General features: G+C 52.8%; 26 protein-coding genes and 4 long non-coding RNA genes across 63 annotated transcripts in view; 15 read left to right on the top strand and 15 right to left on the bottom strand.

Moving 5' to 3' along the window:
* strbp (spermatid perinuclear RNA binding protein) overlaps positions 1–11787 on the top strand; it is a 19411-nt gene extending 7624 nt beyond the window's left edge. The window contains exons 5-17 of one of the 4 annotated variants that reach the window (XM_029837795.1): positions 1855–1985; positions 2509–2604; positions 2693–2804; positions 3281–3378; positions 3733–3838; positions 4041–4124; positions 4320–4528; positions 4776–4928; positions 5041–5190; positions 5364–5504; positions 5747–5870; positions 5960–6013; positions 8430–11787. In XM_029837795.1, coding sequence (XP_029693655.1) covers positions 1855–1985; positions 2509–2604; positions 2693–2804; positions 3281–3378; positions 3733–3838; positions 4041–4124; positions 4320–4528; positions 4776–4928; positions 5041–5190; positions 5364–5504; positions 5747–5870; positions 5960–6013; positions 8430–8524 — 1553 coding nt within the window. In that variant the 3' untranslated portion in view covers positions 8525–11787. Of the gene's footprint in view, positions 1–1854; positions 1986–2508; positions 2605–2692; positions 2805–3280; positions 3379–3732; positions 3839–4040; positions 4125–4319; positions 4529–4775; positions 4929–5040; positions 5191–5363; positions 5505–5746; positions 5871–5959; positions 6014–7431; positions 7874–8429 lie in introns of those variants that run through there. The other 3 variants (XM_029837796.1, XM_029837798.1, XM_029837797.1) reach the window with 3 other exon arrangements.
* Positions 11788–12326: 539 nt separating this feature from the next.
* Positions 12327–13348, top strand: LOC105416580 (uncharacterized). The gene is made up of 3 exons (XR_964621.2): positions 12327–12522; positions 13131–13190; positions 13279–13348. It is a non-coding gene; the product is annotated as an uncharacterized lncRNA (long non-coding RNA).
* Positions 13349–14201: 853 nt separating this feature from the next.
* rabgap1 (RAB GTPase activating protein 1) lies at positions 14202–35378 on the bottom strand. Of its 2 annotated transcripts, XM_029837790.1 has the most exons (27): positions 35242–35378; positions 33660–33860; positions 32320–32349; positions 31612–31858; positions 31330–31543; positions 31072–31246; positions 29624–29784; positions 28987–29091; positions 28652–28718; positions 28468–28570; positions 28198–28367; positions 27953–28118; positions 27777–27870; positions 27495–27645; positions 21048–21161; positions 19870–19944; positions 18949–19074; positions 18718–18861; positions 18605–18646; positions 18411–18539; positions 18062–18154; positions 17767–17877; positions 17270–17374; positions 16780–16863; positions 16116–16187; positions 15490–15690; positions 14202–15394 (listed from the first exon to the last, which is right to left on the bottom strand). In XM_029837790.1, the coding sequence occupies exons 2-27, from the start codon at positions 33810–33812 to the stop codon at positions 15272–15274; spliced, it is 3255 nt and encodes a 1084-aa protein (XP_029693650.1). In that variant the 5' UTR covers positions 33813–33860; positions 35242–35378; the 3' UTR covers positions 14202–15271. The 2 variants fall into 2 exon arrangements, with proteins under 2 accessions (XP_029693650.1, XP_029693651.1); XM_029837791.1 differs by lacking the exon at positions 32320–32349.
* LOC105416581 (uncharacterized) lies at positions 15604–17921 on the top strand. 2 transcript variants are annotated; one of them, XR_003888787.1, is made up of 4 exons: positions 15604–15742; positions 16864–17161; positions 17243–17388; positions 17788–17921. It is a non-coding gene; the product is annotated as an uncharacterized lncRNA (long non-coding RNA). The 2 variants fall into 2 exon arrangements; XR_964622.2 differs by having other exon boundaries at positions 17760–17900.
* Positions 22918–25367, bottom strand: LOC115250198 (probable G-protein coupled receptor 21). The gene has a single exon (XM_029837799.1). It carries the CDS (start codon positions 25350–25352, stop codon positions 24216–24218), a length of 1137 nt encoding a protein of 378 aa, XP_029693659.1. The 5' UTR covers positions 25353–25367; the 3' UTR covers positions 22918–24215.
* A 2998-nt stretch (positions 35379–38376) lies between the features above and the next one.
* rc3h2 (ring finger and CCCH-type domains 2) lies at positions 38377–48341 on the bottom strand. Of its 6 annotated transcripts, none has more exons than XM_029837751.1 (19): positions 48003–48341; positions 44508–44827; positions 44300–44417; positions 43987–44220; positions 43449–43624; positions 42769–42969; positions 42564–42696; positions 42358–42476; positions 42013–42125; positions 41382–41681; positions 41118–41314; positions 40756–41048; positions 40543–40683; positions 39878–40024; positions 39281–39433; positions 38989–39208; positions 38845–38921; positions 38590–38770; positions 38377–38517 (listed from the first exon to the last, which is right to left on the bottom strand). In XM_029837751.1, the coding sequence occupies exons 2-18, from the start codon at positions 44748–44750 to the stop codon at positions 38768–38770; spliced, it is 2868 nt and encodes a 955-aa protein (XP_029693611.1). In that variant the 5' UTR covers positions 44751–44827; positions 48003–48341; the 3' UTR covers positions 38377–38517; positions 38590–38767. The 6 variants fall into 6 exon arrangements, with proteins under 6 accessions (XP_029693611.1, XP_029693613.1, XP_029693614.1 ...); XM_029837753.1 differs by having other exon boundaries at positions 40756–41051; positions 41124–41314; XM_029837754.1 differs by having other exon boundaries at positions 41124–41314.
* Positions 48342–52031: 3690 nt separating this feature from the next.
* On the top strand, positions 52032–62390 carry jak2a (Janus kinase 2a). Of its 4 annotated transcripts, none has more exons than XM_029837220.1 (24): positions 52033–52303; positions 54757–55024; positions 56310–56433; positions 56521–56641; positions 56724–56869; positions 57095–57383; positions 57465–57575; positions 57655–57812; positions 57895–58006; positions 58077–58263; positions 58508–58629; positions 58810–58944; positions 59035–59122; positions 59209–59336; positions 59419–59557; positions 59627–59778; positions 60130–60280; positions 60336–60469; positions 60567–60756; positions 60945–61069; positions 61271–61443; positions 61539–61656; positions 61731–61844; positions 61915–62057. In XM_029837220.1, the coding sequence occupies exons 2-24, from the start codon at positions 54763–54765 to the stop codon at positions 62020–62022; spliced, it is 3387 nt and encodes a 1128-aa protein (XP_029693080.1). In that variant the 5' UTR covers positions 52033–52303; positions 54757–54762; the 3' UTR covers positions 62023–62057. The 4 variants fall into 4 exon arrangements, with proteins under 4 accessions (XP_029693077.1, XP_029693078.1, XP_029693080.1 ...); XM_003965564.3 differs by having other exon boundaries at positions 57456–57575; XM_029837217.1 differs by having other exon boundaries at positions 52032–52303; positions 57095–57575; positions 61915–62390.
* A 215-nt stretch (positions 62391–62605) lies between these two features.
* Positions 62606–63059, bottom strand: rln1 (relaxin 1). The gene is given in 2 exon segments (NM_001098643.1): positions 62606–62782; positions 62866–63059. Coding segments are annotated over 2 exon segments (363 nt in total). The 5' UTR covers positions 63056–63059; the 3' UTR covers positions 62606–62609.
* A 680-nt stretch (positions 63060–63739) lies between these two features.
* plgrkt (plasminogen receptor, C-terminal lysine transmembrane protein) lies at positions 63740–70496 on the bottom strand. Of its 3 annotated transcripts, none has more exons than XM_003965565.3 (5): positions 70240–70496; positions 67718–67808; positions 64248–64378; positions 64041–64150; positions 63740–63972 (listed from the first exon to the last, which is right to left on the bottom strand). In XM_003965565.3, exons 2-5 carry the CDS (start codon positions 67796–67798, stop codon positions 63845–63847), a joined length of 450 nt encoding a protein of 149 aa, XP_003965614.1. In that variant the 5' UTR covers positions 67799–67808; positions 70240–70496; the 3' UTR covers positions 63740–63844. The 3 variants fall into 3 exon arrangements, with proteins under 3 accessions (XP_003965614.1, XP_011603251.1, XP_029693081.1); XM_011604949.2 differs by lacking the exon at positions 70240–70496 and adding an exon at positions 68072–68227; XM_029837221.1 differs by lacking the exon at positions 70240–70496 and having other exon boundaries at positions 64248–64440.
* An 802-nt stretch (positions 70497–71298) lies between these two features.
* Positions 71299–74244, top strand: si:ch211-241b2.5 (B7-H1/DC protein). The gene is given in 10 exon segments (NM_001190364.1): positions 71299–71366; positions 71445–71498; positions 71500–71720; positions 71815–71911; positions 72082–72345; positions 72523–72633; positions 73108–73158; positions 73228–73348; positions 73505–73588; positions 73590–74244. Coding segments are annotated over 10 exon segments (1458 nt in total). The 5' UTR covers positions 71299–71308; the 3' UTR covers positions 73987–74244.
* Positions 74245–79250: 5006 nt separating this feature from the next.
* mrrf (mitochondrial ribosome recycling factor) lies at positions 79251–87761 on the bottom strand. 3 transcript variants are annotated; one of them, XM_029837355.1, is made up of 8 exons: positions 87634–87685; positions 86368–86517; positions 86058–86206; positions 85825–85977; positions 83526–83644; positions 81035–81126; positions 79911–80070; positions 79251–79729 (listed from the first exon to the last, which is right to left on the bottom strand). In XM_029837355.1, the coding sequence occupies exons 2-8, from the start codon at positions 86400–86402 to the stop codon at positions 79652–79654; spliced, it is 786 nt and encodes a 261-aa protein (XP_029693215.1). In that variant the 5' UTR covers positions 86403–86517; positions 87634–87685; the 3' UTR covers positions 79251–79651. The 3 variants fall into 3 exon arrangements, with proteins under 3 accessions (XP_029693215.1, XP_029693216.1, XP_029693217.1); XM_029837356.1 differs by lacking the exon at positions 86368–86517 and having other exon boundaries at positions 87634–87761; XM_029837357.1 differs by lacking the exon at positions 87634–87685 and having other exon boundaries at positions 86058–86201; positions 86368–86462.
* A 111-nt stretch (positions 87762–87872) lies between these two features.
* rbm18 (RNA binding motif protein 18) lies at positions 87873–95102 on the top strand. Its single transcript, XM_003965580.3, has 6 exons — positions 87873–88074; positions 88704–88818; positions 91063–91189; positions 91601–91681; positions 93325–93425; positions 94397–95102. The coding sequence occupies exons 2-6, from the start codon at positions 88712–88714 to the stop codon at positions 94575–94577; spliced, it is 597 nt and encodes a 198-aa protein (XP_003965629.1). The 5' UTR covers positions 87873–88074; positions 88704–88711; the 3' UTR covers positions 94578–95102.
* Positions 95103–96150: 1048 nt separating this feature from the next.
* lhx6a (LIM homeobox 6a) lies at positions 96151–106981 on the top strand. 6 transcript variants are annotated; one of them, XR_003888703.1, is made up of 10 exons: positions 96156–97017; positions 97803–97874; positions 97959–98135; positions 99391–99512; positions 102906–103126; positions 103197–103297; positions 103372–103467; positions 103649–103823; positions 103904–104788; positions 106946–106981. XR_003888703.1 is itself a non-coding variant. In XM_029837352.1 (9 exons), the coding sequence occupies exons 1-9, from the start codon at positions 96940–96942 to the stop codon at positions 103981–103983; spliced, it is 1119 nt and encodes a 372-aa protein (XP_029693212.1). In that variant the 5' UTR covers positions 96155–96939; the 3' UTR covers positions 103984–105058. The 6 variants fall into 6 exon arrangements, 4 of the variants coding, with proteins under 4 accessions (XP_029693214.1, XP_029693212.1, XP_003965630.1 ...); XR_964625.2 differs by lacking the exon at positions 106946–106981 and having other exon boundaries at positions 103904–104297; positions 104462–105058; XM_029837352.1 differs by lacking the exon at positions 106946–106981 and having other exon boundaries at positions 96155–97017; positions 102909–103126; positions 103904–105058.
* morn5 (MORN repeat containing 5) lies at positions 105572–110843 on the bottom strand. 2 transcript variants are annotated; one of them, XM_003977275.3, is made up of 5 exons: positions 110764–110843; positions 110527–110674; positions 109884–109995; positions 109675–109806; positions 105572–105668 (listed from the first exon to the last, which is right to left on the bottom strand). In XM_003977275.3, exons 1-5 carry the CDS (start codon positions 110808–110810, stop codon positions 105622–105624), a joined length of 486 nt encoding a protein of 161 aa, XP_003977324.2. In that variant the 5' UTR covers positions 110811–110843; the 3' UTR covers positions 105572–105621. The 2 variants fall into 2 exon arrangements, with proteins under 2 accessions (XP_003977324.2, XP_029693219.1); XM_029837359.1 differs by lacking the exon at positions 105572–105668 and adding an exon at positions 109239–109488 and having other exon boundaries at positions 109567–109806.
* Positions 110844–111429: 586 nt separating this feature from the next.
* On the top strand, positions 111430–114570 carry ndufa8 (NADH:ubiquinone oxidoreductase subunit A8). The gene is made up of 4 exons (XM_003977274.3): positions 111430–111623; positions 112480–112643; positions 113756–113921; positions 114233–114570. The coding sequence occupies exons 1-4, from the start codon at positions 111573–111575 to the stop codon at positions 114368–114370; spliced, it is 519 nt and encodes a 172-aa protein (XP_003977323.1). The 5' UTR covers positions 111430–111572; the 3' UTR covers positions 114371–114570.
* A 7100-nt stretch (positions 114571–121670) lies between these two features.
* LOC105418600 (uncharacterized) lies at positions 121671–124322 on the bottom strand. 2 transcript variants are annotated; one of them, XR_003888819.1, is made up of 3 exons: positions 123751–124322; positions 122681–122893; positions 121671–122519 (listed from the first exon to the last, which is right to left on the bottom strand). It is a non-coding gene; the product is annotated as an uncharacterized lncRNA (long non-coding RNA). The 2 variants fall into 2 exon arrangements; XR_003888820.1 differs by having other exon boundaries at positions 122681–122850.
* A 3551-nt stretch (positions 124323–127873) lies between these two features.
* On the top strand, positions 127874–131824 carry LOC101065652 (keratin, type I cytoskeletal 18). Of its 2 annotated transcripts, XM_003965566.3 has the most exons (10): positions 127874–128026; positions 128877–129170; positions 129250–129375; positions 129520–129602; positions 129987–130143; positions 130458–130625; positions 130691–130816; positions 131080–131297; positions 131444–131472; positions 131574–131689. In XM_003965566.3, exons 2-10 carry the CDS (start codon positions 128886–128888, stop codon positions 131687–131689), a joined length of 1308 nt encoding a protein of 435 aa, XP_003965615.2. In that variant the 5' UTR covers positions 127874–128026; positions 128877–128885. The 2 variants fall into 2 exon arrangements, with proteins under 2 accessions (XP_003965615.2, XP_029693825.1); XM_029837965.1 differs by lacking the exon at positions 127874–128026 and having other exon boundaries at positions 128886–129170; positions 131574–131824.
* Positions 131825–132559: 735 nt separating this feature from the next.
* On the bottom strand, positions 132560–133837 carry rbp4l (retinol binding protein 4, like). The gene is made up of 5 exons (XM_029837957.1): positions 133568–133837; positions 133335–133467; positions 133116–133252; positions 132875–132987; positions 132560–132805 (listed from the first exon to the last, which is right to left on the bottom strand). The coding sequence occupies exons 2-5, from the start codon at positions 133449–133451 to the stop codon at positions 132582–132584; spliced, it is 591 nt and encodes a 196-aa protein (XP_029693817.1). The 5' UTR covers positions 133452–133467; positions 133568–133837; the 3' UTR covers positions 132560–132581.
* A 3100-nt stretch (positions 133838–136937) lies between these two features.
* Positions 136938–144437, top strand: pde6b (phosphodiesterase 6B, cGMP-specific, rod, beta). Its single transcript, XM_029837651.1, has 23 exons — positions 136938–137104; positions 137400–137711; positions 138257–138409; positions 138491–138580; positions 138709–138849; positions 140349–140423; positions 140508–140572; positions 140650–140716; positions 140789–140836; positions 140918–141067; positions 141213–141356; positions 141439–141504; positions 141568–141717; positions 141822–141929; positions 141998–142107; positions 142277–142364; positions 142436–142536; positions 142607–142714; positions 142788–142851; positions 142964–143038; positions 143340–143423; positions 143524–143677; positions 143750–144437. The coding sequence occupies exons 1-23, from the start codon at positions 136952–136954 to the stop codon at positions 143797–143799; spliced, it is 2556 nt and encodes an 851-aa protein (XP_029693511.1). The 5' UTR covers positions 136938–136951; the 3' UTR covers positions 143800–144437.
* Positions 144438–144835: 398 nt separating this feature from the next.
* On the bottom strand, positions 144836–145824 carry LOC105416584 (uncharacterized). The gene is made up of 4 exons (XR_964626.2): positions 145735–145824; positions 145277–145331; positions 145047–145145; positions 144836–144927 (listed from the first exon to the last, which is right to left on the bottom strand). It is a non-coding gene; the product is annotated as an uncharacterized lncRNA (long non-coding RNA).
* Positions 145825–146328: 504 nt separating this feature from the next.
* Positions 146329–152920, bottom strand: fyb1b (FYN binding protein 1 b). 3 transcript variants are annotated; one of them, XM_029837824.1, is made up of 20 exons: positions 152592–152920; positions 150429–151347; positions 149798–149927; positions 149652–149728; positions 149483–149505; positions 149336–149382; positions 148896–148980; positions 148649–148808; positions 148465–148576; positions 148361–148380; positions 148203–148275; positions 148030–148116; positions 147738–147778; positions 147497–147575; positions 147315–147414; positions 147010–147172; positions 146894–146927; positions 146783–146814; positions 146664–146708; positions 146329–146569 (listed from the first exon to the last, which is right to left on the bottom strand). In XM_029837824.1, the coding sequence occupies exons 1-19, from the start codon at positions 152592–152594 to the stop codon at positions 146686–146688; spliced, it is 2208 nt and encodes a 735-aa protein (XP_029693684.1). In that variant the 5' UTR covers positions 152595–152920; the 3' UTR covers positions 146329–146569; positions 146664–146685. The 3 variants fall into 3 exon arrangements, with proteins under 3 accessions (XP_029693684.1, XP_029693683.1, XP_029693686.1); XM_029837823.1 differs by having other exon boundaries at positions 146329–146708; positions 152592–152916; XM_029837826.1 differs by lacking the exon at positions 148030–148116 and having other exon boundaries at positions 146329–146708; positions 152592–152911.
* A 289-nt stretch (positions 152921–153209) lies between these two features.
* ccdc80l2 (coiled-coil domain containing 80 like 2) lies at positions 153210–156591 on the bottom strand. Of its 2 annotated transcripts, XM_011604954.2 has the most exons (12): positions 155919–156591; positions 155771–155859; positions 155520–155693; positions 155289–155440; positions 154918–155214; positions 154642–154849; positions 154426–154573; positions 154218–154354; positions 153986–154143; positions 153817–153920; positions 153656–153736; positions 153210–153586 (listed from the first exon to the last, which is right to left on the bottom strand). In XM_011604954.2, the coding sequence occupies exons 2-12, from the start codon at positions 155801–155803 to the stop codon at positions 153312–153314; spliced, it is 1767 nt and encodes a 588-aa protein (XP_011603256.2). In that variant the 5' UTR covers positions 155804–155859; positions 155919–156591; the 3' UTR covers positions 153210–153311. The 2 variants fall into 2 exon arrangements, with proteins under 2 accessions (XP_011603256.2, XP_029693314.1); XM_029837454.1 differs by having other exon boundaries at positions 155771–156591.
* A 935-nt stretch (positions 156592–157526) lies between these two features.
* On the top strand, positions 157527–172717 carry nnt (nicotinamide nucleotide transhydrogenase). The gene is made up of 21 exons (XM_003965584.3): positions 157527–157625; positions 158709–158910; positions 159753–160200; positions 160272–160359; positions 160439–160527; positions 160968–161155; positions 161227–161360; positions 161436–161627; positions 162398–162551; positions 163200–163361; positions 164404–164514; positions 165922–166067; positions 166282–166477; positions 166729–166962; positions 167040–167200; positions 167974–168153; positions 168353–168512; positions 169799–169880; positions 170330–170448; positions 170853–170968; positions 171044–172717. The coding sequence occupies exons 2-21, from the start codon at positions 158757–158759 to the stop codon at positions 171194–171196; spliced, it is 3267 nt and encodes a 1088-aa protein (XP_003965633.1). The 5' UTR covers positions 157527–157625; positions 158709–158756; the 3' UTR covers positions 171197–172717.
* A 15584-nt stretch (positions 172718–188301) lies between these two features.
* On the bottom strand, positions 188302–197409 carry fgf10a (fibroblast growth factor 10a; the record flags this gene model as incomplete). The annotated part of the gene is made up of 3 exons (XM_011604978.2): positions 188302–189031; positions 189684–189787; positions 196746–197409. Coding segments are annotated over 3 exons (969 nt in total), but the record flags the coding sequence as incomplete, so codon positions are not given.
* An 11662-nt stretch (positions 197410–209071) lies between these two features.
* Positions 209072–226673, bottom strand: rai14 (retinoic acid induced 14). Of its 3 annotated transcripts, XM_029837503.1 has the most exons (22): positions 226398–226673; positions 225256–225330; positions 217518–217648; positions 216340–216428; positions 216194–216258; positions 215937–215994; positions 215767–215837; positions 213833–213939; positions 213594–213763; positions 213334–213359; positions 213008–213094; positions 212629–212712; positions 212376–212486; positions 211944–212045; positions 211743–211861; positions 211214–211712; positions 210692–211152; positions 210456–210624; positions 210211–210378; positions 209981–210139; positions 209846–209911; positions 209072–209751 (listed from the first exon to the last, which is right to left on the bottom strand). In XM_029837503.1, the coding sequence occupies exons 2-22, from the start codon at positions 225289–225291 to the stop codon at positions 209665–209667; spliced, it is 2865 nt and encodes a 954-aa protein (XP_029693363.1). In that variant the 5' UTR covers positions 225292–225330; positions 226398–226673; the 3' UTR covers positions 209072–209664. The 3 variants fall into 3 exon arrangements, with proteins under 3 accessions (XP_029693363.1, XP_011603259.2, XP_029693364.1); XM_011604957.2 differs by having other exon boundaries at positions 211214–211861; positions 226398–226672; XM_029837504.1 differs by lacking the exon at positions 213008–213094 and having other exon boundaries at positions 211214–211861.
* A 1856-nt stretch (positions 226674–228529) lies between these two features.
* Positions 228530–233400, top strand: scarb2c (scavenger receptor class B, member 2c). Its single transcript, XM_011604958.2, has 12 exons — positions 228530–228731; positions 229073–229230; positions 229879–230023; positions 230104–230292; positions 230383–230474; positions 230571–230690; positions 230878–231047; positions 231145–231263; positions 231976–232049; positions 232321–232372; positions 232483–232635; positions 232712–233400. The coding sequence occupies exons 1-12, from the start codon at positions 228615–228617 to the stop codon at positions 232748–232750; spliced, it is 1428 nt and encodes a 475-aa protein (XP_011603260.2). The 5' UTR covers positions 228530–228614; the 3' UTR covers positions 232751–233400.
* A 548-nt stretch (positions 233401–233948) lies between these two features.
* Positions 233949–234856, top strand: LOC105416587 (liver-expressed antimicrobial peptide 2). The gene is made up of 3 exons (XM_011604959.2): positions 233949–234220; positions 234298–234437; positions 234550–234856. Exons 1-3 carry the CDS (start codon positions 234155–234157, stop codon positions 234572–234574), a joined length of 231 nt encoding a protein of 76 aa, XP_011603261.1. The 5' UTR covers positions 233949–234154; the 3' UTR covers positions 234575–234856.
* Positions 234857–235564: 708 nt separating this feature from the next.
* LOC105416590 (iporin) lies at positions 235565–244523 on the top strand. Of its 2 annotated transcripts, XR_003888719.1 has the most exons (11): positions 235565–235771; positions 237135–238403; positions 238489–238729; positions 238812–239720; positions 240344–240420; positions 240513–240687; positions 240756–240861; positions 240941–240987; positions 241282–241900; positions 241971–242901; positions 244397–244523. XR_003888719.1 is itself a non-coding variant. In XM_029837456.1 (10 exons), exons 1-10 carry the CDS (start codon positions 235580–235582, stop codon positions 242119–242121), a joined length of 3786 nt encoding a protein of 1261 aa, XP_029693316.1. In that variant the 5' UTR covers positions 235565–235579; the 3' UTR covers positions 242122–243341. The 2 variants fall into 2 exon arrangements, 1 of the variants encoding a protein (XP_029693316.1); XM_029837456.1 differs by lacking the exon at positions 244397–244523 and having other exon boundaries at positions 241971–243341.
* On the top strand, positions 243765–247704 carry LOC105416588 (uncharacterized). Of its 3 annotated transcripts, none has more exons than XM_011604963.2 (6): positions 243765–244755; positions 245751–245957; positions 246055–246223; positions 246488–246570; positions 246673–246770; positions 247054–247704. In XM_011604963.2, the coding sequence occupies exons 1-6, from the start codon at positions 244180–244182 to the stop codon at positions 247130–247132; spliced, it is 1212 nt and encodes a 403-aa protein (XP_011603265.2). In that variant the 5' UTR covers positions 243765–244179; the 3' UTR covers positions 247133–247704. The 3 variants fall into 3 exon arrangements, with proteins under 3 accessions (XP_011603265.2, XP_011603267.2, XP_011603268.2); XM_011604965.2 differs by having other exon boundaries at positions 243769–244755; positions 245751–245918; XM_011604966.2 differs by having other exon boundaries at positions 243771–244755; positions 245751–245903.
* Positions 247705–247917: 213 nt separating this feature from the next.
* Positions 247918–253797, bottom strand: rnf208 (ring finger protein 208). Its single transcript, XM_011604960.2, has 2 exons — positions 253218–253797; positions 247918–249810 (listed from the first exon to the last, which is right to left on the bottom strand). The coding sequence occupies exon 2, from the start codon at positions 249078–249080 to the stop codon at positions 248292–248294; it is 789 nt and encodes a 262-aa protein (XP_011603262.2). The 5' UTR covers positions 249081–249810; positions 253218–253797; the 3' UTR covers positions 247918–248291.
* Positions 253798–255656: the final 1859 nt, after the last annotated feature.

Genomic DNA, 255656 nt, shown 5'->3' with positions numbered 1-255656 from the left:
CAAAACCAAAACCTGTGAGCGGCACAGAAACACGAGTGTTTCCAGCCCCGTCCCTCCGTCCTCGCCGCCCTCGTGGCGATCAGACACAGGTGCCCTTTGGCCCTGTGAGGTGGGTAACAGCAGGAGCTGGGGCAGGTGGAGATCGATCGTGAGCCCCCCCCCCCAGCCAGGCGCTGCCCCAGCGGAGCCAGATGGAAGCTAGCGCCAAGGTTAGCCGTACATCACTCCTCGCGTCACGGCGGGATGGAGAGGAGCGCTCGTGCTTCTCATCGGAGATGTTGCATCCGACACACACACACACACACACACACACACACACACACACACACACACACACACACACACACACACACACACACACAATCAACCGCTGATGGATAAAGATAACAGTCGCACTCTGACGGAGCGAGTGATTTAATCAGCCGCCCGCCGGACGGTTCAGGGATTCGCCACAGTCTTTCAAATAGGGTCACCAATTACAAGTCAAGGTCTGCTACTGTAACCAATTAACCAGCACGCGCACGCACACACACACACACACACACACACACACACACACACACACACACACACACAGGGATGCACAGCAGCACACACAGTTGTGGGGAGAACATACGCGACTTTTTAATTCAGATTCCACATTAGTCTGTTCGTTCAGGAGCAGATGAGGGGGCGGGTGGGTAACATTATTCACCCATGAAGCAGTAGTTGCACCCCTGCTGCAGGCGTACTGGTCCAAACTGGTCCAAACTGGTCAAAACTATGCTGCTCTGGAGGGCTGACACCTTCTCAGATCTAACGCCACTGCGGGACTCTTCAGGGAACTATTTGGTTTCTATTCACGGGAGACTGATGAGGAAAATATTTACCTACTTCCTGTTGTCATAGAGACCCCAAAGGACTCTTTGGTGTGTTGTTTGCCACTTCCAGTACACAATCTGTCATGTAACCACGCTCATTCATACACAGCTGCGTTTGATTCACTTCGCTCCGTCATCCCCGACTTCCTGCTGGCTCCTCAGCAGCAGGAAGCTGCCTGGCTGGCGCAATGAATCAAACGCTCACGTATTTGGGGAAAAAAGCCTGAGAATGCTTTTATTTACCAAGCGCACGCTCCGACTAAGCCCCGCCTCCTGTGTTGTGTTTGTCTGATCGGGTTAAACTATCGCACACTTCATTTCCTCCCTTTTACTCCCGCTTTGGGAGCGCTTGATTCCGTGTTCTTGCGCAGACGGCAGGGTTGTTGTCCAATCATTCCTCCACGAGTCAGCGAATCAAGTGCACCTCAAGTCACGCAGAAGAAAATAAAACGGCTATTTTGACTCCTGCCTGCTGCAGACTGGATCAAAATAATAAAAAGTCCCCTTCAAATACGTGAAGGAGAGTTTGGTTTAGGTTGCTGGGCGCGGCCCCCCCCCGTCCCAACGACACACGCGGTAAATCAAACTCTGCTCGGGTATTTGTCTGGTGTATGTATGTCTGTGAGGCCTCCACATCCCACAACGTTGTGTCTTCCTGCTCCTTCTCTGATGGAAAGGATCAAATCACCCTTCGGAATTGTCCTTTTTTGGGCATTTCCTGCAGAAATGAGCGGAATTCTAATTGGACCGTGGAGCCGGGGATGCGTGACGGCGTTTGTGAAGGATGGAAACGGCGTTGTGGCATGAAAAGAGGCTGATATGTATCAAAATATCCAAGCATGCGTGTGTGTACGTGTGCATCCACACATTCCTCCCCTCAGGTGTGTGTGCATACATACACACACGCAGTGGAAAACTGAAACACACACACCGGGACAGTGACGTGTGTGTGTTTTTACCTTCTCTGTGTTGGGTTGTTGTTGTTTTGTGGCAGTGTTGGGTGCTGCTGCTGCGCACAGAGTGGAGGCTGAGGAGGAGGAGGAGGAGGAGGAGGAAGGGGAGGTGCTGGATAGACACACATGTCTGTTGGCCCTGGCAGCGCTGCGACACGCCAAGTGGTTCCAGGTCGGCACCCACTCACTTCCTGTCTTCCTGCCCGATGCTTGCTGTAGCCTGACGAGCGGCTCAGGGGGGGCCGCCGCCGCCGCCGGCCGGTGGCACCCGCTGAGTTTGTATTTTCACTGCCGTCGTTTTACATTCAGCCAAATTGTGTAGTTGAGTATCGTGAGGCTACAAAAGCACTGAATGATACTTGTTTTTTCTTTTTGGCTTCCATGTGAACCTGCCTGCTCTTGACATTATATCACTGCCCTCCCTTTTGGACCCCCCCCCCCCCCCCCCCCACACACACACACACACACAGACACACACACACACACCCCTCCCCATCTATCTCCCAACTCACTGAGTCCAGGATACAGATGAAGAAACATTTGCTGTAATGAAACGTCTCTTTTCCTGTCGGGACGTCAGTGTTTGTCGTCGTCTCTACGTGTTCCTCCTGCACTCAACTTCTTCCTCCTCCTCCTCCTCCTCCTCCTCCTCCTCCTCCTCCTCCTTCTCCCCCCCCCCCCCCAAACAATCTCAGGCTCGGGTGAATGGGCTCAAGTCCTGCGTTATCGTCCTCAGGATACTTAGAGACATGTGCAATAGACACACCGCCTGGGAGCCCCTCCAGGGATGGGTGAGTCCGACGCTGGGAACGTCTTCATATCCCCCCCCCCCCCCCCCCCCCCGTTTTTCCGCTGTAACGGAGAAACGTGTGTTTTCAGCCTTTAGAGCTCGTCTGCGAGAAGGCCATCGCCACCTGCAACAGGCCTCTGGGGGCGGGAGAAGCCCTGCGGCGAGTCATGGAGTGTCTGGCCTCGGGCATTCTGCTGCCAGGTACGAAGCCACACGCGGGGGGGAAGCTGGGGGGGGGGGGGGGGGTGTTAGGATTGCTGGCATTGTTGGCAGAGAACACGTCAGACGAGAAGACACGGCGAGGTCAAGATCTTATCAGAGCGCAGCTGTCAGGAGCAGAGCTGCTTAATGAGCAGGAGCTGCAGAATGATTCATGCAGCTGTAGAAGCGAAGGCAGGTGACGGACCGACAGCTGATTGTGGGGGGGGGGACTCCTCCGTGCGCACGTTTGATCCAAAGGGGACGATAAAAACGCTGCAGCGTGAGACGGGCACCACTGTCAGACCAGCTCCTTAATTGACTGGTTTGAACGTCGGCTCGGCTCATTTCACCAGTCAAGATTTCAGGTGACGCAGTGGCGCCGACGGAGCCTAATGAGACCCGGGGCAGCGTCAGCGGCACGTGCACGTGCACGTGCACACTGACAGCTGGTGTGTGTGTGCGTTGTGTTGCTGCAGGGGGTCCAGGCTTACACGATCCTTGTGAGAAAGAGCTGACCAACACGCTAGCTGAGATGACCGACCAGCAGGCTGAGGCCATCACTTACAGCGCACAGGTATGCCTTCACACACACGCACACACACCTGCACACACACCATGTGTGGCCACACACGCTCCTCCAGTCACCGTGCCGCCCGCCTCAGTGAGCCCCTGTTTCCTTTGAAGGCAGCGGGAACGCTGCTGGAATGTGGATGTGGATAATGGTGTGGGAGCTGATAGGAGAGAAGGAGCTCCTCATGAATATCCCACTCTCCGCTTCATATTAGAGCCCAGCGGCCAGGAAATGTGGGAAAAGAGGAGCAGTTTTAAACTCCAGTGCTGCACAATTAAAAAAACCAAAGCAAACTACTGTGATTAATCCAGTCCAGTGTCAGAATGACCTGTAATCTTTTGTAATCTGGGTCGCCAGCACGCTCTCAGGCTGATGGCGTTCGGGCAGATCTACAAGGTGCTGGAGATGGAGCCCCTCCCCTCCCACAAACAGCCGCAGAAGTACCCCTGGTGTGATAAAGAAGGTGGGCCTACCTGTCTGTCCCGTCTCGGGTGCTTTAAACACCGTCACGTGTCTGTCGTTTCCGCGGAGGAGAGTTGTCATTTGGGATTAAGGTCGTTGTTTACTTCAAATGTCGGCGTGTTTCCTCTCCGCCGGCCGTGCGTCGTCGTGCTTGTCCAGGTCTCCCGCCGACACTGATTGATTAGCGGCTTGTTTCTCGGCAGGTCTCGGGCTGAAGAGGCCGTACGAGGATGGAGCCATGGATGACAAGGACCTCATCAAGAAGATGAAGAGGAACCTGAGGAAAGGTACACAGAAAGACCCCTTGCTTTAATTAAGTCACTGGATTAAAAAAGTGCGCAGCTTTCTGCCCGCTGGAGGGCTCGCTACTGCCCCCTGGGGGCTTTTCCCCATCAGATCAACCAGTACCAGAGGGAGCAGAGGTGCCCTCGTTCAGCTCCGAAGAACCTTTACTATCATTGGGTTTTGTCTCTTCCCTCCAGTCCTCGACAGTAAAGCCATAGACTCTAACCAGCCAATGAACGCCCTGATGCGGCTGAACCAGATCCGACCAGGGCTGCAGTATCGCCTGCTTTCCCAGTCCGGTCCGGTTCACGCTCCGGTCTTCACCATGTCCGTGGATCTGGACGGAACCGTGTACGAAGCGTCCGGGTCGTCCAAGAAGACGGCCAAGCTCCACGTGGCCGTCAAGGTAAAAGTGGAATGTGAGGAAGAAAGAAAACCCCGAGGATCAAACCTGTGTGTGTGTGTGTGTGTGTGTGTGTGATTATTTATTGGCGAGTGTGTGTCTGTGTGTAGTGATGGAGGTGGGCAAATCCGTGTAATCCCAAAGTGGATGTGAACAAAGAGGCTCTCCGGAAGGCAAAGCTGCTATAATCCTCCTGAGAAGGTTGAATCCTTCCCTCTGTCACATCTGCCCATCTGCCCCCCCCCCCCAGGTCCTCCAGGCCATGGGCTACCCCACAGGGTTCGACTCCGACCTGGACCCCATGAGCTCAGATGAGAAATCAGACGGCGAGGGGAAGAGCGAGACGTCATCGCACACGAGCAATAACCCAACACACTCGTCGGACAGTTCCAACACGCTGGAGGTGTGTGTGTGTGTGTGTGTGTGTGTGTGTGTGTGTGTGTGTGTGTGTGTGTGTGTGTGTGTGTGTGTGTACTCGTGTTTAGCTTCAGACCAGATTTTAACTGAATCGTTAGCGTATGTTTTGCCAGGTACGAACTCAGGGTCCCATACTGACGGCGAGCGGGAAGAACCCCGTCATGGAGCTCAACGAGAAGAGGCGGGGCCTCAAGTACGACCTCATCTCCGAGAGCGGAGGAAGCCACGACAAGCGCTTCGTTATGGAGGTGAGAGAAGGCTTAATTAAAGCTCCAGTCAGAGCCGGGCTCTCCTCCGTGGGCGTGTTTGCTCTCGTCACGCCTCGTCACGCCGTCCCGTTCATCCAGAACTGCTGGCTGAGTTACTCATAACTGATTACTGAGCGTGTGTGTGTGTGTGTGTGTGTGTGTGTTGTCGTCAGGTGGAGGTCGATGGGCAGAAATTTCGCGGGGCGGGCCCCAATAAAAAGGTAGCAAAGGCGAGCGCCGCTCTGGCAGCTCTGGAAAAACTCTTCTCTGGACCCAACGCAGCGGCCAACAAGAAGAAGAAGATCCTGCCTCAGGTAGGGGGGGGGATGGGGGGGGCGGAGTCACCTGTGTGGACCTGTCGTTAGTCTGTGTTCAGCCACAGCTAATCGATACAGCCTCATTTAACCAGTCTGATCAGATCAATACGACCAGTATCAGACGGCCGCTCTTCGACCGGCCGGACGCTAACACCTTTGAGCGGCGTGCGTCCAGCTGTGTCGCTCCTCTTCCCGTCGATACGGAGCGCCGAGCGTCTGAACGCTCTGTCTCTCTGCAGACTAAAGGAGCCCTGGCCGCCGCCGCCGCCGCCTCCGCAGTAGCAGCTCAGGTCGCCAGAGGACGAGGACGAGCGGCGCTCGCACGAGGAGCCTTCGTCAGCGCACCGGGATACGTCACGCCAGGTAGGGTCCGACAGCAGAACCGGCGGGCTGAGCTTCGGTCCTGGGATTAAACGCGTGTAACCCCTCCCCCGCTGCCGTGTCCCCCACAGGCTTCGGGACGCCATACGGCTACAGTCCGGCGGCTGCGGCTGCTCCTGCGTACGGTACGTGCTCCTCTCTCCTCCCCACTCTGTTTCTACTTCCTGTTCAGCCCCTGGCTTCCTGTCTAACCCAACGTAACAACAGCACTAACCTCCTGCTGCGGCGCCGCTTCTCCACTTCCTGCTTCTGTTGATCCTGTTTTAACAGAAGCGACGCACGTTTTCAAACACACTCGCTAACGTTAGCCTAGCCTGGATCAGCGCCGGCTGCCTCCTCTCCCACTGTCGGACGCTCGTCTTTTCTTTTGTGTTTGACCCGTTTCCTGACCTGAAGTCAGCGGTTCCTGGTGCGTCCGAGCGCCCGAGGGCGTGCGCACGTCGCACGGCGGTGATTATCCAAACAGACTGGACCTTGTGTTCAGGTGCTGGTCTGGGGGCCTCGATGTTCCTGCTGCAGCGTGGAGCTTGAATGGGTCTAGTGTCCTCTCCTCTGAACCTCCTGGTCCTGTTGGAGCTGCAACACTGGGTGAAGGAGACTGGAATCCTGCTCGGAACGTTCTAATTCCGGGTGATTTATAATGAATGAAGTGACAGAATGATCAGGAGGAGCATTTAAAGTTCTGCTGCAGATGTTCCAGGCTGCAGGAACCTCTTGGGTGGAGATTTGACATCTTTCTGGACATTTTGAGCAGTTTAATATTGTCATTAAACAACAATTAAGCTGCCAGGATCAGCGTGTGATCTTTGAGTGGATCGTCTTTGGAACCAGGCCCGTGGAAAAGGAGCACGGATGGATGCGAAGCTTTAGTTGGTGTCCAACCTGGCTGGGTTTTCTCCCTGGACCCATTAACTGGTGTTCACAAAGAGAGGAACCGGAGCCCGTCTGGACATCAGAGGTTCTATAAAACAAAGCCCGTTTAGTTCCGGTGCAGTTTCTCACTGCAGAAAAGCCCAGAAGCTGCTGACTGGAGCAACCGTGGTCCAGATGATCTACGTTGCCCACAGAACTTGACAGGTTCTGCCCGTAACAACCTAGAAGAAAGTTCTTGTTCTGTTCTGGCACATGTAGACCTCCTGGTGTTGGCTGGTTTGGGTGGAACAGCAGCAGCTACAACGGAGCACATTTGGATTCAAGCACGTTCAGCATTTATACTTCTGACCTGTTGGGGGCAGCATGGCGCCTAGAGGAACATCCTCGGTGGCAGCTAGCTAAACTTTCCTCGGTTCTCTACTAACGGCTTCTACTGTTCTAACTTCTTACTGGATGGCTCCTGCTTATTATCACTTGGGTCTTTTATTGGGTTTCTTGTCTAAAACAGGTGATAATAATCCCAAACTAATCCCTAACGTTAGCTCCTTTCCCCTCTGTGACTCCGGCTGTAGGCCTAGCCTAGCCTAGCCTAGCCTAGCGTGTGTTGCGTGCTGATGCTATTGGTCAGGACTCACACAGAGCTCTGCTCTTCTCGTGTCTCCCCTTCCAGGTTTGGCCAAGAGAATGGTTCTGTTGCCCGTCATGAAAGTGCCCACCTACCCCGTCCCCCACTACTTCTTTTAGCGCAGGAGACACGTGCACCAAACTCTCTTCCAAACGTACCAAAATCCATTTACTTTGCCTGGTTTCATTGTTGTTTTAAGGATATTGGTGACGGGAAAGAGGATCCATGGACTTTGTAAACCTTTTTTTTTTTTTTTGTGTTATCGCTCGGAAAATTTACGTGGAAAACTTGAAGATTTTTGTCATTTTTTTACTGTGAACTTTGACCTCATTCTGAGTCCAAATCAGTCTTTTTTATGGTGTCGATCAACTGTAGGAACAAGTACACGACACACGCTGTAAAAACAGAGGAAATAGTAATAATGTGAGCTGTGTGAAGGATGTATAGGAGTTAAATATGTTGGAGAAATAAAGTTTATCTGGTAAAAGCTGTTTCCGTCGGAGTTTGACTTGCAGATTAGTGTGAATATGAAGTTTTCATGATCCATTTTCTGCCTTTGTAGCGTTTCTGTTTGTTCATCCGCGTAAATCAACGTTCACGCGCCCAAAATGCGCCCCCTGCTGGTCAACCCTGATCTGAGAAAATGCAGAAAGTTTGTTGTAATAACACGCGAAAAAAACGGTTAGATCCCAGTGATTCTGTTAACATGCAAAACAGGAGCAACAAGGAAGGTTGGAAAAGGGGGGAAAAGAATTCTGATCCACACAAGACGATCCCCTTTTTTTTTACCTCAGGAGTATCATTAACGTAAACGTTGACTGGAGGAAGACCCTAACTTTACGAACAGCTTAACAATGCCGAGTTTTCCGAGCTCCATTGGTCTTTCTTTAGCCTTATTGGTGTCTGAAACCTTTATGTTGCACATTTATAAGGTGAGTTTTGACGCGTTTAACGTTCCCAACGTTAGCTCCTAGCTCACGCTCATTAAACGTCTCCCACCCCTGAAGTTCTGCTGGTAAGGCCTCTCTGTCCTCTCTCCGCAGGGGGTCTCTTCATCGACAATCCCTTCTACCAGCCGCGGACCATCGCTCCCTTCATCATCCATCTGGGTCCCCAGGACCTCTTCTCTGACTTCTAGGTTTTCGCGCGTTATTCGGACGGACGGACGGACGCGCTCGGATTTCCGTCTCCGTCCTCCGGGGGCTCCTTTTCACACTCTCCCCACCCGGATTCTTTTTCAGAGGGGAGCAACTTTACAAGCAATACTGGGATCCAGAAGCTCCGGGCTGCGTGAGGCTGGTTTTTCTTAAAGCAATACACCCGAACTCTGGTGGCGCTAACTTACTTGAGAAGATGTGAATGTCTGGTGGCGTTCCGGCCGACGCGGCGTTGCAACAGCTCCTTTTGATTGTATATTTACTGTATGTGTGTGTACATGTGGCTATTAATGACTATATACACATATATGTAAGGTGTATGTTTCTATTACAGCATTGTTAACAGTAATATTACGATACAATGTATTTATGTAAATACTCTATAAGATATAACTATTGTTGGTATAAATTATTTTAGAATTCTAAAGTGAAATGTAACTGTAATATCACTCTATAGCTTTCTTCCAATTTTCTATACACTGAGCAACTGAGGCTAGTTCTAGAAGATGCAATATTCTCTTTTGTGCTGTTAGGATACTAATGCTTCCTTTTCCTACCCCTGTCCTCCATCTCTGAGCCTTTTCTGAGCAGGCAGAGGTGCTGCCTACCGAAGCTAAGCTAATCGCACCCGTGCACACACACTTTTCCTGTCAGAAAGCACATTTTCTATAGTCTCACTGCTGGCAGGGAACACTGTTGTCAAGGTTACAGTACTGTATGTGTATAGTATGTTTAAGACTCCTCACAACAACCTTTCGCTCCGTCCTTATGGACAGAAAGCACATCTTTGTTTCCTTTACACACAGAAAACTCTTCATTTTGCGCACACACACACCTTCACACACTCTCAGCTGTTTGGACGTGATCACGCCGGTGACGGCAACGACTCCGGGAGCCCGGCAAAAACTTCAAGGATTTACATTTGCGATTGGGAAATTCGTCTTTAGCATTTGGTGATTCAACAGAGGAAATATTAGCGGGGCTAAGAGGATTGGGAAACTTCCCGGGCTTAACGCTGAGTTCTGTCCACAAAGTTGTCGAGTGGCTGTTTGACTTGTTGCCTCGTGACTCTTGGAGTTGACTTTTGCTACTTTGTTTCTTTTCTGTTGTTCCTGAACTCCACCATCTTAGAATGTGCTCTGTAGCCCAGCTGTAGAGGAACCGAGCTGATATCAGACCCTGACGAAGGGGGTAAAGGTCCAGATGCTAGCAGGGGACAGGGAGAGACTGGCGCGTGCATTAAGGAAGGAAAGATGTAGATCAGAGGACTGGTCTTCGGCCTCCTGACTCCCATCCGTGACCTTTCATGTTTGTTCTGGATCTGCTGGAACCAAAGATGCCACTGACGAATGGATGATCCAGTTTGATCCCTCCTGACTCGAATGAGTCGGATCAGTGTCGGCTTTGGTGACGTGAAGCTCGGAGTTCTTTCCAGGGAGCCGAATGAGGTCAAAAACTAGCTCATTTCCCTCTGAGCCCTTCGTCTGGGTCCAGATGGTCGATGTTCGTGTCGTACCTCACTGGGATACCATCTGGAGGTAACTGGAGTCCAGAGGGCAAAGTTTACCTCCCAGATTGGCTGGTTTTCCCTTCATCCTCCCCTTGTTTTTCCACAAAGTCCAGGAAAGATTTTGTCAGGTGTGACCATTGTCCTGGTGGTCTTTGGGTTCGGTTTTGGTTCCATGATCTCAGTCCTTCTGCACCTGATGGAGGTGGATCTTTGTTCCAGACCCCAGGCAGTGTTGAAGAACCTCTTCTGTTGTTTGGCTACAAACATCTTGGAGAAGTCAGATTCCAGGTCCTTCATGACCAGCATAGCGGCGCCCTGAAGGCTCCTCCGGGTCTCGGTGCGAACCCAAAGAGAACAGGTGTCCCCGCCCCCATTTGGCCTGTGGTTCAACACCTGGTGAAACCTTTTTACCGTCGCCTCAACCTTTTTAACCATGTGTTCCCCTTAGGTAGAATGAATCAAAGCGCACACTCACACACACTCTCAGGGCCACCTGACACACGTATGCAGGACAAACACACGGAAACACACGATCCTCGATGTAAATACTCCACTGACGACCACACGGCCTAGCACGTGCTTTGTATGTCACAAGTGCACAGTTGGGAAAGGTCGTTGCTCAAGAATCTGAACCATTTATAGTTGCTAAAACACCCCCCCCACCCCAACTACCCAAGTCGTTACCTTGGTGCTTTATGAGCCGCGTGTAGCATCGTACGTCACGGAGGCCTGCTTTAACGTTCCCCCCACGACGAGCTGCCGACAGGACAACTGCAGGGCGGATTTATCCGGACCCCAAAGAAAAGTCTACGCAGACGATGGTCTGATATTCGATATCCAAGTCAGTGAAGGAAACCTGGGAAGAAAGAATGTTGTGGCAACTTTGATCAGGTGACAGTTGTTGGCGGTTTGCATGTCAAAGTGTCCTTCTGACGCTCGCGCGAATGTGGACTCTTAGCGACCACGAGCTTGAGAATAAAGGCAGTTTTACCGCTTTAGCGCAGGGATTTGGGAAGCTCGCTAAATCTGTCGGAGGAAGAGGAGAGGTGCAGAAAGAACCGGGAAGTCCGTGCGAGAATCAATCTGAACCCTGCGGAGCGGCAGGATTAGATCCAGGATCACGTTTCCATGGTCACGGCTAAGCGGGCTAACTGGAGAAGGGATTGTTTTCTCCTGCATGCCTGCCGAGCTCCTGAACCGGACGAAACCATGAACTTATCTGACACACGCACACACACTCACATTTAGCGTGTCCAATAACCTGATAAATATCGGAAGCGTCGCGGTCGGAATGTTCACTGTTGTCATAGTGATTGTAGAGTAGAATGTATTTACTCACAGGAAGGTGAAGCATATATACAGAATATATAGTACATACATAAATATATATATCTTTTCAGATGTTTGTGTGTGAGAATTGTTTTGGGTACGATTTTTTTTAATGACATTTCGACTCATGAGTGCCGAATATTTACTTTTGTTTGTTTCTGTATGTATATAATTTTTAGGTTAATTTTCGACAAAAAGCGTCGGTTAAGTAAAACTCACGTGACAACAGGGAGCTGCGCCCACGTGAGAGGTCGGCGATGTTGTGTGGGGGCGGGGCGTGCGCGTGGTAGATCCCGCTGTATTGATTGCTTTGTTCAGTAGCAACTTTGATGATTGGAGGTTGTCATTGACTTAATCTATGCTTGACCAACTGAACAATAAATCAGGAAAAATGTTCAATCTCCACACGTGGCCATCTTTATTTGACGAGTGGCGCGAGAGAATCGCGTCGAACGCCGCCTGGCTCGGAGTCACGTGGTTCCAGCGCAGAGGACTTCCGATACCCGCCGACGATCCGGAAACACGTGCGCACAAACACACAGCAAACAGGCGAATATTTGTGTATTTTGGGGTTTTTTTATTTTTATTTTTTAAAATTTGACACACTTGAACTCAGGAAAATGTCTGAGAGGATGAAGATTCGACTCTCGGCGCGGATGAAGATGATGATGATGATGACGGCCGTCCTGCCAAATTAAGCCCCGGATCGGCGTCGGAATTGCGTGACAGCTGAGTTTCGATGCCCTCCAACGTTCTTTCCTCGCTCGCTCGCCTGATTTAACGATCGATAATTATAGAGATAAACACTTTAATTAAGTGAGACCCACCCACAATTTGAAGCGACACAGTTGCACCTGTCGGTGCAACTTTTTTGAGTTGCCCCGCTGACGTCACGCCGCCGGCAGCTAAACGCTGAGTCAGCGCAGCTAAGATGGTAACTTCTGTCGGCAATTTATGCATCTATATCATATTGTGTGCAGTATTTCTGTGTGGTTGTGGCATTCTTGCGTATTTAGATCGCTAACGGAAAAGTTTTTAATCCCGTTGTGCCGAATTTGAAGATTATTTTGGATTTTTTTTAGAGTGAACCGTCGATATCGCTAGTTAGCACCGATGCTCGCATAGAAACGCCAACAAAAGGTACGTTTTTGGGTTTGTGTTATATATGTTTGTCATTTCTTTCTCGAGACGAAAAAACCCAACATTAAGCTCGCATTTTGTTCAGAAAGTTCAAAATATAGTTTTATTGAGACGAAACGAAAGTTCCGGTTAGCTAAATAGCTAGCGTAAATCCTCGTTTCAAAACTCTAAATATGAACTCAAATAGTTCTAATATTTATTAGAATATATAAAATATATTTGTGCATATTCAAATAATATTTCTGAGATCAATCAAATCCATTTTCGAGTACAACTTTAGATTTTAATGTAACTTCCCTATTCTCTCATCTTGGCTTTATTGGTTAATGACGCACTTTATAATCTTAAAGAATTTTTTGGAAATTTACGCAAACATCATAAAGCTGTTTCTGCTGCTTCTGTTAAACATCAGCAGTAAAATTGATTCAGATGATACAACAAAAAATACCAACTTATAAAGGGAATCTGAATTAGCATGTGGAACCCTGAGGGACGCCAGAGCAGCACAAATTTTAATGTTTTATTTTGTTAAATACACAGTTGTGACAAATAGTGAAAGTCTTATTGTGTTATTTGTTCTCACTGCTAAAAGTTTTAAATTAAATCAGGTTTTATGAGCTTCGCTGGCGCCGCCGACATGCAGCAGCTGCTCCTTGAATCTCTTCAGAGTGAGTTATTTTGTTTTTATTCATCTTTTTGTGAGTTGTAATAACGTGTCAGGGGTTCAGAAAGTGATTCCAATTTTTTTACGAACAGATGGAGGCTCTTTTCTCCTTCCTGAGGGGACGAGAGCTGCGGCGAGACTCCGTCCAGAACTGAGAAGGTGAGCACGTTTTCTGCGTCCCTGCGTCATGAAAAACGGGTTCCAAAGCTCAGGGGGGGGGACGGAAATGTTTAAGCTGCTAAATGTCCCTGTTGGGATTCCAGCCGAGTCGTTGACAGTTGCAGTGTGGGTATAAATGCAGCTAATCTAGCGGCTTTAGCGGTTTTCTCTGCGTGGAGCTCAGGTGTCGAGGCGTCGGCGTGGTGGCGATTCTTTGAACCCCGGCGGCGTCTTTGTTCTCTTCCCGCCTCCTCGAAACTGTTGCCTGCGCTGGTTTCGCCGTTGCTGAAGGTAAAGTTGGAGTTTTTGGGACAAGCCACCTGCAGGTGCTCAGCAGATCAGGTGACAGAGTTTAGGAGGTTGTTGGGGGGGCTCAGGGACCCGAATAGCTCTCTCACACACACACACACACACACACACACACAGTTTCATCCCTGTATCACAAATCACAGATGGAAGCCAAGCAGCAACCGAAGACGCTCGTCCCGCCAACATTCCACCTACTCTGTTGCTGCTGCGCCGCTAATATTTATAGCTCCGCCAGGCGGAGGGGGAGGGGCCTGTGGGCCCGTTGCGTAATTCTGAGCCTACGTCGCCTCCAGGTGCTGCAGGTACGACGCTCTCTCCTTAGGTGCCACGATGGCCGACACCGCGTGGTCGTTTTTGTGCGCCGTCCCATCAGAACGCGGTGAGACGTGGCTCGACCAGCCAGATGTGAGGTGTTGGGCCAGATGTGAGGCTTTGGCTCAACGGTAGCTCGCTGGCGTGAAGGAAACAGGAATTCCCTCCGTTTCCTGGTCTTTGCTGACTGAGTCGTGTGTGTGCTTGTGGCAGGAAATGACACGTCACACATGTGTTCTTGTTGAAACCTTTATATTGAAACCGATGAGGGTCACATGATGTTTCCTAGGTTATTACAGTCTCCACACGGCGCTAATGTTCTGAGGATGAGGAAGCTACATTTTTGGCCTTTAACGACCCAAACAGCTGTCCGACCGAGCAGCTCGGAGCGAGAACTTAAAACGTGTCCGTGGACTAAATGTAGCACGTTAGCATTTAGGTGGGTTCGGGGGGGGGGGGGCAACATTAGTTACAGAGTAGAAAAGAAGATTTACTGTTTATTTACATCCCAGTGCCTTGAGAGAAACCTCTGAGCAACAGCAGCAACTGTTGTGCAGCATGAAGACGACAGACGAGCACTTTTTAAAAACCCTTCATCTCCTCTGGACCCATTTAAGCCCCGGCCGTCTGACCTCCACCTCGGCTGAAACCCATCCAGACTTTACATTCCTGCCGGCTGACAAATGTCTTCATGTGTGCGGACCCCCCCCCCCTCCTTTCCCCCCCAAGGAGAGTTTCTAAAAGGTGCGTTCGGGTGTGGTGGGAACTTTGTGTTTTGTCCCCATTAGTAACGTTTCTGTTAAATTAGAGTCCAGATCCAGATCGGATTCTTTTCCTGCGTCAGACGAGAACATTGGAACAATATAAGGACAACTGGACTTCCATGCACACACAACCATAGTGCTTTCTTTGTTCACACACACACACACGCGCACGCTCGTGCATACAATAAAAAAGCTTTGTTCAACGTAAATAGGAAGGCGCGTCTCTCAGCTCTCGTACCTAAGCCAGACATTAGACAGGGCCGACGGTGTGGAATGGGGGGGTGGTCCTCCGTCCTGTCAGGACAGCGACTGTCTGTGTGTCCGTCCTTCCTTCTGCAGGTCTTTGACTTCAGCAGGACAGACAGATAAATGAAGCGTTGGTCAGTTCTGGGACCAGTGGAAGCTCGGTGGTTCTCTGGCACCGTTGCCACCAGTTCAGGACAGTTATCGGTGGGGGGGAGCGGGTCGGGGGGTGTCCAGAGGCTCCGTCGGTCGCTCTGAGCTCCACACTGGTCGGACTGGAACGGACCGAGGTCTCAGGTTAGGTGGTCTCTTTGCCCTGGGTCCCAGTGACGGTCTTGATGGAGCTCAAGGTTCTGTTGAACCAGGTCTTCTTGGCGGCTTGAACCTCATTGAGGGCCAGACCCAGATGGTGCTCCAGGTCCTGCAGGGAGAGGAAGAATCGTCACATGGGCTTGAACACTACCGAAGGTTGCTGCAGGGGCTTGTGGGTAATTGTGCGCACGGGTCCAAACTTACCTGAATTTTACACTCTGCTTCCACCAGCTGCAGTTTGGTCTGGGCCAGCTCCAGCTCCATCTCCCTCAGCTGGTTCTTCAAACCCTCCTTCTCTTCGTCTGGCTCCTCCCCCCCGTCGGCCGGCGCCGTGGTCACCGGGGCCCGCACGCGACCTTCTTTGTTGAAGAGACTCCTGCATTTCTCGCAGCCTTCCACTTTAGCCTGGATAAGGAGGACAGAGACTGAACCAGGACCAGAATCGGGATGTTCTGCAGTAAGTGAAGCGGGCCAATTGTAACTCCAGACCCGGTCCTCCGGGGCCACAGCCGGGATTTCTGTCCTACCAGGGTTTCACCTGATTTTCCGGGTGAAAGCATTTTCTGCCCGGTAGGACAGAAATCCTGGGCGGACTCCGACCCTTCTGGACCGGGTCAGGACACCAAAGGCTTTAGAGAACTAAAGCTTAGTCAGGATTTCTCTGGAAACGTTCCATGTCGACGCCTGAGCTGGAACCAAGTCAGGAACTGTCGGTGTTGGTGAGGACGGCTTCCTGACTGACAGATTAGGCTCGTCGCCATGGCGACCTCTGGAGCCGCTTCAGCTCAGGCGCCGCGGGGACTCGACATGATGGGGTGAGTGTGGTTTACCCGGATCTTCTCCAGCTCCCCTCTGTTGGCTGCCTGTTGCTTCTCCAGGCGTTCGCTCAGCTGGGAGCAGATCTGGAAGAAACGGCTCACGGGTCAGACAACAGCTCCTCTGGTGGCCGTCTGCAGTAGTGACGGCCCCTGTTGCTGCCCCGAGCGAATCGGGCAGAATTATTCCAGCTATGTGGGTCAGAACACAACGCCGGCTATTTGAGGGCGTTCCAGGACCTGTCAATCCCACGTCTCCCAAACATTTCACACGGTCCTCGGCGAGCGTCCATCATGGCGTTGCCTTTGTTCTACCACGCCTCGGCGGCGGCTCTCTTCTGCTGTCGGTTCCCGTCACGTATTTTTAGACCGGGTGAAGTTCAGGTCTGTTGCTAAATATATCGTCTTTCTAATTCCGTCTGTTCTGCCGCTCGCCGAGCAACGCGAGCCAGATTGTTGCGTAATGTCGCCGCTCTGATGAAGACACTACCTGATCTGAGCAGGTTTATATTTAAGTGACGGGACGAGAAAATGAGTAAAATTTAGAGCCGCCGAGCAGAACCAACGTGACAAAAACAGAAATGACGATTTCAGTCCGTTTATCAGCGTAACTGAAGCGGGACACAAAGCTGGTGCTGCCACCTAGTGGCCACGGGAGGGATCGCTCGCTCCACCTCACCTGTTTGTACTCTCCAATGATGGAGCCGTTCTTCTTGATCTCCGATTCAGACTTGTCCAGCTCTCTTCTGCACATCTCCTTCAGCTGCAGGGACACATGGACACGCGCGTCAAGTTGTGCATCTCCAGGACGAGACAAGGACGCGAGCACAGCCGGGGCCCCCAGAGAGCAGCGCCAACGTCCTCACGCGGACAGAAGACGGACTAATGTCGGCTGAGCTGAGCTGGGGGGCAGAGCGGCGCCACACACACACACATACATCACTGACACACACACACACACACGTCTGAAGGACACGGGAGCAGATGGTGGCAGGTCGCTGCAGCGTCCCTCAAAGACTTCAGAGAGAATTGAGATCAAAGGACGACCCGACGCCCTTCGGGTGAGACGTTGGGCCGAGGGGGAGGGGCTTCAGCGTCTCCAGAACTGATTGATGGTTCAACGGCAGCGTCTCCCCACCCAGGTTGCTTCAAGCCTCCGGGGGTCTCACCTGAGCCGACTCCTCCTCCAGACGTCTCTTCTCGTCCTCAGAGTCCACCAGCTTCTGCTTGGTCAGCAGCAGCTCTTTATTCAGGGCGTCGGCCTTCTCCTCCGCCTGGAGACACACAGGTCAGTTCTAGACCTCCCTCTCTCCTCTCCCTGTCCTCCCTCCCTCCCTTCTCTCCCCTCACCTCCTCTCGCTCCCTCTCCACTCACTCCCCCATCGCTCCCTCTCCTCGCTCGCTCTCCTCTTGCTCCCTCCCCTCCCCTCTTGCTCCCTCTTCTCGCTCCCTCTCATCTCTTTCACTCCCCTCCTCTTGCTCCCTCTCCACTCACTCCCTCTTCCCTCGCTCCCTCTCCCCTCTCGCTCCGTCTCCGCTCCCCTATTGTTCCCTCTCCTCTCGCTCCCTCTCCCCTCGCTCCCTCTCATCTCTCCCCTCGCTCCCTCTCCGCTCTCCTTTCGCTCCCTCTCCTCTCCTACTCCCTCGCCCCCCCCCCAGTTCTTACGTTGTCCAGGTCCTTGCGCAGGGCGATCTTGCTGCTGACCAGCTCGTGCGCCAGGTCGTCGTTCTCCTGCTCCAGACGCATGTTGGCCTCCTGCAGACGCCGGTTCTCCCGCTGGACGGAGGAGAAGAAAGACGAACAACCAAAGACCAGAAGAGGGAGTGGGGGGAGGAAAAGAGGAAGGAAGAATGAGTGATCCGTAAAACCCCCAGTGAATGTTTAAAGTTCCCCAATAATGTGGTTAACTTCCTGTAAACATGAACAGCAGTGAGGAGTCAGACGTGTCACGTTGAGCTACCTCGTATCTCTCGATGGGGGCCTCCTGCTGCTCCTGCTGCTCCCTCAGGGTGTGATACTCCTTCTCAAACTTCTTCAGCTTCTTCTGGCTGATCTGTTGGGACACACGATTCACAAGGGTCAAAGGCCATCTTAAACTGCCCAGGACGGGTGGAAACAGGTGTGCAAGTGCGTGCACGTGTGTTTTCCCACATTTATTTGACAGATATAAACCTGATTGATGTCTAAATAAAAGTTTTCCTAAAAGGCCTCAACAATAGCCTGCCTCCATTTATTTAAGGTGTTTGTCGCCCTCTAGCGGTGGTTCGGGGCACCAGCTGAGGTCAAGGGTCACCAGCCTCCCAGCTCACCTTCATGCTGCAGGCCAGCTCCATCAGCTTCTTGGCGTTCTCCTCTGAGCGGTACCTCTTCGGAACTGGGACGCGGAAGAACTTGAGGGCGCCTTCAAAGTCGCTCTGGATCAGATCGTCCTTTGATGTCTGAGGGACGGAGAAGGAAGCGTCAGAGAGACGAAGCACGGGAGCGCGCACGTGCGTTTCTGTACCTTCAGAAGGGCCAGGGCGACATTGAAGATCACACTGATGCCCTGGAAATGAAAACACAGGTCACCTCCTGTCCATGTGTGTGTGCGTGTGTGTGCGCGTGCACGTGACCGACCTCACACAGCAGCAGGTCGATGATATGGAAGACCATGTAAAGAGGGAACTTGGCTGTGAAGAGGGTGAGGAACCACTGGGAGGCGTACATGTGGGCCTCCAGACCCACGTTCACAAAGTGGTTGTACAGGTCGGGGAGGTATTCCTGTTTAGGGAGACGAGGGTGAAGCGGGAACGCCGAGGGAACGCCGAGGACACGCGCGCACGTCCGTACGTGTACACACACACACACCTGCATGAGTTTCTCCAGCTGGAAGAACTTGCAGTGCAGATCTTCAAAGTTCTGTTTGAAAAGGTCCCTGAGCCCGTAATCAAACATGATCTTGACCAGCACGCTGAACGCTTGTTCCTCCGGCATCTGAGGGAGAGGAAGGCCGAGATTCCAAAGAGAATTCCAGATTATTACTGGTCACCAAGCAGATTAGAAATCACAGATTAACGAGGCTCCTCACTGATAAACGCGGCGCTGACAGAGTCTGACCACTAGATGGCGACAGTGCAGTAGTAGAAATACACCAGGAGTGCAGTAGTAGTACTGCACCAGAGCAGGAAATACACCAGGAGTGCAGTAGTAGTACTGCACCAGAGAAGGAAATACACCAGGAGTGCAGTAGTAGTACTGCACCAGAGCAGGAAATACACCAGGAGTGCAGTAGTAGTACTGCACCAGAGCAGGAAATACACCAGGAGTGCAGTAGTAGTACTGCACCAGAGAAGGAAATACACCAGGAGTGCAGTAGTAGTACTGCACCAGAGCAGGAAATACACCAGGAGTGCAGTAGTAGTACTGCACCAGAGCAGGAAATACACCAGGAGTGCAGTAGTAGTACTGCACCAGAGAAGGAAATACACCAGGAGTGCAGTAGTAGTACTGCACCAGAGCAGGAAATACACCAGGAGTGCAGTAGTAGTACTGCACCAGAGCAGGAAATACACCAGGAGTGCAGTAGTAGTACTGCACCAGAGCAGGAAATACACCAGGAGTGCAGTAGTAGTACTGCACCAGAGCAGGACATACACCAGGAGTGCAGTAGTAGTACTGGTAAATGATTCTGTCAGACCAAAGTCAAATATTTGTCCTCCCTCTTGAGGATGTTTGACAGGCTGAAGGATTCTTTCTTTCTTTCTTTCTTTGCAGCTGATATGAACTCACGTGCAGCAGCAGCACGGCGGCCAGGAAGGACTGTCCCTGGCAGTAGCCGATCTCCTCATCATACACAGAGTAGGCCTGAAGGAGGACACGAGACACGAGACACAGGAGAGACAGGAGAGACACATTAGAGACACATTAGAGACACAATAATCAACCTCAGATTCATCTGGCGCCCCCTAGTGGCGAGTGTACAGATGGCAAAGGTGAGATTGCGTTTTAATGAAGCCCAGAGCTGGAGGTTCTGATCCATCTCAGGGGTCAGACCTTCCCTCTGCCAGGATCCAGCTCCGGGATCCTCCGACCGTCCTCTCACAGACAGATGAGTGTAAATATTTAACTTTTGTCCTCGTGACAGAGTCGTTTTGGCTCGGCGGCGCTTGAACTGAGCCAGCCAGCGTGACGGGGTCATTTTTCTGCCTTATTTAGGAGCGTTTCCACCGTCAGCTGCACGTCAGACGCTGGACGCTGGAGTGGCGAGCGAGCGGCGAGACGGGAGCGGCGAGACGGGAGCGGCGAGACGGGAGCGGCGAGACGGGAGCGGAGGGAAAGAGGGCTGAGCGGCAGGAACGAGGGCGAGCGAGTGAGCGAGCGGTGATGTAAACGTGGCCTACTGAGCTACAAACACAAATAACGAGTCGGTCAAACACAAGTGCGGATCAATCCATGCGCAGAGGCGGGGGGGGGTGGCGCCTGAATAATTCAGACACACCCGAGGAGGTGCCTGTCAGGGAGGAGATGGATGTCCTCACCTGAGTGATCCATCATGGATGGAACGGGATAAATAAAGGGCCCAGCAGCAGCAGGGCGGCCGTTAATGTGCCGTCACGGAGGTTAAAGTGCCCCCCCAGTTCCTGCCCCCCCCCCCCAGTTCCTGGCCGCCCCCCCTCCTGTGGGGGGGGTTCAGGTGTTCCGTCAGGAGCTGACCGGCTGTTCCCGACAGGCGGTGAACCTGCTGAACCACCCAGGAACAGTCGACAGCTCCTTTAATTAACGGTCGTTCCCGCCGCCGGCTCTCGCTCGCCCACCCGCTCGCCCGCTCGCTCTCTCTCTCTCTCTCCGTGGCGGTCAGAGCCGCGGTGAAAACGGTCGTTCACGCCGTAATCGCCCTGCGGAACTCCCAGGAAAACGTGACTCCGACACACTGAGCTGGGAACGCTCGGGATCTTTGCTTTTCCCACCTTGCAGATCTTGTAGAGGGAATCCTGCCCGTCTCCTCCCGTGTCCTTAAAGTAGTCGTGAGCCGGGAACGTCCTGTTGATGTCCCGCGTGATGGCGCTGTCCTGCGGAGACTCCTGGACACACACACAACATTCATGTGACAGGAAGTGAGGACGGAACCAGGTGACTCTGGTCTGAGCCGAACCAGGACAGTCGGACGAGTTCACAGACCAACAACTGCTGGGATGGACTGGGAGGACTGGGAGGACAGGGAGGACGGAGAGGACTGGGAAGACCGGGAGGACAGAGAGGACCGGGAGGAGTGGGAGGACTGGTGCAGCCTCAAACCCTCTTCAGAGAGAAATCAACACTTTGTTCCTTCAGGAACAAAAATAGTTCAAGTGAAGAAACACAGGAAGAAGCAAAGAGGCTAATGGAGACCAGAGTGTGTGTGAGGGTGTGTGTGTGTGTGAGGGTGTGTGTGTGTGAGGGTGTGTGTGTGTGTGTGTGCATGTGTGTGTATGTGAGGGTGTGTGTGCATGTGTGTGTGAGGGTGTGTATGTGTGAGGGTGTGTATGTGTGAGGGTGTGTGTGCATGTGTGTGTGAGGGTGTGTGTGCATGTGTGTGTGAGGGTGTGTGTGCATGTGTGTGTGAGGGTGTGTGTGTGTGAGGGTGTGTGTGTGTGTGAGGGTGTGTGTGTGTGCATGACTCCGTTTTCTTGCAGCATTTTTACTCCTGAACCTTCAAAACCAACTTTTGTTGATTATTTTGTTAATGATTATTGTTAAGCCCCACCCCCTCTCTGTCGTTACCTTGACGACGAGCCGCCCTCCCTCCCTCCCTCCCTCCACTAGTTTTAATGTGTGACCGGCCGAGATGGTTGATTCCCAGTCAAGGCTGCTGGTTTGGACGTGGCGGCGCTCCGTGTCCATTACTGGGACCGTGTCCGTGTCCATTACTGGGCCCGTGTCCGTGTCCATTACTGGGACCGTGTCCGTGTCCATTACTGGGCCCGTGTCCGTGTCCATTACTGGGACCGTGTCCGTGTCCATTACTGGGACCGTGTCCGTGTCCATTACTGGGTCCAGTCTCTCAGTGAGCGATAAGGATCCGTGTTTGCACAAGCACCACTCAGCCGGACTCTGGAGTGTTGAGAGCGAATACAAAGGAGCTCTGACATAACGGCCAATTAGCTCCAGCCGCTCTAACCCCCGGCTAGCATGAGAGGACGAGGGGGGAGGACGAGGGGGGAGGAGAGGACGAGGGGAGGGGAGAGGAGAGGGGAGAGGGGGAGGGGAGAGGAGAGGGGAGGGGACGAACCATTAAAATAGCAGGAAATACAGATGAAGCTCCTCTAAAGGGTCGGGAGTCCAAACACACCAGTTCTGGGTGGTTCTGGATGAGTCTATGGTGGTTCTATGATGTTCTGGGGGGATCTGCATGGTTCTGTGGTGGTTCTGGCCCACCGGTGGTTCCCCAAGAGGGCCGATGTCCCAGATTTTCTCTCATCCCGGCCGAGCTGCCAGGAGAGCAGGCGGCGCTGATCATCAATAAAATATTCCCCTCACAGACGCCGCCCTGGACCCAACAGGAAGCTGCAGGGCGGCACGTTCCCTCCCAGAGTGGCGTTCCCTCCCAAAGTGGCGTTCCCACCCAGAGTGGCGTTCCCTCCCAAAGTGGCGTTCCCTCCCAGGGTGGCGTTCCCTCCCAAAGTGGCGTTCCCACCCAGAGTGGCGTTCCCTCCGAAAGTGGCGTTCCCTCCCAGGGTGGCGTTCCCTCCCAGAGTGGCGTTCCCTCCCAGGGTGGCGTTCCCTCCCAGGGTGGCGTTCCCTCCCAGGGTGGCGTTCCCTCCCAGAGTGGCGTTCCCTCCCAGGGTGGCGTTCCCACCCAGAGTGGCGTTCCCTCCCAGGGTGGCGTTCCCTCCCAAAGTGGCGTTCCCACCCAGAGTGGCGTTCCCTCTCAGAGTGGCGTTCCCTCCCAAAGTGGCGTTCCCACCCAGAGTGGCGTTCCCTCTCAGAGTGGCGTTCCCTCCCAAAGTGGCGTTCCCTCCCAAAGTGGCGTTCCCTCCCAGAGTGGCGTTCCCCGCCGCTGCGTCACCACCCATTAAATCTTAATCGTCCGTCTCGTGCCCTAGTTTTGGTGCCATTAGTGCACTTCACCCAGTGTAGAGAAAATAGAGGTACACACACACGCACACACACACACACACACACACTCACACGTATAAAAGTTTTATTTCTCTTTTTTTGTGACCCAGCAGACCAAACACTGCTGTGAACATTTGGAGCACGTTGGCATGGCAACGCTCTGTTATCTGCAGCGATCTCGACTGAAGCATTTGGCAAATAATCGGGCTAAATGCGCCCGTGCTTCCCTCACGGCGTGCGCGGCGTGCTAGCATGCTAGCGCGGTAACAAGGCGGTCACGCCGAGACGCTTCCACATTTATTTGAAACACAACAGAAACACAACGTGCACATCACACGGCCGCCACCGTCGGACGGTTAACCAACATCCCATAATAGCCACGCTGCACCCACGCAGGGAGCGTTTGTCCACACACGGTCGTCCTTCCCGCTGTGGCTGAACCAGATCAGGAAGTTCCCCCGAACGCCAGCCGTCCCTTCATCACGCCGCCTCCGACAGACGTCCGTTAGCGCCGCGGCTACGCTAGTCTCTGGCGTTTCCTTGACAACCGGCGGCGGCGCCGCTGAGGCCGGCGTGCGCTGGCGGCGCCACGCCGCTCGGATCTTTGGCTGCTGAAGACATTTAAAGCTGGTGTCCGAATGAGGAACGCAGATGTGCACGTGGACGTGCACGTGGGCGCGCACGCCCAGGGTCAGTCCACCGTCACGCTGCCTGCAGCTGCTCTGAATGGCTGATCTGTCCGTCTGTTCACGCGCGAACTGGCGCCACTTCCTGGCGGCAGGAAGCGGCGTGCACGTGTGCGGCGTCCCACCGGAGGGCGCCGCTGTCCCGACGTTCCCGGTGACACTTCTGTTGTCGCGAGTGGGAACCAACAGTCGTGCACCCCAACGGTCCGGACGCAGGACGGCCCCCCTGGGAGCTCGCCCTCGCCGGCCAGGCGTGGCGTGGCGAGCGGCGAGGACGCCGGCGCGACCTGGAAATGATTCCCTCTACGGCAGATTGTAGCTCCAAACAACTCGAGGATCTCCTCCGTGGGCGACCTACACGTGACACGTGGCGCCGTGTGCGGCGTCCCCGTGGTCGTACCCGTAACCGGGCCCCAGGCAGCCTCTGTCCACGGAGCCCACGAAGGCCTTCCTGGCGTTCCCGACGGCGAAGCCGCCGCCGCCGCCGTGGCGGCGCAGGCAGAAGGAGCAGAGGCGTTTGAGGCCCTTCCTGAAGGCGGAGTTAGAGAGGCTGTAGATGAGGCAGTTCCAGAAGCTGTTGCTGATGGCGAGCCACGTGGTCAGGAAGGAGACGGCGGGGTGCTGGTACAGCCCGCCGCTCTCCAACAGGAAGTACAGGATGTAGGGCAACCACAGGATGTAGAAGACGCTGGTGATGCGGAACAGCACCGTGGCGTACCGCTTGTCCGGGTAGGTGTGTTGGTGGTAGTGAAGGCGGGGCTCCGCGGCGCCGCCCGGCGGCCGGGGGCGGTACCGCGCCTGGCGCTCGCTGATCTCCCGCGTGTGCTGCCGGCAGATCTTGAAGATGTTGGCGTAGGTGAAGCAGACGGCGAAGGACGCCGGCGCGTAGAGCAGCGCCACGATGAAGGCGGTGAACGCCGGGCGCGTCCTCCACTCCACCGCGCACCACTCCACCACGTCGCCGTGGTAACCGGGCTTCCCCCACCCGAGGAAGGACGGGAGGAAGACCAGGGCCGAGTACAGCCAGGTCAGGAGGACGCAGCAGCGCACCCGGCACGGCGTCACCAGGGAGGCGTAGGTCAGGGGCCGCGTGATGGCGATGTAGCGGTCCACGCTCACGCACGCCAGCGACACCATCGACACCGACTTCAGGACCGACACCACGTACCCGAACAGCTGGCAGGTGAGTCCCGGGTCCAGGCCCTGGAGGCGGTGCAGCAGGGACAGGGAGGGGAAGAGGCAGCTGGCCCCCACCAGCAGGTCGGCGTACGCCATGGTCCGGATGAAGGCGCTGCTGCTGTGCTGGCCCAGCAGCGGCGTGCAGTGGAGCACCAGGATCACCAGCAGGTTCCCGGAGACGATGAGGACCGTCAGCAGCAGGATGACGGTCACCTCCAGCAGGCAGGTGGGGACGATCTGGGAATAACCCACCTGCAGCAGGCAGAAGGGGGCGGGGAGGGGCGGGGTCACGGCCTCCAGGGAGGAATTCATCCTGTCCCAGGGGGACCGGCAGCCGGTTCTGGAATGGGGGGGGGTTTAGTTCAGCCACAGAGGTCCATGCTGTGGTTCTGGAATGGGGGGGGGGGTTCAGTTCAGCCACAGAGGTCCATGCTGTGGTTCTGGGGGGGGAAGGGGGGGCGTCCTCAGTCTGGTTTAAAACAACAACGTCCAACCACAAACAGACGTTTGCTGTTTATTAAAGAGAGGAGGAGGAGGGAATTCAGACGTTGTTCCGAGGAATTCCGGCAGGATCCAGACGCCTCTGCTGCTGTTCGGAGATGTCTTCAACATCTGCCGGCTCGGTCCAAACGGGCCTCAAAGTCCCACGATCCTCGGAAAAACAGCCTTGACGGCATTGGTCCCATCCCGCCGCTCCTGCTCCTCCTGTCGGTGTCAGATTCCTGGTCAGTTTCCACGCTGGGAAATGAAACGCACCGCGGGCCGGATGATCCGGAGCGCCGTCCTGGGGGGGGGGGGGCAGGTGAGGTGGGCAGGCGTAGCGGCGATGGAAAACGTCCCCCGTCCTCCTGTGCCGTGTCTCCGTCTCATCCCAGCTCCCTCTGCCTCTCGCTCCGCTCTGGACTGAAACAGCCCCCCGACGCCCCTCCCCTTCACTCCGGCTCCAGCCAATCATCAACCGGAGGGGCACAAAGCCCCCCCCCCCCCCCCCCCCCATCTCGCCCACCCCCTTTCCCCTGGTTGTGTGTTTTCACAGTATTATCCTGAGACCAAACTATCCACAAGAGCAGGATTCAGGGGCAACTGGGATGAAACAGCCCGAGCCTCCGGGGGGGGGGGGGGGCATTGTGGTGCAACAATGGGGGCAGGAAACATTCCTTTAATGAATCAGGCCGCGCAGGATGAACGCTCCAATCTCCTGATAACAAGCGGCACCATTTAATGGGAGCGAGCAGCAGCTTCAGGAGACCTGCTAACGTTTAGCTTAGCTTTAGCACGAGGCCGGCGTCTCGTCTCGTCTCGTTGCGTAACGCCTCCGCTGGACGTACGTGCACAGAGCCAAACACAAACACTCACACGTGCACCTTTTCTCCCGAGCCCCACGAGGGGACGGAGGGATGCGGACGTAGACAAACCCGAGCAAGTCACCTGTGTCGCACGCTAACGGGGACGAGGGGCGCGCCCCCGCGCACGCTCGCGTCCAATCACACGCCCCGCCCATGGGCCGCCGCTCCACTGGCGCCATTTTGAAAAGGATCATTAGCACAAAGATGTAACGGTGGAAACAAGGTCCAGCATGACCCAGCAGAAACACAGACTCAACCATGACTCGGCAGAAACACAGACCCAACCATGACCCAGCAAAAACACAGAATCAATCATGACCCAGCAGAAACACAGAATCAATCATGACCCAGCAGAAACACAGACTCAACCATGACTCGGCAGAAACACAGACTCAACCATGATTCGGCAGAAACACAGAATCAACCATGACCCAGCAGAAACACAGACTCAACCATGACTCAGCAGAAACACCGACCCAATCGTGACTCAAACGGGTCGTTTGTGCTCGCCGCGGGGGGTCGGAGCAGCTCTGACTGTCAGCTGGTAAAACAGGAAGTGACACAACGGCGGCATCTGGTCGCCACGGCACAGGCTAACGCTCCTGCTGCTCGGGCAGCGGCGCCGCCGCCTGATAACGGGTTTACTGGTGTGGTGGGAGTGATTATTAGTTAGAACGCTGCTCCCAGTTCTTGGCAGCCGGGAGCTTCCACTCATGGGGAAGAATTGCTCCGACATCTCGGATCTATAGCCCGGCTTCCTGCGCTGCCTCTGCATTATGTGGATGCACGCAAAGGTTGCCGGGGTGAGGGCGCGACGTGGGCGCCGCCTGGGACGCCATGTGCAGCAAACCGCAGCAAAGCATGAAGGGATAATTGCAAAGACAAACAGAGACAAACGAGCCCGCGCACGGGAGGCGGAGCCTTAATTAGTCTGATCGGCGGTGATTATGGCGCTTACGTAACGAGCGGACATCAGCAGGACCGAAGCTACCATGAAAGTTAGCAAAGGTTGACGGGAGGGAATAAGAGATGGTCGTCTGTCCCGGGGGTGGGGGGCCGCCGGGTCGACCCAGAACCAACGCGGGGACGGCGGAACACAAGAGCTCACCTTGGTGATCAGGGTCCGGTACTCCTCCACCTGGTGGTCGTTGTTGTGGCAACCGGCGAGGAGCTGCCACACCTCCCCCCGGAGCGCCTCGGGAATGCCGCTGCGCACCAGCGCCGGCAGCTGCCTGGGACGCACCGACAGGTTCATGTGCCTGCGAGGAACCAGAGGAACCCGGTTACTGGAGACCAGGAGCGGATTTGCCTCCACGTTCCCGGCTCCCGGTCCGCCCCCCCTTCCCCGGAATGGTTCTGATGAGGTTCTGATGAGGAAGGAGCGCCTCACCACTTGGACAGCAGGTCTCCCCACGTCTCCAGGATCTTCTCGGCGCACTCTTTGGAGACGTCTCCCGACCCGCTGAGCAGCGGCTCGTCGTTGTCTGGACACAAACATCGGCGTCATTGTTGCGTGGACACGGAGCGCCGGAGTCGGGGAAAAAAGGGGGAAAAGCGGCGCGTCACCTTCCTCCTCGTCATCCTCCGGGGGCGACGGGACGGCGGCGCCCGGCCCGGTCAGGACCCCCGGGCTGGCCGTGGTCTTCCTCCTCTCCCTCTCGGACTCGCTCTCCAGGCTCACCACCTCGTAGAGGGTGTCCGAGGCCGGACTCTTGCGTTCTTTACGCTCCATCTGAGCGGCAGGAAAAAAGGAGCGTCTGAAAACAGCCGGGAAAAGGCGGGAAAAGGAGCGTCGGGGGGGGCGCGGCTACCTGCCGCAGCTTCAGGTAGAAGGTCTCGGTGTAGCTGCGCCTGCTGAAGGGCCAGAAGAGCCGGTCGTTGGGGGAGCAGACCCGGACCCGGGTCTCCAGCAGGAAGCGGACCGGCTCCTCCACCTCCGTGATCACCAGATCCACGGCCGTCGTCATGTACATGAACTTATCTGTAGGGAAGCGGAACGTTAGTCCCACTTTAACGAGCAGAGGAAGCGGCGAAGATAATTAGCGCCGCCGCGGCTCCTGCTAATCACTCTGCTCCGCTACCTTTGGGCGTCTCCTCGTTCACAGCCTGGAACTGAGGCGTGTTGGGGTTCCAGCTTCCTGTGATGATGTAAGACTTCCCGTCGGAGCTCTTTCCCATGGACTCCTGAAGGGGCGGGAGTCAGGAAGAGGTTGGCAAAGCAGCTCAGCACAGAAGGACAAAGACAAACAAGAGGGGGGGGCCCACCAGGTCCAGCAGGTGCATGTCGCTGTTCTTCACGTTCTTCCCCGGGCTGAGCAGCAGGCCGAAGCACCTGAGAGGAGACGCGGTCAGACGGGCGGCGGCGGCGGGCGGATCGACCCGGATCAAACACGGAGAACCGGGAGGACTCGGATCAGCTAGCATCAAGCGCTAACAGAGCGGAGCAGCTTCACGCTCATATCTAAAAACTGGTGGCTGCTCCGTCGTGGAGGGAAGCTGAGAACATGTGTGAGCAGCAGGAGCATGGAGGAGTGTGTGTGTGTGTGTGTGTGTGTGTGTGTGCGTGTGCGTGTGCGTGTGTGTGTGCGTGTGTGTGTTACCGCTCGATGGCCAGCTCCTTGTTGGAGGTCTGCTGGATGTAGATGACGATCTTCTTGTCCATTCCTGCCCGCAGCTTGAAGCTCTGCTTGTCCTTGGCCACGGCGCTGCACACAGAGGGACAACGGTGGGACACGGTCCAGAGGGAACGCTCGGGTCTTTGGACGGGTCAAACCCGTGTCGGGACCCCCGTGGGGAGCCACAAGGCCGCTTCAGGGTCTCTCAGAACCTTCTGACTGGGTAACGAGACCACCGGAACATTTTAGATGCTCGGAAAAGCTCGTTAGTCACAATAAAAGTGGATCTGGAGTAAACACAGACGCCGGGGTAACGGGGTCTGCTGCGCGTGTGTGTGTGCGTGTGCATGAGTGTGTGTGTGTGTGTGTGCGTGTGCGTGTGTGTTTGTGTGTGTGTTTGGGCTCCCAAAACTCAACAACGCTAACGAGACGGAAGCGTCGTTTCCTCCACGGTGCAAAACTCTGATGTCTAATTTTGCCCGTCGGTGTTTGGAAAGAAGAATCTGCGACCTCGTGCACTCTCACGTGCACGGTTTGAGTCTATGGAACGTTTACGCGGGATGGAAACCCTCCCAATCCAGTCTCCCGGAGACCCGATGAGCGGGGCGCCGCCCCCTCCCACCTGAAGGTGCCCTTGCCGTCGTCCTCCCTGATCTCCAGGCTGACGTTGAAGGCGAAGAGGTCGCTGTCGGGGGTCAGCGGGGGGGCCTGCTGCGCCGACAGCAGCGCCTTCTTGGCCGAGCGCCGGAAGGCCGTGGCGAAGCTGTAGAGGATCCTGCTCACCTGCGGGAGAGAGGCCGGGAACGCCGGCATTGATTAAAACGCCCCTTGAGCCTGTACAGCCATTCCGGGCCATTAAAAACATGCTAACGCTCCATTGCGGCGCTCCGAAACCCGGAAACAGCCAGATCCAATCAGCTCTGACTGGAGCCGTTGTTGTACACGCGCAGCCCCCCCAGCAGGCTACACCCCCCCCCCCCCCCCAGCAGGCTACACCCCCCCCCCCCCCCCCCACTCATATGCTCACTTCCTGTGAACATCTCTCCCGTTTGTTCCCGGCCGGGATCGTCTTTATGCTAATAGCGTTTAGCATCGGTGGCTTTAATGGAGGACGGGGCCTCCCTGAACAAAGCCTCCACTGTTGCTGCTGGAGCAGATGTTGCAGGAGGCTCGTGCACGGAGCAACGGGGGGGGGGGCTGGAAGGAAGACAAGGGTAGAGTTGGGGGGGGTCGCCCCCTGTACTGATGGACACAATAGCAGCATTCTGTAGCCACCAGAACCACCTCCTGCTGGCGTGTCAACGGCGTTCCCAGCCTGTTCTGCTCCACGTCCGCCCAGCTAAGCAGAAGCTAAGCTAACTCATGCTAATGCTAATGGAGAGCGTTCACGTGCGCCAAGGGAAGATCACGTTACGGCATCACCGCTGGAGAGGGTTAGAAACCAGCCTGGGGGGGCTGACCAGGAGGTCTGGCACCAAAATCAGGCGCGGGAGGTTATTTATGGGATGTTGGACCCACCGGTACCAAGCTGAGCTCCATCACCCTCTGATTAAAGACACGCAGTAAATGCTTTAAATTCTAATTTAAATACCTGAATCACCTGCTGGAAGCTAAAGCTAATGCTAACCACAAGGCCACGAGGTCTTGAGTTGTTTGCTAACGTGAAACAGACGCTAACTGGAACCATCAAACATGACGGTGCTGTAAACTGGCCTGTTGCTATGGAGCCTGGCAGGAAAGGGGGGGGGGGGACAAGAGCACGAGGAGGCCTGAACCCAGATTCACCAGGTTCCTTTAAAGGTTCCTGTTGAACCTCCTGTCACAGCTCCCAAGCTGCCCTCGTGCTCACGAGCAGAGAAGTTCGCGAGGGAGCGCCCGAGGGTGGGAAGAGGAGCTTTGGCTCCCCCTTCTGGCCACTCTGTGAATGGCAGCGGCTTCATATTTACACACGTGACCACCATCCTGGTATTTAACGGGACACGAGGACGCCTGGAGGACCCTTAATGTGTCTCTAGAACCAGCAGAACCAGCAGAACCAGCAGAACCAGACAGGAAACAGGGAATCCTCACCGCTTCCCGGATTTGGCAGCGGAACACGTGGATCCGGAAGATCTCGGTGTTGTAGTGGCTCTCGGTGAAGGCGAAGCAGTCGCTCTCCGGCGTGCCGTCGTGGCCTCGCACGCAGAACAGGATCTTGTAAATGGGGTAGTTGGCGATCTCGGCGCTGGAGTTGGGCTCCAGCAACCTGGGGGGGGGGGGGGGACAGGAAGAGGCCCGGTTGGAGCTGCTGCTGGTCAGGAAGAACGCTGGGGGCGGGGCCTCCCTCACCTGACGGTGCCCTCGGACACGCCCGGCACGGACAGGGTGACGTCCAGCGGGACCTGGCACTGCCCCCGCAGGATGCTCATCATGCGCAGCGCCTCCACCTCGCTGCGGGGGGCGTTGACGGAGGCGCAGCCCAGGTAGGTCAGCTGGCTGAACACCACGCTGTCCTCGTCCGGGACGGGGGACCCGGGGCTGCCGTCCGAGGACGACTCGTCTCCTGCGGGCAGACAGCAGTGTCACGCACAAGCTCCGCCCCCCTCCGGGACGACCGCGGCGCCGGCTCACCTCGGTAGGACCGTTCGTTGAGCTCGCTCTCCTGGGCCGTCTGGACGGGAATGACCATCTCCAGCTGGGACGGAGGCGGGGTCGGGGGGTCGCGGGTCGGGGGGTCGGAGCCCGGCGGCGCGGGCGAGGCCGCGGCTGGAGGCGGGCCGGGATGGTCCGGTCCCGGCTCAGCGTCCGCCACCGACGGGTCCATGAGGACGTCCTCCAACTCCCTCTGCAGCTGCTGCTCGCTCCCGTTCCCGACGATCTGGTTCACACACACGGACACGATATCACAGCGGTCAACACACACACACACACACACGCGCGCACACACACACACACGCGCACACACACACACACGGCGTGTTCAGGACGCCTCATCTCATCACGCCGCGCACGTCCACGGCAGGATTAGAGATTAGTGGAGCCGTTAGAGCACAAATACGCGGAGGCCCAACCATCAGTCCCCTCTCTGCCCTGCAGGGGGCGCCGTGATGGCGTTACACCGACTTTAGAACTGAAAGAGGTGCGGCTAGCTTCGGCGCTAGCTTCGGCAGCTAGCTTCGGCGGCTAGCTTCAGCGGCTAGCTTCGGCGGCTAGCTTCAGCTACGGTCCTACAGGCGCTAACAACTAGCATGGTCAGCTCAACGGCCTGGAGACACAGACACACGACAGCACAGACAGAATCACATGACAGGAGAGAGAGTCTGGTAGAGAGACACTGACCTTAAAGCTGACCCCTTCCTCTGAAATCACCTGCATAACAGACAACAGGTTTAGACACCGGCCCTGACTGGGGGGGTGGGGGGGTGACGGGGGGGGGGGCTGGAGGTGCTGGTGGATGGAGTGATTTCATGTGACGGAGGTGAAGAAGATGCTCAGCCTGAACTTCCTGTTACCAACAGTCATGAGCCGCCCTGCTGGCGCCACCTACAGGCGCAGCACCGACCCGGCTCAGAACAACCACAGACAGAGGAAAATGTCACTGACAGGATGGACACCCCCCCCCCCCCCTTCCCGATGGACGAACATGTCAGGCCCCGCCCATATCCTCACGTCCCCTTCAACAGGAAGTGAGACCACGCCACCGGTTCAAGCGGTATCAGCGCGACTGTGGCGGTACGACTGCGCGTTAACCTACAGAACCTACAGACCCTACAGAACCTACAGACCCTACAGAACCTACAGAAGCTACAGAACCTACAGAACCTACAGAAGCTACAGAACCTACAGACGCTACAGAAGCTACAGACCCTACAGAAGCTACAGAACCTACAGAACCTACAGAAGCTACAGAAGCTACAGAACCTACAGAAGCTACAGAACCTACAGAACCTACAGAAGCTACAGAAGCTACAGACCCTACAGAAGCTACAGAACCTACAGAACCTACAGAACCTACAGACGCTACAGAAGCTACAGACCCTACAGAAGCTACAGAACCTACAGAAGCTACAGAAGCTACAGAACCTACAGAACCTACAGAACCGGACCGTTTCTACTGAAGGCTTCACCTCACAATAAAGACACGGAACAAAGTTTATTCTGAGAAGTCAGAAGAAAACAATGAGAAATGGTTAGCCTGTGTTAGCTTGTTTTAGCCTGTGTTAGCTTGTGTTAGCCTGTGTTAGCTTGTTTTAGCCTGTGTTAGCCTTGTGTTAGCTTGTTTTAGGCTGTGTTAGCCTTGTGTTAGCTTGTTTTAGCCTGTGTTAGCCTTGTGTTAGCTTGTTTTAGCCTTGTGTTAGCCTGCATTAGCCTTGTTTTAGCCTGTTTTAGCCTTGTGTTAGCCTGCATTAGCCTTGTTTTAGCCTGCGTTAGCCTTGTGTTAGCCTTGTGTTAGCGCAGGAGTGCATGAATCCTCTACGATGACGTATGATTGACACTGATGTTTTAAGATAACGATGGAGAAACATGCAACGATTATGTAGCAGGAACGTTGATCATCGATCATCTTTCCTGAACACTCATGGAGGAATTTGGGAATCATTGATCTGAAGACATTAAAACAAACATTTTCTCAGAAATCTTCCCTCTCTGCGTCCCTCCGTCCCTCCCTCCGTCCTCACCTTCAGTCCCGTCTTCTCGTCATCGCTACCGTTGTTGGTGGACGAGGGCGTGTCGTCGCCCAGCCGGGACACCAGGACAAAGTCCTCGCTGTTGAGAGTGGACACGGAGTCCGAGGACACGCTGATCTTCCCCACCGAGCCTTTATCGTCCATGGCTGCTCATGAAGGGGGGGGGGGCGGGAGGAGGAGGGGCCGGATCACCTGGGAGGAGCGGGAAACAGGGATCAAGAGACCGACGAGCATCTTTATCATCGCCACGGCAACGGAAACCAGGATCGTGAAATCTCAATGTTTCTTCTTCTCGGCCCCCATCTTCACCCGATTAAGGTGAGCGCAGGTCAACCTGCAGAGGATTGTGGGTAAGGGAGGTGACGCGGCGTGATTAGAGGACGAGAGTCGACCGTTTTATCGGGAATTATCGGGAATAATCAGGAATAATCGGGAATTATCGTTCTCTCCCTGCAAACTTCAGCATCAGGACGCAAACGCGGATGTTTCCCGCTGGATCTGCTGGCGGGCTGGGTGTGTGTGTGTGTGTGTGTGTGTGTTATTCTCAGCTGAACGGGCTGTTCTGGCCTGCCAGCTGGGCCCTGCGTGCACGCTCACACGTGGGGGGGGGGGCAGAAAAGTATTCAGGCCCCTTCCAGTCGCCCCACGGCACCGACTTCAAACACGGACGGGAAAAGGAGAAACAATAGCTGAAGAGGAAGCGCTCACGCTCACACACACACACACACACACACACACACACACACACACACACACACACGGTCTCCTCTAACGTGCGTGAGGCGCGTGCGTGACCTCTGGTGCCCCCCCCAGACCCACAAAGCTCCTCTGTGTCGGCGACACAACAGAACTCTGCCTGAGGCAGGAAATGCGACACCTGCGTCGCTGGTGACGTGACAGGTGCATCGGGGGGGGGGGGGGACTGGGATTCCAGAGCACCGAGGGACGAGTCCAGACAGGTGGGGTCCGGAACAGGGACGCCAGGGTGGGAGGGGTCCGAAGGAGGAACCAGGAAAGACACCTGAACTGGACTCACTCCTCACCCACAGAGGGGCTCAACACAAACAGGCTGTTAGTGGGGTTTAAAACGCCCTTAGATCCGGAACCTGCTGCGCCCCAGCGGGGGATCTGGACCCGTAGCGGCCTCTCCGTGTGTCTAACACAAGCGATGATTTAACAAGAACCCGAAAGTTCCACATTTCTGCTCAATGGCGTTGGGCGAGTCTCGATGCTAGCAGCTCTGGAGCACCGCGGCTAGCTCAGCCTGCCTTCCGTTAGCTCCACAGCTTCTCGGCCGTCTGTTTCACTACAGCCCGCACAGATGTCACCCCGCACATTCGGGCACTGGTAAAGCGCTTCCGACGACGGGGCAGTTGGCGTGAACAGCCCCGTCAAGGTCGGTTAATTTCGTGCACAAACCTGCAAGCAGGCCGCCGCAGAATGGAACAGCTAGCAAGCTAACAAGTTAGCCGCGCTACCCCAAGCTGCGAGCAATCACTAATAAAAGGGTTATTCTCCCTCAATGGGGGGAGTGGGTGTTGGCGAGAGGGGCAAGAGGGGCTAAATGTCTTACCTTTAATCCCACTGCAACGTTTACTCCAAAGGCAGCTGGCACAACATTGCTAATAACATCAGCAGCGGAGCCTCCAGCCGAGCTGTAAACACAATCAACCTGCTGACCTGACTGCGCATGCGCCTGTCACTGCCCCCTCTGCCTGCTGCCTGTCTGTCTGTCTGTCTGTCTGTCTATATCTATCTATCTATCTATCTATCTATCTATCTATCTATCTATCTATCTATCTATCTATCTATCTATCTATCTATCTTGTATTTCACTTTATTTAACTTAATAAAGGCATCTGTGATGAGCTCAGCTGTTGTTTTTAGGTGTTTGGCGACCTCTAGTGGCCGCAGAGGTGAACAGCATAAATGAGGTGTTTGGCGACCTCTAGTGGTCGCAGAGGTGAACAGCATAAATGAGACGCGTTCGAATGATGCCAGAGATGCCAGGGGGACGTCATTTGTCGTCTGTTTATTGGAACATGCAATTCCATGCGCTGAAATCTGCCTTTTAGTAACAGAAGCTTGAACGGCCAAACTGTGAAACAGAGGATTTGTGGGGAAATTCCGCGGGACAGACGGTCAGATGTTTCCATGGACGGCAGCTCGACCCCTGTCCCAGCTGATCCCGGGGAGGGAAAAAGGGAACCCTTTCACAGATGTGGTATTTCCAAGGAAATAAATAACCGGCGTTCGTCATCGTGGTGCGTTTGACTGCGTCGGCGATTTAAACCTTTTACTAAATCATCGCAGGTCGTACAAACGAGCATCTACGCCATAAATCCACCTCACGATGGCCCCAGACGTAACGACAGATGTGTACCATCTCTTAATAGTTCATTTACATTTCAATCGAACAATAGATTCACAAATAAAATGTCTAATACAGACATGAATAGTCAGAAAACATCAGTTTATCAAATGCTTCACGAGCAACAACCAGGCTTCCAATAATATAGAATAATAATGTTCCGTTAAAAAAGACATTACGTTTCAAATAAATGGACCATTGTGGGTTTAAAAAGCATCTTTCAGGCAGATTTGGCCCCTAAAAGGAAGCAACCAGGTGAGTTGTGACCAGAAACGTGCCGGATAAAATAAACCCCTCAAAAAAGTGACTGAAAATGCAGAAATTCAGGCTGTTACTTTGATCTTCAAAGCTCAGCTTGACGGACATCAAAGACTTTTTTCCCTGACGAAAGTCACTGATTTGGGAATATCGTCTCATCCTCGACGCTGCGAACACGATGTCTAAACTCAACCCAGAAGTTCCAGGAAGGAGAACGCCGACGCAGCAGCAACAACAACAACAACAACAACAACAACAACAACAACAACGTTGCTTTTTTCCTATCAAACCGTTGGGTTTTTTTTAGTTTTCGTGAGCAGACACTAAAATGCTGGACGTGGCCACACAGTGGGCGTGTGCAGAACACCGGCCGTTGTATCACAACTACAGAAACACTCCACCGCTGCGCACGAGGGGAGGCAGCGCATGCACGAGGCTGGGGGGGCGGAGTCAGGGCGCACTTCAAAGTAAAGCAGGGACCGATCGCTTTGATGGCAGGCTTTGATCTCCCTTTATGGTGGCTGGGCTGTAGCTAACGGAGGTTAGCTTAGCAACGAAAGTTTTCCCTGAGCAATTCCTGAACGAGACAGACGGATTTCACGCTGCCGGAACGTTTATCCGTCGCGTTTCTCCTCCGTTATTAGAGGAGGCAACAAGGTTCCGTTTCTGGGTTTTACGTCTTCAGGGTCCGGACACAGAGGGCGACCGGCGTAACACTAACGTTAATAACACTGGAAAACTGGAAAACTTACAGCTAATTTCCACAGAAAATTATGCTTTTCAATGAATTTCACCATTTAATTGTTGAAGGAAGTGCTTCAAACCTGGACCAGGAGGCTAACTGGCTAACTGGCTAACTTCACTACACTGATCAAAAGAAACACACATTCCCAAACATTCTATTGATTTCTCAATATTTCTCATTTATCATCGTTAAATCATAAATTAGCTGTATCCTGAAGAGCTGTTCGACACCCCGGGGTGACGCGGGTGACCTCCGGATGGTAAACAGGTTCATCGGGTGGTATTATGGGCTGCACCATTAGCAAACTGTCACCTTCACAATGAGAACTATTAAAAACACGTTTGTCGCTAAAGAGCTGGAAAATTCCAAAACTGCTCTCCCATTTAAACTCCAGAGCTTCCAAGACTTTGAAATCCTGCTGATCTAAAACCTGGAAAACGGGAATTGCGCTAGGTCAAGGCCAGCGGGACCGGGCCGAGCCGGCGAGCAAAACGAGAGCCACAACGATCCTGATGAAAAAGACACCCGACAAACAACTTCACAGAAGTTAGCAACACGAAAAAACCAAAACGGGAATTAACGTTAAAAGAAAAGGGGGAGTGGCCCATCGCAACATGGCGCTCTACGGAAACACGGACAGGAGACGTGGCGGCGTTGTCGTCATGGTCCCACCTGATCAGTGGTGACCGACCACTTCCTGGCTATAAACCAGCTAACTATGCTAGCCACCGTAGCTACGGCAGCTAATGACGGAGTGAGAGGAGGGTCAAAGGTCAAAACTAACCTGGAAGTTTGTTCCACGATTTAACAACGGAAAATACAATTTAGCCTCAGGCGGCATTCAGACGCGCGGCCTTTGAAGAGCCGACATCTTGCTTTGATCTTTTCCAGACATTTAAACCGTTAACGTCGTTCCTCTTTTACAGGAAGCTCTCGCGCCGTCTCTGTGTTGCCGTGGCAACGTGCTCCTGCATAAAGACGTGGAAAAGTTTCAACAACAGGTTTTTTTTTTTTTCTCCCAGGACGGTTGAACCTCATCTGCATCCGGAATGAGGCGGCGTTCCATAAATCCGGCTCTGCTTGTGGGATTCCGCCTGTCCGTAATTTTAGCTGACATCCAGCAGCATCTCGGTCACGGGCGTCTCCGGACAGGCGAGGGTGGACGCGCCCTCCAGCCGAGCAGATCCGCTCTGCAGCACCAACTTCCCGACTCCCAGACCTCCGGACGCCAATCGCCCAGGGGACAGAGACTTCCTGGAGAAACCAGGAAGGAAGGCGTGAGCGGAGGAGAGCCAAGGGCGGCTCCGGGTCACGGTTCCTCACCTGAAGGCCATCTTCTTCAGGTGGGCGTTCATCTTGTCCACAGCAGCACCGTCTGAGTGGGGGCGCTCCTCCATGGGAGAAGAGAGGAGGGGGGAGGAGCGGGATGCTGGGAGGAGGTGGGAATCCTCCGGAGGCTCCAGGATGGTCACATCCTGGGGACAGAAAACCCAATTTCCATAAACCAGTGAGCCCCTTTATCAACAAGGACTCCCCCCCTCCACAACCTGAGCTCCCGTCTCGGCGTCCTCCAGGTCCAGAGCGCAGAGTTCCAGCTCGATGTCTCCGCCCGGGTCCGATTCCCCGTCGGCCCGGCCTCCGTCCCGGCTGTAGGACATCTGGGCCGCCGCGATCTTCTCGCCGCTGCTCAGGGACGTCCGGCGCCGCTCTGACGCGCACAGATGCTCACTGAGGACAGAACGACAGGGAGCCTCAGGGGCGTGTCCTAAAGACGCCGTTGTCACGGCTACGGCTGCACGCACCTCTCCAGGAAACTGGAGTGGCTGGAAGGAGTCGGAGCCTCTGGAGCTCCACCTGTGGTCCAGGTGAGGGCTGGAATCTAAAAATAGAACACAGAGGTTCAGCCGACTTTGCCCGTTTGGCTGTATCAAACGTGCCGGATGCACCTTTAAGGTTGATGGCGGCGGCGGTGGCGGCGGCGCCCTGGCAGATGGGGTCCGCGGTGTGGTACCCGGCCCGGGCCGCCCTGGAGATGGCGCCCCACTTGGAGATGATGGGCGCCTCGCTGAAGGGAATGATGGGGTCCTCGTCCTTCAGGCGTCGGTAGTGATCCATCGAGTGCAGCCATCGCTTCTCGCCGCCGCCCGCGGTGCTACCGTCCAGCTCCTGAGAGAGGAAACACGGGCGGTGAGAGAGCGCCAGACCTCCACGGGCGCCGCTCACCCGCCGGGGCCTCACCGGGTGCTCGGCGCAGGAGGGGGCCGGCTTGTGGGGGTCGAACGGGCTGAGGCAGGGCCCGATGGCGCCGCAGGACCACGGAGAGTAGCGCGCTAGGTTCTCCTCGCCCCGGAACCGGCACGCTGCGCACTGGCCGCCGCCGCTCTCCGCGTGCTGGGGGACGAACAGGAGCGTTGGTACGTTTTAGATTCTGATATCTGCCTTCGGCTGCCGTCCCCATGGCAACCGTGTGGCCACGCTTGTTGTGCGGACACGTTAAAAACAATCATCTCGATTAGCTTCAAGATTCAAAAACACAGCTGTTAAAGAATTTAGTCATCTGAGATCCTGAGTCACACACACACACACACACACACACACACACACACACGCTTGTGCTGCGTGCCACAGCAACACATTGCTATGGTGTCTTCGTCCACAGTTGCTAGGCAACAATCCCCCACATACAGTAAAAAGCTCCGAGAACGAGCGTTTGGGACCGTTAAATCCTCCATATTTGTTTCCATTATTACAGTAACATGATAAAAACTAAAGCGGCTCCCAACAAACGGGTCAGAACCCCCGGACCAGGCCGAACCTTCCGGGTTCGCTTCCCACCTCGGGTCCAAAATCGATGGTGAAGATGGGGGAGGACGGCGAGGGCCTGCTGGCGTTGTGGTGGTGGTGGTGGTGGTGATGATGAGCCCACTGCTCCTGCTTCCTCCTGAACAGATCGTCGTATCCCAGCCGGACGTGGCCGCAGTCCTGGGGGGGGGGGGGTGACAGGAGGGTCATGTGACAGGAGGGTCATGTGACAGGAGGGTCATGTGACAGGAGGGTCATGCGATGATATCATAGGAACCTGCACATGCTAATTACACAAAAATCCCTGTTTGGTCACATTTGTGCGGCCGATAATGAACATTTCAAAGGGGAGTGAGTGATCATAATGACCAAGAGAGGCGACATCAAAGGGCCGCTGGTATAAAAGACTCCGATATTACTGTAGTACTGCGAGTGTGTGTGTGTGGGGGGGGGGGGGGCAGGGACGGATTTGGGTGAGGAGTGGGAGGACGGGAGGAGGACTGTGGTTGGCAGAGAAGGTGGAGAAGATCTGTGGGTGTTCGGAACAAACTGAGGAAAACGCCGCTCGAGAAGCAGCCGTGGATCGAATCACATGTCGGGGGGGGGGGGGTTGCAGCCGGGGGTGTGAACCAGCTGTCAGAACATTAGAAGCCTTCCCTGCCCATCAGAACCCGGATGAACGGGACGTTTGGACCCACCCTGTGCAGGCGGCGTTCCGCTCCAGCGCAGAAGTTGCTGTCCAGGGAGTTGAAGCGCTCCCTGAGGGGGGGCTGGTAGACGGAGGAGTGCAGCACCTCCAGCGGCAGCGAGTTGCTCCTGGCGTCCTCTCTGTGGTACAGCTGCGGAGACGAGCGCCACCGTCAGCCGTGGCGGGCGGGTCGACACCTGTGATAATCGGGGCGGGGGCTCACCTGAGGGCGCCACACTCTCCTGCTGTCGTAGAGGGGGGCGTAAACGCCGTGGGCCGCCACCACAGGGCCGTACTGAGGCTGCCCCGGGTGGGCGTGGAAGCTGGGGGGGCCCATCCGGTCTCTGGGCGGGTAGCCCGAGGAGGAGGACGCGTGCGGGTGCGGCGGGTGGGGGTCGAAAGGGGATGGCGGGCCGGCGGAGGGCGGCAGAGAGGATTCCGGGACGTTGGAGGAGCGGAGGAACTGAGCCATGCAGGTTTTGTGAGGGGGGTGAAGAGCCGACGCGTAGTAGGAACCTGCTGGAGAAGGAGGCGTCAACCCGCTGGGAGAGAGTCACATGACCAGTCACATGACCAGTCACGCACACTCACAGCTGCTCTGGAAATGGGCCGGCTCCGGCACCGGGTGGGGCTCCTGGTAGTACGCGTCCGCTGCCTGGGACAGATGCGGCGTTCGCAGCAGGAACGCGCCGGGGGCGCCGCTGTCGCCCCAACCGGCTGTTGCCGCGGGCGACATGGAGGAGGAGTGGCTGACAGGGATCCTGGGAGGGGAGGCGCACTTCCTGTTGAACACAGAGGGAACTGATTACGACACGAACGCACCCTTTAAACCCGGGGGAATGATCTCACTGCTCGGTCGAGGCGCTGCCCGTCAGCCCGTTGGACCCGTTGGCTCCGCTGGATCCATTCGGCGCCGCCCTCTTCAGGTCTTCCATCGCGTCGGCGCCTCTGGAGATCAGCTTGTGGTGCGTCCCGCCCGCCACACCCTCCACCAGAACCGTCGTGGTGTCGCCTTTGAGTCCCTGTGCCACACCTGCGGGAGCATCTGTGTGCAGCCCCGCCTCCAGAGCGAAGGTTTTACCCATAATCCCCGGCGCCAGAGGAAACACACGGCCTGCGGCGCTGCTCTTCTTGTTCCTCAGCCGGAATCTGACCGGGAAGAGGAAAGAGGGAGTAAATCTAACATCCCAAAGGTTTCATCCACACATCAAATAATCAAAAATCCGTGGAAGTTTGCAGTCCAGGAATGTCATTAATGTGAGATTGGAATGATGGTGCGGGATCGAGGGTGACGGCTCTTGACCTGGGGGGGCCCAAACGTGAGGAGCTGTCAATGGTGAGGGAGAAACTGGCACCAATGAGGAGGGTGGGCCAGCCATAGAAGGGCCCTGGGACAGAGCCCAGGGGCCCCCCTGGGAAAACCTGAAAGACTTGAGTGAGGGACAGGAGAGGAGGCAGTGGGGGGGGGGGGGGCGCTCACTTCTCCAGCTCGTCCTGCGTGTGTGCAAACGTACAGTTGCTCCCCCGAGGACAGCCCCCCTGCTGACGGAGGTCCCGACACATGCTGGTCTTGTACTTGCTGTTGGGCTGAGGCTGAAACGGCAGAGACAGGATCCCTCGTTAGGATCGTTTAGCTCCTTTAGCTCGTTTAGCTCGTTTAGATCGTTTAGCTCCTTTAGCTCGTTTAGCTCCTTTAGCTCGTTTAGCTCATTTCACGCTTCTGCCTTGAACAACGACCAGGAATAAACGAGGCCTGGAAGGACCGATGGCGGCCGCTTCCACTCATGTTTGACCTCGTTTGTTGAAGGTCGTTGGTATTCTCTACCTGTGGAGTGTCGTGGCTCTTTTTGCTGAAGTTCTGGATGAATTCTACCAGACCGTGGACCACCAGCTTCACAGCGAGCATCACTCTTTCCAGCTCGTCCCAGGGGGGAGTGGGAGCATCTGCACACCGATCAAGAACACGGCACAATCAGGAAGGAGGGACTTGGCTCTCCTGCACCGCGGCTACGCTAACCCAAACTGCGGCACCTGGGTTGTGGTCTATGTTGGCCAGGAGCTCCAGGTGGGGTCTGAGGTTGGTGAGGTTGGCGGGGTCACCGGTCCTCTGCAGAACGATGGTCAGCTCCTGGACACTTTTGGCGAAGGACTCTGGGGACTGCAGCTGCGGCCAGAGACACGGTCGGTCAAGACAAACGCGGGTGGAAGAGGCTCAGCTTCTGGATAGTGCTGACACCTTGTCAATGATAGACTGCATATGGGACTTGTGGACCAGGTCTCCATACAGCAGAGACGACCACTGCTCAGGCGAGATTCGCAGGCCGGCCTCCATGGCGATGTGGACGATCTGGGCGTCGTGTTCCCTCCTGAGGGCCTCGTACGTCCGAAACTCTTCTTTCAGCTGCATCAGGGACGAGTCCTCGTCGCGCTTTGTCACCTGATGGAAAAGAAAGAGAATCCGGGCTCTTAATCGAAGACAAAGGTTAGTTCGGCGCCCCAACAGCGCCCCGAGTGGTCAGTTACCACAACTGCACTTTGATCACTACTTGATCTGATGTTTTCAGGCAAAAATACAATATTTCAAATTATTTTAGAGTAAAAAGAGTCATGCTTGTGCTGTCAGAGGTGCCTTCAGACAAATTAACTCAGACTGAGATCAAACGGGGGGAATTCTCCCCCCTCAGAATCTGCCCTATGAGCAATCATCACCAGACATCAACACAGACAGCAGCGACTCTCCCCCCGTCCTGTATGGAGGGGCAACAAGGGCAAAAATAGCAGCGATAGCGACTGGGGAAATCAGTAACCGAGGGATTATTGGCAGCACTCCGGTGGAAGGAGACACGGAAAATTAGGATCTGTCGTCTCAGCAGGTCATTCGTGGCGCTCTCGGGTACAGATGTGCTTGTCTTATACCTTGAAGCAGGAGGCCCTGTAGAGAAGCTGCACCACGTGTCCTATGCTGGTTTTGGAGGCTTGCGGGAAGCGGGCCTCGAGCTTCTGGACTACGAACAACACCAGCACCTTCCTGGATAAAGCGGAGCCGTCTTCCAGAGCCAGCAGAACCAGCTTCAGCGCGTCCTCCTGCATAGCTGATGGCGGCGTGGAGAAGCACAGAGACGCAGCTGAGAATTCAAACGCGACCGGCGGGCGGCCGCGAGACGCCCGGAGGTCCGTGAGGAGCGTCCTCAGATTCAGAAGAACTCACTTCTTTGATCACCGTGAGAAACAGTTTCCCAGTCAGAATCTGCCCTACGAGTAATCATCACAGGACACCCAGACACGGACCTTCGGACATCTCCGGAGTCCGGTTAACTCCCGTTTCTGTTAAACTCCCCGTTACCAGACAAAACTCCTCAATTCAAACAATTCAGTGTCAGATATTAGACGCCTGCCCTCTGATTATCCGGTAGAATGGCTTATTTGGGGATCGGGGGTCTCTCGTGACACCTACCGGGCCCCAGGAACTGGCACCCGCGGGCCCTCACGGCGGCCCACAGGTTGGCAGAGAGCTGCTGGGAGTTCTGGTGCTGCAGGATGAGCTCGGTGACGGTGCGCTCCCCCAGCGAGCGTCCCGCCCGCACCGCCCGCACGCGGCCCTCCTCCTCCACCAGCTGGCAGTTCACCAGCGTCACCAGCTTCCTCTGCATGGGCCGACTGAGCACGCTGGGGCACACGCTCGCCACACCTGCGCTCACATTTCCCAGAAAGCTGCAGATTTGCACTTTAGGACACACCAGCTTTAACGTGCACGTTGACACACGAACCTTTGGCGGCGCTCAGAGGTCTCAGGTAGAGAGCCAGCTCCTCCACACACACCCTGCACACCTCGTAGCTCTTGACCTCCGCGGCACCGTTCAGGCTCACCAGCCGCACCTCCGGGATCTGCAGGTGTTCAAAGAAGGTAAGGTTCTACGTCATGTTTTCATACCAGACCTGAGCCTGGTCAGGGGTCACAGGGGTCACTGGGGTCACCTCCAGACTCGCCTGAGCTCCAACCAGCTGCAGCAGGGCGCAGTTGACGGGCAGCAGGTCGATGTCGGTGCTGATGGGCGTCTGGTCGAAGGGGCAGGCCTTGCGGTGCAGCTTGTGGAGGCAGGTCTTGCACACCGTGTGGGAGCAGCCCAGGCTGATGGGCTGGTGCTCGCTGCTGTCAAACTCATTGTAGCAGATGGGGCAGGACAGGAACTCCGTCCACTGAGCCGCCTGCACCGGCATCCCGCCGCCACACCACGGAGAGAGGCGCCGCCGAGCTCAGCGCATGACAGGGAGGAGCGCACCAGTGTCGGCGACGGCTGGGGGGGGGGGCAGAACATCCAGTTATTACTCAGTAAGAAACGTCTACAGGCGCAGGGAGAAGCTGCAGAAAGGCGCCGAGGTGGAATCGAATCCAGAACCTTCTGGTTATGAGGCAACGCCGCACCACTAACATTCACTAGAAACGCGGTCGGGAGCCCAAATGAACCTGGAAATGAGGAGAAGAGGCTGTTGGTGCTTGAACAGCGTTGATTGTGTGTCAAACGCCAACTGCCAAGACGTTTGGTGCAGCTCAGTCAGGAGGGCCGACGCTTACGACCCTGCCGGCCTCGGGTTTCCTTCAGAGACGTTAACGGACGCAGCACCTGTCGCTTCGCTCTCACGCCTGTTCAAATCACTCAAGAGAGCCACAACTGGGTTCTGACGGACGACAAGAGCAGCACGGCCAATAAACGGACAAAACTTCACCAGAAAACAGCAACAGCCGTGCTCACTCATAACGAGCCTCAACCGGTTTGGGAGGAAAAATGCTGCTCTGCATTCTCAGAGCTTTGCACGCGCGTAAAACAGGCAATAGACGACACAAAAAGAGGATAAATACACCTCAGACGGTTAGAAATCCAGTGTCACCCACCTCGCAGGCCGACCGCAGCGTCCCCCCGTCTTCGCACTTCATGTTTTTTTCCAACTTGGAGCCCAAATTGAACAAATAAGCTACAGGAGCGATGGGAGCGTTACGCTGGCGAGGGGACAGCACGTTCCTAAAACTCACGCAGCAACTGTGCTTCTGCACCTGTCAGTCCCCACAACAACTGATATCTCAGGTTTCTACACACCCCACGTCTCCTCCGGGCTGTCAGTCTGGGGGGGATGGGGCTTTCAAGGGCCTGCAGGAACTCCTTCTGGCTTTTCTTCTTTCCCTCTGACATTCTCATATCATCTTTTTTCATTCTCTCTCTCTCTCTCTCTCACACACACACACACACACACACACAAAAGCCCCCACAGTCTTGTCTTGTGACAGGGAGGCTGTGTTGCATCATTACAGGAGATCTTCCTCCTCAGATTGTTACAAAAAGTGGAAACCAGCCTTTTGTTCCCCCTTTTCGTTGCCGTGCAGGAAATGTTCCAGGACGTGCAGCTCTCCACATCCAGCACGCTCACAGATGACAGAATTACGCGTTCTTGGGATGCTTCTACGATGCTTCTACAGCGTAGTGAGTTTTAACAGAGCAAATCAGCAAAGGTGATGCCGCACTTCCTGTATTCCACGCCAAAGAACTAAAGCAGAGAAGAAGAAACGGCCACGGGAGCAGCGATTTGCCCCGGCGGCCGAGGAGCCGCCCACTCTGCCGAGGATGAGCCAGAGAATCAAAGCCAGAAGGAGCCAGATTGTCTTCAGGACACTCAGAGAAGCGCCGTTGCTTCTGAAGCAGAACCATCGACCAATATATCTCTCTGTAATGCCACTTTCCTCCTCTAGGGGTACAAAATGTCACTGTGACACAGGGTAAAAGGAAGAGCTGCTCTGGGGGCTCTTGAGGCAGGATGGAGTCCCAGAACCTGCTGGTTCAGATGTGGAATGTAGCAGAGTTGCTGGTCTCCCTGGGCAATATTGTGCTGCGCTGGTGGAAGCTGGATGCTAAAACCTAATCTGAACTATTAAAAGCACGTTGGTTGCCATGTTAGCATGTAGCTTGTTTTCAGTACATATAAGAAGTGGATCGTTGTGAGGTCCTCCCAACTGTCCGGGGACACAGTTTCAGATCCAGAGCAGCGTTCCGGCGGTTTCCTCCATCGTATCCTGGAATCTCTGGAGTGGCATGAGGGAAAAACTGCATTCATGTGAGCAGGAGATGAAGAGGTGACTAACGGCTCAGCAGAATGGTGAGATATGCAGCCAAGTTTGAGCAAAACAGGCCTCAATTAAAGGAGCGGCTCACAAAAACTGAAAATTTGCCCCGTTTTGTAACCTCACTGCTGCTGCTCCCCACCAAAGACGCTACTGATGAAGGTACAGTTGATTTATGTTGCTATCATAAAAATACGTAACGTAGAGTTCTCCTTAACCACGATGTTGCTTTGCCTCCTTTCTTAGTGCAGGCGTCTGAACACTGTTGACTCCAAATAAAGAACTTTTCAGACAAAAATTGGATCTCTCTCTCACACACACACACACACACCTGCAGCAGAGCCACCAGGAGTAATTCAAGATCTCCTGTTCCTGCAGAGCGTCCCCAAAACTCCAAAATTAGAATGTAGCTGCATTTAGCATGTTGTGAGCTTATAAATGTGCGTCTGTAACCTTCCAGGACACCAGAAGGCTCCACCGGTGACCCACCAAAACAGCGTCACCTCTGCTCACGTGTGGTTTTTAACTTTTTATAACTCCTCTCTGGTTCTGTGGGAATCTATTAATGACTTTAATTTAATTATAGCATCAATTTAGGCTTCTGGAAAGAGTAGAACTGAGGCAGCGTGGAGTCAGATTCAAGCCAAGAAGGAGCAACTGAGACATCTTCCAGTCAGTGAAAGCAAGCTGCAAAGGGAAACGAGGCGTTTACCGACAAACAGGCCAGCAGAGGCCGAAGTTAAGGTTTAAAGATGACATCCGGGCAGGCTGGCTAACCTTTGAAGCACTTTGTAAAAGAAACAAAGTCCATCCGGCTATGAAAACAGCATCATCTGCAAGAGAGCATTGTTTCTTCTGGATGTGCGACACCACGTGAGGGGCTGTCAAAGATTAAGATATTTAACTGGGACTCAGTTACTTATCACTTGTGTGGCGCATGCATGTGTTTGTGGGCTCCGGGTGGGAGGCGGGGCTGTTGTACCCCATATACTGTACAGAGCTGAGGCGTTTCTGGGGGGGGCAGGGGCAGAGGGGACCAGGGGCTATTCGATATCAGCCAGGCATCAGGTGGCAGCAGACCCTAAAACAACGTCAGAATATCAGGTTGCTGTTGGTTGCTGCAGCTCTGCGCGGTTAAACTTCTGCAGCAGCTCCGCACGTTGCTGCTCGGACTCTGTTGCAACTCTTTCTGGAAAACGCTGCTTTGCAGAAGAGGGGCCCCGTTAAAACGGGTCTTTTCGCTCCGGCAGCACCAGTTGCGGGACTGGAGATGAGCCAGAACAGTTTCTGGAGCTCAACAAACTCAGGCGAGGTCAGAATAAGTGCAACGTCAAAAGTAACGCGAGCTTCCTCAGACTTACCTCACGCAGCAGAGCAGCGCAGCGGAAAAACCTCTTACATCCTCACAAGTGCGTCCGGACGCGGCTGCAAAACACCTGCGACAGGAGCGGCGCGTCCCGCATCTCAGAGCATCAGCACCGCGACTCCGGCGTCGTGTCCGACCCTCTGCCCGCCTCTGCCGCTCCTCATAACGGGCGCGCAGGCACGCCGAGCCGCGCTCCGTCGGTCTGGCGAGCGGAGGCTGAGAGGAGATGGTGGAATCGCTCCGCCGGTGATGGTGCCTCGACTGCGCGTCAGACTCACGGCCGCGCTGCGCGGAGGCGGCCGCCGCCAAACAGCTGCGCATCACGCATACTCCAGCAGAGAGGCGGGCCGGCTGCACGCTCCAGCAAAAGCCGAGACCGGCGTGCGTGTATCTATCGGCTGAGAGGGGCACTATTTTGATTGTTGCGGGCAGGGATAAAAGAGATGTGAAGGGGCAAGCCGGAACAAGCCGCTTTTTGAGGCGTGGGCTGCTTCTGTTGCGCGTTTTTAAAGGAACAGCGCGGAGAGCGCAGCGCTGAGGACGCGCCTCAGCAAGCGCGTCTGTGAAGAGGAAGTTCTGTCTCGCACACGCACACGGTTCCCGCACGTTGGGCGTTTGGAGAAGTGTTTTATCTTCCCCATTTTGATCATCTTGAAATCTCCGTGAACTAGCTTTTGTTTTCATTTCAGCTCTCATCGCGAGGTTTCTGGGAAAGAACAAAGACTCTTGGGGGAGTTTGAGCTTCGCTTCTTTCATGTCTGTGAGCGGAGACCTGGATTTTAGCCTGACCCCAGATCGCCCTGAGGCGGGAGTGTGCCTGCTGATGGACCTGACCTGTTTAGGTGAACATGCTGCTGGATCCAACACTCGAGACAATAAGAAGCTCAAGAGATGAGCAAGAGAGCTTTTGCGGGCTTGTTTTTTTTTTTTTAAAATCTCAATCAAAGTATATTAAAGCTTTTGGTGTTGTGAATGTTTGCTGAACCCAGCAGCACGGTTAGCTTAGCTTAGGCTAATGATGACGGGGCCGCCATCTTGTGGCAGCTGCATCATTTGCAGCCGGATGAAAGATCTCACTTTTAAATGTTTTCTTTTACGTTTTGAAACTAAACAAACTCGGGTTAATGTCTCTTTATCCCAGTTAACATCGTGAAATAGCTGAAATATGTCAGTGAAACGCCAACCGGCTTCAGCATAAATATGGACTGAACTTGATCCTTTTGTGGGTGTAAACAGCACTAATGCATCAGATGCTGGAACCCACTCGCCCGGAACATTCGACACCCCGCGAGATTTTGACCAAAACTGAAGAAGAGTCTCCCAACAGGTTTCTGAAGAGGAGAGAAGGCGGAGGGCCGAACACATAAACACAAGGTCATGGGTGCACAAACCTTCCCTGACTGGCTCACTTATGCTGAATTAGGGTTTTCTCTGAATCAGGTCTCTACTGCATCTCCTCCATCTTTGTCACCACTTTCCTCCTCGTATTTTACCTCTTAGGCTGTCATTTATAATGCAAGTGCCCTCACACACACACACACACACACACTACTGTCTGTACTGAACACACACTCAGGCTCTCCTCTGACACACAACCTCATAAATTGGCGATGAATGGCGCCTCAGACGCGCCCGGAGGAGGCCGACAGACATCACAGTTATGGAGCAAAGAGCAGAAAGAGGGAGAAGTGGAGCAATGTGAAGTGAAAGAGCGGAGCGAGGGAGCATGGAAACCCTCTCCGACGGGCAAGAGAACCCACTCACTTATGAAGTAATGCTCAGTGAGCTGCGGGTAATTTCTGTCGGGTCAAAAGGAGAACCAAGGCTTGTCTGTGAACCACAGACTCAGTTCAGCCAAGATGGAGCAACCATTTTATTTCAAATATTACATCAACCCGGGTGACTTGATGGCAACATTAAAACTTCTGAGACCACAGCAGATGCTTTTAACAATTCTGGGGGGGGCAGCAGACTCTGGGGAGGACCATGAACGACCTTCACAGCTTCCTTCACCCGTGAGTGATCCTTGCACTTACACTTTATCATGTGTGAAATAATGTCACATTGAATGAAAACATGTTTGGAAGATGGAAGATGTTGACATTTAAGTTGCAGTCTGCAAGCTGCTGTTACCACGAGCCGCCTGTAGGTGGCGCAGAAGCCCTTTTCTTCCTGATGTCTCAAGATTTTGTACTTTATTCATCCCCGTGGGGAAATTGAATTATAGTAGCAGCCTAAACTGGAATAATATAACTGTAGTGTAGGTTTTGTATTTACAAAGTATAGAAATAGAATAAATAAAATACAAATAAGATTAGAACGTTATAAGCCTTATAAGCTTATACCGTATACATCATATATTATAAGCATATATAATATATATATATTATATATATATATATATATATATATATATATATATATATATATATATATATATATATATATATATATCCTGCTGCAGACACTGAAGGACCGGAGTCTCCTGAGGAAGTAGAGTCTGCTCATGGCCTTCTTGTAGACAGCATCGGTGTTTGTGGACCACTCCAGTTTACTGTCCAGCTGGACACCCAGGAACCTGTAAGATGAGACTATTTCCACATCTTTCCCACTAATGCAGACTGGGGAGGGAGGGGACTTGCTTTTACTGAGATCCACCACCATCTGCTTGGTCTTGGACACACTGAGCTGCAGGTGGTGCTGGAGTTTCTTCCCAGTTCTGCACCTGCAGGAGCTGAGGGACCAGGAGATGCTCCGGACCGAAGGCCAAATCCTCGACTCTCTGAAACTCCCTGGAATGGGAGGGGGGATCCCAATGTGAGTATTATTGGCTCTTTTTGTAAACAATGATGCAGAATTATCCAAAGTTTTACCAAATATCCCTCCAATAATGATGAACTTTTATCATCTTCCACTGGATGCGAGCTTGTATTGCCAAAAGTATTTGGCCACCTGCATTGACTCACAAATTAACTTAGCTTCAACTCTTCTGGGAAGGCTGTCAGCAAGGTTGCTGAGTGTGTTTATAGGAATTTTCGACCATTCTTCCAAAAGCGCATTGTGAGGTCACACACTGATGTTGTTGGAGAAGGCCTGGCTCCCAGTCTCCGCTCTAATTCATCCCAAATGGGTTCTATTGGGTTCAGGTCAGGACTCATCCCTGTCTTTATGGACCTTGCTTTGTGCACTGGTGCACAGTCATGTTGGAAGAGGAAGGGGCCCGCTCCAAACTGTTCCCACAAGGTTGGGAGCATCCTGGAGCATTCCAAGTTCCTTTCACTGGAACTAAGGGGCCAAGCCCAACTCCTGCAGAACAACCCCACACCATAATTCCTCCTCCACCAAATTTCACACTCGGCACAATGCAGTCCGGAATGGACCGTTCTCCTGGCAACCTCCAAACCCAGACTCGTCCATCAGATCGCCAGATGGAAACGCGTGATTGGAAACGTCTCCACTGCTCTAGAGTCCAGTGGCGACGTCCTTTACACCACTGCATCCCACGCTTTACATTGGTGATGCATGGCTGAGATGCAGCTGCTCGCCCATGTAACCCATTCCATGAAGCTCTCTGCGTACTGCACGTGCACGTCGGCATGACCCCCCTGACCCCTCTGTCAGTTTACGCGACCCACCGCGTCGTGGCTGAGTTGCTGTTGTTCCCAAACTCTTCCATTTTCTATCATAAAACCGACAGTCGACTTTGGAATAAACTTTACAGCTGGATTTGTTGCACAGGTGGCATCCTATGAGAGTTCCACGCTGGAAATCACTGAGCTCCTGAGAGCGGCCCGTTCTTTCCCAAATGTTTGTAGAAACAGTCTCCAGGGCCTAAGTGCTTGGTTTTATACACCTGTGGCCGGGCCACGTGATTAGGACATCTGATTCGGATCATTTGGATGGGTGGCCAAATACTTTTGGCAATATACTGTGGTAGTGTATTTCCGCCTCGGGCCAGGCGTCAGGCCCCGCCCCCTCCTCCGACGGGCGGCGCGTGCGGATGGATGAGTCAGCCGAGGGGAGGCGGAGATTTCCGAATCCTCCCGAGCGTCGCGACGGCCAGACGCCGCGGAGCTGCCACACAAATGGCGGAAACCTTGTCAAAAATTTCGGGATGAGAGATGAGAACAAGACGGAATGACGAAAAGGACTCCTGTCGCGTCGCTGCCTTTCGAGTTCCGGAGTTAGTCGCGGGCCGCCAGAGAGGACTCGGTGCCGGACCCCAAAAGAAGGAAAGCGAAGAACCGTGAGGCGAACCGGGCGGCCCGGGTCGGAGAGCACGCCGGACACAGTGAGGTTTGTTCGGCGTGTGTGCGGATGATGTGTGCGGTCCATCCGCTGTGACAGTTAGATCAGGAGATAACGGTAAACTGGCCCAAAGTTGGCAGCAGCAGGAAGTCAGAAAACACCTCGAATGGTCGTTGAGGCGAATTCTGACTCAAAGTTCGAAACTCGCTGACTTCAGCTCAAAACATCATTAAGAAAGTTGCCTTAGAAACCTCCCGCATATTTACCTTCTTTATCAGCATGTTGATGCCCCCAAATACCGAAAAAGTAGCCGAATAGTGTCAAAATACATTTTAAAAGTTTCTCATTGTGTTATAAAATCCCTAGTAAGGCTTAATTACATTGACAGGTTATTCTTGATCAGTTTATTCCACATGGTAATACCTAAAGCATGTTAAACACATACAAAAGTCAGGATTTCTTTGTTTTAGCACTCATTTGTAATTAACCGTGTTGATTTATTAGGCTGCTTTTGCACCGTTTTGTCTTCCAGATTTAAGCCTCTGGTAACAAACTGTGACATTTACGGGGGAAGTACATTATTTTGGCATTTATGGGTCACCTGCAGCGGTTTTTAGGCCTCACGCACAGATCAAAGCATTATTTGCTCATTTGTCTCACACCCCCCCCCCGCCCCATCTAATTTCCCCGTGAATGAGCCTGAACTGGGTGAACTGGGACGCGGCCCAGTGCTCGGCCCCCTTTTCTTGTTTTGGGTGAAAAGGTGAAGAGGCTGCGCATCTGCGGTCGTCCTCTCGACCGTCGCCCCATTTGATGCAAACGAGAGCAAATCCCGGGGCAACGAGGCCCAGCTGGAAGCGTCGTCCGTTAGTTCGGTTGGATCCTTCGGCCCTGCTGCCGCTCCAGCTGCCTTGCTCAAGGGTGTTGTGTGGGTTTGCTGGTTTGCCACGTTGACGCTGTGACGATGACCCGGGTGTTCTGGGAAGTGCTGAAATGTTGGTTTGTCATGAAACCCTGCGGTGGTGTGAACTTCAACGTTCATTGGAACGCCGCTGCAACAGGCCCGGCTTCCTCGGAAAGGTGGGACCAAGGAGTGAGAGGAAGCCGATGGGGAAATAGTTTCTACTCATGAATTTAGCTGGAAAAGCTGCTCATCACCCGGATCTTTGCCTCTAAACCCGACGGGTTTTTGTGCATCGCCGCGTGGACGTGAGCACGCCGCCCTGCCAGTGTGACCTTTAGACCCCGGCCTCCCGTCGGCCTGTTTGCTCACTTGAGTCAGCAGGTCCGGCCGACCTTCCTGCCCTCCGATCGAGCCTTCCGGCACAAAGGAAGCCTTTTCCAGAGAGTCGAACCCTGTAGGAGACCTTCGCCACGCCCCCGCTGCAGAAGGGGGTGGGAGCTTGTCCCGATGGCGTCTGCACATCTGCACATCGGCGCCGGAGCGGGATAACGAGGACCCGTCTCCGGACCGCCCCTGGTGGTCCGCAGGTGCTGCTGAGCAGCTCCGACGGATGGAGACAAACCCGTGGGCGCTTGGAGCTGGTGCTAACAAGCTGAGAAGAAGCCGGTCAGACAAGGAAAAGGGATGTTTGTGACACGAAGGCGTCAAAGCCTTTGACTGGGCTCGTCTGTTCAGGGATGGATTTGTTTTCTTTGGCTGATATTTAGTGGTTCGGCGTCTTAAAAACACTGAATGGGTTTTATCTGCACGAATCTGTGCTGCAGCCTCATGATCAGGCCGAGGAGACAGGCGGCGTGCAGACCACCCTGTCACCTGACTGTGTGTGTGTGTGTGTGTGTGTGTGTGTGTGTGTGTGTGTGTGTGGGGCATGCACACAGTGGAGATTGTTACTGCCTGTATATTCACGCTGAACTTTTGAACCGACGGCCATTTAAAAGGCTTCAGGTTGGTTTTCAAATTGATCCCAATCAAAAGGAGCGAAGGTCGGCTCGGCGAAGTGTCCACGCGGGACATCCGCGTCTGAAGCGGAGCGACTGGCGGCGCTGATAGGCCCGACCGCCACCAGCAGCGGCGCCCAGATAAGAGCCGTGACGGCGCTGGTCCCAGCGTGTGCCTGTCTGCTGCCCGATAAACGTTTAGGGTGTGTGAAAACACACTCCTGCTGTGCTCCCGAGCATGCGCCGACGTGTCAGTAGGACGGGGGCCGGGGGCGTCACGGGGGGGTGATACTGGTCCGTTTGTGAGACAGGTCAGCAACAACACACAGCTCCTGTCTGGCTGGAGGTGGTCAATTATAATGTCATTCATTTCGGAACCTCCCAGTAATGTGCTGGCATTCCCCCTCTGGGTTTGATCGTTATCAGCTGCTTGGCAGAGCTTCACAAAGGGATTTAGCAGCTTGAATAACAGGATAGGGATGTGCACATCACCATGGTTCCCCCTCAAATATTTGAGCAGAGGAGCTGTTCCCACCCAAACCTTTCCTCCTCCTTCCTGCCCTTCCTGTGGGCTCTAACAGGTAGATGCTTGTTTCCAGGTGCTCATGGCCTGTATCCTGCTGCCAGACATGGACTCTGCCACCATCAGCCCCACAACTCCTCACAACGACGTCCTCCCTGCTCAGGAACTGGCCTCCACCCTCGAACCCAAGCAGGACCCGAGCGCCCCCTGCCTGACTGTTCACCTGTACCACCAGGTGAAGGACAGCGTTGGGGGTGGGGCCAAGGGCTCAGAGAGCACGCTGACCTTCCCAGCCGGCCAGTATGTGGCAGAGGAACTCTGCATCAATGCAGCCAAGGCCTGTGGTGAGTTCCAGGATCTCCACTTCTTCTTCTTCTTCTTCTTCTTCTTCTTGGTCTGTTGTTTAAAGGCTGAATATGAGTCAGCCTATCCAATGCTGTTGTTGCTGCTCCTTGTGCCTCTGCATTTATCCGTTCCACCAAAACATTCAGGAAATCCGTGACTCTTTGGCCCTTTCTGGAACATTCTCCTGGGAGGCTGGTTCCTGTCATTCTCTGCTCTTCCCAGTGACGTTCCCAGGGCCGTTGCTCTTCCTTGTTACAGGAGGGTTCTGGAATAAGTCCACTGTCATGTTCAGCTCCCTGATGACCCCACAGCTAATGAAGATGATGACGGACCTCATGTTTAGTGAGCAGGACGCAGTGTTTACTGGCGCCAGACCAATGAGCTCACAGCCAGCTTTGACCCGTTGACGGGACGTGTTTGAGGAGGCGGGTCGTCCTGAGGCGGTTACCTGGGATCGGACTGAAAAATGGATGAAACGTGCTTCAATCCTGTTTTCTCCACAAGTCGTAAAAGTATATTTAGCTTTTGTCAAATTCAGGGGCGGAGTGGATGAACTCCCAGAGGATCCGTCCGATCCAAGTTTTTGCAGGGACAAAGTCCCAGATAACTCAGCGGCACTAAACTTGGGCATATGAGAGGAACTCTGTGCTTGTTATTGAAAAAGTGCACTGTTTCTGCCGGGATCAGGCGGGAAACACAAGATATCAACCAGACTTTAGAGATAATGGCTCCGATTATTTCAGGACAGAAATGACCCAAAATCCAGCAGCAAATGATGCCAAACTGAAAAGAATGATAAAAACATAGAAAGCTGGTCACCGAGAACCCGCTACGAGGCGTTGATCTTCGCTGTCTCTGTCAGGCGTTGAGGAAGTCGCGGACTGTCACGGCTGTTTCCTGTTTCACACGGCCTCTTCCATCTGATCCGGGGGCCACGCCGTCCCTCTGGGGACCTCGGTCTTTTCCTGGTGGCTCCTCGGAGCCCAACGCGTGTTCTCATCCTCTGTGCTTTGCACGTGCTCCTACGGGTTCCTGCTGTTCATCCAGTGGACGTGTGTAGTGATGCATGCCGGGCCTCCAGGTTCTGCATTGTTTTCACCACAGCTCCATTTCCGCTGTTGTGGTTGGGTGACTTCCTCTTCTCAACCTTCCTCCTCATTGGTTCACAGAATTAGGGCTTTTTTTTTGTCTGCTGGTGTTCCGCTCGGCTCCAGAGGCTGAAAACGCTGCAGTGCTCAGAGGAATGTTGGAAGAAGCGGATCATTAACTGTCCTGTCTTTCCAGACATTGCTCCCATGTATGCTAACTTGTTCGCATTGTTGAGGGAGAGCGACCGGACGTGGGTCCCTCCCAATCACGTCTTTAAAGCCAGCCAGTCGGCCAGTGAGAACCTGCACTTCAGACTCAGGTACATCTACTGCACACTCCCTCTCTTTCGCCCCCAGAATCCTTTTTTATTTCAAATCCAAATCCTCCGGTCTCACTTCCTGTTCAGATACTATTTCCCAGGCTGGCACAACAACGGCAGTCTGCTGTATCCCCACCGTTACGGAACGTCCAAAGGGACAGAGACTCCCGTCATGGACGATTCCGTCATGGCCTACCTGTTCTTGCAGGTGAGTTTGTGCGACGGGCCTCCTCACCATCACTTCCCAGAGCGTCACGCTTCCAACCCTAACACTAACCCACCTCCTGCAGTGGCGCAGCGACTTCCTGAATGGGCGCGTTAACGTGCCGGGCAGCCACGAGGCCCAGGAGGAGTGTCTGGGCATGGCGGTCCTGGACATGATGAGGCTGGCCAAGGAGACGAACCAATCACCTGTCAGCATCTGCAGCAGCACCAGGTGAGCTCGTGAAGCTCTCAGCCATCCGGAACCGGTGTCTGAGAGCTCCCAGTTGGGCTGCTGCATGTGTGGACGTGCACATGAGGGCAGCCTCTCCCTCATCTCCATACTTTCATTACGGTTCTGCCAGCTTGACGGGTTGTTCCTCCCCCTCGTTGACCGGGTCGCCGCTCACTCTCCCCTCCCTTATTTCTGCCTCTCTCTCCCCCCGAACGACACCTCCAGCTACAAGACCTTCCTGCCCAGGGGCATGCAAGACCGAATCCAGGAGTACAACATGCTGACCCGGAAGAGGATCCGGTACCGCTTCTGCAAGTTCATCCAGCACTTCAGCGAGTGCAAGGCCACCGTCGCCAACCTCAAACTCAAGTACCTGATGAGTCTGGAGATGCTGCTGCCCTCGCTCTACTCCGAGCGCTTCCAGGTTGCTGACCTCTCCGCGCGGGAGGTCACCATCGTGGTCACGGGCAACGGCGGCATCCAGTGGTCAACGGGGAGCGCGGAGGAGGTGGAGGTGAGGAGCCGGGCGACGGTCAGCCGTGGGGGGAGCTGCGGCGTCTTCACCCGCTGCCCTTTGTTGCTGCAGGAGCTGGAGACGTACTGCGACTTCCCCGAGGTGATCGACATCAGCGTCAAACAGGCCAGCGCGGAGGGCTCTGTGGAGAGCCGCGTCGTTACCATCACCAAGCAGGACAACAAGACGCTGGTACGCCGCGCTCAGGGCGTGTTTCTGCCGTGTTGGGTTGTGGTTCTGATCATCCCGCTTATCTCGCGTCGCCCCACAGGAGCTGGAGTTCAGCGCGCTCTCACAGGCTCTGTCCTTTGTGTCTCTGGTGGATGGATACCACCGGCTGGTGGCGGACGCCCACCACTACCTGTGCAAAGAGGTGGCCCCGCCCCGGCTGCTGGAGTGCCTGCAGAGCCGCTGTCACGGCCCGCTCTCGTGAGTAGGACCCCGCCGCGCCGCGCCCTCCTGCACCGCTGCGGATAAAAGAAGCAGAGCTCTTCTGTCCTTTTGAAAGCAGGATGGACTTCACCCTCAGCAAGCTGCGCTGCGCCGGCAACTACCAGGGCCTGTTCATCCTCCGCTGCAGCCCCAGAGACTACGACAAGTACTACCTGTCCTTCGTTGTGGGGGTAAGTGAGCATTTTACCGCTGTAACGGATCAGCCAGCGCCACAGCCGGGCCTTAACCGTTGCCTTCCAGCACGAGGGCGCGCTGGACTATAAACACTGTCAGATCGTGAAGACGGAGGACGGCCAGTTCATCCTGAGCGGCGCCAAGAGGAGCTGCGGCTCCATCAGGGAACTCCTGCACTGCTACCAGAGGGAGGCGCTGCGCGCTGATGGCTACACCTTCCAGCTGAGCAGGTGTTGCCCCCCCAGCATGAAAGGTCAGCGTTTACATCGCGTAGAGGTCAGCGTAGAGGTCACCGCTGCAGGTGTCATCATCAGAAGATGTGCGACCGGTGTCCCAGGAGCTCTGGGTCCTGTCTGAACTCTCTTTACTCCCTTGTTCTGTGGTATCTACTGTTTATTGACAGATTATCTGACACTTCCTGCCGCAGCTAATTAGCTCAAGCTCCTTTTCTCTTGTGGCTTTTGTGGTTTCTCACCCTGGTTCTTTAATTGCCTCAGATAAATCCAACCTGCTGGTGTGCAGAAACAACCAAGGAGCAGAAGTGTCGCTGCCTCCGTCCCTGCACACGCACATCAGCCAGATGGTTTTCCATAAGATCCGAAGAGAAGACCTGGTGCTGGTAGGAAAACCTTTAAACCTCGAGAACTTCTCACATCTTTTGCCGTTTCCTGACGTCTCTCACCTGGAAACCACCGCAGCCGCCGTTTCACCTGTGACACACGATGCCGTCATCTTATAAACACACACTCCACTTCCTGTCCAAAACCAGCGTTTCAAAACGAGCGTAAATCCTCTTTAGAACGAGAGTCTGGGCCAAGGAACCTTCACCAAGATCTTCCGCGGCGTGAGGAAGGAGCTGGGGGACTACGGGGAGGTGCACCAGATGGACGTGGTGGTAAAGATCCTGGACAAGACGTATCGCAACTTTTCCGAGGTGAGTGTGCGGAGTGTGTGTGTCAGTGATGACAAAAAGCTGCGTGTCTTTGGGTTTAGAGAGAAACGGGATGTTTTCCTCCACTCTTAGTCATTCTATGAGGCTGCCAGTATGATGAGCCAGATCTCCCACAAGTACTTGCTCCTCAGCTATGGTGTGTGTGTTTGTGGTGATGAGAGTGAGTCTGCACACACACACACACACGCACGTGTACGTGACCAAACATGCTTGTGACTACCGCTGACTTCATCTTCCTCCTCCCAGACATGATGGTGCAGGAGTACGGTAAGTTTGGCTCCCTCGACACCTACCTGAAGAAGAACAAGAGCCGTGTGAACATCACCTGGAAGCTGGAGGTGGCCAAGCAGCTGTCCTGGGCCATGCACTACCTGGTACCACCCCGCCGCCTTTGGCCCAAAAGGAAGGAAGAGAGACGCACGGGATTGATAACTGTGTGTGCTTCTGGACCCGCAGGAGGACAAGAACCTCATTCACGGGAAGGTTTGTGCCAAGAACGTCCTCCTGATCCGAGAGGAGGATCGGACAACGGGGAGCCTGCCCTTCATCAAGCTGAGTGACCCGGGCATCAGCGTGGGCGTGCTGCCCCGAGAAAGTGAGCGTGGCGAACGTGTCACCCTCAGCACGGCGTGAAGGCGCATCCCTGAGCGTTTCCCCCTCTCAGTTCTAGTGGACCACATCCCCTGGGTGCCCCCCGAGTGCATCGACAACCCCCAGAACCTGAGCCTGGCCGCGGACAAGTGGAGCTTCGGGACCACGCTGTGGGAGATCTGCAGCAGCGGAGACAAGCCGCTCAGCACGTTGGACAGCTCCAAGGTGGTGGAAACCGAAATGTGTGCAGAGAAATGTGCAGTTAGCCCTCAAAATTGGATCAGGGGCAGTTGTTTGGCTCCATTTTACCCAGCCAGACACTTGTTTGGCACAAAGTAGGTCAATGAAACCTCGTTTGTTTGGTTTTATGAGCTTATTTGGACCTAAAGTGCTTCAGGTGAAGTGGTTTTAAAATGATCTACAGCATCATAAATAGCTCAAACACATGAAAGCGGGCGATAATAATGGACGAGCCTCCTCTGGGGGCCAATAAGGCTCAATTATCCAATTATCTTTCAAAGCTAAGCTAATTCCCTGCTAGCAGACTCTCGTTTTGACCCTTTTCTCCCCTCACAGAAGCGCTTGTTTTATGAGGACCGGCACCAGCTGCCGGCTCCTAAATGGACCGAGCTGGCCAACCTGATCAACAGCTGCATGGACTACGAGCCGTCGCACCGGCCCTCCTTCAGAGCCATCATCAGAGACCTCAACAGCCTCTTCACACCAGGTAACCAAAGGCAGCTTCAAGCTCCTGGGGCTTCAGGTGACGTTTGGCTTTGCAGACTACGAGCTGCTGGTGGAGAGCGACATAGTTCCCAACAGAACCAAAGGCTCCGGCTTCCCGTGGGCGTCGGAGAACCAGGAACCCACCCAGTTCGAGGAGAGACACCTCATCTTCATCAAGCAGTTGGGAAAGGTGAGATCGTCGGACACACGCCGCTCGGGGGGGTTTTAGCATAAAGCTAGCGTTGTGCCGTGCGTCACGCCGCTGTCGCGCCCCTCCCCCACGGCAGGGAAACTTCGGCAGCGTGGAGATGTGCAGGTACGACCCTCTGCAGGACAGCACCGGCGAGGTGGTGGCGGTGAAGAAGCTGCAGCACAGCACGGCCGAGCACCTGCGAGACTTCGAGCGGGAAATCGAGATCCTCAAATCGCTCCACCACGAGAACATTGTCAAATACAAAGGAGTGTGCTACAGCGCGGGTACGAACACGCACCTTCACATCCGCGCGTTATCGGAACGTGGCCGATTAGCTGAGAGTAACGAGAGTTTCCTGCCGTTAAGCGAGTTTGCGGAGCCAAGCGTCTCCTTTAGCCTGAAACGCTCTCTGATCCGATTCTGCGTCGGGCGCCTGGCACAGACGATCACGCACGACCCTTTCTGTCTCCAGGACGGAGGAACCTGCGCCTCATCATGGAGTACCTGCCCTACGGCAGCCTGAGAGATTACCTCATCAAGCACAGGGAGCGCTTCCAACCCGCCAAGCTGCTGCTCTACGCCTCGCAGATCTGCAAGGTAGCGTGTGGATGCGGAGCAGGCGAACCTGCTGGATTTAGCTTGTGTAGGAAGGCGGATAATAGGAGGGAGCTCATTTAAAGGGCAGCAGCGCCCCCTGCTGGCCAACAGCGGCGCAGCTATTTAACTCGTTTAAATCCATCAGGAGTTTTTAATTGCAGCCTGGACTCGGTCATACGCACGTGCCCGCTCTCTCTCCAGGGGATGGACTACCTGGCAGGGAAGCGGTACATCCACCGAGACCTGGCCACCCGGAACATCCTCGTGGAGAGCGAGATGAGGGTGAAAATCGGCGATTTCGGCCTGACCAAGGTGCTGCCGCAGGATAAAGAGTATTACACAGTGAGGGAACCGGGAGAGAGCCCCATCTTCTGGTGAGAACCGTGCGCTGCGTCTGCTGCGTGTGCGGCGCCTTCGCCACGCCCCGCCCCTCCACGCCACGCCCACGAGCCGCTCTGCTGTGTTGCAGGTACGCGCCAGAGTCCCTCACAGAGAGCAAGTTCTCCGTGGCCTCGGACGTGTGGAGCTTCGGCGTCGTCCTCTACGAACTCTTCACGTACAGCGACAAGACCTGCAGCCCGCCGGCGGTACGGACCCATGCTCGTTTAATAACCCCGCCCCCCCCACGTCAGCGCTCATCAGTAACTCTGTCGGGCTTTAGGTGTTCATGGAGAAGATGGGGAAGGAGAAACAGGGCCAGATGATCGTCTACCACCTGATAGACCTGCTGAAACAGGGCTACAGGCTGCCTGCTCCGGACAGCTGCCCAGCAGAGGTCGGCGACCTCAGCAGGACCCACGGTGGGTTATCAGCTCTCCTTATCTGACCCCTCTCACTTCCTTTAGATCCACACCATCATGATGGAATGCTGGAGCAGCAACCTAGGGCTGCGACCCTCCTTCAACTCCTTGATGCACCGCGTGGAGGCCGTCCGCGGCAGCCTGGACAGATGAGCCGGAGGAGCGTGAGCGGCAGCTTCCGACCAACGCAGCGACGTGATTGGTCACTCTGAGCCTTATAGCCCCGCCCACACGAGCTCAGCCTGGCTCCAGAACTCCGCATCCGCGTTGACTTTCCATCGATTTCCATCGTTTTTAGACGACAAACGAGTGCCCGTTAATCTGAAACCAGCTCCAGGAACGTTTATTCTTCTGTGTAATTAACTGTATATAAACTTTGTACTTCCCCTGAGTAATAACAGGGTTTTATTTTCTACAGCAAAAGTTGCTTATTTAAGGATGACTTGAAGATTGCAATGGAATTTTGTTTTTTACTGAATGTTTCTTCAAAATGTATAAAATAAACATTGACGCTTGCGAAACGTGTGATTTATGTGGGGTCGGAACCAACAACTTTAGCTTCTCTTTCCCTTTTCCTCACAATTCCGAGATTTGATTTCAGCAAATACGGACTTCCCCCCCTTTAATCACGCTGAGGAAACCTCAATTTCTTCCCCTTTTGTGAAGCTGCTTTGATCATCAATGAGACTGAGTGCGACATACAAAGGAAAAGCATCTTTTATTTCACCCCCCCCCCCCCCTCAGCACAGTCGGCCGATGTCGTTCTTGGTGCAGCCCTGGCTGCAGCACTTCCCCGCCACCCCCAGGGAAAAGTTCCTCTTCTTCCTGTCGGGCCTGTAGACGGCCAGGAGGTCGTCCAGGGAGGAGCCGAGAGAGCCGCGCTCGTCTCTGACGGGCGTCCACGGGAGGGAACCTGCAGCAGGAGAACCGGTTCAGCAACGACCAGCTCAGCTTCAACAAAGCCCCGAAACGGCGGCGGCGGCGTGAAAAACTCACCCAACTCGGCAGAGCGGCGCCACCGGGAGCCCCCGCAGGTGAAAATGACGGCTCTGATGAACTCCCGCCCGCACAGCTTGACGCCGTAGTCCCGCGGAATGATGAGGCTGCTCATCAGGTCGGCCCCCACGCGGCCGCAGATGGAGCCGCCACACAGCAGAGCCACGGCCAGCGTCACCCTCCACAGCATCCTCGCGGCCACACCCGCTTCCCTCGGCACAGGCGGCGACGGCGACGGCGGCGGCGTTGAGGCGGGTCAGCGGAGCTCCGGCGTCCTGCTCCGATGCTCTCGTTCCTCTTCAAGTTGCCCAAGTTGCTTCCTGCCGTCCGTCTGGGCTTGGACAGCAGACTCTGGTGTCTTCGGCTCGCGCTCGCCGTGGTCTTAACCCCGACCCCCCCCTCCCCTCGCCCCCCCCACCCCCTCCTCCCACACGCGTGTGCGAGACGGATGGACGATTGTGACGTTATTAGCGTGTTAGCAGGGGACGTTCGTGTGAGGAGCTGATTGTTCCCATTACTCACACGCTGGTCCAAAGTGGCCGTTTGACGTCACAAAAGATGTTTTTTTGAAAAAAAAATTGTCAGATTTATTTTTTGGAGCAGGAAAAATGCGGGGGTTTTTTTCCCTGTTTTCCTCCGAACGGAGGCAACGGCGTCCTCAGCAGGACAAATGTTTAGAGACATGAAAAAGGAGGCAGAAGTATGAAAACAAGGATGAATGAGGCGCAGCCCCTCTGGCGCCCCCTATTGGTCGCCCACTCTAATATAGCATAGAATAGGCTCCGCCTCCTCCCCGTTTAATTAGAGACGCTATGAATGAGTTTTTGGTTCTGGAGGCGGTTCGTATATCATCTAGATTATTTAGATTATGATACACAATCTTCACAATAATTTTATAGAACAAAGCAGCACCAAACAAACGACGTTTGAACCTTTAGTTCGTGATCACGAATCGGCAGAATTACTCCGAATCGGCGGCTCACTTATCCAAAATGGCGCCGAGGCTGCTCCGGGCGCGGCGGTCCTTCTCGATGCTGTCGAACGTGGGTATCCCGTGAGGCACCTCCAGGCGGGTCCGCTCGGACGCCATTATGCTCTCCGCTTCCCCTAAAGGTGCACAGGCAGCAACATTTGGAAACTGCGCCTGGACGCGGCGGTCGGCGGCGTGGTCGCACCTCTCACGCGATGCATCAACGTCCCGTAGGCGGCGTCCACCTGGTAGATCAGGATGAACCCCAGAGGGAGGAGCGGCGCCACGAGGATCGGCCTCTTTCTCTTCATGGCGCTGGAGAAGAAGAACTTTCCTCAGAATGCGCAGAGCCACACGCCGTCGCGAGGGGGCGTGGCCGTGCGGCGGAGCTCACAGGGACGCCAACACTCACCCGGCGGTGAGCCCGAAGGCCGCCACGGCGAAGAACGTGCCGAAGTACTTGAGGAACTCTCTGGACCAGGCGAGCTGCATGGCCGCCTGCCGCTCCCTCATCTGGTTCTGCATCAGGATCTGACGCTCCAGCTGCAGGGAAAACCGCTCCGTTACCATGTGACAAACGCCGCTCGCCACGGGGGCGCCGTTTCCTGCCAAAACGCCAAACAAGACGAGAGAAACCACCTGGTGGAGATCAAAGCAGATCTAAAGAAGCGTGCCATTAAGCTCGTCGGCCGTTCCGACCCTCTGACATCTGCCGAGCGACGACGAAAAAGCTTTTTTCTCCCCGTGTCAACGCGTCAACGCTCATTTCCACTTAACGAGACGCCGGCGATGAAGATTGGAAAAAAGCGACAGTTTAACGAGTCCTGCTACGTAACTTTCTGCCCGAACAATTAAAACCATTTCAAGTTCTGAACAGCCGTTAATGACAGCGGCTAACCCGGGTGCTTAGAATACATCAAAGAGGTGGCGAAAGATCAAAGAAAGAGGAGCCGATTTTGTGTCTTCAAGTAAAACGACTTTGGTTCAATTACCGACACATCGGCGCCACTGTCAACACACCTTTTACAGGTAACAACAACAACAACACAAGTGTCGGCGGCCCCCCACTGAGCAGGTCAGCCTCGTTTGCTTCGTGTCAACATATAACGACTTTTCGTGGTCACGCAGGATGACCAAGCGATTATCCCGACCTTCCTCGGGGCCCCGATGAGCAACCGGGGCAGATTGCTCCTTAAATCCACAACAATTTCATCCGAGGGCCAAGAGGCCGCCATCGCAATCCGATTCTGTGGTCATTAGCGGTGGCTAACGGTGAAACTGGTCTATTTCTCATCGTGACGCAGAGTCGGAGTGGTGATGCTAACAACCGAGCTAGCTACGCTAACGTTCTGTTGGATCATTGGACGGAATCGTCAGCGCCCACCAGAGTCGGAACGTTAAAATAACTTTAGGTTCTGTAACCTCCGTGACAACGGCAACTTTAGCATTTAAGTTTAGCCACATTTAATGAAGCATGAGTCAGTCATTAAGTGGGGTTAAAGCGTAATTAAGGTTCAGTTCAGACGTCAACAGCAGCTAAAGCACTTGCTAATCAACCCTGGGATCTAAAAGGATCATTAAGATGATGTTGTTTAATCACCACCCCGAATTGTTTTTATAGAAAAATCAATTAAAAGGATCTGAAGCTAATTTATGCCCGAGTCCAGGTGAGCCGCGAACTGGTCGCGACCCAAACAGAAACTGGTTGGATTGGTGTGAAATTCCCAAACGTTCCAGGTAAATTTTGTGGGAACAAGGAAGCCAAAAGCTTCTCAAAGATTCGGGAAGGTTGAGGAGTTCCGAGTGTTTCTGTAATCAGCGGGTTGAAGGTCTAATTTCAGGTTGTGCTCAGCTAAATTAGCGCTGAACGCCAGGAGGTCCAGACTGAAACAGGAATCAAGCGCTGCCGACGGAGTTAATCAGCTGACGAGTTAATTACCTTTTATCCTGAGAGTGAAAGGGTGCAGAAATCACCAGCAGCTCCGAAAATTGAGGGAATACTTCAACTCTCGTGATGTCATCACGCCCAGGAAACAGGAAGTAGGGACAACCCGATGACTTCACCGGCAAAATGGCCGTCGCTCATCAGCCGGTGCTTCTGGAATATCAGGTTAGCCAAGGCAGCTAACGGGTCACATGACCCACCATCGCCACGGCGGCTTCCAGGTAACTCGGGCCGCCGTTTCGTTACGACGAGTTTGATCTCGTCAGAAACAGGTGACAAAAGCGACCTGAAATCAATCGGTGGCGTCAAGCGAGCGGCTGACGGGAAGCGGCAGGAAAGGGGAAGTGAAAAGAGAAACGAGGCGCGACGGCTTCGCCCCAAAGGTGTCGGCGAGAGCGAGAGGCGAGAAACCCACTGACCTTCTCTAAAGGCTGCGAGGTGAACGCGCAGGTGACCCACAGTCGGGAAAATGACTCACCCCCCCGAAAGCCCCAGTTTGACCACAGACGGGCCGGTTTGGTTAGCATCTTTGTTTACGTTTACGGGATTAAAATCTCGATTCTGAGCGCCGCAGAGAAGGAGGGCGTCAAAAATTACACCAAACTGTGACTCATCTGCAGACATTTTAAACACAACAGCTGTCTGGGGTCCCTCAGGGCTCCGTCCTTGGCCCCTTGGCAACATGCTAGCCTGGTAGCATCTCTCGTTCACGCCAACACGGCGGCCACAGCGTAGCATCCAGGCGCCACTCAGACCCATCAGGAGGATCCGGGAGGACCTCAATGGCAGCACGGCCCCGTTATTAGCGGGAAGGTTGCTAGCGTCATTTATCTTTACATTTATCGGGCTTCTTAACAAACGTCACGGACGCCGCGACGCGTTAATTGAGAGGACAATTATCCCTGATTGATGTGACTTGAGAACGATGGGAAGCAATTATGGCTGACGTCTTAATGTGAGGCCGACGGCGGCTGCTGCGCCGCCCGGGTCCATCAACTCACGCAGACGGGGAAAAACAACGGAGGAAATGGAAAACGGGTGCCAGTGACGGCGACCGCCGGAATTATGGCCTTCATTAAAAATAATAATAAGATGGAAGCTGTTAGCGGGAGATGAGGCGCCGGGGGTCAGATTGAATAAATACAGCGTAGATTTCTGCAAAATTCGCCACAGCGGAACACAAATGATGGTTTCCAGGGCGCAGCAGCCACACGGCGCCTCCGGTGAGGCGCGCACGTCGGCGCCGCGCACGTTTCCAGAAAATTACAGAGGCGACGACAAAGCGAGCTGCTCGGGAAAAGGACGCTAATGTCATTGGTGTTATGACGCTCACATGTTCCAGCTGCTGCTCGGCAGCTCACGGGCACTTACACACACACACCCCCCCACACACACACACACACCCCCCCACCCACACACACACACACACCCCCACCCACACACACACACACACCCCCCCACCCACACACCCCCCCCCCACCCACACACACCCCCCACACACACACGACTGTTTTACTGTCTGGATTTCTGACTACAGTCAAACTGTCGTTCCCATCTGAGAGCTGATATCCTGATGCCTTAATGCTCCACACAGGTGTGACGTATCGCCTCTCGTCCCTCCTCAGGTGTACGACCCCACAGGAAACCCAAACATAACGGCGTCTGCGTGCGACGTCTGAATAATCAGATCGGAATGTGGCAGCGGCAGAAAGGTGGAGGCAGCTGCTGCTAATCTGATCTATGTAATTAGCTTTGGAGCTGACGACCTTCTGCAATAATGTTGGTGATTTTGCTCAGAACAGTGTTGATATTAAAGTTAACATGCAGAGAATTGTTTATGCCAAAGCTAGAAAGTAATATTATGCCTGAAAGTAACATTTCCAAAGGTGAACAGGCGGCAGGGGGATGAATAAATAGGCTGTTTTCCATTCACTCACCTGCAACCTTGAATTGTGCAGCATAAACTCTTGCTGCCTTCTCAGGTTTGCATCCATAGATTTAGACATGAAAAACCCCATGTTGGTGTTCCTGCCAGGAAAAGGGTATGAAAAGATTAATATTTAATACACTAATGCCAAGGTTTGCTAAATATAAGCATTGCAGTGTTCTCTCATTTAATAACTGGATGCTAAAACTGTTTAAAACCTTTAATTATGTTTAATGATGCAGATGCTACTGTCATGGTAATTAGTTAGCAGTTAACTTGTGTTTTACCACTTATGCTAATTATCCCTTTCAACTTTGATCGGGAAATTAGAAAAAAAACATTTAAAAATGTAGACTTTACAAACCTAACGCGTGGGCGGTGGCAAATAATCTGTACAATACAAGTTTCTCGAAGGCTCAAGGACACGTTTATGTCAAATTCTGATCAAAACAAACGATTGCGGGCGTTTACTTCCTGGTTGAGGCTGCGATTTCTTCTTCGTTACTTATATTAGTTGTTGTTAGCGCCACCCTCCGCTCCGGAGGGTGAATTAAACGGCAAAAAGCCTGAAGAAAATACCTCTTTGTAGAATTATTTTTTATAAATTGCACAGTGAAATAAAATAGTAGCTTAAATAGAGAGGATCTGTGATCTCTTTCAGAAGTTAGATGATGACACAGCCATCGTTGGATGTATCAGAGACGACGAAGAGGAGGAGTACCGGTGCCTGGTGAGGGACTTTGTTGCCTGGTGCCACAACAACGGTCTGCAGCTCAACACCTCCAAAACTAAAGAACTGGTCATTGACTTTGGGAGGGACCGACCGAGACCTAGACCAGTTCAGATGGGAACGGAGGAGGTGGAGGGCGTGCAGACCTACAAATATCTTGGGCTGTGGCTGGACAACAGGCTGGACTGGACAAGCAACACGAGGCAGCTGTACAAGAAGACCCAGAGCAGGATGTACTTCCTGAGGAGACTCAGATCCTTCAACATCTGCAGGAAACTCCTCTGGATGTTCTACCAGTCTGTGGTCGCCAGCGTCCTGTCCTACGCTGTGGTGTGCTGGGGGAGGAATGCGACAAAAGCGGACCTCTCCAGGCTGGAGAAGCTGATCAGGCGGGCCAGCTCGGTGGTGGGGATGAAGCTGAAACCTCTGGCGACAGTGGCAGAGAGGAGAACTATCGACAAGCTGCGGAGCATCAAGGACAATGTCCGCCACCCTCTGCACACTGTCATCCACAGCCAGAGAAGCCTGATCAGCCAGAGGCTGCGCCTCCCCAAGTTTAGGACAAACAGACTGGGGAACTCATTCATCCCCCGAGTCATCAGGCTGTTCAACTCCTCACAGGGGGGGAGGAGGGCCAACAGGAGAACTGGAACATTTTTATAGTTTTATATTTATATTCATATTCTATTTTTAATTTATTCTATTTTATCTCTTATTTTATTATATTTTTATTATCTTTAATAGGTTTAATGGGGTGTAATGGTGGTGGGAAATGTTGTACAGTGCTGTACGTTTGTTTGGAGATGCTAATTTCCCTGATGGACACCCCTAAAGGGATCAATAAAGTACTCTTGAATCTTGAATCTCTGACCTTATAACGCCAGTTATTTACGGTAGATTTCTGAACATTAACGCTGTATCATGTGTCCTGTCTGACTCACATGTGTTTCTCAGTCATTTTCGGTGTTTTATTCAGTTAGTGCTGCCCAACACCGGCTTTTGCACCGTACTTTCTGTTTCCTCCGAGCACAGCTCTCATCTATACACTTTCTAGAAGAAAGAGAATTTTTAACTCGACTGACTGGAAGCTTATTCCTCTTTCTTGTGTCATCACCACCTCGATGTTGTCACTCTGGTCTGATTCCTCTGTTTCCTCGGTATAATGACATTTTTACGTCTTAAAGTGTGGCTGACTTCTTGGTTTTGTTCGTTAAATGTGATGTTCATGATGCTGGAGGAGAAATGGTCCCTTTGCAGTGATTATGGGCCAAGCAGCCGAAACATTAGAAACATTAGAAATCAGAAATATTATCGCACATTTATCTGAATGGGTCAGAGTTCTGGACTTCTCTGACCCAAACAATCAACCACATTCTGTGTTCTGGAGAAGCCGCCATCATCTGGAACATCCTCTGATGGTTTGAAATCCTCATTGGAAGCTGCTTTTGGTTGTGTTCTGACCAGCTCGGAACCGAGACCGAAACCCGTTCTGCTTCAGCGACCCACATCAAGCCAAACTGAGCCTCTATCCACAGCATCGATCTCACTGACTCACATGTTGGCCGTTTATTGCCATGTCAGAACAAAACTCCTGATTGAGGTTTGTCACATTCTTATCAACAATGACATCATCACGTGATCCAAACGAAATTCTGACTCATCTTGTCCCACAAACTTTTTAGCCATGTCAGGGTTGGAGTTTCCAGCGGACAGAAACCTCCAGTTTAAGTCGGAACAATAAATAAACCACCGATCTACCTGGATCGGATCAACATAAAATAACCGAATTAACAAGCCCTCACCTGCCGCCGCCGCTGGAAAGTCCACCTGGAACCTCCAGCTGGCACCTGAGGGATGGACAATCACCTGTTCTTAATGACGCTGCAGCGCCAATACTTCCTGTTTCCGGTGCCAGATAACAAACATCTGATCCTCTGAAATGATTAATGTCCTATTTAGATGTTGCGTTTGCGTTTTAGGGGTTTTGGGAGTTTCTGTGATCGCGGAATATTATTTATTTTCTGATAATTCCTCCTTTAATTACAGCAAACAATCGCCGCGAGATCATTTATCCTCATCACAAGCCGTCTAATTACCGCATTTGACCGCCAAAAAAAAAACACGCTTACACGCTCAGCTGTTCGTAAGTCACGTGGTGAAATGGGCGGTCCCGTCTCGAGCTAAAACGCTGCTGTGCGAGGTGCGAGGTTCATCGACTGCTCAAGTCCTGGAAGGAACATACGGCGTTATTTACTGACCAATGCAGGTAGGAGCGCTGCTTCACCCCTCAGGGTTCGGTCGGTCTCGGGGGCAATTGAGAACAATATCCGCTCTGACGATTCTCAACCATCTGGCAATTAAAAAGGAACGTTTTCCAACAGTTAAAGAGCATAGAAGCGTCCGAAATGACACGTTTTAAATGTTTAAATTAAAGGAAACAAAGGAGATTTTACTAGATTTTATTTTTTCCTGAATTTTGAATAGAATTTTTTTTTTTTTTTGGCGGTTATTCTTTGTATATTTAATATCTTTTTATTTGTCACCAAAGCAGATTTTTAGTAAATTTCTCATCAGTCTGTTGGTTTAAAACACGAAATCAGAGGGTGAAAAATGTGACGCTTCAATCCGTTTCTAAAAATGCAAAGAGGATCTGTTATTGAGATGATTCAGAGTCACAGCCAGACCCGAACAAGGAGCTTCTGTGTTGTCTGTAAACAGGTTAGTTCCAGTCAAAGGAAGTTCTGCTGACTGAATGAGGAAAACATGTGACAAGCTCACATAAAATGTTTTCAATTGAGCAATAAAGTCAAGTGCATCCTGGACTTGAAGGGTTTGGATCAGGAACGACTCTGGTCTGTCTCGCAGGTCTTCATGGACTGGATCCGAGCTGTGGTGGTTCTGCAGGTCCTGATTCAACCGTGTCTTTCAGGTACACGTCAAACACAGAAAACCAGGTCCCCCGAGAACAGCATGAAACTGATGCAGATCTGGTTGCGTCTCGTTTCAGCCCTGTTCACCGTCGAGGCTGAGCAGGTCCAGTACCAGTCAGAGTTCGGGGGGGGACGTGGTGCTGGGCTGCAGGTTTGGGCTGCAGCCCGATCTGTCCGTCTCTGCCTCCAACCTGAAGGTGACATGGCACTGGATCTCCTCCTCCTCCCCCTCCCCCAGGGAGGTGTACCGGCTGGATAACTGGGTGGAGCAGCTGGTGCACCAGGACCCGGTCTACCGGGGCCGGGCCACGCTGCTCAAGGAGGAGCTGAAGAACAACTGGGCCAAGTTGAAGGTACCGGGACCGGGACGCGCCTCCAGCGTTAGAGTCCAGGTCATTTTGTTCTGGAGCGAGCCAACAGATTCTGTTCTCTGGGTAATCTCACCAGATCTCCGACCTCAGGATCAGCGACTCCGGGACCTACCAGTGTCTGGTCCAGATCGGACAAGAAGCCGACTACAAGGAGGTCCTCTTGTCGGTCACAGGTGATGACCCGGTCTCGGTTCTTTCTCAAATGTGGTCATTTCTGGTCAAGTTTCAGCAATAATGAAACCAAAACAAAGATGTTGCCCAACGTGGATCTTCCTGGAACTGCTGCTCTTCTCTTTGGCACCAGAAACTCGTATGTAAACTGTCGTGACCTCTGACCCCTCAGCGCCATACAAGACCGTGACCAAGCGCCTCCAGAAGGTCGACGGCGGCGACGAGGCGCTGCTGACCTGCCAGGCCGACGGCTACCCCGAGCCTTCCGTCCAGTGGCGGGACGGACACGGGCGCCCGGTCAACGCCAGCACCGCCGTCGCCCCCACGCCGCAGCAGCTCTTCGCAGTCACCAGCGAGATCCGCGTGCGTTTCCCTGACGACAACAACTACACCTGCATCTTCGGCGGCGGATATTCCGCCACCTTCCTCCTCGCAGGTGATTCATCTACTCGCCTCCCACGTTTCCTGTTTGTGAGGTTGATGGAGGAGGCGGGACGCCATCTTGGTGCTTCCGTCAGTGGGAGGAGGAAGCAGTCATCCGCCGCTGGTATATTTGGTTATTTCCATGCCGGCGACCACGAGCGCTGACTGGGTGCGTTTGTTCTCCCCACAGACGAGCTGCACTCAACACCTCCCGCTCTCAACGCCGCCCTCTTCGTGGCGCTGGGCTTCGTGGTGACGCTGACCCTCCTCCTGGCGGCGTTCCTGTACCGCCGCAGGAAAGGTGACCGCTCCCAAACACAGACGCAAACACCTCGTTCTGATCGGCGGGTTGCTTCTGCGGGCGGCTGCAGCCGGTGGGGAGATGTGAGAGAGAAAAAGAAGAAGTTCTTCAGTTGAATTGTGGGGACTTTATCGGCGAGACGCGTGTTCTCTTGTTAGCATGACTCAGCGGCTCGGCCGCTTCAGCTGCTGGGAACACCCGGCTCGGCCGCCGTTCGTGTGAAAAAGGGAAATCGAGGGTGTTTGACCGCACACGGGTGATTTCTCTTCACCTCCGGCACGTGATGGTCTCGGGCTCTGGAACCCACCTGTTTGGGCTCCCTCCTGGCTCCGCCCCCCTCTCTCACAGTTAATTAACGTGAACGGATTTTTAAATATCGGGTCTCTCGAGGCCGCTTCCTAAACTGCCGATAGAAACCAAACCCTGCTCCCCCATCAGAGGTCCGTCGCTGATGCTAACGCTTTCTGTCGTCAGGTCAAGGATTTAACCGGGGAAACGATGAAGAGAAAAGGATTTTTAACGAGGGTAAGTCGCCGACGCTCCGTCCACGTGCACCTGTAGGTTATGGCTGATGCTGATCTGGCTCGTCCGCAGGCGTCGTGGAGGAAACTCTGAGGGCGTTGTGGAGCGTGCGTTCTGCTAACCTCAGCGAGGAGGAGAAGCTTCACATTCACACCTTCGTCACGGAAGCGCTGCCGCGGAGGCTTCAGAATGAGTGAGTCACAAACACGCTAAAGGTGAAGGTTCAGTCCTCTCAGGAGCCAAGTGTGACACCAAAACAGCATAAGCTGCTTTATCAGCAACCAGGAAGTCAGTAAAGGCCACAACAGGAAGTAGTTAGGTCTGATTTATTCTGCTGTGTGTCCGTCAGTCGGGGTCAGCCGGCCGGTCTGCAAGCCCTGGTGCCAGAACCAGGACAGACCCTGTTCCTGGAGGGACCGCCGGGGAGCGGGAAAGACGACCGTAGCCCAATTCCTGGCCTTCTCCCGGGCCGCGGGGTCCTCGAACGCCCCATCCGGTGCCATCGACCTCAGCGGCGTCCACCTTGTGGTTCATCTGGACTGCAGCAAGGTCAAAGGTCACCTGCTGCAAGAAGTAACCCGACTGCTTTCTGCGGCGGAAAAGGTTCCGATGGAGGAGGAGCTGAGGGCGGCGCTGGCCCGGTCCAGTGAGGTTCTGCTGCTGCTGGACGGCTACAGAGAGGGGAACCAGGTCTTTGATGAGTCCCTGAAGAGGTTCCTGCGGGACAGGTCGGGATGCCGGGTCCTGATCACGGCCTGTCTGGGACAGTGCCGTGCGCTCAAGGACACGTGCACGAGCGCAGGCGTGCTGCGGCTCCACAGCACCAGCTGACCTTCCATTGCTGACCCGAGAGACTTCCTGAGCTTTAATTTAAGAGTTGTTTTCTCCAGTTTACCCACAGCTAAATATTGCTGACGCTTCGCTAACAGGTGTTTCTCTTTCATGTTCAACTAAAAGAAACAGGAAGCAACCGAACGGGGAAGCGAGTCCATGCGACTGCTGCCAGGAACATTTCAGCCACTATAGACTTTATTTCCTGGTGTTTTATCACCCAGCTGATGTGATTAAAATCATCCTTTTCTATGAAAACGCACTGCAAACGCCACATGTTCAGTTTCTATTACAGAGTGTGAACACAATACGTAGAATTCTTAGAAGTAAATGACTCAGGGCACAGTTCTGGTGTCGGCAAACATCCACAGATAGATAACTTCCCTTCAGCGAAATTCTGACTCAGGCTTTACTGGCAGCATGTGCTGTAATCCTGTGGATTACCGCCACGACGGAGGGAAATACCAACTTTATCGCTCAGCAAAGCCGAAAAACAAAGTCGGGATGAGCGGATTACAGCTCAAACTGGTTTTGTTACCTCATTCTGGACTGGATCCCGCATGTTTTTGTTCACTGAAGGAACATTTAAACATTGACGCGAGTCCCCCCCGCCCATGAGAAATGGAACATGCCACTTGTCGGGAATCAGGGGTTTCCTTATCAATTTCTAAACCAAATTTATGGTCTGGGTATTTTTGTGGAGACAGTCAGGGAATTGTTGGTTTTGTTCCTTTGCAGCCACCGTAGTTTCTCCAACACTGAACAGTTTTTTATTCACGTAATCTGGACCTTTCAACGGAACTTTGGTTTTTAAATAATGGTCTTTTTAATGGTCTTTAAATAGGAAAAATACTTTATATATGAGTAATTAGATTAGTAAATATTAGGGTTATTTCATTGAAAGTGACATATAAGAGGGATTTATTTTTTTAATTTCGATTAATTTTCCATCTGCTGTAGTTCCCAACCTTAGTCGCTAGGGGGCGCTACGCGACCGTCTATAAATTATCCAACTTTTTTGGAATTCAAACATTTGCTGGTTTCATCAAAAGATAGAAACCAAATTATTAAATTTAGATTTTACTCGTGCCAGATTAACTTCAGTATATTAGTGAAAAAAACAATTATTAAATAGGTTTTTTTCAACTCTTAAATCTGAGAAAGACAAATGCTACCTCGCTCTCTGTCTCGCGCGCGCGCACACACACACGCACGCAGGACCAGAGGTGATTTCATCATTCAGTAATTAATATTCTGGGTCAAGGCAACATCAGGAAGCAATTACACAATAACATATGGACGCAAACGTGCACGGCGGCTCATATACATCAGCGTGACGTCTCTTCCTGTCTGTAAAGATCAGGTTTCTACCTGCACGGACGCTGCGGGGGGGGGGGGGTGTCGATGGATGATGCACGCACACGCACGTCTCCGCAGGCGCGGCCTCGGGATCCAAAATGGCCGACTTCCTGTCGAGCCCGAGCTTCATCAGCAACTTTAATCTGCTTTAATAATTTAATCTGCTTTACACACGATGAAACGGAGCCATCGGCCTCACCCGCCTGTTGGGGGCTTGATGGGAGTGGGGGGGGGGGGGGCGTGTCGCGGCCTGTAATTGGGATCAGATGAGCGGCGGCCTGAGCGCGGTGACCCGGGTTTCTCCGGGACCCGCGCTAACCTGGAAGCATTTATTTTATGGAAAAGATGTTTAGTTAAAGTGCAGCCTGTAGCCCAGCCCCTCTAATGACTCCCCAGCTCTGCCCGGGCCTGGAGACGGAGCGCCGTGATGGATATGACTGCTGAAACACACACACACACACACACACACACACACACACACACACACACACACGCACGCGCGCAGGCTTCCATCTCCACGCCGTGATGGATATGACTGCTGAAAGCTCTGAACGCCGTTTCCTGAGTCCTCCACTTCCTTCCTCGCAGGCCTCGCTCGGCCGGGCCGGGCCGGGTTTCGCCTGACTCGGGTCGGATTGGATTGCAGATTAACTGGCTTCCTGTCCAATCTGCTGGTCGCGTCCATCTGCTTTCCTAACGGTCACTTTTATTTGTGAGGCCGCGCTGACGTTATTGAGGACGAATGAGGCTGCGGGATGGATGATCTTAGCGTGCGTGCGTGTGTGTGTGTGGGGGGGGGGGTGCGTGTGTGGGGGGGGGTGTGTGCGTGTGTGGAGGAGTGTATGGGTGTGGGGGTGAATCACTTTCTTTTGAAAATGATGCAATTAAAGAAAAACTTCACTGGAAGTTTCGGTTTTGTTTTGAAGTTTTTTTTGTTTTTATCTGAGCAGATTAAAACTGAAAAAATCTGTATCAACCCCAACGTTTCACCAGACCGCCCCCCCCCCCCCCCTTCACGGCTGGCAGCCCCTGATTACGGGGGGGGGGGGGGGGGTCTGGGGGTTAAACTCCTCGCAGATAGTAATATCGGGGCAAAATGACCTCAGATCAGCGGGGGGGAGGAAATGGTGACGGACATAAAACTAAATACATAATTCCTCCCATGTTGGTAATCAGGATGTCCAGACGATTCCAGATGACAGGGAGTGTGTGTGTGTGTGTGTGTGTGTGTGTGTGTGTGTGTGTGTGTGAGACCGCACAGCCTGGTGCTTCATACATGACGTACTGACACACACGTCATGTTTCTCTGCATGTTCATGATTCTGCTCGTCAACAAACATGCGAACCACAGCACACGTGTGTGTGTGTGATGAAGACACACACACAGAGGTAACACGCTTCTACACACAGGTAACACGCTTCTACACACACACACACACACACAGGTAACACGCTTCTACACACACACACACACACAGGTAACACGCTTCTACACACACACACACACACACACACACACAGGTCACATCCATGCACACACTTGATCCCGTGTGTGTGGAGACCCTCTGACGGTGTGTGTGGTCCTCTCTACATACATGTTGAGGGGTGGGGGGGGGGGGGGGGGGGGGGGGTGGGGGGGTCGGCAGGCACGTTCCGTGGAGCTAAAATGCTTCTCCGAGCAGACAGGAGCAATTCCACCAATGACTGACGGAAGGAAACGCTCTCGCTGCCGCATGAGTTCACCTGATTATTAGGAAGGCCGGCTTCCTCCTGCAGGGCTCCACGTCCCCCCCATCAGAGGCGGCGAGCGCGGCGGCGAGGACGGGGCCCCCGCGCCGCACCGCCATGAATGCCAATGAGGTCGCGGCGCGTGTTCAGCTCTGCGGGACCAGGAGGGTCAAAGATAAGAAGCTCGAGTCCATTGAAGTCTTTGGTTTCATCTGCATATTCCAACATTCTCGCTCCTCCACCGGCTCCTTCACCCCCCAACAGCATCATCACGTCGCCAGGCGCCGCATTCATGCGCTGATTGGGGACCCTTGATGAGAGCTCTGCGAGGCCCTCCACACTCCTGGGGTGGTGTGTGTGTGTGTGTGTGTGTGTGTGTGTGTGTGTGTGTGTGTGTGTGAGCGAGAGAGCTCCTCGCCACCGTGCCGCGGCCTCCTCTGCTGGCGTTGGTGGCGGCGTCTCCGGGGGGCAGAGGTGAATGGCGCCGTCATCACCGGCGGCTGCCATCAGCTCCGCGGCACCGCGTGGGTGTGTTGTGGCGAGCGAGGAGAACGGCGGAGTGGCGAGCGCCTCCGCACGCATGAATAATGCAACGGCGAAATCTACATGAGAAGCAGAGACGGCGAGAAGAGGAGCGGCGCCGAGAGGCGACGAGAGGATGGAGAGTCGGAGACAGAGCGCCACTCGAGGGGCTTCAATCCCCGCTCCCCCCTCAGAGTTTAGATTCTCTTCCACAACTACTGTAAAGTTCCTCAAATGATAATGCGTTACCGTGGAGACGGCAGCAGCGCACAGGGGCCCAAAACTGGAGACAAAAGCGTCAGCTAACTGTAGCATCAAAGCCAATTCTGCAGCATCAAAGCCAACTCTGCAGGCATAAAAGCCATTTTTGCAGCATAAAAGATAAACAAGGGATCAAAAGAATTTTGCAGCATCAAAGCTAACTTTACCACATCAGAGCAAATGCTGTAGCATCAAAGCTAACTCTGCAGCACCAAAGGAAATTGTGCAGTGTCCGGAACTGCCTGGGCCGTAGATCACAGAGCTGATCTTTGCATCCTTTGTAGCGACGCTAGCACGCGTTCAGACGTTTTCCTGAGGACACGACTCGTTCTCCGCCTCGCACAGCACATGTGCGCAGGCGTGCGAAGGGCGGCGCTACTAGTCGTAAACATATGAAAGGAACAGGGTAATTCACTTGATAAATGTCAACCAAAATGAAGCTATCAGCTGAAAGCAATTTCCTCGTTCTTGCCGGCCTTCTGCGCCAGGAACACGAGAGATTTTCACCCCTCCATCGATCATGAAGCCTCTGTTTTAGGCCAAGGTACACAATGCCCTCAAATTGCTGACATATGGACCCCGAATCACCAGGAAAACCGGCCATTTCCACGCCAGCCCCTCCTCCTGCCCCGCGCCGACCACTCCTCCGCTAAACTCTTGTTTATTCAGCGATCCTGGTCTGTTTAGGCCATTAAAGCAAAGCCAGAACTGTGGCCAAGAAAAATGAAATAAAACCACAAGATGTAGTGTGAAACACAGCGTTGCTAGCTAGCGCCGCGGAAGCTGTTAGCGCCTGAAACTACGCAAGATGTATCCTGGCATTTTCCACGTTTGGAGGAACGGCCGATGCCAAATGTTGCAGCGGCGGCGTCGCGGTGGCTCTGCCGGCCAATCAGCAGCAGCCTGAGGTGACGCCGAACGTCTAAGGTGACCTCCGGTCTGATGACAGGCAGGTGGGCTTCGGTTCCACCGGGCAGAGGTGCATTCTGGGAAGAGGCTACAAGAGGACAAAGTCTTTTTATAATAACGATCTGCCATCTCTGGAGCTTTGGCTCGTTTCGACCTGCAGGTCCGGGCGTCCGTCGGCACCAGTAGCAGAGGAAGCTAAACAAATGGTGCGAGAGATGAAGCCGGCGAGCACATAATGGCACGGAAACGCCGCTCGCTGGCGTAAACAGCGGCCAGATGACAGCAGAGCGGGCGGCCGGGCTCAGGCGAGACGTTCCTGCGGGTACTTAAAGACAACGAGGGCAAAGATCAGAACGTTCTAGAAGCCCTTAATGGAGAACCGCGGCGGCGGCGTGCACATCTGTACACAGGAAAAGTCCATTATCACTCTGAGTGGGGGGGGGGGGGGGGAAAGAAAACAAGAGCAAGAAAGATGACGCACACAGTACAAAGCATTTCCTCTTTAATGGAGTCCATCAATAATGTTACTTTTCCTTCTCGTGCGACTTTAAATCAAGGCGAAGCAAATGTTGGACGGGCCCACATCCCAGCGCTCCGTCGCCAGGCTACGCTCGGACGGACGCGCTGGCTTTCTGGGACCAGGTCTGCAAATCCCATTAAAAATCCATCCGTCCTTCGCTCTGTTTGTTTGAAGACAGGAAGCGTACGAAGGAAGGAGTGGGGGGGGGGGGGCTGTTTACGCACCCCCGGTTACACGCGGGTCTTCACCGGCGATGTGGGCGGGGCCGTGGTCGATGCCAACGGCACCGTTTCCTCTTCGGAACGATAAAATCCAGCAGTTGCTTCGGCGATCTAAGGCCCAACGGTGGCGCTGCGGCGCCCGGCTTCAGCCCAGCAGCTCCTTCGTCTTGGCCGCCAGCAGCTTGTCGACCTCCGCCGCCGTGTTGTCCGACAGCTGTTGAATCTGGGGGGGGGGGGGGGGAGAAAAGGGTGACCTTTGCCCTGATCGACGCCGTTCCCCTGCTGTTAGTCTGCCGGACCAGTAGGTGGCGACATTCTGGGGCTGCGTGTAACTACAGGCTTTAGCGTAGCACGTTAGCTTCCCCGGGACAGAAGCTAGCCTCGCTAACAGCGACGTGCCCCACCTGTTTTTCCACCAGCCGTACGGTGTCCTCCGAGTGTCCTTCCTTGGTCCTCTTGGCCTGCGTGACGGCGCCGGAACGAACCCGCCTCAGCGACTCCTTGGCCTTGTTGGCGAGCTGCTTGGCCACCTTGGCGAGGTTTTCACGGTGCTCCCGCGTCACCCTGCGCAGGCAAACATCGTTAAAAACCTCCCGTCTGGGCCTAATCTGCCCCGGCTGGATGACGTGATCCAGATCCGAGTCCAGATTATCGGCACACAAACCTGGACATCATCAGTCTGGAAGCGGATCCAGATCTGGATCACGACCCCGAGATAATCCCTCACTTCTTATCGCACAAGGGTGCAGATAAGTGGATCGGAGGCGTCCTGGCGAGCGTGAACGGAGCCGTGACGTCACCAACTTTCAAACTTCCACCGGCACCGAAGTCTCGGACCACCGAAGAAGAAACTTCGCTCCCTGAATCACACTCCAGCTCTGTCCCTAATTGGCCTTCTTTTCCGTTGTTTTTGCCTCTCCGACTATTTGCAAACAATCCGAGAGCCGCGTCTATTTACCACAAACAATACGGCCTAATTACCGATTCAGGGGCCAATCAGGGAGCTCCGTCTTTGGAAATGCTAATGAGGCCTCGGAGCGTGCCGAGGCTGATTGCAGGGGGAAAGTACTTCGACTCTCGTCTCCCCGCTCTGCCAGACTAACACCTGCTGCTCCACACACACACACACACACACGCGCACGCACACACACACACACACACACACACACACACACACACTTACGTGTGCATATTAAAACACTCATAGATTCTGAGTTCTTGTGAGTGACAGTTTGCTGTGAGACTGTTTAAATTGGCGGAGAAACAGTCAGTCGTCCGTCAGTCAGTCAGTCAGTCGTCCGTCAGTCAGTCAGTCAGTCGTCCGTCCGTCAGTCGTCCGTCAGTCACACCAACGATTGGTTTGTTTGCCTCCATTTAAAAAAACAGGTAAAAATCAAACGAGAATTTGATCAATTAAGAAATGTATCAGGAAAAAAAAGTGATACAGGGAAAGTGCAGAGCACACGAAGCTCTGTGTGTGTGTGTGTGTGTGTGTGTGTGTGTGTGTGTGTGTGTGACAGAGACTCACTTGGGAATGGGCACTCTGATGACGGTCCCCTCCACCTCTGGGTTAAGGTTCATGCTGCTCTCTCTAAGGGCAAGAGTGGCTGCCGCTGTAGCCTGGGGGGGCACACACACACACACACACACACACACACACTGGTGTGAATAGGAAACCAGTGGTGCGACTGCAGGTAGTATTGCAGCACCTGGCAACCATTAAGGTGTTGTGGTTTTATAGTGTGTGTGAGTGTGTGTGTGTGTGTGTGAGGGGGAATCCCGGCCCGCATGGAAACGCCTCTGGGCCACTGTCAGCGCTGGGCGCTGTGGGACGGGGCTGAGAGGTTGCAGGGCAGGGCCTTGACCTCTGCTGACCCCGGAGGAGCGTCTGCGTGCGCTCGTGTGTGTTAACGCGACGCAAACAGACGCACAACGTTTCTGCCGTCGACCTTCCGGCCGCTGCAGGTCTGAATCCGGTGCGGCGGGACGCTCCAGGTTTTCCGAAGCGTTGCTTCCTGCCCTCGGACAGATCGGGACGCGCGACAACATCTGGCGGCCGCTCTGCTCCAGCTGTTCCTCTGAGGAACCCAGAAGGTTCTCCTGGACCGGCGACTCCAGCCGACGGCTCCTCGGAAACACGTGATTCTGGCAGCCGGAGCGGCTCCGTCCATCAGGTCCGAGCAGCATCGGGAGCTCCAAACAACAAGCAGATGGAGGCGCGGGAGCCAAATCCTTCATATTACCCACAACAACCCACAGCCGCTGCGCAACCACATGACAATTCCCTCCGCAAACGTGCAAAAAAACAAAAAAAACCCAGCGCGGCGTTCCCGTTCCAGCTCCTTTCTTCCCCGCTCCGCTTTCTTTCCGCTGGGGGAAGAAAATGGCAGCGAGATTAAAGGAATATATTTGTGCACATTAGCTGAATCCATGAGGTTTCTTTTGTTAAAGTCATCCGGCGCAGCCTTTGAGTGTGGGGTGATAGATTCAGCTCGTACCTGTGTTTGATCGCTCTCAGCACCCCCCCACCCCATTGCCCCCCCATCCCATCGCCCCCCCATGACCAGTCCGGCGGTTTCACAGGGAAAAAAGACTAAACAGAGCTTCTCTGGAACGGCCAGGCGGGTTCTGGTTAATATGTGGGAGAGGAAGAGAAATTACACCGATGTTACACTTCAAACACCCGACGCTCCGGTTCAAAGAGGAGAGGAATGCGCTGGAGAGCGCGCACGTGAAGAAAAGACGGATGAAAGCGGCGAGCCTCCCGAACCGAGCACGCCAACATACCAGGGGAAAACAATGGCCTCCAGAGTCCCTGGAAATGGATCGCATCATTAGGAGCCAATTAGCAGGTACAGACTCACCTCTGTGTGTGTGTGTGTGTGTGTGTGTGTGTGTGTGTGTGTGTGTGTTCTGCATGTGTGGTCTGTGGTCAGGGAAGGAAACAGACTCACCAAAATCCTGCCTGGCTCACGCTGAAGGCAGGATTTCCAGATCTGGGGATCTGATTTGTGCCTTGTTTGTGACACCAGAACAAAGAAGAAGAGAAGAAGAGAAGAAGAAGAAGAAGAGAAGAATGTGCCGACGCATCCGCTCGCTCCAGGTGAGAGCAGTCGGAGGAAGACAGCTGCTCTTCCCAAATAACGGAAAAACCACTTTTTAACGTCTCTCTACTCGGAAACATGGTCGGAGCTCTTGGAGAAACTTCCCATCATCCTTTGCTGCACAGATGGATTTGACCAATAAACCTGCACTTTAGATTCATCCTTTGAAATTGATGGCTGTGATTGAGCAGCTGAATCGGGTTCATCAGCAGCCTGTAAACGTGCACTAAAAGTGGGAAAAACGGGAAGTTTCAGGTTTGCCGACTCGTCTGTTCAGAATCGGCCTTTTTGTTGCTCCGATTCCTGCATTATTGTGTCATGTGAGAGGGAAAAGAGGGAGGGAGAAAGAAAAATAATCAATTCCTTCCTAACCTGGAGGTGAAATGAGGTCATTTCCTATTCTGTGACAACTCACACCAGCACATCATGAGCGTGCACGTACAGTGTGCACGCTCATGATGCACCAATCACCCCAGAACAAAAGGCCTCACCACTGATTGATCGGGGGGGGAGAGAGGGAGAGAGAGGGGGGGAGAGGGGGAGACAGGGAGGGAGAGGGGGGGGATGGAGGGAGGGAGGGGGAGAGGGGGAGGGAGGGAGAGAGAGAGGGAGGGAGAGGGGGGAGAGGGGTGAGAGAGGGGGAGGGAGAGGGGGGAGGGAGAGAGGGAGGGAGAGGGGGGAGGGAGGGAGAGAGAGGGACGTGAGAGGGAGGGAGAGGGGGAGGGAGAGGGGGGGAGGGGTGAGAGAGAGGGAGGGAGAGGGGGAGGGAGAGAGGGAGGGGGAGAGAGGGAGGGAGAAAAGAATCCTCTTTGTCTGAACCTGGACATTATTCTTACAAAGCTTTTAGTTACTAAATTATAAGACAAATGCCTTTAGGAGGACTCTTCCCTGTGTGTGTGTGTGAGACAGTCTAACCTCTGGGAAGCTGCTCATGTTGATGATAATGAGCTGAGGTGATTTCATGGAGATCTGGCCCAGCTGGTTGAGGGGAAACTTCCCGTCTCCAGTCGTCACCAGGATGTGATCCAGCGCTCCTAATCTCACACACACACACACACACACACACACACACACACACACACACACACACACACACACACACACACACTCTCTTATTTCCTAAGACCATGGTTTTAAACTGGATTTCCACTTTTCCTTTAATCGTCCCTTTTAGCTACGATGCTAATTAGCTTCTCCGCCCTCAGATCTTCATCAAACTTGGATTATTCAATTGGAAAATTGGATTATTCAATTTCCCCACGGGGATGAATAAAGTTCATCTTATTGCAACAACCGAGGTGACCAGGTGAGTCAGGTGACCAGGTGAGTCAGGTGACCAGGTGAGCCCCCCCCCCCCCGACCTCCGTCTCCTCCACCTCTGCCCAACATCAGGGCTCCTCTGGGTTTCTCGTTTTGTCTAATTTACCATCGTTAATAACCGCCGACGTGTCCGTGAGAGAGAAGGAATCATCTGTCAACACCTTCTATGGCTTCATTGTTGTGGTTTTAGAGCGTTTCAAAAGCTCAAAGCTCTCAAGGCCACAACGTGATGAAATAAAGTAGTAAAAACATGTTAATCAGTGAAAACAATAAAATACAAATAATGGTTAAAGTGAGACACAAAAGGAAACTTTAAAATCCCAAATAAAGAACTACTTTATATGTCTTTTCATTCCTTCTTCTGTTCTATCAGATTTGGAGCCTTTTCCATTTATTTTCCATTTTTCTATTTTATACTTTTTAGAAAATTATTGTTTATTACAATACAATTTTAGAAAAAAACCTAAATATATGTATAATACATTTAAAATCATTTAAATCCTGGACAATTATTTAATTTAACATTTATTTCTAAATATCATTACAAAATAAAAATAAAATAAATTGTCTGTTTTATTTCTAGATACATTTATTTGAAAATGTTGGATAAAAATCTGATCTTCAAATCATTAAAACGGCCTCAATTCTTGTTTAATTTTAAAAGGTTGAAAATTAAACAACACAAAAAAATCTCTAAATTCTCCTAAAACAGAAGTTGTTTTTTTTTTTAGGGGGAGTAAAAACTGGATTTATTCAAAATAAAAATCATGAGGGAAAAGGATTTATTCAGATTTATGACCTAAAAGTACATTTAATTAATCCCTATTTTACCCACCGGACCCTGAACACATCACGTCCCCTTCAGGAACGCCACTTAATTAACAAATTATCGCTAATCCTTCTGATCCAGAACTGAATTTACTTCTTGTTTTTAATGCTGGCAAATCAAATTAAACTTTAATTAACGTCGGCTGTGTGTTTGTGCACAGAGTCGATTTTATAGGGACTCGAGAAAATAGAAAAGAAAATAGATTCTTTGATGAAAGTTTCCACCCGTTTCCTCTCGTGCAAATTTAAAGAAATAATCCTGAGATGTGCGGCTGCTTCCCGTTCGAGCTCTTGAACTTTGACCCGAGACGTTCTCCCATCCCCGCTGCTCTCCTCTTAGAGCCGTTTCCATGGAAACCGAGATATCGCGTCGGGCCTCTTCTGTCGGCGACGCACATCAACAAGCACACGCACACAGAGAGCGCGTCCATCACATGTGCTCATGAGCCTAATGAGAGCCAGATGACACACACACACACACACACACACACACACACACACACACACACACACACACACACACACACACACACACACACAATCCCGTCTCTCCTGTCAGCCCTAAATCCGGCTGCCTCCCCGGATTACCGCGCAGCTGCACAGAAGGGAGGCGGATGGGGGGATGAGCGGATGAGGGAACGGAGGGATGGACGCGACGGCGAGGAGGGAGACGGGCGGGTGGAAATAGGGAGCGGGCGGGAGCCAAACTGTGGAGCTGAGGAGGGTCAAGAACGGAGGGAAACAAGCGCAGCCAGAGGAAAAAAGAAGGGATGAAGACGTCACTTTCATCCTTTTATTCTCACCACTTCCACCCTGCCCCCCCCCTCCTCCTCCTGTTCCCTCAAATCCAGGGTGAAGGGTCGAGACCTGGATGTAGTTGTGGAAGCAGAGGTCAAGCTGGAGTCAAGGTGAGGCCCCGGGGCCCCCGTCAGACGGAGGCAGCCTGAGAAAACGCCGCTCAGAGGGCGGCGGCGAGCGTTCAAGACCTTCGTTCAGTCGCCGCGCCGCAGCTTCAGGTTAAATCTGAATCAGGAACAGGAAGAGCATAATAATAACGGAGGATTACCCAGAGAGGTTCGGATGCTCAGGCTGCGTGTGAAGTCGTCTTTGAGCGCGCTGACGACGGCCGCCATCTCCGCCCGCAGAGCGCCCAGGTCGACGATGTCCTCCACCAGAGCGGCGTTAATGTTCAGCTTGGCCGACTGGCCCTTCGCCTTGGCTGACGGGGGGGAAACAGGGAAGGGAAATCAGATACAATCAAGGATTTGGGAACGACAGAATCCGGCTCTCCTCGCTGACCTTTAGCCTTCTTGGTGGCGTAGAGCCTGAGGCCGCAGGCGGGGAGGGGGGGGGGCTGCTGGAGCCTGGAGGTGACCACGAGGGGACACCTGAGCTGTCGCAGCAGCAGAGGACGCAGCAGGTTCAGCCGACTCAGAGCCATAACTGTCCTGGGGGGGGGGGGACATCATTTTATTCCTGTGATTTTAAGTGTTGCCTTTGTTTAATTAATGCAATTAATTTCTGCATGTACGGGGGAGGAAACGAGGCTCTCAGCAGGCTGCAGCGCATGTAATTATGCTCACACACACATTCTCTTCCCATTACTCACACAAATCCAGAGGCCAAAGCAAAGTCTGCACACATGTTTGGGAATTCCACAATCTCCCCAACAATAGGAGACCGAGCCCTCTTTTCTCTATGCGTTATCCGCCTCCCACCTCGTAATCCGGCTGCCTGAGCGTGAACTCTGCCAGTGAACCTGGCAGGAACACACGCACACACACACACACACACACACACACCGAGATATGAAAGGCTGTCTGTCACAGTCGGTGGCTGTGAACGCACCCCAGGCTGACTGACGTCCCAGAACGGGACAAACGGCACACGTTACCCATGGAAAGGGAAGAATTACGTATTTAACGACCTGAATGCACGTGTCCACAACTGATACTGTGCACGGGCGCAGTTCAGTGGCACAACAGTTGTATAAAATCTTATATTATTGCCTGCTACTAGCATGCTAACCAAACGTCGACCCCCAGATAATAAGCAAAACACAAACACGTTCCAGCGACAATATTTAGGCTAGGCTGGTGAGCGACGCGTCGAATAAAAGGCCTCCAGAGGTTTCCTGATGAGCTGGGCTGATACGCCGCCGCGCAGGAGTGCAAAGAGGTTCAGATGAGGGACAGTGACGGATCTCTTTAGAGAGGAAGTCAGGCAGAAAAGGTGAAGCACAGGTGTTCTGGGAGATACTGTAGCCTCACATCCTGCACATTTAGGCTGAGAAAGACGCCGCAGCAGCAGCTGCAGACGCACCTCCGCCGTCAGGAGCCCAGGAGCCAGCTGGGGAGCCCCCCCACACACCTCCACACCCCCACACCTGAGTCCAGGGGCCACCAGGGTGGGCTGCATCATCCACCTATCAGGCTGCACGTGGTTAACATTTAAATACCGATGAAATGTTTAGTCATCATTCAGTCCCAAAAATCCTGGGACAGAAACGAACATTGCGAAAAGTTCAAAATCACAACTTATGACACTCGTTTGCTGTCAAACTTGAAGATTTAAGCAGCCAATGGTTCGTAACAAGACTTCACTGTATTTCTGGGAATCCATTTCTTGGAATTCACCGTTCGGTGCAAACAGTAGTGGTTATGCTGTAAAGCTCAGTCATGTCCGACTGCAGTGCAGAGCTTCGAAGGTAAATAAACCGTCAAGGTCGGCGTGATGGAAACGCTCAGAAAGATAATCACGCATAATTAGGCGTGAAATCCACAACCACGGATTCATAAGACTCCGCCGTAATTTTCAGAGGTGACACGATTGGACATAATTCTCAACAGTAACTGAATATAAACAAGATACTTACTTCAAACTTGCAGTTCAGGAAAGCATGTTAGCTAAGAAGACGTGTTTGACGTTTATGTCGTCATCGTCGGGCGCCGAATGGCTGCAAACTCCGATGTGTGTTTGATATCTATACAGCGTGCACCGACATCACGGGTGTATTGCCGAGAGCTACTTGGGCAGATAAACGGGAGAACCCATGCAACGAAACGAATGCACACTGGCGCTTGTCAAAGCCGTCGCACCACTTACATCATCATCCTGCGCCTTTGTTGTCAGCGACAGTCGACTGTCTCTCGATTCGGCTAACCCATCTGTCCCCTTTTAGTTGAACGAAGTCTAAGTTTGAAGGGAATTAACATTATGACGATTTGGCGTAACTGACTCCCTCTAGAAGTTTGCTCTGTCGTAAACTTGGTCGAAAAAATCAGTCATCTTAAAAGAATTTCGACAGATCCAGAAGGTAAGATGCTATCTAGCATGGCTAACAGCTAGCAGCCTATCGCTCGGAGAAACGGAGTATTAACTGTTTAGTGGGTAGAACTGAATCTTTTTACCCTTATGGAATGGCCAGATTGTCTTAAACGAGTCGAACTTCACTAGCAAGTTTATGTACAGACCGACTTATACATGAACTCTTCGTTCGCTAAGCTAACGTTAATAAAGAGTGTCAAGATTTCAATCCATAACAGATTTTTTTCTTGGTGAGGGGGGAGGTCTCGCAATAACCAAGTGCTTTCTGGGCAATGAGTTTAATTTTCGCCTCACTAATGTCTACAAATAGCCACATTGCATATGTGTCCGGAAAGGCAGCCAGATGAACTAGTTTCTGTGGTTTTAGTCGTTTCAACCAGTTTGTTGGTGTAAGATCAGTCAGCCAGGACTTGGGGACATCCCTGATCATGGATGAAGATGTTACACCCCCCCCCCTGAAATGCTTGTGAAGCCTCCAGTTCCCTCAAACGTCTTCAGATCGTTCGTCTTAAACTTCATAGATGATTTTAAGACTCGTCATATATGAAGATAACAGATCATCTCTGAGGATAAACATTCTAGGACGGTTAACTCCAGCTAGTTTCTGCCTCCTCCCAGGGTTACACATGTCGTCTGCAGCAGGGGCGGTGGAAAATGCCTCCGTCATCTCCGAGAGTGTGGCCCATGAAGGAAACCGCCTGTGGATCGGCAACATCGATCCCAGAATCACGGAGTGAGTACGCCCGGATCCATCTGTCAAACCCCTTTAAAGGTTCAAACCGTTTAAACCAGCGTGATCGTAAAATCGGTTCCAGGCGACTTATCGCATCAGACGGTGAAACGAGCAGCTTCCAGCTGAGGAGGAGCGAAGCAGCAGCACTTTGACATCATTTTCTGAACATGCCTGGTTTTGCCTCCGAGGCGCTGCACGTTGTGTGGGTATATGATTGATTAACTGTGTGTGTGCGTGCGTGCGTGCGTGTGTGTGTGTGTGTGTCACGTGCTGAGACTGAGCAGACTGGGTGGGTGTGTGAAAGGAAGGCAGCGAGGCATGGAGACCTGCTCAGCTCAGGAGCAGCCATCATTCCTCACTCACCTGACCTGCTCACTCTCTTTGTGTCAACCTGGAGCGCTGTGTGTGTGTGTGTGTGTGTGTGTGTGTGTGTGTGTGTGTGTGTGTGTGTGTGTGTGTGTGTGTGTGTGTGTGAGTGTGTGTGTGTCGGTGGGGGGGGTAGAGGTTTGTTACACTCAGGCATCCTCTCATTGTGGTTTCTGTGGTGTTGTAAACCCTGACTGCCACCTCCTGCTAGTCAGAAGGTACATTCAGGTCGTGTGTGTGTGTGTGTGTGTGTGGGGGGGGCTGCTGGAGAGTGTATGGTCTGCAGCCCTGCTGGACGTCTAGACGGGGGTTTCCTTCCCCTGTTCCTTGCTCTGCTCTGCTTCTTGCTACACAGAGCTCACTTTTTCTGCGTGTGGAGGGAAAACCAGAGAAATGTCCACACCTCCTGGTGCTGATTGGGAAGATTAATTAGCTGCTGGGCTCCTGCTACCCTGGAGTTTGTTTGTCCTGCTAATCCAGAGCTGAAGACAGCTCACCTGATGCTGCGCCTATGAACAAAACTTAGGCCGTCACTCATCTCATGCAGACCTGAGGAACAACCAACACGTAGAGCCAGCGCGACTCTTTCTTTAGCTTTTTAAACTGACGCCTTTCTGTAAGCTGACACCATCCGATGGAAAAAGCCGGTCCGTTTTCATACAGTGGCCGAGAAGTTGGAACATTCTTCTCGGTGTTCCGATGGACGTATCGGGCGTCCGTTTGTGTCCGTCTGCGCGCTGCGTGCGGACCGGCAGGTGTAACCGGAGCTTTCACCACATATTCATGTTCTTCTGGCCGCTCTCAGGGAATTCCACCATCCTGGTAATCCATCACCGTCTTCCTCTTTGTTGTCTCTCCAGCAACTCTTGTTGCATTTTAAATTGCGTTTCTGGAAGTTGTCAAGTTTTTTTTCTTTCTTTTTTGGCCTGTTTGTAATGAAACAGTGTTACCGATAGCAACCAAAAAAGGCCTTTTTTTCCCCCTGAGCCAACATTGCTTCTTATCTTCTGCTGAACCTGCATCACACCCACCTCTTCCTTCTTTCCCTCCTCCCCTCCTTCCTTCCTTCCTTCCTTCCTTCCTTCCTTCCTTCCTCCCTTCCTTCCCTCCAGCTCTTCCCTACCTGCCCGTGCCTCCTCTTCCTCCACCTTTCACCCCACCCTCCGTCTCCTCCCTCCTCTCAAATGCCCCTGAAATCGCAGCTTTCCTTTCAACGCTCTGCAGCGTTTCAGCCGCCTCCTCGGCATTCCGATGTTGTTTGTTGGGAAGACCAAGGAAAGCTCCCCGGGGGGCCGTGAAGGGTGGAAGCCTCCATCCCACCGGATGGAAGCGCAGAGCAGAGGAGGATGTTGCACATCTCTCCACCTGCTCCGGCCCGATGTGGACACGGAATCTCCTGCTCCCGGGTCAGGAGAGCGCAGCACGGCTCTTCCACCCTCAGCCCGTCTTTGTGTTGAGCTGGGGGCTCGTGGGGTGGGGGGGTGGTGGCGGTGGTGGTGGGGGGGTTTCCTCTGTTTTATTCCCTCATTGTTCTGCTACTGTATCCTCACTATTGTCTCACTGAGAGATTTACTGTCACTTGGCCGCCACAGCTGCTCCTAAAAAGGTGTCAGGGGGCGAGCGCTGTCAATCCCATTAGCTGCCGTTAGCAACGCCGTACACAGACGCGTGTTGCCACGACGATATCAGTTGGTGGTTGTTGTTTTTTTTATCACTCTTCCTTCACTGAGCTGGTCAAACATGCAGCGGCGTGCGTTGTTTCTGTTATTTCTAAGATGTCAGTTCGACAGAGGCGGCGTGAAGCGCTGCCGTGGTCACGCCTCGCCAGAAAGGCCGGCGCGGTCACCTGACGCTCCCATCTGCTGTCTTCTTCACCAGGTTCCATCTGGTGAAGCTGCTGGAGAAGTTCGGCCATGTGAAGCAGTTTGACTTCCTCTTCCACAAGTCGGGACCTCTGGAGGGGCAACCGCGGGGCTACTGCTTCGTCAACTTCAACACCAGAGAGGTACGAGCAGGACGGCGTTCGCTCGCCCCTGTTTGCATTTAAACGCCGTTTTCAACCCGCCCGACTCTCCCAGGTCCGACAGCAGCCTGTATTTATGTGGGCCCGATCCTGGGGGATCCGGATAAGTTCCCCTTTCACAGCTAGTGTCTGTCGGTGGGATGTGAAGTCCTCCCAGAAGGACTCAGCAAAGGAAGTGTGTGTTTATCTTCCACGCTCGAATCCAAAGGAGCAGAGCCTGGATTGATGAGGGAGGGACGTTTTCCACACAGGCGCCGATCCAGCGGGGCGGCATCATCAGCCGTTATTGTTCCTCGCGTTTCTCCGTCGAGGCTAATTATTTAATGACTGTTTCAATCATGGGGCCTGATTTTTAATCATAATTATCCCCTCTGGACGCGTGCGTCTCCGCAGGAGGCCGAGCGGGCCATCCAGCGCCTGAACGGGAAGCTGGCTCTGTCCAAGAAGCTGGTGGTGCGCTGGGCACACGCACAGGTGAGGTGAGTGTCACGCCGCCATCCTCCAGAACAGAAAACCGCCGTTCCGTGTCCGGAAAAACTGCGACCTGAAGCCCCCAGGAAAGTGTGTTCCAGGCACGATGATCAATAAATCGTGAGGCAGACCCGGTTCGCTGCTGGAACAGTTTGGAGAGCAGCTCGACTCGTAACAATAGACACCCCACTGGCAGTGGGCGAAGGGATATCCTGCATAGAGACGAATCACGCCCTACACACACACACACACACACACACACACACAGGAGAGAGGTCAAGGTCAAGCCTGCCGCCTCTACAGAGCATGTATCATTGTAACGAGGCCCCCGCCACCATCCCAGAATAGCTTTTGTTATTGATACCATTGTAGAAAAAAACAGTCCTGACATCATCCGCAGTGTGAAACGACTTTATCCACGTTGGATTTTCAGTGAAACGTGCACGTGGTGTTAAAAATGCCCCACATGGATGCATCATCATCATCATCATCCTCCCGGCGCGGCGCCGTCCAAACACCCGGCGCTTCGGCTGGTTTCGGCCCGGTTGGAAGCGAACGCGGCTGAAATTCTGGGCTGAAATTCTTTGTTTCTCCACCAGAGGGCGCTCACAAGCCAGAATCTATGCTCAGCAGGATGTGATGTAATGTCACCTCGGCTAGCTTAGTTCGCGCGTCCAGCTAGCTTTCCGCGAGGCCGACGCCTTAAATCCTCGACACGGTCGTGGAGGCTCCCAGCAGGGATCCCCATGACGTGCTGGGATGAGTCAGGAACACTGTTGCAGGCTTTCATATTGAATTTATCCCACCGCTCCGAAGTCTCGTCCACGGGCCGTTCTCCGACATCCTCTCTCCCAGTATCGGTGTGGATTCTTCCACGCTCTTAAACCCCCGTCATCACGGTTCAGATCCCATTCCAGGGACCTCTGGCCACCTGGCGGAGCTGCAGATATCTGTGCATTCCATGTCGTTCGGAATAGGTGGGAGGGAAGGGAAGGGTCCTGGCTGGCGAGCGGCTCATTGTTTTGGACCTATTCTTGGCGTTACGCGTTCTGGCGACGCTGCGTAAGAATGTGTGACCTCGCACTCACGGAACTTTTGTTTTTGTGTTTGTGTTTCCTCGCAGGTTCTGGGGGTCGGTGCTGCTTCGCTGGAGATGTTTGGATGGATGGCGGTTTGGAAAAGAATGAGCTCTGACGCCGGTTGTTGATCTCCAGCTGCTGCCTCTTTGGGGGGGGGGGGGGGATTCTGGGCTGCTCCAACCCAATACTGGCTCTAATAATGTTGGTGTTTATGGGAGGAGGCTGGTTCTGGCTCTGGTTCTGGCTCTGGTTCTGGCTCTGGTTCTGGTTCTGGGCATTTATCAGCGGCTCTGATTGATTGTGAACGTGTGTTTGACGTCTTCTTGTCTTCCTGCGTTGTTTTCTGCTGCACTTTTCCCGTTTTTCTGTTGAGCAGGAAAGGAAATTCCAATCTAATTGGTCACTGAACACGTTTTAGATCGAATTTGCTCCTGGCTCGTTCCTCCGACTGTTGCAGATCCGCTTCCCTCGACGTTCCGGTGGCCGTTTTCTGGGCTCTGCCTGTCCGTTTTGATCCTTCTCCCTCTGCCCGTGTGTGTGTTCATCGCTCTCTCTCTCCGCCATCAGAGGTTTGAAGGCTTTCGGAACGAGAAGACGATGCCTCAGAGTCTGGAGCCGTCGTGCAGCACCGCGGCCGACGAGGGGCCCATAACTGTCAACCACCTCAGGTTGGTATCGGCTCGTTTTTGGGCCCAATCTCCAGGTTTCCAGTTCACGGAAGCATCGTAAATGGGAGGGAAAGGACTCGCTTTTCTCTGTCTTTACTACGTATTTTCTCCGCGCACGCTTCAAATATAGATTTTAGCGTTTCTGACAGGAGGATCGGCCACCAGGTGGCGTATTTCTGCCTCCAGGCCGACCTTTGCTTCCCATCTCGTCCTCGATCGGCAGCCGTTTACAGTCTTTTGTTGCTCCTTAAGGGATGCTCCCGGTTCCGTCAGGTTTGAACCCCCCCCCCCCCCCCCCCCCCGAGTTCCCGTGTGCTTGTCTTCTATCGTCTTGATCACCTTTGTTTCGCGCGTTGTGACGGCGTGCAACCGGCCTGTCAGCAGCAGAACTTCGGGCTCCCGTGGACCCGCGTCAGGGAGATCCAGATCGGCGCCGATGTATTTTCCTGCTGCGCTAATATTGAGCTGAGACTGGGAGCTGGGAACGCTGGGGGAGACGTTACAGACCACAAACCACAGTCCAAGTTGAGTGCGCGTGGAGACGGGAGGTGTTGAAACCCGCCCCACTTCACGGGCCCGCTTTGACGTACGTGCTCCGTAAGTGGGCCCGTCAGTGGCGGCGCTGTTCCGCCCGCCGTCTCCGCTCTTATCTCGCTGAAACGATCCAGCGCGTGCGGCAGGTTTCCCACTGCCAGGCTTCCAAATCGCGCCCTCCTGCAGCCAAATGGAGGTAATGGAACCACTCTGGCTCCACTTCTGGGCCTGACACACTCCGGCGTCCCCCGTCCTGACGCTCCTCGCACACTCCCGCCGACTCCTCGCCGTCCCGGCGGCGCTCAATCGTCCCCGTTTGAAGCGTTCCTCCCTTTTTCCGCGGGAGCAGCAGTCATTTTCTCATCCGTCCTCCTCTTACTGAGAGTGCCTCTTCTTCTCGCTCTGTCCACCCCCCCCCCGTCCCCCCCCCCGTCTAGCACCAGCGCTAAGATCCGCGCCATCGAGGCCAAGCTGCAGATGATGGAGGAGAATCCAGATGACTTCACGGGCCCGTCGGCCTACGTTTACAACAAGCCGCCGGAGAGGAAGCGCTGGGAGCCGTACTCCAGATCCAACCACAAAAATCAGAGCAGACCCTTCCGCAGGTTCAGGAGATGACCCCACCCCCCCCCCCCACCCCCCGGGCGCGCACACACACACCTCCACACACACTTCACCGCTACAAAGACTGTTTATCCTCATCCTACGTTGGGAATCCGAACTCGCTTTTCTTTTGTCTTCCGGTTCCTGGAACTGTTTTTGTCTCTGTAGCGTTCAGGTCCAAACCTTTTCACGCCCCCCCCCCCCCTTCAGACACTCGGTTCCTTTTGCTACCTCGAAGGCTGCGGCGGCGCCCTCGGTGGCAGAGTAGGTGCAGACGCATGGTGTGGCTCTGGGGGTCAGAGGTGGGGGTCGTCGCGGCGTCGGACGCGTCGCTGGAGCAGCCGCAGCCCCCCAGCGCGGCTACAAGAGTTCTATTTTTGGGTGAACTGTTCCTTTAACAATCACACCTTTAAATACCGTTTCCCCCCTTTTTAAGGTCGTATTAACGGGAGAAAAACAATATTTAGTTTTTCAGCGCAGATCAATTAAAAACAGGTTTATAGTTATTTATATTACTGGAATAAAATGATGCAACATGGAGCTGCTTTGTGTTTTTGTGGTTTTTTTACCAGATTTTGATAAATCTGCAGGTTTATTTCTTTTCTTTGTGTTAATTAAAGCACTTTAATCCCATTTTGGCACGGAAAACATTTCGTCTGTGAGACACTCATCCGACTCAAAACACATCTGGAATATTTTTAATTTTTTCCGTTTTAATAATATTTAAAATATTGTCCCCCCCCCCCTAATTTGAGCTCCAACTGTTTCTGTAAAATCTAAAGACTTTTCCCCCTCTCAATTGTAAACAGCCGAGTTTATTTGTGTGTTTTCAGTTTGTGTTCAGCTGTAAAAATCTTTCTTTTCTCCAGTTTATTGTTTGCGTGGAGGAGAAAAACTTAAATGTGACGTCACGGCTGCTGTTGACAGACCTTAGTTTACACGACGTCAAATTAAACGGACACATTTTAAAATGTTTAATTTGAAGATATAATTGCATATTTGTCAGTTTTTGGGGTTTTTTGGGGGGGTAGGTTGTGAATTATTCGGCGCGTAATTGTCGGATCTTTGACCCGGATTCAAATTTCCACCCGCAGAAATTTCCCGTTAATCTCACACCTGTTAATTGAGCTCAAAAAGAATCTTATTTAATTGATTTAATCATTTTTAGATTCGATATTTCTTTTTTAAATTGTTTTTTTTTTCTTTATTTGTAAAGCAGATCATGAAATGAGGAAATGGCGGGTTTAAATGAGGACGCTCGTTTCTAACCATTTAATTAAAAAGTAAATAAAGCAGTTTTGAGGTTAATCGCTGACATATTTACAATAACAATGTTTGTGTCTCATTTCTGAATGTCTGACGGGGGTAAATGATGCCCTTATGCCCCTCCTGTCAGCTGCAGCATCGGTATTATTCTGCACCAGAATAATAAATATTATTATTTTGGATTCACGCGGAGCTCTTTTCTCCGCGCGTGCACATAAATATCTGACGCATCACGCGCCGCCAGAGTCTGAGCAAGTTGGTGTCAGAACTTTGCAGAAGTGTTTCCACCCTGACGTCGCCCTCCCCCCCCCTCTTTGACTATAACAGGCCGGAGAGTCGCGCAAACTTTCACTCCAGCTCTGCAGAGACGGCGCAGCCGGGCAGCACCAGGCAGCCAGAACCAGGCAGCCAGAACCAGCCAGGCAGCACCAGCCAGCCAGCCTCGGAGGAAAACCCCTCAGCTCCAGCACTTCCTGCGGCCGCTCTGTCTTCTTCAACAGTGGAGCTCCGTGGATAAACGAGAACCTCAAGGAGCGGGGAGAAGGGAGGCTTGGAGCCGGGAGAAGGGAGGCTTGGAGCCGGAGAAGGAAGGCTTGGAGCGGGGGGAAGGAAGGCTTGGAGCCGGGAGAAGGAAGGCTTGGAGCGGGGAGAAGGGAGGCTTGGAGCCGGAGAAGGGAGGCTTGGAGCGGGGAGAAGGGAGGCTTGGAGCGGGGGGAAGGAAGGCTTGGAGCCGGAGAAGGGAGGCTTGGAGCGGGGAGAAGGGAGGCTTGGAGCCGGAGAAGGAAGGCTTGGAGCCGGGAGAAGGAAGGCTTGGAGCGGGGAGAAGGGAGGCTTGGAGCGGGGAGAAGGGAGGCTTGGAGCCGGAGAAGGGAGGCTTGGAGCGGGGAGAAGGAAGGCTTGGAGCGGGGGGAAGGAAGGCTTGGAGCGGGGGGAAGGGAGGCTTGGAGCCGGAGAAGGGAGGCTTGGAGCCGGGAGAAGGGAGGCTTGGAGCGGGGCGTCGCGGAGGATCCTGCGGGGGATCGCGGCTCTGCGCCACCTGGGTCCGCGCATCACGGATGGTTTCTGGCGGTCTGTCCTGATCCCGCTCGCCGAGCCTGGACTTCGGGGGTTCATGTACTGGAAAAATGAAGTTCTGCCCCCTCTGTCAGAGGGAAACCCAATTCTGTCCGAAGGGATTCCTACGAAGCAGGTACCGGCGCCGGGGGAGCGGCTCCTGGTGGTTGGGTTTGGACCGAGCCTCGGCGGCCTTCGACGGGGGGGTCGCCAGAACTCGCGGCCCCTGCGACACGTGGTCGGAACCCGCTGAGCCGCGCGGCGGGTTGGCGTTTTTTTTTTATCTCGCGCTTTATTTGCGTCTCTCCGTGATGTCACAAGAATGTCTGCGCGTGCCGCTCAGATAAGCCGCGTGAAGAGGCACGCGCCTCTCCGGTGTGAATAGCGTGATTTGCGGCCCCGCGAGCCTCTCGAGCGCCGCCGGGAAGAATCGGATTTTAATTAGGGCCATTAAAAATCGAATTTGCAATTCTTTGGGTGACCCGTTGGCTTTGTGTGATTGACAGCTGAAATTGACACTCCGGGCCCTCTTCCCGGCGCGCTTCAGCTCGGCTATTTGTAATTACAGGTAGTTTCTGCCCCCCCCCTCCCCACACACACACACACACACACACACACACACACACACACACACACACTCCTGTCCTGGATTGCGCAGCAAACACTGTTATTGTGCGAGGCGCGGGTTAAGGGGAAGGGAAAAATCAATCCAAATTGCAATAGCGTCATTAAAATGTTCCCTTTGTTGCGCGAGGCCCTCTCTTTTCTCTTCCCCTTTTTAAGCGGCTGTAAAAGCGGGGGGGGCTTTAAATAAGGGGGGGGGGGGCTCCTTGAAGGGATGCCTGCAAATGCCTCCCGAGGGTTCGTCCCTGTGAGGATGAGGCAGGCGCTGATGAAGGCTGACTGAACGCTGTCTTCCAGGTGATCGCCACCGAGCCTCAGAGCGCACCGGGGGCATCGCGCGGCACGCTGGACCTTACACGCACGCCAATGGTGAGCTTCCGTGCGCGTTTGCGCTTCAGATCAGCCGGACCGAGCAGCCCCCCGTGCGTGTCTGAGCTCTGCCTCCTCTTGCAGCCTCACTCGGACGGAGAGTCCCGGCGGTCCAACATGGAGCGGGAGGACACGTCGCCCGGCAGCCCGTCCACCCCCTCCGCGGGCTCCCCGACCTCCACCGCCAGCTCGGTTCCGTCCACGGGGAAGAACACGTGCGCGAGCTGCGGCCAGGAGATCCTGGACAGATATTTGCTGAAGGTGAGAGGCCGTTTTTCGCGTCTGGGAGGATCGTGCGCGAGGCCCGAGATGCGTTTTGGGGGATTTAATTCGCACGATTGAAATTAAATTTAATTGATTAAGAGAAACGATGCGAGAGATAAAAGCATCGGTGCACTGAGGGAAAAAGGGGAGAAAAAGAAGAGAACTTTTCTTTTCGTTCTTGTTTGACGGGTTTTTTCTGTTTTCTGTATTTTGTTGTCTGTTAATCTCACGGACACGCGCTCACATGCTTTTATTTAGAGATCCGTTTCAATGAAAAGGTCAATATTTGCATTTAGATTTTGTTGTATTTTGTTGCTATTTTCAGACTTTAACTAACACGCGTGTATTTCGATTTGTTTATTACATTTTGCCCAAAAACATCTCCCGAAATTAAGTTAGTCATTTTATCAAATTAACATGAATGTTAAATAGAACCTATGAATTTTAAAATATTTTTAAAATACAGATTTAAAAATAATGATAATGCCAAAAATGTAAATAAATTCTAAACATGAAATTAACATCCTGATGGCCACAATTAATAAATATTTTCTTAGATTTTAGATAATTAAATACAAAATTCCGGGACCATTGTTTTTCAGTTTAGAAGCTTCAATAAATCACATTTATATTATTTAACCTCTTAGATGTAATTAATCAAACGTCATAGAATCAAATATTCTGACTGTGTACAAAATTTACAGCCGTAATTAAGTCTTTAATTAAAGACTCAAGACTTAATTAAACAAAATGATAAATGTGAAATAAATGAAAAGATTCACTTGTGAACTCGCCGCAAAACCCACAAATGATTTTTGTGCCAGATTTTCTCCGTTTATCTTCACGTTAAAATGATCTTTGATCAGAAACAGTGACGAATGTAACAGCAGAAATTATTATTGTCCACTTTTAATTCATTACAGCAGCAAAAGTAGTTCAATATTCCACGTTTCCTTTGGGAATATTAGCCTGCAGCTAGCGGCTAACGCTGCAGGAGACTAAACTAGAGGTCACGCAAAACCACTAAAGTTTAAAGGTGAGTTGGTAATTTAATGTAAACATTTGAATGACAATAATATTAATATTTGCAATAATAGACGGGAGGTTTTCTATTTAAAATAATGGGAAAATGTAGTTTAATGTCTACATTTCTGTGTGTTTGTGTGCGTCTGTGTGCGTGTGTGTGTGTGTGTGTGTGCGTGTGTGTGTGTGTGTGTGTGTGTGTGTGCGTGTGTGTGTGACATCTCCGCAGGTGAACAACCTGATCTGGCACGTGCGCTGTCTGGAGTGCTCCGTGTGCAGGACGTCGTTGCGTCAGCACAGCAGCTGCTACATCAAGAACAAAGAGATCTTCTGTAAAATGGATTATTTCAGGTAGGGTAAGTCTCTGAGCTTGTTTTCAAAATAGCCCGTCAACACGGGCCCCCCCACCCTGAACACACACACACACACACACACACACACACACACACACACAACCCTCTCCTCAGAGATGGATGCGGGTTACTTCGCCTCTTCTAAAAAGAGCTTTTCAAAACCGGCACATGTAACAAAATAGAAGTCTGCCAGCGCTCGTCCGGGTTGTTATGGCTGCGAGGAGGACGACATCCCATAATCCGTGTTTGCCCAAAGGCCTGACCTCAGCGTGAAAAGACCTGACAGGAAGTTGGGAGTTATGGGACGCGCGTCACACAACAGTCCCCATCCATCTATCTATCTATCTATCTATCTATCTATCTATCTATCTATCTATCTATCTATCTATCTATCTATCTATCTATCTATCATAGTTCTGTTGAGGCCATTCTGACTGGACCTTGAGTGCACGCTCAGTGCACGTTGAGTGCACGTTGTGCCGCCTGTGTGTTGAGTGTGTGAGGGTTCCGACCCGTGTGTGCGCTCCGGTGTTTGTCTTGATGGAAACTCGACCCCCGGCCGCCGCGCTGAGGTTTATAATCACCAGCAATTAGCCGTCGTCCGTCTCGGAGCCTCGGGCCTCCAGACCAGCAATTAGGCCGCTCCGAGTGCCTGGTCAGCAGGTTCCAGCCCTGAATGTGACTCCTATCTAAACCAAACACACACACACACACACACACACACGAACATGAGACACATTGCTGCTTTTACGAGCGAGATCCTCCACACACACACACACACACACACACACACACGCTGACTCAGGTGTGTGTTTATTTATGCGCCGCCAGCAGCTGTCAATCATGGGGAGAATTCCGGCTTTACCGGATCGTAATAATATTTTACCTGACCCGTCTCTGCGCGGGCCGTCCTGCGGCGTGCACCTTTGACCCCCCCCCCCCTCGTCTGCTCGCTGGTTCCAGCCAAGCAAAGAGCGGCTCTAAAGCTCCAGGCTGCTTTTTAAACATCCTCCATTGAAACGTTATGAAGCAAGCAGGGTCCGCTTTAGCCTGCCGCTAAATTCCATGACAGTCGTGGCACAAATCGGATTGTTTTGTGTTCGTAAATATTAGCATCGCGCGCTTGTTACCCACATCCAAAGCTAACCGTGGCCAAACCAAGTCCCACTCGCCTGCCGAGTCTTCGAGTGACTGTATTTAATGTTAAACCTCTTTAAGGGAAGCGGCAGTTAGCCACAGTTAGCCCTGCTAGCGTGGCTACGCCGAGGCCCCCCCCAGGGAGACACCTCCCCCGGTGATGGTCTGGGAGCCGTGACGATGGCCGAAGGAAGCCGTTTCGCAAACTCCGGCTCAAGATGGTTACAATCTGGGGAGAAAAATGTGTTTGCATCATAATATTGGTCGGTTTAGGTTAGATTTCCTTGGAAGTGACTCCGGAAAGTGAGAAAATATTTAGAGAGTCTTTGCAGCGGCAGCGAGGCTCCGCCGCGGGGCCTCGTCCGCGCACAATGGTTACCTCTGTAAATATAAGCCCTCATCTGGGCCCGGGCCAGAGCCGAGCCCGGCTCATCTGGGCGGCGCTCGAACCTCTGGAGATGTTTCCTCATCTGTGTCAGCGTCTCATCTGGCGCTGGACTGACAGCTGCTCTAATGGGGCGTAATAGCAGGAAATCAGGGCGGGTTTCCATCCACGGGACGCGGGACAGAGCCCACGCTGTGCCTCTCGAGCCCACCGAAACCTCGGGGGCTCGCACTCGCACACATACGCAAACCATTTCTTTATCGCCCCCCCCCCCCCAACGGTAACATCATCCCCGCCCGTGAGCTGCAGGCCACACAGGAAGTTGCTGTGCTAATCAGGGGCACCCTGGGATACCGCCGGTGTAACCGGAGCGCGGGGCGTCGTGGGCGATGCACGTCCGCATGTGTCACGCGTGCGAGGCAATAACGACTGTCATCGGCCCACGCTGGTTCGGCCTGATTAGGTCGCCGCGGCAACAAAGAGGCGGAAGCGGACGTACGAGTTGCTGTTGTTGTTGCTGCCGCCTTTTTCCTGCCTTGGCTTTTTTTTTTTTTTTAAAAAAAGGTTCCTGCAGGAACCTTTGGAAAGCAGGTGAACAAAGTCAAAAAAAAAAATACCGCGGAAGAAGAGGAGGGCTGTGGTTGCCAGGGAGATCTCTCCAGAACAAACCAGAGGTTTTTGGTACCGGAGAGGTGATGAAGAGGAGGAGGAGGAGGAGGAAGAGGAGGAGGGAGAGGAGGAGGGAGAGGAGGATTTCTGGGTTCTGTCTCCCAGCGTGAAAACTGACAAACGTTGGGTCGGATTAGCCGCAGGTCTGACGCTGGTGTCAGGACGGGACCAGCTCTCGTGCACGCTGGTTCCGTGCACGCTGGTTCCGTGCACGCTGGGGCGGATGAGCCTCGCACGGCCGTGATGGGGGCCCACATGTGTCATGCTGCAGACTGGTGCGGGGGAGGGGCGACAGGGCTCGACTCTGCTTTCATCCCAGACTGGGGGGGCTTGAGTGCACTGATACCCTGCCAGCCCCACTCACTTGCACCCACCCCCCCCCCCCCCACTTCACTGCTCCCTCAGCCTCTCGCTTCCTCTCTCCTCCGTCTGCTCTTTTCATCCAGCCCTTCCGTGGCTGCGACACTTTCTCTCAGAACCTGTTTTCCAGAACCGGCCCGACACAAATGTTTCCTCACAGCAGCTAAAAACGGGCTCCGGCTTCCTCGGCCTCCTTCACCGGACCTGGCAGCTGCTCCTCCCACTGACCCCCTCGGACCTTCGGCGGTCCACACCCACTAAAGCCACCGCGCGCTCCAAGAGGGCGGAGCTTAATCTGCCGAGATTCTGCCGTTAAACCGGGAATTTTGTGTCATATTCCGGCCGTGTTAAGAGGCAGCTGCACTGAAAATCATTTTGTGCCTTTTCAGTCGGAAAAATCCAATGTTGCGTCTGCTCAGACGGCCATATTATGGGCTGCGGCAGGTACCGAGGGAGCTACATGTCCCCCCCCCCCACTGAGACCAGGTCAGGTGGTTTGAGTTTAGCTCCTGCGGTGGCCTCACCGTTGCTGTCGGTTACCGACCGGCCATCTCCAGTGATGTCACCCGAGTCCTTCCTCCTCCGCGTTAGCACCCCCCCCCCCACACACACACGTGTGTTGTGTGCGTCCCGGTGTGTGTGTCGTGTGTGTGTGTGTGTCGGTGTGTGTACGTGTCAGGGCCTTCACGCAGCAGCCAGGAAATTGCAGGTGCTGGTTTGTTAGCGTCCTGGGCTCAGCTTGCAGCCGCAGCCGGGCCTCTTTTCTGGAGGCCTCGCGCCCGTCCAGGTTTCTCTGGGGGTTTCCCGGGTCTCACTGGGTCTTCTCTGTCTCCCTCACAGTAGGTTCGGTACCAAGTGCGCCCGCTGCGGGCGGCAGATATACGCCAGCGACTGGGTGCGCCGCGCCAGGGGGAACGCCTACCACTTGGCGTGTTTCGCGTGCTACTCGTGCAAGAGGCAGCTGTCCACGGGCGAAGAGTTTGGCCTGGTGGAGGAGAAGGTTCTGTGCCGGATCCACTACGACACCATGGTGGAGAACCTGAAGCGAGCGGCCGAGAGCGGTGAGTCGCGGTTCCGGGGCTGGCGATCCGTTTCTGGAGCCGCGTCGGTCATCCCGTTTGTCGTTTCCAGGAAACGGAATCACGCTGGAGGGAGCCGTCCCGACAGAACAAGACAGCCAACCCAAACCGGCCAAACGGGCCCGGACGTCCTTCACCGCAGAGCAGCTACAGGTCAGAAACCCGGCGCTTCCTCGACGCTGCCCAGCGTTCAGCACATTTGGCGCTAACGTCGTCCATACTTCCAGATCATGCAGGCCCAGTTTGCCCAGGACAACAATCCGGACGCCCAGACGCTACAGAAGCTCGCCGACATGACGGGCCTCAGCAGGAGAGTGATACAGGTCAGTACGGGTCGTGCCCATCGTTCCTGGCTCGATCTTTGGGTTTGGCCTGTCTGTAGGAGGTCTGGAGGTCCTGAGGTTTGTCCCAGTTGGCCCCCAGACGGTGTCGTAATTTCACATGAGCACTTTTGTTTTTGGGGAGTAGAGCTCCATGATGTCTTGTTACGTTGCGTCTTCATAGGTGTGGTTTCAAAACTGCAGAGCAAGACATAAAAAGCACACGCCTCAGCATAGCGGGGCTCCCCAAGGTCACCCTCAGGCCAGGATACCCTCGTCCCTGCCCGACGAGCTACATTACTCGCCCTTCGGCAGCCCGGAGCGGGCGCGCATGGTGGCCCTCCACGGGTACCTCGACAGTGAGTGGCGGCTCGTCTCGGTGCTCCTCTGCTCCCGGGGGTAACGGGGCTTGTTTTGAGCGTTTGCTTTTGCTCGCCAGGTCACCCCTTTTCCGTGCTGACCTCTCAGAGCCTCCCCCATCAGGCCATGTCGCTGCCTCAGCTGCCCCTGAGTCGCTAGCAGCCTGCGAGCCCTCCACCTCCGGACCCCGACCCCTGAGCGCCCATCAGTGACGTGTGCAGAGCCGACCCCGAGGTCGCCGAGGAGTCCGCCAGGACCTGGCAACAGCGGGGACACGCCCACCTGCTGCGGGAGCCGAGACATCGGTGCGTTTTGCACCAGCTGGAGGACTTCGCCGTGCACGGCCGCGCACGCTCGGCTCCGCTTTACTGAGGAAGAGCTAAAACTGAGTGAGGAAGGAGGACTGGGGCTGCGAAATCCTGGAGGCAAACAAAACTGTCACAGTGGCCCAAAGGCCCGCACACATATTTGAGGTAAGACTCCGCCCTCTTTTGACCATGAAGGAAACATTCAGGCTGGATATTTAGAAACGAGGGCTTTGTGACGAGTTGGAAAAAATGAAATCCACCGAATCGAGGTGCAGAATTCGCTTTTTGAGGAGTAATTCAAACACGGTGCCTTATATTTTTTTTCCCAGCTGAGAGCGTAAAACCGCTGAAAGATTCTGCTAAATTCACTCGGAGATCCCGTGTTCTCTTCCTTTCCAATCTCAGCCGTCGATGGCGTCACGGTAACGGGTGTTCTGGTGACCGAAACAGCAGCCGACCCACGTCTCAAACACTCGGAAGTATAAAATCCACAGTCTCGCGTCTCCGAACTGTCGTTAATTTATCACTTCAAAGGTTGCTGCAGGCTCCATGTTTGTCTTTCATACAAGGGGGGAAGAAGTGTCAGTGTTTTGGTACAATATGAAACAGACTGCAGTTGTAAATGTGTTCCTGTGTGTGTGTGTGTGTGTGTGTGTGTTGGCGGGGGTTGAGAGTGTGCATCTGTGTTTTTGTGACCGCGGCCATTATGTGAAGAACAGGATCCAACAAGACCTCAACGTCCTTGTATTTATTGAGATGGTAAAAATCCCTGTAAAGCACTTTTATTTTCTCTTTTCCTTCTGAAATGATTCTGTTTTGTTAAAAAAAAAAATACATGAAATGAAACAAAAAACTTTATTTGATAGACTGTGCAGCATCAATGTTTTGTGTACTAAATGCAATAAAATATAATGTGATAATTTGGGTGGGGTTTTTTTTGCCTTTTTTCCCCCCATTTTTAGAATCAATCACTGAAAACGTGACCAAAAAGAAATAAAAATAAAATATCAAATTCAGGATTTTAAATCACGAATGTTTTTGAATCTATTTTTTTTTAGTAATTTTAGGATTTTTGTTTGCGGTAACAATATTATTTTTCCATAATTAGTGTGCGTGCGTGCGCGTGTGAGGACATTCTCTCAAGCACGTCTTTACACGTCTGTATATTATCAGATTTTATTTTTTTTTATCTTATTTCAACATTCAAATTCAAAAGGGTCTTAAATTATATCAAACTGACGCCTCGTGGCAATAAATTCCAAAAACAGTTAAAGTCGATAATTTAATAAAATATTATTCTGCGTGTAATTTGGGGATGTAGTTTAAAATAGGCGGGAGGAAAAGATCATTTATACAACTGCAAAATGAATTTAAAATTTTTTTAATACAGTGGAAAAAACCCACAGACGCATCTTCAAATATGAAAACATGGAAACATGGAAATAAAAGGCTAAATTTAATGAATTTTAGCCTTTTTCTCAGCTCCGTCTCAGGCTCGCCGACACGTGCGAACGATCCACTCGTGTTCGGAATCGTCTGCGGGAGAGAAAATGCGCTTTAAAAATGGTTTTTCCACAGCAAAATCAGTCAAATGGGGACAAAACGGGCTTTTTAACGTCCTGACCGTGATTAAAATAATCACAGTTTGCGTCAGAGAGCCGCTGGTCATCTGCGCGCGCCACTGCGCTGAAGAGCCATTTACGTCAAATCGGGATCAGCCCGACAATTAAGAGAAAATAACTTCTCGGGGCCACTTCAGACGCCGATAAATAACAAACCTCTCCACGAATTGGACGCAATTTTTTAAAACTCAGAACGACTGCCAGAGGAGCCGATAATACAGCACTTTTTCATTGTTCGCGCTGAAACGAGAGGCTAATTGCCGGGGGAGTGCGCTTTCTCTGAGCGCGCGCAGCTGCACGCACTTGAGCCGCTCGCGGGCCTCGCGCGCAGGTTGCACCACGCGCGAGAGGGGCTGCCATTGTGCGGGGGAGCAGGTCTGCGCAATTACCCCGCGAGGGGCGTCGACGCTAACAGCCACTTCACGCGTAAATCCGCCACCGGCTGGTCAGTGAACGCACCGCGGACCCCCTCCCGCGCTCCTCGTGCCACGTTTAGCGCTTAACTGACCCCAATTAAGCAGCAACCGCAGCCCACCTAATGCTAATTAAATTGGGATTCTCCTTGCGCGCTGTAATTTAGTTTAGCTCCCAGTTTAAGATCCCTAATTGCAGGTGACTGGTTCGTTTAGGCAATTTCCTGTAATCTGGGGACACTTTTGAGATTTTAACCGGCGTATTTAGCTTACAGACACAACCGGTCGGTAATTTAACATTTCAGCTACACACAAATAGAATAACTATTGACGTTTCTTGACCCGTTTTTCATTTGTTATAAGTTACCGTCAGTTTTTGCTGAATTCAACTGCACCTGATTTATTTAAATGTTGTTTTTCTACCTTCGTCCTCTCTGTCCCAGTACGACCAGTTACAGCCTGATAGACCCAGTATCCAGACTGGCTGTCCATGGTTTGACTAAGTTTGACGAGGACATGGCTTGTGTTTCCCATTAAAAGGATGATTGACAGGCGACTTGCTTCGATGTCACATGACCACTGTGGTCAGCCTGTTCAGGGTGATGCAACACCCCGAATTTGTTGTTCCTTTACTATTTCATTTGTTTCACATGTTTGTGGGGACATTTTCATCAGTCTCACAAAGATTTTGTGTGAAATCGTCCAGAACTGTTCGTGTATTTGTTCTTGACGGCGTCCTGATAGCACCAAAGTGTTGTCTGACCTTTCTGCAACAGAGGTGTGTGTGTGTGTGTGTGTGTGTGTGTGTGAGGTGTGTGAGAGTGTGTTAACGATAATGGCACCTTGTTAGGGTGTGTTTATCGTAATCCTTAAAATACACTCAGAAGGAAAAGTGTTTCCTTCCAGCCTAATGGCTGTAAAACAACACACACTCGCACACACACACACACACACACACACACACACACACTATGATTTGCATATGGGATAATTATTGTGAGGGTTCTGCTGGTTCTGGTGAGGTCGTGACTGGTCTTCAGGGTCACTGCAACTTTCAAGACGCCGATAAAAAAACCATTTCTTCATTTTCTTTGAGCTCCGATAGATCAGAAAAAAAGGCGACGTGCGAGAGGACGAACACCGGGGTGTGTGTGGACGGCCCGGGCCGGCCCGGCCCGGCCCGGAGCCGAGGCCGGAGCAGGGATCTGCTGAGCAGAGGTGTTATCGCTGGCGGCGGAATGTTTCTGGCGTTAAAGTCTGGGGTTTCAAAGGGAAGCGCTTGTTCCAGAAACAGGAAAAAGGGCTCTAAACAATACGGCACCACATGGCTCCTGCTGGCGGCCGAGTGTTGTCGTCTGTTGCCCGGAGAAGACGCACAACACAGTGTGAGTGTGTGTTTGTGTGTGTTTGTGCGGGTCCGAGACGCTCGGCCGGCCGGTCCGCTCAGATCCAGCAGATGTGTTCGTTCTTTTTTAATTCCTGCAAACGTCCCACCGGCTCCGCCATCACGCGTTCCTGGACGTTGGCGAGCGGCCGTTGCCCCCGGTTACCTGGGCGGCTCCAGAGAGGCGCTGCCGAGTCAAACCCGAATCCGAACTGAAATCTCCCCGTTGACCTTTGACCTTTGGTCGTTCCAGTTACCGGCCGGCATTTTCCTCCTCAAAGAATCAAGATATCAGGTTGGAAAAGAAGGTCACTTGTGTCCAAATCCAATTTGACTTTTAATTAGGAGATCTCCCCCCTCCCCCGGATCTCAGGTTGTTGCAGCAGCTCCGCTGATCCCGCTCGGGAATCTGGCGACTCAAAATGTGATCCAGTCAAAGCGAAACTGTGCTTTATTGAACGAACGGCTGGCTTTGAAGCGTCCCCTCGTGGTTTCAACACCAGGATTCTGGACACAACCGTTCCCGGGACGCCTCGCCCTCCCAAAGGTGATAACAAAAAGGTCCGACACCAAAAATAAGCTTCGCCCGCTCGGGGAATCTCCGCCACGGTTCCTATTGTTCGGCCGGCTGGCTGCAGGCCAGCGGGGGCTTTTTTTCCAAGCCAGCGGCAGAAACCCGGAGCGCCGCTCACCCTCTGCCAGTTTGTGTTTAGCCTGATATTTCCTACCAGCAGCGAGCGGCTGGGGAGGGGGGGGCGACGCCACCCTGACAGGGATTATTAATCTGAGTGTTGGGTGAAACCGTCATTCCTGGCACGTCCGACGCGGAGCTGCAGCTTCACGGGGGGCTCCTTCCTATTTCCTCAGCAAACATCCCCTCCGGGAGCGCGGGCCTTCCCCAGGTCCCCTTATCCTGGCCGGAAGCCACGGGGCAATAAATTCTGTCTTCACACCCACTCTGACAAATGTGCCGTCACCTCCGAGGGCTGGAAAACAACCCCCAGCAGGAAACGGGAGCGTTCTTGTGCACATAGGTGAGCACGAGCGTGGCGGCGGAGCGAGCCACTGACACAAGTCAAAGATGCAGATGAAAGAAGGATTTGAATCCCCATCAAATGGAAAACAGAGCCGGAGTGCTGTTGGAATTCTATTTTTTTTTAAAAACCCTCATCCTCTTTTCCTTCTGATCATTCCCAGAGCGGCCGATGAAAACGCCGCATCGCTGAAAGAGCTACAAAACATATTGTTTTGCTCTGGTACACACGCTGCCAACATCTGGTGAGGAAGTGGCTCCATTTCTCTCCTTCCTCCGGCCAGGACACGTGTAAAGTCCTAATTGTCCGATAGCCTCCTAGCATGTACCTAGCATGTTTTAGCGCTCCTACACTGTTCCTGTTGGTGACACTAACGTCATTCTTCCTAAATATAGCTTCTTACAACAAAAGCTGGAGCTGGTTTAGGAGGGGAAACATGACTTTTCCATTCAGGGGTGAGGCAGAACATGCGTTTCCCAAATGGAATCAACCTGTGTGGGTCCGGCGGGGTTTGTCCAGCATGTAAGTGTGATTGGAGTTGTGTTCAGGTACTGGTTCAGGAACAAAGATGATGTCAAACATCTTTGAAGCCCAATGCATGGAGCCAAAACCCAAAACGCTGCTTTCAAAACCTCTTACTTAATTCACATCATCCTCCACCGAGGTGAAACCGCCAGAGACAGGAGGATGTCAGGGAATCCTGTCTGGACACCTGACGGCCGGCGTTCCCTTCAAATCTGCAGGCCAGGCCTGGAAACAATGTGTCTTGAATTTTTCCAGGTTCAAAATATCAAAGAGGCCTGGAAGGACCTGCGGAGGGATGTTTTTCAGACGACCTGCAGGTTGTCAGAGGTTGGCGGTGCTGGTTCCTGTCAGAGGTGTCCAGACCAAACAAGCTCCCGCCTGTGACAAATTCCCTACAACTTTTACACGGAGCTACTGTCTGATCTGATTTGACTGACTGCATTTTAGCCTTTAAACCTTGTTCCCAGTGGGCGTGTCTGTGGGCGTGTGTGTGCGTCTCAGGCTCCGCCCACAACCCCGAGATCCCCTTAGAATGAAGCCAAGCTTCCTTGTTTTCCGTCTGACCTGCGTTCCTCAGGAATCCGCCCTCGTAGGAAGTGACCGCCCGGGTTCTGGGGTCGTAGAAACCTTCCCCACAGTCGTAGCATCCCTCGGGGATGGCGTGCGGCGGGTGCGGTTCGGTGAGCTGGGATTCACCTGCGCGATCCAAACCGGTTGCTGAGTGCTCCGGCGCTAATGCTGACAAAGACAGGAAGTGGAAATGGCGTCCAAACCTGAGGGTCTGAGTCCGCTGCACCTTTCGGTGTAGAAGCGCCTGTCGTGTCCATCACAGTAGCGCCAGTCGTCGTCCTGGTACCGGAGGCCATCGGCAAAGGTGACCGTCCCCTGGCGAAGAGGAAGGCGTGCGTCTTATCACTGTCAGACCTCTTTAACACGCTTCACTCCACACAAGCGGATTTTAGAGCGACGGGAAGGCAGCATATTTCTTTTCCTATTTTTGGCCGATGGCAGTTCCAGTCAGACTATTGACAGAACGCTCTGTTTGCACCTCGGTCGCAGTTCTTGGAACCAGAACTTGCTATTGAGGTTTGAAGAAAATTTTAAACTTTGTCTTTGGATCGCCAAAAAAAAGAAAAAAGGATGAAATTTCAAAACCTCAGGAGATAAAACCCAAACACGCACCACCAAATCACACCACAAGTGGAAAAATGTCTTTGGGTATTTCGCCTGTGCTGAACGCTGTGTGTGTTTGTGCGTCTGTTCTGGGGAACGGCGATTAAAATAAACAGGCCCTCTTCAGTCTGTTCCCATAATTTGGAGGTATTACGGCGTGCACCGTCAGGGCCATTATTGCGTAACCTTCACCAGGGTGAAGTCACATTTAGTAACATAGCAGAGTTACTCGCTGCTTCTCACCTCTACAACTTTTCCATTTTCCCAGATGGCCTCATATTGAGTCCCATTTGGAAAGTGCATGACTCCTTTGCTGTGAAACATCCCATCCCTCCACTCTCCCACGTACTTGGTCCCTGTTAGGAAGGTGTACTCCCCCGTGCCGTGCATCCTGAGGAGGAACAACCAGCGTTCAGTCACTCAGACTGCAGGAACATGAATGTTATAAAGAGCTGAACAATTTAATATTCTGTTACTCACTTGCCATTTTGGGTTTCTCCGTTGTATCTGCTCCCAGTGAACTCCATTGAAATGTGGATTAAAAGGTAACTTTTCCTCTCAAATCACAACTAGGGAAAAAGTGCAGACCTCTGTAAGGTATTTGATATGTCTTCCTTTAATGGAGGTGGTTCAAATTAAAAATAACCGCACAAGTCAACCGCTACCAGCAGTAAATTGTACATTTATATATATATATAGGCAGTAGTAATACAAGGTTGCATAACGTAGTCGGTTCCTTGATGATCAAAGATGTTTGGCTTTGATTTCTGGAAGATCAAATGTCTCCCGGACTCGTAGCACCAAAGTTGGATTTATTCCTTGGCTCATCATAAACATTTCCCAAAAATTTCTTTAACATTCCGAGTTATTTTGCAGGGAAAAGAAACACAAACGCTGTCACATAACTTCTCCCTTGGCGCAGCTAAAAATGGCCGAGCGCTCGTTATGGACGCTGCTTGAGTGTTGCCATGACAACAGCATAACAGCGATAAAACGGTCCAACATCAAACACTATTGCCAAGCGGTTGTCATCTCAGTTCAGCTTCTTTCAGTCAATCAATCCATCTCAACCCAAAATTTAAACTAGGTTTTATTAAATTATCTTCAGTTTGGCGCGTCATGTTCCGTTTCTGTCGCCTTCGTTGCGTCATCAGTCCGCGCCCGTCGCTGACAGCAGGAGCGGCAGCGGAGAAGGTCAGGAGCTTTCCATTCAGACGCAAGGACCTTGGATGTTTTTCTGCGGAGGCATTTGAAATTCCACAGTTGCGTTGCGATAAAGACACACAGCCATGCCCGCGAAGATAGAGGTCCCCCCTCTGCAGGAGCTGGCCGTGAGTGAGGTGAGCAACGCCGGGAGTTAAACGAATGAATATCAGAATCCGAGCTAGCATGCTAGCTAACGTCTAGCTACTTTTAGCCGAATAGCTTGAATTGTTTAGTGTACTTTCTAAATTCTCACTCGTTATTTCTCAATGACAGCGAAGAGAGCAAAATGAACTGCATTTTTGTCAAATGCATAGGGCGTTCGGGCAACATCTATATGTGTATATATATATTAAGATTTTCACCGAAATCGTAATTATTCGAGTTTACCGACGTTGCATAAATGGAGCTATTTTCACACTTCGTATTCCAGATTTTATTCCCCTTCTGACTGCAACTACATGACAAACCTGCAAAAACATTGCTTAAAAGCAGTCTTGGTTCAGTTATGTGGCAGCTTGTCCTTGGACGCCGTCAGCTTGTCACCACAATAACATTGAACCTTTACTGCTGGAATTATCAATGAGTGTTGTCTTTTAATTTAAATTTAAATTTAATTCCAGACTTTTAAAAAACATCAAGAATCAACGGATCTTTTTCTGCAGACACTGATGGGCAGTTTTTGATCAAACGCAGTTTTGGTTCTTTAATGTGCTCTCGATCACTAAACGTCAGTTTACACAAAATGATGCAACTTAAAAAAATGAACTTTGGCTTTGACAGCTGCAGATATAACATCCTACACATTACGCATAAATAGTAAGAGGATGGAGTAAATAAAAGTGGAGATATCTGCCACAAAGAAAGGCTCAGATTTGACAGAAATGACCAGTATTTTAAGACGTGGGTCTCTAACGGTCGTTTCTTACTGGGGATTTTTCATCCTGTCTGACGTTGTCATCCCGTCTGTGTCTCCGTCTGTGTCTCCGTCAGATTAATGTATCATCTGCAGTGCTGAAGGCCGCCGCGCACCACTACGGCTCCCAGTGCGACAGACCCAACAAAGAGTTCATGCTGTGCCGCTGGGAGGAGAAAGACCCCAGAAAGTGTCTGGAGGAAGGCCGAAAAGTCAACGAGTGTGCGCTCAACTTCTTCAGGTAGCTTCGATTCACGGTTTCGAGGTGTTTGATGTCACCACTGTGATAGAGGCTCTCGGTGAAGAGACGTGGGAGCTGGTGATGAATCAGCAGAGTAAAGTCTGTTCAGATGACGGCTGTCAAACGTGTGTTAACTGAATATTGTTCTTGTGGTCAGCCGCTGATTGAAGATGTGGCCGTAGGCTGGAGCCAGCGCCGGAGCGCAGAGCCCTGCGGGTCCATGTGAAACCCTGGTTACAGTCTTGTGGTCTAGAATTTGTGTTTTTGTTCCTCCTTGATGGACATGAGGGTAGACAGTGAGCCCAGAGGTCAGAAATCCAGCTCCCATGCAGAAAGGTGAATTCCACTCTGGACGTCTGGTTTCCTCTTCTGAAACTTTAACGATGTTTCCTTTGAATTTGCTTTTGGAGAATGTGGGATGTTGAGGAATTTTGCGAAGATTAAGAGCAGAGGTTTTGCAGTTGAGTTGAGTGACTTGGACACGCTCGCTCTGCCCAACGTTCAGCTGCAGCCCTGACGCAAGACGCTCAGTCCTGTGGTCCAAATGGTTTGCATTTGTTTTAAAACCAGAAATAACTGAGGTGTGGAGCTGATTGTGTCTATAAATGGACCGTCGGGCTCTGCTGGGGGAGCCGGCCTGGGCTTTTTCACTCCTAACTGCTGCGTCTGTGTTTACGAAAAGCTTTGATGCCCATTCAGTAACGAAGGTGGTGTGTGTGTGTGTGTGTGCGCGTCTGTGTGTGTGTGTGTGTGTGTGTGTGTGTGTGTGTGTGTGGCTCAGGCAGCTTGTGCTTCTCAAAAACACGCGCACCAGCTCTAATTCTCAGGCTGAGGCCAACGAGCGACACCCTGACCCCAGAGTTAAACCGAGAGTTGCTGCGATACCTGTAATTATCCTAATGAGGGAAAGATTTGAGAAGGCTTGTAATTGCAGCCGGGACCTGGCTTGGTTCTGGGGGCTTCTGGGATCTGCCAGACACCTTTGAGCAGCACTTGAGCCACAGAGTTCCAGGGACCGGGTCTCTGCTGCCAGTGCTCGTGCACGCGCCACGGCACGCCTCGCTCCTAGCTTCGTTCGTGGGTCACACCTGTGTCTGCGCTCTTCCTGGCAGGCAAGTGAAGGGGAACTGTGCCGAGTCCTTCACGGAGTACTGGACCTGCTTGGATTACTCCAACCTGGCGGAGCTGCGCCACTGCCGCAAGCAGCAGAACGCCTTCGACAGCTGCGTCCTGGACAAGCTGGGGTGGGAGCGGCCCGACCTGGGGAACCTGTCCAAGGTGAGTCCTGCTGGGCACAGTGGGAGGGGGGGTTCTGCCAGAGGTCCGCTGGGTCCGAGTCCAGTTTATCCTGCAGAGTTTGTGGACTTGATTCATTTCTTTTACAAATGTGCCGGTTGAGACCTCTATTGATGCTGGACTCCAGCTCATCCGGGACGGTTCTGGCACCGTTCTGGCCAGACCTGTCCGTCGTGGTTATTCAAAACCCGGTTAAATCGATGGTTCCGCCACCAGGGCCCAGCCGTTCCCTCGAGCCGCGTGCAGAACCTGGGCGGGTTCCCACTGTGAGAGACGTTCCTTTTGTGTCGCAGGTGACCAAAGTGTCGACCTCCAGGCCCGTCCCGGAGAACCCCTACCACTCAAGGCCCCGTCCTGAGCCCAATCCCACCATCGAGGGCAACCTGGAGCCTTCCAAATACGGCAGCAGGTTGTTCTTCTGGAACTGGTGAACCCGTTTAGGTTCCCCATCCCTGGAGGACTCGGGTTCCAATGGTTCTGTCGTCGGCCACGCCTCCAGCCGGATCAGACATTGGGGGAAGGATGGATGGTCGGATCCGAGATGATGAATATTCTCCCCACTTCTGTAAATGTGACCAGATCGGACACAACATCCTGTTATTGTTGACAAATAATAAAGGAATATCTTGTATTCCGTGTTTACTGTCTTGGTCTCCTCGGGCGTGGGCGGGGCTTGTTGGCACATCTGTGCTTCGTCAGCGTGTGTGTTTTCAGACAGACGGAGGCGGGGTCAAAGGTCAGGGTTGAGGGTCACTACCTGCAGCCGCAGAGATCTGCCTCTGCTTCCTCCTTTTCTCCCAGCTCACTTCCTGCAGTTTGCCGACCTGGAAGACGACGGGAGGAACCTCGCCGAGCACTGCGGCGCACGCGTACGTGCACGCCCGTGACCTCGAGGCATGGATCGTCTCAGGGCTGCGGGGCGTGCACGCCGGAGCGCGGCGCTGTCGGGGATCAGAGCGTCTCCTGGAGCCTGAATCCGCTCAAGTTTCCTTCCAGGTACTTTTAAGGGTTTAAAATAAATGGAATCTTCGTTTTTCAGCATTTCCTTTGACTTTTTCCTGCCTCAAATGTCCAGTAAACCCAGTTTCATCCGGCACGTTAGCAGCAGCAAGGATTCGGATCTCATCGCTCCATGTTTAGAGCAGGACCTCAGGGCACTAAGAAGCTCTCAGAGCTCCGTGCCTGCTCCCCACCTCGCCGTCCAGGTCGGCCTCCCTCCGCAGCGGTGGAAACGTGCACTGGCAGGTCGGCGCTCTGACCCCCGCCATGTGGTTGATTTCTGCAGGGACCAATCGTGCGGCGCGATTTGACAGTTTTCTCAGACTCGGGAGCAGACGCGGGGCCCCGGAGTGTTTGCGTACTAGCTTCAGAAACCTTCTGCGAGTGCTCGGAAAAACACAGGGATCGGGCTTGTGAGAGGGGTCAGCAGCTCTCCGCTGATGGCTGCTGTGATTCCAACCAGAATATGTAAAAATACTCCGGCCTTTGGTTTATTCTAGATGCAACTCGGATAATTCCCCACGAATGCCTTCAGCATTTTTCCCACATGTTCCCTAGTTTTCCCACACATGCAGGTTTTGGTGCACAGACTGGCGCTTTTAAGTGCACGGTAGCTCCGCGTGTGCGTGCAGGGACAACGGCGACTGCAGAAATCCCCTCAGAAGGTGTGGTCCAGACCTGCGGCCTGCTCAGGAAACGCCTGACGCCCCCCCCACCCTGACCTGGGCCGGCAGACAAAGGAGGGGAAAATGGAAAAGGCCACTCAGGAGGCGGCAGATCGGTAAATATTGATGCTAGCGTTCCGAACGGGGGAAAGGTGTGGAAGGACTCCACGGCAGAGTGCTGGGGGGGGGGGGGGCACGGAGGGTGGCTGGCGGGGTGGCTCCAGGGCTCGTGGCAGGCCCGGCTCCATGCGACTTGCAGGAAGCGGGGGTCATCGTTTGACACGGCACCGCCACAGGAAAGCGAAGCTCTGGCGCAGGAAAGAAATACAATACGGGTGTTTGAGGAGGCCGCGGCCCCCCCAGGAGCCCTCAAACATCCCAGCTCGCTCGGAACACCCGGCCGTCAGTGTCCCCTTGGTCCGCGTCAGGGTCCATAAAAGCCATGTTTGAAAGGATGGCGCCCCAGTTAAAGCCCAGCAGTAACATTTGTGCTCTTCTGCCCCCCCAAAGCGGCCAAGAGCCCCTCACATGTGGGCCGGCCTGATTGGACAAAAGCCTTCACATGTAGGTGTGTTTGATTTATTTACCTTCTCCCCCTCTGATCTCCGCTTAAGTGCCGCTTTCATGTCCCCTCTCGTCCCCTCGCGCTGCGCAGGGGCGGCTTTGAAGCGGCGTGGCGAGATGCGCCCACCAGCAGAGTACCCCCACGGCCATCACACGGGGGCCCCGAGAGCCCCGCGGAGCCTCGGCTCCGTGTTTGCCACAGACTCTTCGTGATGGCCGGGCCGGTGTTTTGCATTCCAGCCGGACACGCTCCGCAGACGCTCTTGAACGGCGGCGGTTTAGCCCAACGCCTCTGAATGCGGCGCTTAAGACAACACGGGGCGCTGGCCGAGGTTCCGCCGAAGGCATGCCGGAGCAGCTCTCTCGCTCCGCAGCACGCCATCAACACCCCTGAATAAAGAGGCGCGCAGGAACACGCACGACAGCCAGAATGTTAGACTAGCAAACACTTGTTGGTCTCTCAGAGGTTCCCATACTTCTGAGGACTCTGAACCCTTATGGGCTGGGACTCGTACATTAGGCTGTTTGTGTGTGTGTGTGTGTGTGTGCGCATACGTGATGAATAGAACATGCTACAGCCTTAATCTGCATGTTTGGTACATGTGCGGGTGTGTGTGTGCACGTGCTCCTTCCAGGCTGGTGTGTGTTTATCTTGGCCTGATCCCAGACCTTCATCACTCCTCTGCTGATAGCTCCGTCCCTCCATCCCTCCATCCCTCCGTCCCTCCGGCTATTTACAAGCCTGCCCTTCCCTGCGTGCCAACATCCCACCCCTCCGCCCTCCTCCTCCACTCTTCTCCTATAGGTACCGTCTATTTACAGTATTCCGAGCCCCCATAATTCCTTGTGTGAATTATGGGCATGACTTCCTGTCACTGAACAGGAACCGAGCCTTGTTTCCTGAGTCCTCTCTTTATCTGTGCGTCACCTGGCGTTCTTCAAATCTGATCTGTCTTTTCATGTCAGATGTGGGGGGGCAGATAACCTTTAACTGACTGCCCCCCCCCCCCCCAGTGGCGGGCTGCAGGAAAGCCTCGGCTCCTCCCTCATTAGCAGCAGTCCGGCCTTTGGTCGCCTTTCACCATTAACTCGTTATTAATGAGTCTTTTCCTCCGGTGGCTCGTTACCGTTATGATCTTATTTTCAACGCCCCCCCCCCCCCCCCCCATAAGAGGTGTCACAACCAAATCCAGCTCTCGTCCCCGACGGCTCCGCTGCCGGAGCGATGCGGCTGTTACCCTTCCTCGCACGGCCAGACCTTTCAGCGCCTGATATTGAATTATTTACTTTACTTTGCTGCTCGTTGCCAAGTCGCGAGTGCGAACCCCAGTCGGGGGCCCTGCAGCTGTGCTGAGGAGTGAGGGCTCCGCCAGCGGGGGGGGGGGGGTCCCTCTTCAGCAGCGTTGGGATGACACCACAGCGATGGAAGGAGTTGGAGTTGGACCTGAAGGTCCGATTATCACAGTGATCTGATCAAAGGGATCCCTGTGGAGGAGGCTCTTCAGGGCCTCCATCATATATGGAGGCCCTGAAGAGCTGAGGGCCCGAGAGGAGAGGGACCATCTCCCACCAGGTCTTGCTTTGATGTTTCCATCACAACCATGACTTGGCTTTCATCTCCCACTCCAGTTTATGATCATGCACTTAGAGTTCAGCCGTCAGAGAATTCTGCCTCTTTTTTTTTCTTTTTTACGTTATAAAGGACTTGATGTTTTTCATCAAAAAAAACAAACAAAAAAAATCTGGGAAAATATAAAGATGAAGTGCAGTAAAATACTTCAAGATGCACTTTAAATTAAATTTACTTTGTTACAATCCGCTATTACAAGACATCGGCATCATCATTGACGATGACACACACACACACACACACACACACACACACACACACACACACACACACACACACACACACACACACACACACACACACACACACAGAGGTCTAATCCTGCCAGTAGCTGAAGTGTACTCATTCCCAGGCTCGGCAGAGCTGGAGTTGCTGTGTTGTGCTTGTGGTTTGTGCACGGTACACTCGGGCATTCCTGCGCCGTGCGCTCATCTAAACAAAGCTAGTTGGAGAGGACGCGCGCAGGCTCGGGCTACACAGTTGTGGCGGGGATCCTCTGGGTGGCTCCTATCTAACGAGAGGGCGCGCGGAGTTTTGGGTTTCCTACGCATGTCAAGGTGGGTTAGCTGCTCCCGGCGTCAGGGCCGCGCTGACGCCCCGGTGGGCCGTCACTCAGGAGGGGGACCTCGCTTGGTGCTGCCCCCCCCCCCCCCACACACACACACACACTGACACGGCTGTCCTTTAGATGTCCACAGGCGGATTTCTCTGTTTTTATCGAATCCCAAACGTTGAAGAGCTCAGCCGGAGTCTGGACGGTCCGACTTTACAATCGATTAATGTAAAGTTGTTTCTCACCTTTGAGTTTTCAAATACACAAATCTAAGAAATAATAATGTATATGACCGAGGAATTAAAAGCAACAATTAATGCATAAATATATTCACTCATGTTCAGTAAATGCCTGTTTTGATAAAGTGTAAAGATAAGGTGTAAAGTTCTGTAAACTATAGATTCTCCTCTTAAAATCCGGATATTTAACTGGATTTCACACAAATGTCTGGATCATGATAAATGCAGCACCTACTTTGATTTTGGAAATATTATTTCCCTCAAATGCATCATCAGTGTAAAGAAAACACAAACGTCGAACCTGCGATCCAAACCCAAACCCAAGTGGAGTGTCCCATCCTAATGATGGGATGTTTATTCCAACGAGGAACAATCATGCTCTGGTCGAGCACGGCCGCGCGCCCGCCACCGACCTCCCGTCGGCCCCGCGCGCCTCTAAACGCTCCAGTTTGCGAGTCAAAACTGAAATAACTTTTTGCAGAAGCAAAATAAACGGACTGGGATTTTTCCTGAGAGGAAACCTTTCGTTTACTATATGACATGTTTCTTAATAGTGCTAAAGTGTTCGGTGTTCTTTAAATAAACACGGCGGAGTTTTTGCATCGCGGGGCATGAAAGAATGCAGGAGTCTCGCGGCCCCGCTCACACATGTCAGCAATTTGGCTGCCTGGTGTGTGTTCGGTGCAGGGAGAAAGAGCAGCGTTTCAAGTAAACCAAAGAAGGAAAGTCTTATCCGCCTGGCAGTTGCACTCCGGGGCCAAATTGCTTTCAGCTGATGCGCTGCAGCTCGCGCTTGCTTGGGTAACGTCAAGTGATGCATTGCGATGCTGAGAAAACAACACAGACACGCACAAAAAAAATAAATACAACGCGAAAGAAACGTTGGAAGGTTCCAGCGTTGCAAATCGGCGGAGTCGGCGGAGGACGGTCCGGTTTCCCGCGTCCCCGCGCGAGCGGCTCGTTTTCGTTCTTTTTTTTTTTACACTTTTCGCGACGAAAACGCGTTCCAGTGTTTGGATTTGGGAAGTGAAGGGAAAACAAGCTGGGAAAATTCATGTTCCACACGCACGTCTGCGCCCGGGACGGAGCTGATGACGCCGTGGAACAGCCCGGCACCTCCAGCTAACAAACACCGACGGCTTGTTAGCGCGAGCTAGCAACGGAGGCCCGCCAACAAATGAAGGTGCGAACGAAGCATTGCGCAACATTTGTTTATCCTTCAGCATCCGGGCCTGCGTGTACAAACACACACACCTCCCACACACACAGAAAATATACAGACATTTAGATATTTTCCACAAACGTGGCCTGGAATGGTGCAGTTTTCCGTCTGGACACTTCCTCCTGAAAACTCTTAGCATCAAATTCCTGTTTGATTACAGTTTCCACTTTCAAAATAAATCTTCCCTTTTGATTAATTAGGCCCAGACCGGCCGGAGCGGGAAGCTACAACACCAGAGGGGGGAAAAAAAGGCTCATTTTAAACCCGCCCAGCTGCGTCTGTTCACATGATTTGACTCTTGAGAGCCGGTGCTGATGCTAATGCTAGCTACCGACTGCGTGAAGCTACGTTGTTGCGATTACAGCTGTAATCTCGATGACGTAAAGTTAGCCGTGCTAGCTCCCCGAGAGCGAGAAAAATCTAAATGCTCTCGCGTGTTCTGGAACGCCGAGGATGTTTCCCCTCTATCGGAACTCCTCGCTCAGGCATTTCCTCACATTCCCTCCCCAACGCCGTTACATAAGTAGGTCACCGCGCCGTTTGTCCAGCCCGGCTCCCGATGGCGATGAAGCCGAATCGTCCCTGCCGGATGTCAGCTGGAAAATTTGGATTTTGACGACTCCCTGGTGGCGTCTTGAGAGACGCGGTCACGAGAACGGGATGTAGCCTAAAAGCAGAGGCGTCGGGCGCCACGTCCGGGCGGGTCCAACATGGCCGCCGGCTTCCCGCTGTGGCCGCGCGTCTTCTCCGATAATAGAGACCCAGCAGGCACGATGGCGTTCCAACTCCACGGTTAGCGTCCTTTTGAACCGGCATCATCCAGAGGAAAACAACGTTTTTCTCGCCGTTGTTTTGGAGGCGGGGCTAAAATACCCGGGCCCACGTCTGGGTCGCCTCAGCCTTCCAGCTCCGACAAAATATTTCCCCGTCCAGCGCCGCCACCTGCACGCCGTCCACTCAGAGAGGAAACCAAGCGCGGGCGGCGAGGCCAGAACAACAGGTTCACCCCCCCCCCCAGCTCTGTTTACGTTCCGCCGGCGGGGGGATCTGGAAGCGTTTGGCTCGTCTCTGCGCTCGCTGGGAACGATCAGACGATCCACATTTTAAACTATTTTGATATCGGCTCTGTGGAGAGTTGCCATTTCCCTGAGAACAAGGTTGGCCTCTGGGCCCGGGGGCCCGGGGGCCCGGGGGCCCGCTGCACCGCCAGAAGAGTAAACAGACGGGGGGGCGGGGCCAATGGGACGAGGGAGCGGTCCGCTCAGGCCCAACCCAGCAACCACGACGGCCTCCTCAGCCGACTGAGCCAAGGCAAGATGGCGGGTCGCTCGGGCTGCCTCTGTCAGTAGCGGCGCCGTTAGGGCCACTTACACGCTGGGGTCAGAGGTCGCGGAATTAGAGCGCCCGGTTCACCAGCACCCGGAGCTGCGTGTGTGAGGGCGCACAGGTTTTCCTTACCTTACGGGGGACCCGAGACGCAGCGTAATGTGACAGAACGCCAGAAGTTCTGGTGCCGGTCGGCGCCGTGACCCGAGGTCGGGCCGCGGTTCTGTGTTCACGCCACCATTTAGCTGGTTATCATTCACTCATGTCTCATGCTAACTCTGACCAATCACCTGGCTGCTTCCAGCGGCCTATTAGCCAAATGTGTTTATTCAGTGTTTAGTCGCTATTAGCCTCAGTATGATCCCGCGCTAACGGGCTAATGGCTGAAAGACCCCCCCCCCCACACACACACACACACACACTCCAACGTAAAATAATTGATCGCATGTGGGCGGGCCTGGCACGCGCTTGCCCTCGTTTTCCCACGGCGGTGATATCACGATAGCGTGAATGAGGAAGGATCCTCACATCACGCCGCGTGTGTCCTTACGCCGCCAGGAAATAGTCCCTGTTAGACCAACAGGTTTGGACCCCAAACACAGAAAACGTCTGCTGCCTTTTGGGTTCGCTTGGTTTTTATTTCTACACCGACTGTGAGTGTGTGTGTGTGAGTGTGTGTGTGAGTGTGTGTGTGTGTGTGTGAGTGTGTGTTACATTTACCTAAACTGCTGCTCGCTCTTTTTCCTGCTTCATTTTGACAAATTTGCGTTTCCAGGAAACCACTGATGTCAGTGCGGCATCTGTTGTTACTTAAGGCCAAGATACGTGCACACGCACGTGCACACACACACACACGTGCGTGTGCACATACACACACACACACACACACACAGACGGATGGATGGTGCCGGGGCTGCTTTGTATAAGTTACTGAAAAACTGAGAGCAATCAGACATGAAGTCATGTTTAAAGTACCCAAAGTGACTTTAAAGAGGGTTCCAGGTCAGGACGTTCTGGTCCAACTGGGGGGTTCTCCTTTAAGCTGGTGCGGTACTGGGCCCACTCCGTGCTGTGTGTGTGTGTGTGAGTGTGTGTGTGTGTGTGTGTGTGAGTCTGGGCTCCTGGCGAGCAGACGGCAGCCAAAACAAAGCGGCTCCGGTCAAGCGGGTCCGGGAGCAGCCACCCTTGGGTCCAGAACTTTGTCCCTCCTTCACGTCTGGCCCAAACTCATGACCAAACATGGCTCGATCCGCTGAAGGAGCAGAGAAGAAGAAGAGCGTGGATCCGGTCCTGGTCTCTGGGGCCCCGAGCAGTCGGCATCAGCGCTGTCTGGTCCTGGTTTGGGATGAAGCCACAGGACCCGGGTCTTCACAGCCAAGTCCCTGAGCAGAACCGACGTAACCTCAGTGGATTAACCAGAACCACAGACCCGTACGGAGGGGAGCTGGCTTCCATTTAAACCTCATGTTTGTTGTTTTTGTGCGTTTAAACAAATATTGAAGCGATTCTGAGCGATAATTCAAGAGCCTCTTTTATTTCTCACCTGTTTAACAGATAAAACCCAGCGATGGTTCTGGAGGAGCACAGGTGGTTCTGGAGGAGCACAGGTGGTTCTGGAGGAGCTCAGGTGGTTCAGGGGGAGCTCAGGTGGTTCAGGAGGAGCTCAGGTGGTTCTGGAGGAGCTCAGGTGGTTCTGGAGGAGCACAGGTGGTTCTGGAGGAGCACAGGTGGTTCCGGAGGAGCTCAGGTGGTTGGGCTGACGCCCAAGATTAGCAGTAATCAGTAGATATTAGCTAATGGGAGCTAGCTGCCGTTTTGGCGTCACAATATGATGTGTGTTGTGAATTGGTGCTTCAGACAAGGCTAAATCGAATGCTAACCAGCTAGCCGCGCTTCTGGCCATCTCGTGACACCACCTACACGTTGCACGACCTCGTCTCAGTAGAGTTTCCCTTTGATGTTCCAAAAAGTCTCTTTGATCTTTTGAAGATTCAACTTTGTTCCTGCACAACAGATTCAGCTAACCTCGCACGTTATTTTGCTAAGCTAAGAGGCTAGCGGCTGCAGTTAGCTGTGTTTGCGTTTGGAGCCGCCTCCAGTGACGGCGTGCGACACGCCGCCGTGCTGGTTGGCGTTCCTCCTCTTCCTGATGATGAATGTGCAAGTTTACGCGCGCAGTTTTCCACAAAACTGTAAATCAAACATTCGGGATGATTTTTGGGCCCCGTGAAGCGATTTGACAGGACGTGACCGCCGAGTCCGACCGCACAGCTTCTTTATTTCAATGTTTAGCTTCTATTTAGCGCGTAAACACGCCGTCAAAGTCATTACGGGGCCATTTCTCACATTTCTGCTCGGGCTTCGCTACTCGGCCAAATCGTTGGGTCAGCGGCTTTGTCTCCTCTGGACCTCCACCGGGACGGCGGTGCCGACCGCTGCAGCTAGCCGGTTAGCGCGCTAACAGCGGGATCTTTTAAAGGTGTTTTGGACGATCATCTCGTCGCTGGTTAACGGGGCGGACCACCCCACCGCAGCTTCCTCTAACAAAACTCCTCCAGATGTGTAACGTGTGTGTGTGTGTGTGTGTGTGTGTGTGAGCGTAATCATTCTCACCTGTGTGCAGCCCGGAGGAGGAGGATGCTCCGTCCAGGATCAGCCTCGCCCTCGCCGTTTCCTCTTTGTACCCCGTCCAGCAGTATTTTCGGCTCTCTTCCCCCCTCGGGGCTTTCATGCGGAGCTGGTTTTCATATTCCCGTCTCCCAGAATCCCCCTCAGCTTTAGGCCCCGCCCACACGCCCACCTCCGGTACTTCCCCCCCGTCCCCGGGTCTCTGTTGTTGTGGATTAGCTGAATAGCTCCTGTCACATCCAGCCTCCCCTCCACTTTACCACCCACGGAGCCGAGCTTCCCGCTCCCCTCCGCTCCCTCCACCCCGAGCACGTGCGCCCCGGAGCCCGTGCGCACGTCACTGACAGGTGCGTGTTGAGGTGCCTGTGTGGGCGGGGCTCTGGCGGGGCCTTTCAGGCCCAGGGAGGCGCGACGGCGCTGCTGTGGCGTTCTCACCTCCCAGTTTGTTGTTCTAAACCAGTCAGGAGCATCTCGGATTCCCTCCACTGGAATTCCGTGTCCCTGAATCTCCAGGACACTTTAAAAAAAAAAGGTTCTTTTGTGCGTGCGTGGGCGGAGTTTTGACAGCTGCAGCTCCGGGGGGGGGGGGGGGGGGGGGGGGGGGGGGGCGACGGTGAGAGCGGCTCAGGCGCCTCCACGGACGCACCGATGCTGTTGTTCCTGTCAGGATAGAGGCGGGAAAAAGAGGCGGGGAAAACGTGCCGAACCCGAGAGGAGAAGTTGTTTGACAGAGACGTGTCGAAGCGGCGACGTTGCCGGGGCGACTGGCGTGTGAGGAGGGCGCGGCGCTAAGATAACACGGCAGCGGCGCGAGGGAGCCACGGATATCTGCGTCCTCCTCCGTGAATCAGCCCAAACAAAGCCGACACGTTCGCAGCTGCGCTGGGAGCTACAGGCTAATGCTAGTGGGCGTTAGCATGGCTAGAGAAAACACAGAGGAGGCTGCGGGGGGGGGGGGGGGGGGACTCAGACAAGCGGAAGCATCATAAAAGTTCAACTTATGTAAATTACTGCGAATAAAAGGTGGAAGAAGAGCTGAAATCCATCTTTCCGACCCTCCGACAGCTTTAGGACCAGCAGAATTCTGTTATTCTTTCATTCTCGGGGTTTCCATGATCCACGATGTGGGGGGGGGGGCGGTTAATGTGGCGGCTTTAATCAGTCCAGAATCTCCGTTCCAGCCCATAATATCTGCATCGAGCCTCCACCTCTGGAGCAGCAGCTGGATTTAAACCCCAGACTCAAATATTAGCAACAGTTACTGGTATTAGCATCAATATTGAAGTGGTCTGACCTGAGCTCGGTGTGTGTGTGTGTGTGTGTGTGTGTGTGTGTGTGTGTGTGTGTGTAAGCAGATGTAAACTTGTGTTTATTTGTGATTGATTACCAACATCTGGGTGAATTCTATGGGTCCAGTTCTGTTGTTGCTGCACATTTTCGCCGCAGGAAACGGCGACAGATCCATTGTGCTACTGTAAACACACACACACACACACACGCACACACACACACACACACACACACTCAGCACGGAAACAGAAACAGGATGCAGGAAGTGAAAGTGACAAGTCCTGCATGTCCGCGTACGAGCTGCCATCTTTATTTACGGGCTGGAGCGGGAGGCTAGCTCCCCGTTAGCGGCGGCGGCGGCGGCGGCCACTCGCAGCCCCCCTGAGATAAAGGCGGTCTAATCTAACATGAGATTATGCTGCTTCCATTGAGCCGTTTTCCTCTTTCACGCTGTGATAACAGTCAATCACCTGCACAAAGCGGCCTAAACAGCGGCTGCGGACCTGTTACGCCACTTGTCGCAGGCTTGTAATTGAAACTTTTTATTCATTCTGTTTTTCTTCTTCTGTTTTTTTTTTAATGCTTTGGCTGCTGGGGGGTGATTGGCAGCTCTGAGTGGCCGGCAGATGAAGCGGCTGGTGCGCTAATGAATAGAACGCTGATTGCAGGATCCCCGAGATGCAAATTACCGCGCCCGCCACCCCTGACGACCGGCAATTACCAGGCCGCCGCCGGCGGACGCCTCGTGCATATTCATCGAACCCTCCGTGCGTGTTGATCAACAACGTGCACCGAGCTCCGAAATCTCGCCCCTCTGAAAATGAACCCCCGTTTATTTGCGACGCAGGAACGTATATGCTAAACCCGTTAGCTTGAGCAGGCTAACGGCCAAATGTGCTAGTAATGGGGATAAGACACAGAAGGCGGATTAATCATGGTTTCGGTTTCATTGAGCTCTAACGTGAATTATGTCACCTTTAAAAGTCTAAATTATATCGTTAACATAATAGCGGCTCATCGGGGAACGAGCTTCCTTTCTTCTGTTTTCAGGCTGCTAATAAGCACCTTTAGCTTCGTTCGTCATTGTTTAACCACCAGCGCCATTTTAATTCATGTTTTTGGTGCGTTTGGAAAGAATTCCCTTCACACGCACGCGTGCGCGTGCACGCTCCAGAACAAGAAATATGAATATGAAAGGGCTTCTCTCTAAAAACAACGGAAAAACAAGAATGCTGCCAGCAGCTAATGGGAGCCGATGAAGGAAAGCTGAGCGGCAACATCAGATTTCGGGCTCTCTCCCTCAAAACAAACATCCAATGATCGCATTAGCGTCGGATCACGGAGCTGTGTCATTATTGTGGTGTGTGTGTGTGTGTGTGTGTGTCGTCTGGTCCTGACGCGCAGTTGTCAGTTCGCTTCACTTTGGACGGCCGAGTGTTTGAGCCAGTTAAGCTAATTACAGGATGTTAGCGCAATGCTAAGTCTGCAGCGCCGCTTTTAAGAAGCGCAGAAAATCACATTAACCACTTCGTGATGTTTCGTCATTTTAATTATCAGTCAAAATTGTCGTTTACCAGCTGTAGCCGGCAGCAGATACCAGCAGATACCAGCAGATACCAGCAGGGGGCAGCGGCCTGGAGGCCCCCTGCTGATTGGATGCAGACTGTCTCCTTTTACACACACACACACACACACACACACACACACACACACACACACACACACACACTTACTGACCTCCAGAGCTGCTCACATATGTTCTTATCTGTGTAATAACTCTGATCTTATCGCCACGGCGACTGGGCCGCTGCACCAATCTGGAGCGGCAGATCAGCAAATCCACGTTTATCCGTTCCTCCAATTTCAGCCTTTGATGGGAAAACTGTGAGAAAGGAGAAACAGCCGCAGGGTCCACAGTGACTGGGCGGACTGGGCGGACTGGGGAGGCTTTTCCTGTTGATTCCCTCTTAAATATAAAGTGGATTTTGTTTGATGTCCGTTCGAGGGGCAGATTCAGTCACGTTTACTGAGGTTTTTATCCAAGAACGTTCGTTAAACACTCAAATAAGCTTTAATTTTATTATAAATTCAATAATAATTATCTCCATCCATCCAGCTGTACCTGGCCCTGGTGTTGCACCGCTTGTGCGTTTTGCTGCGGATGGTCACATGATCACTTGTGACAGGGGTCATTGGAGGTCAAGTGGGGTCAGCAGGGGTCTCCCGACATCCTGCCAGTCTAATCACCTGTTTATTTGGTTAACAGACCAACTGGGTCCTGCTCTGGCCGGAGGAGCGAGCCAGAAAGGGAAAGTGAGAGGAGAGAGGAGGGTCAGAGGTCAGTCCGACCCCGAGTGTTTCTTCAGCCTCGTGGTTCATCCAAATGTTGCCGGTTTCATGTGAAAACCTCTATAAAATCATTCAACACTTGCCTGTTTTGATGTTTCATGGCTTAACCATGAATATGAACCACCATCAGATGTTCAAGTCTTAAATAAATCCGTAAATTTCCGGTTTAGTTGCAGGAGCAGCGTTGTGTGGCGTGCTGCTGCCCCCTGCTGGCCAGAGTCGGTACTTCCGGGATGGTTTGCTTGTACTGACCTGTCTCCGCCACACGGGGGCAGCAGATCCCCGCTGATATTAAGATTAAGATTAAGATTAAGATGGACTTTATTCATGGTGGACGGCATTTTTAGCAGGTGAAGTAATTCCAGTTAAATCTTCGAAATGTCTGGAATGAACTTTTCACGTGTTCAGGTGGTGAAATGAAACAGTTTGAACATATTTGTTGTTTGCATGTCAACAGGTGAGGAGGCTATGAAGGTGTTTCGCTCCAGGTGCTTCGCTGTGGTCATCCAGCCCAGCGTTAAGCCCCTCCCACTCCTGCACACCTGTATAAAAGCTCACCTGCAGCATCAGCAGCACACTCGGCTGCTGAATCCACCTGGATCCCTCTGAGCTCCTGAACCCGGTGAGTCTTTGATGATCCAAATATCCTTTTGTCACCAGCTGCTCGTCGCTTTCATCAGCTTTTTTGATCTGTCAACTTTCCTCTTCGGTCGATGAAAAGATGAAAGCGCCGAGGAAAAAAGAGGGAATTCTGTTTCCCTCTTTAAAGTTTAATCTTTCATCTGAACAAGGGCCGACTGTTGTGTGGCGCCGTGGGAGGGCGAGGCGCCGCGGGGATCAGGTGACGCGCGGACAGAGAGGTTCCACTGACCACTGACACACACACACACACACACACACGCACACACACACACACACACACACACACACACACACACACACACACACACACACACACAGGCAGACAAAGATGCCTTCTCATACACGACTGTTGGTCCAGAAAACAGCAGCGGCTTGAACCTCTTTGTTGTTGTTTACGTGTGTTTATTCTAATTTCAGTTGTTTATTCTCACTTTATCTCCTCTGGGGGGGTTTTGGGTGACCCCAGGGGTCACGACCTCTACCAGGGGTCAAGGGCGTGTGGAGTTTCAGCCCCGGGGGGGGCAACAGAACTGCCTTTATTCACACTCTCGCTATTGAGGTCCCGGTAAACAGGAAACGAGCCGGCTCTGTTGCCACGGCGACGGACTCCACCGGAGGGCCGAGAGCCTGTCGGCACCGAGACGGTGTCACTTACGCTTTCATTTGGCGGCAGCGCTGAAGTGGCTCTCGGGCTGAAGTCGCCGTCCGACCCGTCGGCGGTTCGCTCTGATTGGTCGCCCGTGGTGGCGGCGATAGGCCACGCCTCCGTAGGCGCCCTGGCCACGCCTCCGTAGGCGCCCTGGTCACGCCTCTTCCCGTTGCTCTTCCAGACGACCATCATGGCCTCCAGCATGTCCGTGAGGAGCTTCTCCGTGAGCCGCCAGCCTTCCTTCTCCAGCCGCTCTTTGATGGACACCAGCCGCGGGCGACCCCGAGCTTCGGTGTCCTTCGCCGCCGCCGCCGCCACCTCGGCGGCCGGCGTTCCTCTGAGCCGCTCGGCCTCCGTCAGCCAGGATCTGAACGGACCCGTGAGCCTGCAGCTGAGCGGCGTGGACGCCAACAGAGCCAACAACAAGGAGGCCATGCAGAGCCTCAACAGCCGTCTGGCCAACTACCTGGACAAGGTGGGTCATGTGACGCGTCCCGCTCAGGTGCGTCACGGCGGCAGGAGGCGCTTTGATCTTTCCGCCTTCTATCCTGCAGGTGCGCTCCCTGGAGCGCTCCAACGCCGACCTGGAGCTGAAGATCAAGCAGCAGATGATTGAGCGCATCCCCAAAGGTCACGACCTCGACTCCATGATGGCCCAGGCTCACGCCGTCGAGCAGGAGGTACGGGAGCGGGAGGAGGGGCTGGCCTCTGAGCCGCGTTAATGATTATTCCCAGTGTTTTATCCCGAGTTACTGGTTAACGAGCAGGAATGTTTGAGTGATGACACGTTCACGTCCGCCGGAACGCCGGCGTTGTTCTGTCAGGTGAGGAAGAGGACGCTGGAGAACGCTCGGCTGATGCTGGAGATCGACAACGCTAAACTGGCCGCCGACGACTTCAGAATCAAGTGAGTCGTTCACGAGAAGAGGCTCCTCCTCTCCTCGTTAGCATCCTGCGCTCCTCGTTAGCATGCTCCTCTCCTCGTTAGCATCCTCCTCTCCTCGTTAGCATCCTGTTCCACAAACATTTGTCTGACTGTTTTGGCCTCTTCCTGTTGTGGTTAGCACACTTCCTGTCCAGCCTTTATCCATTTTATGAATGAAAGTTTGTTCTGCGTTGCTTTTGCTGTATTTGCAGGGACCTCAACGAGGGCAGTGACGCTAACGCGGGCGTCTCTGACCCCAGAGAATCCTCTCATGTGGCCCTGTGGCACACCAGATATGCTAGTGCGCTAGCCGGCGCCGCTAACACCTAGATCAGTATGAAGGAACGCCTCTGTTTGGTTTCCCAGGTGGGAGACGGAGGCGGTGATGTGTCAGTCGGTGGAGAGAGACTGCGTCGCTCTGAGGAAGGCCAAGAGCGACCACGAGCAGATCATCACCTCCCTCAGAGGAGACCTGGACAGCCTCAAGGAGGAACTCTACTTCCTCAGGAAGAACCATGAGGAGGTGAGTCTGGTGGCTCCGTGGGGGGGGGGGGGGTTGGGTAGGGGGATTCTGGTTACTGAAGTCTAAAGGAGCAGGTAGATCTGGTTTCCTCAGCCCAGTTTGTCCAGTCAGCTGATCTGAGAAGATCAGATGATGAAGATACTCCCCCCTGTGGGGGAGGAACACACACACACACACACACACACACACACACACACACACACACACACACACACACACACACAGGTAAGGTGAGCTCCGCTCCATCAACTATTGATGCAGGACCTCTAAATTATGAAGAACCTGAGTCCGGTTCCTCCCTGTTCCTCCTGCAGGAGATGGAGCAGATGAGGTCTCGCATCGCCAGAGACGAGGTGAATGTGGAGGTGGATTCTGGTCCCAGTGGGCCCGAGCTGGGCGCCGTTCTCTCCGGCCTGCGTTCCCAGTACGAGGGGATCGTCAAGACCAACAAGGAGCAGGCGGAGCAGTGGTACCACAAAAAGGTGGGCAAAGCGGTTCGTGGCGGGTCCAAACAGGAGATGCTAACAGCCTGTGACTGTCGCCTCAGCTGGAGACGGTGCAGAACGAAGTGAAGGAGAACAACGAGGCGCTGCGGAGCGCCCAGAGCGAGCTGATGGAGCGGCAGCGCTTCCTGCAGACCCTGGAGGTGGAGCTGGAGAGCCTGCACAAGCAGGTGAGGCCGCGACCCTGGGCGCGCCTAGCAAAGACGCGCGTTAGCGAATAACGGCGGAGGCAGAATCCCGGAGATCGTCTTGATCTGTGCTCGTACATCTGGGAAAGATCGGCTGGTCTCTCCCGCTCTGATCCCTGTTGACAGTCAACAGGTCGTCCCGTACGGGCGCGACCTGCCAACGCTTGCTAAACCCTCGCGGCTAGCTCAGTCAGACGTTGTTTGTGGGTGTCCTCACTCCTCCGGGTCCCTCGCTGGCTCCTCAGATCGCCGCGCTGGAGGGCAACCTGGCGGAGACGGGTCAGAAATACGCGGGCGAGATGGAGCTGCTGCAGGCCGCCATGGGCGAGATGGAGGACAACCTGTCGCAGCTGCGGCTGGACATGCAGCGCACCAAGACCGACTACGACCACCTGCTGCGCATCAAGCAGAACCTGGAGATGGAGATCGCAACGTACCGGCGCCTGCTGGAGGGAGAGGAGTCGTAAGTTCCTCAGAACTGGTGGCTACCTGCTAGCTTAGCTTAGGAATAGAGATGGAAGGGCGTCACAGCTTGTCGCTCTGCTAGGCTAAGCTAATGGCTCCTCATTATCATGGATTAAAATTTGATGTCGTGTTTTTACCTCTCAGGGTCAAGGAAGTTCTTCCACCACCAAAAAGTGAGTGTGTCTCTTTTTTGACTGCTCGGATCTGAGCAACAAAACCCAAGCGTTAGCCTGAAACTGTGAGCGACTGTTAGCATCGGTTGCTGTCTGTGCAGAGGAGCCCGACGTTCGCACCAGGAAGATCGTGAAGGTGGTGACGCAGACGATGGTGGACGGCAAAGTGGTGGACGAATCCAGCGAGGTGGAGCAGATCGAGGAGACCAGGAAATGAGAGAGTCCACGTCAACGTTAGCATGGCAGTTCCTGCGTTTTGTGGTGTTCCTGTTGAAATAAAGTTTCTTCAAAACCACATCCAGGATCTCTCCTCAGGACTGAGGGGCGGTCCGCTGTGGTTAGCCGATGCTAAGCTAGCCTCTTTGTTATCTTGCTGCGCGACAGCTACAATAAAACATCTCACAAACAAAACAAGCTCCAAATCCTGCTGCGCTAACGTGCCCACGAATGCTAACGTGTCGCGTGCATCACGTCGGAGGTGGTGTGTTCAGGGTCAGGCTGGGATGCCGGGAAATCTCGGGTATCAGGGAATTGAACCTATTTATTTGAAGTTGTCCTGAAGACGGCGTCTGACTGGCGTCCCAGCAGCCCTGTCTCCATCGTCCTCGCCCTCCTCCTCATCACGGCGGCGTTATCAGCCCATCATTGATCCACCTCTGGCGCCCGGCGAGACGTGGAGGTGTGTCTTAATCAGGAGGACGTCCCCTTAAAGCCCTGAAACCACCAATGTGAACCTAAATGGGCCTTTCCCAGCAGGTCAAAGGTCATGGAGCCTCCCAGCAGACCACTGGTGATTCAGGATTCTCAGGTGGGATCATACACACACACCTACCCCCCCACCTCCCAACCCGCCCCCCCCCCCCACACACACACACACACACACACTGAGGACAGGAGGCGGCCACGTTTGTTTAGAAAAATATTGTTTTATTCCGTTAAAATACCACAGAAGAAGTATCCGAGCAGGAACATGTGGACTCTTTTCTCTAATATTTCGACCGGGTCGACTTTATTTATCCGGTCACCTTGTTGAGCAGACGCTGTCCCCACCCCTCCACCACCCCCCCAAGCTCCGCCCCCTCCCCCCACTCGGACCGCCACCGCCCCCTTCAGCAGGCTCCGGACTGCAGGACGGGCTGGAACTGTCCCGCCATGCAGATCTCGTCCTGCTTCTGGCGGACGAGGCGCTGGATGGCGGGCGGGAGGCCGCGGGGGTTCCTGGAGAAGATGAGGGCGTAGCCGTCCTCGCAGGTGCCGTCCTCCTTCAGGGTGCGGCAGGCGTAGGTGATGGCGTAGTTGTCGTAGTCGGTGTCGATCACCCAGTAGTTGTCACCTGGACGGGGGGAGACGGGGGGGGTCAGAGGGGTCAAAGGTGAGGAGGATGTGGTCGCGGGGGGCTCACCTCCGCTGGACAGGTAGCTGGCCAGGCCCTGGTAGTTCATGAACATCTTTCCGGGGGTGGCGGGATCGGGGACGGAGTACTGGGCGGCCATGTCGGCGCACACCACCCAGAACCTGCGACACACGTGAGCGGGTCAGAACCGCGGCAGGAACGCTCCCGCCGCCCCTCCTAATCCGCCATAATCTGCTTGTGCTGAAGCTAATCCGAGCCCCCGGAATGCGTGTGGGGGGGCGGAGCTTACCCGAACAGAGTGACCCGCCCCTTGGAGGAGGCGGTCATGGAGCCGTCGTCGTCGATGGTGTACTCGGCCATGATGTTGTCCTGCAGGAAGAGGCCCTCCGGGTCCTTCTTCTGCAGAGCGTACCACTTCCCGGCGTACTGCCGGCAAACACAAGCACAGGTGAGGCGCCGCGCTCGCCGCCGGGGGCCGTTATTCCCGAGGGGCTCTTCCCGCACTCACCCTCTTGGGGTCAAAGTCCTCCTTGACCTTGAAGCTGTCCACGACGCACGAGGCCGAGAGGCCGCGTTCGACGCAGGCCAAGAGGAGCAGCAGCAGGGCCAGTCTGGCGTGTTCCATCCTAGGAGCCGGAATTCTGGGAAAGCACCAGAAACGAGGGAATGAGGAAGCTCAGAGTGGGGAAAAAGCAGCTCAAATGACACAGAAATAAGAGAGACAAAGAGGACAGGTGGTACCTGGAGTCAAGGGAGCGACCGGGGCTTGATTCAGATCCTGGAGTCGTGTTGGGAGCGAGTTTTCCCACCTTTATATAGGAGCCGAGCAGCCCAGCTTACGGCTGATTTTCATTGCTGGGAACTAAATAAGGTGCTTAAATCTACAGCTAATCCCACTGGGGTGAAATCCTCGGCATAATCTGCCTCCCGCATCCACGCCGGCATAAACGGAGCCATGAAAACACTTTATGTAACTGCCAGGAAGCTTCCGGAAGACCGGGAGGATGATGTCATCTGATAATGATACTGATAATAGCCACCAAGCTAAATAGCTGCCTTATTTCCTGGGAAATACCCCAGAATTCCTTTTTCCTCGTGTCAGTGACCTTTGGACTCCGGTCGGACCCCTCTGTGCCAACAGTTTATCCGCGTGCACGTGTCTGGGCGGCTCCCAGGGAACCAGTTTGGGTCCCAGTTTGCTGCTGGGATGGTTTCAAGTCTCAGTTAAGAGGATTTCTGCAGCGTTTCATAAGCGAAACTTCAGAGTCACATAAAATCACCAGTTTGTCACCTTCCTGTTACAGAGAATTCCGCTTTTATTTGCCTGTAATCACAGAAATGCTCCGCCTGGAATTCTCTTTAATCTTCTATTTTCCACAAAGCTTTGATGATAAACAAGCACAAGCTGTGAACTCTCTCGCACCCTCTGGTGAACTCCTGAAACCAGGATTAACCCAGGTCACCTGAGGTCACCGCTGCCCAAATACACCCAGAGCAGAGCAGCAGCAGAGCAGCAGCAGAGCAGCAGCAGCAGAGCAGCAGAGCAGCAGCAGTAGTAGTAGCAGAGCCACAGCAGTAGCAGAAGCAGCAGTAGCAGCAGCAGAGCAGTAGCAGCAGCAGAGCAGCAGCAGCAGCAGAAGCAGCAGTAGCAGCAGCAGAGCAGTAGCAGCAGCAGAGCAGCAGCAGCAGCAGTAGCAGCAGCAGAGCAGCAGCAGCAGCAGAGCAGCAGAGCAGCAGCAGCAGCAGCAGCAGCAGAGCAGCAGCAGCAGCAGCAGAGCAGCAGCAGAGCAGCAGCAGCAGAGCAGCAGCAGCAGAGCAGCAGAGCAGCAGCAGAGCAGCAGAGCAGCAGCAGAGCAGCAGAGCAGCAGCAGAGCAGCAGAGCAGCAGCAGCAGAGCAGCACCAGAGCTGCAGAGCAGCAGAACAGCAGCAGCAGAGCAGCAGAGCAGCACCAGAGCTGCAGAGCAGCAGAACAGCAGCTGCAGAGCAGCAGCAGAGCAGCAGCAGAGCAGCACCTTGCTCACGTGCAGCTCTTTCACGTTTCGCTGCGACTCACTGATGCTAATCTCAACCTGAATAAGCACAACTTGTTTATTTTGATCCAGATTAAAGCCGTCGGCGTCTCCCGTCTGAGCCAACTCATCTATTTCTGTGTGTTCTGACCTCTTCGGGCTTCGAACCCTCCCGGAATAGACAAAACAAAACTGCATCGTTTTGTAACATTTACGTAAAGAGGAAAACATATAAATTTAGGTAGAATTTTGATGCTCCACTTTTTAAGGACGCTTGTTGTAAATGAATCATCTAAAATGCCTCTAAAACCTTATTTATTCAGTATTACGTCATCTCAGGATCACGCTGCAGCCCTCGTGCTCAGCTGCCTCTGATTGGTTCATATTATCGGCAGCAGGACCAGCGGCGCCCCCTGGTGGCCGCCGGCAGGTGTGTTTACAACTGCTGACCGCCGCCCTGTTAAAGCGGTCACGTTAATTAGATTACAGCCATCGTAAACACTGTTGGCGTGTCATGTGTGTATCCACACTGTGTTCTTGAGTGTCACGGAGAATTGGGCTTCGTCACACTGCCCATGTCTCAATCAAAGTCAGCGAAAAATAACGATCAGGCAGCTAATGTTGGAACTATTTTCATTGCGTACCGTGCGGCGGAAGAACCCTACATTCATATTCTGCCATCTCGTGGCCGATTGTTGCGTTGCAGCTGGATAGAAACCACAAAATAAATCCAGATTAGTAAATAAGTGCTAATAAGGTTGTAGTTAGTTTTTTGGGTTTTTTTGCTATAAATTACCACTGTTACTAATAAAGAGACATGACTAAAATTTGCGCGGGTAAAAAGAAACAGGAATTTGCTGTGGATTTTTAAGTGATAAGGTGATGCGATGGCATTTGTTTGTCAATAAACAACTATATCAACACGTTAGGATAATAACCATAGGGCTCGGAACAGTGACGTGAGTGAAAAATGAAGTGATTTTCCTCCCGGTCCTTGCTGAGCTTTTATTGCCTGACGTCACTTCCCGTTTTATTTTGAAACGTGTCACTCACTTCCGCGGGTCGCGAATTATTTCATTAATGTAACGATTAAATTAAAACAATCCCATCTGTAATACTTTAAACGTGTAATTTAATGTGCAAAATGTAATTTTGCTGCTTTCAAAATGATGATTCATTTAAGATTGCTTTGATTTTATTGTTACATCTTGTCAAATAGAACGCACAAATGCAGTTTCAGCAAGAACACTAATGCCACCTTTTATTTTAAGCTGTTTTATAACTAGCAGTTAAAGGCATTTGTTCACAGAAACCATCTGCTTGAGATGTAAACATGAGCCACTCGTTAATGTATGTCGTGCTCTCAGGATCTGCTGTAATCTATCATAGTGGAAGCAGATTATATCTGCCCTTTGTTTAAGGTGTTTATGGAGCCTTATTATAGAAAGGTCTCCCCTGCTGCTCAGGGATGGATTAAAGGAACACCTGTGATTTTGCACATCTCTTTACATCAATAAAGGATCTTGGAGAAGGAAACCCGAGAGCCGCCTGGAGGACTGAGGTAAAGAGAACATGAGCAGAAACAAAGAAAGGATGAAGCAGGAGAGCTGCTGAGGTCATCAGCACCGACACATCTGGGCTGCTGCACAACCTGAAGGAGCCATGAAACAGTTAGAGAATTCTACCAAAGAGGGATTAAGCTCAGTAACGAGTCTCTCTGACTGAGTTCAGCTGGTAGTGATGAGGCCAAAGAGGACGGGACAGGTGTGGTTTTTGTTGGTTCTTGTGTGCTGGACCCGGGCTGGAGCCACACGCCTCCTGTATTGGTCTCCAGGTGATCAGCTGACCAGTTTAACTGGGCCAGATCCTGGCTCACCTTCAGCTTGGCTATCTGCTGATGACAGAAGGATTGTTGGGATTCAGCCTCAGGGCTCTCCCTCACTCATCCCCCGGGGGATTAATTTTACCTGCATGTGCGTTCGTCTCTCCTCCGGCTTCATTTTTATTCCTTTTTACCACCTTTCTTTAGGGAATAAGCTGGGAAACCTTGCCGCTGCTTCGTTGGTGCTCCATCGCTGAGCTGATCCGGGAGAACGGCAGCAGGAGGGCGCAATCATGGGCGTGCAAAAGGAAGATGTGGAAAAGTTCCTCAATGGGAACCCTGCGTTTGCTCAACAGTACTTTACAAAAAAGATGGACTCGGCCGTCCTGGCGAAGATGTCAGGGCTCAAACAGATCGACTTTGGTCATTTACAGGAGCTCAGCCAGGTAAATATGAGCGGTTTGGAAGAGAAAAAAGCCAATTAGGACCTATTACTGATCAATATCTGCAGGAAACATGAGAAATATTCCACTTTCTTAGCTAAGATGGAGCTGAAAGGCTGTAGTGAGGTCAAAAAAGTTCTTTTTCCAGTAAAATCAATGACGCTACTGGACAAAATAAGAGATCTGGGATGAAATCCTGATGTTTTTTAGCTTATTTATTGATGTTTTTACACCCATGAAGAGTTTCACTAACGTTTGAGGCGACTAAAACATCCTGACACCGTCTCTGTGTTCCCAGTATGAAGAAAGCCAAATCATGTACGAGCTGATCAAGGACATGCAGGAAAACGTCAACATGGAGAAGGTGGTGTTCAAGATCCTGAAGCGGCTCAGCGCCCTGATCCACGCCGACCGCTGCAGCCTCTTCATGTACCGGCAGCGGAACGGCATCGGGGAGCTCGCCACCCGGCTCTTCAACGTCAGCAGCGGGTCCCAGCTGGACGACTGCGTGGTGCCTCCAGACTCTGAGATCGTCTACCCTCTGGACCTGGGAATAGTCGGCCACGTGGCGCTGACCAAAAAACACATCAATGTGAAGGATGTCAAGGAGGTAAGGGCGCAGAAATGTGAAGGATGTCACGAGGTAAGGGGGCAGAAATGTGAAAGATGTCACGAGGTAAGAGGGCAGAAAGGGCAAGCTGATGCGCCGCGTCAGGGTGCTGTTCTCACCTCCGCCACCAGGGGGAGACGCGCTTTGGTTCAGAGATGTGAATTCTTTTCCTGATAATTAATAAAAGCACTCGGAGGGTTAATGATCTGCCCCTTTAACATCCTTTTGATTGAAAAAAAAGATCCACCTTACAAACCTTACAGCTCAGCTTTTTCAGGCTCAATTCCTCAAAATTCTTCAGAATATGAAGAAAGTTAAAAGACGAGTTGGTGAAGGCGGCCTGAGGTTAAACCCATCTGTCAGACTTAATCCATTTATTTCCACATCCCATCATGCCTCTGTGGATTAGACACCTCTGGTATTTATAACAGATCTAAACTCCTCTGAGACACACACACGCACACACACACACACACACACACACACACACACACACACACACACAGTATCAAAATGTGCTGCGTGCACGTGTTTGCTGTGTTCAGAACCAACACTTCAGCTCCTTCGTGGATGAACTCACCGATTTCACCACCCGGAACGTTCTGGCGGCGCCCATCTTCAACGGCAAAGACCTGGTGGGGGTGATCATGGCCTTGAACAAGACCACGGCGCCGCACTTCACCGCGGGGGACGAGGACGTGAGTCTCGCCGTGTCCTTCGTCACTGGCCTGTCAGGTGATCCCGTGACCTTGTGACCTTTTCTCCTGCGTCCTCTTCAGCTTTTTTTAAAGTACCTGAAGATCGCCAGCCTGAACCTGAAGATCTTCCACCTGAGTTACCTTCACAACTGTGAGACGCGGAAAGGACAGGTGAGGCTGTGGCGTCTGCACCTGCGCTGCTCTCAGGCCTGACCCCGCTCATGTGTGTGTGTGTGTGTGTGTGTGTGTGTGTGTGTGTGTGCGTGTGTGTGTGCGTGTGTGTGTGTGTGTGGCCTCAGCTGCTGCTGTGGTCGGCCAACAAGGTGTTTGAAGAGCTGACGGACATCGAGCGACAGTTTCACAAGGCCTTGTACACAGTCAGAGCCTACCTCAACTGTGACCGCTACTCTGTCGGGTTACTGGACATGACCAAGGAAAAGGTACCGCACCCCCCCTCCCTCCATCCATCCATCCCTCCATCCATCCCTCCGTCCCTCCCTCCGTCCCTCCATCCATCCATTCATCCATCCATCCATCCCTCCGTCCCTCCCTCCCTCCCTCCCTCCGTCCGTCCATCCCTCCGTTCGTCCCTCCGTTCGTCCCTCCGTCCATCCCTCCATCCCTCCCTCCATCCCTCCATCCCTCCCTCCCTTCTTCCATCCCTCCGTCCATCCCTCCGTCCATCCCTCCATCCCTCCCTCCCTCTGTCCGTCCCTCTGTCCATCCCTCCCTTCCTCTGTCCCTCCGTCCATCCCTCCGTCCCTCCTTCCCTCCCTCCCTCCGTCCATCCCTCCTTCCCTCCCTCCGTCCATCCCTCCGTCCCTCCTTCCCTCCTTCCCTCCCTCCGTCCCTCCTTCCCTCCCTCCGTCCATCCCTCCGTCCCTCCTTCCCTCCCTCCCTCCGTCCCTCCTTCCCTCCCTCCGTCCCTCCCTTCCTCTGTCCCTCCGTCCCTCCCTCCCTCTGTCCCTCCCTTCCTCCCTCCCTCCCTCCCTCCCTTCGTCCCTCCCTTCCTTCCTCCCTCCATCCCTCCTTCCCTCCCTCCGTCCCTCCCTTCCTCTGTCCCTCCGTCCCTCCCTCCCTCTGTCCCTCCCTTCCTCCCTCCCTCCCTCCCTCCCTTCGTCCCTCCCTTCCTTCCTCCCTCTGTCCCTCCCTCCCTCCCTTTGTCCCTCCATCCCTCCATCCCTCTGTCCCTCCCTTCCTCCCTCCCTCCCTCCCTCCGTCCCTCCCTTCCTTCCTCCCTCTGTCCCTCCCTCCCTCCCTCTGTCCCTCTGTCCCTCCCTCCCTCCATCCCTCCGTCCATCCGTCCATCCCTCCTTCCCTCCCTCCCTCCGTCCATCCCTCCTTCCCTCCCTCCGTCCATCCCTCCGTCCCTCCTTCCCTCCTTCCCTCCCTCCGTCCCTCCTTCCCTCCCTCCGTCCCTCCTGTCCCTCCCTCCCTCCCTCCCTCCATCCCTCCTTCCCTCCCTCCGTCCCTCCCTTCCTCTGTCCCTCCGTCCCTCCCTCCCTCTGTCCCTCCCTTCCTTCCTCCCTCTGTCCCTCCCTCCCTCCCTTTGTCCCTCCCTCCCTCCCTTTGTCCCTCTGTCCCTCCCTTCCTCCCTCCGTCCCTCCCTTCCTTCCTCCCTCTGTCCCTCCCTCCCTCCCTCCGTCCCTCCCTTCCTTCCTTCCTCTGTCCCTCCCTCCCTCCCTTTGTCCCTCTGTCCCTCCCTCCCTCCCTCCCTCCCTCCGTCCCTCCCTTCCTTCCTCCCTCCGTCCCTCTGTCCCTCCCTTCCTCCCTCCCTCTGTCCCTCCCTTCCTCCCTCCCTCTGTCCCTCCCTCCCTCCCTCCGTCCCTCCCTTCCTTCCTCCCTCCGTCCCTCTGTCCCTCCCTTCCTCCCTCCCTCTGTCCCTCCCTTCCTCCCTCCCTCCGTCCTCACACCCGTGTTGCTCGTGTGTGTTTTGCAGGAGTTCTTTGACATCTGGCCGGTGTTGATGGGCGAGCAGGCACCTTACTCTGGTCCCGTCACCCCTGATGGCAGGGTGAGCCCCCCCCCCCCGTTCATCCCTCTGTTTGCGCCTTCTGCTTGACCTTTGCCCTGACCTTCCCTCCTCCGTTCCCTCCAGGAGATCATTTTCTACAAAGTGATTGATTATATATTGCACGGAAAAGAAGAGATCAAAGTCATCCCGTGAGTCCCATCAGTAATGACACAGATTGAGTGAAACATCCTTCAGGCTGATCTCATGAATGACCTTTGGCCCTCAGGAACCCGACCCCGGATCACTGGGCCCTGTGCAGCGGCCTGCCTACTTACGTCGCCGAGAGCGGCTTTGTGAGTGGATGAAACCAGAAGTCGCTGAATCAGCCGAGTCTCATCCAGCTAAATCCTCCGTTCTCTCCTCAGATTTGTAACATCATGAACGCGGCTGCGGACGAGACCTTCGAGTTCCAGGTGAGGGGGGGGGTCGTAACGCGCCCGGGCGGAGCCGTCCAGGCAGAGACGCTCAGAACGGTTTCGCCTGTTTCTCTGCAGACGGAGCCGCTGGACAGCAGCGGCTGGACCATCAAGAACGTCCTGTCGCTGCCCATCGTCAACAAGAAGGAGGAGATCGTTGGCGTGGCGACCTTCTACAACAGGAAAGATGGGAAACCTTTCGATGATCACGACGAGCAGCTGATGGAGGTGACCTGACCTCTGACCCTTAGCTTTAGCATTAGCTTAGCTTAACGCCGAAGGGTCATTTGAAGATTCTCGTGATGAAATGGGTCTAATTGTGATCCCGGCCCCGATCCCGATCCCGATCCCGATCCCGATCCCGATCCTTCAGGCTCTGACTCAGTTCCTGGGATGGTCCGTTCTGAACACAGACACCTACGACAAGATGAACAAGCTGGAGAATCGCAAAGACATCGCCCAGGACATGGTGATGTACCACGTCAAGTGTCGGGACGACGAGATCCAGAACATCCTGGTCGGTCTGAAAAAGCATCAGAACTGTTCTGATCCGGCTCTCTGCCTGCTGGAGGAATCTGACCTTCAGCGTTCTCTTCCAGAACACCAGGGAACTCCACGGCTGCGAGCCCCGGGACTGCGAAGAGGAAGATCTCCTGGACATCCTCGTAAGACTGAACTCCTGAGCTTGAAGGATTTAATCATTCTTTAACGACGGTTTCCCCTTTCAGAAGAAAGATCTGCCTCCGCTGATCAAGAAGTTCGAGATCTACCAGTTCCACTTCTCAGACTTCAACTGCACAGAGATGGACCTGGTGAAGTGCGGGATTCAGATGTACTACGAGGTCGGGGTGGTGAAGAAGTTCCAGGTCCCTCAGGAGGTGCCTGTCTCACACACACACACACACACACACACACACACACACACACACTCGTTATCCTGAAGTATAAAGTCCGTGTGTTTCTTCTTCTTCTCTGTTTTCAGGTGCTGGTTCGGTTCATGTACTCGGTGAGCAAAGGCTACCGGAAGATCACCTACCACAACTGGCGCCACGGCTTCAACGTGGGACAGACCATGTTCACGCTCCTGACGGTAGGAGCCGCTCCTGTTCCCAGTCCGCCCAGCACGACCCGGTCAGACTAAACCGTCTCTGCTCTCAGACGGGGATGCTGAAGCGGTACTACACAGACCTGGAGGTGATGGCCATGATCACCGCCGGCTTCCTGCACGACATCGACCACAGAGGGACCAACAACCTGTACCAAGTCAAGTGGGTCCAGCTCAGGAATCGCTGAATTAAAGCATCTGAAAGTGAAATGCGGTGTTGTCGAGATGCCTCGAGCTGACACCATAAGCATCTCTGCCTCCTGATCATGTGACCTGTTTTTGATGATGATGATGATGATGGTGGTGAACGCTCCTGAACGTCTCGTCCACAGATCCGGGAACCCGCTGGCCAAGCTGCACGGCTCGTCCATCCTGGAGCGACACCACCTGGAGTTTGGGAAGTTCCTCCTCTCGGATGAGGTGAGACGAACGCGGAGCGATGAGTGGAGAGTCTCTCCGACCTCACCCGGCTGCTCTCGTCTCTCCCGCAGTCGCTGAACATCTACCAGAATCTGCACAGGCGACAGGTCGACCACGTCATTCACCTCACCGACATCGCCATCATCGCCACCGACCTGGCTCTTTACTTCAAGTCGGCCCTTTTTCTTGCATGTTTACGCCCGTTTAGTTGGAACAGTTGAAGAACTTTTCCCTTGTTCCAGGAAAAGAACCATGTTCCAGAAGATCGTGGACCTTTCTCACACCTACGAGGATGAAAAGAAGTGGGTGGACTTCATGTCGCTGGAAACAACCAGGAAGGAGATCGTCATGTAGGTCCCGCCGGCTGCGCCTGCGCTTTCCTCCTCGTTTATATCTGCTTGATCCTGTAACATGTGTCGTCAGGGCGATGATGATGACGGCATGTGACCTGTCAGCCATCACCAAACCCTGGGAGGTGCAGAGCAAGGTGAGGCGCCACGCAAGAATGGCTTTATGCTGGGGTCATCCCTGCGTGACCGCGCACGTGCGTGTGTGTGTGTGTGTGTGTGTGTGTGTGTGTGTGTGTGTGTGTGTGGCAGGTTGCCTTATCCGTAGCAGCAGAGTTCTGGGAGCAGGGTGATCTGGAGAGGACGGTCCTGGAGCAGCAGCCTATCGTGAGTTTAAAAATACATCAGCTAAACTGTTTATCGCTCTTGTTGCTCATCTATTTTTAAAGTATGAAAATAATTGATCTGAAATAAGGCCCCTCCTCAGAGCCTCCTAAGCCCCGCCCCTCTCCTGTGGAGGTCCCTCAGGGCTTCCTCCTTGGTCCACTCATTTATTCTATATTTAAATCTACTTTGCTCAATTTTGTTCCTGACTGATGCCTGTTTGTTGTTGTTGTTGTTGTTGTTTTTGTTGTTGTGTGTTCACTTCTTTGACTTCTTGCCCCCCCCCCACACACACACACACCAGCCCATGATGGACAGGACGAAGGCAGCAGATCTTCCGAAGCTGCAGTGCGGTTTCATCGACTTTGTCTGCACGTTTGTCTATAAGGTTAAACGTTAAACTTTGATTTGTCCGACCGGCCGTCGGGTTTATCTCCACGCTGTGATCCTCGCATCCGTCTTCACATGGATGCGACCTTGTTTTCCAGGAATTCTCGCGCTTCCACCCACAAATCCAGCCCATGTTGGACGGCATCTTAAACAACAGGAAGGAGTGGAATGCTAAAAAAGAGGAGTACGAGGCTAAACTCAAAGCTATAGAGGATGAGAAGGCGGCCAAGGCCGCCGCTGCAGCCAGTAAAGGTGCGTCCGTCCATCTCTGCAACACTTAAATGTGACGGAACGTCGCAGCTTAACCGGAATGTTGTCCTGCAGTGGCTGAAAACAACCCCGGGGGCGGCTCCAAGACCTGCTCCGTGTGCTGAAGGTCAAACCGCTGCTTCGCCACAAATATCTGCTCCTTCACATCTGGGAACAAGCGAGGAAGAGGAGAATCCTGACCGTGAAGCAGGAGGAACCTGACATTCCTGAGCCACAAATCCTTCATATTTAATCATCAATCAGGAGCCCAGAGCACTTTTTGTAAATCACTAATCTAATGTAGGCGAATCAGTGCGTTTGCTTCAGTCCTGTGAGGAAAACTTTTGTATTTTTCCCAACTGCAGACATCATCCTTGTTCCAAACATGCTGTTTTTGTACATTCATGTAACATAAAGTGTAGTTATTTAACGATCCTCTTCCAGTCACTCACATTTACAAAGAGAGTCTGTTTACGTTGAATGCAGAGGAAAAATGTAGTCCACCACCTTGAGGCTGTGATAAAGATGATAGTGATTCTATTTTTATGGTCATAGAAGGTTCCTGCCTGTAGATGCTTCTTCATGATGCCTTCATACTGGACAGACAGAAGGTTTGACCCCTGCAGGTGGTTCCAGCATCATTGCAGGTCCCACCTCAGGACGCGTTCGGGTTTAAAGAACAGTAGCTCAAGCGAAACATTCGGGCAGTGTTTAAATAGGCCGGGATATAAGTCCTCCATCTTCATGTGATCCACGTGTACAAGGACCAAAATAAAGCAAATGTATTTTTACATGGCTGCTACTTTATCTGCACCGGCTCTCGACTTCCATCCCTTCAAATGAAGCTCATTTATTTTATAACACATATAGAATCCAGACATAATCTGCTGTTACACAACGGAGGGACGCTTCTGTCCACGCTGCACTTTCTGCCCCTCCATCCTGACCCCAATCCTGGGATTGCTGCTTAAACTAGGGCAGGATTACACCCAGGCTCATCTCCTACTGAAGGACAGGTAAGCACATGTATGCGTGCGTGCACACACACACACACTAGAGCTGTTTTTGAATGTTTACTTTGCAGCTGCATTACAATAAATGATACCTCAGAGGTGTTTGTATCAAGCTTTCCTGAAATATAAAGAATACACAAAAGAATATTGATTTTCCATTAAAATAGTTTATTGTTTCATGTTTGGAACAGGTGGACTCTGGTCTGGAACCGGCTCATTTGAGGATGGTTTCTGAGTTTGCTGCAGGAAGGGAAAACAGAAAACAGAATGCCTTTACTGTCACGATACACAGGTACCTGTTCAAAGGTGGAACTTTCTCTGGTGTTTGTGGAAGCAGGTAAGTAAACCTGACATGTTACCTTCAGAGAGCTGCTTGTAGATGCGCTCCTGCTCCTCTCTGATCTTCTTCTCTGCCTCCTCCACCCTCCTCTCCTCCTCAGCAATGGGCTTTAAGTATTCTGAAACATTAAATAAATCATTTGAACTGAACATTCCTGATAATGATTTTCGGGTTTCAAGACTTGTTTTGTTTCAGGTAGTCCATTAAAAAGAATACTGTTTGAACTGGCATGCTCATGGATGACCTTACCAAACCTCTGTTTGCCATACAACACCCCCAGCAGCAGGGCAGACCACCTGGCTGTCTGAAATGACAAATATACAAACCATAATCTGCATGAAGAAACTGTAACTCATGGAAATAGGCACATACAAAGACGTTCAGAACGCTTAAATGTGCACAACCCAACTGACTTTGCAGTGTGTAATGACAGCAGATCTTATAATGACGCTACGGTCGTGAGAGTAATAATAAAAGTCAGGATCTTAGTTATTTTAAGGACATTTTAAGACTTTAAGTTGCCTTTGTGGTGCAGCGCACTGTACAGACTCTCAATGTCAAAGTGCATATTAGCCTGTAGCTAACGAGCTATAAGCGAAACGCCTTCTGACGAACCTCAGTGTATTCACTGGAAGGTCTGCGATGAAACTGCGTTATGAATTTTGTATTACATTGTTATAACATAGAGTAAAACAACTTTTGATTACCTTAATGAGCGGCGAAACTGCGACAGGAGGAAGCATCGTGACGCGTGGGACCAACTTCCGGATTAACCGGATGTTGTCGCGCTTTCCCGTGGAAGTTAAATTAGAAAACTGATGGGCACAAACAACCGAAAACACTCGAAAGTTTGATTTTGTATTATTTAGATTTATATTTTTTCACTAGCACGTAGAATAAATTGAGAAACTATTTGGTCTGTAACAGGCCCAGAATTGAGGACATGGGACATTAATTCAGCCTCTGTCGAAGGTAATTACGGTAATCTTAATCACATGTAATGACAGAACGGCATCAAATCTTGTTAATAGTAAATTCAATATTAATAAATCTAAGTATAAAGTCATATTATCGAATCATATATTGTTGGAATTCGTTAATTATGTGCAGTTTCCAAGGGTGACCACAAGATGGTACTGTTGCTGCAATAGGAGAATCTTATTTCTTGATTTGCAAAACTAAAACATTTCTAGTTTATTTTATTCTATTTTTTTTATAAACTATGTAATTTTTATGTCACTTTAAGTCATGGTTTTGTGTACTTGAACTTTAGACAAGTGAACTTTAGACACTCCATTGAGTCAAGATGATAAAACATATGTAGACTTTTAATAAAAACATTAGCAGGTCCATTCATAGCTTGTTGGTGGAAGGAGAAAAAAAAAACATAACTTTAAAAAATACATGCAAAATACTGTTGAAGCTGTAAAACTTTGTAAAGTACATCCCCCTTTTACAGTGTTTTAGTTTACACCTGACTCCATAATGATGAAAGTTCTGCACATCGGTTGTTTTTCAGTGTTTAGCTGAATAAATATTGATCTGAAAAAGAAGCGACAACAAAATCTGATCACCAACTCTTTACTGGTGAGCTGCCCCGAATGCAATCCTTCAATAACCAGCAATAAATAGCAACCAGTCGGAGCGCAGGACGTTCCTCAGTCATTGTCATAGATGCAATCTGCAAGAAAGATTAACAGATGTTTTTCCCCGCAGGTGGCAGTTAAACTTTTATCGGTGGAAACAAAATCGTACCATCTCCGATGTCATCGTAGATTTCACTGTCGCTGTGAACCAGAAGCAGAGGTCAGGACGCACGGAAGAATCCCCGTTTATGGGCTGAATGTGAGTTGTTGCCGTACTTACTCCATGATGACGTGACTGATGGAAACGTAGCCGACTGTACGGGCAGACACACGTCAGAATGATGCTCGCGGGCGGGTAAGACAGGTGAACGTTATTAACCAGCAGCGCTTACTCACACTTGCCCTCTTCGCCGCGACAGAGCAGTCTGTTGTCTGTGGCCTTGGCGATGACGTCGACTCGTTCTCCCGCCTTCACCGCCAGCTCTTTGCTGGCCCACTTCTTGTTGGTGAGCGTTGGGACGACGGTCACCTGGTACAGCACCCGGATCTCCCCTTCGTACTGACACAGATTGAGAAAACGCGCACGTTCAGAACAACGATTGGCCTTTTTCTGCTGAGGTGATCATCAAAAAATGCCTCAGCCTGTTCCAGATGTGACATTACGGACGGTGTCGTGATTTAGGATAAAGAAGGAGACAAACTTTAAACTTTTTCCTGAACTCCTTCTCCTCCTTCTCCATCTTCTTCTGCTTCTTTGGGTCCACCTCTGCAGCCTTGTTCATGAATTTGAAGCCCGGGAGGCTGCAGCACAAAAACGAGACGCGATTATTAGCCAAACCTGCAGCCGACACGGAGGCGACCACAGAGGCCGGCGGTCGGCGACCTGCTGAGCGGCGGAGGTGGCGGCTGAGCCTGCGAGTCCACGTCATCGTAGATCTCCTCGTCGATGGCTGCTGCTTGATCTGGGGTTAAAAGGTCAGTGAGTTCCTCACCCGAGACACTCGGCGCTGTGGAACGGCTGAAGCGTGAAGGTGTGCAGAGGTTGCTGGCACGAAACCGCATGTTCGTAGAGGTGCAAGAGCAGAAATGAGAGGGGAGACAAGCGGCGTTGTCAGAGGTTGTACCTGAGCGTCCCTCCGTGGTGAACTGGCTGGGCGGAGCAACTCTGGCGCAGAGAGGGACAACGTTAGCATGTTTTCCACGGTTTTAGCACGACGCCGTATTTGCAGGTTAATGTGATTAGAGGCAGCTTTCGGCGTTTTACGAGGCGAGAACATTTAGCGTGTTAGGTGTCTGGATTTGGTCATGCAGATCAGTGATTGGTGACGTCACTCGTGATCAGTGGTGGTGATTTCAGATCAGTGGGGGGGCGGGGTTCTGGGACAGTCGGAACGGCTCGGGAGGATTTCAGTTTACTCTTTATTGCTGAAAGTGCGTCGGCGCCACTCAAACATCCGCAGGAAGCTGTGGGGCTTCGCGGGAGAGACCTCGGCGTCTGAGTCACTGAAGAGCCAACCAAGCGTGAACACACTCGCCTTCCTGGGTCCCGACTTTAATCGTGAGACGGGTTTCGTAGCGGAAAAACCCACCTGACCTCCAGGTTTGGGTCCACGACGTCATCGTAGATCTCCCCGTCCTCTCCTGGGAGCGGCGGCAGGACGACTGGGGACAGAAACAGGAGTTTAATCCTCCACCACTTGGGGAAAACAGGCCAAAGACGATGAAAGGAGACAGAGTTTAAGGACACCTCTGGGTCCTTTGATGGCACTGTGAAGAAAGAAGGATTTCAGAAGTGTTAGTTCAGTTCTGGGCCCCGACACCCGACACGGATCAGGGTCACTCCTCTGCTACCTGATGTCCGGAGCCACGTCGTCGTAGACTTCAGGCTCGCCCGTCTGCTCCACCGTGCACCTCTTCAGGGAGTTAAAGTCGATTTGCACCGACGAGATCTTCACGTAACCGACTGGAAGAAGAAGCACAAACTCCGATGAGCCGCTCTCGCCCCTAAACTGTCCGATCTGGGGCCAGAACTCACTGGATCCGTCCTGATTCCGTCCCAGCCATCTTCCCTCTGGGTTGCCCTGGACCCGGATGATGTCCAGGTCCTCTCCCTGCTTCAGAGCCAGGTCGGTCTTGCTGCCCCGGTAGTCCAGGACAGCCTTGACGCTGTGGACGGTCTCCAGGGGTCCCACCAGCTACCACACAGACCAGATCCAGAGCGGGTGTGTGACACACAAACACTCCGGGGTTGGTTTCCAATGTTGGTACCGCTGGTTACTCACTTTGAACTTCTTCCTGGCTTCGCGCTCCTTCTTCTCAGCCTCCAGCCGCTTTTTGTCCCTGTCCAGGTTTTGATCCGCCGTTTCCCTTTGGCAGGAAAAGACGCAGGAAAAAGATTATTTAGTCAAAATCTGTTAGGGCAGATTGACAGACTTTAAAAGGGTGTAGTTATTGATTGATACAAATGTAGAGATGATTTTCTTTTACCATCATAACAATTATTTTTTTAAAGAAGTCGTAATAATCCTTTTGTGTAATGTTACGAAGCCACCACAAGGTGGCGGTGGTCGCCATTAGAGGCGCTAATCCTCCGAAATTAGGATTAAATTAAACACTGCAAACCAACACCGCGGGGTTGTTTTGGGTCACCATTAGGACTTGTTACTTCCTTTCATAATCATTTATAAACTTAAATATGCAAAGGGATGAAGCAATTTTCCACCACTGTTTATCAGGGTCTTGATCTTCGTGGTCATTTTTCTCTTTGATCTAAAAAGACAGAAAACTGTTACTACTGAACCATTTTTATCTTTCCATCTGCAAATATTCTGTGAAACGGAGTGTGTTAGTGAACCAACAGGTCTCTGACCTTTGCCTTTTGACTCGGGTGACCTGCAGAGAGACAATGAATCAGGCTTCTGGACCAGAATTAGACTCAAAACTCACTGTTTAGTCAGTGGAACAGACGCACAAACGTCCACATCAACATTTGTCGAACACGAAGGTCGCGAGGTTGTGAACGAGGCCGTGAGCTGTACCTGCGGCCGGTGGCAACGGAGGCGGAGGAACGCTGCTGAGATCGTCGATATCGTCGTAGAAATCCTCTTGCTGGATCCTGAAAAAGTCCAAGATGAGCTGCGGGCCAGCCGGTGCACGTGCATGTGTGTGAGTGTGTGTGGCTTACGCGCTCCCCGGATGTCTTGGAGGCAGGCTAGGAAGTGCCGGTGGCGGCGGCGGCTGGAGAGGGGTCGAGTGGTTGCTATGGTTACCAGGGTAGGAGGTGAGAGGAGCAGGTACGGTGGGTTTACTGGGACCTGCGAGCAAAAGACACGGGGCTTGTTTTTGCTGCTCTGATGCACCTGGTGACAGAAACTAGCACCTCTTTTAGCCCTCCGTCAGTGTAAATCCACTCAAATCAGCTGCGCGTCTAAAAACTCTCACTTAAAGCTCTTGCTGCTCGCAGACGCCGACTTCCCTTTGTGGTGACAGAGAGCTCAGCTGCGAGGCGGGAAGGGTGGGGGAGGAAGAAGGAGACAGCGGACAGGGAACCTGACCCAAGAAAATAGAGGAACCAAGTGTGACTACAGCTCCCGGCCCGCTGCGCCGCTCAGATCGGCCTCAGTTGATAAGCTCGATCTGACGCTGGCGACAGGAAACCGTCGTTCTGCCTTTAACACCTTGGCTGCGAATATGCTTTCACACGTCTTAAAATATGCTGATAGCGACACAAGCGAAGGGAAATGCCCTCGATACGAGCTGGTGTCCAGAAGAAACTGGAAACTGTTAGCATACGAGCGCTCTGTGGTGCCACTCACCGTCGCCGGACGCCTCCGCTCCTCTTCTAAAGGGCTCCAGGTTGACCGTGGGGGGGCGGTTCGGCTTGGCCGGAGCAGGACCCAGCGCAAAGACATTGACCAGCGGGTTCCTCCTGGGGCCGGCGGGGGTGTCCCCGTTGGAGCTGCTCACCTGCGGGGGCGGCTTCTTTAAGCTGGGTTTTTTACTGGCCAGTGGTTTAGGGGGAGGGGTGGAGCCGGTGGCAGTCGGGGGGGCTTTGCCGCCGCCGTCCGGCTGCTCCAGCCCCGCCGTCTCCTTGCTGAAGATACTCTGAGCTTCCTTGAAGTTGGACGGGGGTTTCGGAGCGGCGTTTGGAAGGAAAGGTTTGGACGCCGCGGTCTCGTTTTGCTGTCGGAGCTTTGAGATGCTGCTGGTTGGTTTCTGTTGTGACGGGGGCACTTTGGGAGGCGTGGGGCCTGTTTCGCCCCCGCCTGCGCCCTCTTTCACCCAGCTCGGTCTGTTGACTGCTGGGGAGGGCTTAGGGATGGCTGGTTTGGAGTCAGAGAGGGTGGAGCCGAGGGCGGGTTTGCTAGCAGGGGGCTTCAGGCCCGGAGGTTTGGCTTCGGGGGGCTTGGGGACACTCGGCTTCTGAGGGACCTTCTGCACGTTCCCAGAAGGTTTGTCACCGGCGCTGACGTGGGCGTTTGAGAACTTGCTCAGCAGCGGCTTAGTTTTGTTCAGTTCGTGAGCTTCTGTGTGTTTCAGGGTGGGTTTAGGAGGAATGGTGATGGCACTGCCCGACAGAGTCTCCAGCACGGGCTTCTTGGGGGGTATGTTGGGGCCGGAGAGGGTCGGCTGCAGGGGCGGTTTGGCTCGTCCCGGCAGGGTGGAAGAGGCTTCGCTGGTCGCCTCACTGGCCTGGAAGCGGGCCATGATGGACTTCACGTCAGCTTTGCTTTCCTGGAGTGAACAGATGAAGACAAGACAGATGTTTCTGCTCCCTGCGATCAGGATGGATCTGTTTCGTTGTTCCACTGCCAATTTTAGATAAAGGAACAGAAAGTCGCTGCCTTACTGGGGCTGAAAGCTGCACATCCCTATTAAAACCCATATCCTTAAATCAAATACATTGATTTAAATGTGGGGATTCTGTCCAGAACAGTGACTGAGGTGACCTCAGAAAGACCATCCGGGCTGCGTGTAGCTGCAGTAAATGGTCTTTTATTTTGAAATTCACCGGACATCCGTGTAACTTCCTGTTCCCTCCTTTTCCATATACACTCACAGAACATGAAGCTCTCATGAAGCTCTCATGAGAGCTTCATGAGAGCTTCATGAAGCTCACTCCATCGTGTTACAGATGATCTGAGCTTTGTGAGAAGATGGTCCGAAAGGGATAGACGAGGTTAGCAACTGTACTCGGGGAGGCTGTGGTCTTTCAACCAAGCCCAGTTGGTACTAAGGGGCCTCACCTGAACCCCCCCACTGTCCCCCCCACCAGCCTGAACCTTTGAGACGAGGCAGGATGGAGGCAGGTGACGTGAGGCCGTGTGAGCGGCTGATTAGCCGTGTGTGCTAACGAACCCTTCTCTCTTCTCTTAAGAAAGTGAGGAAATTTGCTCACCGGGCTTCTGTTTCTCAAACAGAAACCTAAAATTGCCCAACGTGTTCTGCACCTAAACGGCAACTTCTCCAAAAGATTTTCAGCAGTTGTTTGAGGTTAAATCCAACAGGAAGGTTATCTTCACAGAATGATGGTCGGCGAGGCTGCGAGGAGCCTCACCAGAACATCGGTGCCGCCTTGCCGTTCTGTTCCCACCAGCTAAATCTACTTCAACATTAAATCAAGAAGGAGAATCTGTTCAGGTCCACTAACCATCAAGAGATTTCCTGCTCTGAGCAAAGAGGAACCACCGGGTTTGATTTCCAGTGTGAAAACAAACCCCAAAAACCTTCAGTGGACCACAGAACCGTCAGCCGGTAAATGTGACGGACATAATTAAAGTTATTTCAGCAGCTGAGCGGCTTTAGGGTCCGATTTGTGAAGAATATAGGAACTTTATGGAGCAGGCTGATCACACAAGCAGGAACGAGCTCAACTTTCCACACAAATGATTAACGTTGCTACCAAGCTAACACATCCCCCTTCAGGCTAACCCTCAGAAGGGGGCATTTTACATGGACACAGGAGGAGCGGGACTCACCATGTCGGGTCCTCAGCGCCGTCTGCTCCGTCCAGCTGGGTCGGAGTGTGCGTTTGAAGCCTGGAAGAGTGTGTGTTTGCTCAGCGTATCTGTGTGAGTTTCTGTCGCTGTCAGAGAGAGAAATGTGCTGAGTGATAGTGTGTGTGTGTGTGTGTGTGTGTGTGTGTGTGGGTGTGTGTGTGTGTGTGTGTTTGTTTGCGGGGACGACGTATTCTCCAGCCCTCTGCGTGTCACAAGCCGCGGCTTGTCGACTTCCTCTATTAGCGACGCGCTGGGGTGCTTTTTGTTTCGGCCTCTCTTATCTGCCTGTTTTAATCAGCAGCATTTGCCTATTCCAACCACACACTCCCTGCACTTCTGCCTGGTGTCACTCTGCCCTACAGGAGGCGACGACCCGACCCTGATAACGCCCCGTTTCGGCCACGTCCGCGGCCTCACAGCCCGGTGAAAACCGCAGTGATGTTTAAAGCTGAAGGTGTCATTAATATATTGTGGTGCTTTTCTGACCCCATTAACAACCTTTAAAGGAGCAAAGGGACAATGTTGAGATTAGCTTATGTACGAGCTGGTTGTGTTTGCTAGCTGCCTTAAATGGGAGGAACGTGAACACACTTCAAGTCGCTTTAACTCGTTTATTTCTTCAGTGTTCAGGAAAAGCCTGTAGCTCTAAAAAAGGCTGAATGTTGTGAGTCCTGAAGACGAGTCGTCTTCCCGCCGTGTTTATCTGAAGCCGTAATCCGTCCTCATTCCTCTGCCGTCTGGGCAGCGTATCCCCAGCCTCCCCTGCAGCTTCTCCTCCTGCAGGCGGGTCTCGCTGGAGTCCACCAGGTCGTAGATGTTGTCCAGGGACCAGACGGGGGAGGGGAACCAGGCCTTCACCTCCCCGTCCTTCTCCACAAACAGCAGGCTGAAGTAATCCTTGTTGATCTGCAGCTGTTGTCTCATGTGCTCGATGTCCTCGGGAGACAGCGGCTCCGTCTCCGTCTGACTGTGGCCTGCAGGGAAACATCCAGGGCTTCATTAAAGGATTAAAATCCCCCCCCCCCCAGGGGCCCCCAACGCACCGTTTAGTGGAAACAGCTGAACGCTCCCTTTCGCCCGGTCTCCGACGCCGGTCATCTGCAGCGCGGCAAAGTGGCGAACACCTGAGGAGAGACGCAGAAACACGCCCCCTAGCACCACTAGAACCTCCAGCAGATTTCTGATGTCTGAGGACGGGACTGACCCAGGGGACACTCCTGTCCGCCGAGCGCGGAGAGCTGCTGCTGGAAGGAGTGGTCCTCCTCCGAGGGGGCCGAGAGGAGCAGGAGCCTCCTCCTGGACGTGAACCTGAACAGGCAGGAGACCCGTGAGCGCCCGTCCCAGAGCAGCTGCGGAGCGTCTGTCAGCTTCACCTGAGCAGCGAGTTGTCAGCTCCGGGCTGGGGGGGGCGTTGGGAGCAGGGAGGAGGGCTCTTCCGCTCCTTCTCCTTCTCCTTCTCCGAGCGCCTGGAGGGGAAGCTGTCGATGTGCTGGAAGAGCGCCGGAGCCGCCGGAGGAGCCTCGAAGACCCTCTGAGGGAGGAAGGTGAGAGGGTTAGTCAGGGAGCACGCGGGTCGGGGGCGGGCGCGGTGCTAGAGGTGCCTACGCCGGGCTTCATGTCGTAGTCGGTGACGGTCATGGAGAAGAGGTCCGAGGACGAGAGGCCCAGTTCTGCTCTGAGCAGCGAGATCAGGCCCGGTTCTGAGGCGTGTTCCGATTGGCCGCTGAGCGCAGGCTCCCCCTCTGAAACACACCGCAGGCGTGAATGCGCCCGTGCACGTGAGCAGAAGGTGGATTCGGCCGGCGCTTCCTACCCAGCTGGTGGTGCCGCAGCGTGAGCGCCGCCCCGCCCACGAGGGTCGCCACGGTGATCTTCCTGGCGGCCAGCTGGCAGAGGTGCTTCTCGTTCTCCTCCCTCTGCTGGGTGTAGAGCGACGCGTCTCCGCTGGGCGTGGAGATCACCTGACAGGAGAAGCACAGCCATCAGGTGGGACGGACGAGGGGCAGGAGAAACGAGCGGACCTTCTCACCATTAACCTTCTCGTCCCCTTCAGCCCGTCCAGAAGCTGCTTCAGGGCAGCTCGGTCCTTCTCACTGGCCTCGCTCCCTTTCCTCTTCCCTTTCTTCCCCTTCCCTCCTTTCTTCTTCTTCCCAGAGCGCTGGTTCTTCTTCGGGTTGGTCCCTCCGTCGTCGGTACCTGCAGGTCTCCTCTGGTCCTCCTCAGCCGTGGACTCGAGGCTGCGGACAGACGGGATCGTGACCTGGACGTGGCGTGAAGATCTAAAAGCCGCCGCCTGTCAAAGCACCTGTCTTTCTTCTCTTCTTTTGTGGTGCTGGGCGGTGATGGAGCGGCTCCGCCCTGTCCCGCCGAAGGGGTCCGGCCGCCGCTCCTCGAGGATCCGGCCGCCGGAACCTTGCGGATGACAAAGCGGGAGCGTCCGTTCAGGATGTCCTGGATCCTGCGCTTCAGCGCCGCTTTCTTGTCCGGAGCCGGTTGTGTCTGCGGCCCGGCCGAGGTCGTGTTTCCGGTTCTGCGAGGGCTCGGGACGACCCTCCTCTTCATCGTTCTCCTCAGGACGACCTTCTTTTTAGCGCCTCTGCAGCTAAATCAAGGAGATCAAACAGCAGTTTGGTGGTTACCGTGCCAACGCCATCACACACATTCAGGGGATCAAACCTCTGGTGTTTTCCTTTTCTGGTCATCTTCTCCAGCTTCCTCATGGGAAACTGGTCGATGAGCTCCAGAACCGCCTCCACGCGGACCGGATAAGGGAAGCGCTCGCTGGTGCGGAGGTTCTTCTTCACCACCAACATGGTGAAGTCTCGTTCCTGCAGCATCGGCGGGAATCAGAGCGGTTTCAGAGGCCTCGGGAGGCGCCACGGTCGGAGCCGGCGCGCGGCCGCTTACCGAGCCGCTCAGGTCCAGGTAGTGCAGCAGTTTGGTGACCATGTCAGGGTCCAGGCTCTCCACCGTGGCCTCTCCTGCCGGCGTCGTCTTCTGGATGCGACCTTCCATCATGGCGTTCTGGATGACGGTGATGATGAATGTGTCTCGCTCTGCGAGGCGGCAGTTCAGCGCTCTCTGAGGCAGACGGGAGACGGTTTGGGTCAGAGCCTCAGCCAGCGGCTCGCGTTCAGGACCACAAATGCCCCCGGTACCTGGTCCAGCTCCTCCAGCTGTTTCTCCATCATGCGCAGGTAGGGGCTATTGTGTGACGGGGCCGTGATCACCCACAGACGCCTCTTACCTGGGGAGAAGGACGATGTCGTGGCTTTGGGGAGGAAACACACACATCACGCGACTCACCTGCAAACTCCGCCAGGAAGTCCAGCTCAGGAGCCAGGCTGGACGACGGCTCCCCGGCCCCCCCCCTCTTCTTCTGTGCTCCCCCTGGGCTCCACCTGAATGAGGTCTGAATAATCTCCCCAGTCCCTCACGTTGGGGTCCAGCAGATCCTTCTTGTGGGCGCCCTGCGACCTGCTGGGGTCGAACCCGGAGCTGCACGCAGCAGCGAGCAGCAGCAGAGCGAAGCGGAACATCCTCTGTGACGCCGCGGCGCCGCTAACGGGACCAGCTGGAAGCGTTCAGCCGACAGATGTTTGCAGGTCCAGACACTCGGTCCCCAACACAGGTCCCAGCTGAGGACTCTCAGAAGTAGACGGAGCTCAAGAACGGTGATAGAGTCCCGCCAGAATGGAGAGACTTCCCCTCTCCCTGGACACACACACACACACACACACACACACACACACACACACTCAAACACACACACCCCCTCCTGGTTCACATTAGGGCCCTCGGCTGTTAACAGGAAACTGCTGCAGCTTCAAAGCATTTTTGTCCCGCATTCTCTTCGTCAAGGATCTGCATGTCGGACACACTCCCAAAGACGCTCACGCACGTTTGGAATGACGAAGTTAGTTCCAGTTGTTGAGTCGGGACAACAGTGACAGCTCAGCACGGTTTCCCTGGGGATCAGAAACACTCCCACCTCAGCCGCTAAAGCTGCGTTCAGGAGTCAGCGTAAAGAACCCAGACAGGTGGTCAGGGAACGCTTCCTCAGGCAGGAGATCAATGGGAACGCAAACCTCTTGACCTTTGACATCATCAAAATGCTCGGACTTCCAGAAGACCAGTTGGAGCAAGAAATCGCATGAACGTGAGATGTGTTGAAGTTCGATTCATTATCGACCAAATTATTGCTTGTTTTCGTGTCGGTGAGCTCAAAAGGAATCCGACTGACCTGTTTACTGAATTCTGACAGTGGAAAATTCTTCCACTTTGCTTTTGGCACTTAAAAGGATTTTCACTCAACCGCAGTGGAGCTGATGGGAGGAGCAACAAGGAAAGTTAATTAGCGAAGCTGTTTTATGGTGTAAAATGAGAACCAGCAGCGCCCTGATGCGTTCCAGCCGTGGAAGGACAGCAGATGATGAGAGTGGCCGCGAGGGGTAAAGTGTGGCGCTACAAATAAAAGCTGCCGCTGCACGGGAGCAGTAAGGGACAAAGAAGAGATTGTTTGGTTCTGTGCAAATGCAAATGTCCGAGATTTACCAGGAAGTGGCTCCATGTTCCACGGGACAGGCCGACAGGTGCCACGTCAGCCACAAAATAAACACGCAAAGTACAGAAAATGCTGCTTTGGTCACCTGCTGACATGTTATTAGTGTGACAAATCTAATCCAGTTCAAGAGAAATACATGTTATAACATTTAATTGTGAGAGTTTCTGTGTGGGAGATAAAATGCCGCCCCCTGGTGGACACAAACAGCGTCTCATCCTTTTAGGCACCTTTTCCCCTCCAATAAACCTGTTTTACGCATAAATCTTTATAACGTCCATTTGTTTAAACACATCGTCGTGAACATCAAGAGCGACTTGTGGAAACATCTGCTCCTCACACGCACACGCGCGTGTCTCTCTGGTCCAGTACCATCCGCGCGCCGGCCGCCCTCCGGACTCCTTCCGGGTCAGGGTTCACCTGTGCCGCACAGAGCCGGACTGCTAGCAAAGGTCAGTCGTGTTATGCGCTGATAACTTTCCTGTTGTCTCTGTCCTGCGTGCACCGACGTCGCTTTGTGACTCCGTGCGTGTACAGGAGCGTTTCCCCTCAAATGTGCGCCACGTTGATTTGCACGGAACAGACGCATGCTAACGACCAGCTAGCCAGCGAGCTAGCCCGCGTTAGCATTTAGCATTTATGTTTACAGTGGAGCAACAAGGCAGAAAATAAATGGACAAAGCTGCTCACATAGTTGAAAATGCACATAATTAACGCCAGGAACTGGGTATTTAAAGCATTGCCTTTATTTTTATGACGATTCTCTTTATGAATGACGGTTGTTTCAATGGCCGCCATATATTAAAATATCATATATTTATGCCACTGTTATTAAACGATCGTTACACTTTTTAGGACATCGTCTTTGTCTTCTCTAAATAAAGACAAATCATTTGCTTGCGGTGCTATAAACTCTATATGCAACACTGAAATGACATGTTTTATGCAACTTTTTTATTTTTTTATTATTGCTGACGTGACACTCTGGTTCCCTGATCCTGAACGCAACATGAGTTCTGGTGCTCGGACACGTGTTGCATGGATGTCATAAAATAACAGCCAAAGTATTGTGCTGATAATGTGACCGTTTGAAAACATTCCAGCTTCAGTTATCAGCTCTTTTTTATCATTGCACCATCAGTTTCGTTGACCGTTTTAACAATTAATGAGATAATGGTTTACTTTTTAAAACCTAAGAGAGTCTGGTGGCGCGGTGGATTCTTCCAGTCTGGACCCCACCACACCAGTATCCCGTCCCAGTTCACTCCGGTCCCATTATCTCCCTCTAAAGCAAACACGGTGTTTCGTAATTCAGTGAACTACAATTTGAAGTGTGTGTTCTCGTGCTTATATTTAAACGCTCGTGTTTGTTAGATGGAAACAGAATAATGTGTTTTGGATCCAAGTACACGGGACGATGCAGGGGAAGTGTGTGTCCGTGTGTGTGTGTCAGGTTCAGAGTAGAGGGAGGGTCGATGTGCTGTGAAGTGTGATGACTGCCCCCCCCCTCACCCGCCTCTCTGCTCCCTGACCAGGAGGGGTGCTGCCTGTCTCCTGGTGTGTGTGTTGGACGTGTGTGCATCATGGCGAGCCTCCTGCGTGTGGTGGCGGTCGGCTGCTCGGGGACGCTGTTCAGCGGCGCCGCCTGCGCGAAGCTGCAGAGCAACCGCGCCGTCAGATCCTCGGGCCTTCGCTTCTTCAGGACCCACCAGGCTCTGGGCAGGTGTGCCTCCCCAGGTAAGAGGGAATCAAGACTCGCTCGCCTCGTTTTTACGTGTTTTTAGAGGATTCGTCTTCAAGAACCTCTCTGTATAAATGAAATTTCTTTTGTTGGTGACATTTCGGAGCTCTCTTAAAGCCCCTTTAGTAGCTTTAATGCCCGAGGTCAGAGCTTTTGCCCCCCGCAGCCCTGATACAGAGCTGCCTGTTTGCTGTGAAAACTAGCGCCAGCCGGTTGCAGGTGCTCCACGTCTGAGCGTGCTGGATGTGTGAGCTGATGTGGCCCGTCAGCGAAGGCGACGTCCCCACGGGTCGCCTGAAGGCAACAGCTGTTCCGGACACACAGATGTCAGGTTCCGCGACCCTGCTGTGACCTCTGTGGTGCACGACGCATCTCTCTGTCCTGTGTTTTGTTGAACTGCTTCATTTTCCTTTTGAAAAACAACAATTAAAAGGCAAAACTGTTATTTATGTAAAGGCGTTCAGGTACTTTTTAAGCCAACAGGGGGCGCCAAACGGTTGATTCCTGCCAGCGTTCGTGTCATATCACATTTTTGCCTTTTAAATCTAAATGAGTCACATCTGCATCAGTGATTCCAGATGTTAGTCACCTGTGTCTGATCTCTGGAGGCTTCCTCACAGATGCCTTAAGTCTTATTGCCGTTCCCACAGCGGACTGTCGTTGGACTTTCTCTGATGGACTATTTAACCTTTTAAGAGAGCAGCAGAGTTAAGGGGAAAGAACCTGAAAGGAAGAACTCCTGGTGGAGTTTGAGTCCACACGATGACGAATAAAACTGCTTCTTCGTGTTCAAACACCGAAACTCGAATCTAAGCTAGCTCCTCTCCGTCCTCCACAGGCGTTCCGTACAAACAGCTCACAGTCGGGGTCCCCAAAGAGATTCTACAGAACGAACGCCGCGTGGCGATTTCCCCCGCTGGCGTCCAGGCCCTGGTCAAGCAGGGCTTCAACGTGATCGTGGAGTCCGGAGCTGGAGAGCCGTCCAAGTTCCCCGACGAGCATTACTCTCAGGCCGGCGCCGCCATCAGAGACATGAAGGATGTGTTTGGCTCTGACGTGGTGGTGAAGGTGCGCGCCCCCGCCTTCAACCCCGCCCTGGGCGTCCACGAGGTGGACATGTTGAAGGACGCGTCCACCTTGATCAGCTTCATCTACCCGGCTCAGAACCCGGAGCTGATGGACATGCTGTCTCAGAAGAAGGCCACCGTCCTGGCGATGGACCAGGTGCCCCGCGTCACCATCGCCCAGGGTTACGACGCGCTCAGCTCCATGGCCAACATCGCCGGGTGCGTATGAAAGCTCCGCCCCTGGCGGTGGGCGCCCCTCCTAACGTGCCGCGCTCTGCCCGTCCTCGCAGGTACAAAGCCGTCGTGCTGGCGGCCAACAGCTTCGGCCGCTTCTTCACTGGCCAGATCACGGCGGCGGGGAAAGTGCCGCCGGCGAAGGTGAGTCGGCGCGGCGGCGTCAGTCGTGAGGCGTGAACTCAAGCGTGCGCTTGTTTAACGCCGCTGTGTTTATGTGCAGGTTCTGATCATCGGCGGCGGCGTGGCCGGGTTGGCGGCCGCTGGCTCCGCCAGGTCCATGGGCGCCATCGTCAGAGGCTTCGACACCAGGTGTGTTACACAAGGAGATCTGGAGGAGTCGTTAGTGGGGGCCGACAGACAGGCAGGCAGGCAGGGAGACAGGTAGGCACGCAGGCAGGTAGGGAGACAGGTAGGCAGACAGGTAGGGAGACAGGTAGGCAGGTAGGGAGACAGGTAGGCAGGCTGACGGACGGACAGACAGATTGAGCGATCGATCCGTCTGTGATTCTATCGCCTGTCTGTGGTCGATCATCCTGTTTCCTCCCTGGGGCCCAGACGTGCACGCTGAGCACGAGCAGTTTTCCAGTCAGAACCTTCTTTCCCAGATGTTCTTAATAATCCAACATTCTCCGGCATTTTGCTTTCATTGATTTCCACTTTGACTCTTTGGAGAAAGACTTTTATTCCAAATCAAAGGTTTTTAACGGCGTTCCTTTGGGATGTATCCCGAATCCTCCCCCCCCCTCCAGGGCCGCAGCTCTGGAGCAGTTCAAGTCTTTGGGGGCGGAGCCGCTGGAAGTGGACATCAGAGAGTCGGGAGAAGGTCAGGGGGGCTACGCCAAGGTGATGTCGAAGGAGTTCATCGAAGCAGAGATGAAGCTGTTCGCCAAGCAGTGCCAGGACGTGGACATCATCATCAGCACCGCTCTCATCCCCGGTACCCCACAGATCCAGGTTGGTCCGTGACCCGGGCCCGGCCGAGCTGACCTTTGCATTGTCCCTGCGCAGGCAAGCGTGCGCCCATCCTCATCACCAAGCAGATGGTGGAGAGCATGAAAGACGGCTCCGTGGTGGTGGACCTGGCTGCCGAGGCCGGAGGCAACATCGAGACCACCGTCCCCGGGGAGCTGTCGGTGTACCAGGTCGGTCCGGACGCCGTGTCCTCGCCCCCGCCCGTCTGCCGCGGCAGCATCATCACGCTCCCGTTTGTGTTGCAGGGAGTGACGCACATCGGCTACACGGACCTCCCCAGCCGCCTGCCCACGCAGTCCAGCACGCTGTACTCCAACAACATCACCAAGCTGATGCGGGCCATCAGTCCCGACAAGGAGAACTTCTTCATCGACGTCAAGGACGTGTTTGACTACGGGACCATGGACCACGTTGTCAGAGGATCTGTTGTCATGCATGTAAGAGACATTAAAGTTGTCTGCATCCCATCAAACACATCTGCGCGGCACCTGTTGACGTCACCCGCAGTTCCCCATTACAGCCGCTAGAGGGCAGCATGCAGGCGCATCACTGTAGCTCCCCATTACGGCCGCTAGAGGGCAGCATGCAGGCGCATCACTGTAGTTCCCCATTACAGCCGCTAGATGGCAGCATGCAGGCGCCATCGCAGTGTGTCTTCATTATTCATGACGTGACACAGGAAATTTAAAACATTTATTGCCTTGAAAAACTTGATTTGTACAGTTCATTTTCATAAATGTAATATTTTGAGGCAGGATTTTGGCATCATCTGTCCAACAAACCTCTGAGGGTGTAACTTGACCTTTTTCTGGTCCCAATTATGATCTCACGTCAAAACGAAACATAAATGATCCAGATATCGTTTTCAGCACCAGCTGCTCGTTTGTTTCCTCCTGCTTTGATGTTCCGATGCTTTTGACGGGAGAGTCTAATGTTTCACGCTGCAGCTCTTCACCATCAGGCAGCGGGATCCGGGAACGAAAGCCGAGATCCGATCGGGTCCAAATGAGCCTCATTTGATATTTCTGAGGCAGCTCACATTTATCCTCATTTCCATCACTCTCCACCGATGCTTCATTCCACGTGAAGCGAGCCAAAGTGAAAACAGAACTGTTAATATGATGTTTAGGAAAGATTAATTCGGTTTTGTTTATCTTTCACCCCCGTTTTCCTTCCTTTCCCATCATGCCATTCTCTTCCCCTCCAGAATGGAAAGAACCTGTTCCCCGCTCCCCCGCCCAACAACGTGCCTGTCGCAGCACCTCCGAAGACCAAGAGCGTCCAAGAACTGGAGAAGGAGAAGGCGGCCCAGGTGTCCCCGTTCCGGGCGACCTTCACCACTGCTGGCGCCTACACTGGAGGTCAGATTTCCCTGAAGGTTTCCCCCAGCGTGACAACGCCAGCACCCAGCGGTGCTGCTGAGCGTTGCTCTGAGGTGAAGGGCAGGTTAATAATCCTGACAAGAGGCGAGAGGTGACACACACCGACGCCCCGTTAGCGTCAGGAAGTTGTAATTGTAAAAGCGGTGTCACGCTGAGCGCGCGTTTGAAGTGCTGCTGCAGCGGGCGGTTCCCATGGTGCCACCGGGCGCTGCGTGTGAGCGCACCACATGCACTTAATGCGCTTCACACATTGTTGAGGGGCAGCGGTAGTTTCCTACTTAACACCACCACACAGCTGCTCCTGGTCCTTCTGCTCAGTTTAAATATCTGCATTTTAACCAAACTCAGGCTTCTGACAACCAGTCTCACCAACCTGAAACCTGTTTGCTCCCAAAACAGGAAGTCGCAACCTGGGTGGCCAAACCGGGCCATTGAGGCGCCTTCTTAATGCAAATGTCTTTGTCTGTTCTTCTGATTGTGTTAAATTTCACAAGTCAGGGAAAAATGAGCACTGAAATTTGGGTTCGTTTTCTGAAAGAGGAAGTTAGAAGATGAGACGAGCGCCAACTGAAAACCTTGATAACCTCTGGTCCACAGTGACTGACAGAATCTCGCTCTTCCTCTCAGGCATCGCCACCCTGCTGGGTCTGGGTCTCGCCGCTCCCAACGCCGCCTTCACCCAGATCGTCACCACCTTCGGCCTGGCCGGGATCGTGGGCTACCACACGGTGTGGGGGGTCACCCCCGCTCTGCACTCGCCCCTCATGTCGGTCACCAACGCCATCTCAGGTCAGTTTTCTCCCCCTCAAACCTGCGGAAATGGAGAATTAACTGCACAGAACAAAGCTGCGGTGGGAGGATCAAAGAGGTCGCAGGTCAGCCGAGGGCTCGTCGAGCCTCGAGAGGCCGTGTCCTCGTTGTCGTTGGGCTCCTAACGCAGGCGGGTTAAGAGGTGAGCTGGCTAATTGCTCTTGTGTGTTCTCACGGCTTTGATCACCGCCGAGACCCTCGCCAGAGGAGGAAGTAACGCGCCGGCGGTGATCTTTGAGCAGCTGGGGAGGCCTTTGCTCCTTCGCCGCTGCGCCACACACCCCGAGCTCGCCGCAAAATCTCGGACGGAAAGTTTTCACTTCCTTTTAAAACTTAACTGCGTTCACCTCGGCCACGTTCTCACGTCCTGGTCCTGGCGGCGGCGTCCCCGGCCCTCTCCGTCTCTGGGTTATGCCGCCATCATCATCATCATCGCTCTTCTTCTTCTCCGTTTGGGTATTTTCCTCCCACATTTGTCACAGCTTTGTTTTGATTTCTGACCGACTGCAGTTATGGAAACGAGACCGGCAGAAATGTCGTTGCGTCAGCTGTCATAAAGGCACAAAATCACGGAGACGTTAGGGAATCATACTGGAATTTATGGTTTGACCGGAGGCGACGCAGCCGGTGGCGGGTCGTCCCGAGCGCCGTAGACGATGGCCTCATATCCTGCGACCTTTCGCTGCCGAAACGCAAATGTCGGGATGCCTTAACGGCGCGTGACGCTCGTCCAACCCGTGTGTGAAGCGGCACTTGTTGGGAATCTTGGCCTCCCTGTTCAGCCGTCACTCCTGAAATGAAGGTCAAATGTGCCGTCCTGTTGCTAGGCAACCTAACGTCTGCACAACACAACGAACAAGACTCCCAGAGTATCAGATATTTACTGCCTGTAAGCCAGGATGGCTGTTATCAAGGTTTGCTAATCCTCCATTCTCCCTGAGCCTCAGATCTTATGGAGCCACACAGGGGAAATATATTTAATTGTACCTGCGCTGAAAAATGCTAAAACTCTCATTTGTAGGTCTGACGGCTGTGGGTGGTCTGTCCCTGATGGGAGGCGGCTACTCCCCGACGTGTACCGCTGAGACCCTGGCTGTGCTGGCTGCCTTCATCTCCTCCGTCAACATAGCTGGTGAGACACCTGCACACGGCCATCGCTGCCAGTTACAGCAAGCGTCGGCCAGTAAAACAGCAGCCAGGGATGAAGAGCGAAGCATTCTGAAATAAGACAAGTCTCACAGCTGCACCGTCATGCCCTTCAGCTCATACCAGTGTTTGGCTGCGACCTGGACCACACACACACACACACACACACACACACACTCATTCCTGCTAATAATAATTCCCATTCTAATGATAAAGTGTTCCCAGAGTCATTAAAGTTCTCATCACTCTCTTAATTGTCCTGGGAAATAGTGTTCCACCAGGACGGAGCCGTGAGTTTACTTTAATTTCACCTATTAGCTCGCAGTCAGACAGGGAGGGTTTTAATGTGAGACCTTCCGCCACCACGCAGAGGCAATAATTCATGAAATTAGGCAACATCTCGAAATCTGCAGGACGAGACAAACTTATGTTCTAAGACAAAAAGTGCCTGAAAAAATCAGGACTGTGTTTGTGGAAGAGGAAGGGTTTCTAGGTTATCCCGCAACCGGCCACTAGAGGGCAGAAGGACCGCGGGGTCACATCAACACACGAGCGTTGAGCTGCAGGGGAGCGAAGAGAACAGGCTGTCAGCGCTTTTGTTGGCTTCTGTTGTGAGTTTTAGACTTAATATGTGTGCAATAAAAACAAAAAGGAGGGAAAGGACATGAAAATTCCTCCATGTTAATATATTGACTCAGATTGGTTTGTAGCATTAGCAACCAGATCGTTATTATTGTTATGGTTATTACGTGTTTTACCAGTCTGAGACTAAAATTACACAAGCTGGAAAGAAACAGGTGCTAGCCTCTGATTCACCCGTGTGTGTGTGTCTGTGTGTGTGTGTGTGTGTGTGTGTGTGTGTGTCACATGGGTACAGTCCTACCAGAGTGTCGCAGTAATGCGAGCTGCTCCCTTCTGCTTTGACACTTTTGAGGTTTTCTTGTAGAAATATTTACACTGACACCAAGTCGACTTGTTAAAGTTTTAACGTGACTCTGAGGGTTTGGAGCTGTTGCTAACATGGACCCTAAAGTATCTCAAATTAGCCCGGATTCATGTCCTACAGGCGTCGGCCTGAAGGCCTCGCACTGCTGTTTTTATTCACGTAACTCAGGTTTGATGTATTTAGTCAGAGTCTTCATCATTGATTCAGAGGGGCGAGTTTCACTCCAAACATGACGTATAGATGTGCGAATGGGCTGTAACCGGCGTCCAAGCTGCAGCCTCCTTTTATTGGACTGGAGCGGCACGTGTTTCGCTGAGCGCCACAGTCAGTTTTTCCCCTCTCAAACATAAATCTCTCCTATTATTAGATTTGCTAAAAATGCCTTCGCTCGCCTGATTTGGGGCCACTGTAAACACAGGTGTATTTATTTTCCCCGCCTCTCTCCAGGTGGTTTCCTGGTCACTCAGAAGATGTTGGACATGTTCAAGCGTCCCACCGACCCTCCGGAGTACAACTACCTGTACCTGCTCCCTGCCGGCGTGTTCGTGGGGGGCTACGGCGCGGCGCTGCAGGCTGGATACAACATCGAGCAGGTGGGCGGCGGCCTCCGCAGGAGCAGATCTGCGGTTTCCCCCCCGAGCGTTGCTGAGTTCTCCCCCGTAGCCATAGCGATGCAGAACAGGCAGCGGCTGTAGAAAAGTCAGCTAATCCGGATCCAAAGCCGCCCTGTGTTTGCCCAGATGTTGCTCAGGACCCTGCGAGCAAACCGCTCGCCCTCTTTTCTTACGCTTCCCTTTCTCTCTCCAGATGATGTACTTGGGCTCGGGTTTGTGCTGCGTCGGTGCCTTGGCGGGCCTCTCCAACCAGAAAACCGCCCGCCTGGGTAACGCTCTGGGAATGATCGGAGTGGTCGGGGGTGTGGCCGCCACTCTGGGCGCCCTGAAGCCCAGCCCAGAGCTGCTGGCTCAGATGAGCGCCGCCATGGCCGTCGGCGGCACTGCAGGCGAGTGTTGGTGGTGGCGCGTCCGCAGACACGGCTCCCCTCTGCACCACACATGCACACAGCCCAAACCCACTCACAAACATGGAACCCCTCCAAACAGGCCTCATTAGCAACACCTGGCTGCTCAGACAGACCCGTTTCCCAGCATTCACCCCGTACGTGCGTGCACGTGCTTGTGATTTGCTGGCTGTTTGTGTGGGTCCTTCAAGGACACGGAGCTTTATTTATTCCCCGCCTGTCTCCCTCTCCAGGCCTGACCATCGCTAAGAGGATCCAGATCACCGACTTGCCTCAGCTGGTGGCTGCCTTCCACAGCCTGGTGGGCCTGGCCGCCGTGCTCACCTGCGTGGCCGAGTACATGGTGGAGTACCCCCACTTTGCCACCGACCCCGCGGCCAACCTCACCAAGATCGTGGCGTACCTGGGCACCTACATCGGCGGCATCACCTTCAGCGGCTCTCTGGTGGCGTACGGCAAACTGCAAGGTAACCCGCCGCCGCGGTCCCGCTTTACCCGCGAGGGTCCCCGTCAACCCACCTGACCTCCGCCTCTGCGCCCGCAGGCATGCTGAACAGCGCCCCCCTCATGCTCCCCGCTCGCCACGCTCTCAACGCCAGCCTCATGGCCGCCAGCGTGGGTGGGATGATTCCCTACATGCTGGACCCCAGCTACACCACAGGCCTGACCTGCCTGGGCTCCGTCTCGGCTCTGTCTGCCGTCATGGTGCGCACTGTCTTCACGTTGAACTTTTCCTCCACGCTCACAGACAGAACGATGGCGTTCAAACGGTTCAGGAAGGCGACGTTACCGATGAGTCAGGAGGGGAAAAAGTGACAGGCTGGACGAAGGCGTGATATAAGATTTCCTCAATAAATCTGAAGGAAAAGTTTGAGTCAGGTACGACTGGGGCGAACGTGTTTCACATCGGGACACTGTTGCCGGGCAACGCGAAAGTCCTTTCCCGAGGAACCGGCGGAAAATATGACAGATAAATCTAGGCGTGTTTAAATCCGGAAGGATCGGTTCTTTCGCGTCTCGGTCACAGCGAGGGCTCTGAAACCCAGCAGGAAACCCTCCGTCGGGTGCGTCTGGGTAATAAAAAGCGGCGCGTTCTCTGTCGGAAAACCGGCCGCCGCTCAAAGGTGGTTCTGATTTGTCCTGAAACGGCTTCAGTGAGTCTGTAATCAGCAGCGTGCTGTGATGTACCGGCGCCTCCCAACGAACCCAACAAACCCAACGAAACGCTGAAATGATGAGGCGCTGACGCGCGCCAGGCGCCCGATGCAGTTGGCGCCCGATAAAACTGGAACTGTACGGATGATGGAGCGTCCGATAATGAGAGGATCCGACTGGGAAAGCGCCAGGGAAGCTGGAGAACGAGTTCTTTTTGATTTGATCACTGCTGTCGGTTGGCTTTGGTGTTGAATCCAGGAGGTAGCGCTTGTATACGCAGCCTCGCGTCCACTTTATTCAAGCCCTCTGTCCTCCTCCTCCAGGGCGTCACGCTGACCGCAGCCATCGGGGGCGCTGATATGCCGGTGGTGATCACCGTGCTCAACAGTTACTCGGGCTGGGCCCTGTGCGCCGAGGGCTTCCTGCTCAACAACAACCTGCTGACCATCGTCGGAGCGCTCATCGGCTCCTCTGGAGCCATCCTGTCCTACATCATGTGTGTGGTGAGTGTGCTGTTCCTCTCCTGGCCACCAGGAGGGACTCTAACGTTACCTTAACTCCGGCCCGTCTGGCTGAGGTCTCACACGAGCGGCTCCCACAATTCTGCTGATTTGCTCTGCTGGACACAATCAAAGAGGGGTGAAAGCACAAGCAACGACAGGAAAAGGAAATCCAAATGATCTCTCACTGTCTGCGCTCCAGGCCATGAACCGCTCGCTAGCTAACGTGATCCTGGGAGGTTACGGCACGTCATCCACCGGCACAGGAAAGCCAATGGAGATCACAGGCACACACACAGAGGTCAACGTGGATCAGACCGTGGACATGATTAAAGAGGCCCAGAACATAATCATCACTCCAGGTAACACACACACACACACACACATTTTTATTTTCCTGCAGCATTAGCGGAGTGTGTGTTCTGTTTATTTAACCTCTTCTTGACCTGCGCTACGTCACCGCTTGGCTGGGATAATTGACAGGTCGCGGTGGAGCGGCCACACACTCTCCGCACGGGTTTCTGTGTGGTCGCCGCTCTGGTAACTCGACGTTCGGCAGCGCGTGGTATATATGCAAGGTCGGGGGAAAATGAGGTGGAATGGGAACATGCTGGCTTTTTGTTGACACTTCAAACAGTGTGTTCAGCGTCGGCGGCTGGAGCCGAGGCTCCCACCTTTGTTCCAGTTCGGCGCTTTTCTCTCACCTAAGCACGTCCACCCCTCCCACCGGGACCGTGGCGACGCTCCTCGGCCGTCTCCCGGACCGGGCTGGCCGGCGCTCCGTCGGCGTTCCCGCTCACGTGGGACTGAAGGCGTCCAGCCTGCAAACTGCTGGTTGCCGTCACAGTGTTGCGAACATGTGCACGAAACTTCCTTCTTTATCCTCACTTTATTGGAATGAAATAGGGAAAACTGGAAAACTTCAGTACGCCCATCAGAGCTGGAAAAAGCCCGAGTGACTGATCCCACGTTTACTTTTTTCTGCCCTTTTGTTTTCATTTTGGACTTTCTCCCTAATTGGGGCCGTCACGGCCACTTTTCCTGACTGACGTCCGCGCTAACGGCCGATAATCTCCCCGACTTCCCTCCAGCTACGAGTGGGCTTGATCTTATCGGGGAAAACTCCGGAGAGGCTTAGAGAGACGTGTGCGGGTGCGGAGGGAAGGGATTCGCCGCTCCTTTCTGTTGTTTTGAATCTGATACGCCGTCGGCTTGAATCGGAGCGTCGGAACGCGGCGGTTTGTTGTGACAAGACTCGTAAACACCGCTGGAGCGCGGAGCGTGTTTGTGATGCCGCGCAGCAGCGTTATTGAGCGGGAGACCCCGGCGGCCTGGCGTGCCAGCCTTTGAAAGAGGCACCTGATTTTCCGGGAAGATACCGCTGGGAAGGTTGGAGCAGCGTTCAGGAATGCTCATCTGGAGAAGTTCTGGCCTGTTGGCTTCCACGGGAAAAATATGTAACTTTTTTATGAGCCATGTTTGGCCGCGTTTCTGACCCACCCGAGTCTTTTTAAAGTGTCTTGTCGTTTTGCTGGCGCAGAACGGAGCGTTTAATCGCCTCTGACGGGCTGTGAAAGTGGATCTGAGCTCCCGCGGAGACGCGGAGCCTGACCGCCTCTGAACCTTCTCGCCGTCTGTTGTCTCCCAGGTTACGGACTCTGCGCCGCCAAGGCCCAGTACCCCATCGCCGAGCTGGTGAAGATGCTGACGGAGGCTGGGAAGGATGTCAGGTAAAGAGAGCCAGTCCCAGTGGAACCTGCTGCTGCAGCTGCTGCTACTTAAAGTATTTGTGCTTGATTAGAGGAAGGTGGGTGGTCAGACCCCCCCATCCTGCACTCTTCCTCGGCCTTAATGAACCAGACACTATTAACAGTTTAAAGAGCCCCACATAGGAAGCTTTTAGTCTCCCCACTGTCCTCCTGATCATGTGGGATCACACGGAGGGCTGAAACTGACGATCCGGGTCTGCAGCTACAGCTGCTAATGGCTCCCAGAACCGCCGGGCCGTCTGCAGACTGGATCCCAACTCTGCAACTGGTGGGAAAATAAGTCTGCAGAGAGGCCGGTGGTTAAAGAGCAAGGACCGACCTCTAGGATGAAGCCGTCTCGGGTTCAGAGGTTCTGTTGTAAGCAGCTGTGGAAGAGAGCTGAGGTTCTGACTCCACTTTGGTTTTTCCAGGTTTGGAATTCACCCCGTGGCGGGTCGCATGCCGGGTCAGCTCAACGTGCTGCTGGCTGAGGCCGGCGTTCCCTACGACATCGTCCTGGAGATGGAGGAGATCAATGAAGACTTCCCTGGTAAGATGCAGTTGTTGGGGGGGGGGGTTTCTGGACTGGTTTATTCCGACCACAGATCAGCACCAGCAGTGTTTGGACTCAGGAGACAGTTCGCTTAGAGATTTGTCATCTTCACACTTCTCACAGTTCAGATTAAACAGAGGAGACGGCGCGAACCACTTGGTGCTTTGAACCTTCAAACATTCCTCTGTTTATTCCAGAAATATGGAAAACACTTGTTGCGGAAACCTAATTTTTCCCGCTCTGTTGTGATAAACCCGGGCGCTGCGGTCATTTCACACATTCGTCCACACGACGGACCTTCTTCCGTCTCATCTCTGGTCTCCGCGGTGCAACGTTCACGTTTCCGTGCTGTTGGAATGTCCGCTAACTAACGAGCTTCTTCTCCCGACGCTAACGACCAGAGACGGACCTGACCCTGGTGATCGGCGCCAATGATACCGTGAACTCGGCCGCGCAGGAAGACCCCAACTCCATCATCGCTGGCATGCCTGTGCTGGAGGTGTGGAAGTCCAAGCAGGTGAGGCGTCCGCTGGGTGGGAAGGGGAGGGCTGTTCCCAGAGAACGCCTCCCAACGTCTGCTCTCGCCCTCCAGGTGGTGGTGATGAAACGTTCGCTGGGCGTGGGATACGCCGCCGTCGACAACCCCATCTTCTACAAGCCCAACACCGCAATGTTGCTAGGAGACGCGAAGAAGACCTGTGACGCCCTGCAGGCCAGGGTCCGAGAGGGCCTGGTCCAGCAGTGAAGGACCTCCCTGACCCGGCGTGGAGCACCTGGAGGGTTAAGACCTGTGGTCCAGGTTTCCCAAACACGCTTCAGCATTAAATCGTCTGAGCCCAGACGCCCCCCCCCCCCAGAAGGCAACTCCTTTTATCTTCTTTGAATAAGAGAAATTGTAATAAGACACACGTGTGCATTAGGAGCAACAAAACAGTAGTTTTTTAGTCCACAGATTTTTTCGGGTTTGATTTTAAATATTAACCTTCAGCAACAATCACAAATGTAGATACTTAAAGATTAGAGGAGACTTTTAGTAAATAGTTGTGAATTAAGTGCAACCAAACTGGGCGTTCGAACCAGGTGAACCGCACAGTGAGCTAAGGTTCTTTTGAAGAACTGTTCTTCCTTTTGTTCTCTGCTCCGCCTTTGATGTTCTTTCATGTGCCACGCCCTCCCCCCCGCTGTAAAAAGCCCTTTTGTAAACGTCTTTCAGTCGGAGAGTTTTTGTAGAAATGCACAAACCCGTCATTGGAACCCGGCTGTCTGCCTTTTGTACCTCCTCTCCTTCGCTACACTCGAGTGACCCCCGCTTTAGCCTCGACTCCATTACGCGCGGGTCCAAACCCAGATAAAATCCACTGGAACCTCATCGATCAAGCCTTTAATGCAATAAACAGAACGGCTCTGAGCTCTTTATTCCAGGGGACCACATCTGTCCTGCCGAGTGCACACGCAGTCGGAGCTGCTCTCGCTCCAGGTGTTTCCCATCATCCCGAGTGGTTCTGATATGATAGAACAGCCGGCAGCTGGATTTTACAGTTCCTCTGTGTTTTTTTTATGTAAGCGAGTGCGGCTGATCCACTCGTGTGTCCTCGTTAGTGCTCTGGAGGTGCCCGCTCCAGCTGAATCGTTCTTTTACCCTCTAGAATTGTTTCAACTCAACCCCCCCCCCCCCCCCCATCCAGATTGATAGTTTAACGTCAGAAGTTTCCACCACCGGCAGAACGACGGTGTTTGTCTTAAACGTCTCGGCCAGTACTGTAAGTTCTTCATCCTGGGACCTGATACACTGAAAACTGTCCTACCTCTGCCCCAAACCACCAGAAACTTTCCATGGGATCTGCACCCGACTTCCAGAGGATGTGTAAACGGACCAGATATTTTCCATCCACACACCTTGATGTGACCAGTTGCCTGTTTTGTGTGTGCGTGTGTGTGTTCACTTCTGATTCCCGAACCGTCAGACCTCAGCGTGCTGCTAGTTTACCGTGTTCTGCAGATGTCGTTTGGATAAATAACCGTTTAGCCACAAATAGATGAATTTGCCGAGTTTCTCTGTGTAAACTATTGATCAAAATAAAGATGGGAATAATTCTTCGCCATAGCCAAAATGACCCCCGGTGCCCTTTTTTTTCTGTTGTGCAGGGTAAGAACATGTACGATGTACCATGTTGGGAAATGAAGTGTTACTGTGAATGTCTCTTTCCTTCCGCCTTGTTTATCATGGAACATTTTCATCCCTAATAAACCTGTATTTACACAAGAAGCTGCCCCGGGCTGTCATTCCATCCCCGTCCGACTCTTTGGAGGTGCGATCGGATTCCCGGCCAATAAACAAGCTGATCTTCGAGCTTTTCCCTCGGGTCTACCGCAGCTTTGATGGTCAAGTTACCTGCTCGGGTTTTTTTTCTTTTTCTAAGAAAACACAAATATTTGCAGCAATTACCTGGATGAAGGCGAGGGCGCAGCGCTGCTCTTACGCGGGGAGGTGGATATAAACGCTTGGAGCTGTCGCCCCATCGCTGGGTTCTTATGTATACAGGCTGAAATTGGAAATCGCAACCAATTTATGTGAGAAAACCTCGAAGAGGATCTTCCTGTGAGGAGAGACAGATGGGAATGGGCTCTTGTGTACAGAACGGCGGTATATACAAACTATTACGGCAGAATCTCCAACACATGTAGATTATAAAATAAAAGTCAATCCAGGAGGATGAGTAAGCATCCCGAGGTCTCCATCTGCTGCCTTCATCCCCTCATTTGATTTTCCCTAATGTTCAGGAAGCCTCGTCAAAGTTCTGCGAGCGGGAAAATGCGCGCGATCACGTGGGCGGGGGGCAAAAAAAAGCGGGAACTGGTTTATTATTTATACTCGAATAAAGAAAAAACCCTTTAATGACATTAAGTGGTATTAAACCTGATAAATCACCGTTTTAAAATCGCCTAGTAAGTGATTGTGGACCCGTTTTTACTCTCGGAACCCGCACGGCCGGATCGGATCGCATGATTCCACCATGAGGGTCGCGATAATGACTGAAACGCAAACAGTTTGTGCGACATTTTTCGCCCATAAGCGGCACCTGATTGCCATTCAAGGTGGGGGGATGGAGGCACTTAGAGGGGGAGAGGTGCCCACAGAGATGGGGGAGATAGATTTATGAGGACGGAGATCGCATGTGTGCGCGATGAGGGCGGATTCTTTCTGTAACAAGTAGCACTCAGACGGGCTGTTATCAGGCTGCACATCTGGGGGGGGGGGGGGGGGGGGGGGAGTAGGGTGGGGGTGTCACCCCCGGTGCACAGGTGAGATGCAGAGATTGCGTCACCTACCTGCCGCACTTTAAAGGTTGGAATAATCTTTCTTATCTATCCAGTTTGTGTTTTTATTGTACTGATTAATTGCACATCTGGATAGTTGCAACTCCAGTGCGTGTTTGTGCCGGGTCATTTACCCACAATGCTGTGGGGCAGCCACCATGGCCGCGCCCTGGCGATGCAGCCATTGAAATTTAATTTGACATTTAATTCGGTGGTTTGATATGAGAACGCCTTTGATGATGATGATGATGATGATGATGAGTTTGATAAGACAACGCACGCATGTGCGTGTGAGCGGTTCATCTTCACACGATGACGTTTCTCTTTTAAACTGGAAAAAAAAATGAACAGAGCAGTTTTATCAGCAATAGGAAGAAGTCTTCACAGTTGACCCCAAACGCACCATTTAATTAACTGGATTGAAAATAAACTCGAGTCTCATAATGTCGCTTTTTATTAAAGTCATTCACACCTGGCGTCATTAAAGCGAAACGGCTATATTAATAAGCGAGCTGTGAAACGGCGCCGTAAATTGCTAATTTAGCGGTTACGCTAATCCTAGATGTCGGATTTATCACATTGGGACTGAAAGATTTTGCGGTTTCTTCGAGACAAACTCTTCCCACAACCACGCGGGATCGGCTGACCTCAGGTGCGTCTGCGCACCTTTTCAGACTTCCGGGACGCCTGCGGCCACATTCAGACCGACGACCATCCTTCACTTCCCCTGAGTGAGTCGCTGCTACATGTTGCTAAATGGTGCTAAAGCCGTGCTGCTCCCTTTGTTGTTGCTGTTCTTTGATGTGCAACGTGCTTTGTTGTTCCTTGCTTCGACTGAAACTGAGAAACAAAGGCAGAAGCATTAAACGGGCACGCAGATGTTACCAGCACGCGGCAGATGCCAATATACAGTTCCTGGTTCCACTTGGAAAAGATTTCCTACAATACTTGGTTTTGAAGTCGTTAGAGGTCATTCAAGGTAATCTGTGATCTGTTGGTTTATCGGTAAATATCCAAAAGGTTTGAATTCTTTTATGGTTTGGAATTCTGAAATGAAGTGGTGGCATCGTTGAAGCCCTGCTGCTTTGTTGAAATGTGGTTGCTTTAAGGATGTCGGCCTAGACCACCACCACGGTTGGTGGACATCATCTGGAGGAGCCTTGGATCAGTCTTTGGCATCCTGAGGAATCCAAGTTGAGCAGTGATTGAAACCAGAGTGGCAGCAGATGGAGGCTGACTGTTACAGATGACCCGCCTGCTGGATCGCAGGTGGACGATGAATTTGTAGAGACCGGTTGAAAGGAGCGACCTGCTCGGCTCCGAGCAGAGGCCAGGGCTTCACCAGAACCTGCAGAGGCTTTGAGGCCTGAGATGATATCAAGATGGTGGATGATGGATGTTAACGTATCTGAACTGAAGCTTGCGGCAGCAGAAGAGCTGGAGTCAGAGTTCGGGGGGGCGGGGGGGGGCACCTTCAGGTGTTCCCCATGAGGGATCAGAAGTTGTTTGAGCTGGACTTGTTGATCCTTTGGTGCCTTTTTCAGATGGATTACTCGACGTTGACCAGCATCCCCCTTCAATGCCAAAGGAATCCCTTTTGTTAAAGTGACCTAGATTGAGACAGCACTGTTGCCATGGTTACAGCGTCTCATTAGGATGTGTGAGCTTGTGATGATTCATTAATGTTGAGTTTAGAGCTGGAAAAAAAGGATTTAATCCAGATCATCTCCAGCAGCCTGAGAGTCTCCTTTCATAGGAAGTCCTACTGAGCTGTATGTTAAAAGCCCCCCAACCACCCACACACACACACACACACACACACACACACACACACACACACACGTGCAGCTTCTGCCTCCTCTGAAGTTGTTTTGACTGCGACCGACCTGAGATTAATGTGGACGCACTAACCTGGCCGGCGAGCAGCGCGGTCGCTCTCTTTACGGTGGGGTTTGACGGCCGCTCACGGCCGCTAACGTAAACACGGGCAGCAGTTCTGCTCTTTCAAGCAGCTTTTATAGTCCAGCTGCTTCTCCTCCTCCTTTAGGGGCTGAAGGATGCTTGAGTGGGGGAACTAGTTAATGTAGCGGTAAGTAGCCAAATGGGTTTTTCCTTCAGGAAGTTGAATCATGCGCAGCATCCGTATGTTTGTGCGTACGTGTCAGTGGATCGGAGGCATCATAAATTTTGGGAAAACAAAATGTTTATTGAAACATCTTCCTGGACCACTTAGCATGAGTTTGTTATTGTGTTGCGGCAAAGGGATAGTTGTCGGAAATGCAGACGGAGCATCGTATGGACGTGGGATGCAGGAAAAGCCCGGATCATGCTAATAAAGAAGTGCTTTGTTGGCTTTGATGTTGGAAAAGAAAATCCATACAGGTCTGAATTACCGGTTAGCTGAGATGCCGATTACCCTTTTTTTGGGGGGGGGGGGGGTGAGAAAGACGGATGGTACACAGGCCGTCCAGAGTTTCACCAGTTGTCATCACTCCTTTATCCACACAGATACATTAGCTCTTATCAGGTGACTTGCTGACCCCCCATTGAGGAGGAGTCCCCGTGTTTCTGCGCTTCAGTCGTTACTTCTGAAGATAATCAAAACAGAATCTAAAGCAATGAGGGCTCAAGCATCGGCGCCGGCGAAGCGTGAGGTGGCAGATGAAAGGCTATCCGCTCGGCGATGATGTAAGTGTGCGCCGACACGTTTTCTGCCCCGCCGGTTTGTGGGTCGACCCCCGTCTGCGGTGACTCAAAGGCTGAAAGAACAAAGCAGAAAGGGATGATTGTGAGAGCCTCACCAGGCGACGGGTATCAGCTGTTGAACCCCGTTTAGATCCCGTTGCTCCTCTTTTCTCCTCATTCGGAGAAACTCCTGAGTGATGGCTGATGGTGCGTGCATACAGGTGTTCCACCGCCTGCATCAGCGCTGTTTTCCACACGTCTTGGCTGCTTTGAGGACTTCCCATCTGTATGGTGGCTCATTCAGGGATCAACGTTTGATCCTCCGGTCTCACAGGGCGCGGTGGTTGACGCTGCTTTGGAAACACAACAGCTTCCCTCGTGTTAGCTGCACGACCGCTAGCTGCCTGCTAACTGTCCGAGTAGAAAACAATCAATGGAGACGAACAGCAGAGGAAAAACATGGTGACAAAACCCGGAATCATCTCAGGATGTTGAAGGAAACATGAATGACTTTATTGTTGATGGTCTGCCCACATCTTCACATTAGCCGCATTTCTCTGAAGTGGTTACGGGTGTTTCGTGTTTGCGTGAGGGACAGACAATGGATGTTCCGTGCCACTAAAGATGAAGGAACACGTGACAAAGACCGTCTGTCAGCTCCGAGGTAACGCGTCGTGGCATTTACGAGATGTGCCTGCTTTTAAAGCAAAGAGCCTTGTAAAAAATGGAAGATACGGCTAATGAAAACAGCTAGCAGTAGGCTCATCCAGGGAGATGTAGTGGTTTAAATCTGACATCTGGTCTCTAAAGAGATCTTCAACCACGGAAAGATACGTCAGGGTTGACCTGTGACAAAAGGCGACGTTGACAACACCGAAGGCGGAGGAATGCTCGGGCAGAATAAATAGAAAAGGAGGAATAAACGGGAGAGGAGCAGGGAAGCCCTCGTTAGTGGGACGACGTGATGAGTCAGCCTGGAGGATGGTCATAAATGTTTGGGGATTTATTTGTGAAACTCTGATGTGTTTGTGCAGCCTGGCCCACACACGGCAGCAGCTCTGCTAGCCTGCCAAGAGAACGCACCACAATGTGGAATATCAGGAGGCTGTGTGTGTGGGTGTGTGTGTGTGTGTGTGTGTGGGAGGTTCTTCATCTGTTGGAGATGTGAGATGAAGGGATAAAAGTTTATTTTTAAAATGTGCAGTTAGATGTAACTTGTTTGGCATCTCCAGCGCTATGAACTTGTCTTTATTTCACCAAATCGTGAGTTTTCAGTCCGTTCACCTGGGATGAACTAGCTAACGAAGGGAAAATGATTGACGTTTGTGTCGTTTATGGGATGTGAGCGGCAACAGATGGAACGGGGTTAACGTGTCCATCCGAAGATGGAACGCAGGTCGTATTTACCTGAAAGAAGGAAAACTCGGCGAATGCCTCAAATATCCTAAATGTTTCCGAACTCTGTGTGTGCGCGTGTCAATATTTACAGTTTCCTCGTAGTTTCGGGTTACCGTTTTCAGGAGTTTTTCTTTTTATTGCATGTTATGCAACTTTAGCCTGGCTAGCTAGTTTCCCTTTTCACATCTGTTTCCTGTTTACATGCACACGTCCAGTGTTTGGGAGTTTTATTCTCAAAAACACGTAAAATCGGCACCAGATAAAGTGAAGTTGTCAATGTGCATCTTTTCACACGCAGGTAAAATTTCCAAACTTGCAAATTATTGTAGCGGCTATCGAGGTACTGTTCGCTAATAGGAATGGCGGTTTATTATTTTTCCGCTCAGATTTCCTTCTTGATGTGCCAACATTCGGGGGTGGTATTCCACCCAATTATTTTCCCAAGAATAGTGCGGAATTCTGAATCTTTACCCCCCGCCCCTCCCCCATACCTCCAGACTACAAATGAATTGCAGCGCCTGACAGGAAGGAAAACAAGTGTGTTTGTCTGTTTGTAGGCTGCGCAGGCTAACGAACTCGCTGTGTCGTGTGGAGGCATCGGTGTGTAGCTGCTCTTTATCAGGGGACGATCTCCTGGGGAAAAGAATGCCCTTCAAATGTAGAGATCCTGGAAAGATTACCACAATTTTCCACTTCAGGGAAACCAGGGCCTTCGTGTCCCGGTACCAGCCGAGCGACTGACTTAATTGTTTCGCTAATTCCCGAGCGGGATGTCTGCTTTTGTGCGTTTGCGTGTGTGTACATGCTTCCCTGAAGAGGCCGAACTGTTAAACAAATATTTCGGTAGGTCACAAAACAGGCAGCTTGTTGTGGGGGTGGTTACAGTTTGTACACGTGCAGCGCGTCTGTGGTTAACCCGGGGTGGCCTGTCCGCCGCTGGAGTGCATGTTTGGGTTTCAGTTGCTACCGCCGCTGCCTTAAAGACCCTCGGAGGGGGAGGATGCCGTTTTGTAGCTCCATTTTGAGGATGGAGGACAACAAACAAGTTCTCCCTGCGTCAGCGAGGAGTTACAACACAAGTAGCAAACACAAACCTTCAGTAAAATGTCAGCTATCGGGGCGCAATGACCACGTCGGTGCAGAGGAAACCCGGGGGCTGACGGTCAGAACTCGCATCCGTTGACCTCTGAATCCTCAAAGAGCTGGAAGAGTCTCTGTTCTAATCCCCGAAACCGGGTCTCCTGCGAGGGAAGACTTGTCCTCAAAGGTCAAGTAGGAGAATGTAGCAAACATGAGTTGGGTCCATTACTGAGGTCAGCGTGTTTCTGCAAAGTTACATTTGGGGGGTTATTGTAATAACAAAGGCTGAATCATCTTTCGCCTGGCTGGACGTCTCCTCACCGGGGAATATTGTAAATATTTGAGAGGGACTGTTGACATGAAGATAACACTGACTAATGGGTTTACAAAAAAAAAACCTGATGACTTTTTGGGAGTCATGAAGAACATGAAGCGAGGGAGAGAAACTGGAGCTTAGGTGGAGAAGAAAGGGGGGTTTGGAACGAGGGGGGGGTAAAAACAGGTGTTGAGGAGGAGGCAGGTGGAGGCTGGGAATGTGGTGCCTGGTGTGTGACGTAATCCAACATTTGAGGGAGGAAAGATGGACGTCCTTCCTCTGATCCGCTGCACTTCATCCTCGAGAGCAAAGAGAAGGAAAACTTTCCACCCCAGGACTGTTTAGGTTGAGATGACATCAGTATTGATAAAAGTGTCTGGAATATTGTTCCAGGAAGATTATCTTCTCCAAGACGTCCTGAAACTGCTGTCTGATGCCCCCCCCCCCCCTTTCGAAGAAGGTTCATTGCGTCCGGCGGAGCGTTTGGGTTCAGTCGGTTCAGCGAAAACAGCCAAAATGGTCCCCTTAAGAGGAGGACAGGGACCAGTGCTCCCAGCAGGGTCGCCCTTTCTCCAGGAGTGAACTCTGGCTTCCACCGTTTTGGCAGAGGAAGCTTCGCTGGTCTGGCGAAGCTGTCGGGATTTCTGGCTTGACCCGGTTGGGAACCCACTCATTGATGCGTAGCTGGTACCAGCAAGCATGAAGCTTCTCCTGTCGCCCACCTGTCTCTTTCACCTACTTTAGCGCCGTTGCTTCTTATCTTCTTCCTCGCCGCCGCTCCAGCTCTTCCCTCCCTGCGGGAAGACGAGTTTGACAGGCCCGATTCTTCTGACGGGTCCGATTCCTCTGCTCCCACAGATCGCTTAACATTCCGCTGCTGATCTTCAAGCCCTGAAACAAACCCAGATCAAAGCCATTGCTTTCATCTCCCACCACGACCACGCAACATCCTGGTTTGGGAGTCCGTATTTCAGGTGTGCTGCTGGGTGCAGCAGAATCAGAGCCGGGTTCTGTTGTGAGCGTCAGTATTTAGTGTTTCCAGGAATCAAAGCAGCATAATGGGTGGAAAACGAGCTCAAGCTGCTGAAGAGCTTCTCTGATGCCTGAAGGGAAAACAGTCGCCGTCCCTTCATGGACACACACACACACACGCTTCTCTCTCTTTACTCTAAAAAGTACATTTTAAGACAAGATGAAAGAATTCTATCGATTGTTTGGAGGACAATGCAGGTCTGGGTCCGTCTGTTCGACCTCAGATTTGAGTCTCATCTTGACCCGCTCATGTGAGTGGTCGGTCTTGACTATATGACGTGAACCACCGCGATGTTCTGCTCCGCTGGGGCAGTGGCGGTGAGGCGGCGATGGTGAAGGCGGTGGCCTCCAGACACGGCAGGGAGATCTTTGCACCACCCAGAGAGGAATTATGGGAATCGGACTTAAAACTGGAGTTGGTGATTTTGTGTTTATCAGGTCTTTGTCACAACTGTGTGTTACGGGGCGTGTGAGTGTGTGTTTCGGGCAGGGGAGGAGTGTGTGAGTCATGCTGCGTACAGCTGTGGTCCAGATGAAGGAGGCCACCTGCTCCCCCCCTCTTCATTTTCCTCTTACCGCCATCATTTACACGTTCTCTCAGACCTACAAACTACCTCCAATTAGGCCGACCTTGACTCACTCTGCCTGCGCGCGCACACACACACACACACACACACACACACACACACACACACACACACACACGCGCACACACACACACACGCACGCGTGCTGTTTGGTGGGCACTGGTGTTGATGTTCTTTGTTTCTGCAGGTAATTAGGGGGGATAAAGAAGGACACGGGAGAGTCATGGCAGTAGGAATGTTGCGCACTTGTTATGTTGTTTCACACAGATTAAATCCAGGATTTCAGGCAGAATATTCCAAGAATCTGTCTCGCTGCCTCGTTAGAGACGGCTGTGGCCAGAATGGGCCTCAAACCAGCGACCCACGCCATTTTAACGCAAACACGCCAAATCATACACAAGGAGAGGAAGTTGTTTGAGTAATCAACGCCATGACTCCAGAACTGCAGTTCCAGCGGGGAAAATCTGCCCATTCCCTTTGGTGTGTGTTTCAGTATTGATATTTAAATTTTTCTTGTCTTTTGAGCTTTCGGGTCAAATTGAACGTGAAAATGTTCTCGGATGTCTGGATGAATGCGGTTTGGGCCGCCGCGGTCGTCGATTGGACCACACCTAAGACCAGTGAGTTTTTAAGGCGCGGACTTGTGAACTTCTGGACCTAGTTGGAGGTCTGTGAAGCGAATACTTTGTGCTATAATGCTGCGGTGAAATGCATTGTGGGATACCTAGCTGCGCCAATTATGAAAAGGGCAGGTAGGCATACCGGGAAACGGTCTCGGTCTTTCTGGATTTGAAAGCCATTACTTTTTCCTCATGTTGCCAGACAGGAAGTGCGTATTGGGTTGCCGGAACCATCGGGTCCAGCCTTGTTTATCCCAGGTCACCATTCCCACCTCCATACATTCCAGTCAAATGAGCCCTCCCATGGCAGCCAGTCAGTAATCAGCCCACCGGCGGGCTGCTGCTGTTCTGTAATGATATTCAGAAGCGGTGGCGGCCACTTTGTTCCTCCTACTGCTGATCTCCTGATCCACTGAACTCACTCCCACTGCGGCCACTAAACACGGCCGAAGACGAGGAAGCGGACCACCGGCTCTCCCCCTCACGCCTGTGGGCTGACGTCTGAAGGTTTTCTGTGCCTTCTCATCATGCGCCCTCCCCTCCCCTCCGCTCTCTAATTTCTTATTTATTGTTGTGTGTCGAGTGTGATAGAGGCCTCGTGCTGAGCTGCCGCTCTGATCTGACTCCCACCCGGACAATTAAATCGGGAACCGTGGGAATGTGGACCACCAGTGGGAGTGTGGGGAGACAGTTCTGGACTTTCTTTATCCCACCCAGTTTGTTTTTATTCGCTCCATGTACAGTTGGCAGTTTTTAGGCTCTTCTCCTGACTGTCCTCCCTGTTGTTCTCTTCAAGTTTTGCCCCTCTATCTTGCCCCTCTGCCCCCCCCCCACACACACTGTCTTAAATGGGAGAAACTGTCCAATTTGTTCCTCGAGAGTCTAACATTACCACAACTGGGAAAAGCCTTCCATGTGTTGGCTGAATAGCATTTGTTAGCATGTTGCACTACCTGGAATGCTATTGGCTCTGGACGTAAACAAGCTTAATCAAAGCCTGTTGACCGATCGGTGGGGGTAAAGGTCAGTTGTGAGTCCTGTTCTATGGGATCTCTGGCCGTTGTTAAGCTGTCAACACAAAACGGTCAGATTCCGTTGTGTCCGTGACACTGAGATGTAATTTCTCTCTCTCTCACACACACACACACGATATCCAGATGAAATAACATAGCTGGTGTATCCTGTGAAGGTGTGTTAGCGTTGGCTCTCTTCGCCTGGTTTCTAATTTTACCACTTTCCTCAAAATGCATTTGGTGCAGATTCTATTCCTGATTGTGATCTTTCCGGACATGCTTTGCGTGCTTTTGGTGCCCTCGCTGTGTTGAGGACAGCAGGGTTTCTGGTTCTGGTCATGTTCTGCTGCCTGTCCCCCCCCCCCCCGAGCTCCCTGTGAAGTCGTGCATGAATACACAGATTTATTATCCAGCTGTTTTTTTGGACCTGTTATTGTTTTTAAAGCTCTGTTTACGCTACAGACCCCGCCCCTTTCTGGGCCCCGACCCAGCGGCTTTATTAGCCCGATAACTGTTGGGTGGCCAGACCTGAAGGCGCGATGCGCTTGCCGTGCAAGTGTCTCTGCGCCTGCTAACAAACCGTAGCGGAGTGTGTAAGTTGTGTGTCTGCCAGCACGTGTGTATGTCTGGACCAGCTATGACCAGCTGCTGTGGTGTGGTTGACTTAACCTCTTAAATGTTTGTGGGTAGGTGATTATTGCGTTATTTGTTTGTTTTTACAGTGTTGGCGATGCGAGCGAGGCAGGTGTTTTGTTTTGCTTTTTTCCCCCAGCAGGCCGTGTTTTCACCTGCTGGCTGGTGTGATGTGACGCTACAGTAGAACATTGGCAGTAAAATGGCTGAAGATGCAGCAGAGCCTCATCAGACCTGTGCAGAGCTGCGAATGTTAATGCTGGTTTGGATGTTGTCGCTGTGGTTTGCTCTGCCGGTGCTGTGGTGTACCCTGCCGGTGCTGTGGTGTACTCTGCCGGTGCTGTGGTGTACTCTGCCGGTGCTGTAGTTTGCTCTGCCGGTGCTGTGGTGTACTCTGCCGGTGCTGTGGTGTACTCTGCCGGTGCTGTGGTGTACTCTGTCGGTGCTGTAGTTTGCTCTGCCGGTGCTGTAGTTGGTTTACTCTGCCGGTGCTGTGGTGTACCCTGCCGGTGCTGTGGTTTGCCCTGCCGGTGCTGTAGTTTGCTCTGCCGGTGCTGTAGTTGGTTTACTCTGCCGGTGCTGTGGTGTACCCTGCCGGTGCTGTGGTGTGCTCTGCCGGTGCTGTAGTTTGCTCTGCCGGTGCTGTAGTTGGTTTGCTCTGCCGGTGCTGTAGTTGGTTTACTCTGCCGGTGCTGTAGTTGGTTTACTCTGTAGTTGGTGTACTCTGCCGGTGCTGTAGTTGGTGTACTCTGCCGGTGCTGTAGTTGGTGTGCTGTGGTTGGTTTACTCTGTAGTTGGTGTACTCTGCCGGTGCTGTAGTTGGTGTACTCTGCCGGGGCTGTAGTTGGTGTACTCTGCCGGTGCTGTGGTTGGTTTACTCTGTAGTTGGTGTACTCTGCCGGTGCTGTAGTTGGTGTACTCTGCCGGGGCTGTAGTTGGTGTACTCTGCTGGGGCTGTAGTTGGTGTACTCTGCCGGGGCTGTAGTTGGTGTACTCTGCCGGTGCTGGTACGCTCACTGGGTTGACTTCAGCACACTGATGTCCCACTTTCTCTCCTCCTTTCTTGTTCTCTTTACTAGGTCAACATGTACGGCCTCGCCTGCATTAGTTGTTGTCTTGTTTATCACGCAACCGCTCACAGCTGGGACTCATAAGCGTGCACGTGCGCACACACCCATGTGTGTGCGCACGTGCACGTCCATCCCGGAGGAGCCGTGGAGAATGTCGTCACTTTTGTGTGATTTGCTGGCGTTTGCCGCTCTCCTGTCATGCGGTGCTGACGAGGTGTTTGGACCGAGAAGGTCACTGGTGAACGTTCTGTGTGTGAGAAGGCCATCGGGATAAATCTGCAACAATTCTTGTTGTGGCGCATCGGTGCATTTTGCCCAAGCGCACTCACAAACAAGACTGTTAGCGTCCAAGCTAGCAACACTAGATGCTAAACGGTATGAAATATTGGCTGGATTAGTGTGTATTTAAAGTTTGAGGCTCTGGTGGGGCCATCGGGGGTCGATGTGGTCTGCAGCCCCCCCCCCCAACAAAAAGGATGACCATAGGGATGAGTTTCTGTCGTTACCTCACAACGTCTCCGCCGAGCCCAGTGTTTGTTCTCTCTCATCGTCGTCACTGTAATAATGACTTAATATCTGTTTATTGCGTAATCTAAACACTTGGAGCATAATTGGAAACACGCACGCCGACAGACGCGTGAAATGAAGTGTAATCGGTATGAAAAGGACTTGCCGGAGCGGCCAGATGTGCTCGAACTTCAACAACGTTGCGGCTGCGTTTATCGCCCGTCTCAACGCCGACGTGCGTCACGCCGCGTTTCCTCTGCTGCTACGTGAACGTCTCCTGGCCTGTGGGGAGTCTCTGCGGGACCTTTTGTCTCCCCCCAGCTTTGTTCAATTATCGTCCAAAGGTTTGTTGTTGTCCTCCGTCCTTCCTCCCCCCTCCAGTCGTCCTTGTGCGCTGCGGTTGAGGCAAGGCAGACCTGTCGAGCGTCACTGGGCGGCATTTAGCCGCAGTGAGGCTCCCTGTTCATGTTCACACATTTACCGAACAAGTGTTTTTTTCTGCTCTCGCGTTTATTCTGTTTGATCTGGATCACAAGAAGCATCAGACATACATTAAAGCGGACGCGGCGCCCTCGCTTTGTTCTTCGTCCCGTCTAATCCCGCCGTTCTTTGCTCTCTAATCCCCTCGCTCTTTAAAACCAGCCTCGGATCAACTCCCTCCCGACTCTGGAAGCTCTGGTGGTCAGACATGCTGTTGGGCTCATGCGTCCGTCCTCCTCGTGGGCAGGACGCTGCAGGAGGACGCGAGGATGTTGGACAGAACCAGAGATGAGAAATAGAGGCTTCTCATCCTGTCGGGCGCTGCCAACAAACGGCCAACAGCAGAAAAGCACTTAAGGCCCCCTTATGATTAAATACCCGGGAAGTCCATGTAGGAGGGGCACATGCATGCTCGCGCACGCACAAAGTGTGGCGGAGGTTAACCAATTCCAGCAAAATAATGCTTCCCGCCAAATACGGCAGCTGCACACCGGAGAGGCTTTGAACTCCTGGAGGTCCCCGAACACCACCGAGTCACCGCCGGTTTACGAGCTGTCTCGCATCTGGATCTGCATGTGACCTGGGGGGGGGGGGCAGCTCTAAAGCCACCGCTGTCCACATGCGGAGCTGTGGGGATCAAACAGTGGGGCGGTTATTCTGCCCCGGTGCCGAGGCGCCGCCGGGGATCCCAGGAATTCTGACACAGAGGACTTTGTGCCTCGGCAGGAGCCCACTGGGAGGGTCGGCCAGCACGATGTTTAATGCCACTGTAAACTGTCCCCACAGAGCCCCCTCGTTAGTCCCCCTCTTTTGTGGGATTGTTTCGTACGACGGGAAGGCTCAGGTCCTGGGGGAGAAGGAGGGGGGGGGGGGGGTCTGAGGCCCTGCTGGACCAGTGTTGAAATCTTGTTTGCAGTCACGCTTGCTAATTATTCAGCTCTTTTACTGTATTTATTAAAGCATCGATTGTTGCCATGGTAACGCGGGGCTGCATATTTCTAGAGGAACTTGTCGCTCTGATTGGAAAATAACCAATCATTTATCGATTCCAGCGAACTGATGCGGTATAAACGTGCAGCCGGGTGAAGGAAGGGTTACCGTGGACGTACAGACACCCAGTAAATCCGACTGGATTTGATGGCGTGTCAGGCCCTAATGCCCCGCTTGTTGACTCTGCTGTCAGGCCGCCGCTGATCAAGGACTAATGGAGGCTTTCTGTTGCCGTAGCGGCTTCCAGCGACCCTGGCGCTCCCGCTATATCACGCCATCGCAACGAGGAGAGGGACGGCCAACGTAAACAACAAACAGGGGAGGGGAGAGAGGGTCGGGGGCTGATGCAGCTTAATGTAAATGTGGGCAAGAAACGAGAGGTAAAGCAGAGCTGGGGGGGGGGGGGGGGGGGGGTTCTGACATTTTCTTTTCTTTTTCACTCGGTTCTCCTTCCCCCTTTTTCCCGGAGCGATAAACAGAGGCCTCACCTCAACGTGGGCCAAGGCAAATGTTTGAGCCACCTGTTGCAGGAAACCCGAAGCCCTCAGGAGACGTGACGATGGGGCGGGAAGGGGGGCGTCCTCCAGGTCCTGGTCGCCCCTGAACCGGAGCAGAGACGAAGATGGAAAAAGCGTAGCGGCGTGTGGAGGCAGGACGTGGGCAGGCGGTGAGCTATTTACCCCGATATTACCCCCCCACACACACCTGAATCGCCCCATCACTTGTCCCACCCCCACTTTTGGCAGCTCGGTCAAACTGCCGCCCTCTCAGCAAATATCCCTGTCCCTCACTCCCCCCCCCCAGGATCCCGGTGCAGTAAAAGCCCCCAGGACTGTGGTCCTTTCAGCTATCCCCCCCCCCTCTCTCCATCACTCTGTGTCTCTCGCTCTCTTGGAAATAAAATATTCACAGCTGCTGCTGCGGTTGGGTCGTGCCGCCGCAGGACTCGCTGAGCAAACAGAGGAGCCGCGAACGTGTGAAGCCGACGGTGTGCGTTTCGTTTGAGGTCCGACACGGGTCCGCTGGATCCCGATGTAGTCAAAACAGAAACCGCATACTGGGCCGCGCCGCATGCCTCCACAAACCAAACATGGAGCGCCACACGGGGAAAGAGAAACGTGTCAGAAATGGGAGAAACGTCGCGTGCACGGCCCCTGCTGGGATGTCACCGGGGCGCGATGGTCAGTTCAGAACATCTGTCTTGGATAAACGCCTTCCTTTAACGCCTGGCCTTGAGCGAGCGCCCCTGACGTCACGATAAACCTCACAGTAAAAAGACGTTCGGCTCTTCCAGGAAGTCGAAATATCAATTCTGGACTTGAGTCCAGGCTCCCGGGTTCTGATAATAAAGACCTGTTGCCTTAGGAATGCCAGCCCTTGAACTTTATGAGCAGGGGGGCTCAAACCCATCTCAGGCTAATTGTGCTTGATGCAGAACACCCAAGTAATCAGATAAACAAAGGCCTGGAGGGAAACCCGAGTCCGCCTCGCTACATCAGACGTCCTCGGGGTTCTGATGCCAGGGGAGTCCTGCACAAGCGAGAGGATCCATCATGCACGAAGAAGCGGATGTGGAGAGAAACGCAGCCCCGTCGTCCAATTCACTCGTTTCTCCAACACCAACAGTTTTGATCAGCAAGGCTGATTAAATGAGCTGAGAAGGTCCCAACGCCGCGAAAGAGGAAAAGGGTGAAAAGTGTTTAAAAGAAAAAAAAAAGACATCAGCGTTAATTAAAGTCAGGTGATGCAGGGGAGGGATATTTACGTTATCCCAGATGCCTCCACTCCACGTGTCTGTCTCAGGGGTGCAGAGTTGGGTAAGGTCAAGGAGGAGGCTTCCCCCAGCTGTTGGACCACCCCGAGACACGCGTACGTTTTCTCTTGGTCGTCGCCACGTAAACGACGTCCTCCAGGAAGCAGCGTTTGTCACGTGTGCTTGCGAGTGTGACATTAAACCCTGACCTTGCGCAGACTCTTAATCTATTGCAGACGCCCCACCGGCGTCCTGGTGCGAGCGAATGTTTTCCCACAACTTTCATGGATCGTCGTTGAAGCTACGCTAAAGCTGGAATGCCAGCCGAAACATCAAGGCAAACCCCCCAAAAGATGAAACGGCGTCAATGTAGTTATCTTGTATTTATTCAGGTTTAAATGATTGGTATTCAAAAAGAGAAGCATAAATGGTAAAAAGACAGATTTTGTTGCTTTTTTTTTTTGTTAAATATTACACAAAATAAATAAATTGTAAAGGAACAAAAGATGATGGAAGGTTGTAGTATTGGATTTGCTGCTGTCCCAGGTTGGAGTTCTACCACCAAACTATTTTCTCGTACTTTTTTAAATCTACGTCTCATTAATACGTTTACATCTTGCGTCTTCTGTCCTTTAACTCTTCACATATACAAATGTAGAAATGTGACTAATTACACTTTGGCACAGAAGGCGTTTCCCCTCGTATGTTCTGCTCTGCCAATGGACTCCATAACTTAAGATGGAAAATATATACACTGTATTGCAATAATCTTCTTTGTATCTTAAAATAAAAGCGTTTCAGTCTGTAGGATTCCCTCCTCAGTGCATCATTCAGACCTGACCCAGATCAGTCCAATGTAGCGCCCCCCGTAAGTCCACAAAAACCCGTCTCGCTCGGTCATCGAGGTTGCACGACGATGGGCAGGAAGTGCGTGGCCGTGTTTTTCCGGCGGGTTTTCTTCCCCCTCATCGGTTTGCCATTGGCGTTGAGCCCCACGAACATGTGCTTCTTCTTGTTGCGCCACTCCGCCGAGGCGTAGGTGTTGTACTTGTTCTCCTCGATGCGTTCGATCAGGCGGCAGTCCGGCCCGAAGTCCCTCTGCAGAGGAGAAGAGAAGGTTGATGGCGAAGGTTGGCAAACACGCCACACGGCGCTAAATGTCAAGACTATACAGCTTTGTCGAGGCGCTAGAGCCAGTCGGATGATTTTCATGTTTTAATCTGGAGATATAACGAGACAAAGATTTCATTTGATGGCCGCTGGATAAAGACGTCCCTGTGCTGAAGTGTAATCGAACGCCACCCCCTCCGCCCCCCAGTGCTGCACCGGTCTATCTGGTGTCGCAGCGAGCCGACGACGTCATGGGAATTCGGTTCCAGGCCATGCAACAGAATGCCTCTCTGTCCTTTCTGCCGTGTGTCATTTCATCTGTGGTGTGAGACCAGTCATAAAGAGTCGGTTCTTTCAAGGTAAGAAAGGAGGCAGAGAATGAGAGGAAGAGGGAGAGAACCCTGATGAAACCGCGAGCTGCTTCCCCCAGAGGGACCCCAGCAGAATAAACCCAAGGATTGTGTTTCGTGTTTGTGAATGGAGCCGAGAGCAGAGCTCGCACTGACTGATCCGCGGTTCCTGTTTCTGGAGCAGAGGGTCCAGCAGGTCTGTCACCTGTTTTAACAGCTATTCAAGTCGATTCAAAGAGGCAGAACTCATCAGCAACGCTCGGCGAGGCGGGGAATCGGCGGCTACTCACCGCTCCGTAGAGCTCCCCCTTCTTGCTGATGGCCAGGTAGTAGTTGCTGCCGAGGCCCCTGATGGCCACCACCCCCACGTCCACTGACTTGATCTCCAGAATACCTGGAGCGAGAACAGAAAGGTGTCAGAGCTGTGCCAAGAAAAACGGGTTTAAATATAACGGTCACCTGAAAAATGCCCCCCCGTCGCTCCCGCAGGGACGACGAGCACGCCACGTTAAAACCCAGCGGATACGCAGCACAAGGTCTCTTTAACCACGACTGGATCAAAGGGGAGCGCTTGTGTTGCCAGGAGACTTCGTGAGGCACGCATCGCGCCGTTAGGCCGCAGAGAGAAAACTGTTCTGAGCAATCGGAATCTTTTTTTAAAAAGGTTTAACGTTCCATCAACCGGCCACCAAACTTTAACGTCACACGAGCGCGCCGATGTGATCTGATGAGTCGGAACAGCCCGGCTGTCAGTAGCCGACATTAGCTTAGCTCGGATTTGGAGGCGCATCAATAACGTGAATATTCTGCTGGAAAGAGCTGCTTTTTCCGGGTTGTTCCCCTCCAGCACCTTCCCTGACGGGCATACCTCAGGCCGGCCTCTCGCCCTCTCTTCACTGGTTTTGCTTGTGGGCTGCTGGGATGGAGGTGTAAGCCAGGAAAAAACATCTCTGGTCTGTTTGTTTTTCTGAACTCGGGCTGGCAGCCGTCAGACGGGCACACGGGCTGGAGGCAGGGACCCTCTGTGGCTGCCAGGCTGGCAGGAGGTCAAGGCGTCCATATCGGCTTTCAAACCCGAACCAATTACTGCTTTAAAGATGTGGTTGTCGGCTCTTTCTTCTCCCATCCAGAGGCCGGTTACACCGACCCATAAAACTATCAGAGGTTTGAGGGGATTAGCTAAAGTGGCCAGAAGGAAGTGGAGCCAGAATCCAGGGCAATTCGGGGCTGCAGGAGGCAGAGATGGTGCGTTCGCTCTGATTTTACAGCCAAATGTTTCCTGTCAGATTGTGTAGCGATTCGCCCTGCATCACATTCCTGAGTCATTTCTGTCCATGAACCCTTTAAATTTAAGTTTTCTGCTTTCCACCTGATAATTCTTTGAATTTCCAACTGTGGTTCTTCGGCTAATTTCAAGTTCAGTCTGGTCTCCTTTAGCTTCCCCGGATTGACCCGCTCCCGGCGGGTGAGACCGCGTCGCACCCATTAATCACTCCCCAACACAAACCATCCACCCTGGTCTCAAGCCGCTCCGTCTGGCTGCACCGCAGCTGACGTTTCCGAGCTGTGATCCGTCAAACTAAAAGCGCTCTGCCTCGCTAAAGGCCCGTCCACCTGTTCAAACCCCTCTTCCCTCCTCTGCTTTGATGTGGTTTGCGGAAAACCAAAGCACAGACCTTTTTTTATTTTTTTAATTTATTTTTTTTAACGGCCCGTTTGCCAGTTACCAGAAGCCGCCCGTCTGCGCGACTTGAAAGGCTGCGCGGCAACAAAAGGCTTAGATTGCAACAGCGCAGTTTACGGCGTGGAGGAAAACACAACCGCCGCCTGTTGCGCGAGCTTTTAGCGGTAAACATGCAGGCATTCCTGCGAAGGGCCACACTCTGACCTCAGAACACCAGCGCTTTTAAAATCCCAGCATTCCCCCAACTTTAGCCCCTCCCCTTTTTGTGTCCTGGACTCCAGCCTGAATTATTAATCGCGAGCCGATGTTCTGGAGTGGACGAGAGGCTTTTACGACCACGCGGTGAAAGCGCAGCTGGCAGCGGGCTCAGGTAAAGTCGGGCACGTCCACAATCTGCCAGCTACATTTGTAACGCCTGCGTAACCGGGTCACATACTGGGCCAGGTGAGGTTCTTCCCACTAAGAATCACACTGTGGCACCTTCGGAGCTGCCACCTTTAACTGAACCACCGGATCCATCCTGAGACGTCCAGGAAGGAAAAATCTGCAGCTGACAAAGCAGTTTTTACTTCAAAGCCTTCCTTTTTAACCTGCAGCTGAGGTCACTTCCTGGTCATTTTTGCTTCTCGGATCAGCATCTAATACTTCATCGCCCACCTTGGGTGCACCAAAGGGCTTCACACTCATTCCAAAATAAACTTTAAACTCTTTGATGCTTTCACTTAAATTTATACGTCAGCGGTTTTTTTTCGACCCAGGGATCCCGAAGTCGCCTCGACTCCAAAGCTCAGACGATTGATGTTCAAGGCGGTTGAAGCGGGCCAGAGGTCTGAACCCAGAGGTCAAAGGAGGTCACGGAAAGATTTTCACCGCGTATCCAGGAGACTCGGGGTCGGGTGACCAGCCCCGAGCGCGTGGACTCGCAGCCGTGTTGGCGAGGAGCAGCTTTACACGGAAAACCTGGAAACGGTTTGATTCTTGCATTCTGGTCCAGATTTTGGCTCAAACTTCAGACATGAAGCACAAACGTGCCGTTCTGCAAAGGAAGGCGGGATGAAAACGGCCGTCTCCCTCTTTGAAACACCAGCAGAAGAATAATGGATGCAGCCTCTTATTCATGGCGACGGCCCCTAAACGCTGCGATTAAGGACGCCGACCGGCCTCGCTTCAGAATTTGAAAGGGTTCTGCCGAATCCTGGATGATAACGGAACCTCCTCACTTTCCTCTGTCCCAGATGTTTAAAGTCCCTCTGGTCTGTTTTTGATCTCGGCCTGTACCGGCGCGTTTTATCATGCTGGCGGCGTTAAATCGTACGAGTCAAACATGATCCAGCATCGCATCGATTTGTTTCATTAGCGAGCTGGTTCTGGTAAACACACACTCTCCGTATTATCCGTCTTCTTGGCCCGTAATCAGTTTATGACTTTATTTCCATCCCTGACAGAAACACTTAGCGTCTCCTGTCCGCTGCTGGACCCACAGAGCTGAAATCCACACGGCGCCAGATCCAAACCCGGCCAAGGTGGGGGGGGAAAAAGCAACAAGCCGGCTTATTATTAAAGAAACTCAAATATAAGCGGATCACCTGAGCGGCCAGAATTTGGGATCGTTTTACTCTCCTGCAGCAAAACCGCGTCGGTTTATGTCACAATCGTTTAAGACGGGAGCGCAAATCCACGGCGACATTAATGGCGGTTTCGCTGAGAGGAGGCAGGGAAACGATCCCGCTCGGCCCGGTTGACTTTGTAACGCCGTGAAGCGCCAAAGCTGCCAGGTTCTGTCAAAACCTGTCACGAGCCTCAAACACGTGTTGGTATTCCTGCCTTTAGGAGGACTCCCTCGGACGGGACACGGTCCTGAGCCCCTTACCTAAACCCCGACCCGAACCGGAACCTTCAAACCCAGTCTGAATATGCCTAAGACGTTATGAGGACCCAACTAAATATCCTCATTACTCCCTATGTAGCGCACACACACACATACACACACACACACACACACACTCTACCAGAGCTGTCAGGAATGCCAGATAATTTGTGTGTGTGTGTGTGTGACTCCTCTGTCTCCGATGCTGTTGTCTCTCCTCCCTCAATGAGTTCTGATCCGCTCATCTGACACCAGGTCAGCTCTTTGAGGAGCCGCTCTTCCTCATTTAGCTCGTTAGCCCATTTTAACCTGAATTTTACGTGAACTCGCGGACCAACGTGCGCACGCTTCAGCTCGTCCCTGTAGCGAACAAGGCCAAGTCAGATGGAATAATTCATCGTTCAGACCACAAAATCCGCTGGATTATTGTTAAATCTGGGACGGCCTGAACGGCCAGTCTGGTTTTATTCAGGCTAAATGCTTCTACATATTTATAGCATGAACTCTGTGGGCTTGTAAAACCTGAGGAGGACCTTGAGAGTGCTGCCAGATGTATCTCACAGCGCTGCACCACTTAGGCCATCCCACCCCCACCCTGGAAATCTTTGGAAGGACTCTTCGCATTAAATAAATGCCCCATTTTAACAGTCTTGGAACCCTCCGCCAGGCTGAAACACGGAAGAGGCTGTCAATCAAAGAGGTCCTGATATCCTGATGGGAAGAGCTTCCCAATTGGCTTCATGGCCTTTCCTGGAATGGAAGAACCCTGGAAGAACCCTGCGGCTGGTTATCGTCCAGCCTTAGTTTGTGTTTAGACTCAAACTGGTGTCGCGCAACGTCGTAATTCCCAGTAAATGGCGGAGGCTTTCGCTTTACGGTGTTTTGGTTCAGGTTTCAGTCAAACGTGTTTAAAGAAGCGTTTCTCTTGGAAGATGATGATCCGCCACGTTTTGGCGCCACAGGCGGCGTCCGTCAGGGGCGTCTCGTACCTGCAGCAGCCACATGGCCCGCTGGTTTTGCTAACTGGGTTTTCAGATGAATTTAACCGTTGATTGATGCTCTGGCGGGTTTTAGCGCGCCGGCGCTTCCCCGAACAAGCTCACGCCGCGATGTTTGCGTGCAGCCGTGATTTACGGCCGCCAGGGAGGAGAGCCCATGAAGATGTCGGAGTAAATTTTAATGAAAGGCAAGACTGACACTAACCTCTGCTGCGTCCAGCACCTCCTCATAACTCTCTGTTATGGGCCACACTGTTACCTTTCCCATGAGAACCCTGAACACACGCCACCAGAGCGTCGTCGGGCTGAACGTGCTGAGTCACGTTTGCAAAATGAAGGACTTTCGATGTTTTGGACGGCGAGTTCGGCTCGAAATGCCCAAGATAAATGGAAAACTACTCCATTTACGAATGAGGAAAAGCACTTTATGCACCGAGGAGTGAAGCTAACGGGAAAATCCCGGTTATTGAACTTGCGATGTGACTCAAGTTCATCTGTTTTCACTTTTGTTAAATAATCACAGCTTCCTGCTGGACTCTGTGGTCAGTTGTGTGGCCCTGTGATTGACTGTAAGATCATTTCTTCATGTTGGCGCCTTTGCTAACACACCAAACACGCTTTTGATCTAAATTTAACAGCGGCAGCTTCCTCATTTAACCATCGGGGGCAGCGCGGTGCGCTCTGCTTGACCTTTCTCATAACAAAAGTTTCCTGAATGGGTCAGTGGGTAAAGGTCAAACCTCAGGGGGGAGAAGCCTGTAATTACACACAGAAAACCTGCACCAGATTAGAAAAATCCCCCCTATTTGTCTCTCCCTAGGTTGTGGTGGGTTAGATTAAATCATGTCAGTGGGTAAAGCGTCGGCTGATGAATGTTGGCAATTTAACTGTGTGTGGCGGCTTTTACAACCCGGGTGGGATTTCTCGCCACGTTTCCCGCTCTAGCTGTGTGTCACTGTGGCATTGCGCAACGCTAATTGAGCTAAGCAGGACCAAAAGCCTGCGGTCCAAGTCCGCGCACGTGTCCAAGTGTTTCACGGCTTTATTTGTTTAGAAACGCTGTGTGGCGGCGTGCGGATGGTGGCGAAGGCTTTGACGCCGTGTTAGTTATGATCGAGGGGGATCAGTGCTAATCCGCGACAGCCTGACACCAACTCCGCTCTCGGGCCGGAGGCGCCTTATTTTTGAAGGTGAAACTGGATAGATGGGCCCCGATCATGTGACCACGAGTAGACAAACACGCTTTAGCCAGCGCGCTCCCACCGCCGACCTTAATCCCTGAATGATGTCTTTCCCCCGGCTGTGACAGGGTGATTTAGAGAGGCTCTGCTGTGGAGGAGAGTCTCCACCCTGCAGCTCGAGCTGGAACTTCTTCATCACCTCTGACACCACCTAATGACGGCCATTTGCAACCTGACCTCCTGGACATTACCGGACAACTAGAGCCGCCCCCTCCCCACTTTTCAAGTTAATGACATCCTCCAGTGGAGCTGCAATTAAGCTCAACTTGTAGATGTGCAACAGGCGCTAAGAAGAGCCACGTGTTTTTAATGAGACCTGCATCAAAGAGCCCCTTTAAAAAAAAAAAAAAAAAATCAGTCCACTGGTTAATGCAGTTGCTTTAAACCTTTTTAAGGGTGTAAACGTTTATTGTGATCTGTAGCACCTTAAAAGTTGACGCGGGAACATCTGTTGGTTGGTTGGGGGAGTTCACACAGATCTAAGTGGGTCACAACCCGATAACGCCGAGATGGCGACTGAACCGACCTCATGTCGGAACGGATGCATCAGCACATCGAACACTTTTACTGCCATGGGGGGGGGGGGGGGCCCATCTGCAGCTCTCCAGCAGTCGGCATCAAACCGCTTCATCTATATTAAATATAATTAGCTCTGTTGCTCTTCGGGCTAGCGCTCTGTTCATCGTGCTAACGCCTCTGATAATCGCTCCATCGGCTAATAGTGCGACATGCGGACGGGCCATCGGGTCTCCCCAGGTTTTCGCCAAATTTCCAGCCGCTTTCGTCTGACGCGCATTGTCGTGGTTCTGCCGGATCCTCCGGATCCACGTCTTCCTATGCTGGAGCGTGGCTGCAGAACTGGACGGCTGTGTGGAAGGAGCACGAGGCGCTAATTGAAATTCCTTTAGCCGTGTCTGGCCGAGCCCTGGTGTCTGAGCGGCGCACACATGCGCGCACACGCGTTCACACCAGCCCCAGTAAAAGTTGCCATATGGGGGCCACGTGCGCGCCTGGACTCTCCGCGCTCGCTTCAGAGATGTTCCGACACGAGCGCGGAGAGAAGCTGCTGTTCTGATCTTTTTAGAAAGAAATGGGAGGCGAAGCCAAGCAGGTAAAATATGGAAGCAATGTTCTGTTCTGCCTCAGCTACTGTCAGCGCGCCCTGAGGTGATGAAGCTATTCTGAGCCGCTGGAAGTCCTGGAGAACTTCCAGATGTCTTTAACTGGAAGATAAAGAGGTGGATTCTGGAAAGATAAGGCCGGACTTCTCTGCTCTGGATCAGTCTTAACTGCTCATGACAAACGGCACAAGTTTTATAACGTGCGAGAGCGTGGACCTTCACGCCGAGCTGAGGTTTTTATTCCTCTCCAAAGAGCAAACGTGACCCGTAATAAATCAGATTTCGCCTTTGAGCGATGTTCTGGGGGTTTTGGTTCTGGACCCTGGTTCTACTGTGGGCTCTGAGCCGAACACATTTGATCATTAGTTGTTGAGCGAAGCCGCCTGTCTGCCTGCGGAAGAGGAGCGAAAAGAACCGGGCCGGATCGGAAGAGCCACTTACTGTACGGATCGTCCTCACTTTTGGTGCCGTTGACTTTTCCCTTCTTGTCGATGCGAAGGAAGAACTTCTGGTAGGAGAAGAGTTTCCTCCTGCGCACGTCTCCCTGGAGGTGGTTGTAGCTGCTCCGCACGTGGCGCCCGACCACCGTTGCAGAAGACGCGTTGGTCGCCCGGGGCAACCTGGCGGAAGAGGCGTGTAGTGATGGAATATGTGACGGGTGCGGGACGAAGACGCCCGGCGGTGGCGGCGGCGTCGCTCCCGGGGCATCGCGAGCTTCCTCAGGCCGTACGGACGCGGCACACGGGGACGAGGAGGGTCCGAGCAGGACGAAGAGGAGGACGAAGGTGAGGGAGAGGAGGGAAGGAGGCCTGAAGCAGGGGTAGGAGGAGGAGCAGGCGGCCGGTGCACCTTGTGTCACTGTCCATCTACACATGGTAGTGGAGCTGGGAGCGCTGTGGAGGTGCTCAGGGGTTGGGGCATGCTGATGTGGGTGCTGGGAGAGGGAGCGAGAGTGGGAGAAACTCCCCCTGCCTGCCTGCCTGGAGACACCTCCTCTGTCTGGGGACCCCAACGTCACCAAGGCTGTGAAAACCCGCCGGGCGGCGGCGGCGGCGGCGCCTGCTCTGTGCTGGGGGCAGCTGCTGGAGGTGAAGCCCCCCGTGTGGGTTATTATTCAGCAGCTCTGCAGGAATGCAACAACATCCATAAGTCACATCACCTCGCTGGGAACAACTGGGGAGGACTCGGATAAAGACCGGCAGACCGCAGCTGCCTGCTCCTGGAAGTCGCCCGGCTCCTCACCCACGCTCCAATTCCTTTTTAAAAAAGATAAAGTGCCGTCCTGGACACCCCCACCCCCCCCACCCCCGGCTGTAGTTGACTGCTGAGGTGGACGTCCGTGCACTCACATGCTCATCCCGGCCCGCTGTCTTCTGCAGCCTGAGGTCTGGAGGCAAGATGCCGGCCTGCTCGGCACAAACGGAATCAACAAATAAGTTTGGTTAAAAGATCGATCCCGCTTTTTACGGAATTTTCCAAATCCAAAGAAGGGCAAAGAAGTCCCGGAATCCGAGTCCCTCTTTGTTTTTCCTGCGTTTGAAGCCGGTGTGAAGTTACGCGAGTGGAACCGAGCCGCGGCGGCGCTCCCGTCGGTGATCCCGGCCTCCCCGTCTCTCTTCTCTCGCTGCCTCTCGCAGTTGTGAGCGCCGCAGCCGTGTGTTGCCTCTCTTCTGTCCTCCCATGTGTGGCCCCCTCCCTCTTTCCTCGGCCTCTCCCCCTCCCTCCCTTCCTCCCTCCCTCCCTCATTATCTGGAGTTTGTCTGAGGTGACCAAATCCTGCGTTTCACCTGATTTATCTGAGCAACTCCCCACATGCCATCTTTTAGTGTAATTACCTCTATGAAAACCACTTGTAGACCTGTGTGTGTGTGTGTGTGTGTGTTTGTTGGGGGGGTCTGGCCCACCCTATTTGCTTTTCCCTCCTTCTCCCTGTTTTTTCCCTCCTCCCATTCTCAGACGAAGCCCCAGCAGGACCGAATAGTTCAGTTTATTTGGGTGTTTTCACATTTGTTTCTGCTCCTGAATTGAGTTTTTCTCATGTGGAAATATCATAAAACATCTTTCGAAACACCTCGGCAGCGTTTTTCTGGAGTGGAACCGTTGTTTCTTCCGACTCTGGAACCCTCAGAGTTTCCATAATGTTCGTGTCATCACGATTGCTGTCTTTGGTTTGATATTTCCAGTTCTGGTCCCAGCTGTGAGGCCGTTGTCGTCCTGTCGGGTCCACATTCGTGCAGATGTTCTGTGCACGTGAACGTTGGTGTGTTGGTGGGTGAAGGAACGACCTCGCTCCCGTCGCCGTGCTTCACCTTCGGAAGAATCCGGCTCTGCAGACCACCTTTAATGACCTCCTTAATTTAAAATATGAAGAGCAGCTAGCTACCGACCTCAGCGGTGTCATGTGACTGATCACCTGATGACAGCGGTTCTCTCTGCTTCCATGATCGTCTGGATCTGGGTCCACCGGGTTGACCCCCCCCCCCCCACTTCAGCACCGCGGACAGCACCTTCCGACGTGCGAGGCGTCGCACGGTGCCGAGCGTCTTCGCCACGTTGGCGGTTTCCTCCATCAGCAGCGCGTTCTGATGAAATTCCCTTGATTTTGGCGCGACTGAACGAGTCCGACCCACCGTTTGAACGCAGATAGCCGGGCTGGCGTCCCTGAATGGTCATCATCATAAATTACCAACGTCCCTGGTGTCCATGGCGGCGCCGGCTCCAGAGCGTGGATCCAGATTCAGATATTTTAGGAGTTTTGTTTGGAAGAAACGAGTAACTTGATCCATCTGTGATATTTGGCCTCCAGGACTTCATATGACTTTTTTTTTTTTTTTTTTGCACCGAAAATAAAAATGCCTGATTTTTGTTGCTTCGTCAAAACGATTGCGATTCTTAAAGAACGCTGCAGGTTCCACGTGCGCTCCCCAGGCAAAACTGATCTGAACTGAGCCAAATGATCAGCAGTTGGCGCTGTTGGGTCTTCTGGGTGGATACTTGAAGACGATAAAGGCCGAGGTCCTCGCGGTTCGTCCTTGGCTCCGCCTTCATGCTGGAATATTTAAGCCGTCTCATCATTGCCGCGTTTAATCGTTAATTACCGACCGACGTCTTCGTGGCTCCGCCCTGCCGAACCCTCTAAATGAGACTCTGATGTCGGAGATGATGCCGTGCTCAGAAGAGCGGCGTTCCGTGCCTGCAGCGTTGGGGTGGCACTGATGTTTCCGGGGCCGTGCGTCGCCTCTGGTTCTGGCGCGGTCCGGTCCTGATTGGACCTGGAGGAAGACCGGCGGTTCTAATTGTTTCATTGCGGTCGAGCTGGAGGCTTTGAAGGCATCGGGGTTTCGGATCAGCGCGGCAGAAATGTGACGGTGAAGCTGGCTGACGCCGTGCGCTGACGCCGTGCACGGCAGCCACGCTCATCGCTCTTGGCGACGGAGCACTTTAGGAGCAGCTTTTTTTTATTTTTTTAAGGCATCGCCGCTACAGTCCTTTTTAAGGCCGGTTTCTCACCGGTCCCACGTTTATTTCAGTCAGCCCATCGGAATGCGGCACGGAATGCACGTGAAATGGAAACAAGCAGGGATCAAGATGGGAACTGATGAGTAAACACCTCTTCCTCAGGCCGCCTCAGAATGAGTCCCAGACTCCCGATCGCAGAAACGCGACCTTCACGTTGCGTAAACAAAGTCTGTCATAAAGCAGGATAGTTGTGTAGCTACACCATCTCGAACGTCGTGAGGGGAATCGGTAAAGTCGGACCTGGTTCCCGACACGGAACGCTCTCGGAGCCTGAATCACGCAACGTTCCGAGCGCACGCATTTCTCCTATTTTTGGCCTCAGCTGCCGATGCTGATTGTTATTGGCCGGAGCGTCTCTTCAGGGAATACTTGAAAATAGACGGCGCTCCGAATAAAAGCACCTGAAGGTCAGCGGATTAGACTCTCGTTACAGATGGAAAGAGTGTGACGAAGCTTCTGTTCTTCTTCAAACACAAATGAAACTGAGAGGGAACAGTGAAATGTGACTCAGCCTGAAGTCATGATGGAGGTAATTAGGCTGTATAATCAAACCTGCTGTAGTTCCATATCACACACCGACCCTGGGTCTGGCGAGCACGTCTGACCGTGGCGTCTAACAACGCGGGAGCGTCCGTGTAGCGGCGGACGCTCCGGGTTTGAACTCTGAACTCTTCCAGCCCGAGACATTGGACGCCCCGGGAAGTCACCGACTCTGCAGCCGGGTTCCGCCTGGTTCCGCCTCGCCAGTTTACATTCTGAACCTAAAGTTTTGACGGCCCGTCCGGCGCAGCGGCGGCCGCTCCGCCTGCTAGCGCCGCGTTAGCTTCCACAATTTAATGATGTCAGTAATCGCAGGCGAGGACCCTAAAAGCAGGAACATTAAACATCAGTGACACTGGAATGTGAACTCCCCTCGTACGTTTGGTTACAAATAACGTTGGCCGCTAAATTACCGGCAGAGCCGAGGAACGAACCCGGTGACTCGACTGCGGTCGGAATGTTTTCATCATCAGATATTCTATTTGTGGCTCCTTTTCTCTGATCCTGGAAAATATTCCCGCTAGTTATTATAATGGGAATATTTTGTTTGGGTTGATACTTTAACGACCTTGTTAACGTAGCCGCGTCCAGTCCTTCATCCCGTCTCCTGTGGCTCCACGGCCTTTCCTGAAATATTCATGGAGGAACTGGGAGCACTGGGTGAATAATGCAACAGGTGGCTGAGTTCTAGTTTCAGAGAAAGCCAGCGGAAGGATAAATTAATGATTACGGACACTTCTGTCCACCTTTTTTCCAGCTAAACAGCAGAAATCTTACCAACAAACGCGACGCTGCACCACATTTCAGAAGGTTGGAATTTTGACTCCGCCTCCACCCGTCGACAAGACGTGACGGCGGTAAATCCGGAACGTGGGATCGAGACGTGTCGGCCGAGATGTTGCATGTTTATCAGTCCTGATGTTTTCCAGTAGATTTATTTTTTGAAAATGGAACATATGGACACGATAACAAGGCCCCGAATGTGGTTTTGATTCCAGCTGGACTTTAAAGGCATAAATAAAAAGCGCAGATGTGGATTCACCTTGTTTTCTGTCTCCGGCCTTTTAATATTGTCACCACTCGAACCCGCTTCGCCCGCTGATTGCTCACACGTTGAGACGCTTTTACAGAAACGCGACTGAAAGCTTCAAAGTCTTCGACGCGGACTCGTGCCGCCGGCGCTCGTTTCTGCGGAGGCGGGAAAAAGATGTCGTCCTTCTGTCGTTAAATCTGCCGTTTGCTCCGTCCCGCCAACGATCCGCTGCGTTGCGTTTAAGCGGCCTGAAAACTGGCGTTTTTGCTCCGTCGTAATTGAGTTTGACAAGCAGAATAAACGGGCGCTGCCCAGACGTGCGCGTCGTCCAGGGAGACTAAATAAAGGTGCGCGGCGCGAGCGGGAGGAGGGATAAGACGGATGTCTTTGATGATTCGCGTGGCTTTCTTGTTTATTTCGCCAGGCGGGAGGTTGAAAGGCGAGCGGGCCTGCGGCCAATCAGCGCTCATCATTACGGATGGGACCGGTGCCAGAACCAATCAAACGCTGGTTCATTAGGAGGCGGGGCACCTCGGTCACGGCAACTGACGGCGGGAAACAGATGTTTGTAACGTCTGTAAAAACCTTTTTCTTTTTTTCCTCAGCTTGAACACGGGTTTACAGGACTGGGTTCTCCGGCCTCTGAACACGGGTCAGGTTAGACCCGTGGGCGGTTCCGTCAGCCTTCCTAAAGTTACCGACCGGAACCAGGCTAACGCGCCCGGCCCGGCCACGGCTGGAACCAGACACCCGCCTGCTGCGCGTCCTCGGCATCTCCTTTCAGGTATCGGGTTAAAGTGGACCAGAACCCCTCCCCCGTCCGACCTGTTGCACACCTTCAGCTCGCAGAAGACCCGACGCTTTGTTCCGCACATGTAAAGACCCCCCCCCCCCCCCCCAACGTGTAACCGTGGAAAAGAGGGCGAAGGAAGTTGAAAGGCGGCGCCGATGAGAGCGGCCCGGTGAGACAAAGCCCTGTGATGTGGTGGAGCCGTCCAGCCGTGCCTCCGCACACAGGTAGACAATAGTCCGGCTGAAAGCCCCATGAAAAGTTCTGTCTAGACACGCGGCCCAGAGACGAGACGGCTTTGATGCGGCTAAGCGCTCGTCTGTGTCGCAGGTGCGCCGCGGATCCCTCGGAGCGAGATCGGAATAGCCGGATCCTTCCGGTTTAGAGGTTTAAGCAGGTCTGTCATTAGATCGCCTGACACGTCGAGAGACCGGTCCAGCGGGGCCAGTGAACGCACCGCGCTGCCTTCACTGACACTCCTGTGAACATGTTTTTTGGTTGGGACTGAATCCAGGTGCCTCCATCGCAGCGGCGAAGGTCGCGACCTTTGTCGGAGCACGTCGCAGCGGTTTCTAGCAGCCTTCAGCATCCTCACGAGATTATTTAATTATTCTTTCCTCTAAAAAAAAAAAACCAGCCGTCTGGGTGTCTGTTTTTTATTTCCCACCAGCCCCTGGTGCTGTTTTCATCCCACCGACCACGAATGCAGACGAGCTCGAACGTGCAAATGTCCGATTACCCCGAACACAGCGCCGCCTTTCCTGATTATCCCGATATAATAGCTGGCTCCAGCCTCATGTTGCTCCCTCGGTATTATTCCGGCATTTGAGGGTTTGGACAAACACGCGTTTCTCCCAGCAGATTTCCTGGAACACGACGGAGGTTTTCCGGGGGTTGTTCCCTCAGAGGTCCTCAGTTTGAATGCGAGCAGATGATTAAAGCCCGGAATGTCTCACTGAATTCCACTGACGGACAAACGAGTGTCTGAGTTCCGTCTGACGGGCCAAAACAGCTGAGCAGCCGACCAAATTAAACATCTCGCCAGAGACGCATTAACCACCTGCCGCCGCCGCCCCTGGTGGACGCCACTTGTCGCTTCCGTCCTTTTCATTGCTTCTGACTGTTCGGGCCGCCGAAGCGTCTCACGTGTACCAGGAAGTCCGTCCGTCGCAGAATAAACCCACACGTATTTGATTGCCTGTGTTTTGCTTTGGGCCGTAAACGTCTGCAAATGGAGCCGATCCCTCACAGTGTCGGCGGGCCGGAGCGGAGGAACGAGCTGTTTTTGGACGAGTCGGAGCACAAATCGGTCAAAGCTGGAGGCGACTTCCAGCTCGGTTTACTGAAGCGTCCGCTCCGAGACGTTCAGGAATAATCCGACATCACAAACACAACGAACGTTGGACAGAGTGAGGCTCCTTCGGGACACGAGTGAGGCTCCTTCAGGACACGAGTGAGGCTCCTTCAGGACACGAGTGAGGCTCCTTCAGGACACGAGTGAGGCTCCTTCAGGACACGAGTGAGGCTCCTTCGGGACACGAGGACAGGCTCCTTCGGGACACGAGTGAGGCTCCTTCAGGACGCGTGGACACGTGATGGGTCCCAATGAAGCCGCCTGGCCCGTGTCAACAGAGGACAAACACTCAATTCTAGCAGATTGTTCTGGAAAAACCAAACTAAATGACGCATTTTACGGCAGGAAACGTCAAAAATCAACACGGTTTTTGTTTCCCCCCCCACTAAACGGACTCTGACACGGCCTGAAAATCTGTTTTGGAGGAAAACGAGGCGGGCCAGAAAACCCACCAGAACCTCGAGGACCTCGAGCAGTCGGAGGTTCGAGGGTGCGACAGGCGGCGTCAATGTGCGTTAATCATTTTTACGCTAACCATGTGTGCTGATTGTGAACGGAGGACGGCGTCAGATGGATGTTTATTTCATCACTTTGGAGCGCTTCAGACGGGTGGAGACAGATGACAGAATCCTGCTGGGGCCCGCCTGCGCCGCCGGAGCTGCAGGTACAAACCAGCCGTGATTATTTACACCTTTTTCTGCTCAGATCTGCGGGAGAGGTTGTAATCGGTGAAAGGTCGCCGTCCTTTACGAGCCTGTTTCCAATTTTCGGTCAGAAATATTCCTGTTTCTTAAAATCGGGGTGTGTTTACGCGTCCTGGGCTCCAGCCAGCCGATCAGGGGTCAGTGGTGGTGTCTGTCCTGCGGTGAAGAATATCTGATTGACGATGGCGGGGCGCTTTGGTCCGGCCCGTTTGAGCTAGGGCGCTGTGGTCACGGGGCCTCCAGCTCAGTGGGGGGGCTTTGACCCACATCCCGCTGGTCTCAGCTTGCTGCATATTTTATGTTTCAATTCACATTTTTACCTATAAAAATCCCAAACTGACGTTTTTCGGCTGCACTCCGGCTGGGATCTTGCGTTGGCCGCGGAGGCGGAATATTCGTCGCCTTGCGTCGATCCGGCGCCGTCAGAGTTGCATCCTGACCACGGCAGAACTCCAAATCCCAGCATTCCCATGTGTGAACCCGGCTGATGAAGTGATCCCCGAAGAGGTAAATCTGTCAATACGTCCGCTGTTATATACGTCCGTCTGCACATCAAACCTGGGCGTGAAATCGGGGGGAGCCTCTTCAGGCCGAGCGTCGTGGGGGGGGGGACCCGGATGGGGATATAAAAGACTTGGATGCTATAAAATTGGCTGCTTCCACGTGAACGTTGTGATTTACAGCAACACAACAAGCTAACTCGGAGCCAGAGACGGCACATTTTAGCATCGTTGACGGTTAAATATGGATGAGATAAGCTGAGCTCTCAGCTGGGGGGGGGTCCTGAGGAGAGGGGGGGGGGGGGGGGGTCTGCGATATTTCTACAAAGAAATGATGTCGCAACAGTCTGAGATAAAGTCGAGGTGTGCTTGTCTCGGAGAGGCGGGGGGGTTAGCTGTCACCACGGAGACGCATTAGAAACACACTCACGCAGCCCTTCTGCTGTAGCCACGCCCCCTCTCTGCTGTAGCCACGCCCCCACTGCCTCGCACCTTCACCGGCAGCCGTCTCTCCTCTCTCGTGGTGGGACTGGAGTCGTAGCGCCGCAGTCCTTCACTGAGAGTCCGATATGAACCGATCAGAACCGCGCGGCCAAACTGGTCCCGAGGGGACGCTGCTTTGATGCCTTTGATCTTACGTCTCAAAGCGATACCGGGGGATCAGCTGACTAAATGTTCAACAGAGATGCTCATTTATTTCGACTGCAGGACAGAAAGAGAGTAATGTTATTGTAGTACGGCCCCCACTGTTACAGTAAAACTGAACATTAGTGTGTGTGTGTGTGTGTGTGTGTGTGTGTTGCTGAGAACAGCCAGAGTGAAGCACTTGAGATGAAATAACACGAACCAGACCTTCGCTGCGATTAAGATCCTGAGTGTTTCCTGTCTCATATGTTCCTTTTAATTGAGCGAAACAGTTTAATGTCACATCCGAGCGGCCAACTCACACTTCTGCGGGAAAAACGAAGGTAGCCGTCGGAGTTTTATGGGCGAGATGTCTCCATTTGATGATGAAAGCCTGAGAACAAAGCTCTGCCAAAATCCAGTTTGACGGCGCACAGAAACGTCAAAGTGATTCAGAGCTGGGCCTGTTTGCCAGAGGCGTCTGGACCGGAGCAGCCTTGTGGGGTCCAGCGGTCGTTGAGGTTCCCGGCTTCATCAGCGCGGACACTTGACGACAGACGGGAAAGCCCTGATGATGACAAATGCAACTGCGGAATTCCATCCATCCCAAAGCATGTGGAGATTTCCTTCAAGTCCAAAATCAAGAGGGTTTAATCAGCGGTTGGAGCCCGGGTTATTGTTGCTAATGTCCTGAGCTGCATCCCGAAGACCCGGTTTGGTATTTCTGTTTGAGCGGCAGACGGGGCCAGAACCAGGAACCGGAGCGGTTGTTGTCGAGGTGTTGACCCACCAGCAGATCCAGGTGGACGCGTCTGCGCTCCTCTGCAGTGTTTAGTCTGAGAGGCTCCATCTGCTGCCCAGCTGCCTGCGAGGGTCTAACGCCCATGATCTCCAATCAGCTATGCTACGTTAGGCTAACGTCAATTGGGAGGTCGGGGAGCGCGAGGGCTCCGAACGCACCACGTTTTCCCTCGTTTTGCCCGTCTCTGCCTGTAACGGGAGGCTGCCGGATGCTGTCGGAGCGGCTTGTCGCAGCGCCCGTCCCGGCTCTTCCCGTTCTAGCTCTTCCCGTCCCGGCTCTTCCCGTTCTAGCTCTTCCCGTTCCGGCTCTTCCCGTTCCGGCTCTTCCCGTTCCGGCTCTTCCCGTCAGCCTCCTGCGTCGCTCAGTGTCTTTTCTCCCCCCTCCAACAAACTCTTGAAGTTTTCTCACTCTCGTCCCCCTTCAGCCCCGACACCAGGCTGGCTTTGAAGTCCTCTTTTAAGAGCAAACGCCCCCCCCCCCCCCCCCCCCCCCGCCAGACGCCGCACTCACTTCTCACCTTTTTAATAAGGCACTCCTAGACAAGTGTCAGGCCTCCCTCCTTTCCTTCTTTCTCTCACACAATCTGTCACATGCGCTCTGAAGTCCTCAGGTCCTTAAAACCAGCCTGTAAATTCTTTGTCACTTGGTTGTGAACTCGACCCCCCCCCCCCATACGTGCGCGGTGCTTTTCTGCTGCTCTGACTCGGCGTGAATGCCGTTTCCGGTCCTTGAATGCAGCGTCCTCCCTGAACGGTCCTGCTCAGGACGTGGACCCGGGTTTGTCCCTCCCTGAACGGTCCTGCTCCAGGTTTCCTCCTGTTGAAGGCAGCTCGTTGGGGGTCTGGCTGGGCTCCACCTCCACCCTCCCTGTCTTTAATAACGTGATATTGTCCCATCTGTCGCGGGAGGGGGAGCCAGCGTGCACGTGTTTCCAGTTAGGCTCATCAGAACCTGATGTGGGGAGGCCGCAGCGAAGGAGAGGGCCCGAGAGCGGCGGCGCAGCTCGCTGATTAAACCCGACTCGAGGTCGTTTCATCGCCCAGGTAGACGGCGTTTGAAGGTGTGTGAACCCCCCCCCCCCCCCCCCCCCGGTCTGTCCCCGTTAGTGGTTTCCCGCCCAGAGCTCCCAGTAGGAATGTCGCAGTACCGTCCCGTCTTCCACGGTTGGGTTTGAGAGCGCGGGGGCCCGGGGACACGGGCGGGTTGACGTCGCCATTAACATATTTGTGAGCTGCCATCATGCAGAAGTGCTGATCAAAGCGCGGCTGCAGCCCCACCTCCAGACAGCAGCGCCGCGATGGTTCTGGCCCAAATCAGATGCAGGAATAAACATCTCCGGGGTTCCGGATCTGCAGCCAGAACTCCCGTGGATGTGGGGCGACGCATGCGGCGCGCGGAGGTCGTCTCCGAAAGCAGATAGACGTTATTGTACTGTAACGGCGCCCCGCCGACCCGGGGAGCTCAACTCGGTGGTTCTCCGGACCTGCCTGCTGTTTCTCCCTAAAACGGGAATGTCGTTCCGTTCCGTTGTTGGTTCGGAGGCCCGGAGGAACGTAAATTAGCACAACTTGAATTATATGTTTGCGAATCTCCATCAAAGTGCAGCGTCGTGGCCAAATGAAACCCTCGTTTCTCAGAACTCGGACGGCGAGCGCCGGGGGGGCAGAGTCCGGCGGTGGCGTCGTTGTTTGTGTGTTTGTTTGTTTCTCTTTAAACGTGCGCGTGCCGGCGCTGCTTTTATGTGCAGGGAAGCGCGCGAGCGTGCTCGTGGGCCCGGGCGGCTGCAGGCGAGGTTACATCTTGCAGCAATTAAGCTGCGTGAGTCTGTCCGGCCCTCCGCTCCTCGGGTCCTGTTTCAAGGCCGGCCTGCGTGACACAAACCCAGAACGCTCGGTGGCCACGGCAACGCCGCCGCCTTGCACAATAGCACGCGGTCGTATCTGGCGGGAGCCCGCCGTGCTAATGAAGCTTACGGCTGCCTCAGCGCCGTCGGCCCCGCTGCGCCAGTCTCACCCAGAGCTTTTGTCTTCGTCTCGTGAGCGTTGACGTGTTGCTATGAGTCCCCCCCCCCCCCCAGTCCAAATTCTGGGGCTCCGCAGGGCTCAGCTGTGGGTCCCCTGAGCTTCCAATACAAATGTGCCGCATCTAAACGGGACGAAGAATTTTGCTAATTTTGAGACGTGAAGGATGGAACATTGTTTATACAAGTGGCAAAAACTGAGAACTAAACTAACTGGAAACGGTAACGTGGAGTTTTGGCTGAATGAGCTCGAGTGCCTGTAGAAAAGTTCCATGTTTGGACAACTTGGTCAAATAAGATCAACCTGAATGTTCCAGTTTACTGAAACTGTTTCTCCTCACGTCCGCAGACTCCAGAGGTTTAAGAGTTTGCAGCCGGGAATCCTTGATGAATCCGGACCCTGACTGGATTGAGATCGCAGCTCCAGAGCTCTGCGGCCCCCACCCCCGACGTGAGGGCAGAACGCGTGGGAAAGCGGGATTGACAGGAAGTTTGTGTGTTTGGCCGGCGGGTAGAACAGATGCCAGCGCAGGAAGGCAGCAGTTTTGCCACCAGTTGGAGCAGGTAAGTGACCAGATTCAGGCTGACGTGACTTCTAGGATGCAGTTTGTTTGATTCGTTAAATCAGTGCAGACAAAATAATGCGCCAAAATGCTGCCAGATAAATATACAAATCGGCCCAATTGAGCTGAAATCACACAAATCACTGAATTCATGTCTGGTCTTCTCACTCGATTTAGTTGTGTAACTGTTGCCAAATGCTGCCATCTGGCGGCCGTTTGGGGTCAGTACAGGTTCGATTTAAAGGGATTTTTAAATGTCAAATCTAAAACTGTCATTTAACCAAATGTTGCTTGAAAAAGGGATTAACGACAGACGCGTTACAGTATCTGGAAAATTTAATAACATTGGCAGAGACATGAACTGTGCATTTGTTCAACAATACAAAATTATTTCCCTTATTCAGAACATTAATGTGGGGGGGGTGTCAGTCTGAGGGAGCAGTGAATTCATGGATTTAGTTTCAGACTCTGGAGGCTCCACGAGCAGGACTGACGGGTCAGGAGGGGACAAGGGTGAGTCGGTACCAACAGAACCACTATAGGCTTCAAGTAGATGAAATAAATAAATCCAAGAGGAGGAGGCTGGAATCACGTTTTCTGCTTCTCAAGTACGAAGGAAGGAAATCAGACAAAATCTAAACTGTGGAGACATTTTGTAGATGGTCAGTTTTTCTCTATTTTATAGCCAATCGCGTTTACAAAAACGGCCATCAAATATTGTGAAAGGCAACTTGGTTAACAAGGCGGTAAAAACAGGTTTTAAATCGTTCCTAGAAGAGGTTCTGCTAGCAGGAAACAAAAGCAAGTGCAGCCAAAAGTGGCGAAAATGTTGGACCAGAAAGTCGACGGAGGGTTGATTCAAGTGCACGTTTTCATTGTAGATTTGGCAAGTGGACCCGGTGGGCGGAGCTTCAGCAGGCGTCCTTGGGCGGAGCCGACATCTTGCACATCATCAGAATCTGCTTCAAGGCTTTCTGCACATCTTCATCCATCTGACCCTGCAGACACGAGGAGGCACCAGTGAACAGTAGGTCCTCCGTCCCCTCGCGCCCCCCCCCCCCCCCCCGTCTCCCTAGACACCCCCCTCCCTACCTGGACAGCGTAGAGCAGATGCATCCTGTAGACAGAGATGATCTCATGATGCTGCTTCTTGGTCTCCTGTGCAGGACAGTAAATGCAGGTTTAATTCCAGGACACTGCAGGGACGGCGAGTGGTCCAGGTCTTACAGTGAGCTGGTACTGAAGCTGTTTGATCTGCTGCTGCATGGTGTCCAGCTGCTGGCTCTGCTGCTGCCTCTTGGACGGAGACCCAGAGGAGTAGGACAGCTGCGACAGGCTGTTTAAGGCGTCCTTCAGCTTCCCCACCTCCCGCGAAAGATCATCGATCTGCAGGCACAAACGTGTGGATTGTGGGTTCCTCCTTTGATGTCTGGCGCCGCCGTGGCGACGGTCCTCACCCTCTTGTTCTTCTCCCTCTCCGAGGCGACGTGGTTCTCCACCAGCTGCTTCAGCTGGCTCACGCCATCCTGGGACTCGGCCAACCTGGAGCTCAGCGTCTGGTTCTCCTCCTCCCGTGACGTCGCCAGCTCCTGGAGGGCTTCCCGCTCGGCGCCGCTCTCCCGCGCCTGGTGCGAAGAGAGGAGGGAGAGCATGAGAAGCTTTTGTCCCCCTGTGGACATCTTGGGACCTCCTGTCCACTCACCTTCTGCCAGGCCTCAGCAGCCTCCAGAGCCATCTCGTCCTGCTTCCTGAGGGCCCCCTGGAGGAGCTGCGTCAGCCGGCTCACCTCGGCCTCCAGTTGCTCTCGCACGCTTTCGTGTTCCGAGCGCGAGACCGTATCAGCCGGACGGACGTCGCTCGCTGCGGCCAGTCTGGGGACGAGAACACACAACATCAGGCTGGAGTAAAACCTCCAACCGTGCCTTCCGTGTCCCCCACCTGTCCTGCAGTGCCTCCACCTGTAGCGTCTTCTGCTGTAGCTCCTCCTTCAGCTTCTCCGTCTGGCTCTCCAGCTCTTTGATGGCGTTTCCCAGCGATGACATCACCTGCATGTGGTCAGAAAGGGCCACCGTACTCTGCGCCTGAGACTCCGCCTCCTGCTTCAGCAGCAGGATCTCCGCCCGGGCGTCCACGTTCTTCTTCTCTGCCTCTGCCAGCAGCCTCCTCAGCTGCTCCGCCTCGTCCTGCAGCTCCTGAACCCGCTCCTCCTCCGACGGGGGAGGCGGAGCCTCGACCAGCTGCTTCTGAGCCACGCTGAGCTGACTCTTGGTCTCGCTGTAGGAGTGCGACAGTTCCAGCAGGCGGCGCTGCAGCCCGGAAATGACCTCATCGAGCTCCGCCTTCATGTCCTCGAAGTCTCTTGCTGCTGCGTCCACGGGGACCGTCCCCCTCAGAGCCTCCTGCAGGACAGATGGATCAGGTCAGACGAGCATTGGTCAGCCCTCACACCCAAACACCAACCTGAAGCATCTTGATCTCCTCTTGCGCCTCCTTGTACAGCTCCTCAATCGCCGCCTCCTTCTGCTTCTCCTCCACCACACGCCGCCGCTCTTCCTCCGCCCTCCCCAGCGCTTCCTCCAGGTCTCTCATTCGCCGGGCCGCCTCCTCTTGCTCGCAACCCGAACGGACGAGCTGGGCCTTCAGCTGTCCAACTTCCTGCTCCAGCCTCTGGACGTCCTGGTTCTCCGTCCTTTCTCCACCTTCCCTTCCCACCTGCCCCCTCAGCTCCTCCACCTCCTCCACCGCCTGATGGTATCGCTCCTGGGTGTCTGTCAGCTTGGCCTGCAGCTCCGCCAGGCTCTCCATCAGCTCCTCCTCTCGTCCTTTCTCCCTCACCCTCTCGTACTCGTCCCGCTCCGGTTTGAGCTGCGACTGGAGCGAGCGGTTCTCCTTCCGGGTCTCCAGCAGTTTTAACTGGACGCTCTCCAGCGCCTGCCTCAGCAGCCGGACCTCCTCCTTGCCGCCTCCTCCCTCGCGCCTGTCGGAAGCGTCATCTTTGTCGCCGGCGCAGACGTCGAATTCATCTTGCGTGGAGTGAAAGGAGGCGTTGGACGTCATGCTGTTGGGGCGGCTGCTCTCTCTCGGGTCCTCGTTACCCGTCGGGTGCTTCTGCGAGGCGACAGCAGCAGAGTCGGTGAGTTTCAGTCGAATCACGAAGGCCCGGCCGGCTGCTTATTTTCCTCTTTCGTACCTTCAGTTTGTCGCAGAGCTGCTGGTTCTCCAGAGTCAGCGCTGTGATCTTGGCTTGCAGAGCAGAAACCAGAGCCGCCGATGCCGAAAGACCGTGCTCGACCTGTGGACGACACACACACGCACACAGCTGCGTTAAGGGCCACCATCGACCTGCTGAAGACGCTGAGCGAGTTGAGACAGGTTTAAAGATTAGGTAGGACCTCCTTCAGGAATGCCCAGGGTGTCAGATCGCAGCACAAACGTTGCTCCAAAGTGTTTTTCTCGGCGTTAAAAGCAACAACAAAGTGACGCTGACGAAGTGGCTCCCACCGTTGAACACACCACTGGGTTGGCTTCAGCTCATTAAACTCTCCTCAATAGCATCGGCCTCCGTCTCCACTTTCTCCCAGTTCAAAGTCTCAACAACTTGAAGCACGTCGGCTGCTCTCACCTTCAGCTCCGGCTGGGGAAGACTCGCCGTCCGCGGGTCGTCGCTCACCTCCAGCAGCACGTCCCTCTGCTCGACCTCCCCTCTCAGCTCGGCTCCTCCGACCTCGTCATCCTTTGACATGGGGGAGTGACGGCAATGGGGGAGGGGAGAGGAGACAGATGAGGGAAGGTGGAAGGAAGGTCAGCCTGGGGAATGCTTTCTGAAACTCCTGTTGTTTAGAACGTTGCTCAGAAGCTCCGGCTTGTTCTGGTACCTTGTAGTTGAAGAATTTGGGGGTGTCATTTTTGCTGGACGAGGGGGTCGTGGAGACAACTGAAGGAGAAGCAGGTCCAGAGCTCTGAGGAAAGATCCCGTTAGTGCAGTTTAGCCTCAGGACACCTCAGTCCGTCCTAATTTACCTACACGTTTTATTGAAACCCACCTGCTGTCCAATCGGATCAGAAAATGATGCTAAACTGATGCACTAAAATGACACCGTTGGCTAATTTAAGAGGTTTGCTACCATTTGGGCACTAATGATTAAAAATGGTGACAGAAGAATTCTCTTTAAGACAGAGGGGGCGGACATGACATCACCATGCATTAAAGTCAGGAGTGGTGGACTAAGGAAGCAGACCGAGACATGCGTTTACCTGCTGTGGGCTAATAGGAGGCGGAGGTGCTTTTCTTTTTTTGGGAGTTGTGATCCGCTCATCACTTAGCTTAGCTACCTGATCATGCTGAGGAGTCAACAAATGCAACAGGGGAAAAAAAAGAGGTGGGTGTCAGTGCTGGTTAGTAAGAGAATCTGAAGACTATAACGAGAATTGTTTTGGAATAAAGAGACTGTTGTAAAACAAATCTACAGAATTAATTCCTCTGGATGGGCAAATCAGAATAAATAAATCAGGTTAAGGTCAACCATTAAGCTACATTCGATTTTTCTTTGTCGGTTTCGGCGCGTCCTTGGGGGTCTTACCTGAGGACTTCTGGGAGACTTTGGATCTGTCAAAAATAGAACAGAAGAGAATAATTTGATTAAGGAATCTAACGCAATATGACCGGATTTTACTTAAGGCGTCCTCTAGATGGCAGTATCGAGTTATTTTGCATACATGTGTATCAGACCATGTAATTATGGACATATCTTTAAAGTTGGATGCTCTTAGCTGACGTATTCCTGCATAGATTGAAAGGGCTGCAGTCACCACCTGCACCACTAGATGTCACCAGTCTCACCTAAGATGAGTCTGTTCAGGGCGTTTTTAATCTCCAGGCTGCCCGACAGCTTGGCGAAGTGTCCGACATCGTGGCCTTGTGAGTCTAACGCCGACAGATCGGCTCCCCGCTGGACCAAGACTTCCACGGCGGCCGCGGCGTTTGACTCGCAGGCCAACATCAACGCCGTCCTGCACCACAAAAACACACGTCGGCATCCGAAGAGTCGCTATTGAGGCGAACAACCCGACTGCTGGTACCTGCCGACGTTATCGGGAGCGTTGACGTCGGCGTCGTAGTCCAGCAGAGCGGCGCACGCGTCGGCGTGGCCGTGTTTCGCCGCGCACAGCAGGGGCGCGAGGCCGTCCTGAAACAGACGTCCACAGATGTTAGCGGTGGGCCAACTCCTCCGTCCACTACTCATCCTGAGTGACGTGTTTATGTGGGACGAGATGTCGTGAGCGTGCGGTGAGAAAAGTCTCGGTGGGACGGGAGAAGGGAGCGGGGGCGCCGCGGGTCGTCCTCCTGCCGACATGATTAAGAGGAAATCCCTGAATATTTACAGGGGCGAGCGTTCAGGCCGACGGAGCCCAGCCGCTGACGTCCAACACGACCCCCCGAACATGCGTCACACAGCTCAAACAAACATCTGACGGGCTGGATCGCGACTCGACCCCGTCTCCCGGGACGGTTGGAGCCTCTTCTCACGGTGGAACCACATGACGCTCTGCATCGGCTAATCTAATGACCACGATTCAAAGATTCAGAGGGGAAAAAACACTTCAATCTTTTAATCTTTCACTTGACCACATTCTTTCCCCGTGACCTTTGACCTCCACGCAGTTTATTCCTGGCTCCGGACCTCGCTGCCAAACTCTAAATTCCTTTAAGGTGTTCCCGAGATATCGTGTTCACGAGAACGGGGCCAGACAAACCCCCAAGACGTACAGCCTGTAGCCACGAGTGCTGCTGACAGAGGTATAAAAATCCAGGACTGCGTCCAAGGAGGAGGAGGTCAGAGACCGGTAAGGAGTGTCAGCGCAGATTTGTGTTTTATATTACAAGACCGTTTCCACGCGCCAGAGAACACAACTATGCTGCGGCTTCCTCAGAGCCCCGTTAACGACTTGAACAGCCCCGTCTGCTCTGCTCCACGGTCTCTCCAGGAAGAGACAGAAGCAGGATTAAAAAGTCCACCAGAGGACAGGTGGACGCCAGAGCTACTGTGAGTCGTGTCAAACACCAACGCAATCTGGACTTTTCTGTTCATATCCAACGAGACTTTAAAAACCATATGAAGTTAATGTGCCTCTGGAGAAAAGAGCCATGCGATGCATTCAATGACATATCCAGTGATAGAGGATCAGGCTCCGCCCACCAGGTGTCTCTGGCACTCTGGAATCATGGGAACTGCAGTCCTTTAGGCCACAGCTTGGCTTAAGTCACCGAGGCCACATTTATTTCCCAAAAAGCACAAAATCCAGTCCCACAAAGATCAACTTTCCTCACAATTGACTTGAAATCTCGGTCCAGGTTGAGATGTACACACACACACCAAGTGCCTCTGAAACCGACATACACAGTACTTGATTTTCTATAAACACACTTTGATGCAGTTCTTTGCAGGCCCCTGCAGACGTCCTCTCATTTCTTTCTGTATTTGTTTAACTGCAATAAAGATCACGTATAAATATCCGCTACGGCTCGAGGCTAACAAGCTGGCATGTTCCGCTCCAAACGTTAGCGCCAATAAGTTCCAGATGACTGGTCCACGCAGACACGGAAAGCAGACCGGTCGCACACGTGCACATTTGCAGACGATTATGACTTTAACCCTAAAAACGGGCGAGCGGGGAGGAATTGTAACCAGCCTTAAGGGCAGAAGTGAGTCATTTACCATAGACATGAAACCAGTATTGTACCTGGTGTGTGAAGCCACAACACACCACCACAGCCTTAGAGACTGGGGACTGTGTCCAGTCCAGCTGTGGCGAGTTAAACCTGGCACTTCATACACAAATATCAACATCACACACACACACACCGCAGCTGGGTAGAAGAACCACAGGCGCGGCGCCTTGTAGCCAAGGTGACCACACGTCTGCGGCCCCGGTTCCCACAGACACATTCACACGTACACACACTCGGTGTCATATCAATCAAAACCCGGCTGCACCGGCAGGAAACCACGTACCGCGTCTTTCAGGTCGACGGGGCTCTTGAGTTCACACAGGAGCTGGACGATGTGCACGTTCCCACCAGCGGCTGAGTGAACACAATCGGACAATGAGAGACACGCAGGTCCAGAGAAAGATGGAATTCCTTGTGGGGAAATTTAAAGTGGCTAATCTGGCAGATGCTTACCGGCGTGGTGGAGGGCGGTTCTCCCCGAGGCGTCCGTAGCGTCCACAGGACTTTTACTCTGAAGGTCAAACAGGAAACACGGCAAATGCTTCAACGTTAGTTATGACGTGACAGTAGTGAGGGATTGTAGAATCCTTGTGTGCCATTACGAAGGCTTAGGATCAATAAATCCATCACCCACAAAAGAACAAAGTGACGTTCCAGACAATTGGCTCCGCCCACTTACGGCGGCAGACGTTTGAACCGGTCCCCCGTACCTGAATGAGCTTCCTGCAGCACTCGATGTGGTCGTTTTTGGCAGCGAGATGTAAAGGATTAAAACCTGCAGAAGCATTAGAGACCACGTGAAGCAAGCAGGACTTCAGTGTTCGCCAGATTAGCAGAATGTGGACGCCGACTGTACCTGCAGCGTCGGTGATCGACAGGTCGACCCCGTGGGCGAGCAGGACGGACAGGCAGTCGGTCTGACCACGCGCTGCTGCCACGTGAAGGCTGGGCACAGAAAACACAAGATATTTGTTCCAACAACACAAAAAAAAGGGCTGTTTTACAGTGTAAATCACCCCAAATTACAGGAGTTATGATAACGTAATATATTAAGTGGCTTCTCTTCCATCTTTGACTCATTTCCTGCTTTATGGAACAGTTTTTCCCCTTTAAGGTGAAGCTTTGGTTGTTGTTTCGTGTGCAGTTGTTCCACCTCTGCAAGTAGAACTCAAAACCAGAGCTTCCCCTCCCCCACCGGGTGTGATCGTGGGAGCACGTATATAGGACACACACACCCACCCACTGACTGCCCACATGCCTTTCCATTAGGTTTTATCACCATAGATACTGGAGACTCCTCCTCTGCACCCTGAAAAGCTGCACAGCTCTACACTCCCCGCAGGTCTGCGTCTGTGTTCCAGACACACGCTGAGGAAAAGGTCAAGGACCGGCGCTCCTGCGGGGACACGAATTCCTGCCTGTGCGTTTCAGCACGCGAGAATGTGCGCGTTGGATTTGGTTCCCGTGTTTTTGCCCGAGCTGCTTCAGACGGCGATGTGGGCGGGTGGCGCGTTCCAGGGAAAATAAAGAGGTCAAATATTATCACGGAGCCGTTATCGGCGGCCTGGATGCCAGGGAGGCTGGATAAAGGGTTGGAAATGTCGGGAGAAGGAAAACAGCCGTATTTTTAGCTCTGGCCATTCATTTTTTAAAAGCGCGATGCAGATTTAATGCTGCCTGGACACCCAAACAGTGAGAACAGCTGAAACGCACCAGAACAAGAGACATTCAATAATCAATTTACTTGTTCAGCACAGTTGGGGGTGAAAGGCAAAAGAGGTTTAACTGAGGAGGAGGAGAGAACTGTGGAATTAGGTTGGATTTGTGGTTGTGCCTTTGGAGCCCTGCACCCCCCCACACCAGGCTCTGCTCTGGGACTCGCTGCTGTTTTCATTAAAGATTCAAACTTGCAGATTTGTTCTGTCAGTCTTTGATAAATTGGGCCAACAGTGGGAGCGGCGTCCGTCCTGCAGCACGCCCGGGACGTCCCGTTCCACCCGGGTCGGGCGTTCGCCGCCAGCAGCGAGTACTCACGCCGATTTGCCATCGTTGTCCAGCTTCACGGCGCTGGCGCCCTTCTTGGAGAGAAGCGAGGCCACCTTCTCCGCCTCGCCGTGCTCCACGGCAGCGAGCAGGCGCTCATCGTTCTTGTTCCACTCGTTGACCTTTGTCAGGAGAGAGAGAAGCAAGGACCTTTAACAAGAGACAATAAAGCAAATCATCTCAAAACTGGGAGCGTTAAGGAGAACTGATGCAATTTGCGGAGTTATTTTGTTATTTCTTATTACAGCAATTAAAAGATCTTGGAATTTCCAACTGACGTGAACTTTGAAACGTGCTAATCCAGCGGCGCTGTGAGGAGGAGAGCTGAACCCGTTCACCTCCGGTCCGCCGCTGTATTCAGCAACAACGGAGCCACGTGTTCATGTCAGCACAGCAGAGTATTGAATGTGAGCAGATAACCCAGTGACCTACACGTGATAGTGGGGCAAATACCTGGGGGGGGCAAAGGGGACCCTATTTTTATAAAGAGCAACGTAGCCACACAAATAGCCACCGTGGCTAAAGCCCAGCTGCACTCACAGCACTAAGTTTTGCACAGCTGGTGGAAAACGATCCCTAAAAACACTCTGAAGGTCGACGGTAACCAGACCTGTGGGATTATTCATATAGACCAGGTCAAAGATATAAACCTTTAAAAAAGGAGCGGCCGATTGGCTGGGAATCACCGATTCAAGCCTTTGATCTCGGCTTCAAAGCAGCGAGGTGTGATGGAATTTGGGAGCTCGTTGCAGGGTGAGAAATTTCTCAGGCACTTTTATTGTGCCGCTGGCGGACACGTGAAGGAGGATTCCCAATATTCCCGGAGCAAAGAGACGTTCGGAACTGCTGCAAAGACGGTCACGTTACCTGGAGACATGGCCGAGGGGGCGTGTTTGGGATGTGGGGGAATTTGAGGGAAACCGAGCATCAAAATAGTTCCCCACTTGGGACTGCAGAAGTGGAATAAACACGAAAGGGGGGGGGGGGGGGGGGCGCCACCGTTCCCACTGCCCTGGTTTCCCCATCTTCAAAGAGGCTGATCTGTAATTCAGCAGCTCTTCTGTTCCAGGAAGGGAGGAGCAGGAATCACGGAGCGCCGCGACTCAGAGGGGAGAGCTGACGATCACACAACTCTCCGTTTAAATCCCGAAACGTCGTCCGAGCTGCAGGACGATGAGAACCGTCTGGGACGGAGCAAATGTGCGTAAAGCTGTGGGGGAACCATCACGACACGGAGAGCTTGGTGGACAGATTCCAGCAGAGCGGAAAACTGCCACATGCACAGATAATGTCGTGGCAGAGCAGAGCAGATAATCCCGCTGGCAGCGGGATCACCAGGAGGCTCGGCACCAACGAGCCATCAAAGGTTCTCATATTGCAGAGCTAGAACCATAAATGTCCTTCCTCTAGCCACATCTGAATGAGTGGTGCCACCGGGAAGTGAAAGCGTCCCGTCTGGACCTGGTTTCAGATGCATTTCCACCACAACTCAGCCTCTTTCAGACCCTTCCTCCTCCTCCTCCTCCTCCTCCTCCTCCTCCTCCTCCTGCCCAGATAAGCGTGTTTACAGAGGGATAAGGGTGTGGTTGGTAGTGGCTGTTCCCTCTCTGGCTTTAGACACTTATTAAGACACACTGAGAGCTTCCTGTTTGTCCAGAACCAGGGGTGGCCAAGGGCAGCAAAAAAACTGGGTAAATGAGGAGAGAAGGCTGATGAACTGGAGGTGGTGTGAAGATTTTGCTCCTAATTTTAATTCCTTCCGCTCTTAAAGTAGCAAACGTGACGTGACCCTTTTTTTTTTTTTTTTAATTCCAATGTTTCAGGCCCACATGAAATGGTGGTAAAAGCTTATAAAACTAATTCAGGACTGCATTAGTCCGGAACTGATTAGCAACACAGCAGGAGGCCCTTGGGCTCATTTATTGGCTGATGAACTTGCATTGGTGGACTCTGTAAACCCCAAACGGGCTCAGCGAGCCAGGAAATTTAGATTGGAGAGGTTGTAAAAGGCAGAACAGGAATTGTTAGATATCCAGAAACTGCATGGAAACGTAACCCGATGGGGACGAGCGTCAGGGTCGGCTCAACAGGAAGTGTCTGGTGGACCCACCAGGACCGTCCTGAGGCTGTTGGAAAACAAGCGTCTCCTGAGGAGGAGATAGGGCAGATTTCAGGCCGGTTGCATGCAAACACTCCAACGAGGCTGCAATTCCAATTAAATGTTCAGAAAACGAGAACAGTGGAACAGCAAAGGGGCATTAAAGGGTAAAAAAGGGTAAAAAAGGGTGAGTCGGGGATGAGATCATCCGGTCACGTTAAAGAGAACAGAACTAAAGTGCCTGAGCTGGATGGGAGATGACGATGGAGCAGCCAGGAAGTTCTGGAGAGTGAATAAATAAATGTTGGGGGGGGGGGGGGTAGATCAAAGACTGATGCACCAACAACATCTCTGTCCTTTGATCGGAGCAGCTATTAACTTCAAACCTCTTATCTGGAACAAAGCAGATGCTCCGAGGTCCTCAAACAATGCATCCCTTCTGCAAGGCTGCAGCTGAAACCGCTTAGCAGCCTTAAAACACACACACACACACACACACACACACACACACACTAAACAAAGACCAGATGGTCGCTCTGATAATGAAAGATGTTGCCTCACATTTCACAAAACTGCCGTCTTGACTCAAATCAGTTGACATCATGGGAATTTTCCCCTCGTTTCACTACTCGCACGAGGCCTCGTGTACCTGGAGCCGCCGACAGCCGCTCGCCGTCAGGATTCCCTGACAGTTGGTGCTTTTATACGGGCTACAGGAACCAACGAATACACTGCAACAAACCATCCATTTCAAAAGCCCCCATGCAACACTTGCTCGGCTCGGAGATGCACGTTCCCGCCCTATAAATACACAGTTGGAAACAGTCATTAAGATGGAGGGGCTGCTCATGAGCTGTGAAGGGATAGTTGGAGCAGGCCGGAGCAGTTTCAGCACGCCCGAGGCCATCCCGAGCAATCATTTATAGCCACCAACGTGCACGTTTCAGCCGAGCCCCCGAGGTCCCCTCATTGGTTGCACAGACAGAAACACGCTACACAGACGGAGGACCCTGAACCACCCTCCGAACCACTGATGAGATCGATGGGTGGTCAAAGACGGCGTCTCATATTTCACATTTTGGTGAGTGAAGATCGTCCCAGCAGTTCCGAATGAGCCAAACAAAACAACCAACGTGGACCAAACCGGGGTCAGAGGAGGACGAGCCAGGCCCCGCCCCCTCCCAGCAGACCCCACCCCCTCCTCAACAGGCCCCGCCCCCTTCGCAGCAGGCTCTCTTGCTATTGTTCCGTTTTCTCCTCTGGTTTATTCTGCTTTTCTCCGAGTGTTTCAGTGTTTAACTCGCTCCCGTGATCCCGAGAGGCCCACGAGCACATGTGAACACGTGCACGTCTGCCCTTAAATGAGCATGCAAACACATGCACGCACAGCATCCACTCCAGAACTGCAGTATTCCGAATTTCCAAGGCTTTTCCTGCTGTTTGTGGAGGCTGTATGCAGACAGATAAGGCTAAAGAACGCCCGGGGGCACTTCCTGTTTTAATTGGATCATGTTTAAAACATTTTCTTCTGAGCATTACCCACAAAATATCGTGTTGTCCACTTTGGTGAACAAGAAGAGAAAAACGGAATTTTATTTAATTTTTTTAAACACAGCAAAAACAATCGTCATCAAAGCCTCCGATCATCAAAGCAGCCAGCGGCGGTCGGATGATGATGGCGTTCCCCGTCCAGCCAAGTGAGCGGCGTGACAACCGCATGACGCGGTGGAGAAGCCTCGAGAACCTATTTCCAACCGGGCCGTGTCATGCTCCAGAGATGATTACAGGCCGGCGCCGGAGGAACTCCTGAGGTCACAGCTTGTTTCAAAACCTGCGATAAACTGCAACCAGAACTTTGAGACCCGTGAGGCTAAAACCGGACCCTCGTCTCAGATAACGAGGGTTTCCCGTCACTCCCGGCTCTACTTCGGACAGAACCGAACCAGGACCCTGTAACCCAGTTCTTCTACACGTCTTTCAAACTCCGTCTGACACTTCCTGCCCCCGACGTCGGCAGCGGGGGACCGCCGACGCTTGGTCCGCCGCACAAAGCGTCACTTCAAAACGTTCTCATGTGATCCGCTTGGCCGCGCCGCTCCAGTTAACACAGCGGTCGCATCGCATAACTCGTGATGAGATCCTCCTTCCCCCGCTTTCTACGTCAGAACCGGCGAGTTTTTTTTGGTTTTTTTTTTTAAAACGGCGTGTGAAGTGTTGAGCTCGGTTGAACTGGAGTTATGAAGCAGCAGCTGCGTGGAGACCAGATAATCCCAGCATCAATTAGACAGAGACTGGGTGGACGCAGGGGTGTGTGTGTGTGTGTGTGTGTGTGTGTGTGTGTGTGTGTGTGTGCGTGTGCGAGTGCAGACATGATGTGAAAGTGTGTGAAGCTTCTGGTAATCCTGATTAGTCTAGCAGACGGGGGACGGGGTTTAGCTGGTATGAAGGGCTGATTCGGGGTTTAATCAGAATGGACACAGAACATATACAATCCTATAGACTGTACCTATGTGAGTAGGCCGGCGATGTCATGTGATCTGGCCCAGCGGAGTCAGGAAGTCAGAGCAAACCGTCTCATTTGGAGCAGGTCTGTCCAAAACAGCGGGGGCGGAGTCCTTAATGTGGTCTCTGGGGGGGAAGGTCGGCACTCGCTACGAGACTTCATTAAAATTTCTCCGAGTAATTACTGCCCACTTTTCTGAAGCGGCGAGAGTATAAAAAAAACCACAATGAGGGAGAATGTGGACAGGAGGACACGGTGGGACGGATTCGGAAAGCAGAGACCTTCAAACTTCACAGAAGAGTGAAATAAAAGGTGAGGCGATGTCAGGAAGTACGAGCAACCGAGCCCACCAACCTGACATTCACCGCCTGAATCCTTATTTGTTCAGGACTTTCCTACAAATTCAGATACAGCAGGACTGCTTTGACCCCCCCGGCATGAAAGATGGATGATGCGTCACTGCTTCCTTCCATTGTTCCCCAATGAAAGTCAAATATCCCGGATACAGGCACTGCCATCCCCTCTTTCTGACCTCCCCAGAGCAGATTCAACCTCTCCAGGATTTTCTTATCTCTGACATGGTGGTGCACCTGCGGGGGGGGGGGGGCAAATCTGACAGCTCTGCACACGATCCAGCCGAAAGAGTGAGAACAGAACTCCAGGTTCATCAACTGTGGATTTGGGAGCAATAAAATCCCCAAAGAAGCGGCAACATGAATGTTAAAAGGTAAGTTTTTCTGCTCCCTGCACCATCTTCTGGGCGGTTACATAACGTCCCGCTACGGACGATTGGCCGGCCCGTCGGCGATGCTCTGCCAACGCTCTGGACGATTAGTAACCGTGGAGTTGCCACGGAAACCACAAATCCCGCGTATTTGACAGTTGATGGTTCAAATATGAAGCAGCCTCAAAGTCTGGAGGCCGTTAGCCAAACCAATTCCCAGAAACCAGATTACACCGTCTGCTGGTCCTAAACACCGGCATTTGCACGCACACACACACACACACACACACACACACACACACACACACACACACACACACACACACACACACACACACACACACACACACACACACACACACAGGATGTTTAACCAAAATTGTCCACAAATGAATCCCAAAATTCCAGTGATACATTTGGAACACGTTCAGGTGGACAAAGAGAACACAAACAACACTTAAAGGCAGACACACAGTCTGCTCCGGGATATGTGAATATGTCAGGACGCTCAGGAATTCCTCCAGTCCACGATGACCTCGCACAGCGACAGAACCGGCTCACGAGGCCAGACGGAGCAACACTCGGAACTTAACAGGAGACCGTGACGCAGCCACGCTGCCCCCGTTAGAACAAGATCCCCCGTTTCCCATCAAGGGCGTAAAAACGCTGCGACGCACCTTCCTCACACACTCCGCGCAGCCGCTTCCTGTCGGAATTCATTGAAATATTGCAGTAAATATGCGCACGTGGGCCAGTGGGCTCACGCACGTCTGCTGGAGCCGACTGGCCCGCAGCTCTTCCCGCCCCCACAAGATAGATGATGAGAGAAAGAGAAGATGAGCTGAAACAACGAAGACGGAGGAAGGCGCTAATCCTGCCCTGCACGTCCTCTGGACGCCGCACCAGCTATTTACATTGGCTCCGACATCTGTTTCTTTTTTTAAAATGAATGGCTGCTTTTGGGGAGGAAACATTCCTGTTTCACTGACACAAACGAGCTAAAATAGACCCTCGTCCCCCTTTTTCTATAACCTTCGTTTCTATAAAAAGCATTGGAACGGCGCCGTCCTGCTCTGCCAGACGCCGTTTTCATATAAAACAATCAGGACGGTGGAGTTTAATCACCTTTCTTCGATAAACTCCCGTCCAACAATCCATCACGCTGGAATCACAACATGGCGAAGAGGAATCCATAAATCACCCGCAGATGCAAACACTCGATAAACGAGACCAAAACAGGGCGATAATGGCGCTGCAGAGGTGCCCTGGAGCCGCCCGTCCTCTCCAGACAGGGCAGCACTGGTGGTTCAGAGCCAAAGTTCTGACTAATTTACTGCATTTTGTTGGGAAACGTCCACAAACGGGTTAAATGGAAGAAAATACATCCACACACTGAGGCTGTTGCATGAACCAACAACAATAAAGAGTTTCTACTTGAGGGGTCGGTTATAAAGGTCTTAAACCACAACTTTCAGGTCCAGTTGGTGGCCCAGAACCGGGTACTGGTGGTCAAAAACCTGGACTTATCACAGTTGCATTGTGTGTCCGAGTGCGACAGCGAGTGTGTGCACGCATGGCTGCAGACGGGCTCAGCGGCGTTTCCAGGCAACATTCTCATCCGCCGCTCTTCCTTTTTATCTCCAACGCCGCCCACGACCGGCTACTTTCTAACAGAGGACGCTCGCTTCCAAACATGACAGAAGGCTGGTTTAGTTTTCCCTCACAGGCCGAGGAACCTTTTTATCCCGACCCCTCATCTGGACCAGGACACACCCCCCCCCCCCCCCTCCCCGTGGAGCCGCAGGCATTTGGGACCTTCCACTGCAGCTCCCAGCAGGACGTACTCCAACTGAAGTGCCCCTCCCAAGGACAGAAGGACTCTACTCCCCCCCCCCCCCCGCTGCCCCACTCCCAGTACTCCATAAAACTTGTCCTATTCATCCACAAACCCTCCAGATTTTTCCCGTCTCGGGTTTGGCCGCGTCCTCGTGCTCACCGTGACAACAGCTGAGTCAGACGCAGCGGAGACGCCTCACTTCCTGTGTCAACAGCCGAATGAACCAACATGCAGACACCCCTCCCTAACCACTGATTCAGACTCATCAGGATGGGGATAATCCCCCCCCCCCCCCCCCACGCAGATATGCGTGTTTATGTCAGGATTAATCGATTCCCATCAGGGGGAGGCGACATTAGCGTCCTCGCAGACGAGCCAACATGAAAATTCTTTGCTGCCGTCTCCTCCAGTCGATGAAGGAGCCGCGTGGGCCGCCGCTGACCCCCCCCAGAGCGACGCCGCTGACCCCCACGAGGTTGTTAGAGCCCGCCATTAATCATCTGGCGCGGCAGCGAGCGTGCATGTGCAGACGCTGACTCAGACACGCGGTGGTGCCGCGGTACTCACGTCGGTCTTTCTGAACTTGGCTTTCAGGCTCTTCATGATGGGGTCCGGTCCATGCAGCCCTCCGCTCCCTCGAACCTGGGAAAACAGGAGCTTTTAAAAGTCCAACCTCGACGGCGTTTGCTTGTATTTCAGCGTTTCCGGAAACAAGCGACGGACCCAAATGCGCCCCGCGATGGTTTCGGGGTCGGAAATGTCCGGCGGGGCAGCAGGGGTCCAAACATAACATCATAAATCGAGCTTCTGCAGGCAGGAACATGCTGACGGCTCTAATGAGCCTCACAAGCCGCAACAAACGTGCAGCAGAGCTGCTAATTAGCGCTCTGATAGCAACATTTGTCTGAAGGTTCTAAGGTTCTAACTGGAACCCGTTGCTGAAGTCCGACCTGTTGGGTGGATTCCTGGAGGAAGACTCTGGGGATCGGGGCTGATGTTTCTGTTCCATAAACTCCCTCCAGCAGTTTGCTCACCGTCTTGCCTGAAACGACCTCGCCAATTATTAACTCTAAAAATATCTTGGTGAGCATTCCAGACCGAGTCAGTGTGTTAAACTCATCCCTCCAGTGCTATTAACGGTACCAGGTGCTCGTTTCCACCTCGGAACACTGGGCCGCATGGCAACAGTGACTGGGAGCGAGGTTCTGCTTTAGTTTCTGAAAACTGCACCCGTTTATGAGACGCTTTTGCGGGGATAAAACGCATTTTTGAGGCGAGATGAAGCCGCGTTAGGCGGGTTTTGATTGGCCCATTAAGGACAGCTGCGGTCCAGCTCCCACGAAGGGACACACCGCCGGGAAAAACGAGGATTTTGCTGCACATTTGTGGCACCCCGGGAGGCGTGTTTGCAGCCCTTTATGCAGAAATGTCTGCAACTTCACCGGCGAGGGCAGGTTAATGATTCCGAAGGTTCCTGCACGGAGCTTCTGGTCGCAGCCTCCAACTTCCAGCAGCAGCCCAAACACACGAGTTTGCCGAGGACTTATTGAGCGTGTTTGCCGAGCTCTTAGAACCGAAAGCGCGGCGCTTCCGAACCACTTTGCGGTCCTAATTAACCGCAAACATTGAGACGGCGCAGACGGTCGCGCGGTTCTCTTGACGAACGACCGGGGAGCCGTCAGTCAGGGCGGGTTAGTGAGACCACTTACCCGGGTTGGTGCTGGCCGCGGCGGGCGCTGGACACGAAAAAGACCCCGAGAAGCGGACGCGTCACCGGGCGGAGGGAGGAAGCAGCGCGGAAGCCGTTCTCCCGGACACTCTGGCCCGACTCGGCCCGCGTTCCTTAAAAGTTGCTCACGCGCTCCTGCTCGCCTCTCCTCGCGACTCAAAAGGCTGCTGCCCGGGTTAGGGGAGTGACGTCACTGGCCCACGCTCCCGTGACCGCCCGCCGCGAGCCCTCCTCTGCTCCTCCATTGTTGCCCCGCGCGAGCTCTGGTAAAGGGGTATTTCCCATAATTCATCACTCCCGCTGCAAGAAAGGGATCAAATGGGTCGTTTTGAAAAACCTGAATTATCCATCAAACCTCCGCATATTTTCTGAATTCAAGACCGGGACTGTCATCTTCGACATTTGGGTATTTAAAGCCAGAGGAAACTGTTCTAAGAGGAAAAATGTCGACTTCTGAATTCTGGGAGGCCAAAAACATAGTCAGCTGATTTGTATGTGGCATAAATCATCTTAAATTAAACGGATCTGCAGCTTTTTACACATAGCAAATGCTTTTCCTGAACAGATTTATAAATTATTTCGTCTACAAGTATAAAAACACACATTCCACTACTTATCTTTTTGGAGTTTTACTCACTTTCTTCCCCCCCAACTTCTTGGAATAAACACAAAAGTTGTACTCTGGAATTTGAATGAATCATCCTTATGATTGAGAAACATTCAGATGTGTCGTGTTCATGTGTGATTCAGCAGCAGGATAATAAAGCCTGTGCGTGTTGGAGCATGTCTGAGCTGTAGTTGAAAAGTTAAGATTATAAAACATAGAAACGGTTCTCAGGCTGTCGGACACATGCAGCTGATTTAATCTAATTTAATTTGGGTTTGCGGCTTTCATATCATTAATTACTTAACCGCAGGAAGAGAAGAGAGAGAACACAGATTGACAGATATTTGTTCAGTCATCGACATTAGATCATTTATTCAACAAACTTCACGGCTCCGCTCGTTTACTTGCCCGTCAGCCAAAAATTCGGAAGGTGCGCCATCTAGTGGTTATAATATATACTACACTTCTGGTTCTTATAAGCGCCCATATGATAAATTCACCAAGAAAACATGATAGTATTATACATATGTCACTAATTTATTCTTTCTTTCTTTTTTAATTTTACTTTACTGTTATTTACAAAAAAAAGAATATAATTCCCTTTTCTTGGACTGATAAAGCATTTCTGTTCCTAAACTGTCGTGTAGTTAAGCATTTAATTCCCTTGCCCCTCAAATACACCCTCCTACATGAGGTGTAATAACAAATGTTAGATTTGACAAAAGCAGTCCGACATATTTGCTGAAGCAATAAAATCAGTCTAAATTCTTTGTGGCTACTTTTCCGCTCAGATAATCCGCCCTCAAATCTGCTGTGCACAACAATGAGCCGTGCACGTATTTGCTCTTTCTTTCTCTCCTATATGACAAATACAGGAACCAGGGACCACTGATTTCTGCTGCATACAAATAAGACTCCACCATGTTTGCACAAGATAACACGAACACTCTATTTGGGTTTATAATCTTATCCTAAAGATTGTGTGTCGTTAAGTTATATTTAATTTTCTATATTGATTCATTTCAACGTCATAAGTACTCGTCGCTGTTTTCGTGTATAAATTTAAAACTATGCCATTTTTATACGTCTGTTGTCGCAACACTTAGCCTATATTCTGTATGTACCGACAGAATAACGGCATGAATTTCTCATAATCGCATCAGTATAATCAAACTACTGTGCGTGTATATACACACTAAAGAACAATGTTAATTAGTTCCTGTCATGTGACTAAAACAAAGACTCCTTAAACCAAGATAGATATCTCCGCCTTAACGTTCGAGGAATGTAATTAAAAGCCTGTTTAACATATTGATGTCTTTGTTAACCCTTTATAACATTTATCATCACAATCGTTAAAATATTCGGATTACAATGTATTAAGATGTGTTTTGGTAGGATTTGTTCTTAGTTATACTCGCCAGGAAGCGACCCGAGTCGCCGAAAGCGGAAGTGCCGACAGATAACTTGTTTATTCCGGAAATGCAGCCAACGTTCGCGTGTGTCATCGGGCGAGTTCCTGTGTCATCAAAACAAAACGGAGCAGAGGGAGAAGTCGGTGACAGAAACGGCTCCGTCTGCTCTGTCACCATGAAACGATGCTGCACTTACACCCTCGGAGTTGTTTCTATACTCCTTTTAGTTGCGGGCATTTCTTTGGTGTTGTCTAAAGTGTTTCCACGCTTTGTACACTCGATGGTTGAAAAGGTAAGTGTCAATCTGAGGTGGTCGCAGTCTGTTCTGGGGACTAATCAATAAACGATGTGCTACCGAACAAAAGATTGGTCTCATTTATTTCCCTTCCTTAGGAGTTAATTACTGTGTAATAAGTCTGCTGTAAGCATGATTACAGAGATTAGATCGGATCAGAATGTTCCACTTGCACTGGTATGTTTAAAATGTATTATATGATAAAATAATTACCTTATTAGCTGCGCCTCGCTGTGCCATCGTCACTGTTAAATCAATAATGGCCATTGTGACAAATGTCATGATGTAAACGATGTAATGTGATCAAATGAAGCTACTTTTCATCTTTGTCTTCATAGGAAGTGGTTTTGAAGAATGACACCGATGCGTTTGAGGCCTGGGAGAACCCCCCAGCCCACATCTACATGCAGTTCTACTTCTTTAATGTGACCAATCCTCTGGAGGTGCTGAGTGGGGAAAGGCCTGCTGTGGTGGAGGTCGGCCCCTATACGTACAGGTGAGCGAAACACTCGGGGTCCCAAAGAAAAAACCGACAAATTCAACAAACACTCAAATCTGGGATCACTATCAAGTTAAGGCTGAGATGGGCAGAGTTACACCCCCACACAGAAGGTGATTGCAAGGAAAAGCAAGTGTGAAAGGAAACACTGAGGCGGCACAACTGGAAGCTTAACGATACAGTCAAAGGGAGCGAGGCTGTGGACGAGAGAGGAAGGTGGACACCAAAATTAAGGAAGACATGTGAGGACAGAAAAGACAGAGTGATGCCGACGCAGCACGTGAGTGCTGACAAGAGGAAGGACATCTCGCAGCATCTGCTAATCTGACACTCAGGAGTTTCAGATACGGGGGGGGGGGGGGGGGATCAGAACCACATGGCCAACAATTAACCCAGTTTGGAGAGCGGACAGAAGGGCGAATCAAACAGAAAAACACAGGTCGTGACAACTGCTGCCCAGGGAAATCAGGAAACAGTCGAGAAATACATCTGGCAAGGTCCAAAAAGTCAAAGGTCACAGTCAAAGATCAAGAACAGGAACTTCGGCCTCGCTTTAACTGGGGCGGTTTGAGCGCCTCCCAAGATGCGTTTCATCCTTCTGCTGTAACTCCGGCTTTCAGCCTGGTGCCATGTTTGTCTGTGCAGGGAGTACCGGCCTATGGAGGAGGTCGCCTTCCAGGAAAACGGCACCAAAGTGGCGGCCGTCAACACAAAGACCTACATATTTCAGCCGGAAATGTCCCGAGGTCCAGAAAGCGACCTCATCAGGACCATCAACATCCCTGCGGTGGTGAGAGACCCAAAACCGACCACAATTTACCTTTAAATTCACAGTTTGGTTTATCAAGGATTTCATCTTGACCTCTGCAGACGGTGATGAAGAAGTTCCAGAATGTTTTTCTCGCCAATCTGGTGTCCGCCTACATGAGGACGTTGGGTGTCGGTCTCTTCACCACCCGCACGGTGGGAGAGCTGCTGTGGGGTTACCAAGACGACCTGCTCGCATCCCTCCAGAAATTTCAGCCTCAGCTGGATGACGTGTTTGGGCTCTTCTACAAGGTCTCAGTATTATCGGTATTATCACGTGTTCCCGAAGCCTCCGGCGGGTTCTTGGATTAACGCTCCGTCCCTGTTGGGTTTCCCTCACAGAGCAACGCTTCCAACGACGGTCAGTACGTCTTCTTCACCGGGGAACTAAACTACCGAGACTTTGCCAGAGTGGATACGTGGAACGGGGAAAGGTGACGTCGTTTTAATGTCGTGAAACACCCACGTTTCCCTTAAATAACCGACGCGCGCGCGCGCGTGTGTGTGTGTGTGTGTGTGGGCACGCGCAGCTCGCTGAACTGGTGGTCGACCGCCGAGTGCAACATGATCAACGGAACCATCGGCGCCTCCTTCCACCCGGTCATCACCAAAGACGAGATGCTCTACATCTTCTCCTCTGACATGTGCCGGTGAGCAGGTCACGGTTAGCATTAGCACGTTAGCCTGGCGGCGCGGCGTTGGTTGAGTTCCGGCTCGTTGACGCTGGATTTAAATGTGTTTTGTGTTGCGTGAACTTCCTGTAAATGCTCCCAACAAGCCGCACGCGCACAGAGTAGAATAATTACCGGTACCGGGGTGTCGGGCTCTGCCTGGTAGGTCCCTGTATGCCATCTATGAGGAGGACGTGGTGGTGAAGGGGATCCCCGCGTACCGCTTCAGCCCCCCCAGCGAGGTGTTCGGCAATACCACCGCCAACGCCGGCTTCTGTGTGCCGCTGGGGAACTGCCCCGGTTCTGGGCTGCTGGACGTCAGCACGTGTAAACAAGGTGGGGGGGGGGGGGGGGGGGGGGGGGCAGCGTCAGACTTCAGTAATAATCAGACGGCCCCCCTTCTGCCTCTGACCTGACTCTGTGGTGCGTTCAGGAGCTCCCATCGTCCTGTCTTCGCCCCACTTCTACCAGGCCGAGGAGAAGTTCGTGGAAGCCGTTTTTGGGATGAAGCCCAACAAGGAGCAGCACCAGACGACCATCGATGTCAACCCGGTAGGAAAGTCCAAACTTTCTCTCACGTCTTCTGCCGAGGTTCTTTCCATTCCAGGCTGTGGCTGGTGGGCAGACTCCCTGTTTCCCACCAGGTGGCGCTGTGACGCAGCATTCCCACCCAGCCTGATGGCTGAGGTACCTGGAACGGAGCTGTCACCAAAGATAAGCTCTGGTGAGGCTTATCGGACCTTATCAGGCAATAATCATGTAAACCCTCCGTAAAAGGAGCAGACTGAGAAAACATCTCAACACTTCCAGGAGCCACCGGTGACCTCTGGTGACCTCTGCCTCTATTGATCACTGTTTCGTATCACTTCATTTCATGAATAATCGGAATAATCTGACCTGCTCCTCGTGCAGGAAGAGGTGCAAAAACCTTTTTAGCGGGTCAAAGACGGGTCACAGTGAACAGAATAAATGATTAAGCAGGACTCCAAACAGCAGTTAGACTTTGAGAGAAATGAGTGTTTGTTCAGGAGGGAGAGAATATCCACAGATCTGGCACAGCTGAGGCTGACATGGCGTCAGGAGCAGGGCCTGACATTTATGGACCCGTGGCCACCGCCCAGACCCCCTGCTGGGGGGTTACTATAGGGCAGCAGGTCTCCCAGGGGCAAAGCCGCTCCCTTTACTGCCTCCTGGGGGAAATAAACCCTCAACATTACAGCAAAGCCACTGAACCTTTTCACCAAATGAAAACTCCTGTTTACAGCTCACCGGCGTGGTCCTGCGGGCGGCCAAGCGGCTCCAGGTCAACGTGCACGTGGAGAAACTCCCCCACTACAGGTATTTGCCTCCTCGCCTTCGTCACCGTTGCTCCTTTCTTCCCGGTTGCCAGTAAGGAGCCGGTGCCACCATCATCAGCAGGAAGGGACTTTTGGACGTTACGCATGTGTTTGGCACCCGGGTGAGAAACCCGCTGTTATCACCCACGGCTACAGGTGTACGCTGCGGTCACCGTGCACGCACGCCGGAGTGTCCCGGGTCGGCCGTGCACTGGTTGTGCTGGTTACCACACTGTCAGGTTTCACTGTGAGGAAATTGATTTCTCTTACAGTGAAACGGGAGACGTGCGGACGCTGATCTTTCCTGTAGTTTACCTCAATGAGGTACACACACCCACACACACCCGCCCACACACCCACACACACACACACACCCACACACACACACACACGAGCCCCTTCTGTGTGTTCAAATGCTCCTCGTCTCCTCTCAGAGCGCCTTAGTGGACGACGACGCGGCGCAGAAGCTGCAGGGGGTGGTCAGGGTGCAGGAAGTGGTCGTCCAGGTTCCCTTCATGCTGATCGGCCTGGGCTTCCTCCTGGGGCTGGTTTTTGTGTTCCTGATGTGTCGACAGAAGCTCCCGTCGGTAAGACGCGTCCGTCCGTCCGTCGGCCGGGGTTGCTGGTTGAATTCCTGACGCCAGGCCTGCTTTTGTCTCCCAGAGCACCGCTGCGGAGCGACAGCCGCTGCTCTCCTCTTAAGGCGCCATCCCAGATGAAGCCGCCGCCATGGCAACACGACTGGGCTTCAGATCGCACGCGCGGCCAAGCCAGCAGGACGGAGCAGAATCCCCCGTGTCCATCGTTGCTAGATTCGGAAGCTTCTTTTTAAAAAAGTTTGCATTTGTTACAGAATAAGAGGCGATGATGCTGAAAGCAGGAAGGTTATGGCTACTTTCTGGTTTTAACCAGTAAAACCTTGACACTGATGTAATTAAACCAGTTTGTGTGAGAGGAAGGATGTGATGAAGAAACGTTGATGGAATGTGTTTTTTTTTTTTAAATCTTGTGCTTATTTGAGCCTCATGTTGAGGCTCATTAACAAATCTTTTTAAAAGTCGCTGACGCCACTTTTCCAGCTCCTCATTTTTCTAAAAACAGAAACTCGATTCCCTCTTTTAATCGATTTGGTTTCAGGATCCAGCAGAAATCATTAAGAATGATGGATCACTTTAATCCCGAATCCTTCAGCCGCACAGTATAAGGGGAGGTTTCCGAGGGGGGAAGTCATGTTGATGTAAAGAGTGTGTGTTTGTGTGTGTGTGTTAAAAGCTAATTGTACTAATTGTAATTTTGTCCCTGTCTGTTGACACCCTCAGAGGAGGTCATAAATCTGCTTTTAAAACAATGAAGCTGCTTCCTGTCCTGTTCTGGGCTTTTCTTAGGTTCCAGAATTTACTGCGTTGGTCTCGCCATGTCAACACCCTCCGATGCATCTGACAGTCCTGTTTTATCAGTCAAAGTTGTTATAAAACACTTACGCTCACACAGCGACACACCCCTGCACATTTAATCTGATGAGTCAGCAAAACCCAAACTACAAACTAGCATAAAGGCTAAAGATGAAACTGGTGGTGATTAGCGTAGCTTAGCATTTATACATGTGTAAACCGTAAGTCCAGACAGAATAAAGCTCAATTCCCGGTCCGAAGCTCAATTTTCCGCCTGTTTACTCACTGGTTGTTGAGAAACTCCCCTCTGAACGTTCCTCATCTTCCAGCTGAGGCGTGAGCGCATCACGCCACCCTCGAGGTCAGGAGGTCAAACCTGACTTTTATTTACAACAAAGGTTTAAAATAGAAACACAGGATGCGTCGCGCTGCGGCCACATACCACTGACGTGGAGTTGTCCTTAATTACCCGGTTAAAGTGTACTTTGGCTGAAGGCCGATAACCTTTGACCTCAGCCGTGGAGATAAAACTGGAGAGTGTTTCATTAGTGATCAACAGTCATTTATGGCACAAACAGGGGAATAAATCAAGAAGCTGCCAGCCCGCCGACTCCTCCCCGCACGATTAAAAGCTTTAATAGAGGGGCCGAGGATCAACACATCAGCCTCTCGCCTCAGCCTCTCGCCTCAGCGCCGCCACTGGTGTGGACACGTCATGAGGACTCTTCAGGAAAGGATCATCCTGGCCTCTCTGCTGCTGACGCTCGTCTGCGCCGCTCAGGTAGGATCAGCTCAGGCAGCCGGAGTCGCGCTCCTTCCCTCGCCCCGCTGCTCACCCGTCGCCCGCTCCCTCCGCAGGTCGCGTCGCTGCCGCTCCCTGACGACTGGAACGGCCTGCTGCTGAGGACCAAGCGCTCGCTGCTGTGGCGCTGGAACAGCATGAAGCCTCTGGGCGCCAGCTGCAGGGAGCACTCGGAGTGCGGCACCAAATACTGCAGGTACAGTGGCAAAGAGTTCTCCAGGACTTTCCAGGATTTCCAGGTTCACTTGTTTCCCACTGGAATCCTGCTGCGCACCATGGCCTAAGGCTGTTCCCTGTTCGTTTTACAGGAAGAATATCTGCTCCTTCTATTGATCCACATGAAGAGGAGGGACGGAAGTCAGACGGAGACCCTGCAGCCATCAAAACACGACCTTGTGGAACGACCCCAGGACGGGGCTCGGTGACTTTTTCAAAACCTTATCAAACAGACTGTACGCGTACAGCTGCTGTAATCTGATCTAAATCTGCACTGCAGCAAAACAAAGCCATAAATACACACTCATCTTCAGTAATATTGATTTTCAGCAGTTAGCTGTGTGAATCTGCATGTTTTTTTTGTTTTTTTTAAAAAGAAAATATAATTGTTCATGCTGACTTTGTTGGTTCATGTTGTTTTTATATATTTATTTGTACATAATGTAAAGTGTGTAAATACTCAGGTGTGTTATTCTGGTTGAGGTTGTATCGTCCATATTTTGTTTTTGACTGAGTGAAAGAGAATTGAGAGCAGAGGAAAATAAGCTTTTTTTCTATTAAAATCTAAAAAATGTTGAGTTAAAAAAGGGGGTCACAGTTGATGTTGCATATTTATTTATTAATTACCAGTTAAGGTTTATGGAGGAAAGCAGAGAAGCTGTCTGAAGTTTGAATTAATGAGTTTTAACTGTTATTTATATTATATAACAGATTCTGTGTCATACAGAGGATAACATTTGCATTTTACATATTATATAGGCTTTAGTTACAGGTAATCGAAACTGATTAATGACATTTTCTTTTAAGAAAATAATCAGTTTCAAAAATGGCTGGAGTAGTTCCCACTCTGACCACTGGAGGGCGCAGCAGCACACTAAACAATAGTGAAGAATTATAGAAATGTTAAAGATTAACGTATTAAAGTCTTAACACGAAAGGATTTCTCCGAAATATCAGGATGAGTTAAGATGAAACTAGCTCCAATATCCCCTTGAGAGACAAAAGACACATTTCTAATCGGCCAGACTGAAGTAGAACAAAAGTAAAAGCAACCACTAATGAACTCTCCTCATTTCTGTCGCCCTCACTCATGTTTATTTCTATCATCTCCGCTCTTTAATTATGAAAGCTGCACGCTCCCCCTCATTGGCTAGTTCCGCTGTGACGTCACAAGCCCCCGGGGCCGAGCAGGCGCATGCGGGGGGAGGTGGGGGGGCTGTGTCTCCGGTCCGGACCCTCGGTGATGCACCGGGCTCACTGCGCGCGGTGACGGACAACAAACCCCGAACATTGGATTTGATAAGCGCGTCTCGGGTGAGTACGGCAGAAATACCAGCTTTCTCGTGCGTGTGTGGCGTCACATGTCAGTGTGTGCATGGTTCTCAGCAAAGCGCGTGGACGTTTGGATCACCTGGACGGGGCTGGACCCGCCACCGAATCTGTCCCATAAAACCAGCTTCCCGTCTCCACGCGGAGGTTTGCTGGGCGCGTGTGCGGCTTTTGATCACACGCACGGGTCCTGTTCAGTGCTGCGCACACGCCTTCCTCTGTGCACGCGCGATGCTCGGGTCAAATCACGTCTCAGAGTTTCCAATGCAACTTTTGACGCCGTGCACGCTCCCAGTCCGTCCAGTGGTTCCAGTAGTCGTGCGTCGGTGCTGTCTGACCTGACTGTGCAGACACGCTGGCCTACTTTCGGAGCTGAACTTGCGTCTTCCCCCCCCCCCCCACACACACACGCACACACGCGCACACACACATTTAGAACCCAAATGTTCTGATTCGCTCCATCAAAGGTGCCGAGAGCAAACACGAGTTACGCAATCTGTCGAAACCGGTTTTAAAAATAACCAATCAGACATTATTAGATCAAACGCTGCCGTTATCTTTTTTTTTTTAAAGATAGAAAGTCAAAAATCCAAATCTGTGAAATCATTAGGGAGGAATTAAAAGCTGTGTCCTCGTTAACGCGACCCTTGAAGGGAGTTTGGAGGATTTTGATGGAGAAGAATTGAACCTTTGGTTTAAAACATCCAGTGTTTCTCCTCTGATATAAGTAAAGGGGGCAGGTTGGTATCCCAGCAACCTTAATTATTACAGACAATGTAAATTTTAAATGGAGTCATTTGGGGGGGGTTGTGCCTGTTTAATTATGAAAGGCGCAGACCTTCCTGAGGGAGGATTTATTGTTATTACTCTCATTTTTTAACATGATTGTTTCCGGCTTCAGAATGTGTTGGAAAGGAGTTAAAAGTGTGTTTTCCTGGAGCGTCTCTGCAGTGCAGCTGCCCTAGTTACAGAGCAGCTGAGTGGGAGACGCTGGTTGGCCCAGGCGGCGCTGGGGGGGGTGGGCGGGGGGCGTTAATGGTCGACTGGATGGTGGCGCTTCGTCCAGAAGCTGAAGACCAGGGAAGACAGGCAGCCCTCCGCTGTGTCTCTTGTTTTCATATTATTCCGTCCTGTTGGGATCTTACAGCAGATCTCTCTCCCCTCACAAAACAAAATCTGTAATTAGCTCCCTGGGGAGGGAGAGGCGAGGCTGGGGGGGGGGGGGGAGAGGTCTGTCACAGCGAGGAAGAGCTGTGAGGTTGGGAATCAAGCTCCTCATCATCCAGATCACAAAGCCCATCCTCACACCATTATCCTGGTTAATTGTGTTTTTCGGGATTTATTTTAGGGAGATGGAGACGGTTTCCAGGGCCCGTCGTCTTCCAGCAGCATGATAGGAGCATCTGGTCTCTCAGGGGACACCCTGATCGCCTGCAGCTTCCCTGTAGTCCCACTTCCCACCTGGCAACTTCCTGTTCAGGCCCTCTGCGGCTCGGCCAAACGGCCCGGCCGGCTGTTCTCCGTGGGGCTGACCCGGGCCGTGTCGCTTCCGGAACAAGACTCGCTCAATCGGGATCACGCCTTCTCGGGCGGCAGGCGGCAGTTTTCCAGCAGCTATTGTAGCCTTAATGAGGACCGGGGGGAGGAGGAGGGGGGCAGCGACAGCAGCGGCAGGTACGACTCCACCTCCTCGCCCGAGGAGACCAGCTCCCAGCTGAAGGAGAACCCCGGCGCCAGGGGCGCCGCTCGATCCCACAACTCCTTCCTCCCCAACTCGGAGATGGATGACGAGGAGGACGACGACAGCGACGGCGGTAATTTACACAAGTACCGCGAGGACTCGGCCTTCGTGCTGCAAGGGAACTCCAACTGGCCTCTGACCACCAGGATGGTGGCTGAGAGGTATCAGCTGTCCCAGGAGCACGGGGACACCGACTGGATGAGCGAAGGGACGGTCTTGGGTCCTGACGGGGACCAGGGGTGGTCCCAGCCCAACCAGCAGTATTCATACCAGAGCGATCGGCCTCCAGAGGACTCCGGCGGACTGACGGGTCGCGGGTCCTTCTGCATCCACGGCCAACACCGGAGATCCCCAGAGTCGGACCCGCGCAGCGACTCGTCCTGCAACAGCTCCGACGGCATCCTGGTGAACTTCTGCACCATCTACAACCGGAGCAACAACCCCGCCACGCCCCATGATCTCATCAGTCCCGCCCTTCGTCCCTCGGAGTCCTCTGAGGGCTCCGTGTTCCTCAGCCTACAACCAGTTTCTCCAGCCAGGCAGGAGGACACGTCTCCCTCCACGCCCTGCTGGTCCCCTCCAGGTCTCGATTCAAACTGCAATCTTTACTCCAGCGAAGCGCTCCCCCAGGGTCTGTCCTCACTGGAGCTGTCAGACCTGAACGCCTGCCTCCAGAACCAGGTCTCCTTGGCCATAGGGACAAACCAGAAGTACTACAAGCTTGTGACTTGTGACCTGTCATCCCAGTCTCCCAGCCCGGCTTGGTCCAGCAGCACCAGCTGTCCTGAGGGCCAGGTCAAGGGTAGCCCCTGCATAACCGCAGAGAACCACTTTTTTGACCAGAACAAAGCGGGACGTGCCAAAGACCTCAAGAGGGTAACGGGGCTTTTGGGTTTCTAAACGTTTCCATGTGATTATGTTGCAAACACCTAAACTGGTCCATTGCGTCTCTCTCTGTCAGGAGGATCAACCAAAGGAGAAGCGGATCTCCTCGGAATGCTCTGGGATCCACGATCACCAGACGGACGCCGCCTCCACTCTGAAGGCCCCCTGCAAGCAGAAACACACAGAGAGCCTCCCAAATGTCTCTGGCACACACTTTTCACTGTGCACAGGCCAGGAAAGCCCAGAAAGCAGCACAAGCTTCGCAGCAACGCAGGTTGTGTTTGTGGACCGGGAGCGTCGGGATGCTGGTGCAGAAGGTGAAGATGAGGATGTTTCTTGAGTTTCAGGCGTTAGCTGTGATTCTGCAATCGTTCCCATTGTTGTCTGCTTCCCTTTCAGGAGCTAATTTACTGGGAAATGAAGCAAAGAGCAACAGCAAACCTCAGAGGCCAACCTCACTGCCCATCCAGCCTTTTGTCCTGGTTCCCGGTGGCCCCCCAGAGGCTCCGCAGGTTGGCTGCCTCCTGGAACAGTACATGAATCAGAAGAGCCAGAGGGTCAGCACCTCCCAACCAGGCTCCAAATTCAAGGGCAAACGGAGTCGCTGCTTCTCTTCTCTTCAGCTCTCACCGATGGGGAGCCATTACCCGGTCTTCCTGGAGCCTCCATCCAGCTCCGACTCCTGCTCCAGCGGCACGCCCAGTCCAGAGTGGTGTGGGCGCAGACACACCTGGAGCCAGTCCAGCAGGTTCCCAGCGCGGCTCAGCCCGTGCACATCAAAACGCAGCGTGGAGACAAGTCACGCCAGAGGAAAACCCGTCCAGGCGCCAGAGGACACGAGCCCACATTCAGGAGTCCATGTAACTCTGACTCCGCCCCCAAATCGGCCCACCCTCGTTAAAATCCCCACCTACCAGGACCTTAATAACCTCACCCCTAAACCAAACTACACCGGTGCGTTCCGTGGAGCCCACACCCACACCTGTTATCCCTCCCTCTTCTCCCAGACGCCTCCCACTTTACCCATATCTGCTCCAAGCCATCACTTAAAGCCCGAACAGCGCCCCCTGCTGCCCCCCAGGGCCGCCCCCGCAGCAGATTCGGGCTTTTTTCACGGCAGTTTTACAGCTGCCTTATCCTCTATGGCCCCCCTGCCGTCTCTGAGCTCCCTGCTGTCCTTCGCTGCCTCTGGCGGGACGAGTCAACCCAGCGAGTCGGTCGCCCTGAGCGACCAACTGCCCGCGGACTCCTGCCCCTCGCCGGACGCCTCCTACGAGTCCCTGTCTATCAGCCACCTTCAGAGGAGAGGTGAGACCACGTCACGTCACCCGGCAACAGCAGCGGCAGCTCCGCGTCCCCGGGTTGGTTTGTCTACTCACCATGATGAGCTGTTATGCAGCAGTGCCTTCAATACCCCGAAGGGGCTTCCTCTCAAACATGACCTATTTTTAACTCTGGCTGCTTGGGATTGGCCGAGGCTTCTGCCGGGTAACTGTGCCTGTGTGACAGCCGGGGCCGACACAGCACGTAGACGCTTCACAGAAGCACCTCCTCACCTTGTTGCGAGGGCAAAGCGGTGCATTTGGAAGCAGATAATCAGTGGCGGCGACGCCTGCCGTTGCGAAACAGCCAGCGTGATGCGGCCCTGCAGGCTGCATCAGCCCGCATGAGGAATTCGCCGTGACATTTGCAGGGGCTAGCGAGCGCGAGATGAAGAAAGAGAGTCGGCGAGGACTGCCGCTGAAAGGGAACGCGCGCTCTTTCATCCCCGCTTCTCCGTCACATTTCCATTCCTGCGCTGTGAAAATGAACCCATCACTCAGTATTTCTTTTTTGGTCCCGACTGCAAAAAAACCCCTAAAACCGTGTTTGCTTGTTAGCATGTTTAACAGTCTGAGAGCATGAAACGCAGCGTCTGCTTCTGCCTCCAGGTTTGCTCAGGTCTGTGAGTCGCGCCGTGGATTTGATCATGACACACTTTGGCAGCAGCAGAGACCCCGACGAGAAGGTCTGATGCCTCCAAACACAGACACGGAAAGGTACCGCAGCCATGTTGCCTAGATTTGAAGAATGAATGCTTCATCTCTCCTTCGGCCTCAGATGCGACTGGGCAACAGCTCCTGCAGCCCCACGATTGCTGGTTTGGTCCTGGAACATTTGTGTCCTTCCATCCAGAACATCCTGGAAGACGGCCTCAGGGATCACAAGCTGGATCTCATCATAGGTCAGAGGCGCAATCACCCCTGGAGCGTTGTGGAAGTCTCTACCAGAACTGGTAAATGTCACCAGACTCTTCCTACTTGTTTATCAGACGGTACTGGAAGCCTTTTTGTCCCACTCCAGGTCCCTCCACAAAAGTCCTCCACAGGCTGGTGTGTAAAATCCGGATGTGTCCGCAGCTCTCCACGCACTGCATGAGACTGAGAGCCTTCCTCATGGGCCTGCTGAAGTAAAGACGCGTGCCACAACACAGGTGAGGCTCGGGAAGGCTAACCCGGCCGCTAACACGCTCCTTTGCTCTCTTTCAGCCTGAGAGTGTTGGAGTTCTGGCTCGATCACCTCCACAGTCAAACAGGTGAGTACAGTCATGGGTCGGGGGGGCAGAACCTGGCAGAGCCTCATCAGACAAAACGTGTTGGGAGGATGCAACATGTGGGCTGTTCTGCAAAAATAAAAGACGTGTGCTGCTTGAGTTGTTGCTAGGCAACAACACACAAATCTGACTTGCCCCTGACCTCCTCGTTCTTATTCGAGCAACTGTAATGACTAATAAAACCATAAAACTAGAGCTTGGTTCTCCTGAAGTTTGACCTCTTTGCCACGGTAAACTCCAGCATCGCTTCATTCCATCCCATAACCCTCTCCGCAGACGTGGTAACGGCCAACTACCATTCCTGGGGCTTCATGTCCATGTCGCTGGGTCAGTGTCAGCCCTTGTTTCAGGAGCTGTTGCTTCTGCTGCAGCCGCTCTCCGTGTTGCCCTTTGACCTCAACCTGCTCCTGGAGCCCCGCCTGTTGCGCAACAGACAGCTGTGCTCGGACGAGGGCGCGTCTCCGCCTCCGCCGTGCTCGGCCCTCCTGGTGACCAGCTGGCCGCTACTGCAAGCCGACAAAAAGGCAGCGCGTGACCACGGAGGGCAGCCAGCTGCCCAGCAGGGGGTCAGTCCGCACCAGGAGTCTCCCGGGTCTCAGGGTGAGGAGAGGCAGTCCAGGAGGAGCCCGAGGCTGGCTCCTATTCCAGAGTGGGGCCCGATGCATGAGGAGGAGGACTGCAGCAATGCTGACAACTGGTCTCAAATCAGCATGTGCAGCAGGCAAGATGAACAGAGGGGAGAGAAGGAGCCAGAGAGCCTGAGTGCGTCAGCGTGTGTCCAGGCCGAGAGTCCACATCAGGGTGGACGTCGCTGGGCCAAGCTGTTCGGAGGAGCCCACTCCTCCTCCAGGAGTGAGACGGTTCTCCAGAGCCACACTGGAGCACAGAGCCGGAGGTACATTAGGAGCCACCAGCTCGCCTCCGTTCCTCATTCCTCATCTTGACGATTTATTGTTGCTTTTCAGGTCCAAACGACCGTCCGAGTGGCTGCGTTTGGACCGAGCACAGGTGGGGATGCTGGTCCAATCCATCAGGACCATCAAGCTTAAAGGCGCCCACCCGGACAGGGACAAAAGCCGTCTGTGCGCGAGGACAGATGGACGAGGGTCACTGTAACAGTAAAACAAGTCATTTGCATGATTCCCGTATTAATCCAGTCTTTCGTGAGCGGCCCACTTTGAAATGAACTGATGTTGATCTTTGGCCACCAACAACGGCTGGGGGTAACTTAGCAGCCAGTCAGGGACGGCCCTCTGTTTGGGCAGATACTGTGGAAATGACCACACGTGGCTGCTCTGAAAGTCTATTTTATCTGGGATGCAAAGCTGCCGCCCATGTTGGTGATGTCACCAGCTCCTTTCATGCAGCAAAGACCTGAAAAGGTCTGGAAATTAGCTTGTGTCGCCAGTTGCCCTCCCACCAGAGGGGGCGCTGGCGAGTCTTCTGACTCGTAGCTTTATCTGGGAGATTTTGTGTGTGTAAAATGAAGCCATGATAAATGAGGCTCAGTTCCTCGTTAGCTTGATAAACGTGGGCCCGTTTAACTGTTTGCATATGTGCTGCCTGTAAATAGTCGCCTCTCCTGCTGCCCGAGCTGTAGACTGTTCTAATTCCTCTACTATATTTAATCTGTAGGTGCAACACAAGCCGTTGAGGAACTTTAGTGTCACACCAGCGACGGGCCGACTGATGTTTAACGTCCATTCTCCCGAGCATGGATTTTACCGTGCATGTGTGCTGAAAGATGATGTGGTTCTCTCTTTCTCTCAGTGTTTTTATAGCTGTAGATTTTTCGGCCATTTTCTGGCGCCAATATTTGAAATGATTTGTAAAACTCTCCATCTCCTTGTGTCGATTGTGCGGTTGCTGAACGGAGCCACCTGGTGGACGTTTCAGGTATTTACATGTTTGTCGCGTCTTGGTCGGAAGAGCAAATAGAACTGCAATAATGTGAGATAATTCCTCCCGAAAACATCTCCTCTAAATCCACGGTGACAATCAAAGTCTGTTAATAAAGACTGTTTATCAAAGAGTTCAGTTCCTTTTCAAATGTGACAGCCTCTGAGGTGGAAGCAGTTTAATATTGCAAGTTGAAGCATGAGTCTCTTCACAGATATTCGTCCTGTTTAAACAAAAGACGCTACAAACACTGAACTCACCGGTCTGTGCGTGACGCTCGAACAATTGGATTCTTTTAACACTTCTTCCTAAACTGGATCGCTGCCCGGTTGTAACACTTACATAAAGCAAGAGAAACGTCCTTTATGACCTGAAAAAAAACATACACCCAGTAAGAACTTCGACTATTTTACGAATTTAAAGATTCCAAAAGAATAAAAACAATGTTCTTCGAACCAAAAGGTAACAGTGAGGCTCCAGGAACGAGTTATGGAAGGAACATTTTAATTCTGCATTTTTTTGCATTTGATATTTACGAAATATCAAGTTAAATCTTGCTTCGGATTTCTTTTATTTTTAGTTTATGCCTAATATTTAAAAAATGAAGACTGAGAAACCTGATTACCTTTCAGTTGTCATGCTCGTTACTGACCCCTGGTGGCCGCTGGTGTAATTAGGCCACTGACAATGACAGCGGAATATGCAGGAGAAAACTTATGAAGATGAACACATGAGGCGTTGTCACTCTGATAACAGAGTAACTTCGATATTCTGATATGAATAAAACCACTAATTTGGTCATTATGGAAGTACAGACAGATTCCCGGATGTGGGACTGGATCCTTCCACGGTTCACCTACTGAGTGTACAGATGAGGTCAGATCACAGGCGTGTCCATTCCTGACATTCCTTACGGAACATCGGAGCCGAAATGACGAAATAAAGTTTACAATTTCAACGTTTCTTGAACGTGCGTCTGTGGATTCCCAGAATTCCACTGCAGCACCGGCAAGTCTCAGCCGGAAGTCGCCCGCAGCACAAATATGCGGGTTATTTTTATTCGATAACTAATCCAGCGTGTCGGAGCTGCAGGTGATTCACCGCTTCGTCCCAGGATCCAGCGGCAGGTACGAACGTGCACCTTCGCGCTGCGACAGGACCGATGCTCAGGGTGGGCGTGGCCAACCAACAGGAGATATTCTGAAATCTGCACGCACCGGTTCAGTTGTAGCCTCGATCCCGGCGCGCACAGACAGCTCAGGGCCGCGCCTGGAGATGAACCTGTACAGGAGCTTTGGAAACCTCATGGAGGCCTGGGTAACTGAGGAAGGCCAATGCTCCTACTCGGAGCTACTGGGAGATAATGGCGAGGCCGCTTCATCGCCTCCCACAAACCCGCGCTCCGAATCGGTGGACTCAGGGGTGGAGATGGCGAGCACCACCTCCAGCTCCGTCTCCATGGACAACGCTGAGCTGGACGGATTCACGCCAGAAAGAGCTTCGGAGCCTTCTCGCCTCTCCTGCCCTTCGCCGCCCAACCCGTTCTCGCCATGCCTCCCCCCCGGCGGCGCCCGGGACCACTCGGCCCTCTTGCACCAGAGGGTGGAGGCAGCGCTCGAGAGGAGTCATTCTAAACACCTCAACAACAAACCGGAGTGTCTGACAGCGGCGGAGACACACGGGAGGCATTCCCGGGCGCATCTACGGCACCACGCAGAGTCAATGAGGGGTCAAAGGTCAGACCGACCTGACCTGAGGAGGATGTTTAACCCTTCAGAGCCCATGAGGCTAACTCGCCACAGATGGTCGTCTGTCACCTCTGACACGCTGACCTTCCAGAGAAAATTAGAGGTGAGAAGGTTTTTGGCCCCAAATTTCTGTTTAGCGCCCTAATTAGCACGTTAGCGCACAAATCAGACCTCCACCGAGCGTGACCGTGGGCTCCGCTGGCGTTTCACCCACAATGGGTCTGTTTGCTCTCCTTGGGGACCAGTTCCGCAGCGACACGCCTGGTCTTGTGAAGAAAGCCTCAGGAGCGTACGGAGGCCTTTGTTTTGACTGGCGTTGCGACACGGCTTATGAGGCTCGTCATTATGCGCGCAGGCCGTCACGAGCACGGGATCATAAACCAGTCTGCCCAGGTGACTCGACGCCCGCGGGTATGAGAGCAATGATGCGGGGACGCAAGTGGGCCATTTCTGTCATTGATATCAGATAAATGACGGCTGCATTGTTAAACACATGAAGATGCTCGGAGGTGAAATCAGGCAGCTTCTAATTAGCTTCTCATTTCTATTTTTAGCGTTTGGGTGTGCGTCTTTGATTTCCTGCTTTGAAGGATACAAAGTGAATTTTCTGGTTGACAAACTAATGACCTTTAATTACACTTTATCCTCCTCTTAATTACATGACACTCGATCCTCGTGAGCCCGACCCTGAGCAGGTGCTGTGTATCCAGCTCAAATGTCAGTCTAGATTTTCTGCCCAAACAGGTCGACTAATTCATCTAAAGTGTGAAATGATGTTGTGTTTATTGATATAAATGTATCCCAACATGAGTCCCACCTCCAGGCTGGGAGCCACCTGCTCCCACATATGCTAAATCTGCAGATCTTTAGCATATTAGCCGGATAGATCTGAGTTTGCATGCTTTGGGTCTCCAGTATCACATCATATTTAACAACAAGCGCCTGAAGCTAAAATCAAGACGTTTCACCTAGAAAGTATGTAAATGTAAATATATGTTCTACGGCAGATCTGAGGTCACTGAGCTGAAGCAATGAGGATACCTGTTTACACAGGTGGTGAGCAATAACACCTGTAGTCTCCTCTCCAATGACCTGCAGGACCTGAGTGAGGAGGGGGCCAACGGCCTGAGTCCTGGACTCTGTTACCTGGAGCACGTTTGCCAGATGTTGGAAGAGTTTGCCGACCAACAGAGGCACAAGCGGGCCTTGCAGCGGGGGAGGAGTGGCCTGCAGGAGCACCAGGAAGTGGAGGTGAGCCAGGAGGAGGTGAGCCAGGAGGAGGCCACCGTGAAGGCGTCGCTCCAGGTCGGCTTTAGAAACTTGGCGGCACTGATGGCGTGCTGTAGCCTGAGGGCGGCGTCGCCTCAGGTGAGGACTCCTGTCTGTCTTGGCTCCGTTTCAGGGCTCCGACTCCTGCCAGACTGACTCCGGAGCTGCCGACTCTACGGGTCAAAGGCTGGAAGACCAAAGCCAAGAGAGGAGTCCCGTTGAGAGGAGGCTTCAGAGACCCCCCCACAGACACTTCAGGCAGAGATCGGCGTCAGACGCAAACGTCGCCACGTTGCACCTGAGTGAGTCCGAACTCACCTGTCGGGGGGCGGAAGGTTGGATTTGAGTGGTTCTGCTGATCTGGTCACCTGCTGGGAGACAGGCTGCACAAGCACACGGGGAGGGCGGAGTCAGTGGGACACAGGTGAAACACATGAGCAGAATCAGAATCAAGACAAACCCTGTGGAGAAGAAACCAGGAGAGATGAAGGCACCGCTTCTAAACACAGAAAATAACGTTATTAGGAACATGATTAAACAGTTTGGTGATTCTGCTCTTGTTGTAGGGATGAAGGATGCAGGCTGCAGGGGGCAGCATCTGAGTACGGATGACCTGCTGATGGAGACGGATAAAGACCTGGAAAAGCAGGTGCAAACACGTGGTTCACTCCTCTAAAGGATGCCTAAAGTTTGAGTTTAAATATGATTTATCGTCCTGCTCCAACAAATGTGTGTGTTTTTAATTGTTTAGGGAGCTGATGTTGAGAAGAGGGACACTCTCAGCCGGAGCTGGAACTCCAAAATCAGGTCTTTGACCAGAAATCTTTCAGTCCTGAGGGACGTGAAGAGGTGAGCCTTCATTTCCCCTCTGTAGGCTGCAGGAGGAGCAGGCTGAAAGCGTGCACGGAGCTGCTGAAAGCGTGCACGGAGCCGCTGAAAGCGTGCACGGAGCCGCTTCCCCGTGGCGGTCGGCCACGCCGACGCAGCGGTCCGGCTCTAACGCACAGCAGAAGCTTGGCCGGCGTTCCCTTTCAGCCTGTTCCTCCTGCACATTTTGTCCTTTGTGCTCCGGCCTCCTCTGAACCAGCTTCGTGCGGCGGCTTCAGCTCTGCTTCATGAATGTTTCACCCAGGCAGCAGATGCAGCCGGCGGAGGGGAAACAGGGGCTGCGGCTGAGCCAGCTGTTCAGGAGGAAAACCAAGCCTGCGTGAACCGTGGAGACGGACGTTTCATTAAACAGCTGGCGGAGCTGCTCGACTCCCCCTTTTTATTTATGAGGAAACAAACTTGAAACCGAGGAGAGAAGCTGCCGCGTACGGTCTTTGTGTTAAATATTAGGATTTCTTCTGTTGTCGGGGAGGAAATGAGCTTCATTTGGATCAAATGCCCGAATGCTGTGTGTCATGGATGAGAACTTTGATTATTATATTGTTTCACATCTGGAATAAATAAATGAATAAATAGAGACGGGCTCTAGTTAAAGTGAAATCTGATGTCATGAACAAATAATTAACCTTATAAGGTTTGTTGGCACAAACTATTGTAAAATCCTTTTCTAAATGCTATTTGCAAGGATACATTCAAATTCTACCTCAAAAGAAGTAAAAATGCAGCACGACTTCTGCCAGCTCCTTTATTGTGCTAATCTTATGTCTACAAAGCTTGATTAGCTTGACTTTTGTGTCCTTAAATAATAAAAATAGCACACGAATGAGGCCACTAAGCTCTGATGCTAATGCTAATGCTGCTCTTGCTTGATGAGGCGACACTGAAGGGGGATGACTTAGAGTAAATGTGGTGTAATTATTATGGTTTTAAAGTCCATAATGGGTCCCGACGTTCGCATTATCAAGTCTGGAGGGGAAAAAAATCAATAATATCTGGTTCCTGGGTAAACCGCCCCTTTAAGGCTGAAACGCTTCTATTTTTACGGCGCACTGGTGTAAATAATGAAAGGATTCTGCTCTCTGCTGGATAAGAAGTGCAGGCAGAGTCTCTTTAATCATTTATTTATTCTTTATTCACCTAGGTTGGGGGGGATAATCCTCCCCTGGCATTCCCATGTAAAGAGATGTCAATGACAAACACATCCAACCAAATGAAAAAGGGTGAATAGGAGTCCGGTCCATACATAAAATACATTTATATACTATTTATTCAACTGACAGCATCCATTAGTCCCACACAGTATCCATCTGTGCTATTAAATATATAGAGATAACATCTGTGGAGGGATTTATTTATTGTATGTGTACGACGGGGGGGGGGGGGGGGGGGGGGGTGTTGGCAGCGAGGGTATAGCTTATACACGTTGTGATGGCGGGGGGAGGCCAGCGTCGAGTCATGCCTGCAGCCTCCCTCCTTCCTCGTCTACATGATGCCACAGGTGGACAAAGGGTTGGCGATGTGGCAGGTACAGGCCGACTGGCAGTACTGGCGCACAGTCTGATAGCAGCTGCGGTCGGCGTCCCCTCCCCACTGGACGGGCCCGTTGGGGTCGGCGGGCAAACGGCTCAGGATGCTGGTGTTGATGGCCAGGGCAGCCAGGCCGTAGTCGGTGAACAGCACCGTTTCGCGTCGGCAGGTGGGGCAGGAGATGAACTTGTACTTGGGACAGGACTCGTAGAGGATCTGCAGGCACTCCTCGCACACCGAGTGCAGGCAGGACAGGATGCGAGGACGCTTGCCCGTGAAGTTGTAGGTGTGGCCGCAGGTGGGGCAGTCCAGGGGCTCGCAGGGCATCACCGGTCCGGAGGAGGAGGACGAGGAGGAGGAGGAGGAGGTGGACGAGGAGGTGGAGGCGGAGCGCAGCACGTACTGGTTGACTATCACGTCCTCCATCTTGTAGTGGAACTGGTGGTAGCAGATTTCGTTGGCACTGGTTTTGCGCGGCGCCAGGAAGCTGGGGTCCCGGCGCAGCACCGGCGCCACCTGGGGCACCATCGGCCGGGGCGATCCCGCCATGTCCAGGGTCAGGTCGCTGCAGGCCTGGTTGACGATGATCTCGCCCTCGCCGCCGCCGTCCCACGCCACCCGGGGGGGCGGGGCGAAGCGCGGCTGGGTGACGGGCGCGGGACACTCTCGGGGGAACTTCTCCGACTGAATGATCTTGACGGTGTCCATGGGGATGGTCACAGGTGGACGCCTGAGGCAGGACATTCGCACGGATCGGGAGGTGGACGGAAGCGAGAGGGGCTGCGGCGTTTATCGGTTCTGGAGGCTCCTGCCTGGTTCTGGACTGGAGGAGAAGAACTGCTCAGCCATTGGACGGGACGTGAGGACGAATGGTTGCCTCCATGTCCCCCCTCTGGTGGGCTTTTCTCTCAGCTCTTTGACTGCAGCTTAGCGACTGGTGTCGGTGGCTCAAGTTGTGCGTTGTGTGTTCTTATTCACTTGTGCAAAACACACACAAAGACAGTTCAGTTCAGCACAAATATTAGTTGTCCTCAGTGTCAACAGTGATCAGGCTCGCACACGGTAACGGCAGAACCGCTGCAGAACCGCTGCGTGTGCTGGGGCCGCTGGGGTGGTCCGGTAGTGTCCCAAGCCGTGTCCCGGGGCCTGCCGAGGAAACCCCTGCCGTTCCAGCAGTGACATGTGTTTCACCTAAATGTAACTTCCTGTTTTGGCCTGTGGGCGTGGTTTCTGCCAACTCAAGCGTGTGAGACAGGAAGAACGACCTCCAGTCTTTGTGACTGCTCCTCGTCCAGTCTGGGCCGGTGACCTCCCCGTGACCCCCGAGGTGGATTGTTGACACGCTCGAGAGAGGACGTCTGTCCTAAAACCTTCTGGAAGGGCTCCTCAGCAGTGGGAGGGATTTGGTTCTGGACTTGCAGTCTTGCAGGCTGGCGTTGTGCTGGTCTGGACCCGAGTCCTCCTCTGGTTCCACCTGTGGAAACATCACAAATATTCATAAACAATACAGGTTCCAGGGCTGAAAAAAACATCTTTCAAATGAAAAAGTCATTTTTCCAGTCTGAAACCAAAGCTTTTTCTACTTCTGTCCCTCCTGTGTTTCCGTTTCCATGGAAACCCGTCCAGCCTTGTCGTGCATAACGTGCACCCGACCAGTCTGTGCCCGGCCTTTGACGGCCTAATGAGACCGATGTGGCTCATTTCTACATATTCATTCTGCTTCTGTAGCTGTAGAGAAGAACAACCACGGGCATCTTTTGTGGCACTTCCTGTTTTTGTGACTGCGTTTGCGTCAGCGTGAGTGGGAACGCGCTGCTGTCGAGGGCGAGCGTCCTTCTGTGTGTGGGCTCTAACTTTGACCGAGACAAAAGCCTTCGAACAAACAGCGAAATGGAGGGAGGATGACACATCTTTCATTCTGTGCACAGCTCCCAGCAGCGATGATTCATTAGAGGGGAAAAAACTGAGCAGAGGAGGTGACCTACATGGTGCGTGTGCGAGAGAGAGTGAGAGAGTGAGAGAGAGAGAGAGAGAGAGAGAGAGAGAGAGAGAGAGAGAGAGAGAGAGAGAGTGAGAGAGTGAGAGAGAGAGAGAGAGAGAGAGAGAGAGAGTGAGAGAGAGAGAGAGAGAGAGAGAGAGTGAGAGAGAGAGAGAGAGAGAGAGAGAGTGAGAGAGAGCTTAGTGCTGCTGCTGCCTTCTATTTCGGGTCTATCTGTGCGCCTCTCAATGGTTTCCTCCCCCATGTTGAAGACTCACAGTGAATTGGATCGACCCTCCCGGTGCGTTCACGTGACGCGGTGCCTTTTTTGGACCACTTCCTGCTCTTTTATCGTCTCCTCACCTGACAAACGGGCCTGGATCTCCCACTCCTCCGGCTCTCCTCCCAAAATAACTGCGTTCTTGTGCAAAGGCCGCGTGTGTGCAGACGCGTTGGAGACGGGAATATCAGGATGTTGTTTATCCATCCAGCACTTGTCTGAATATGTTTCTTTAGGAGAGTCATTTCAAAAACAACCATAATAGTCAGTTTCTTGTGATTATGATGAGTTCTCATTTAGATCTTTGCATTTTTAAACCAGTTTTTGGATAATTTACGTGTATTTCTACTTAAATGACATCATGACGTTTAAGAATATTTCCCATATGTGGCATGGTTAATATCATATTATATCTTTATTATTTGATGTTTCAGATTTGTGGTTATTTCACTGCAGGAGTCTGACTTTGTGCCTTTAGGTTGAGTTTATTGAGCCGATAAAGGTTCAAATTGGAGCAGGAATGATGATGATTTACAGCTAATTCACTATATTTTGTAGCAGTCACAGGTGCGACGGATGGAAACTCAACAGCAACTAATCCGACTAGCGTCTTTTTACTTGCTCAGACGATGGAATATTTGGTGGATATAAACACTGCGAGAGAGCAGACGGTTCTGGAGCGGAGCAGATAAAGAATCCAGGCCTCACGAGGAGCTCAGACGGCTAAAATTACCCACTAATTTGGTGGCAGTGCTCTGAAAAGAGCTGATAACTGATGCAGACTGCAGATGCCGGCAGGGGCCCCGGTTCTCTTACGTAAGGGGGCTCGTCTCCTACCCCCCCACCATGTTAGCACAGTGCTGCAGCGGCCCCGACGTTGCACTTTTGCATCCGTGCACCCCCCCCCCCCCCAGAGGAATCGCTGCCCTAATGAAAACACGAGAGGCATTTGACCGTCACAAGCAGGAGGAGGAAGAGGAGCAGCAAATTCCTCACGTGCACCTCCTAGAAGTCCCGGGAGCACCTCCTGTGCTCGGCACCACCCTTCACATTCCAGAGGACGCGCAAACAAAATGATAACGAGCAGATATGAGACGGCGAGGAGAACGTTCCCAAAGACATCCATCAGGAGAAATTTATCTCTGACTGATTAAACTGACAAAACACCAGCCCAGAACATTCTTATCGTCTCAAAACTCCCACCGCGCGCCCTCACGCGCACACACACGTGCGCGCACGCCGCCCAGGTTGTCATGATCAGGATGGATTCCACCTGGGCAGCGGGAGAAGGGCACTGTGCCCCGGATGAACCCCGGTCTGACTCCTCGTCTGCCCTTCCGTGCTGTATTGTTCCCTCCACGGGAATGTGTCCGTGCGCTGCTCCGTCCACGTGGCTCCGGGCAGCAGACAACAGGCCGGACCTTTGTCTGAGCACCTACCGGCAGTGTGTCAGGCGCGCCCGCTATGTTGGGATGTGCGTCCGCGCTCCTGCCTGAGCTGGTAAACAAGAAGGAAGCGTCTCTACTTAAACCGGTGGGGTTATTTCATGTTGTTGCTTAGGTTACGTAACGCGTTGACGTGAGGATAAATCCCCAGATTCACAGTAACATTTTCTGGTCTCACTTAGGATCGGTGGCGTTGTGGTCACGGCTCTGTTGCACATGCACAGAATGTGCAGGTTTAGCCCTGAATCTTCTATTTACAGTCTGTCCATTAAGCTGCGATTAGCCCACAAACAACAGCAGTTTGATGTTATTGTTGCCCTTCCTGTTCAGCCCCCCGTCAGTCACAGCAGACATCGGCCATTTTCCCCTCGCAGCTCATCGCAGCCTTTGTTCTGGTCCGCCTCAGCAACAGAAGCAGAGGAACCATAAACAGAGACCCAGTTCTGCCTGGAAACGGGAGAATTCTGGGGGAACGTTCCACTCCTCGACAACAGTCGGACCCCCGTTGATGCCAGCCATTGATTCTTGTGAAGGCGAGGCGGGAACAGACGTCACGGTGGGTGTTGGGAGAGGAGAAAGGGGCCATGGGATCAGGCCGAAGTGGCCGACAGATTTGGGCTGCGCGTGTGAAAGGGAGCAGATACAGCGGGAGGGAGGGGCGGGCGTTCAGGGGCAGTTATGCAATCACAGCATGGTGTAGCCGTCAGCACGCTCACCGCAGCGCCGATGGATGGTCGGGCTGGAGATGCCTGTGCTGACTGCTACAGAACAGACAGCCCCCCCCACCCCCACCACCAACACACACACCTGCCCCTGCCTCCACCCATCTGTCAAATGTCATAACTTAAGCCTCCATCAGCGCACACGTCCTCACGCCTCCGCCACAGACACGAAGATTGTGCGACAGCACAGAGCTCTCACGCGTGTGCGTCTTCATTCATGCATCTGCGCGCGTGCGTGGGCGCCTCTTCTTCTGTCTGTTTGCAAAATGGATGCCCGTGATGCAACCAGCATGTAAACGGCAGCGCGTGTTGTGTCACCTTTGTGGCTGCTTCTCTCACAAACAACAAAAGCCACAGATGCCGGTTTGTAACCCAGACTGATAAAAACCATCGCAGCTGAATCATGGAGGCACCAAAGATGAAGATGGACACCACAACAAGGTCTGGCGTACTCACCTCTGTGGTTCTGGTTCCAGATCTTGCTCCTGTCTGGTTCCTGATGTGATGAGCCGCTCAGCCTCTTTGTTGAGGAGGCGTCTCACTGGTGGGAGGATGCTCTCCGCTGTCCATCTGAATGTCGAGGTCCGAGCGGCCCGCAGCAGCAGCGGCGGCAGCAGCGGCGACGCAGGGAGGAAAACATGGAGACGTAAGATGGAGGAGCCCGTTACAAGGTGGATGCGTCACGTCTCAAGGCTGCATCCATCTTTGCTCTCCTCCCCTCATCTCGCTGCCTTTGTCCTTCACTCGTCCAGCCTTTCTCCTCTGAGCTGTGGCGTCTTAATCCCTCTGCCTCTGCAATCATTCAGCCAGTTCCATCACCTGAGCCTCTCTGTCCTCCGTCCTCTCTCTCTCTCTCTCTCTCTCTCTCTGCCTGGTCTTCAGGTGTCTCTCTCTACACCCTCTTTCTGTCTCCTCTGCTGGTGTCTCTCCTCTCACCGCCGTTCATTCCTCCTCTCTCTCTGTCGGTCTGCCTCGCAGTGACACATGCGCACTGTTTTCACACACATGCACTCTCACGCTCTTCCTCTCTGCCTCCCTCCTTATGCGTGTGGCTAATTTTGTTTGCCCACCCCCATCTCTTTCTCTCCTCCCTCCCTTGCTCGCTCGCTCTCTCTCCCCCCCACCCCCACCCCCCCTCACTGCAGTGCCTCTGCAGGCAGCTTCATCTTTGCTCTCACAGACAATGTTTCAGCAACGTTTCCATCTATGCTCACCTTAGTATTTTGAATATTGCAACAAAAATCTCCCAGAATTCTCTCTGCCTGCCGTTAGCGTCTTCGCCAAACAGCCTCCGAGGTTCCTCCTCTGGTTACAGGGCACAAGATGGTCTAAGTGGTGTGTCGGGGGTTTGCTAGTTTGAAACCTGCGTGGGATGTTTTCAAAGGTTTAAGCATTTTTAATTGCTTTGAATCACACAGCCAACCAATCCTGACAGAAATCCTCCTGCGTCTGCGTGTTCAAAACGATTCAAAGTTTGATTTCAGGCATTAAAAAGCCATCGTTTGAATTATTTTGAGGATCTACAGGAACCCGCTTTGGAACTGATGTTTCAAATGCTTATTTTTCCTCACATCCCTGTTGCATAAGAAGGGTTTTTAAGAAGTTGCCTTCATGCGGACCAATAAATAATCCCCCGATCAAAGCAGGGAAAAAAGGACGTGAATCTCTTCTCGTTGTAAGAGGGTTACGCTTACATACGCTTACGTAACGCCGGGGCAGCGATGGAGCAACCACAGAGTCAGAGTTCAAGCAGCAGGTTGAAGGAAGAGAGCCAGCGAGCGTGAAGCCTCCGGTCACCATCACTTCTGATAATAACCACAACATTAACAGACACTGATTCACTCTTGTCTGTTATTAATTAGCAAACAGGGAAGTCAGTTATGGAGTGAATGTTAGATTGACTTGCATATAAAGATTCACGTGTTGAACCATCATCAAAATCAGGATTAGTGTGAACATAAAAATTGGATTTATTGGTTTACTGCTGATAAACACTGGAACTCGGCAATAAATGGGAAATCTGATCAGTATTCCATTCCTACTATTCAATTGATTATGTAAAAATGATAATGATATGATTTTTCAGTTTCATTAGCAGCAGTTATCAGATCAATCTGATTTATTTTATTTTCTTTGCAAGATTAATTCCACTCATTAACAAGTACAGTGTTATATGAAGCAAATAAGGCTAATAAAAGGGTTTGTGATGTCCCATAAATCCATAAACGTGCTCATTACCATGCTCATCCATGTCTGACTGCTGTGAGCAAGGGGACTATTCATTAATAGGAAAACTAAGCTTGGAAAAATGTAAAAGCTTGTGACACAACCTGATCATAATCACCTTCTGTGATTAAACCTGATCTGGAAGAAAAAATGGGTGTGTAAAAGATTTACAAGTAATCTTTATGGTGAAGTCAAGGTCTGTGGTGTTTCTGATGCGATTCCAAAGTACAGAAAAGTGAACTGGGAACAAAAGTTCAACCTGCTGTGTCGTGGAAGGCGTGCTGCATTCAATATCACTCACCAGAACATTGCAGTCTCTTCATAGCTTTAATTTTGATTTCACAATAAATTACATTTCCAGTTGAGCACCACAAGGGGGCAGCAAAGACGCTCAGCAGATACGCAGTAATCCACATTATCTTTTGTCTTCTTCAGCAATAAAACTTGGTGAAATCTGAAGATTTAACCAGCAGCATTGGAATCTGAACATAACAGGAGGAAAGCATAACAATATCGGCAGTGTGAGGAGGGGACTGATTTTTACAGTGCATGACATGTTGCATAAGAGCATCTTTCCTGGAGGATTTGAGCTCTTGAACCAGCCAGAAAAGCTCATGTACATGTCGATGGGGCCAGATTAACATGGACGGGCCATGTGAGTGCGAAATT

The sequence above is a fragment of the Takifugu rubripes genome, chromosome 6 (genome assembly GCF_901000725.2).
Source record: "Takifugu rubripes chromosome 6, fTakRub1.2, whole genome shotgun sequence".
Lineage (NCBI taxonomy): Eukaryota > Metazoa > Chordata > Actinopteri > Tetraodontiformes > Tetraodontidae > Takifugu > Takifugu rubripes.
The sequence above is the reverse complement of the archived record's forward strand: the minus strand, read 5'-3'. Positions and strand labels throughout refer to the sequence as shown.

Coding starts and splice junctions, on each gene's coding strand:
- LOC115250198 (XM_029837799.1), bottom strand. CDS start 25,352: ATGAATTCCTCCCTGGAGGCCGTGACCCCGCCCCTCCCCGCCCCCTTC.
- rabgap1 (XM_029837790.1), bottom strand. CDS start 33,812: ATGGACGATAAAGGCTCGGTGGGGAAGATCAGCGTGTCCTCGGACTCC. Junction 18,540..18,604: donor TCGCCCTGGCCCTTCTGAAG/GTACAGAAACGC, acceptor TCCGTCCCTCAG/ACATCAAAGGACGATCTGAT. Junction 15,395..15,489: donor AAGCAGAGTGTAAAATTCAG/GTAAGTTTGGAC, acceptor CTCTCCCTGCAG/GACCTGGAGCACCATCTGGG.
- rc3h2 (XM_029837751.1), bottom strand. CDS start 44,750: ATGCCGGTGCAGGCGGCTCAGTGGACGGAGTTCCTGTCCTGCCCCATC. Junction 40,684..40,755: donor GGAGAGTGTGGCGCCCTCAG/GTGAGCCCCCGC, acceptor TCGTCTCCGCAG/CTGTACCACAGAGAGGACGC. Junction 40,025..40,542: donor CGGAACGCCGCCTGCACAGG/GTGGGTCCAAAC, acceptor CCCCCCCCCCAG/GACTGCGGCCACGTCCGGCT.
- jak2a (XM_029837217.1), top strand. CDS start 54,763: ATGGCCTGTATCCTGCTGCCAGACATGGACTCTGCCACCATCAGCCCC. Junction 55,025..56,309: donor CAATGCAGCCAAGGCCTGTG/GTGAGTTCCAGG, acceptor CTGTCTTTCCAG/ACATTGCTCCCATGTATGCT. Junction 59,558..59,626: donor GGGCGTGCTGCCCCGAGAAA/GTGAGCGTGGCG, acceptor TCCCCCTCTCAG/TTCTAGTGGACCACATCCCC.
- plgrkt (XM_003965565.3), bottom strand. CDS start 67,798: ATGGGGTTTTTCATGTCTAAATCTATGGATGCAAACCTGAGAAGGCAG. Junction 64,379..67,717: donor TGCACAATTCAAGGTTGCAG/GTGAGTGAATGG, acceptor TTTTCCCTGCAG/CTGGAGCGTCAGATCCTGAT. Junction 64,151..64,247: donor GCCTTCGGGCTCACCGCCGG/GTGAGTGTTGGC, acceptor CTTCTTCTCCAG/CGCCATGAAGAGAAAGAGGC.
- mrrf (XM_029837355.1), bottom strand. CDS start 86,402: ATGTGTGCAGACTTTGCTTTGGCCTCTGGATTTGT. Junction 85,978..86,057: donor CGCCACCAAGAAGGCTAAAG/GTCAGCGAGGAG, acceptor CCCCCCCGTCAG/CCAAGGCGAAGGGCCAGTCG. Junction 79,730..79,910: donor TACGGCTGGTGGAAAAACAG/GTGGGGCACGTC, acceptor CCCCCCCCCCAG/ATTCAACAGCTGTCGGACAA.
- rbm18 (XM_003965580.3), top strand. CDS start 88,712: ATGTCGTCTGCAGCAGGGGCGGTGGAAAATGCCTCCGTCATCTCCGAG. Junction 88,819..91,062: donor ATCGATCCCAGAATCACGGA/GTGAGTACGCCC, acceptor CTTCTTCACCAG/GTTCCATCTGGTGAAGCTGC. Junction 91,682..93,324: donor TGCGCTGGGCACACGCACAG/GTGAGGTGAGTG, acceptor CTCCGCCATCAG/AGGTTTGAAGGCTTTCGGAA.
- lhx6a (XM_003965581.3), top strand. CDS start 96,940: ATGTACTGGAAAAATGAAGTTCTGCCCCCTCTGTCAGAGGGAAACCCA. Junction 99,513..102,905: donor TGTAAAATGGATTATTTCAG/GTAGGGTAAGTC, acceptor TCTCCCTCACAG/TAGGTTCGGTACCAAGTGCG. Junction 103,298..103,371: donor TCACCGCAGAGCAGCTACAG/GTCAGAAACCCG, acceptor CCATACTTCCAG/ATCATGCAGGCCCAGTTTGC.
- morn5 (XM_029837359.1), bottom strand. CDS start 110,810: ATGGAGTTCACTGGGAGCAGATACAACGGAGAAACCCAAAATGGCAA. Junction 109,996..110,526: donor AAAATGGAAAAGTTGTAGAG/GTGAGAAGCAGC, acceptor CCTCTTCGCCAG/GGGACGGTCACCTTTGCCGA. Junction 109,489..109,566: donor ACACGCCCACTGGGAACAAG/GTTTAAAGGCTA, acceptor AATTTGTCACAG/GCGGGAGCTTGTTTGGTCTG.
- ndufa8 (XM_003977274.3), top strand. CDS start 111,573: ATGCCCGCGAAGATAGAGGTCCCCCCTCTGCAGGAGCTGGCCGTGAGT. Junction 111,624..112,479: donor AGGAGCTGGCCGTGAGTGAG/GTGAGCAACGCC, acceptor TGTCTCCGTCAG/ATTAATGTATCATCTGCAGT. Junction 113,922..114,232: donor ACCTGGGGAACCTGTCCAAG/GTGAGTCCTGCT, acceptor TTTGTGTCGCAG/GTGACCAAAGTGTCGACCTC.
- LOC101065652 (XM_029837965.1), top strand. CDS start 128,886: ATGGCCTCCAGCATGTCCGTGAGGAGCTTCTCCGTGAGCCGCCAGCCT. Junction 129,603..129,986: donor GCCGACGACTTCAGAATCAA/GTGAGTCGTTCA, acceptor TTGGTTTCCCAG/GTGGGAGACGGAGGCGGTGA. Junction 131,298..131,443: donor CTGCTGGAGGGAGAGGAGTC/GTAAGTTCCTCA, acceptor TTTACCTCTCAG/GGTCAAGGAAGTTCTTCCAC.
- rbp4l (XM_029837957.1), bottom strand. CDS start 133,451: ATGGAACACGCCAGACTGGCCCTGCTGCTGCTCCTCTTGGCCTGCGTC. Junction 133,253..133,334: donor AGGACTTTGACCCCAAGAGG/GTGAGTGCGGGA, acceptor GTTTGCCGGCAG/TACGCCGGGAAGTGGTACGC. Junction 132,806..132,874: donor CAGCTACCTGTCCAGCGGAG/GTGAGCCCCCCG, acceptor CCCCCCGTCCAG/GTGACAACTACTGGGTGATC.
- pde6b (XM_029837651.1), top strand. CDS start 136,952: ATGGGCGTGCAAAAGGAAGATGTGGAAAAGTTCCTCAATGGGAACCCT. Junction 141,357..141,438: donor ACGAGATCCAGAACATCCTG/GTCGGTCTGAAA, acceptor GTTCTCTTCCAG/AACACCAGGGAACTCCACGG. Junction 142,537..142,606: donor GACCTGGCTCTTTACTTCAA/GTCGGCCCTTTT, acceptor CCCTTGTTCCAG/GAAAAGAACCATGTTCCAGA.
- fyb1b (XM_029837824.1), bottom strand. Junction 149,506..149,651: donor TCCGTTGCCACCGGCCGCAG/GTACAGCTCACG, acceptor GTCTCTCTGCAG/GTCACCCGAGTCAAAAGGCA. Junction 147,173..147,314: donor AGTTCAGGAAAAAGTTTAAA/GTTTGTCTCCTT, acceptor AATCTGTGTCAG/TACGAAGGGGAGATCCGGGT.
- ccdc80l2 (XM_029837454.1), bottom strand. CDS start 155,803: ATGATGGAGAAACAGCTGGAGGAGCTGGACCAG. Junction 155,694..155,770: donor AGCTGGAGGAGCTGGACCAG/GTACCGGGGGCA, acceptor CGTCTGCCTCAG/AGAGCGCTGAACTGCCGCCT. Junction 155,441..155,519: donor ACCTGGACCTGAGCGGCTCG/GTAAGCGGCCGC, acceptor CCGATGCTGCAG/GAACGAGACTTCACCATGTT.
- nnt (XM_003965584.3), top strand. CDS start 158,757: ATGGCGAGCCTCCTGCGTGTGGTGGCGGTCGGCTGCTCGGGGACGCTG. Junction 161,156..161,226: donor CAGCACCGCTCTCATCCCCG/GTACCCCACAGA, acceptor GTCCCTGCGCAG/GCAAGCGTGCGCCCATCCTC. Junction 161,361..161,435: donor GGGAGCTGTCGGTGTACCAG/GTCGGTCCGGAC, acceptor TTTGTGTTGCAG/GGAGTGACGCACATCGGCTA.
- rai14 (XM_011604957.2), bottom strand. CDS start 225,291: ATGAAGAGCCTGAAAGCCAAGTTCAGAAAGACCGAC. Junction 212,046..212,375: donor TTCCCCAGCCGGAGCTGAAG/GTGAGAGCAGCC, acceptor TGTCGTCCACAG/GTCGAGCACGGTCTTTCGGC. Junction 210,140..210,210: donor AGAGGGAGAAGAACAAGAGG/GTGAGGACCGTC, acceptor TTGTGCCTGCAG/ATCGATGATCTTTCGCGGGA.
- scarb2c (XM_011604958.2), top strand. CDS start 228,615: ATGAAACGATGCTGCACTTACACCCTCGGAGTTGTTTCTATACTCCTT. Junction 229,231..229,878: donor GTCGGCCCCTATACGTACAG/GTGAGCGAAACA, acceptor TTGTCTGTGCAG/GGAGTACCGGCCTATGGAGG. Junction 232,050..232,320: donor GAGAAACTCCCCCACTACAG/GTATTTGCCTCC, acceptor TTTCTCTTACAG/TGAAACGGGAGACGTGCGGA.
- LOC105416587 (XM_011604959.2), top strand. CDS start 234,155: ATGAGGACTCTTCAGGAAAGGATCATCCTGGCCTCTCTGCTGCTGACG. Junction 234,221..234,297: donor CGCTCGTCTGCGCCGCTCAG/GTAGGATCAGCT, acceptor CTCCCTCCGCAG/GTCGCGTCGCTGCCGCTCCC. Junction 234,438..234,549: donor TGCGGCACCAAATACTGCAG/GTACAGTGGCAA, acceptor TTCGTTTTACAG/GAAGAATATCTGCTCCTTCT.
- LOC105416590 (XM_029837456.1), top strand. CDS start 235,580: ATGAAAGCTGCACGCTCCCCCTCATTGGCTAGTTCCGCTGTGACGTCA. Junction 235,772..237,134: donor ATTTGATAAGCGCGTCTCGG/GTGAGTACGGCA, acceptor GATTTATTTTAG/GGAGATGGAGACGGTTTCCA. Junction 240,421..240,512: donor GCAGAGACCCCGACGAGAAG/GTCTGATGCCTC, acceptor CTTCGGCCTCAG/ATGCGACTGGGCAACAGCTC.
- LOC105416588 (XM_011604963.2), top strand. CDS start 244,180: ATGAACCTGTACAGGAGCTTTGGAAACCTCATGGAGGCCTGGGTAACT. Junction 246,571..246,672: donor ATAAAGACCTGGAAAAGCAG/GTGCAAACACGT, acceptor TTAATTGTTTAG/GGAGCTGATGTTGAGAAGAG. Junction 246,771..247,053: donor GTCCTGAGGGACGTGAAGAG/GTGAGCCTTCAT, acceptor TGTTTCACCCAG/GCAGCAGATGCAGCCGGCGG.
- rnf208 (XM_011604960.2), bottom strand. CDS start 249,080: ATGTCCTGCCTCAGGCGTCCACCTGTGACCATCCCCATGGACACCGTC.